The sequence below is a fragment of the Dermacentor variabilis genome, chromosome 8 (genome assembly GCF_050947875.1).
Source record: "Dermacentor variabilis isolate Ectoservices chromosome 8, ASM5094787v1, whole genome shotgun sequence".
Lineage (NCBI taxonomy): Eukaryota > Metazoa > Arthropoda > Arachnida > Ixodida > Ixodidae > Dermacentor > Dermacentor variabilis.
In genome coordinates this window covers 142,080,343-142,368,700 of record NC_134575.1, presented here as the reverse complement: position 1 = coordinate 142,368,700, position 288,358 = coordinate 142,080,343, and the positions used below count along the sequence as shown (strand labels likewise).

The 288,358-nt window shown below is 47.5% G+C and overlaps 3 protein-coding genes and 3 non-coding genes across 9 annotated transcripts; 2 read left to right on the top strand and 4 right to left on the bottom strand.

Annotated features, from left to right (window-relative positions):
• Window positions 1-57,602: 57,602 nt before the first annotated feature.
• On the bottom strand, window positions 57,603-82,564 carry LOC142590632 (uncharacterized). Of its 3 annotated transcripts, none has more exons than XM_075702983.1 (3): window positions 82,386-82,564; window positions 64,770-64,865; window positions 57,603-59,361 (listed from the first exon to the last, which is right to left on the bottom strand). In XM_075702983.1, exon 3 carries the CDS (start codon window positions 59,065-59,067, stop codon window positions 58,189-58,191), a length of 879 nt encoding a protein of 292 aa, XP_075559098.1. In that variant the 5' UTR covers window positions 59,068-59,361; window positions 64,770-64,865; window positions 82,386-82,564; the 3' UTR covers window positions 57,603-58,188. The 3 variants fall into 3 exon arrangements, with proteins under 3 accessions (XP_075559098.1, XP_075559099.1, XP_075559097.1); XM_075702984.1 differs by lacking the exon at window positions 64,770-64,865 and adding an exon at window positions 61,132-61,250; XM_075702982.1 differs by lacking the exon at window positions 64,770-64,865.
• A 1,231-nt stretch (window positions 82,565-83,795) lies between these two features.
• On the top strand, window positions 83,796-231,498 carry LOC142590631 (integrator complex subunit 7-like). Of its 2 annotated transcripts, XM_075702980.1 has the most exons (20): window positions 83,796-84,116; window positions 84,359-84,635; window positions 106,200-106,383; window positions 111,156-111,359; window positions 123,523-123,645; window positions 134,165-134,279; window positions 136,134-136,241; window positions 156,205-156,311; window positions 163,185-163,281; window positions 177,422-177,567; window positions 180,181-180,357; window positions 181,877-182,017; window positions 185,539-185,733; window positions 190,065-190,168; window positions 190,558-190,626; window positions 194,147-194,297; window positions 201,047-201,145; window positions 210,648-210,845; window positions 223,716-223,889; window positions 230,719-231,498. In XM_075702980.1, exons 1-20 carry the CDS (start codon window positions 84,020-84,022, stop codon window positions 230,860-230,862), a joined length of 2,910 nt encoding a protein of 969 aa, XP_075559095.1. In that variant the 5' UTR covers window positions 83,796-84,019; the 3' UTR covers window positions 230,863-231,498. The 2 variants fall into 2 exon arrangements, with proteins under 2 accessions (XP_075559095.1, XP_075559096.1); XM_075702981.1 differs by lacking the exons at window positions 163,185-163,281; window positions 177,422-177,567 and having other exon boundaries at window positions 83,797-84,116.
• TRNAS-CGA (transfer RNA serine (anticodon CGA)) lies at window positions 207,779-207,851 on the bottom strand. The gene has a single exon. It is a non-coding gene; the product is annotated as a tRNA-Ser (tRNA).
• Window positions 208,246-208,318, bottom strand: TRNAL-CAA (transfer RNA leucine (anticodon CAA)). Its single transcript has one exon. It is a non-coding gene; the product is annotated as a tRNA-Leu (tRNA).
• Window positions 208,833-208,905, top strand: TRNAS-CGA (transfer RNA serine (anticodon CGA)). Its single transcript has one exon. It is a non-coding gene; the product is annotated as a tRNA-Ser (tRNA).
• A 26,296-nt stretch (window positions 231,499-257,794) lies between the features above and the next one.
• LOC142590630 (uncharacterized) lies at window positions 257,795-285,668 on the bottom strand. The gene is made up of 7 exons (XM_075702979.1): window positions 285,469-285,668; window positions 276,637-276,685; window positions 273,816-273,901; window positions 269,015-269,081; window positions 264,565-264,655; window positions 258,193-258,245; window positions 257,795-258,129 (listed from the first exon to the last, which is right to left on the bottom strand). Exons 1-7 carry the CDS (start codon window positions 285,663-285,665, stop codon window positions 257,845-257,847), a joined length of 828 nt encoding a protein of 275 aa, XP_075559094.1. The 5' UTR covers window positions 285,666-285,668; the 3' UTR covers window positions 257,795-257,844.
• Between the last annotated feature and the right edge of the window lie 2,690 nt (window positions 285,669-288,358).

The following is a 288,358-nucleotide window of genomic DNA, read 5'->3' as shown; positions in this document are numbered from 1 at the left end:
TGACAGCTGTGTGTTACCAGTACTCACATATGGGGCAGAAACCTGGAGGCTTACGAAAAGGGTTCTGCTGAAATTGAGGACGACGCAACGAGCTATGGAAAGAAGAATGATGGGTGTGACGTTAAGGGATAAGAAAAGAGCAGATTGGGTGAGGCAACAAACGCGGGTAAACGACATCTTAGTTGAAATCAAGAAAAAGAAATGGGCATGGGCCGGACATGTAATGAGGAGGGAAGATAACCGATGTTCACTAAGGGTTACGGACTGGATTCCAAGGGAAGGGATGCGTAGCAGGGGGCGGCAGAAAGTTAGGTGGGCGGATGACGTTAAGACGTTTGCAGGGACAACATGGCCACAATTAGTACATGACCGGGGTAGTTGGAGAAGTATGGGAGAGGCCTTTGCCCTGCAGTGGGCGTAACTAGGCTGATGATGATGATTACATAGTGAAATATTTATTTATTTTGGGAATATTCGGCATCTGATTTTCGAGTTATTAATTTCTGCTAACGCTGTCGGCGCCTTAAGGGCAGAAAAACATAGCCTTTGATATTAATGTCAATGCATGGCGGCTCTGACGCATTATAGCTTTCGTAATCGCTTTCAATGCACGCAGCCACCAAAAGCGTAGCCTTCGAGATTTGTTTTGTTACCTACAATGATATAATTGTATGCAAAATTGGACACTGTAGACTACTTCCTGTTTTCAGAAACCAGCCAAAAACAGACGCATACAGGAAACATACGAGAATCCAGGAAAGAAGCTGGAAGAGGACTGTCTTGTGTATGTTTCCAGTGTCCGTCTTTCCTTTTTGCTGTTTTTTTTTAATACAATGCTAGCCCAACAACGTGCTTTACTTCCTGTTTCAATTACGGAGGTCAGGACCAAAACTCTATGATCAGGAACTTTTCATAATAAGGGATAACTTGAGTGATTGGCTCTAGGTCGAATAAGTGGCTTCAAATGGGTGCTTATATATTCTGCTAGTCATTCACAAGTATTTTTTAAAGCAAACTACAAATTGTTTGTATGACCCACCGATAGAAAAACAAACGTATTTTAATACTACGATGTTAAAGTGGGCAGAATTTATATCAAGTTGGAAAGATGTTTATTTTGCTTTGAAAAAAGAATGGACTGTGTCCGATAGAGAACAAAAAAAAACAAAAAATTTCCGGCAATATTTTTATGTTAGTTTATATATAACTCACTAGTGTATATATCCTGGACATGCCTATTTATGGACAGCCAGCAGACGTTCAAAACGGGATGTCCATGGGCGTCTTGCGCTGGAGTTTGAGGTACTGGCGGCGAGGAGTTACGGAGTCGCCATCTATCGGAAGTGCCTCGCTGGCGTAGTATGAGGGATCACGCGGCGCGCTCCTCATAGGTTTTGCTGCCAGCGCTCACTGAAAACACCACGCGCGAGCTCTCCCGGACATTTCTGTAAGTACTTTCGAAACGAGAGAAGTTTCTTACTGTCTAAATAATAATCTTGGGCAAACTGAAAGCACACAATCGTTTACAGACGCTATCTCCTTACCGAATACGTACAGTGAACGCCACTGCGCGCGGTCGCCGCGATGGAGTCCCCCGAACCGGCTTCTTGCGTGAAAGGTAGGTAAACGCTGAGAGCAAACTATCTGAAATATGTTCTTATAGTGTTTGTATAACTAAATGGAGCGTTATAGAACGAAGCCTCAATGCAGCGATCGCGCAGATTCGCAGCGACCGACTGCGCGTCTGCATGCTTGTCCGCGCACTGTTTCGCTTTCTCCGCGCGCGCGTTTTCGCACCGTGCCATGAGCTTTAGGCTGCAGAATATGAGCATTTGACAGTACACAAGCAACCATTGTTGTGTGGGCGCTATCAGAGCTGTTGAAAAATAATTTCATTGTAGAGACTTCGACGCCTACGGGGACTGTGATGTCCCGTCGCGACGATTCAATCTTTTTTTTTCTTCTAAATTCTTTGAACTTTCAATATTATTTCTCGAGTTGCGTCGCACTGTATGTTTATCGGTGTTCTCAGCGCGCAATTTCCCGCTGCTCCTTTTTTGTAATCCAGTGCATTAATTCATAACACAAACATGACCATATGCCATGCTTTTTTTAAATGTGCTTCTTACCGCTGCCTTTCCACTCCACTGAACTTGCGAATATCTATAGCATCGACAAGTTTATAGACCAAACCGTCATGACATTAGTCGGGCAGCGGACTCGGGCGAGCGTCTCAGTGCGCGTTTTCAGAACATCGCAGACCGGGCGACGTCGAAGAAATCTTCCTCGCGTCTGTGCTTCCTGCATACCCGAGTTGTAGCCGATGGCTGTTTGTTGGTTTTATGTTTCGCGAGCCAAGCTTCACGCAGCTTCTTGTCCTGCGGCTACGTGTGAATAAGGCTGACACCGGCCTCCGTTACGTGCGTCCGGCCCTGCGGAACCGAGCACTAGCCTACCATGTTGCGCGCCTTCAAAGGCAGCCACTACCTATTGTACTGCTTTGAAGCGTTGTAAAGGAGAGACTCGAAGCGGGAAAATTTCGCCACTAAATGAGGACCGCAGCGTACGAGGGAATTTAAACTCGTTTCCAGCTCGCTTCGGCGCGCCCGAAGCAGCCGACGCGGCCGCTATGTCCACGTGATCCCTCCTAGCACGTCACGCCGACGGTGGCGCCAGATTTTCCAGTGGTGGAGCTCGAGGCCAATAGTAGCGGCGCCTGGTGGCGGTGCGGGAAACGACATCTGGGTCGTGCCAGCTTGGGTCGTATTGAGCCCTGGCTGTGGCGAAGCATGTTTCTAGGCCGAGTTTTGCGTCGTTTCGCACTTTTTTATGCCCTGTTGAGAGTGCGAAAAGGCTCGTCACTTATCACAGACCACGCCGTCCAAGCTGCGAGCTCGCCACAGCCTATAGTTTAACGAAAACGGACTCTCCGTGTGCCGTGGGACGTAATGCTGGGAGCAGAAGGAATCGGTGATGCCGATCCGGAGAGACCTAGCCCAGCCTCGAAAAGGCGTCACCGTCATTACTTCTGCGTCGCGGGCTGCCATGAACAAGAAGGCCTGAATCCCAACATCAGATTGTACCGTTTTCCTTCAAGGCCTCACGAAGTGGAGCGTCGGGTGCGCTGCATAGCTGCAGTTCGTCGCGCTGAGTAAGCGAAACTTCGTGCCATGCTGACTGCTTCGCCTCTCTTGAAGCTTGCTTGATTATCTGCGTTCGAAATTTCGGTCTTTTGCACCTACAGTACCGACAGCAGACCGACATAGCAGCAGGCATGGCTGGTAATTCACGATTCGAAACCCGGCCACAGCTACAATTAACAATTCGACCGATGCGAAGTGGTGAAGTGTGTGCAAATGAGCTCAAATGGTCGGGCTCATTCGATGACAATTCACTACTACTCTACGAGCAGCACAGGTTAAGAGAGTTAAATGCGCCCATCCTTGATCTCAACCCAGCACGTTGAGGCAGCGCAGCAAGGCAATATTGATTGCAGCACATCGATGTTCGAGCGCTGTCATTAAAAGCTACATATCAAGCGAGCAGCGCACGAGCTCGCGCTGCAGCGTGATTCGCACGTACGTGCGAGCTCACATGCATTGCATCAGTTTAGCGGCATGCAGTCAACAAAGATTGCAGGAGGCCCGCCGTTTGGCGGCATGTCGAAAGACCGCTGCCGTCGCGGCGCGTACGATCGTGCGCTCGAGCAGTTCCGTACACATGATGTCTGCTTATCGCTGCTGTGGATTCATTTTTAGCACGCATTTCCTCGCGTTTGCGCGCCTGAATCTAGCAGCTAGCGTGCAAACCTTACCTGTAGTTCCACTTCGTACGCGACTCGCTTCACTTGCGATTGACACCGTGCTAAAACTTCGCCGCCTAATTCTTGAACGGCGTACACGTATTCGGCACTGCATAATTTCTTGCCTTTACGCAGCGTGTCACCCCTGAAAAAATCTTCGGCGCCCGATATACGCAGCAGGCCGTGCTACAACACAACCGAAAGTGGCGGGTCCATATTAGAGAGTTTTAGAATAGGGGCCCCAATCAGGCCCCGCACCAGGCCCCGCACACTCTCAAGTTCAACAAATGGCAACAGAGGGCGAAAAATCAATCGAGGCGATTTTTTTTGGCGGACGGTGCGGACGGCGGTACGGACGCTCCTGTGGTCGAGGCTTCAGCGACTTCATTCGTAGCTAAGTACCTTTTTATCTTTATTAGCTAGTGTTTTGAAGTATTTTCTGTTGCATGGAGTAGGGGCGCAAATTTTGAATTCTTGGTAAGAGTAGCAAACGCACCGGCTTTGTCTAGGTCTGGCGGCTCCCCCGTTAGGCCTAGCTGGTAGGAGGGACCTATTGATAGGCTTCGTTAATTATTTCAGCTAGCTCCTCAGATTCTTGCATGGGGTAGGGAGTGACAATTCTTTATTTTAGTTTGGGATAGCGGTCGAGGTCGGCTTTGCTTGAGTGATTTGGCGAAGTTCCTCGTTGGGCCTAGGGACGTAGGCCTAGCGATGAAATCGAAGAACGCGAAGGCCGCGGGGGACGGGGAGCAAGTGCAGTGCGACGAGTGCCTGCGATGGTGCTTCCTCGACGAAACTAAGTTCCAGAATTTAGCAGACGCGGAGGGGTCTAGCTTCACGTGCAGGTCGTGCGAGGGCGTCAGGGAAGCCGTCCAAAAACTGGAAGGGAATTGGGCGGCTAAGTTCGACGAGCTTAAGGCAGAACTGAGGGAGGAACAGGAGAAGCGGGTAGCACTGCAGGCGAAAGTTGACAATTTTGTCAAGGTGGAGGCGGCCCAGGCCGCGCAGTTGGTGAGGACTGTGGCCGAGCTTGGGGAGGCGAAAGAAAGGAGCGCCGAACTGCAAAGGCGGCTCGACGCTCTTGAGACTCGGGCAGCGGATAATGTCGGGTCAGGACACCAAAGCGAGGGCGAAGTGGGAGGCAGGGAGCCAAAGCAAGCGGTCGCCAGCTCACCGCCGGTGAATCGGCGTAGCTATAGCGAAGCAGCGCAACACGCCCCGAGTGAGGCGACGCTGCAGCCACAGGGGCGCCAGCGGGCGCAAAGGGAGGGGCAGCAGGCACAGGCTGCAGTCGAACGGTTGCACGTAGAAGGGTCCTGGTGATAGGGGACTCCAATGTGGGGAGGGCCGAACAGGGCGTGATGGCGAGAGTGAAGGCGGACGGGCGAGTACAGGTGGAGGTGCAAGCGGGCAAGGGTATGGCGGAAGCAATGACCAAGGCGCGGGAAGTAATTGGGGTCAGCACGGAGAGCGACAGCTTGGTCATTATGCATTCTGGGCTCAATGACGTGCTTAAGGGGAGAAGCCAGGACCTTGAGAGGCACATTGAGACTGGGCTGAGTAAGCTTAGAGAGGCCTCCGGGAGGGTGCATGTGACCATATGCACTATCCCAGAGGTCCAGGGCCAGGCTTACCAGGTAGAAAGGAGGGTGGTTGAGGCCAATCGGGTCATTAGGAGTCTGAGCGGACGACTCGGGTACAGCGTGATGGAGGTCAACAGGGACGTGTACGGAACCGGCTTCCGACCTTTTGTGCAGGATGGTATTCACTACAGTGGTGCCACTGGCAAAAGGATAGGGGGCAGGATGGGTCGCCAGGCAACAGCTTCTTTAGGGGGACCCAGAGCCCTGAAAGAAGCAGTGTAGGCGTGGACGATTCGAGGCAGGAGCCACAAACACGCGAACATCGGTACTGTAGGAGAGGTGACAGGAATAAGCGCAAGAGCCAAATTAAGTCAGACATAGGGTTCATTAACATGCAAGGTGGCAGAAATAGGCTAAAATGGGAGGAAATCGAAGAACAACTAAGGCAGGAGAACTTAATGGTTTATGGGTTTGTAGAGACACATCTTAGGGACATGGAACAACCGCCCTGTAACCCTGATTATGCATGGGAATACTGCAACAGAGTGCAGGGTAGCAGAAAGGGTGGGGGAATTGGAGCATTCATTCATAAAAATACAAATTGGCAAAGGGTCAAACAGGAATGCAAGGAGCATTTATGGCTAGAAGGAAAAGTAGCAGGGGCGAAAACACTTCTGGGCTTTGTATACCTTTGGACAGGATCAAATGCTAAAGAGGAAAACAAAAAAATGTTGGACTGTATAGCAGCGGACATCAATGAGCTAGGAAAAGGATGTGAAGTAATTGTATTAGGAGACATGAATGCGCATGTTGAAGATATGGATGGGTACACAGACTCCACAGGTAACATGCTGCTGGATATGTGTGAGAGGCTTAACTTAGTTGTCTGTAACTCTACTGAAAAGTGTGACGGGATCATAACATGGGAGGTAGGGGGTCGACACTCGACAATAGATTATGCGTTGATGTCACATAGGACGTACGATAGATTAGGAGCCATGATTATAGATGAACAGGGCTCCAGAAGTATAGGTAGCGACCACAAACGTATCAAGTTGAGTTTTAAGAGGGAAACTAAAGCACGAACGACGCGCGAGGAAACGCCAGATGTGATTTTTTACTCAGAACACGAAGTGGAAATAGCGGCCAAACAAATTGAAGAGGAAATATCAGAGAGTACTGAAATTGATTGCACTTACCCAAAGTTAATGAGAATATTTGAGCGTGAGCTAGGTAAGGCGCGAGTCAGGAAAACAAGGCAAGGGATACGAAAACTCAACAGCTGGTGGGATGAAGAGGTTAAGAAGGCCATAAAGAAACGTCAGGAAGCCTCCAGGGAACACAGGTATTCCAAAAGTAAGGAAGAACCTGAAGCAGAAGTAGAGAGGAAATGGGTAAACTACATAAAATGCAAAAGGGAAGCATCTTATTTGATCAACGAGAAAATCAAGACAAAAGGGTCCCAATGGCTGTCAAAAATAAGCAATAAAAAAGATAAACAGGCAGCTAGAAAATTCTGGCAACATCTGAACTCCTTGGGTAATAGGACAAGCCTAGAGCAGAGGTATATAGTAACAGCTCAATGTACTCGGTTAGAAGGAGAGGCGGCAATGGAGCATATAGGAACCATGATGAGGGAAAAATTTACAAAACAGACAAATGGTACATGCAGTACGTCGGAGAGGGATAGCCCGGTCAACCCACTGCTTTCGCTTGGACAAAAAGAGTGGGAAAGGGCGGAGAAGAGGGTACCAAGTAGCACATCGGCAGGCCCCCATGGTATTCCAATTATGTTAATAAAGAAATTGGGCCCGAAATCTAAGAAAGCATTGAGGGAGGTGGTGAGCAAAATGCTAGTGGATGGTAAAGTACCTGACGAATGGAGGCTAAGTAGGATGAGAATGATATATAAGGGAAAGGGGGACAAAGCTGACATAAATAACTACCGGCCTATAACAGTGACGTCAGTGGTTTACAGGGTGGTTATGCAGATTATAAAGGACAGACTGCAGGCATGGGTAGAGAACGAGGGGGTACTTGGAGAGCTACAATATGGGTTCCGGAAGCATAGGAGGCTAGAAGACAATCTGTTCTCGCTAACACAGTGCATTGAAATAGCTGAAAAGGAACACAGACCCCTATGGCTGGCTTTTTTGGACATCAAGGGAGCCTATGACAGTGTACTTCAAGAGGGCTTGTGGGGCATTCTGGAAACTTTAGGAGTGCAAGATGGAGTAACCAATTTCTTAAAAGATATCTATGAAGGTAACCGGGTGATTATACAATGGGAAAAGCAGGTTTCGGAGCCTGTGATGATTCGGCGGGGGCTTAGGCAGGGGTGCCCATTGTCACCTCTGATGTTTATGCTGTACCTACAAGGTCTAGAGGCCAAAATACAGCAAAGCGGACTCGGCTTCAACCTATCATTTCTCAAGCAAGGAAAATTGATTGAACAGTCATTACCAGGACTGATGTACGCGGATGATATTGTATTAATGGCTGACAATGCAGAAGATCTGCAGGAATTAATGGACATATGTGGTACAGAAGGAGACAGGTTAGGCTTGAAGTTTAGCAAAGAAAAATCAGCAGTCATGATTTTTAATGGTAACAGTTGCGGCGAGCATAAGATACAGGAGGCCACGCTGGAGATAGTCGATAAATACAAGTACCTTGGGGTGTGGATAAATAATGGCATTGAGTATCTGACAGAGTATGAAAAATATCTAACGACTAAAGGTAACAGAAGTGCAGCGATTATGAAGAGTAGGGCACTGTGGAACTACAATAGGTACGAGGTAGTACGAGGGATATGGAAGGGGGTAATGGTACCAGGCCTGACTTTTGCCAATGCAGTTCTATGTATTAGAACAGAGCTAGGTCCGGCAACAGTTGGAAATTAGGCAACGTGGTATGGGTAGGCTCGCTCTGGGAGCACATGGCAAGACACCAAATCTTGGAGTGCAGGGGGATCTGGGATGGTCTTCTTTCGAGGGCAGAGAGGCTAGTAGCAAGATAGCATTTGAGGAGCGATTGAGAAAAATGGGGGAAATTCGGTGGGCTAGGAAGGTTTTCAGTTACTTATACACGAGGAATGTTGACACGAGGTGGAGGAAGCGAACTAGAAAATTGACAAGCAAATACTTGGGCAGTAGCGGGGGAACAAGTAAGGAATCATCTGCCAAGAAAAAGGTTAAGGAGGCAGAGAGGGGTATGTGGAGTACAGAGATGCAAACCAAATCGGCATTGGAGACATACAGGACGTTTAAGCAAGAAATAGCCAAAGAAAATATAAAGGGAAGCTCATTGTTGTTCGAAGCCAGGACAGGTGTACTGAGGACTAAAACGTACCGAGCCAGATACCAGGAGATAGATTTGGTGTGCGAGGCATGTAGAGAGGAGGAGGAAACGGCGGAACACCTGATACTTGCTTGTAAACAACTTCACCCTGCAGTTGAATCTAACGGGGAACTATTCAAAGCCTTGGGTTTTAAAGACAGTGAAAGTAGAATAGACTTTGAACAGGTAGAAATAACTAAACGGAGGCTATCTGATTGGTGGACAATATCAACGCAAAAGTAAAGGAGTAAATACATAGGTATGCATGCATATAGAACCATTAAAGGCTAGGTGGCGCGCGCCGCCGCCGCCCGATTCAAAGGGTTGAGCCACAATCATCCATCCATCCATCCATCCGTGTTTCAGCGTAAGCGCGCAAGTGGAGCTACTGTAATTTGGTCAAATACTTTAATTTGTGCTTTTTCTGCTAGGGGCGCTGAACATGCTGAATTTTTTACTTTACACAAACCATTCACATAAACAATCGAGGTGTCTAAGGATGTTTTGTTACCTCAGGCAAATAGGCAGTTGATTTTTTTTAATTTGATTGTTAAAGCTGCTTTTTAATCATAGCGTCAAGGTTTTTGTACTTGATTAACCGCCGGCAGCCTATTGGTATCGATGTGTTTCCTGGCCGTTGGCGTTCGAATACTACGGCGGTAAAACATTTTCGAAAGCATGCTGGTTTCGTCTGCGAGTCACTACATAGACTTGCTGTAAAGAGGTCTACTCTTGGCAAAACATAGTGCCTCATTTTGTTTAGGCGTTGATTATCATAATGAATGCGGCGGAGGTTGAGGGAGTACGCTTGAAGGTACGTTTTTATGCCGTTGATCTCCATAACACCGTAAGTACGCAAACCGATGTCACAGAACACCCGATGCATCATTGTGTGTTCTCCGTCATCGCTTGTTTGCTGTGCGCCTACTAATTATTCATTTCTTCAAGTGTTGTATACTCCTTTTGTCCTTGTTCTCTTGTGCTTCACTTACAGTATGTCGTTCCGTCAGCTGTAATGCGCATTTGCAAAACCAATACGTTTGATAAGACGCAGTGGTTATCATAATTTCACTACACATGTATTAAGCTGGCACATATGGTTCAGATACAGATGCCTGTATGTGGACTTGCACGACGTTGATGCGGAGATTAGGATAATTATGACACCCGTAAGGAAGAGGCAGCTGACGGCCCTAAGCTGTTGCGTTCTTTCCGCCAAACTACCTGGCCTGGTAGTGCTGTAAAGATGCTGTATAAAAGTGACACGCGGTGACAGGGAAATTATTATACTTAGCAGCCGACCGTACGTTTTGTAGCTTAGGTCTTCTTTCTTGTGCGTTTGTGCTACCCTTATTAATGAGCCATTTCTTGACTATGTTCTTGACTATGTAACCGCGTTTGTGTGGATGCGTAGACGTGTGCTTTTTGTTGTACTTGTAAAATGCAAATAAAATATTTTCAGGCTTACTCAATCTTTGGTGTCGTGTGCGTTTATTCCAGTCGAGGCCATCGTGCCACCTGGAAACCGCATTCTGTCAGTAGCCCTACACGAAATGCAACAGCTGTAGCGCGGCGGCACAACTCGGGGTAACGGCGGCGTAATAAACGAAAAACCGCTCGGGATGCCCTTAAAAGTCAGTTCAGAGTGTGCCTTAACTCGATATGACTCCGCGCTACATATATTCTGCTGTGCCACGATCGTGCTCCAGCCAGTTTGGTTGCTGTGTTGCCACACAGCAACCAAACTGGCGGGAGCACGATCGGAGGCGGAGGTTCTATATGCATGCATACCTATGTATTTACTCCTTTACTTTTGCGTTGATATTGTCCACCAATCAGATAGCCTCCGTTTAGTTATTTCTACCTGTTCAAAGTCTATTCTACTTTCACTGTCTTTAAAACCCAAGGCTTTGAATAGTTCCCCGTTAGATTCAACTGCAGGTTGAAGTTGTTTACAAGCAAGTATCAGGTGTTCCGCCGTTTCCTCCTCCTCTCTACACGCCTCGCACACCAAATCTATCTCCTGTTATCTGGCTCGGTACGTTTTAGTCCTCAGTACACCTGTCCTGGCTTCGAACAACAATGAGCTTCCCTTAGAGTTATCGTAAATATTTTCTTTGGCTATTTCTTGCTTAAACGTCCTGTATGTCTCCAATGCCGATTTGGTTTGCATCTCTGTACTCCACATACCCCTCTCTGCCTCCTTAACCTTTTTCTTGACAGATGATTCCTTACTTGTTCCCCCGCTACTGCCCAAGTATTTGCTTGTCAATTTTCTAGTTCGCTTCCTCCACCTCGTGTCAACATTCCTCGTGTATAAGTAACTGAAAACCTTCCTAGCCCACCGAATTTCCCCCATTTTTCTCAATCGCTCCTCAAATGCTATCTTGCTACTAGCCTCTCTGCCCTCGAAAGAAGACCATCCCAGATCCCCCTGCACTCCAAGATTTGGTGTCTTGCCATGTGCTCCCAGAGCGAGCCTACCCACACCACGTTGCCTAATTTCCAACTGTTGCCGGGTCTCTGTTCTAATACATAGAACTGCATTGGCAAAAGTCAGGCCTGGTACCATTACCCCCTTCCATATCCCTCGTACTACCTCGTACCTATTGTAGTTCCACAGTGCCCTACTCTTCATAATCGCTGCACTTCTGTTACCTTTAGTCGTTAGATATTTTTCGTACTCTGTCAGATACTCAATGCCATTATTTATCCACACCCCAAGGTACTTGTATTTATCGACTATCTCCAGCGTGGCCTCCTGTATCTTATGCTCGCCGCAACTGTTACCATCAAAAATCATGACTGCTGATTTTTCTTTGCTAAACTTCAAGCCTAACCTGTCTCCTTCTGTACCACATATGTCCATTAATTCCTGCAGATCTTCTGCATTGTCAGCCATTAATACAATATCATCCGCGTACATCAGTCCTGGTAATGACTGTTCAATCAATTTTCCTTGCTTGAGAAATGATAGGTTGTAGCCGAGTCCGCTTTGCTGTATTTTGGCCTCTAGACCTTGTAGGTACAGCATAAACATCAGAGGTGACAATGGGCACCCCTGCCTAAGCCCCCGCCGAATCATCACAGGCTCCGAAACCTGCTTTTCCCATTGTATAATCACCCGGTTACCTTTATAGATATCTTTTAAGAAATTGGTTACTCCATCTTGCACTCCTAAAGTTTCCAGAATGCCCCACAAGCCTTCTTGAAGTACACTGTCATAGGCTCCCTTGATGTCCAAAAAAGCCAGCCATAGGGGTCTGTGTTCCTTTTCAGCTATTTCAATGCACTGTGTTAGCGAGAACAGATTGTCTTCTAGCCTCCTATGCTTCCAGAACCCATTTTGTAGCTCTCCAAGTACCCCCTCGTTCTCTACCCATGCCTGCAGTCTGTCCTTTATAATCTGCATAACTACCCTGTAAACCACTGACGTCACTGTTATAGGCCGGTAGTTATTTATGTCAGCTTTGTACCCCTTTCCCTTATATATCATTCTCATCCTACTTAGCCTCCATTCGTCAGGTACTTTACCATCCACTAGCATTTTGCTCACCACCTCCCTCAATGCTTTCTTAGATTTCGGGCCCAATTTTTTTATTAACATAATTGGAATGCCATCGGGGCCTGCCGATGTGCTACTTGGTACCCTCTTCTCCGCCCTTTCCCACTCTTTTTGTCCAAGCGAAAGCAGTGGGTTGACCGGGCTATCCCTCTCCGACGTACTGCATGTACCATTTGTCTGTTTTGTAAATTTTTCCCTCATCATGGTTCCTATATGCTCCATTGCCGCCTCTCCTTCTAACCGAGTACTTTGAGCTGTTACTATATACCTCTGCTCTAGGCTTGTCCTATTACCCAAGGAGTTCAGATGTTGCCAGAATTTTCTAGCTGCCTGTTTATCTTTTTTATTGCTTATTTTTGACAGACATTGGGACACTTTTGTCTTGATTTTCTCGTTGATCAAATAAGATGCTTCCCTTTTGCATTTTATGTAGTTTACCCATTTCCTCTCTACTTCTACTTCAGGTTCTCCCTTACTTTTGGAATACCTGTGTTCCCTGGAGGCTTCCTGACGTTTCTTTATGGCCTTCTTAACCTCTTCATCCCACCAGCTCTTGAGTTTTCGTATCCCTTGCCTTGTTTTCCTGACTCGCGCCTTATCTAGCTCACGCTCAAATAGTCTCATTAACTTTGGGTAAGTCCAATCAGTTTCAGTACTCTCTGATATTTCCTCTTCAATTTGTTTGGCCGCTATTTCCACTTCGTCTTCTGAGTAAAAAATCACATCTGGCGTTTCCTCGCGCGTCGTTCGTGCTTTAGTTTCCCTCTTAAAACTCAACTTAATACGTTTGTGGTCGCTACCTATACTTCTGGAGCCCTGTTCATCTATAATCATGGCTCCTAATCTATCGTACGTCCTATGTGACATCAACGCATAATCTATTGTCGAGTGTCGACCCCCTACCTCCCATGTTATGATCCTGTCACACTTTTCAATAGAGTTACAGACAACTAAGTTAAGCCTCTCACACATATCCAGCAGCATGTTACCTGTGGAGTCTGTGTACCAATCCATATCTTCAACATGCGCATTCATGTCTCCTAATACAACGATGGATGGATGGATGGATGATTGTGGCTCAACCCTTTGAATCGGGCGGCGGCGGCGCGCGCCACCTAGCCTTTAATGGTTCTATATGCATGCATACCTATGTATTTACTCCTTTACTTTTGCGTTGATATTGTCCACCAATCAGATAGCCTCCGTTTAGTTATTTCTACCTGTTCAAAGTCTATTCTACTTTCACTGTCTTTAAAACCCAAGGCTTTGAATAGTTCCCCGTTAGATTCAACTGCAGGGTGAAGTTGTTTACAAGCAAGTATCACGTGTTCCGCCGTTTCCTCCTCCTCTCTACATGCCTCGCACACCAAATCTATCTCCAGGTATCTGGCTCGGTACGTTTTAGTCCTCAGTACACCTGTCCTGGCTTCGAACAACAATGAGCTTCCCTTAGAGTTATCGTAAGTATTTTCTTTGGCTATTTCTTGCTTAAACGTCCTGTATGTCTCCAATGCCGATTTGGTTTGCATCTCTGTACTCCACATACCCCTCTCTGCCTCCTTAACCTTTTTCTTGACAGATGATTCCTTACTTGTTCCCCCGCTACTGCCCAAGTATTTGCTTGTCAATTTTCTAGTTCGCTTCCTCCACCTCGTGTCAACATTCCTCGTGTATAAGTAACTGGAAACCTTCCTAGCCCACCGAATTTCCCCCACTTTTCTCAATCGCTCCTCAAATGCTATCTTGCTACTAGCCTCTCTGCCCTCGAAAGAAGACCATCCCAGATCCCCCTGCACTCCAAGATTTGGTGTCTTGCCATGTGCTCCCAGAGCGAGCCTACCCACACCACGTTGCCTAATTTCCAACTGTTGCCGGGTCTCTGTTCTAATACATAGAACTGCATTGGCAAAAGTCAGGCCTGGTACCATTACCCCCTTCCATATCCCTCGTACTACCTCGTACCTATTGTAGTTCCACAGTGCCCTACTCTTCATAATCGCTGCACTTCTGTTACCTTTAGTCGTTAGATATTTTTCGTACTCTGTCAGATACTCAATGCCATTATTTATCCACACCCCAAGGTACTTGTATTCATCGACTATCTCCAGCGTGGCCTCCTGTATCTTATGCTCGCCGCAACTGTTACCATTAAAAATCATGACTGCTGATTTTTCTTTGCTAAACCTCAAGCCCAACCTGTCTCCTTCTGTACCACATATGTCCATTAATTCCTGCAGATCTTCTGCATTGTCAGCCATTAATACAATATCATCCGCGTACATCAGTCCTGGTAATGACTGTTCAATCAATTTTCCTTGCTTGAGAAATGATAGGTTGAAGCCGAGTCCGCTTTGCTGTATTTTGGCCTCTAGACCTTGTAGGTACAGCATAAACATCAGAGGTGACAATGGGCACCCCTGCCTAAGCCCCCGCCGAATCATCACAGGCTCCGAAACCTGCTTTTCCCATTGTATAATCACCCGGTTACCTTTATAGATATCTTTTAAGAAATTGGTTACTCCATCTTGCACTCCTAAAGTTTCCAGAATGCCCCACAAGCCTTCTTGAAGTACACTGTCATAGGCTCCCTTGATGTCCAAAAAAGCCAGCCATAGGGGTCTGTGTTCCTTTTCAGCTATTTCAATGCACTGTGTTAGCGAGAACAGATTGTCTTCTAGCTTCCTATGCTTCCAGAACCCATTTTGTAGCTCTCCAAGTACCCCCTCGTTCTCTACCCATGCCTGCAGTCTGTCCTTTATAATCTGCATAACTACCCTGTAAACCACTGACGTCACTGTTATAGGCCGGTGGTTATTTATGTCAGCTTTGTCCCCCTTTCCCTTATATATCATTCTCATCCTACTTAGCCTCCATTCGTCAGGTACTTTACCATCCACTAGCATTTTGCTCACCACCTCCCTCAATGCTTTCTTAGATTTCGGGCCCAATTTCTTTATTAACATAATTGGAATACCATCGGGCCCTGCCGATGTGCTACTTGGTACCCTCTTCTCCGCCCTTTCCCACTCTTTTTGTCCAAGCGAAAGCAGTGGGTTGACCGGGCTATCCCTCTCCGACGTACTGCATGTACCATTTGTCTGTTCTGTAAATTTTTCCCTCATCATGGTTCCCATATGCTCCATTGCCGCCTCTCCTTCTAACCGAGTACCTTGAGCTGTTACTATATGCCTCTGCTCTAGGCTTGTCCTATTACCCAAGGAGTTCAGATGTTGCCAGAATTTGCTAGCTGCCTGTTTATCTTTTTTATTGCTTATTTTTGACAGCCATTGGGATCCTTTTGTCTTGATTTTCTCGTTGATCAAATAAGATGCTTCCCTTTTGCATTTTATGTAGTTTACCCATTTCCTCGCTACTTCTGCTTCAGGTTCTCCCTTACTTTTGGAATACCTGTGTTCCCTGGAGGCTTCCTGACGTTTCTTTATGGCCTTCTTAACCTCTTCATCCCACCAGCTCTTGAGTTTTCGTATCCCTTGCCTTGTTTTCCTGACTCGCGCCTTACCTAGCTCACGATCAAATAGTCTCATTAACTTTGGGTAAGTCCAATCAGTTTCAGTACTCTCTGATATTTCCTCTTCAATATCCACTACAACCTTAGTGATTGGCAGCGCCACCACGCGGTGGCTGCGGGAAGGCATTGCCTCGGCGGCCACGCGAGCGCGCGCCCTCGGCACACTAGCAAGTATATTCTAGGCACTATAGTTTTAGAATAGGGCTTTTTTGCGTTTGCAGATAGCGTCTTGCGCTGACAGCGCCACTACGGCGTCTAAGAAAAACGATTAAAAATAAATAAATAAAATATACCATCTTAAGATATGAATAGTAATTTTGACTTGCGTGTATTCGCGTTTAATTACAATTTAGAGGTTATTCTTCAAGCAGCAAACAATTAGTTGTGCTTAGTTTGGTGCAACAAAACCAACTTTACGTGCCTTCACCAGCCAAGCTTAGCCGTGTTAGGCCTACGAGCCATAAAATCCACACTTGAATTCGGAATCAGCGGCGTCTAATGAATCAATCTTCATAACACACGCTAGTTGAGAAAAAGCGATAACTGCAGTCACTTCTCCTAGCTTTCGAACTTCACGCATTACCGTGAATCGAACTCAGTTTGGTGCTAGGTTAGAGCCGTCGCTTCGATGGGTGCCGCCATGTTTGTTGACGCAAAGCTTTTGGGAACGCTATTTGAGCTTCCGCTAAATCGGCGAAACATCGGCGAAATAACGTTCCCAACGAAAGACCCAAACGCAGTTTGCGTCTCACGCATGCGCAGTGGCTTCGACGCTATTTCTTTGGGGCCCCAAAACGTTTGGGGCCCCTATTCTAAAACTCTCTATTGTAAACGTGTTTTCCGAAGCAGACGACCGAGCTTGGTACGACCCATTTTAGGACAGAGGGCGCTTTTTAGCACCTTTCTCGCAGCGCCCCCTGGGCAATGCAAGAGCCCCATGGGATGTCCTTCAGACATCCAAACAGGATATGGACTTCTCCTGTACGTCCCATGGACGTCCGTGTTCGATATCCGGATGGACGGACGTTGGGACTTTGGTGGACGTCCCACGGATATCCGTGGTTACTTGGGCTGTGACTGGTGCTGACACGTTCGTATAAGCGGAGCCAGTCGTCAACATCAGGACTGTCGACTCCGTTGAAAACACCAGGATCACGAGGGGGGGAGACGGCGACGTAGGTCGGGGCTGCAGGCGGATACGGTTGCGTAGATGAAGTGCCGCCAGCAGGAGCCGAAGTTGCACTGTCGCCGTTGCGACCGCTGCGAAGCTCCATGAAGTGTACGGGGAACGTCCACCTCCACCAAATTAATGTTACGTGTAGCTGGAGCCAATACTATATACAATTTATTTACAGGGAAGGGAAGCTAACGGAAGGCCAAAATGGCGACGCTATATCAAGCGGGCCCACGTCGTCTTCTTCTTCCTCAGTGCAGCCTCACTGTGGCGGCTGTTCCGTAGCAATATATACAGATAACATAATGTCGTAGATAATATTAGGATTTACTGCTGTGTGCTGTAGTGAAAGGCATGTGATCTGCACGATAAACTTATTCACAAGACCTGCGCCCGATATGTGCATTAGGTTGATCGAGTCTGTTTAATTCAAAGAAAGGCAAGCATCGCTTGTTTTTAATGTTTTTGGATGTCTATCTCAGTACAAAGCCCGCAAAATATTCATCCCAGTGCTTTATAACCTGCTGTACTGCAGGCCTTGTCATGGAACTTTTTCCCAACTGCAAAGTTAGCTTTTCTGCGTTGTACGGCGGCAGCATATAACAGTGGTGCGAAAGATAGGTACGCAGTGGAGCTATATGCGCTATTCTCTTTTTGAACACGCGATGCATTCACGGACAACTTTTAATATGTAAAATGAGTGTAATAGTTATGCCGCCAAACGTTACGGTGGTTTCCCCTTTCGAGCGCAGAATCGAACTTTACAACGTACACAATGAAACTTTTGTGTACTTTACGAACTCTATAAACAATCCACGGCACCATCCTCTTTGGAACGAGGCGGTGGGTGCGCCATCAAGCTCTTGCTATTATACTGCTATATATGTCCTGCCATGAACTTCCATAACCAAGTTTTCTGACCCCCTATTGCGAACTTTGCTTTTGTACGTCTCCGTTTTTGTCGTTTCCCTACTTTTCTTCCACCAATCTTCCAATCTCCTCTTATCTCTATTGCGGACATGCATGTTTATTTTCCCCTGCTCTCGCTGAACTCAAGTGCTTCAAGGAGGCCAGTGGTGCCTAAATCGACCGCTGGGCAAATGTCTTCGCATTCTAATGAAACATGCTCCATCGTTTCCCTAGCTTTACCGCAGCAAGCACATGCTTCTTCTTCTTTCTTATGTCTCGCTAGTTCTAAGGCATCCTGATCTCGCTTTGAAAGGGGTCATTCCACGCCAAATCAATTACCAGCATTTTTGCGACCATCACAAATATAGTGGGAAAAATTTCCACATATGTTTGTTGGAATTCAAAACTCATCCTCCACGTTTATTTTTCCTTGCCAATGATTTTGTAGAATTTCGACGACAATTTGTTTTTCCTGCCAAGCTGAGCTAGGGACATGTACATGGCGGTGGCCGCTCACTGTTGCCAGTCACATCCCGACCTTTGCGGTACTCTGAATTTTTTTCCAGTGACTCTATCGATTGATTGAAACTTTTATTAGAAGGGATGGCCCGTGGCCTAAGATAGGGGTAGGGGTTAGGTGAAAGGAAGGATGCCTGCCTCCTTCGCAAAGGAGAGCAAAGCGTTGATTCTTCTGGTGGCATCTGCTTGAGGTGCGACCCAGTCTTCGTACGATGCCACCTTTAGAGGTCGGGTGTGCTTGTCCCTAAGGGTGGCTGTGGCTGTACAGGACCTGATCATATGTTTAAGATCGACGTTGATCGCAGGGCAGCTGGGGCATTCCACTTCTGTTCTCCACTTGCTCAGGACATCCGTTGTAATAGATGCCTTAGCTCTTGCTTTGTGGATGAGGACCTGGGCTGTTCTAGGAAGGCGAGTGGGAATGGGAGGAAGGATGCTAGGAATGGACTCCCGTAGTAGAGCCTTCCTCTCGTGTTTCAACCGGGCAATCTGTTGATCTGGTACAACGACGGATGACGGGGAGCTATAGGTATGGTCCAGCAGGGACGGGCTCACTTCACGGCTGCGATGGCGGTCTTCTCTAATTTTCTCGCCTGCAGCTTCATGGGCCGCCCTGTTCCCCGCTTCCCTCATGTTGTGACCAGGTGTCCAGTGTACGATAATGCGTGCATGTCTATTGTCCCGCAGGTGGCGGCAGGCTTGTTTTATGCGGTGCGCTATGGTAGTCGTGTAGGATCGGGAGTTCAGTTGCTTGACGGCCTCTTGACTGTCGGTGTAGATGTGAACCGTGTCTTCGGTGCGCGCCTCACAGAGTTGAATGGCTTCTTCGATGGCCAGTAGTTCAAGATCGGTGGCTGTCCAGGAAGTATAGCCGCTGTGGCTCACGGCGTGTGCTTGCCCGTTTTCTCTGTAAAAAGCGGTAGCAGCATACATTTTCCCTGAAAGTTCATCGTATTGTAACGCAGCATCAGTATATATTTTTGTTCCTTCATGCTTTTGTTCCGCGTCTAGTACACATTGTTGTCGGTGTGCCCTGCCTTCACCTTCGGTGTTCTTAGGTAGTGGTCTGGGTTCCGTAACCCTTATTTCATCCCAGGGTGGAAGGAGGTGATCCAGCTCTGGCAGGTGCAGGTTGGTGCCATGCAGTGCAGATAGCAGTCGCTGACCATTCCACGTGTTCTTCAGCCTCGTTTCATGGTTATCCTTGTGGGTTTTAACCAATGCTTCCACCGTCGGGAGGCTGGAATATCTGTGCAGGTCTTCTATTTTTGTGTGTATTGGTAGGCCGGTGATTGCCCTCATAGCCATGTTGTGTAGATTGTCAAGTTGCTTGTAGTTTGCGGCCGTCAGGTCGTAATGTGGCGCTCCGTACCTTATCTTGGCGATGAGAACAGCTACCGTAAGCCGCCGTGCAACCTCTGTTCCTGCCCCTCCGCTGTGGTGGGTTAGCCTCCTGATAAGGTGCACCATCGGTTTCCATTGCTGCTTCAAATGTTGCAGTCATGTGCTTGCCGTGCCGTCCTTGTTGATTGGGATGCCCAATATTCTGAGGTATCCCTCTTCCGGTTGGCGAATTTGGTGGCCATCGAAGTAAAGGGTTACGTCGGAACTTCCATGTTTGTCATGTATCGTGATGTAGTGCGTCTTCTCCGGCGAGGGCCTCATGCCTGTTGGTTTCAGCTCCTGATCAATTATGTCCAGTGCATTTTGTAGCGTTAATACTTGTTCAGCTGAACTGAGCCTATAGGTCGTCCACAGGGTTATATCATAAGCGTACATTGTAAACCAAAGGTTTTCAACTGCGTTTAACTTCCACGCGATCTTGGCCATGACGACATTAAAGAGTGTAGGGGAGATGACTGACCCCTGTGGGACTCCTACAGAGTTGGTGAAGTGCCTGGCTAGATGACCGGGAGATAGCTGAAATTCGTATGTCCTGTCTTTTAAGAATTCTTTCACGAAGTTTACAATTCTGGTGCCTGCTCGAGTGCTTTCGACTGCTTTTATAATAGCCGGGTGGCCAATGGTATCAAAAACTTTCTTCAAGTCAACTGCCACTAGAATGTCTGGTCGTCCTCTGCAAAATTTCCTCTCGCGGTTGATGGTGGTATGCAGAAGATAGAGGCTATCCTGTGTGCCCAACTGCGGCCGGAATCCGATCTGGAAGGGGTGGAAGTACCCACACTCTTCGAGGTGGGAGAAGCATGTAGTAACCATCTTTCCCATTAACTTACAAATGGTCGGAGTAAGTGAGACTGGTCGCATATTGTCGAGTTGCGTCGGTTGCTTGCCAGGTTTCGGTATAGGTATGACAACGGAATGCTTCCAGTGCTTAGGAAGGGAGCCATCTTGCCAATGCTTGTTTATCAACTCTAGGAGCTTGTGCTTAGTATTTGTGTCTGCGTTGCGGAGCATGCTCCAGGAGATCCCGTCTTTTCCTGGGGCACTGTTCCGCTTCACTTGCGAAAGGGCTAGCTCCAACTCAAACAGGCTGAATGGAGCATTGGTGCCGTCGGAGTTTTCAGACGGCAGAGGGGTGTAGATATCGTATGGTGGCAAATGAACGGGCTGCGGGAAAAAGGTGTATGCTGCCTCATGCTCTAGTTCATCGACGGTCTGGCCGGTGCGGATCAGGATGTTCTCTATGTTATTCCTAGTCTTCTTTTGACCATTCATAGCTCGGAAGGTACGTGCGCCACAAGCGCCCTGTACCAGAACGGTGTGACAGAGTGCTACAGAAGTCTAGCCATCTCTCCCGGGTGAGCTGCTTAGCGTATCGTCTCGCCTCTGCTGTTCTCTTGCGCAAAGTCAGCAATTTTTTATAATCCTTTCTTGATAATAGGTATTCTTGTTCTGCCTGCTTCCTGCTCTCCCAGAGATTGAGGAGGTGGTTATCTGGTGTGGGAACATCTGTTGTCACCAGTGTGGAAGTGGTGGCTTGTTCTTTGGCCCTGCGCAGGAGGTCCTCAATAGGAAGTTCCTCTAGATGTTCATCGAGTGCCTCTCTGAACTTTTGCCAATTGACTGTTTGAGTAGTGCGTCTTCGTTTTCTGAGAGCCGAGTTCAGCTCAATCCAAATTGGGTAATGATCACTACCCATTGTCTCATGGCCGCACCGCCAATCCTTAATGATGTTTCCAGAGTGCCAGGTCAGGTCTGGAATCGTGTCACGTTGCCCAGGTTGCATACCGCATCGCGTGGGATAGTCGATATCATTGGCCAACAAAAGCCCTGCCTTTTCCGTGGCTGCATTAAGTCTTGTTCCTTTTGAGCTTGAGTTTCGGTAGCCCCATGTTTCATGCGGCGCATTGAAGTCCCCACCTACCAGAATGGCATCCCTTGGGTAGGCGTGTTTCAGCTGCCATAACCAATCATAATTTGTATCCTGTGATTTTGCCGATGGTCTGTAGTATGCGCTAGCGATGACTATATGCTTGTTGTTGTAGCGTATTCTCGCTGCCACAATTTCTTGATGTGGTGTGCAGAAGGTGGCGGTGTCCAGCTGCGCATGCGGTGTGTCTTTATGTACAAAAATGGCGGCTTGTGCTTGTATTTTCTCCTGTCCACAATGAGCATGCGTGATGCTGGGAGAAAACATAGCTTTGTAGTGATGTAGACCCGGAGATGTTCCCTTGGTCTCCTGCAGCAGAATGCTTGGATAACCTATACGCTCGAATAGAAGATTCAATTCTGTTGCACAGGGTTGAAGACCTCGACAATTCCACCGTAGGATGTCCGGTGTATCTTCGGGGGAAACAGGCGCCATATTTATGCTGTTAGTAGGGGGCCGACCTTTGCTTTCCGGCGGAGATGTGCTTGGTTGGGGGTGGCTGCTTGTTTTCTAGGGCGTCCAGTCGCTGTAATATGTAATCTTGCTCAAGGCGGAGCCTCTGCTGTTCTATGTGAACTTGGCTGAGCTGGTTGCTAATCGTGTCTAGTGCACACAGTTTCGTCATGATTGTGGCCAGTTGGGTAGTTACGTTGGTCTGTTCGGCTTGCTTCTTCTCTTGGGCGTCAAGTCTTTTCCCGATATCCGCCAATGCTGCCGTAATCCTTTCGTTCGCAAGCATATCGGGTTTTTCGTGTGCCGACTGCGATGTGGGCGGCGGGCATACCTTTTGTGGGGATGGGTTTGGAGGAGCAGAGGTCTTATCCGGCATTGGAGGAGTAGAAGGGCTGGTCAGGGGGTTTTCGGCCCAGAATCTAGCTGATGCCTTCTGAAACTTCGCTGCGCTTTCGATTTTTTTCTTTTCTTCTAGTAGCTCGTTGAAAGCACGTTGTGTCGTAATCATCAAGGACCGTGCCTTCTCTAGATCGGCTTGCGCTTTGGCTATAGCTTGGTCAAGCTTAGATAGTGACTGGCGAGGTTGCTTCGGTTGACTTGAAGGGCTGCGGTGCCTACTCGGTGTTTTGTGTGGATGGTGCTTGGATTGACCGCTTGCTTCCTGTTGTGGTGCTGGTGACTTCGATTCCTGTCTGTGCATTGCTGGGGTGACTGACCTTTTGTTATTACGTCTAGTGGCCTCATATCGTCGCGTTGGGCTTCTTGACCGTACTGATCGAGGGGAAGGCGCCTGGGATGATCTGTACGGACACGTGGGGCTCGTTGCCATATGGCCTTCTTCTTGGCATCTGACACAAAAAGGCACTCCGCACTGGGTGTATTGGTCATGGTCGACTCCACACTGGGAACACACCGGTTTGTTTGGACAAAATGTTTGCATGTGGCCACTTTTGTGACAAGAAAGGCATAATACTGGCCTGTTCTTGAATGGGTGGGTCTTGAGCGGGCAGTTATAATAATAGACCCTTTGCGGAATGCTAGGTGCCTCTAACGTGACGAGGGCTGTGCTGGTTTTGCCTAACATCCTCGCTGCAAGAACTGTGCCATGCGGGGAGAAAATGTTTTCCATGAGATCCCGGTTGGTGCTACCAGGCTCAACCTGGTGTATTACAAACCGCACGGTGTTCTTTGGAGGTGCCATGTAGCTAGTGACATTGACAGTACCCCACTTCGGGTCGGATAGCGTCTTGACTTGCCTCGAAATGTTCAGAGCATGCTGCTGTTCTTTCACAATAGCCGTGATCGTGTTGCTTCAGCTGTCAGGTTTGTAGACCGCTAGCTTAGCTAAATGTGCGTCAACCGGAAGTTTTTTCAGTGCAGTGGCTAGCGTGGCGCGGGGAAATGACGAAATGTTGCGCCTCTCCGTGGGCCTAATGACTACTACATGGTATAGTAATTCTTTAAGGTACTTGAAGTTTTCTGCCTTCCGCTCCTTAATAGCCTGCCGCTTGCCTGGTACAGTTTGCCATTGGGTCGCATTGACTGCCTGCGTCTCGGCTGCGTCTGGGGTCTCGCTGCCATTTGCTACTTGCGTCTCGGGTGCCTCCGTGGTGTTGTGATCGCACCGCTGGTGCGATCTGTTGGGAACTCGGCGCTGACGCCCGTTGTTGCACCTGGGTCGCAAGCCCCAAGGGTAGCGTTGGCCTGGCGGCCTGGGGTACAACTGGAAGCATCCGAAGGTCCCGGCAAAGCATGAGTCGACTGGTAACAACAAAACAACTTGTTTATTCTAACATCGCAAAGAGTTGGCGGTCAGGTTGACCGAAGTAGAGAGACGGGAGAGCACGTTACTCAACAGAAGAAATCGGAGCCCTCTTTTGGCGTCCGGGGGCAGCTGCTTTTATACTCTCGCAGTTGAGGGCAAGAAGGAACCCCTCAATAGACGAGCACGTGACTGTGCCGCTCGGGAACAATGGGATAAGGTGACGCATACTGTCGTGTCGCCGCCGGTCGGGCACAATGGGGAGGAGAAGGTGGCTCACACCGTCGTGTCGCCGCCGGTCGGGCACAATGGGGAGGAGAAGGTGGCTCATACTGTCGTGTCGCCGCCGGTCGGGCACAATGGGTAGGAGAAGGTGGCTCACACTGTCGTGTCGCCGCCGGTCGGGCACAATGGGGAGGAGAAGGTGGCTCACACTGTCGTGTCGGCGCCTGTCAGACCCCCTCGCTTCACAGTTGTTGGGAGCTCCTCTCCCCGGCTGCCGCGCTTCGACAAGCGTGGGCACCAATATGCACATACACTCACACACGCACATGAAGACACGTGGCATCGGAACATGCCTGGACGCGCTTGGCGGGGAGGCGTAGCGGCGACGCCGAACGGGCCAAAATGTCTGCCGCTTTGTTGCAGCCGCGCCGGCTAAACCGCGCGTCGTAGGCGAAACGTAACAGACCGCCCCGCCGGGGGAAGGAGATCCCGATGGACAGGGGACTGCATCCGCTGTCCGGAGGGATGTCGCTCGATGATGCTCATAACCGAAGTCGGGCGTCCCTCGACGTTTCTTGAGCGCAGCCCACAGAGAAGGCCTCGTTCTCTCGTTCCGGTTCGCACAGGACACTGCAAAGTGACTTCGGGAGAGTTCACATTTTTGTTCTCGTTCCCGGCAAGCGTTAGAACTACGCTGAAACTCAACCGCTCAGTCAGCAAGCACGGCACAACCCTCACTAAGCCCCGCCAGGCTCTTTCCCCTTCTATACCACTGCCTAGTTCCTTACAGTAGTCTAGCAGCACTTAGAACGCGTCCACAAATTGGAAAATTACACTAGAAAGCATGTCATCACTTTGAAACACTAAACAAAAGCAATATGTTAAAAATCCTGCCTCAGGAAGAAAAACATCAGTAACAAACAATTTTGAGGCTGATTCCTACGTTAGGGGCTTCGACTTAAGCCATCGGCGTTACCGTTGAGACTCCCCTTTTTGTAACGCACCTCAAAGGAATATTGTTGCAAAGCGAGGCTCCAGCGCAGGAGGCGGCCATTTTTGGGAGAGATGGTCTGCAGCCATTGGAGAGGGCAGTGATCCGTCTCAATGATAAACCTCGAGCCGGCTAGATAGCATGACAATTTCTGAACGGCCCACACGAGACATGCACACTCTTTCTCGGTGGCGCTATACGCCTGCTCACGACTGGTCAGCTTACGACTAGCATACAGGACGGGGTGTTCTACTTCTCCATTTTCCCGTTGGCACAGTACAACGCCCATGCCTCGCTCACTAGCATCGCACTGAACAACGAACCCTTTTGTATAGTCTGGCGATCGTAGCACAGGCTGGCTTGTTAGGGCACTCTTTAGGGCGCTAAAAGCTCTTTCCTTTGTCTCGTCCCAGACGACTGTTTGAGGCTCTGTTTTTCTTAGAGCATCCGTCAGGGGAGCCGCGACATCAGAGTACCTGGGAATGTACCTCTGATAGTAGCCGGCGACACCTAAGAACGACCGAATATCGGTCTCCGTGCGCGGTTGCGGGAAGTCTCGCACAGCGGCCACCTTTATTTCAGAGGGGCGGCGACGACCCTGACCAATCACGTGACCGAGGTAGACAACCTCGGCCTGTGCTAACTGGCACTTAGGAGCCTTGACTGTCAAGCCCGCTTCGCGCAGGCGGGTTAGCACTGCCCGCAAGTGTGCCATATGCTCAGACCAGGATGCGGAGAATATCGCTACGTCGTCTAGATACGGTAAAGCGAATTCTTGCTGTCCCCGCAACACTTTATCCATGAGGCTTGAAAAACAGTATGGCGCGTTCTTCAAGCCAAAACTCAACACTTTAGGACGGAATGTTCCCATTGGTGAAATGACCGCCGCATACCTACTAGCCTCTTCGGTAAGTGGAACCTGCCAATAACCCCTGACAAGATCTAGGGTGGAAATAAACTGAGCGCTACTAACTTTCTCAAGGCGTTCCTCGATGTTAGGGATCGGATAAATTTGATCCTTAGTGAGGGAATTAAGCCTGTGGTAGTCGACGCAAGGACGAGGTTCCTTGCCCGGTACCTCAACTAAAATCAAAGGGGAGGTATAATCACTCTCACCTGCCTCAATAACACCGAGCTGTAGCATTTTCTTTACCTCAGCCTCCATAATATCGTTCTGGCGGGGTGACACCCGATACGCCTTGGATCGTACTGGCTCTGGGGAGGTAAGTTCTATATCATGAGTAAGTACAGAAGTCCTACCAGGCCTCTCAGAGAACAGACCTTGAAACTCTTGTAAGAGCTGGTGTAGTTCGGTTTTCTGCTCAGGCGACAGCGGTGCTTTACTGATAAGGTCACTAATGACTTGACCGGTGTCTTCCCTGTTCGTCACTGAGCCTAGTCCCGGAAGCTCGACCGGAAGCTCTTCAGGAACGTTTACCATCATGCACACCACTGCTTCCCGTTGTTTATAGGGTTTGAGCAGATTACAGTGGTAAACTTGCTGTGCTTTCCGCTTTCCTGGCAGACTCACCACGTAGTTAACGTCCGACAGTTTCTGAACAATTCGTGCTGGGCCCTCCCACTGCATGTCTAGTTTGTTGTTTAGCGATGTGCGCAATATCATGACCTCATCGCCCACCTCAAAACGACGGGCCCTGGCGGTCCGATCATAATAAACCTTGGCCCTCTGCTGGGCCTTTGCCATTGCTTCACCTGACAACTCCTGTGCCCTTCTTAAGCGTTCGAGGAGCTTAAGCACGTACTCCACCACGACTGGGTCGTCGCCCCTGCCTTCCCACGATTCTCGAAGCATGCGAAGCGGAGACCGAAGCGAGCGACCGTACACCAGCTCAGCTGGCGAAAACCCCGTAGCCGCATGCGGCGCGGTCCTTAATGCAAACATCACCCCAGGCAGACACAGCTCCCAGTCAGTTTGATGTTCAAAACACAATGCTCTCAACACGCGCTTCATGACGGAGTGGAGCTTCTCAACGGAATTCGACTGTGGGTGGTACACTGAGCTGTGTAACAGCTTTACCCCACACCTTTCGAGAAAAGTTGTCGTCAAAGCGCTAGTAAACACTGTGCCCTGATCTGATTGGATTTCCGCAGGGAAACCAACTCGCGCAAATATGGACAGTAGTGCATTGACTATCTCAACTGAGCTGAGTTCTTTAAGCGGCACTGCTTCAGGGAACTTTGTCGCTGGGCAGATCACAGTCAAAATGTGTCTGTACCCCGTGGCTGTTACCGGCAGAGGTCCCACTGTATCAATAACGAGCCGCCTAAAAGGCTCCGTAATGATAGGTACCAACTTCAACGGCGCCCTCGATTTGTCCCCTGGTTTGCCCACCCGCTGACAGGTGTCACATGTCCTCACGATATGGTCTGCGTCCCGAAAACACCCTGGCCAATAGTACTCTTGCAAGAGACGGTCCTTAGTTTTCTTAACTCCTAGGTGTCCGGACCACGAACCCCCATGCGACAAGCGCAACAGATCCTGACGATAGCATTGAGGAACGATCAGCTGATCGAACTCCACTCCCCTGCGGTCTAGATACTTCCGGTACAGGACTCCACCTCTTTCCACAAAACGCGCATTTTTCCTGGCGATACCTTCCTTGACATTGCAGCGCACGTTTTCTAGGCTGCCATCCTTCTTTTGCTCGGCTATCAAAGCCGACCGGCTGACTTTTAGCAACCTATTAAGTCCGTCTGACGAAGGCGCGATGAGCAAATCTGCAGATAGCTCTTCTAACTTTCCCGCATCGGGAATTTCCTCTCCAGTATCTGGCGCCTTCAACGCTACAGGCTCAATTTTATTCAGTTCGGGCGTGCTCTGAATATCGGCTTGCTGCGCCTCTGACCCTGTTTCGTCGTTTGATAACGTCGGCCCCGCAACTACCGCCTTCGCAGCGAGCTCCCGAACCTTCGATCTGGTTAAGGCCTGAACACTAGCCTCACCAAACAAAAGCCCCTTCTCGCGCAGGAGGTGATCGGACCTGTTCGAAAATAGGTACGGGTACTGGGGGGGCAGCATAGATGACACTGCGGCCTCCGTCTCAAGCGCTCCGAAAGGTCCTTCAATAAGCACTTTTGCTACCGGCAGACACACGCTATGAGCTTCCACGGCTTGCTTGATCCATGCGCACTCGCCCGTGAACATATGGGGTTCTACGTAAGACGGGTGAACTACATCCATTGTAGCTGCGGAATCGCGAAGCACTCGGCACTCTTTCCCGTTCACGAGGAGGTCTCGCATGTAAGGCTCGAGAAGCTTCATGTTCTCGTCAGTGCTGCATATTGACAAAAACACAACTTTTGGGTTTGTTTCCGGACACTGCGCCGAAAAGTGACCCGGCTTCTGGCACGTATAACAAATGCGCGCTTGCCTCGTCTCGAACCGCTTTCTGCGTTCGGCTTCGGCTGCCGCCGTCTCCTTAGGTTCGGTCGCACTGCTTTCACTCGCATCCGCACTACGTGTGTTCCCCTTTGCTCTCATGGGTGTGAACTTCGGCCTCTCAAACTTCGAGCCAAATTCACCCTTTTGACCGTCCTTAGCTCCGCGAGCCCGACGCGTCACAAACTCCTCGGCTAGCTCAGCGGCTTTAGCCACCGTACAAACGTCTGGCCTATCCAAGACCCAGTACCGCACGTTCTCAGGTAACCGACTATAAAACTGTTCTAGCCCGAAACACTGCAGAACTTTATCGTGGTCACCAAACGCTTTCTCTTCTTTGAGCCACTCCTGCATGTTTGACATAAGCCTGTACGCAAACTCTGTATATGACTCACTTTTGCCTTTCTCATTTTCCCGAAACTTCCGACGGAACGCCTCCGCTGACAGCCTGTACTTTTTTAGCAGACTCGATTTCACTTTGTCGAAATCCTCTGCCTCCTCTCTATCCAAGCGAGCGACTACGTCGGCCGCCTCGCCGGGTAACAAAGTGAGCAAGCGCTGTGGCCACGTTTCCCGAGAGAACCCCTGCTTCTCGCACGTTCGCTCAAAGTTAACCAGGAACAAACCAATGTCCTCTCCAAGCTTAAACGGCCGCATCAGGTCAGTCATTTTGAACAATACGCGTTCTCCTGCACCGTGTGCCTGACTTCAATTACGAGCGCGTTCGATCTCTATCTCGAGACGCTTCATTTCCAAAGCGTGTTGACGGTCGCGCTCTTGTTGCTCTCGCTCTTTCTGTTCTTTACGTTCACGCTCTTCTTTTTCTTTCTGTTCTTTAATTTCGCGCTCCTGTCTTTTTGCCGTCTCCCTCTCCTCAATGGTCTCAAGGCATTCCGACAGCTCGTCATCCTCAGCTTCTAACTCAAGAATAGCCTTTAGCAGTTCAGGTTTTCTGAGTTTGTCTGAGACATCCAGACCCAACTCTCTTGCAAGCTCCAGCAATTTCGGTTTGCGCAACGACTTCAAATCCATGGCTGCTCTGAATGCTGCTTTCTCTACTGCTTACTATTGTCTTGCCGCAAACTAACCCGGCAGCAACGACAACCACAATTACCAGCTCTGTTTCTGACACTAACAAAAGCCTGGCAAAGCTCAGAAGAAGAAAGTCCCGCACTCACCAAACCTCGCAGCCAAGAGTTCAGCGCAGTCGTTCCGCTGCAGGCAACCAGTCATCACACAGGGCTCGTTGCACTGCTCCCGGATCGTCGTTGAGCTGCTCAGCATACAGTCAACTGCATATCTTCGCTGCTGGCCTCCGTTGTCGCGATCTCACCGCTGGCAGACAGTTGTTGTGGTCGGACCGCTGGTGCGATCTGTTGGGAACTCGGCGCTGACGCCCGTTGTTGCACCTGGGTCGCAAGCCCCAAGGGTAGCGTTGGCCTGGCGGCCTGGGGTACAACTGGAAGCATCCGAAGGTCCCGGCAAAGCATGAGTCGACTGGTAACAACAAAACAACTTGTTTATTCTAACATCGCAAAGAGTTGGCGGTCAGGTTGACCGAAGTAGAGAGACGGGAGAGCACGTTACTCAACAGAAGAAATCGGAGCCCTCTTTTGGCGTCCGGGGGCAGCTGCTTTTATACTCTCGCAGTTGAGGGCAAGAAGGAACCCCTCAATAGACGAGCACGTGACTGTGCCGCTCGGGAACAATGGGATAAGGTGACGCATACTGTCGTGTCGCCGCCGGTCGGGCACAATGGGGAGGAGAAGGTGGCTCACACCGTCGTGTCGCCGCCGGTCGGGCACAATGGGGAGGAGAAGGTGGCTCATACTGTCGTGTCGCCGCCGGTCGGGCACAATGGGGAGGAGAAGGTGGCTCACACTGTCGTGTCGCCGCCGGTCGGGCACAATGGGGAGGAGAAGGTGGCTCACACTGTCGTGTCGGCGCCTGTCAGACCCCCTCGCTTCACAGTTGTTGGGAGCTCCTCTCCCCGGCTGCCGCGCTTCGACAAGCGTGGGCACCAATATGCACATACACTCACACACGCACATGAAGACACGTGGCATCGGAACATGCCTGGACGCGCTTGGCGGGGAGGCGTAGCGGCGACGCCGAACGGGCCAAAATGTCTGCCGCTTTGTTGCAGCCGCGCCGGCTAAACCGCGCGTCGTAGGCGAAACGTAACAGTGGTGTCTCTGGCCAACGCTGCTCTGGCGCTGGCTGCCTGCGTCTCGGCTGCGTCCGCGCCTGGGGCGAGTTTCGCTTGCTTAGCTTGCGGCTGGTCAACACAAGAGACGCTGGGGTCATCTTCTCTTTGAGCGGCCTTGCTTTTCAGAACGTCAATTTCCATGCGTTCTAAGGATGCGTCGACTTTCGATGGTGGCCCCTTGACGACGGTGTCACATCGAGCGGCCAAGGCCAAGATTAGGCCTAGCGTTAGACCTAACGCTAGGCCCAACTCTGATGATCACGTTTATAGTGAAGGCGGCGTTGAAATCACAATGTGAAAAGGGCGTAGAACTTACAACTTGCTGTCGAAGTACGCATGAGGTGACGGTGACCGCGTTTGGGTTGGTCAGGTCGAAAGTAGGTGCCGTGGGAAGTCGCACTGTCAACAAGTCCGAAGAACGCGGAACCTTCCATACACTTCCTTCAGTGACTCTATCCTCCCTCGGTGTGAGTAACCAGCGAAATGAACAAGAGATGGCAGCGCCGGCGCTTGCGTCGCTCTAGTGGATATCTCTGGCAGGCGCAACGCTATCGGTGATATTCGGCCGTTTCTCAACCAGCCGAGTCAGGCCGAGTCACTTGTGTTTCACGAGATAGCGATAACGTGGCCTAGAACGTGCGCGCATCACCACTGGTAGGTCGCGTATGTTGTTTCAAGCAAGAAAACAAGCGCGTTGGAGCCAACATGCGATGACTCATTCCATTTTCCGTGGACACGCATCCTAGCTATTCAAGCAGACGATGGCTGTACGCAGCAGACGACGGAAGCGAGAAGCGTTTTCGATGGAATAATCATACGCTTCGAGATAGCTGCTTTATTTTTACTGCGGAGGAAAACTGTTTTGCTTTACCGATAACGCTATATTCAGTGCCTTCATTTCAATTTCTTAGGCGAAACGTCAAGTTGACGTCACATTACGTAAGCAAAACGGGGGCACCAGCGCCATTTTGTTTGCGTCGCGCCTACGTCATGCATCGAAGAAAATAGAGACTTTTAGCGTGTCCGCTATTCCGGCAAACTGGGGCGGTTTGGGCGGATTACCGGATGGTCGGGGGCGTAAACGCGAGCGGCCGGTGCGGTGAAGCCGCCTGGTGGTGTAGAGCTCAACCAGACAAATACAGAGCTAAAATTGCAGTAATCTACTTTATTCTGTTTCGCTGCTGGTGCAAATTTCGGCAGTGGCGTAATTGTGTTCAAAATTACGCCGCTGTCGAAATCTTACACCCCAGCTAAGAAGAATATAGTAATTAGCTCTGTGTTTAGGTGATTGAGCTTTGCGCCACCAGCTGGCGCCACCAACTTGGCCGCTCACGTTTACGCCCCCGCTAAACCGGCTAACCGCCCGCGCTTGCCGGAATACCGGACGCGCTAAATGTCTCTAATGGTGGAATATCCAGAATAGCACCCCCAGACGGCATCAATTAACATTTTTTCTAGGACACATTGTATGATCCACTCCCTCAAATTGCGTTTATGGCAACCCAAAGATGCGATGTGACTGCAAAAATTGCGAATTTTACAAATATTTGAATACTTCAATTAGTTCTGGCAGTGGCAAAAGCGTGTAAAATAGCAAACTTTGAGTTTTTTTTCTCGGAACGTAGAAAAACCTGGAAGTCACATATAAAATATATATTGGTAGCCCAGTCAACATAGTACAGCTGAAAAATATTTTAAGTATCGAAGGGTTAGGAGTTCGCATGAAAAAAAAAATTGTAAAGTTCCATTTTTTTTTTGCAAAAAGCTTTATATTCAAGGTAAAAAAAGGTGCCTTGGTGGTCGGTCTAAAAATATATGCATTATATCATTAGATAGCCCTACGTGTCTACTATGCATGTGGGAACTTATAAAAAGATAATATTTTTTAAACGCAGGAAATGTTCTTTTTTATTTTCAGTACGTGGATCACGTAAACAGCCTACATATGGACGTCAGACTCTGGAGTTTTGCTAAGGTCCCTCTATAATTTTCAAGGTAGCGACATTAAGGTCCCTCTATAATTTTCAAGGTAGCGACATCTGCCGCGCGCGCCACCTAGGAAGTTCCTGTAGCAGACGGCGCCCACGCTAAACCGCGGCATTCGTGAGGTGAAAAAATATCTGCATACGCGCGGAAATAAAACCTACTGGTGCCCGACTGTGGAGAAAAACGAAAGAAGGACCCGAACTGCTAAATTTAGTCCTTTAATTTCGAATGAGCGCTCCAAGAAAATGGCTCAGGAGAGCGTAATGAGGGCTTCATCGCCTCGATTCCGCATGTTTACATTTCGTTCGTTTGCGCTCAATCACCGCGCGAGCCTTGGTGATTGCTTGCGCTTAATCCCGTATGCTCTGTGAAATCTTTTGCATGTAAGTGTGCTGCGTACACATAGCGGTTGCATTGAACGAAGAAGTCGTGTAAAAATGAAGGCTGACAGTCGCTTGGACCGAAAAACTTTCGACATAACGTCGCTCAAATGTGCGATTCTCAAAGCGCGCGACCCTCACGGCAACTAAACAACATCCTGTATGTGTGTGGAAACGAGTGCGCCAACTGTCTTCTTGCCGCTGAGTGTGTCTGTCGTGTAGCGATTACACGACGACTGCTGTGTCTTGTGGTTCAATGCTACGAGCCAGTGCAACTGTCGTGACATGATGAAGAGGCGGTATGGATCGTGTCAGCGTGTCTCCTCGATCGTGTTCGGGCTACCAGCGCGATCTGATCTCGCGGCACACCAACATCAAGCGTAGTGTGTGCGCGTGTGTGAATGCGGTTGACTGTTCTCGTGAACCGTGCGACGTCGGCGCGTAAACTCGAATCATGACGCGCACTGTTGTGTATCCCTTTTCGCCTCCGTGCACCGCTAAAGCCCCGTAAGAATTGGAGGGCCCTTATACGAAACGCACGCGGATTGGCCCAGCTATTACTGCACTGTGTTTTGCTGGCAATCCGCGTATCGCTTGTGGCGTTTTTCTTATGTTCATTTGCAGTTGTGTGTTTTTCATCAGTAAAATGGCATTGCCGATTGCTGAAACATCTTCGAGTGTAAGGGAAACTTGGAAGGAACGAGCTCGCAGCTGTATGTAATGTACCTTGATATACTGTATTACGCTTTATTATTTGACGGCCAGTAGCAGTGGCTATGCAGTATTCGTTTTTAAAAACAGAGTAATGCAGGCACTTAGCGATATATTTATTCACATATGCAATGCACAAAATACGATTAGGATATTCGAAATTACTTTTTGGACATGTTGTAAAGCGCAGTTAACAACGCGCGCACAAACACAGAATAAAAGTAGAGTAGAAAGTAGAATTCGCTGCTGAATTTTATTTTTTATCGCACGTAACGCAATGCGGATATTTGTCAGCGAGTTAATACGTTTTTTTTTCACTATTTACTTGCATGCTAGGTCATACTGCACTTGCTAAGTCAACGGGCTCGTAATGCACTAAAATCAGTAATCTCCACAAACTTCGGCCGTCAACATTCATGCGCGCGATGAAATAATACTGCAGCTCTGCACACACAGATGTATACTTTCGCTCGCACCTTCGTATCGCTCTACGTTACTTGCCTCGCATAGTCGTGCTGTTACCGACGGTTCAAAGTCCGTTCGTGCAATTCTGTGTAACCATCGCGCGCGGCAACCAGGTTCTGGTTGCCGCGCGCGATGCAAAATAACTTCTTGCCATCCTTCGTCCGGTTTCGGCACCCAACCGCACAGCAACAAGGCATTTCGGCCCTCCCGGAACGAAATTATCGCAGCGATGTGCATAGCACAACAGGCGAAACGCGCGTACTTCGCCCGGCGCGCAGGAACTTTCATGGAGGCAAAGGGGCGGAGCAAGGTCACATGTCACCAATCAGCCTATCACAGGCGTTGTCGGCTGGATCAAAGCCTGTCGGTACTTTTAAATGATTGAGGGATTTTTTGCAAGACGCGTAGCACCACCTGCCGGTGCGAAGAGGCAGTAATTGAGTAGTGCGAAGCCCGACTCCCTTGCTAAGTTGCCTATGCAGCTAGCGACGGCGAAACAATTTAACTAGATTTTGGTCCATTGCGAGTGTTTTGCGCATTTAACACCCAGACAGAGAGCTATGAATTTCCACGCTAGTCGGACGCGCCGCCGAACTGCCATAAAGCGCTTGCTGGCTCACTTTTCAGACTGATCGCGAAAACGACGGCAACCGCGATAGCTCCGCGCGCTACGAAGAAACGCCGCAATCGACGCTACTGTTGTGTCGTAAATTGCCATGAACGTGAAGGACGGAATAACAACGCTCAGTGTTACCGATTTCAAACGCGATCGTATGAAGGGGAAAGGCGAGAGCGCTGGATACGGGCCGTTCAACCTGTTGAGTAATCGGATTACTTGCATTCCCCACAACACAGCGGCTCGCATAAGAAAGTGCGACAATTTTGTTCTTCTGCAATTGTGTTGCGTATAGCCCTAGCTGACGGAGGACTGTGGTAGCCAAGCGAAAACTCAAGATTTTGCAGCCGCCACTTCGTTGGTAACAGAAAAAACAACGTTGCGAACCATCCTGCTTATGTGCAGTGGCGTAGCTAGGTCGTCTGGCACCCGGGGCCCATAGGTCTTCTGTCACCCCCCCCCCCCCCGGGTGTAGCCAGCGGAAAAAGGGGTGTCTTCAGACGTATATGACACCGCCCCCCCCCCCCCCACTGGCCCCTTGCACCCGGGACCCACGGACCCCCGGCCGCCCCTGTTGCTACGCCACTGCTTATGTGCCATCGATATATATATCTCCACCTTTTAACAGACGTCCGCCTCCGCTTGACTCAACAAGTGGAACGGAGAGATTTGGCAGATCAGCTTAACCAAACATTTTGGTTCGTTTATGAATTCAAGATGCTGTTTTAGAGCATCGTTGTATCGCGAGCTCGTTTCTACTTTCGGTATTTTGTATGTCCTGCGCTGATACAAGCACGCTTCGCAATGTGCTGAGCCTGCTCGACTGCGTTTTTCAAATGTGAGCAATGAAGTTGCTGTAGGAGCACTGGACGAGTAATTGCGAAGTAACGCACGTGTGTAAAGAAAAAAAATGTCGCGTGTATTTACATTTATTTCTGCACGCTTGTTGCTCGAAGCGTTTGCGAAAAGTTCAAATTAAGGTACGAGCGATGCTGTAGCTCCTGCGAGAAAGATGCAGCGCGTAGGCAATGTAGGAAGCTTCTTTCGTTATGATCTCACGCTGTTTACTGCCTTGGAAAACGTTTTCTGTTTGCTGCCCTGGAAAATGTTATGAAAGGACACTCTCTGCAAATAATTGCGGAACAAAACATTACGATAAAATACATAAGAATATAGGAGATACTTGAGTCTTGTGTTCAGGACATATTCAATATGAACCAATTTGAAATGCTTAGATTTTGATGCTGATATGCATACAGACAAACCTGATGCTCTCTGTACTTGCGAGTTGCAGCACGCCAAAATAACACTCGATACTTTATTTTACATTGTACACGTACTTCGCTCTGCTGAGCTTCCTTTCCGAAGCGTGGATGGGCGGAAGAAGCTTTCCAGGTCCTTCATTTTTAGGAAACCGTGCCTCAACACAAACGAAAGAGAAGGGTCCATTGTGGCATATGCACCTTCGCTTGCGGACAGCTCTTCTTGCACTACTCAGTTCGCGCCAAGGCTCCGATGAGGGCGCTGGTGACGGCTTTTTCCGCAGCGCCGCCTGGGCAGAGTCTGAGGTCTTATAGGCCGTCCTGCAAAGACATATTGGACACAAGGTGAGCCCAAGAAACTATTCAGCAAGGATCTTGTGGCTTTTTTATTGTATGCGAACCAAGACCAGCGGTTTCCAACGCCGTATCCCTGACTCTTTCTTTCATGGCTACAAAAATTGAATGTCATCCGCGCTTGAATAATCTTCCCGTATCACTTTTATAGTCGAGCAGGTGCCGGTTGTCGAACAGCTTTAACACTTCTTGTCTTCGACGAAGACGTGAATGCGACTTTTAGTTGAAAAAGTGACGTCGGCTGAAAATAATGTAAAGACCTGGTTCCGTTAATGCGCATAGCATTCGTAAACCTGGACGACAGTTCTACATCCCGCTTAGATATTGCACTCTCCGGGACCCAAATTGGTTTTATATTGTAACGTAGATTGAAGACGGAGTCTTACAACATAGACGCTTCTGTTTAATGGCGGGCCAGGAGAAGTACGCGCAGCTCACGCATTTCGTCGTCTTTCATGGCACCGGCCTTTGCGCGAGCCGTCCCGCGGTGCGGGCGCCCCACATCATTGTGTCAATTGCCCCCCATGCGAAAAGCGACCGTCTCGGTCGCGTCAAAAAGTTCTTGCGGCGACAAGAAATGGAGCTCCTCAGGTGCATCTCGACGTTCACGTTGTTGTGTCGGCAGCGGCAGGCAAGCGGGGGCTCCGACCGGCGAACGCGCGGCTAGCGCCGGCGCAGTGAAGGAGACACGGAGCTAGCTGCTCCCGATGAAAACCGGAACGAAGACTCCGCCGACCCGCGGCCGTTTATTACTAATAAAGGCTTCACACGCCAGATGACACCTCCAGATTGGCCCAAGCTCGTCACATGACAGAAGGGGGTGCGCCATCTAGCTGAACAACTATAAAACATACATGTACGATAACAGAGATCTGACAGGGGGCGACACTATACTACATCATCCCCCCCCTGGAAACAAAGTAAGCATACAGTGAAACGCGCACACAAGACGCGCACTTAAGTCCAAAGGCAATTTCAGTTCGTTCCCCCCCCCCGTTCACACACGCGCACCAGTCGCACACAAAGCACGCACTTAAGTCCACAACAAATTCAATCCATCCCCGCCCAAGTTCACATACACGCGCACCAGTCTTGGGCACCAAAACACGGGCAGTCACTCAAACAAAGTCCAACAAGGAACACGGCACAAAACTCACTGCACCGCAACACCGCAACATTTTACCTGTGTGAACGAAAAATGTGAACTGCCTCCTAAATGTCATAGCGAGGCCCCTAGCCGTGGCATTTCGAAGACGGCAAAACGCTCTACATTCAAGAAACATAATCGTCAAGCCACGGAGGCCGTTTTTTGACACGATGAGGACGCGTGCGTACCTCAGAACTTTGGGGGTTGCGACGCGTTTCGGTCGACTTTAAAGACCCAGTCGTCCCACTACTATTTCCCTCCCCCTGGTTGGAAAACTGAATGTGGTTGTCGCTCAAAGCTGGAGAGGGTTGCCCAGGAAGCTCCTCTCGAAGTCCCAAGAAGTCCTGGGATGCTACCGATTCCCCCACGGAATCAGAAACGATTGCTGACTGTAGACTCGGAAGTAAGTAAGATGCACTACTTAAGTGATGCCTATGAAAGGACGATGTCCCGCCAGACGAGTCATCGGAATGACTATACAGGTTTGAATACGAGTACAAAAAATCTTTATCAGTTGTGGACAATGTACTATGTTTTGAATTATCTACTATTGTGGTTAACTTAGAAGCATTCCACGTCTTCCCATCACTGAGTACAAAAGAGGATGGTCCTACCTGGGCCTTAACTGTGCGAGGCATACTGTACTTAAAAAATCCTTTCTTGGCAAGTTTTACTTTGACGGTGTCTCCCACCTTGATACGAGTTGCCTGAGCACCTTTACGTTTGTCTACATACTGTTTAGTTTGCCGCTGTTTCTGCGAGACTCTCTCGCGAACTTGTGGAAGAAAACTGTCCTGAACCATTATGTGCTTATGCAACCTCAAGATGCTAATATCTATCTTTGAACGAGGCTGACTACCATGAAGTAGGAAAGCTGCAGATCATGGGGAGAGACCCGTTGTAGCATGTGGTGTAATCCTATAAGAACCCAAGAATTCTGAAATGCTTTTCGAAGCATCTCGACCTTCAAGCCTGGCTACCTGCAGGTGTTCCTTAATGACTCGGTTGAACCTTTCTATTTGACCATTTCCCTGAGGATAATAGTTGGAGGAGAAAAAATGAGCGATTCCTTTTTCCTTTAGGTAATCTTGGAATTGTTTTGAGACAAACTGCGGACCATTGTCTGTAACTAGAGTCTGGCAACCCTTCACGGCTGAAAGCCCAGTCAAGAAGCTTAATGACATCATCTGTGGAGATGGAATTAGTACCAAGTACTTCTGGCCAGTTTGAGTAGTAATCAACAAGGGTGACTAGATACCTAGGGTAGGACGTGTTTAATGGGCCAATGATGTCCATTCCCAATTTCTGCCAAGGCCCATTCGGCCATTCGACTGGTTGCAATGGAGCTACATGAAGCTTTGCAGGCTTGTCTGCCAGCTTACATACATGACAATGCTTTACATACTGTTCAACAGTGCTATCCATCTGGGGCCACCAATAGCGTTCACGGAGAACCTGCTTAGTACGTACTATGCCCTGATGATTTTCATGTGCCAGCTGTAGAAATGTAGGTATTAGGATACTGGGTATTACCACACGATCACCACGCATGAGTAATCCATCTACAAAGGACAATTCTTCATTTACATGAAAGTAAGCTATTAAAGCATTGTCTGTTTTTCTTAGAAGGCCAACCTTCTGCTAGGCATTCACTGACCTGAAGCGTCTCATCTGTACTCGTTGCAAGTTGCACTGTTTCCTTGTCAACGACTGATGTGACTAAGGATACTATTTCTTCCTCCTGAACTTCATTCTGCGAATCCTTTACTGGAAGTCTAGACAAGGCATCAGCGACTAGGTTTTCCGATCCTTTGCAATATTCAATCTGAAAGTTGTAATACAGGAGCCTGGCTGACCATCTTGAAATGCGAAGAGGTCGACGACCTGAGTCGCCAGCGGACAGTAATGCAACTACTGCTTGATGGTCAGTTCGAAGAGTGAACCGTCTACCCCAGAGGTAAACATGCCATTTTTCACATGCGAACAGACATGCTAGCGCTTCACGCTCTCCAACAGAATACTTTCGTTCAGCTACAGACAAAGTTCTAGATGCAAAAGCTACAGTTTCTAGCTTAGAACCATACGGTTGCTGTAACACAGCACCAACACCAACATCAGATGCATCAGTCGTGACTACCACAGGCAATTCAGGGTTGAAAATCTTAATGACAGGGGAACATGTAAGACGAGCTTTCAACTGATTGAAGCTACGTTGTGCATCATCAGACCAAGCAAAATTTTGCCCTTGCCCGAGCATCAGGCGAAGCGGTTCTACAAGTTCTGCATAATGATCAATGAACTTGGCATAGTAACCAGCTAATCCTAAGAAGGATTGCAATGACTTAATATCTGTAGGAGCAGGCGCATTCAGGATTGCTTTAACCTTGCTTTCCGTAGGCGAAATGCCTTCGGCTGAAATTTTATGGCCCAGAAAAGTCAGTTCTCTCACAGAGAAGACACATTTTTCATTCAGTTTCATACCACTGTTTGAAATGCAAAGCAAGACTTCTCTTAAATTAGCATCATGCTCAGGTTTTGTCCGACCCCATACCAAAACGTCATCAAGGTAACAGACATTCTTACAATTCTGCAAGATATGTGACATCATTTTCTGAAACACTGCTGGCGCGGATGCCAAGCCAAAACAGACACGCTTGAACCTGAATAAGCCTTCATGGGTTATGAATGTAGTGAGATCTCTACTACCTTCTTCCAGTAACAGCTGGTGGTAAGCAGATGCTAGATCCAGCCAGAGTCCTTCCATGTTTTTCTGGTCACGAAACTCCGCCGTCACGCTATGGGAGAGGTTCGTATGCTGCCCAAAGGTGCCGCGACGCGGCGCCACTGTGCCACAGAGGGCATCGTTCGCGTACCGAAATGCGTGCGCAGTGCGAGGCGAGCTGACTTTTCGGGTACGTTCTGTGCATGTGCTGTGCTATTTTTCGAGTGTTGGGCTGTTTGGTTGAAGTGGTGGGGTGGGGCAACGATGCCGAACACGTGTTGCGTGCCTGGGTGCCGTTCCGGCTACAAGGGCACGACCGAAAAGGCGCCAATACACTCCGACGTAACGCGCGCGCGCGCGCGCGCTCGTCATGGCGACGTTACGTTGGCGAAAACACGACCCTCTACAGTCCGGCGGCATCTGGCGCCGACGCGACCGGCGGCATTCGGCGCGCTCGGACGTCGTCCGGCGCCGAATGCAACCGACTGCATTTCGCGCCGACCGCGCCGAGCAAGTTAGCGCCTAGCGCCCTCTCTCGTCGAGATAGAGACTCACTACTCGGCAGGCTGAGCCAGAACGAGATGGCCTCTTCGCAAGAAAGCGTGCTCGACCTGTGCGGCTCCAGAATCGAAAGGTTTCTGGACGTCGTCCAGCAACACCCGTGTGTCTACGACACCAAAAGAATGGACTACTGGGATGCGGAGCGGGAGAAGAACGCGCGGGAGCAAATATGCATGTGCTCTGGCCTCTCAACAAGAGCGTCAATGCTACGCGCACGTGTGTGTATACGTCTCCGGATATGCTATTCATTCAGCGCCTGTTTGTTTGTCTTGTTTTCCCTGTTTCAGTCGAAGAGTGCCTGAAACTATGGAAGCGGCTGAGGGACCGCTATGCTCGTGCACTGAAAGCTGTTGAAGCGACGAAAAGGAGTGGCAGCGGCTACGTGTCTGTTATGTAGAGAGACCTGTTCCTCTTACGACGCAGACCACGCGACACACGGTGCGTCCGACGAGCCGGAATCGAGGTGTTTTGCCGTGCCGAAGCGCCGGACGGACGTCCGGCGCGCGACAAACCGGGCAGATTTTCATCGTCCGACGCGTCCGACAACCGCACCGTCGTTTGGCCGCAGCCAATGACAGTGTGGCTGGCATGTGACGTTCTCTGACGTTCCCTCCACGGAGGCGGCACTGGCTGGCCGGTTTCTCGCAGTTTTTTTTTTTCCTTGCCTGCTGCAGTTTGTTTCCGACACGAAATAGTTACCAGTTCAGTAAAATTATCTCGAACGTGTGCCTGTTATGCAAAGCAGCGCCTAATACACTAGCACCAAGCTACTGGCGAGATCGGGAGCCGTGACGCGAGGGCATTCCACGGGCAGACAGCACACACCTACCGTCTGAGCGAGGCTGCTCGCTTCGCTTGCACGTTTGCCCTTCGCAACGACTGCGTCGAATAAACCATTGTATTTAATTACGGGCGACCTAAATGTAAAGTGTTAATTGTTTTGGCAAAAATAAGCGCTCTTTGACGAGCTCGCGTTCGATCGCCAGCGCCGTCGGCCGCAGCGTCCGCCTAGCTAGGCCTACCGGCCCTATCACTGGTTGTTGGCGGAGCCGTCAGTAGACAACGCGCGGTCGTGAAGTGTTCCGTCATTCGCAGGGGCATAATTTTATTGACAGTATACGCGCAAAGCGAAGCAGTGTTGTGCAGAGTTGTTTGTATTGTGTTTCTCGATGTGGATATGAAGTGAAGCTGGGGGGCTGTATCTGGGCGGAGCTTACGCGCCGCTCAATCTTTCGGATGCACGCACCGTGTGCCCCGAATCGTAGTATGCCGCATGCCGGAGCATGTGGCGCCGCACGTCAGATCGGACGCCGAACTGTACCGTGTGTCTCCTGCGGATTTACGCCTGACGCGGCGTAGCCGACCTGGCGTGACGTAGCGCAACCACCGCGCGCGCGCGCGCCGGGTCACGTCGAAGTGTATTGGCGCCTAAAAGGTGTCGTTGTTCTGTTTACCTAATAATGGAAGCGGGCCATACCGCGGCAGGAAAGTGGCGGTTTTAATTTGGAATCGAAGTATACACGTGTGTGCGCGAAACACTTTGACGCCTCGGACATCGTCACTGCGTACAATTTCAACATCAACGGCGACGACGTGTCCCTGGAGCGTGAGAAGCCGACGCTGAACACATTTGCTTTATGCTTTGTTGCAACTTCAATTTGTGTTATACCAGGATAGAGTAGTTCACAGCAATAGCGCCCTTACCCCGACCATCTATGAAAGGTATAGCATTAGAATTCCTATAAATGCAAGTCTTAAAACAGAATAATATGCATTGTCTTATTTTCCATTGTCCTTTAGTCTTGGCTAATGATGGGCTACAATTCTTCAATTGCACGTACTTTTAAGTCTATAAGCTGCTATGAGTAAGAAGGTTATTAGCACACTGTTAGCTACATTTGCATTGTGATTTGCTGAGCAAGTTTTGTCTGCATGTTTAAGTAACAGCTGAAGAAGTAGAAAGGTGGTATCTCTAACAAGCCATTTAAAAAGATTGCTGTATTTGTGATGTGGCTACTTGTGTTCGTTTGAGAGTTCTTTAGCCGTGTGTTATGAAATGCTTATGCTTTACACTTTCTTGTTTCTAGAAACAATCGGCTATGCATTCTGTACTTATTGCCATTCGTTTGCTGGTGTTTGTTTCCTGCCTCCCAATGCATACCTCTCACGTTTGATCTTATTTCTTTATGCGTATTATATCAGTGTCATGCTTTTAACAAACTTCTTGCATTGTGAATGGTGGACCATTTGTGACCGGACGCCTCCGTGCTATCTGTATTTCGCTCCGCTTATTTTACATGATAAATAAATGATCGTGCTTGTATTTTGTTTTTGCACCAACACGTTTTATTTATTTTCTTAATCGAATTATAAAGTTTTTTTTTCTTCATTTTTCGACCATGATAAGAATATCAGGACCGGTGATTGCAACATGTTAACATTGTAAATAGTTGCGAATTAAGAACCAAAATACCTAGTCTCGTCGTTTCTGCGTCGAAACCACGAGCAGTGGGGCTTACTGACGCTTCTAAACGACTGCTTGCTAAGGCAATTGCCTAATTACAGCTAGTTTCAACTGTGCAGGTCCTAACACTTCAGGTTCGCCTTAATCCGTTGTTAAAAGCCGCACCGAAGGCATTTAGCAGGATGCGTTGTTGGGCAAGTTGGTTCATTGTAATAGGAAACATTGGTTGCGCTTTCTAGACAATCACATGTAAGAAGACAGGACAGGTCTGTCTGTCTGTCCTGTCTTCTTACATGTGATTGTCTAGGAAGACATTTAGTAGCGAAGTTCGTCTTGCATTAATTCTACCTAAATCTTATTCAGAAATGACATCGCTTTGCAAGAAATCTTAAGCGCATGGAGCAGCTCAGTTCCCTTTTCTTTGTCATTAAGTATTCTACGGTAGCAGCCCTTTGCAATAGCAATTTCATTCTTTTGATCTCGTTATAAGATACTGCCCACAGAGTCCTTCTATGCCACAGTTTAACAGAAACTGAACAGCTGTGCTCGGCGAACAATCTGGCGCTATGCGCAACGGAGAATTGGCGCTTACTCCTCTGGTGATAAGTGGGACCACTGGCGTTTTGTTGCGAATGCGCGGTGTTTAATTTAAGGCAAATATTAAAAAGCGGAGCCCACCGAAGCGTTGAGGCGAACGGCGATGACGAAGAAATCCGGACCGGGACCGCCCGGCCGTGTACAGCGGACGCACTTCGACGGGGGCGAAATGCAAAACACCCGTTTATTTAAATTTAGGTGCATTTTAAAGGATCCCAGGTGGTCAAAACTAATCCCGAGTCCCCCACTACGGCGTGCCTCATAATCGTATCGCGGTTCTGGCTCTTAAAATTCCAGATCTTTCTTCTTTTTGGTCTGAGACCGCCGCAAGCTCCATGTTATGAGCGGCTTTTTTTTTTTCGTCCCGTGCGCTCATATCATCGCAGAAGACACGCTCAGGCAGTAATTTAATTATATTCAATGTTAAAAATAGTTACGTGAAACTAAAGCGATGGTTGAGGAAGTTGAGAAAGCTAGAATACCGAGGCTGCCCTACACACAACCACAGCGGCAGCGGCGTTCGCATGCCCTCTCATGCACGGTTGCGCCTCTAGCGGCGGGCGCTGGCGCTATATGAAACTGAGGCGGCAGTTTCGTGACCAGAAAAAACATGGAAGGACTCTGATCCAGCTTAGAAAAATATGTGGCACCATGAAACATTTGCAATAACTCTTCTACGTGCGGCAAAGGATGCCCATCAATGACAATTGCCTCATTCGGTTCCCGGAGGTCAACACAGAGCCGGATGGCTCCATCCTTTTTGCGCACCACGACGAGTGGAGACATCCATTCAGAAGCCTCGACGCGCTCGATGACGTTGCAGTCCTCGAGACGTCGCAGTTCATTTGTCACCTGGTCACGGAGAGCCAGGGGTAGTCTGCGCAACTTTGATGATACTGGTTTCATACCTTGCCGCCGATGTATTCGGTGCACGAAGTTTTTGACGAGTCCCAACTCGTCACTGAAGAGGTGATCAAAACCCGGAGGCACACCTGTGGGGCTCTGTACTTGAGGAAGCGTAGCCAGGCAGCATGTCAGCGACGTGCCGTCGATCTGTATCCCCAAGCGCTGGATGGCGTCAAGACCCAGCAGTGATGTTCCTATAGACGTTACATGGAACGTGACTGAGCATGACCTTTGACGAAACTGGACAGTGGCTTGGAAAAGGCCTTGAATGTCGATGCGTTGCTTGGAGAAATTCCTCAAGTCCACTGCTGTTTTTGACAGTCTGTGCTGTCGACCAAAGTGCTTTCCAAAATCCTCGGCCGTCATCAATGAGACAGACGGTCCTGTGTCCACGAGCAGCCGCATGGCGACGTCGTTAACCACGACCGGGACTTGTAAATCCCTTTTAGCGTCCAAAGTGCTCACCGTCAAGACAGACGCGGACGGCTGCCCTGCGGAAGTTGAAGACAGCGCCTCTGCGGAAGAGACGTGCTGAACAGTACGGGTTTTTCGGCATACTGATGCAAAATGGCCCAACGTGTGGCAGGCGTTGCACCGCCGGTTCCTTGCGGGACAATTCCTGTACGTGGCAATATGCTTCGTGCTGCCACACCGATCGCATGAACTACGGTCGAAATTAGGCTCCTTCGCATCCTGTGCTTCATTGCGGGTCCCGGAGGAGCCTCGCGGAAAATGTCGATCATCTGGGCGGCCTCTTGGAAGACGTCGGCCATCTTGGCGGCTCCTCGGAAGAAGTCGGCCATCTTCATGGCCACCCGGACTACGTCGGCCATCTTGGCGGCTCCCCGAAAGAAGTCGGCCATCTTGGATCGTCGACGGAGCGCCAAGTTGAGCTGCCTCGATTCTCTGTATTTTCTCCGAGTCGAACGCGCGGTTCGCTCGATGCAGGGCTTCTAACGAGCGTCCAATTTCTTCTACCTTGTCCAGCGACAGGGTTTCGCCATGAGCCAGCAACTTTTCGCGAACGCTGACGTTCGCTACCCCATGTATGATTTGGTCTCGGACGCGCTCGTCATAGGTTGTGCCGAAGTTGCACTGTACCGCCTTCCCCTTCAATGCGGTCACGAATTCCAGGAATCCTCACTCGAACTGCTTTCGATTGGTGAATTCGTGCCTCTCCGCCAGAACATTTGTTGACGCGGCGAACAGCCGGTCAAGCCGCTGCAAGAGTTTCTGGAACTCTGACGCTGGCGGGACCGCATCACTTGACGTTGACGTTGCGCCGGTAGACTGTCTTGCAGCTTCGCTTAAAGCTGACGCTGCGCTGGTTAACTGCCTTGCTGCTTCCTGCTCCTCGTCTGCAAAATACTTCCGTTGTACCTCACGCCCGAGAGCGCTGACGAGCGCGGACGTTCGTCGCGTGTCCGTCCAGTCGCCACCGCCGGCCGCTTCGAGGTGGGCCTGAAAAATTTTTTTCCATCGATACCATGGAATTAACGGTGGCCCGGGCAATTCAAGAAAAACGGGAAGGTTCGCCGAAAAGGAAGCCATGCCCGGTAGCGTGCGGGGGACAGTGCAGAAGACAAGCCGGAGCTCGAGTAGAATGGAGCAGGGCGAGAAGGCCTATGCTCGGAAGCCTCGCGACGCCGAGTGCGTCGGCAGCGTTTGCAGGCCGTGCCGACACGTAAAGGACGCTTCACTTACGAAGCTCGTTGGTTTCCCGGGGCTTCGGTCGGAACCGCTGCGGGAATCCCATCCTCGTCGCCAAAAGATGTTGTGTCGGCAGCGGCAGGCAAGCGGGGGGGGGGGGGGGGGGGGGGGGGGCCCGACCGGCGTACGCGCGGCTAGCGCCGGCGCAGTGAAGGAGACACGGAGCTAACTGCTCCCGATGAAAACCGGAACGAAGACTCCGCCGACCATCGGCCGTTTATTACTAATAAAGGCTTCACAGGCCAGATGACACCTCCAGATTGGCCGAAGCTCGTCACATGACAGAAGGGGCGTGCGCCATCTAGCTAAACAACTATAAAACATACATGTACGATAACACAGAGATCTGACAGGGGGCGACACTATACTACACACGTACGCGCATAGTGGGGTTTCATGCGCACTATACATGAACAACTTCCGCGCGAGGACGACGACGGAGCGAACCGGGGTCAGAACTGCAAGGGACTACTTCGTAGGTCACGTCACTGAGGCGGCGTGTAACCTTGTAGGGGCCAAAATACTGGCGGAGCAACTTTTCCGAGAGTCCACGGCGACGGATCGGCGTCCAGACCCACGCGAAGGCACCGGTATTGTAATGGACGTCGCGTCGACCCTGGTTGTAGCGGAGGGTGTCGGTATGCTGTTGGTTCCGGATACGATGCCGAGCAAGCTGGCGTGCTTCTTCAGCTCTTTGTACGAATTCTTCCGCGTGTTCGCTGGGCGCGCTATTATCAACCAGAGGTAGCATGGCGTCAAGTGTTGATGTGACGTGGCGCCCGTATACAAGTTCAAACGGCGTAAACTGTGTAGTCTCCTTTACAGCAGTGTTATACGCGAATGTTACATAGGGTAAAATCTCATCCCACGTCATGTGCTCTACGTCGATTTACATGGAGAGCATATCAGCCAGCGTTCTGTTCAGACGTTCAGTTAGTCCATTGGTTTGAGGGTGATACGCAGTGCTCTTGCGGTGAGAGAAATGCGTCAGCTGGAGAACGTCCTCCATAAGTTCGGCTGTAAATGCTGCACCGCGGTCGGTGATGAGAACAGACGGTGCACCATGTCGTAGGACGATGTGGCGTACAAAGAACTTGGCCACTTCATACGAGTTTGCTTGCGGAATAGCTTCGGTTTCGGCGTACCGGGTTAAGTAGTTGGTAGCGACGACTATCCATTTGTTGCGCGAAGAGGTCACTGGGAATGGCACAAGTAGATCCATTCCTATTTGTTGGAACAGCGGTTGAGGAGGGTCCACAGGGTGGAGAAAGCCAGCTGGTTTAACTGGTGGTTTCTTTCGGCGCTGACAATCGCGGCACGTCTTCACGTACCGTTGCACAGAAGAAAAAAGCCGGGGCCAATAATACTTCTGGCGTATCCTTGCTAATGTCTTAGCGAATCCCAGGTGTCCCGCACATGGCTCATCATGGCAGGCTAGCAAAATGTCTTGGCGCAGCGCGGACGGCACGACAAGGAGGTACGTATTTGGACCGCTTCCACAGTTTTTCCTGTAAAGGACGTTGTTGTGCAAAGAGTACGATGATAAGCCGCGCACGAGCGACCGAGGTAAGACACCTTCAGCTCCTTGAAGGTGCTCGATCAGCGGCAGCAGCTCAGGGTAAGCGCACTGGTGCTCAGCCATTTTTATAGCATCGATAATGCCGACAAATGGCAAGTCATGGTCAGGGTCCCAGACGTCGTAGGGAGGGGTGCGCATGACAAACAGTCGGCTTTGCTGTGCTTCCTTCCAGATCAGTAGACAACTGTAATGTCGTACTCTTGCAAGCGCAGGCTCCAACGGGCTAGTCTGCCTGAAGGATCTTTGAGGTTGGCAAGCCAGCACAGGGCATGGTGATCGCTGACAGCCTTAAAGGGTCTACCGTACAAGTAGGGTCGGAATCTACCAATTGCCCACACAACCACTAAGCATTCTTCTTCAGTGGTTGAGTAGTTTTTCTCAGTCTTGGTGAGATTGCGGCTTGCATAAGCAATGGGGCGTTCCGCACCAGCTTGCCACTGCATAAGAACTGCGCCAAGACCGGTATTGCTGGCGTCAGTATGAATTTCAGTGTCAGCATCTTCGTCGAAATGAGCAAGTATTGGGGCCGCTTGCAAGCGCTTGCGCAATTCATTGAACGATTGCTGCTGCTCGTCCGACCAAATGAAAGGCACATCGTCGCGTGTGAGCCGTGTCAGAGGCTCAGCAATTCTTAAGAATCCCTCGACGAAGCGCCTATATTATGCGCACAAACCAAGGAAGCGTTGGACAGCCTTCTTGTCTGTGGGTGGCGAAAACTCAGCTACGGCAGCTAACTTGTCAGGGTCTGGTCGGACGCCTCTAGGACCAACGACATGGCCAAGAAATTGGCCAACATTGGTCGACATGGCCAACGACATGGCCAACAAATCCGAATCGGCCAGCGGAGCGCAAAAACGCTCCGCGGCGGATCACACGGGAAGTCTGCGTACACGTAGCACGCGTCGCACGAACCGGTTCCGAAAACCATGCCCGACTTCCATTCTGTACGTTTTCACGGCAACCAAACTCGCCGTCCCCCGTGTGTAATTTGACCGTGGCAGTCGCATAGTCCGTCATTTCCATGTCGCGCCCGCAAGGATTGTGCATGGACAACGTGCATAGAAGGCTTCGTACAGCACCTGCGTCACTTCGTAATCGCTGTCGTCCAAGCTCACATCGCTAAACGCGAGCGCTGCAGCAGCACCGAACGCAGCCATATTGCGAAGCAACACAATGTTTTGCGTACCAACCGGGTACCGATTTCGCTTGAAGACGGAAGTGACGCGAGCTATTTCCGCCCGAATCCGCGCCTCGGCGGCGGAGCAAGTGAGAGCGATCCGGCGCGGAGCGAGTTGATCCGAAACGACCAGTGGAACGCGCGAACCCGCTCCAGATCGACCAGTGAACTTCGGATTCGTTGCCGCGGAGCAAGAAATCCTGCTCCGAATCGACCAGTGAAAAACGCCATAACACTACAGGGGAGGCCCACGGGCTTGTGGACGGCTGGATCACGCCGTCTTGGAGCATCTCTTTCACCTGATGCTTGATCGCTTCCCTTTCCACTGGAGACACTCTGTAAGGATGCTGACGAACAGGACGTGCGGACTCGTCCGTTATAATGCGGTGCTTTGTGATGGACGTGCGCCGTACTTTGGACGATGTTGAAAAACAGTCCGCAAATTCATTCACGAGACTCGGTAGACGGTCTTTCTGATGGTCTGGCAGAGCAGCGTTAACGTGAATCCGTTCTTTTAGGCTGGGTAACTCAGATTGCCGAGACGATGCGATTTCCAATGTGGCAATGTCAGTAACATCAATGATTTCGCGAAGGAATGCGATTGTCGTGCCTCGCGGTATATGCCGAAATTCGTTGCTAAAGTTTGTTAGCAAGACGACTGAACATTTGTTGCGCACCCGAAGAAGCCCTCTGGCTATGCAAATGTGGTGCTCAAGAAGCAGAGGGATGTTTGCCTCCGCAATTCCTTCGGCGTCGTCCTCCATGTCGCATCGGACAAGGGTAAGCACGCTGCTCTTGGGTGGTAACGTGAATGTGATCGTCAGCTACGTGAAGCGCGATGGCATGGTCGTTGCCATTGCTGTTCGCTATGGCTTGCGTAGTAGCGAAGCTGACTCTAGACTCTTGCAAGTCGATGATGGCACCGTTCGCCTGAAGGAAATCCATGCCGAGTATAAGGTCCTTTGTACATTCAGGAAGAATGACGAAGTCGCCGATGTACGTGAAGCCCCGAATATTGACTCGTGCTGTGCACCGGCCCATTGGAGTTATGAGGTGCCCTCCTGCAGTACGAATCTGAGTCCCGGTCCACTGCGTCGAAACTTTGTTAAGGATACGCGCGAGATTCTGGCTCATAACAGACGTGTCCGCACCCGTGTCGATTAACGCCGTGAAAGGCTTTCACGTGCCCAGTCGTACAGCTAAAACGGTGTCAAAATCTGCCTTGAGAAAGGCCTTTGTAGGCTTGCCTTGGCAGCCAACCGTTTCAAGGTGCCACCCACCCCATCACAGGCACTTTTTTCTTGTGATGTAGCAAAAAAACGCCATGTAGCATCCAAAGTAAAATCTTCCTTGTGGTAGCACAGGTTTGCAAAATCCTTTCTGTTCTTATGCTGTGAAGCAGCCCCATCCGAAAAGTAGTGCACATGTCCTACCTGCGGCATGTCTACTTTAAGTTGATCCATCAGCACCTGCTGAAATGTCGAAACCACGGCAGTCATATGGCAGTCAGTCGGATATAGCAGGCAGTCAGTCGGATATCACTACGTATGATTGCACATGTGGTTTATCAGAAGAGTCCGTCGAGCGAGAGTAAACTACAATCGGGCGTGCTGTTGCTTGATAGTTGTCCCAGTATATTGACCGTGAGGCACTCTGAATGAGAAAGCTGTAGTTTTCAGAGAAATCCATTATAACTATGGCTTCTGCAGGCGTGAGAGCGGTCTTCAAATTGCGTAGGTGCCGAGCTTGGAGCTTACTGACAAAGTGATGCGATAGTAAGTCACTTATCATCTGAAGGAGACGGTCTACGAAGTCATTATGGGTGAACAAGATTGTTTCCAATCGGCACCGCACTAAACTAGCCCACTGACGGACAGAAATACTTGCTGCCAAATCCCGGTTCAGTGCAGGAGAGCTCAATATCAGCGATTTGAGCGACGAATCTCCTGGGCAAGTAAACAGTGGCGTGGCTTCAGGTAGGCGAACTTAGAAAAGCCGCACTTCAGCTCTGTGTTAGTTTTCTTCCATTCCTCATGCACTTCCTTAAAATTAATTATCATAGCAGCAATCTTTTTAGCTTGCCTCGGACGACGTCTTTCTTGCCTGGAAGACAGACGGATGTATGTTCATCCTCATAGAACATTATTATGCTTCTTATCGTTCTATCGTCCAGTGGTCAACTTAACTTTTATGTAGCAATGCGAACTTGATTTTCCGATGCACCAAATTACTCAGCAAATCTTTTTCGAGGCCATAAACGAGGCGCCGATGCCAGAATATAGATTTTTTCGACCATTTTCTTTCTCGTACGAATCAATCTCTCACGTATTCCAAGAAGCTTTTTACAGTCTTCCGCAAGTGCGGTGGTTGGTGCGATTTCATAGGCTACGCCTTGCACTTGAGCATCCTTATTATCATCATTGGGCAAGGTGCCACCTGCGACAGCTGCTTCTTCCTCACGGTGCTTCCGTTTTCTGCTCGAGGTTATTCCAGTCCCATCTCGTGGTGCAGCACGGTCTGTTGAGGTGGATGCATTCCCTTCAAATGTAGACTCACATATTGTTTCACAATCTGCCAAGCTCGTATTGGCTGCGTCTAACTGCGCCTGCATTTGGAAACACCTGACTTTACATTGCAGACAGAGTTTCAGCAGGAACCAGCCCCAAGAGAGGCATTGCTGTAGCGAGGCCCAGAGATATGATCCAAGTTCCCCGACTGTTTGACCCATGGTCGGAGAAAGGGTTGGAGCACATCTTTGACATGCGTAGTGTCGTGAACTTCTTAATATAGATGTAATGGCGTGCGCATACTGTTTCTAAACTGTCCTTATCGCTTTTCGCACGCAACACCAGAAGACAGTTCACGTTCCTCCAGGCTTTCAGTTCTAATCAGGAAGGTGTTTTTCACTTCTGTCGTCTTATGACAGTCTTTGGGTCCCAGTGAGCAGGGCAAAAGGTCTTCATCTGAAAATAGAAAAGGAATTCACCAATTTCAGGGTGAGATTTTATTTATAATGATTTGCGTGAAAGATGCCAGCGCTCTTTCTGCGTTTAATTTATACTTATGTGAAAATATTTCAATTTATGAATGTATGAAACATACCTTTGAGATGTGCAGGACTCTCTGGGGAAATTAAGCGGTCGTGAAGTTCCATGTGCAATTGGAGGATGGTTTACCTGGCACACAGCAAGCACAAGCCACATTGCACTGAAGCGTGCGTCTGTTTGCAATGAAATGCAGATAATCACACCGTTTCCCTTTCGCCTGCGTTGCAGACAATGCTAGCTTTGTCGTCTGGATCCCACGCCAGCAAGCCTGGGCTGCGGAGCACTGGAATCTGTACTCTACCTAGCTTGACTCACGTCGGAAAATGGCCGGTGCTGACACGAAAATAATAAAAAAAACATCTCTTGCGTTTAAAAAATAATACCTTTTTATAACTTCCCACATGCATAGTAGACGCGTAGGGCTATCTAATGGTGTAATGCATATATTTCTAGGCTGACCGCCAAGGCACCTTTTTTTACCTTGAATATGGAACTTTTTGAAAAAAAATTGAACTTTACAATATTTTTTCATGCGAACTGCTAAACCTTCGATACATTAAATATTCTTCAGCTGTACTATGTTGACTGGGCTACCAGTATATATTTTATATGTGACTTCCAGGTTTTTATACGTTCCGAAAAAAAAAACTCAAATTTTGCAATTTTACATGCTTTTGCTAGTGCCAGAACCAATTGAAGTATTCAAATATTTGTAAAATTGGCAATTTTTGCAGTCACATCGCATCTTTGGGTTGCCACAAAACCTAATTTGAAGGAGTGGATCATACAATGTGTCTTTGAGAAAAAATGTTGATTGATGCCATCTAGCTCAGCTTGGCAGGAAAAACAAATTGTCGTCAAAATTCTACAAAATTTTTGGCAAGAAAGAATAAACGTGGAGGATGAGTTTTGAACTCCAACAAACAGGTGGAAATTTTTGCAGCTATATCTGTGATGGTCGAAAAAACGCTGGTTGATTTGGCGTGTATGACCCAAAAGTAATGAGCTTGCTTCCCTTTGAGTTATCATAAATTGTTTCTTTCCTGATTTCGTTTTTTCCTCTTAAGTAGTTACTCATGGCAGGTTTCTTTTCCATTGCCGCCACTCATGAGATTATTTCAGCTTCTCTGACTTTCCGGTTGACATTCTTTGTTGCTGTGTTGCCCACCCTACAGGCCGCATACTTGGTAAGCTTCCTAGTTCTTTTCCTCCACTGTGAATCAATGTTTTTTCCTGCACAGATACCTGACCACTCTCCCAGCCCATTTACTTTCTTCCATAATCCTCAGTCGTTCTTCATACTCAATTTTACTGCGAGCTTCCCTCACTTCAAAACTAGTCTAGCCCATATCACCCTGCACAGCTTCATTTGTAATCTTCCTGTGACCGCCCAATGCGAGGTGACCCACTGACCTTTGGCTCCCATTGAGTCCTGATTGTACCCTTGATTTAAAGCAAACCGCATTTCCAAAAGTAAGTCCTGGAACCATTACACCTTTCCACATACCCCGGAGCACCTCGTACTTATTGTATCCCCACAGCACTCTGTGCTTCATTATGGCTGCATTTCTCTTCCCCTTTACCGTTATTGTTTTTTCTTGTGTTTCCATATATCTATTGCCTTCGTTTATTCATATACCAAGGTATTTACATTCTCTTACCCGAGGTATTTCCTGGCCCTGTATTGCCACTGTCTGTTCACTGTTTCCATTGAATACCATAACACCTGATTTTCTAACAAAAAGTTTAAAACCTAAATTCTTGCCTTCCTGTCCACAGATATTAGCCAGACATTGCAAATCACTTTGCTTGTTAGCTAGCAACACAATGTCGTTCGCATAAAAGAAATATGGAAGCTGCTGCTCTACTACTGTACCCGCCTGTCTGCATGAGAGATTAAACTCAATATTACTTCCCTCTAGCGCCCTCTCCACCCTCACTATGTACATCATAAACAGCAGTGGAGATAAAGGGCACCCTTGCTACAGTCCCTTGTTGATATCAATTTTGTCCTCGCTCCTCATCGCACATGTATTGTCCTCTCGTGGCAGCGCAAGGTACCAGGGTGTAGTTTTACTATATTTCCCTTTTTCTTTGTAAATAAAATTTTTTTGTAATATTTCAAGCAAGATTCGTAAAATCATAAGACTGCTCGAAATTAGCACATTTTACGAAAAATTCAGAAGAGTTGGCACGTATGTTCTGATCACGTGGTTTCTAAGCCTCATTTGACTCGCCGCTGGAACGGAAGATGGCTGATTTGCTCGCTGATCATCCGCATTGCACGACGTTGCCGGTGAAAAGAAAGCGCACTGCTATAGGTTTGGAAACAAAGTGCTTCTAACCAATAAGGCGATCGTCGCGAATGTGCTTGCATCGGATAGCAGCAGTGATGGTCACAATGGCAGCGCTGACGCAGTAGTGCAGGCTGCCCCAACGTTGTCCCCGCACTTAGTCCTGTAGATGATTCAGTCCCTCGTGGGCTTGTTTTCGCGAGGTCCTTCTGCTTCACTACGTGGAGCACCTGGATGCCTTGGAGAACGATGTTGGCAAGCTTCACATAAAGCATGCAACGCTGACGGACATAGGGTTTTCTCGTGCAAGCCAGTGAGAAGTACGTAGCGAGATGCCTGTGACGAGCTCGCCTCAGCATTTTTTCTGGATTTCTCAAGCTGACAGCAACCTTATCGCACTTATTAAAAGGCCCCTTTTGGGGCTATCAAAGCTTTGCCTCGGCGGTACTTGCATATCGCTTGGCACCCGTGACCCCTCTTTGCAGTTATAGCAGTGCCACTCTTTAACACCGACTGCCGCGGCTTGTTACATGCAATTGGGGTTCCCAGGAGGCAGTTAAACGAGTGAACACAATCAGCAGCAGGATGAAGGAAGGTGGTGGGGAGAGGCAGTGGCCTCCCCGCCATTATAGTTTTATCACATCAGCTCTGGCATCCGCTGATTTTGATATTTCATGCAATCCGGTTATAACAATGGAATTTTTGTGGCACTTAAATATTGTTATAAGTGGGTTTGACTATATATCTCCCAGATCAGTCTATATGTTTTGTAGAGTAAAACCACACTTCCAGTTCCGGATTTATGCACGTACAGTTCGAACGACGGTATCTGGGTTTAATTCGGGCCTTTTTGCTCTAATTATGCACTGTTCCGTAAGGAGCTTTATACTAACTCGGTGCATCTTTTTGCTTCCAAACTTCATTTTGAAGCCTTTTTCGTTGTCGCACTTGCACTAAAAAGCCTCAAATTGCTTTATTTTGACGAAAGTTGCCAGAATGTGGGGGCCAGATACTCAGATCCCAGGACTCCCAAACGATCCGAAGTCGCCAATGAAGACCTTGTACTTAACCAAGGAAACCTAAATTTGTTTAGTGCAAACAAGCAAATATACAATACACCACTACACTTCTAATAATCAACGTATTAGTGCAGAATAAATGAAATGAGTTATTCACAAAGACTTTATTATTTTGGACTGATTCACTGTTTCTCTTTAGTCTCCCTTTAGGACGGACTGATGGCCTAGTTGATAATTCATGATTTTTCAGTGCACTAAAAAGAAAGCACAGAAAAAATGAGGACACACACGAATCGCAACTTTTTTCAATGCTTCATTTTTTTTTGTGTCCATGTATGTTCAAGTACGTTGCTTATGACTAAGTTATATTTAAAGGCAATGAGAGGAATGTTAGCAACGATGCACAGAAATGTTTTGAAGTGTGTTGGGTAATTAACGGATAAATTACAATTGCTAAGCATTCATTTTTTGCCTGTGTAGAGGCATTATTAAATTTGCAAATCTTGCCCACTACCCCTAAAAAGTGAAGGTGGTAGTAATTCTATATTTGCAGAGAATGGGGGCCTTGTTATCAGTGGCATGTACTGAAATCTTCACAAGCATATTTTACAAACCATGCAAGAAGTTTGCCCAACATCATGAAAGAACTCAATGTGCCACAAAGTTGACATTCAGAGGGAATAATATCATGCATGATTTATGGGCGAAGTTTTGAGATTATCAGTTAAGCACAGCCTTTGCAAAAGCTTTGCATATATGTAGGAATCAAAATTGCAGGGTCTCTTAATATATCTCAAGAGGTGAATGGCAAAAGCCTACTCTTCCTTCTCTTATCATTTGCCCCTTCTTTCTTTTAGTTATTCGTAATCAATGGTGGTCATTACAAGCTGTCGTTAGACATGTTCTTCATATCATAGTCATCAGTAGTCATTTCAGTCATTACTAGTCATTACTGCTCACTAGTAAGCATTTTTAGTCATTTGTAATTAACTGGAGATTACAAGCTGTTAGACATATTGGTCATTTCGTAGTCATTACAAGTCATTAGTTGTCATTTTAGTCATTAGTAGACATTTATAGTCATTTCTAATCAATTGTGGTCATTACAAGCCGTCATTAGACATATTGGTCATTTTGGAGTCATTAGTAGTCATTACTAGTAATTAACCTCTACCAATCTCTATTATAACATCATTCACAAGCTGTCACTATCAATCATTTTTCATTCTTTAATCTGTCTTCATATGGCATGATGATGCTTCGGCGGATACTCCGGCGATCAGGTCTGCTGACACAAATTTCACCATGAGCCTAGAAAGGCTTTCGCCTTAAAATGCACAATAAAGGTACTTGCATAATTTCGATTGCTGAACAAAATTTATCATAACTGCATTAAATGGTAATGAACAACCTTACAAATGACATGACTTTAATTATCTTGACGCATTCAGCACAATAAAATGCTAATGAATTGAGAGATTACATGCTTTAGTGCAAGCGTAGAAATATCAACAATTAAGAGTACCCATGCACAAAACACTTTAGTGCACTGAAACAAACTTGCACAACTTATTCCCTGATGATCCTTAAATATCTGAATGCAGCTTTCCGCGCTTATATGCACAATAAAAAGCTTAAACATCACAATAACGAAAAGACCTCCAAAGATTTGCATATGCATAGAACCTACAGGCAATATATGTGCGTGTTACAGAAAAAGCTCGACAAAAATTGGGAGCTGGCTAGTTGGTAATTCTTGAGTAGAGTTGAAGTGTAAAATTGACGCAGGAGACAAGGAACCAGACAGACAAATGCCAAGTTTCAAGGATTTTATTAAAAAAATAGCATGTATATTTACACTAGGGTACCATGAAAAAGACTAAGAAAAACAAGAAAAGCAAGATATATAGAGAAGTTTCACTACTCTGCACTACTGTGAAGCAAGTGTACTTGCGAAAGTCCATTCATTTGTCAAAAGGTGCACCGACTAACACATGAACCTTGGGAACCTTGAATTTCTTATGCTTCAATTGTTTCTCGTATGCACTGGCTTGGGGACCTGTACATTATCGAACTTTTTTCAAAGTACAAAAAGCACTGAAACAGTCTCTCACATTATTAGATACGCAGGCGAACCATCAGTGCAGACTTTCGCAAGAAGCTTTGGAGGTATGGAGGGTACTGAAATGGCATCTCCCCTGTGTGGGTGCCCAGGTGTTGGTTCAGATGACTCTTTCGTGAGATGCTCTGAGGGCATGCAGGGGGCATGGAAATGGCTTCACGTCTGTGTGGATGTGCACGTCAGTTATCAGTGTGGACTTGACAAAAACTCCAACACGAAGGGCACTAAACAGTTTCTCACATTAGTGGATGCGCAGATGAACCTTTAGTGCAGACTTTTCATAAAAGCTTCGAGGGCATGGGGCACTGAAGTGGCATATCGCCTTTGTGGGTGCGCAGGTGTCGGTTCAACGTACTTTTTTGTGAGAAGCTCTGAGAGCATGCAAGGCATTGAAATGGCCTCTCGCCTGTGTGAATGCACACATGATGCTTCAGTGTGGCCTTGTCTGAGAAGCTCCAAGGGCACAAAGGGCACTGAAATGGCCTCTCGCCTGTGTGAGTGCGCAGGTGTCGGTTCAGATTAAAATTTCGTGAGAAGCTCTGAGGGCAGGCAGGGCAGTGAAATGGCTTCTCGCCTGTATGAATGCGCACATGATTCTTCAGCATGGCCTTGTTTGAGAAGCTCCAAGGGCACAAAGGACACTGAAATGGCCTCTCGCCTGTGTGGGCGCGCAGGTGTTGGTTCAGATGACTCCTTCGTAAGCAGCTATGAGGGCATGCAGGGCACTGAAATGGTCTCTCGCCTGTGTGGATGCGCACGTGGTTCCTCAGTGTGGACTTGTCTGAGAAGCTCCAAGGGCATGCAGGGCAATGAAATGGCCTCTCTCCTGTGTGGATGCGCACGTGATTCTTCAGTGTAGACTTCTCCAAAAAGCTCCGAGGGCATGAAGGGCACTGAAAGGGCCTCTCGCCTGTATGGATGCGCACGTGAGTCTTCAGTGTAGACTTGTCTGAGAAGCTCTGATGGCACGATGAGCACTGAAATGGCCTTTCACCTGTGTGGGTACGCAGGTGTCGGTTCAGATGACTTCTTTGTGAGAAGCTGTGAGGGCATGCAGGGCAATGAAATGGCTTCTCGCATGTGTGGATGCACAGATGATCTTCCAGTGTCGACTTGTTCAAGCAGCTCCGAGGGCACATAGGGCACTGCAATGGCATCTTGCCTGTGTGTGGGTGCGCTGGTGTTGGTTCAGATTACACTTTTGTGAGAAGCTCCACGGGCATTACGGGCAATGAAATGGTCTCTTGTCTGTGTGGCTTGCAGGTGTTTCTTCAACTTGAATGTTTGCAGGAAGCTCCAAGGGCATTCAAATGGACACTGGCCTGTATGGACTGTGGTGAATGCTTCAGATCACGTTTACCTATCTCATAGGCATAGGAGTGAAAGCAGTGTCGGTATCCTTGATACGACTGCACCATCCGCAGTTGCTTCACAGCTGGAATGCCTCAATGCTGCACCAAGAAAATAACACGTTACCTGAGCAATGCTCTCGACCTCAATATGCAAACGTAATTAGAACTGCCAAAGTAATGAAAGAACACAGATACTAATGCTAAAGATAAACTTTTTCTTCATTCAATAAGTCTTGACGGTGTCTTCAGATCAGAGAACAGCAAGACAACCGTTTTTATTTGCCCAATGTTTTTGTTTGCTTAATGATCAAGTTTGTGAAATCCACACATATGCTCACCTAAAAAAAATATTTTTAACTGTAACACATGATACTGTAAGGACTGGGAGTATAGTATTAGCACAAGCTGCCGTTACAACTAAGTGCGATGGCATGAACATTCAGTAATACAATTATGGGCCTGCTGACCAAACTAAGGAAAGAAGGATTTTATGTCAAACTAGGATTCACTATAATGTGTGCTGTGTATGATTGTTACATTTTTGAAATTTATTTATAAATACTGCTGACTCACTCAAGCCTAGGTAGGAGTGAACATACAGAAAATGCAAGCACTAAGGAACAAGAAACACGAACACTGGAAAACTAAATTTCTTAGCTAAACATTTCAACTCGTAAATATGTTAACATTCCTGCTTTCAACAATGCTCTTAGGCAATTCATTTGGTTCTTTGCCTAATAAAAAAATATATGTGTATTTATATCATTCATGGCATGTAGTTTCTGTATCATTCCTCTGCACATATGATGAGCATTCACACAAGAAACTGGACACAGCTAAAGCGATTTCATAATGCTGGACATTGTCGGGGTATATTAAATAAAGACTTTTAGTCTGTTTTGTGCATTTCGAGTGGTGAAGAGTACTCAGCATCTGCGACACACTATCAGTTATTCGGTGGTGATTCCAGATGAACCCAATTGCTATTCGCTGCACCCATTCTGATTTAGCAATTTTTTTTTGCATACGGGCACCACGAAGCTGATGCATACTCAAGGAGACCTCTGACAAGCACGGTGAACACTGTAAGCTTTACCAGTATGGCGGCTCCTGAAAATTTGTGACAAAGTTCCCGTGATGTTCTCAGAGCACTCACACAAATGTTTTCAATGTGCTTGTTCCACCTCATGCGTTCCATTAGCATTACCCTGAGGTACTAATAGGCAGAAGCATCATTAAGTACAGTGTTGCCAATGAAATAGGGAAACTGTAAAGATCTCTTGCTGCTTATCTTCATAACCGAGCACTTATTAATGTCTAAGCTTATTTCCCCCTGTTCACACCAGTGGCAAACCCTTCAAGATTATTGCTGAGGCTAGCTTGATCGGCTTTCTATCTAACTACTGTGCACATTATGCAATTGTCCGTGAAAAGCTTTATTTCAAATAGAAATCGACTCTGTTTGCTATGTCATTGACATATATTAGAAACAGAATCAGTCCCAAGACTGACTCCTGTGGTAGGCCTCATGTCACAGGAAGCATCTTGGAAATACAATTGCCGACCTCACCTGTGTGGGTGCGCTATTTCTGATTTCTTCCCTGTTATTAAATGTGAAGTCGTGATATGTGATAATGCACTGAGTGACAGTTGACAACTGTTCCCTAAGACCATGTTGGACCGCAGACAGCAAGTTGTTCTCATCTAGGTATTGCTTGACATGCTGACAGATCATGTGTGTTAACATTTTGCAGCAAGGTGAGGTCAACGAGATAGGGCTAATATATTGTTACGGGGATGTTGGGAGTGTAGGCAGACTGTATTTACAATATAGATACAAGCAGAGTCAATGTAGTTAAGATGGCTGACCAGTAAAAACATGTAGCAGTCAGCGTCTCGGGATATTCTTCATCCTTTCTGTTCTCTTATCCTTCCGTAACAGGACCCTGGGTGCTGAAGCGCCATCGCAGCGCATGTTAGGCGAAGAACTGCAAGCGAAGTATGGCTTCAGCCGCGAAACGTGCATGATGTCAACAGGCGTTGGACTTGAGGATGGATCAACCTGATCTCGTAATGACTTCATAAGGCCCTGTCTAGCGGGTGAGAAGCTTCTGGGAGAGGCCGACCTGATGACATGGTGACGAAAGGAGCACCCAAGAACTCAACATCGCGATGCACCAGTCATAATGCTCTTTTTGTATATGCTGCGAGGCTAATAAACAAGATCGGGCGACTTGACTTGCCATGTGAGCGCAATCAATGACTTCACGAGCGTACTCAGTTGCAACATGTGGCACAGAAGGGAGGATGGTGTCAAATGGCAATAACAATATTCCGTAACAATATTACACTATAAGGGAGGGTGTAGGGCTAAAATTGAGATTTTTTTTCAGAAATGCTTATTTTATAATTTTGTTCATTTTGGATTCCTAGACATGTGAAGAAGCCCATCGCCAAGTTTGGCGGCAATACGTGCCACAGAAAAAAAAGAATTTATTCTCTTTTTATGACAGTGGTGCGCATTCGCCGTCGAGAGCACCCATAATGCTGTATTCAAGACATGGTCACACAGCGGTCAAGAAATTGAATATGCAGTGAATGCCCACATTAGAAAGTTTGTTCGTCATGCATTTTAATCATGGGAGACCTTCCATCGACAGTACTGCAGACTGCAAAGTAAAAACTAAAAAAATCAAAGCCCCTTTCTTAAAGAAAGATGGTTGAATGTGAAGCTTTCCCCCAATGCAAAATGAATCAAACTTAAAGTCCAAAGCCAACGACAGGCAATGAACCCAAGAAATGCTGAGCGACCCGATGCTATGCATATGTGATTTGATTGCTTGTTTAGGATTGTATCTTTTAACATTGAAGTTGAATGAAGACACATTTCATTAAGTTGCATAGCCTTTACTTTAGATCATGTCGCCGGTGATTACACATGTGCATTCACACTTTCACGGATGACTCTACACTTTGTGGGGTTCTCACCCGTACTCTTGGGTCAAAGGAACGACAACACAGTAGTGCAAAGAATCACAAGGGCATTTATTGCACCTTTCATAGATCAATGCCTGCTAGCCGAGTTGCTATCCACAAAACATGCCGATGGGCACGCGGCGACGAATCTAGAAGTCCGACTCACCGCGACCGGATAACGAGCGAATATGTTAGCCCCATGCTCGATCCTAACGCCTGGTCGTTCGCGCGTACGGTCACGCGAACGGTGGCACATTCCAACGAGGCCTCGTGAGACAGCCTCACAGAAGCATGGATCGACGCACGCGCGGAGCGTCCGCGCCACTCGCCGGTCCCGAACCAAAGAGGAAGAGCTTCCTCCTTTTCGCGCCCAAGTAACCCCGGCTGTAGGCGGCGTTAGCAGTGCAACACTCGCGCCATCTTTCGTACTGCGCTTCAACCACACCGAATGCCGTGAGCCCCAGGCCACGCGGCGAAGCCGCACTGCAGGAGACGGGGGCTATGCGGGAAAACAAGATATCAGGGGACGCGTGAGAGTCTCGCATCCCCACAACTTGCACAGTATTGCCTTGTGATCGCTGTGGTAGACGGTCAGAGGCTCTGGCATCGTAACGTGACAAAGCCTGCTTGCAAACATGAGATCAATGCAGGAACGGTGTTGCGTCGTGGGTCTCTGTAGCGCCTTCAGTTTCAACAAGTAGCGATCAAGCATGAAACTCTATCATTTGCTGTGCTCTTTCGCCACATCAGTGTTAAAGTCACCACACACAAGGATCGGCACACTAGGTGGCTTTAAAGTCTTCATCGTTTCTGCCAGGATCGTTTCCACGTCATGAGACGTGCTCGGTCTGATGTACACGCTAACGATCACAAGACCAGTAGTCATCTCGACTGCACAAGCATTTCCCACATGGCTTCTGCATGCAGTTGCTGATACACGGGATCAGCTTTACGGGCATGATCGCACTCGTGCTTACATTTGCGTACAGCAGCCTCTTCTTCTGCCGTGTGCTGCACACGCGACCAGGTGACAGCCAGAAATGCATTGCATGACGTGCGTAATGCAGTGCAGATATATACAGTTCGTCTGAGTAGCGTGGTGTTCAACCATCTTTCTTTAAGAAAGAGACTGATTTTTTTTTCTTTTTCCAGATTCTAAGACGAGCCTGCGTTCATGCGCAGTTGCGGTCTCCGATAAGCAGGGAAGCTCAGTTAATCATGACAGGGGTGGTGTCATGCCTAGCATACACAACTTGCGCTTCCAGTCAACTTTGTGCAGATGCGCTACTCTTGCTGAGCTCGTCGCTTTGCGCCGTCATCAGGCACTAACCGGGCGGCCAGTCGACATTGGCGCAGTACTACGAATGTAGTGTTCTACACAGATGTGCAAGTTCGCTTTCCTGCAGTGCGCTTTCGGCGCTCACGAACGAACCAGTGTGACATAGAAAGCTTCACTTTAAAAAGAAAGGCATATTCTGGTTGCGCCCCCCCCCCCCCTTGTCTGTGAGCTGGACTACTCTAATGCTGAAAAAAAGTGAAGGTGACTTCAAGCAATTGCTGCATAGCAGATTCAGATTGAATAGGATAGAAAGGTCCAACATATGGAGCAGGGCACTTTTATTAATTATTTTTGGTCTTCAAATATAGCGTGTTGTGAAATTCTGGTGCTCATCTTTCGCACTTTTTGGCCAAACAAAACGTTTAGGAAAACTATCATTTCTGAACTGCTTTGCCAGAACCAGCTTTCAATGTAGTTTTCAGGTTAAAATTTTGTCAGGACCAAGATGAAGTACTCTTTATATTTATAAATGTTCACTAACAGAAGAAGTCATTACATATCAGACATATAACGACAAAAAGAAATTGAACTTAGCCTCAAAGTGATGATATTGATACAGAAATGTAATGAAAAACATGTGACTGGCCTTATCTCTTACCCCCCTAGATTGAATCTAGTAAAAACAACCTGCAAGACTTCATTATTTATAATATGACAGTTTCCCTGAGGTGGCATGCCTCATCGGTCCGTATGACAGCCATAAGTTAGTTTCTATTTGATCTGTATTAATGAAATTTAGAATGTACTTAAAATAAAGAAGATACAGCAACTTATAAATTTTTATAAATATCAGCACAATGGTTCAAAAGATTTATGCTCTCAAGTTAACGCCAATTTTTCTTTGAGGGAACTTTCTGCACCCCTAGGGATTTTCACTTAAAGGGACACTAAAGGCAAATATTAAGTCAAGCTAAATTGATAGATTAATGCTCGAGAATCTCTGCAGCATCAATATTATCGCAAACAGAGCCTTAACAATCGAGAAATTGAGGTAAATGCAGGACATGATTACAGACTCCCCTGGGATATTCAAGTACTTGCCCGATGATGAAAGCACTCTTCAGTTAAATTTCGTCACTTCTCCTGAACCACTCATTGCAAAAAACAACCTTGTATTGTATTATAAGACGAAATAAAATGATACTTGTCCAGTTCTATTTCATTATTAGAAAAAAGAACTGATTGAAATTACCCTTGACAACGACGCGGACGGTTGAAAGCTTTCGTTTTCGCTCGACTATGCGCCGCCCACGCTTTCATGTTTCAGTTGTTCCGTTAGCGTGTAGACCTGCGCAGGTTTTACTGGTTAGAGGAAGTCACACAAAGTGCGAGTAGCAGAGAATTCAACGTCCATACGATGTCGCGGGATGCCTTAACAGCCTACACCACTTGACCAAACAGCAGCTGCAGCGGCGAATCCACCGCTCTGTCTTGGCTTGGTACTGCCGCCTGTCGGGCAACGTTTTACTCACCGACAGCAGCAAAGCGTGGTGATGGCGTATCCAACGTCACCACTCCCCCAGTTGGGTGGCGGGAGATTTTAATTTCGAAAAAGGTATTCGGACCCTTCAGGAGCAATTTTATCGTAAACTAAGTCTGTTTTTTACAAGAAACAAGCATTGGGAAGTTTCTGGAAAGGTAATTAAACAGCCCACGTCGACTTAGTATTAACTCGTTTGCCAAAAGAAAATTGTACACCATGTTGGTAAGGGTTACCCATTGTGACTTTGTCCACGTTTCCATTCAGCCGTGCAACCTTCCAGACGGAAGTGACAATAGCAGTATAAGTGAAGACACAATTATCAAACCAGTGGTACCAGAGTCCGTTCATAAGGTGTTCCCGGGGCAATGCCAAAAAAAAAACACTCTGCAGCTAAGCATAAGCCCCCCAAGTAAAAGTTGCTGCATCACAAATATACACACATCAACACTCCCCTTTACACTAACCATACAGGAGCAATTTATTTTCTTTAATGCAGGATGCAACACAGTATGGTTCCTCAGGTGATGAAAGGAACACTTCCATGATGTAAATCCAGTGCTACAGAATTGGATGTAAGAACTAGCATACATGTTATCCATGAATGAAGTGTAGACTAAACAATGCCATAATGAAAGTGCCAGATATGTTATTAGCAAGGACCAGAATTCCTATTTATCTTTTCACATGGCTCCCCAGCATTTCTGGACTCTTTTCTATGAAACGGTGCAATCCTGACCCAATTATTAACATGTGTTATAAGAAAGACACTAAAGACAATTAGCACATCAAGCTAAAGTAAGAGATTAGGTGTTCCAATGTTTCTTTTATTGAGAGGAGGGCATTTGCAAACAAGAACCACTTTTTACTGCCAAACTGTTGTGTAGGAAAGAAATGGTCAGGGTAGAAGAAAAAGAATAGTTTCACCAATAACGCAAAGCAGTAATGTGATAACTGGCGAAATTTAATTCCCAGTAAGCCTTGGATTTCTTGGAGCAGTGGTTATCAAAGTGACCATTCACAGGTGCAAGTAAAATTCTCTTAAGAAGATGTAAAAGAAGGTTGAGTCAGTGCTGTTACGTTTCGCCTACGACGCGCGGTATAGCCGGCGCGGATGCAACGGACGCCGGGGCTTCGTTCAAAGCGGCGGACATTTTGGCCCGTTCGGCGCCGCCGATACGCCTCCCCGCCAAGCGCGTCCAGGCATGTTTCAATGCCACATGTCTTCGTGTGTGCGTGTGTGTGTGTGTGTGCATGTTGGTGCCCACGCTTGTCAAAGCGCGGCAGCCGGGGAGAGGAGCTCCCCCAACTGTGAAGCGAGGAGGTCTGACCGGCGCCGGCCCGGCGGATGCGTCACCTACTCGTCTCAACGTGCCCGAGCGGCGCCGTCACGTGCGCCTCTGACGAGGCGTTCCTTCTTGCCCTCGACTCCGAGAGTATAAAAGCAGCTGCTCCCGGACGCCAAGAGAGAGGCTCCGATTTCTTCAGTTGAGTTACGTGCTCTCCCGTCTCTCCACTTCGGTCGACCTGACCGCCCGCTCTTTTGCGATGCTAGAATAAACAAGTTGTTCTGTTACCAGTCGACTCATGCTTTGCCGGGACCTTCGGATGCTTCCAGTTGTGCCCCAGACCGCCACGCCAACGCTACCCTTGGGGCTTGCGACCCAGATGCAACATTTGGTGCCAGCGGTCAGATTGCAACAACTGTCTGCCAGCGGTGAGATCGCGACAACGGAGGCCAGCAGCGAAGATATGCAGTTGACTGTATGCTGAGCAGCACAACGACCATCCGGGAGCAGTGCAACGAGCCCTGTGTGATGACTGGTTGCCTGCAGCGGAACGACTGCGCTGAATTCTTGGCTGCGAGGTTTGGTGAGTGCGGGACTTTCTTCTTCTGAGTTTTGCCAGGCTTTTCTTAGTGTCAGAAACAGAGCTGGTAATTGTAGTTGTCGTTGCTGCCGGGTTAGTTTGCGGCAAGACAATAGTAGGCAGTAGAGAAAGCAGCATTCAGAGCAGCCATGGATTTGAAGTCGTTGCGCAAACCGAAATTGCTGGAGCTTGCAATAGAGTTGGGTCTGGATGTCTCAGACAAACTCAGAAAACCAGAACTGCTAAGGGCCATTCTTGAGTTAGAAGCTGAGGATGACGAGCTGTCGGAATGCCTTGAGACCATTGAGGAGAGGGAGACGACAAAAAGACAGGAGCGCGAATGTAAAGAGCAGAAAGAAAAAGAGGAGCGCGACCGTCAACACGCTTTGGAAATGAAGCGTCTCGAGGTAGAGATGGAACGCGCTCGTAATGGAAGTCAGGCACACGGTGCAGGAGAACGAGTATTGTTCAAAATGACTGACCTGATGCGGCCGTTTAAGCTTGGAGAAGACATTGGTTTGTTCCTGGTTAACTTTGAGCGAACGTGCGAGAAGCAGGGGTTCTCTCGGGAAACGTGGCCACAGCGCTTGCTCACTTTGTTACCCGGCGAGGCGGCCGACGTAGTCGCTCGCTTGAAGAGAGAGGAGGCAGAGGATTTCGACAAAGTGAAATCGAGTCTGCTAAAAAAGTACAGGCTGTCAGCGGAGGCGTTCCGTCGGAAGTTTCGGGAAAATGAGAAAGGCAAAAGTGAGTCATATACAGAATTTGCCTACAGGCTTATGTCAAACATGCAGGAGTGGCTCAAAGAGAAAGCGTTTGGTGACCACGAGAAAGTTCTGCAGTGTTTCGGGCTGGAACAGTTTTATAGTCGGTTACCTGAGAACGTGCGGTACTGGGTCTTGGATAGGCCAGACGTTAGTACGGCGGCTAGAGCCGCTGAGCTAGCCGAGGAGTTTGTGACGCGTCGGGCTCGCGGAGCTAAGGACGGTCAAAATGGTGAATTTGGCTCCAAGTTTGAGAGGCCGAAGTTCACGCCCATGAGATTAAAGGAGGACACACGTAGTGCGGATGCGAGTGAAAGCAGTCCGACCGAACGTAAGGAGACGGCGGCAGCCGAAGCCGAACGCAGAAAGCGGTTCGAGATGAGGCGAGCGCGCGTGTGTTATACGTGCCAGAAGCCGGGTCACTTTTCGGCGCAGTGTCCGGAAACAACACCAAAAGTTGTGTTTTTTTCAATAGGCAGCACTGACGAGAACATGAAGCTTCTCGAGCCTTACATGCGAGACCTCCTCGTGAACGGGAAAGAGTGCCGAGTGCTTCGCGATTCCGCAGCTACGATGGATGTAGTTCACCCCTCTTACGTAGAACCCGATATGTTCACGGGCGAGTGCGCATGGATCAAGCAAGCCGTGGAAGCTCATAGCGTGTGTCTGCCCGTAGCAAAAGTGCTTATTGAAGGACCTTTCGGAGCACTCGAGACGGAGGCCGCAGTGTCATCTATGCTGCCCCCCCCCCAGTACCCGTACCTATTTTCGAAAAGGTCCGATCACCTCCTGCGCGAGAAGGGGCTTTTGTTTGGTGAGGCTAGCGTTCAGGCCTTAACCAGATCGAAGGTTCGGGAGCTCGCTGCAAAGGCGGTAGTTGCGGGGCCGACGTTGTCGAACAATGAGAAAGGATCAGAGGCGCAGCAAGTTGATATTCAGAGCACGTCCGAACTGAATAAAATTGAGCCTGTAGCGTTGAAGGCACCAGATACTGGAGAGGAAATGCCCGACACGGGAAAGTTAGAAGAGCTATCTACAGATTTGCTCATCGCGCCTACGTCAGACGGACTTAATAGGTTGCTAAAAGTCAGCCGGTCGGCTTTGATAGCCGAGCAAAAAAAGGATGGCAGCCTAGAAAACATACGCTGCATTGTCAAGGAAGGTATCGCCAAGAAAAATGCTCATTTTGTGGAAAGAGGTGGGGTCCTGTACCGGAAGTATCTAGACCGCAGGGGAGTGGAGTTCGATCAGCTGATCGTGCCTCAGTGCTACCGTCAGGATCTGTTGCGCTTGTCCCATGGGGGTTCGTGGTCCGGACACCTAGGAGTTAAGAAAACTAAGGACCGTCTCTTGCAAGAGTACTACTGGCCAGGGTGTTTTCGGGACGCAGACCACTTTGTGAGGACATGTGACACCTGTCAGCGGGTGGGCAAACCAGGGGACAAATCGAGGGCGCCGTTGAAGTTGGTACCTATCATTACGGAGCCTTTTAGACGGCTCGTTATTGATACAGTGGGACCTCTGCCGGTAACAGCCACGGGGTACAGACACATTTTGACTGTGATCTGCCCAGCGACAAAGTTCCCTGAAGCAGTGCCGCTTAAAGAACTCAGCTCAGTTGAGATAGTCAATGCACTACTGTCCATATTTGCGCGAGTTGGTTTTCCTGCGGAAATCCCATCAGATCAGGCCACAGTGTTTACTAGCGCTTTGACGACAACTTTTCTCGAAAGGTGTGGGGTAAAGCTGTTACACAGCTCGGTGTACCACCCACAGTCGAATTCCGTTGAGAAGCCCCACTCCGTCATGAAGCGCGTGTTGAGAGCATTGTGTTTTGAACAACAAACGGACTGGTAGCTGTGTCTGCCTGGGGTGATGTTTGCATTAAGGACCGCGCCGCATGCAGCTACGGGGTTTTCGCCAGCTGAGCTGGTGTACGGTCGCTCGCTGCGGTCTCCGCTTCGCATGCTTCGAGAATCGTCGGAAGGCAGGGGCGACGACCCAGTCGTGGTGGAGTACGTGCTTAAGCTCCTCGAACGCTTAAGAAGGGCACAGGAGTTGTCAGGTGAAGCAATGGCAAAGGCCCAGTGGAGGGCCAAGGTTTATTATGATCGGACAGCCAGGGCCCGTCGTTTTGAGGTGGGCGATGAGGTCATGATATTGCGCACATCGCTAAAAAACAAACTCGGCGTGCAGTGGGAGGGCCCAGCACGGATTGTTCAAAAACTGTCGGACGTTAACTACGTGGTGAGTCTGCCAGGAAAGCGGAAAGCACAGCAAGTTTACCACTGTAATCTGCTCAAACCCTATAAACAACGGGAAGCAGTGGTGTGCATGATGGTAAACGTTCCCGAAGAGCTTCCGGTCGAGCTTCCGGGACTAGGCTCAGTGACGAACAGGAAAGACACCGATCAAGTCATTAGTGACTTAATCAGTAAAGCATCGCTGTCGCCTGAGCAGAAAACCGAACTACACCAGCTCTTACACGAGTTTCAAGGTCTGTTCTCTGAGAGGCCTGGTAGGACTTCTGTCCTTACTCATGACATAGAACTTACCTCCCCAGAGCCAGTACGATCCAAGGCGTACCAGGTGTCACCCCGCCAGAGCGATATTATGGAGGCTGAGGTAAAGAAAATGCTACAGCTCGGTGTTATTGAGGCGGGTGAGAGTGATTATACCTCCCCTTTGATTTTAGTTGAGGTACCGGGCAAGGAACCTCGTCCTTGCGTCGACTACCGCAGGCTTAATTCCATCACTAAGGATCAAATTTATCCGATCCCTAACATCGAGGAGCGCATTGAGAAAGTTAGTAGCGCTCAGTTTATTTCCACCCTAGATCTTGTCAGGGGTTATTGGCAGGTTCCACTTACAGAAGAGGCTAGTAGGTATGCGGCGTTCATTTCACCAATGGGAACGTTCCGTCCTAAAGTTTTGAGTTTTGGTTTGAAGAACGCGCCATACTACTTTTCAAGCCTCATGGATAAAGTGTTGCGGGGACAGCAAGAATTCGCTTTACCGTATCTAGACGACGTAGCGATATTCTCCGCATCCTGGCCTGAGCATATGGCCCACTTGCGGGCAGTGCTAACCCGCCTGCGCGATGCGGGCTTGACAGTCAAGGCTCCCAAGTGCCAGTTAGCACAGGCCGAGGTTGTCTACCTCGGTCACGTGATTGGACGGGGTCGTCGCCGCCCCTCTGAAATAAAGGTGGCCGCTGTGCGAGACTTCCCGCAACCGCGCACGAAGACCGATATTCGGTCGTTCTTAGGTGTCGCCGGCTACTATCAGCGGTACATCCCCCGGTACTCTGATATCGCGGCTCCCCTGACGGATGCTCTAAGAAAAACAGAGCCCCAAACAGTCGTCTGGGACGAGACAAAGGAAAGAGCTTTTAGCGCCCTAAAGAGCGCCCTAACAAGCCAGCCTGTGCTACGATCGCCAGACTACACAAAAGGGTTCGTTGTTCAGTGCGATGCTAGTGAGCGAGGCATGGGCGTTGTACTGTGCCAACGGGAAAATGGAGAAGTGGAACACCCCGTCCTGTATGCTAGTCGTAAGCTGACCAGTCGTGAGCAGGCGTACAGCGCCACCGAGAAAGAGTGTGCGTGTCTCGTATGGGCCGTTCAGAAATTGTCATGCTACCTAGCCGGCTCGAGGTTTATCATTGAGACGGATCACTGCCCTCTCCAATGGCTGCAGACCATCTCTCCCAAAAATGGCCGCCTCCTGTGCTGGAGCCTCGCTTTGCAACAATATTCCTTTGAGGTGCGTTACAAAAAGGGGAGTCTCAACGGTAACGCCGATGGCTTAAGTCGAAGCCCCTAACATAGGAATCAGCCTCAGAGTTGTTTGTTACTGATGTTTTTCTTCCTGAGGCAGGATTTTTAACATATTGCTTTTGTTTAGTGTTTCAAAGTGATGACGTGCTTTCTAGTACAATTTTCCAATTTGTGGACGCGTTCTGAGTGCTGCTAGACTACTGTAAGGAACTAGGCAGTGGTATAAAAGGGGAAAGAGCCTGGCAGGACTTGGTGAGGGTTGTTTCGTGCTTGCTGACTGAGCGGTTGAGTTTCGGCGTAGTTCTAATGCTTGCCGGGAACGAGAACAAAAATGTCAACTCTCCCGAAGTTACTTTGCAGTGTCCTGTGTGAACCTGAACGAGAGAACGAGGCCTTCTCTGTGCGCTGCGCTCCAGAAACGCCGAAGGACGCCCGACTTCGGTTATGAGCATCATCGAGCGACATCCCTCCGGACAGCGGATGCAGTCCCCTGACCATCGGGATCTCCTTCCCCCGGCGGGGCGGTCTGTTACGTTTCGCCTACGACGCGCGGTATAGCCGGCGCGGATGCAACGGACGCCGGGGCTTCGTTCAAAGCGGCGGACATTTTGGCCCGTTCGGCGCCGCCGATACGCCTTCCCGCCAAGCGCGTCCAGGCATGTTTCAATGCCACGTGTCTTCGTGTGCGCGTGTGTGTATGTTGGTGCCCACGCTTGTCAAAGCGCGGCAGCCGGGGAGAGGAGCTCCCCCAACTGTGAAGCGAGGAGGTCTGACCGGCGCCGGCCCGGCGGATGCGTCACCTACTCGTCTCAACGTGCCCGAGCGGCGCCGTCACGTGCGCCTCTGACGAGGCGTTCCTTCTTGCCCTCGACTCCGAGAGTATAAAAGCAGCTGCTCCCGGACGCCAAGAGAGAGGCTCCGATTTCTTCAGTTGAGTTAAGTGCTCTCCCGTCTCTCCACTTCGGTCGAACTGACCGCCCGCTCTTTTGCGATGCTAGAATAAACAAGTTGTTCTGTTACCAGTCAACTCATGCTTTGCCGGGACCTTCGGATGCTTCCAGTTGTGCCCCAGGCCGCCAGGCCAACGCTACCCTTGGGGCTTGCGACCCAGATGCAACATTTGGTGCCAGCGGTCAGATTGCAACAGTGCCTCCTTTATACTTTAGTTGGACGGCAGACGAGCACTACAACAATGAACCGCCGCCACCTATAGTCGGATACAACTTTAGAAAAAAGGGGGCGTTTACTCCTCCGAGGCGGATGCACACGAACATCCACCAATGGGCGCGCGCTCTGGACCGACGTCATGCGCCGGACGGCCGGTGACCCCGCCGTCGGAGATGATGGCCGCCCGCGCTTCGAACTGGGCCAAGTCGCGTCAGCTGTGCGCGTGAACGCCTCGTCACAGTGATTTCCCAAACTGTTTGTGATTGTCTATCATGCCAGAAATATTACTGCGAGCTTACGATGCGGCATTTGTGCCGCGTGCGTTTATTCCAAGCCGTGATCCGGCGAAGAAACATTGCAGCGAGCATCGCTGACGCTGCACTACGCTTTGCCTAAAAACAGGATCCCACGGCGACCGCTGCAAACACACATCCTACCTGTTTGTTCCATGTCTGTTTTATTTCGCTCCCGAGTGAAGTTACGACGAGAAAAGTTTGCCAAAGTCTGGTGCCTACTGTCAGCTGCGGGTGTGTTCGTGTACTGTGTCGCTGCGTTTCTCGACGGACGGGGTGAAGTGATGGAGCAAAACCATTCTCAGGAGAAATGGTAAAAGCGTGCGCGCGTGAAACAAACCTACGACCGTCTCAACAAAAAATATTTGCAAAAGAAGCCTCCAACGCAAAGATTTGTCGCCGTAAACTTAGCGTGAACGATCGTTTTCAGCATTGACATGGCCGAGCGTCTAACGGCGGTGCTCGTGCGTTGGGGGGCACCATCGATTAATTGCTTTCCATGAGTGCTCACCGCGCGCGCAAGCTGCAGAATGCGTGCTGTGGCACAGTCACACATAGGTTGTGTCGCCCGCGCTCGGTATGGTTTCCCACAACAGAGCTTCGCGCTGCTTTTCGATTCTTGTGATATGTTACAATTAAAAATTCCCAAGACAGTGTTAAGAGAACGGCTAGAAAAAGAAAAACATACGAGAAGGTAGGCACAGCAGCTTGTGAAGCCGGTCCTATAATACCTCTACCCAGGTCTGTTTGTAAATGTGTGTATGTTTTCTTGCGTTTGTCAATTTTTTTTTATTTCCCACATTTCTTTATATTTGAGTTTTTCTTAGTTTTAGCGTTTGTGTGCCTGATTCCATGCATGTTTGCGCATACTCTTATTTCTGTCCTTTTATCTTATGTATTAGCATTTGTTTTTGCTAGTTTTCTTTCAGCAAAGTCTTTACACATTTTCATTAACGAATCTCATTCAAAGCACTAACTCCTGTACACTGCAGGGCTGGCCTCTTCCATCTCATTAAAACCTTTCTCACTGGTCTACCTCGTCTTCTCAATCTGCCGACTCGCTGTGTTTTCTGTTCTTGTGTTGTTGCTTCCATGTGATTAACCAACTTGCTCAAAACAAATTTTGATCGCCTGTGAAAACAGAAAGGTTTAGAGATGCATTTTCTTAAAAGCATCAGGTGGGTTGCACAGCAACTTTGCCTCTTACCTCTGTTCATGTTTATGCATCAGTACATGTGGCAGCTCGCCAGAAGTGCACATGAAAGGCTGCATATTGCGAAGCAACATCTTTCTATGATGTTGCATTTTTCATGCATTCAGTCTTAGTAAACAGACGGTTTCGCTGCCCATCACATATGATGGTAAAAGTTTTCAACACGAATAACATTGTGCAGTGGGGATCATTTCCTGCCTGACGCTTTCATCGTTGCAAAGACATCTTTCAGTGAATGGAGCCCAGCGAAGCAGTGCACTGAGAGCTTTTGCAACTTTCACCATTTATTACTTCACAAATGTCATTGTCTGAACCTGGCTGTCCATCACTATGCCGATGGCTTGTGAATTAAGTAATTGCCTCAATAAAACAAATTCAACTTCACTCAGCATTTTTTTGTACAAACAATGCTAGCAGAGCTATTCAGGTTGAATAATTATGCTTACATTGGTGTTACTTGCCTGGTCAGATAAACAAATACAACAATGGCTGTGGCATGACTGTGATTTGATGTGCAGACTGCTAATGGTGCCTTTCAAGCGTGCCCTCGACTACTGCTATTAATAGCTACCCAAATTAGTTTTCTGGGCCTAACTAAGCTAATGATGTTTGATAATTGTTCTTATTTGCAAAACTTGCCTGGGCCAGGTAACCAAAATAAGCAATGCCACCACATGAATGTGTTTTTGCATGCAAGCTGCCAACAGTGGCCGTCAATTTCGCATTGATTGCTGCCGTTTCACCAACAATGGCGACAGCTTGAATGCGCTTTGACGTGCAGACTGCTAATGGTGCCTTTCAAGCGTGCCCTCGACTACTGCTATTAATAGTTACCCGAATGAGTATTTTGGGCCTAACTAAGCTAATGATGTTTGATGATTGTTCTTATTTGCAAAACTTGCCTGGGCCAGGTAACCAAAATGAATGCGACCACATGAATGTGCTTTTGCATGCAAACTGCTAAGAGTGGCGGTCAATTTCGCATTGACTGCTGCTGTTTCACCTACAATGGCTACGACATGGCTGTGCTTTGAAGTGCAGATACTAAAGGTGCTTTTCAAGCGTGCCCCGATGACTGTTATTTCATCACAGGGCCCGTCATGCGCGTAGATGGCTGCCCAATAGAGTATTTTGGGCATTCTGACATTGGCATTATTCAGCTCAACGGGCTGGAAAAAACAATGGGGGAGCACAACTGCACGCAAAGCGCAATATGCTTTGGCGTGCAGGCTGCTAAGAGTGGCTGTCACTATCACGTTGACTACTGCTTTTTCGTGTGAAGCTGGACAGTGGCTGCCCGAATGAGCATTTTGGGCCCCACATAGTTATACAGGGTTAATAACTGTATTTGCATTCAGATTTTCCAGCATTTCAGCACGTTTCCATGCCAAATCTTATATTGAGCACAATCTGTGCAGGACGATGCTTTTTCAGAATTGGGCTTCCATTAAAAGAAATATGTCACCAAATGAACTGCTTATTTATTTGAGAGGTCACGGGGGAATGCTTGACTGCTACGAACCCACCGGCAAAATTTTGGTAGCCCTAATTAGGGCTGTTCTTTTGTTAATAAGAAGCTATTATGCTTCATCGAGTGGCTCAATGCCGGATAGCTCGCAGTAGGAGTCGCTTTCTTCACTGTCATCTTCACCCACTTGGATGATGATGGGTTGGATATGGTCACTTCCAGACGTATGAAGCCTGAACTTTACCTCCAGGTCCATCACGTGGTGAATGTTCTTCCTCCAGTCTTCTGCCGTTACGTGCTTGATTTTTTCTCTCAAGACGTCTTCGACTGTGGACAGCTTGAAGTCTCCGTTGTCCGCAGCGATGCCATTTTTCACCTTTGCCCACACGAGCTCGATAGGATTAAATTCGCAGTGGTACGGTGGCAGCCTGAGTACAATGCATCCACCCCTTTCAGCTGCATTGTCTACGATGTAGCTCAGGAAGCGTGGCCAACTCAAGCAGCTGCTTTCTAACCATCCTTTCGCTGTAGGTGATGGTTTTGCTTTTGAGCCACTCCTGTATTTTTCCCTTCTTCCAAGCTGTCATCGGCAATTTCTCTTCTCTCCGGGAATGGTAAGGTGCATTGTCCAAAACAATGACGCTACCAGCAGGCAACTTCTGCAGAACGTCATTAAGCCATCCCTCGAAGCGATTGCAGTCCATTTCATTGTGGTAGTTGCCTATTTTTTGGCCACGGAATCTATCTAATCAGCCGTCGATGAAGCCATCCTCGCTGCCGATGTGCGTCACAATCAGGCGCTGGCCTTTTCCAGAAGGTTGTTTCAGACCCGTCGACAGGCCATTTGCTCGAGCGCATAGGCGTCCACGCTTCTGCACCACGATCTCTGTCCACACGATCGACCCTATGTGTCCCGCCGTCACCCATGTCTCGACCAGGAAAAAGATCTTTCAGCCTTCTGCCTGTAGCGCTCCACGTCAAGAAGGTAACGATTCCACCATTCAGCGATGTCATCCCAGTCGATAAGCAGCGAATTGCGGCTCCTCTTCTCATGCTTGAATCAGATCTCGACAAGCAGGAGACGCACAGTTCACTGCTTCAGTGATTGGAGATCCATTTTTGCGTGTGCCGAGGTATGTGTGGCCGGCAGGAGGTCTGGACTCCACTTCACGCAGAGTCAGAGACGAGGAGAGCTTTCGCGGCGAAGAATTCTTTAAACAATGTTTACATGTTGTGGTCGTTACCAGGAGAGAGACCAACAGAGCAGCTGCAAGCTGCTTAAATAACACCCCTCAGTCCCCAGATTCCCCAGACAGCCCCTAAGGACGAAACAAGGTCAAGAGAGAGGGTCCGGGCAGCCTCCGTGGTCCTAACGCCGCTCTCGGTGGCCGGTGCTTCCTCGAACCGCGCTGCGGCGTAGGGCCGATCTGGCGGTCAATCAGAATGGTGCGCCGGGGAAGTGTTATAGCCCGCATGGGACAAAGGGAACCAACTGCAAGGCACGGGGTCGAAACACAGCCCTCCTTTGGAAACCATCCTAAACACAGCGGAAGTCGTTCGTGGTGCGGGCGCCGCCGGACAAAGAAGTGGGGGGGGGGGAGTCATTGCTGCCGGCACGGGGAGGGGCCGAATGGCAGTCCGTGACCCGGTGGCCGCTTCAGTCGTGAACACCGCGCAGCCGCGAGGAAACCCGAGCCGTGCATGTAGTCATGCGCCCGAAGCAGGCACCATGCGGGGATGAATGCTGCCTCCACGGTAGACACACCATAGCACTGGCCTTCCATCAGGCAAATCCCAGGGCACAAACATAACACCATATACGCTTCGAGAACTCGTTAGTGATCTTCACGACCGTCGGTATCTCGTTGCGGCGAAAGAAATCGTGCACACGACCTCGGCGCGCACAACGTGTAATACTTCGTGCTGCGTCTTCTTTTCTCCGCATTTCGTGGGCGCTTTCGCGACGGCGTCAACAGTTTGCCACCCGAAATATGCGAAGCTTTGACCTCCCTCCTCACCTTGAACACTGTGCTTTCGCTGACACCGAGCATCTTGAGTTTGTAATGGTTGTGATAAATTCATTGTTTTATATAAGTACTTGTTCAATATCAACTGATTCATTTGAAGCTCGGAACAGGAGTAGTATATTTGCCGTGTACATGTAAACAAGCGCAAAAGCCATGCAGAGCTGCTCTTTGTGCTTTCGTCACTTGCAATGAAGCTAAAGAGCAGACGACGGGCAGCGTTGTGGAAGGTACGGGGTTATTTTTCTGTCGCGATCCGGCATGCGCTGTAGCGCATGAGAGCTCTACTAAACTAGTCATCAAAATACAAGAGTCTTTATTTATATCGAGAATCACGTGTTCAGAAGCACGATTTCTTTAGAGGGATTATTTTAGTCGCGGAGGCAATCGGACGTCGCACTTCGGTCATCTCGGCGGGGCGTCTCCTTTTTTCTAAAGTTGTATCCGACTATAAGCAAGGCACTCTTGCACAAGTGGCACAAGCGCGAAGCGAGCCCAGCCATGGCTCAACGCACATTTCTCCACGTTGGCCGCAACGCCCGTATTTCTTTAATGACTAATTTCGCAGCTCAGAGGTACACACATATATGTGGTTTGTTCCTTATCATACAATTTGCGATGTGAAAATGGTAACTATTGCTGTTAGCAATACTGTCAAGCAGTGTACGTGCTCGCTTTCGGTGTAAAGGAAAAGCCAGAAGACACGTTTCTGGGGTTGTCCACGCAGTAATGGTGCGTGTGGGAAATGACAGCAGCATTTATTATTCACTGTTGTCTCAAAGCTTGAGGCACTTTGTTTAAATGGGCTTTTTTCCCTATATTATCTATAGTATCTATAGACATCGTGCTTGTCAGTCACAAACAATGCGTAGTTCGAAAGAAGAGGTTGCAGGAACCATACAGGAATCAGTTCCATGAGTTTCAGCCAGTGCGGCTCATCATTGTACATGCATTTTAACGGTGTGGAGTCACAGAGGGCAGGAACTGCACCTTCTACAAGGCTAGTGAGGGGTTTCTCAAGAGCACGATTTTCCTTCAGTGCATCTTTGGCAAATGTCTGCAAGGTGTGAAGGACAAATAGGAGCTGGTACGAAGGATAAAGCAATCCACCTCGATCCACCACGTGCGGCTGGCTCGCCGTCTTCGGAACCGGCAGTCAACAAGATGGCAACAAAGGGCAGTACCTGCAGTTACTGCAGTGGTGCGCGCTCCCCCTCACAGTGCCAGTTCTCTCCCGCACAGTGCTTCATGTGCAGGAAAACTGAGCACCTTGCACAGGTATGCCAAGTGTGGAGGACGAACAGCAGACAGCAGCAGCAGTCTGGATCGAGCCCAGGTTCCACACAAGCCTGCAACCAGGATAGCCATCACAAGGGTACGTGGCAGGGACATGTGGCAGCAGGCTCGAGTTCCTCCGCGGCCAGGCTCCACATCGTGGCCAAAGACTCACCGATTTTCAACGTGTGGCACACAGGCCTTGTTCCGTAGTCTGTGCCACCGTATATGCTGACCATTGAAGTCTGTGGGCACCCCATTTTTATGGAGCTTGACAGCGTGTCAGTCATGGCCGGGAAACCTTTCCCGGCCTGTCTATTGAGGCTTTGAGCGTCATGCCGCACAGCTACACCGGACAGCTCTCTTAGGTCCAGGGTCAGGCCCAGGTAAGCGTTCGTTTTGGCAACAGGGAGGTAATCCTTCCCCTTTATTTAACCAAGGGGTCATCACCGACACTGCTGGGCCGAAACTGGATTCACGCACTGTATTCAGCCCCAGCCATTCTTCAGAGGGAGGTGGACAACCTTTTCAGGGGCATGAGGCAGGTGGCAGTGTATATGGACAACATCCTTGTTACCGGCACCGACAACAGGAAACACCTGTAGAACCTGCACAATGTCCTGGCACACTTGCAGGACACCGGTCTCAAGCTCAAGCTGGAAAAGTGTGTCTTCCTGGCCCCCAGTGTTGAGTGCCTGGGACATGTCCTTTCCCAGGCCAGCCTGGACGTGGCCCCCGCAAAGTTGATGCTGTACTTAAGGCGTCTGATACCCCAGTCACACGGGCACTTTCAAAGTCCTTTGAACCAAAGATCCTTTACTTCAAGCGAGAATGCGCAGTGTCATACAGGCACAGCAAAGGAGCCTACTGGAAGGGAGCTTTGAGTCAAAGGAGTGCGCGTTCGTCCTTTGAAACCTTAAGGGGATACTCTCAAGCCTAGAGGGCGTCCGACAGCAGAAAAAAAAAATCTCTAAAAACATGGAAGTTCAATTTTTACCTTTTCAGAACAAGCTTACAAGTACTGAACACTATTACTAAAGTACTAAACACTTTCAGGACACCCGCAATCTCCATCATGAACGCAGCAGCAGTACAGCAGCGCTGGCATGGCTTGTCGTCAGCAGCAACATCGACACATGGGTGCCATGTGCGATTTGGTTCTTCGGTTAGCGGCTGCTAGGCATCCCAGTCTCCTCGGCTTTTTTCTGTGCATCTTCTTCCCTCGTCACTTTCGTTTTGTAGTTCTTTATTTTACCACGCTTACGCGTACCTACTGCTGCCTAGCTACAAGGAATGAAACAAAGCAGCTGAAGAAAGGCCGACAACGAATAATCGATGCGAACATGCGGTGTACGAAGCGGTATACATGGTGGCCATCATTACAATAGATACATCTGTATTTGGTAAAGTAATGCCTTCACTGCGCGTGCATTTTGTTTTGATCTTACTATGTATTAGGAAAAATAAATATTGCTGAAAAAATATGACAAATTTATTATGAGACGCATTTGGGCCATATTTTCTTATTGCTTTCGAGGCGATGGCAGCACTAAGGACATGTTGTGGTTTCTCTTAAAAGCTTCAACGGAGACCATCTGGAGACCGTGCGGCACCGACACATATCCCTTGAACTAATGTGCCTTTGAAAGCTCAATGCTCCTTAACTTCCAAGGACTTTGGCATGCTCGTGTGACTGGGGTATAAGTCCCACAACAAGAAGGGGCTTCAGAGCTACCTCGGCTTTATCAGCTTCTACAGGCATTTCCTGCCGAACCTGCTGGCGGATCCACAGCTACTCCATCTTCTGTTTCGTGATGGTCAGCAGCAAGTCTGGAAGAAGGAGCAGTATGTGGCCTTCCAGCGCAACAAGGAGCTAATCACCAAGGCTCCAATGCTAGTACACTTCGATCCGGCCAAGCCTGTCATCCTTACCGTAGGTGCGTTGCCGTATGGCATGGTAGTTGTCCTGGTGCACCAGGACAAGGATGGACAAGAACACCCTGTGCCACTTGCTTTCCATCGGCTTCCCAGGCCATCCTTGTCCAGCTGGCGTTACAGCCAGGTGGACAAGGAAGGTCTGGCGCTCATGTACGGGGTCAAGCGCTACCAGTACCTGTGAGGCCGGAAATTCGAAGCTGTGACAGACCACAAGCCGCTGTTGGGGCTGCAGGGGCCTGACGAGGCGGTTCCCATGCAGACATCACCTCGAGTGGTATGCTGGACCTTGAGGCTGGCAGCCTACAGCTACCAGCTGGTCTACCCTCCGGGAAAGAACCTGGGACCTGCTGATGCCTTGAGCCACTTGCCCCTGCCAGAGGTGGCTGCTGAAGTGTTCATGCTGGAGCATGCGTACCCGGAGGTACCCTACAGATCTGCGATGTTGCAGGTGACCAGCCTAGAAGCTTACGTTTGGGCTACCTAATTAACAGACCTCACCCTAACCTTGAAGACAAAAGGACGTCGGCACCATCCAGTAAAAATCAGAAGCGGAGTATTAAACATGAAGACGGAGCAGAGGCACTCTGTCATTGTTATTACATGTAGATGAAGATAATTTAGAACCACCGCCACAACTGGTAAGGCTATGTGCTAGAACATAAATGAGCCACATATGCCACCTCTGTCCAGTACACAGATGTTGAGTGGGCATTGGACAACCATGGCAGCTGCTGGCACAATCTCGCCCTCCAGGATCAATATTCTCCATCAGTGGAGTGGCTGAGAGGTACAATACTGGACTGCCAATCTGTTGGTTGAAAGTTCAAATCCTATTAGCACGATAAGAACTTTTCTTTCTGTGTAATTTCCTTACAAAGGATTTTGGGATACTAGTGCTGGACACCAGCAGACATCAAAACGACCAGTGGAGTTCTATATCTCCTTGATAACATTTTGCACAGGGCAGCTACCATAGCATACTTCAGTCCAAATTAATTTTTATACATGTCATTAGAAAAATATACTCCACTTTTAGCTGGAGAGCTGCCAGCACCGTAGTTGAACGAAATAAGCAAATGGATTTTTAACACTTGGCTCAAAATTTAAATAGCCGATGAATGAGTGTCATAACAGGTGATCTAAATGACGATATAAAGTGGGTAAAAATCAGCACTTCGTTATCCAAATTCCGCTACACTGAAATTCAACCTTCTGCTAAGTACTATCGCTAGCCTATTCTTTTTACGCCGTTTTCCCATTCCCGCTTCTCCCTGACATGGGCCGGCGTGCCATCAACTTGCATAATAAAGTTTTTTCGGTCAGATTCCATTCGCGGTAAAAGCGTATGTTAAGCCTCCCATGTTTTCGCTTAATATCTGTCCCTATCTTCAACAGTCCTGGGTAGCATCTTTCGATTTCAATCACGGAGAGCGAACTCTCGTTATTGGGCGGGCGACGGCGTTTATCTCGCCGATCGAGATCGCTTGCAAAATACTGTAAGGCGAGGAGGTGTAACGTTGAGCACTACCGATACTCACTCTTGTCATTTGCCACAGGAGGTAGCGAGCATTGGCCGCATTAGTGCTGGAGACAGCAGAAACACCCGGCACACCAAATCGGGCGCCAAAACACACGTGTAGAATACAACATAAGTTTGTGGAATACAAAAGAACCATGAAAACAGCAATGCGTAGATGATGACGATGATGATGATGTAGACGCTGTTATGTTAATGATGATGATAGTAGTCACCCTCCCCTTTGGAACGGGTGGCGTAAGGGCATAGAGTTTCTCACTATGCGTAAGGGGATACATAGGGAAAGAGGAGAGAAGAAAGAGGGCAACTGGTCACTGGCTGAAGCCGAGCCTTGGTGACAGAAGTAACCGCATTGCCGCGCCCTACTTCAACGGTCAGCGGATGATACAGAAGATCTGTAGACAATGCAGGGATTGATGGACATATGTGGTACAGAAGGAGACAGATTAGGCTTGAAGTTTAGCAAAGAAAAATCAGCAGTCATGAATTTTAATGATAACATCTGCGGCGAGCATAGGATACAGGAGGCCACGCTTGAGATAGTCGATAAGTACAAGTATTTTGGGGTGGGGATAAATAATGAAATTGAGTATCTGACAGAGTACGAAAAATATGTAACCACTAAAGGTTAACGGAAATGCACCCTTTGACTTGCCCCTTCTGCCACACAACCATAATCGTTATCTGCCTTGATGCGTTTCCTTTCTTTAACGCTCCGAGCCCGGAACTTTCCAGTAACGAACGGCGCGCGCGTTATCAGAAGGGGCACTCCAAAGGGTGTACACTGTTCTATGCTGATAACGCGCGTGCCGTTCGTTACTGGAAAGTACCGGGCTCGCAGCGTTAAAGAAAGGAAACGTATCAAGGCGGATAACGATTATTGTTGTGTGGCAGAAGGGGCAAGCCAAAGGGTGTAACTTTGCCTAAGAGTGTGCAGTGATTATGAAGAGTAGGGCACTGTGGAAATAGGTACGAGGTAGAACGAGGGATATGGAAGGGGGTAATGGTTCCGGGCCTGACTTTTGCCAATGCAGTTCTATGTATGAGAGCAGAGGCCCGAGCACAGTTGGAAACTAGGTCAACGTGGTGTGGGTAGGCTCGCTCTGGGAGCGCATGGCAAGACACCAAATATTGGGATGCAGGGGGATCTGGATGGTCTTCTTTGGAGGGCAAGATAGCATTTGAGGAGCGATTGAGAAAAATGGGGGAAATGCGGTGGGCTAGGAAGGTTTTCAGTTACTTATACACGAGGAATGTTGAAACAAGGTGGAGGAAGCGAACTAGAAAATTGTCAAGCAAATACTTGGGCAGCAGTGGGGGGACAAGCTCGACCCGATTCAAAGGGTTGAGCCTCATTCATCCATCCACCCACAAATTCGAGCGAATGATCACACGCGCTACCTCGTGCGTAGTACCTAGGCAGCGTCAAAAGCACGACCAGTAAAAGTTCCAGTAGGTCGTGGTCAAAAGCACGACCTACTGTAGGTCGTGGTCAAAATCACCCAAATTTTTTTCTCTCTCGCGCCCGCTTTTACTCGCGCCTGCGCACAAACGACTGGCGATCACTCAAAGTTGCTTCAAATGAACGTCTCGTTGTCGTAAACAGCAATAATCACGTGACACCGACCTGCAATCATGGCGTCCGCCGGCCAGCGCTTGCTTGGTTTCGGTGACGCTACGTTCTCCGAAACAGACCAGGACGCAAACTCGGCGTTGACTGAACTCGACAAAGGTTTGCAAAGATCCACTACAAAATACTTATTCCATGCGCAACAACGCGCGTAATGTTCTTCATGCCCTTTAGCTCAAACGATTCACTCTCACAGTCGCCGGCCTCTCGAGGCCCGCAATGCTTTTAATGAACACTTTGACGTGTGAAGAGAAAGTGCTTTAGTCTATTAAATTCCCGTCATCTTAGGCTTTCGATTGCTCCTATGTGCAGACCTGTCATTGCTGGAATGACTTTCCGTGCAGGCCTCCGTTCGGGCCGCCTGGGCGAGCAATGCGAGACGATCGTTCGGTTCCCGCGCCTCTTCGAGAAGTACCCATTCCCGATCCTCATCAACTCGGCTTGCTTGAAGCTGGCTGAGGTGTTCCGTGTCGGGAGCAACTTCCTCCGCATGCTGGTGCTCAAGGTGGTGCAGCAGAGCGAGCGGCACCTCGACAAGGTGCTCAACATTGACGAATTCGTGCGTCGAATCTTCTCCGTCATGTACAGCAACGACCCCGTCGCCCGCGCGCTCACGCTCAGGTAGGGTGCGCCGCCTGACCGTAGCCGTCGGTGGCGGCTACGGTCACTTGGTTTCGAAAGTTGTAGTAGAACCTCCAAGCGTTGTTCTTGCGCCAGGAGCGCTGTCTGCAAATTGATTGCTTACAAAGCTTAAACGTGTCTGTCCTAACGAGCTTTGAAGAAATCCCCGCATCGCTTCCGTAGTATGCGCGTTTGTATTCTTGTATGTAGAAGCAGACGTGTGCACATATCATGAACACACTCAATCTGTTGTCGGACATTGTTGTGCCAACTTATAACATAGCCAGGATCAAGTGTTGTTGTCTGCATAGCCATATGCAAGCAGTTTTAACTCCTTCGTTCCAGCTTATTTGGCTTTTTTTTTCTATCTGCTGTTAAATATTTATGTGTGAATTATTCCACTAACAGCATCATGCACTGTCTGAAATGACGACTGAAATTTAACAATTTCTGAGATTTTACACTTTTTGGCAGATTGGAGAGTCTGGAAAATAAAACTTCGACTGGGAGCATCATTGAAGCTAGTGTCACATAGTAGTGACAGTGAATGATAAAGTGGTAAAACTGTGAATGAAAAAACTAACTTTTTATTGGGCGAACTTGTGCCCACAAAAGCAAGTTACACTCAAAGCAGAGCGATAGCGGCGAACATGGTCGGCGATTGTCGAAATCTGATCAGAGGGTCAAGCGCGTCGGCTTTTATATGTGAGCCATCAAACGTTCCTGAGTAATCGCTGGTGCCCACATGTCTTCTACGAAGTTCTACACCATTCATGTCGCGCATACATACAATCAGATTACACAAGGTTCGGTGACAACAGGCAGTGGATAGAACCATTCCAAGTCCAGAGGAAGTCCAAAGCTCAGCTATGCAAAGTCCCAAAGTTCATTAGCGCTGTTAGAAAGGCTAAAGTTTTGCAACCTTGACTATTTGAGGTCGTGAGCGGCGGCGCTGTGATAGCGAAATGCCGTCTGGCACGACCTCATAGTCAAGTGCGCCAATGCAATCAGATGATCTTGCAGGGTCCGAAATGGCAGCGTAAAAGCATCTTGCCTTTAAGTCCTTGTGTGCGTATCCGGGTCCAAACTCAAACACGGCCGCTGGGCTGGTATTCCATGTAGCATTGTCGAAGATAGCAGGGCTAACTGTTGGTTCTCTGCTGGTTCTTGATGTGCAGGTGGGCGACCTGTTGGGCTTCTTTGGCTCACTGGAGATAGGCATCGACGTCGATGTTTTCTTCGTTGGTGACGTGTGGCAACATGGTGTCGAGAGTCGTCATAGGATTCCTGCCGTAAACCAGCTTGAAAGCCGCGATCTGTGTTGTTTCTTGCACTGCCGTGTTGCGAAGGTTACGTACGGCAGGACTGCATCCCATGTCTTGTGTTCGATGTTGACGTACATTGCTAGCATGTCGGCGAGGTCTTGTTCAGGCGCTCTGTAAGACCACTCGTCAGGGGGTGGTAGGCATTTGCCCTCCTGTAGCTTGTTTGGCTGTATTGCACAATGGCTTGAGTAAGCTCTGCTGTAAAAGCCGTTCCTCTGTCGATGATGACTTCTGGGGCACCATGTCACAGGAGGAAGTTCTCAACGAAAAATTTCACCACTTCGGCTGGGCTACCTTTCGGCAAAGTTTTAGTTTCAGCGAAGTGGGGGAGGTAGTCCATCGTCACGACAATCCACTTTTCGGATGTTGACATTGGAAGGGGTCCCATCAAATCCATCCCGAGCTGTTGAATTAGTCGGCAAGGAGGCTTGATAGGCTGTAGTAATCCCGCTGGCCTTGTTTATTGGCATGTCTTGACGTAACGGGCGATGTTGGCAATCACACGCGGCCGGTAATACCTTTCCTGTATCCTTGATAGCGTCTGGGAGAATCTGAGGTGCCCAGCGGTCGGATCGTCATGTACTTCTGGATGGAGTGTTGAGGGAACAAGAAGATCATTGGAGCTGACTGGTGAGAACTGTCTTCTTTACGAGTAGGTTATTTTGAAGCAAAAACGAAGACAATCCTTGCTTAAATGCCCTAGGGACAACGTCGCTGTTCCCTTCCGAATACTCCCCCGCAGGGGTGTCTGCGTCAGCAGGCGTTTGGTGTGTTGCGACACCACGTACCCGAGCACACGAGGGTTGGACCCTCCCGCGTGTAACCGTGCGCGGCTTAGCCGTGTCCGGGGAAAAGGGGATCCTGGGGGTTGAGCCGATGCCGGGTGTTCGGACCTTTAAGGCCCCCCGGCGGAGGCAACACACCTCTTTGGCCTCTGCTTTACGTAGACGGCACCCCTGGACTGACCCACCCGGGGGAAATCGGCAGTCGCCTTTTCCTGTCCTCCTCTCCAATCTTCGTCTTTCTCTCTCGCCTTTTTCATCTTTCCTGTCTTCTCTTCACTTCTCCTCACTTCCTAGTTTCCCGGCGGCAAGGGTTAACCTTGTGTGGCTAACCTACCTTGGTTATGTCGTATTAGGTTATAGTTGAGGTGTACAGCTGGCGTGGGCAGGACTTGCTTGCTAGTTCCTGTCCCGTCCCCTCATTGGGCTCCATGGTGGGCGGCAGGCATCATGACCGAACATTAAACGCACTTTATGGCTCCACCTCTCTCAGAAAATGATCGCACTCCAAAAAGAGTGCGGACCGAGGACATAACTTCCCAATGCTTCCAAAAAAGAAACGAACATTTCCCCAGGTATCATGTGATACATAGTGAAGATCCAGATCAACCAGCTCGAAAAATGTCCCCATTCATAGTATCAAAATCTCTGACTTACGCCCTGGGCCTTGGCTACAAGGTGACGAAGCTAGCCAGTGGTGACCTACTCCACCAAATCCGAGACAAAGCACAATACTCGAAACTCCCAACCTTAGTGTCCTTTGGAGACGTCCGGGTAACCGTAACTACTCACCGCTCACTAAGCACAGTCAAAGGAGTAATATCTGAGCACGATTTCCTGAACCTTTCTGAAGAAGAGATGTTGGATGGTCTGAAAGACCAGAATGTTACCGAAGTCCATCGTATCAAAATCCGAAATGACGACAAGGAAATACCTACAAAACACATAGTCCTGACCTTTGCCTCCAGTCAACTCCCCGAATCCATAGAAGTAGGCTATCTTAGAATAACTGTAAGACCATACATTCCAAATCCGAGACGATGTTTCAAATGTCAAAGATTCGGCCATGGCTCTCAGAGCTGTCGTGGCCGCCAAACATGTGCCAAATGTTCATCAAATGCTCATGAATCTGTGGACTGTACCGCTGCACCGCTGTGCGCGAACTGTGAAGGGGATCACCCCGCGTACTCGAGATCATGTCCGACCTGGAAGAAAGAGAAAGAAATCATAACGATCAAGACCAAGGAAAACATAACTTATCAAGAGGCACGAAAACGACTCTCCTCAACATTTCAATTCAGAGCAAAAACAAATTTCGCGGATGTGGTGCGCAGGGGCGGCACACCACACCAGGCCTCGGCCACCGCCCAGGCAAAGCCTGAGGCAGGGCCACTCCCGCCCCCGGCAGATGCAGCGAAGGCTGCTCTGCCACCTATGAACAAAGGCGCGCCGGCCTCTCAGTCGGCCGCCCGCAAGGCTTCCCCCAGTCGAGAGAAGCCCACCAACCGTATACCCGCGGTTTCACCGCGGAAGTCCAGAGCCTCTAGTGAGGCAATGGACATAACACAAAACTCGCCTCTGCTGCAGCAGAAGCACAGCTCCCTGGAGCGAAAAAGAAAAGAAAAAACCCCAGTATTGGCACCCAAAAAACCAGTATCCTAATTTTTTAACTACACTCATCAAACATGGCATTCCTTATACAGTGGAACTGCCGAGGACTAATAAATAACTACAGTGACATAAAAGAACTGTTAAACACACTGTCCCCAGTGGCTTTATGCTTACAGGAGACCAACTTAGGTCCCAAACAAAAAAACATTTTAAACAAGTACTACAATGTCTTTCGGTCTGACCGAAAACACGCAAGTAGACTGTCTGGAGATGTTGCTATTGTAATTAAGACTGGTATTGCAACCCAAGAAATCAAACTTAAAACCAAATACGAAGCTGTTGCAGTCACTGTCATCCATTTTAAGACGACCACAATATGCAATATATATCTTGAGCCACACCTAACAGTAACACTTAATGATTTAGACACCCTTTTAGAACAGCTACCAGAGCCGTACCTGCTAGTTGGTGATTTTAACGCCCACTCCGGTTTCTGGGGAAGTGCACACACTGATGCGAGAGGCCATATTTTAGAAGATTTTATTTTAAGTAATAATATTTGCCTCCTAAACACCGGCAAAAGTACATACTGCTCTCCGAGCATGGGAAAAAAGAGTTCCATAGATTTGTCTTTTAGTTCACCCTCTGTTTTTAGCAATTTTAAATGGGATGTCATCGACAACCCATACGGCAGCGATCACCTACCTGTATTAATCAGCTTAACCTCTCCACCACAAGTCATCCCAACAAAACCACGACGGTGGAAGTTACATTTAGCCGACTGGGCACTTTTTAAAGAAAGGGCCAGCTTAGATAAAATAGTTTCAGATGATTCAAGCATAGACGAACTGAATGAAGCTATCACCAACTGTATTTTAACCGCTGCACGCCTTGCAATTCCTCAGTTGTCAGGAGTAGTAAAAAAGAATCACAAAATTTGGTACACTCAAGAATGCCGAGACGCAAAAAGGAGACAAAACAAAGCCTGGGGAATTTTTCATAGGTACCCAACGCAGGAAAATTTCATCACGTTCAAAAAGTTCAGAGCAAAAGCCCGGTATATTCGCCGTAATGCAGAAAAAACTTCATGGCAAGGTTACGTGTCCTCAATAAATAGCACAATTACATCAAAACAAATGTGGGAGATGGTAAAAAAGATAAATGGCAGCTACTCTCCATTCACGGTTCCATTTCTCTCTGACCCTGGTATACAGACAAATATAGAAGAACAGGCAGATATTCTGGGTGAATATTTTTCTGCGGTCTCCAGTTCATCTCACTATTCAGAATCATTCCTGAAATACAAAAATACAGCTGAAAGACAAAGACTGCCGACAAGTGGCGGTACAAATGAACCCTATAATAACTTACAGTTCAGGAAATTAATAGAGTACTGTCCGCTGGTAAGCAAACCGCACCTGGCCCAGACGAAATACATTATCATATGTTAGCTCATCTCTCTGAACCGGCTGTGGAGGCACTTTTAAATTTCTTTAACAAAGTTTGGGTATCGGGGAAACTTCCCGAAGCCTGGAAGATGGCCATTATTGTTCCATTATTAAAACCCGGAAAACCATCCACCCTTCCTAGCAGCTATAGGCCCATAGCTCTGACTAGCTGTCTAGCAAAGTCCTTTGAAAGTCTATTGAATATCAGACTAACATTTGTGTTAGAAGACCGGGAGCTCCTGGATGTCCATCAATGCGGCTTTAAAAAGGCTTGCTCCACCGCCGACCACCTTGTCCGTCTTGAAAATACTGTTCGTGAAGTTTTTGTACACAGGCAACACTGTCTATCTGTCTTCTTCGATTTGGAGAGGGCATATGATACAACGTGGAGGTTTGGGATCATTCAGGACCTGGCTGAACTGGGCATCCGCGGCAGGATGTTGAACTGCCTGAAGGACTTCTTGTCTAACCATACATTTCATGTCCGCCTTGGCTCAACCCTTTCAAGGAATTTTATCCAGGCAAATGGAGTACCTCAGGGATTTATTTTGAGCACAACACTCTTCATTGTAAAAATGAATTCTATCAGGAAAATAATTCCAAAATCTGTTATGTATTCTCTCTATGTAGATGATCTCCAGATAGCTTGCACATCCTCGAACATATCAACATGCGAACGACAAATACAGCTAACAATAAACAAACTAGCAACATGGGCAGACAGAAATGGTTTCCGTTTTTCCCCACAGAAATCGGTGGCCATTCTTTTCTCACTCAGACAAGGCGTACAAATAGATCCCACCCTACACCTGAACGAAATAAATGTACCCGTAAAAAATGAGCATAAATTTCTAGGTGTAACATTTGACAGGAAGCTCACCTTCCTGCCTCACATAAATGCTTTGAAAAAGAAAGCTTCTCAGTCCCTGAACATACTCAAAGTGCTGTCGAGAAAACACTGGGGAGCCGATAGGACTTGTCTCTCACAAATTTACCGCTCTGTAGTACGCTCTACTCTGGATTATGGATGTATAGTGTATGAGTCAGCAAGACCATCATACCTGAAACGGCTAGATCCAGTACATAATTTAGGTTTGCGTCTCTCCACTGGTGCATACAGGACATCACCCATAAACAGCCTGCACGTAGAAACCAATGAGCCATCACTTACAGATAGAAGAGCCATGCTCACATGCTCGTACATTCTAAAAATCCGTTCGCTTCCCAAACGCCTATGTTACCCCATAGTCACAAAGTGCCCATCAAGAACACTGTTTAACAACAAACCGCAAGCTATTAGGCCACTCCTCCTGCATTTCGAAGAGATGTGCCAAAACCTTGGCATGCTAGACATATTGCCAAACATTGCCCAAAGGCGAGGTCCACTGCCGCCATGGCACAAATTTCCTGAAATCTGTGATTTCACTCTGACACACTTCCGTAAAAAACAAATTCCGCAACAACATATAATGCAAGAATTCCTCACACTTGAAGAAAAGTACAGTAATTTTGCAGCTTTTTACACAGACGGTTCAAAAACAGATGCTTATGTAGGAAGTGCAGCTGTACAGGGGAATTGGAATAAAATAGTAAGACTTCCACAGTGTGCTTCCATCTTCACTGCGGAAAGTTATGCCGTCTGTGTAGCCGTAGAAAAAATAGTAAATGAGAGACTCACCAACAGTGTTATTTACACAGACTCACTGAGTGTGCTCACGGCCTTTCATTCTGGAAATGCAATGGCTCCTCTGCTTGGAGACCTCATACACAGCATTACAGCAGCCACAGCTCAAGGCAAAAACATCAGGCTCTGCAGGGTACCAAGTCATGTCGGCATAAAAGGCAATGAAAGAGCGGATTTGTGCGCTGCTCAAGCTTACGGCAAGCAAATTAAGAATATAAATATGCCCTATAGAGATTACATGAACTTACTACATAGTAATGCAAGGAAAAAATGGCAGTCCACTTGGAACAACGAGCTAAATAACAAGCTACAATTAATAAAACCAGTTCTAGGTGAATGGAAGTCATGCGTGCACCAGAAGCGTTTCAAGGAAGTCATTATCTCCCGTCTCCGTATAGATCACACACACATTACACACAACTTTCTGCTGAAGAAAGAAGACAAACCAATTTCACTTGCGGAGATGAACTTACAGTCAATCACATTTTAATTTCATGTTGTAAACTGGAAAAGCTACGGAAAAAGTGCTTTTCCCCGTATTATAACCAATGCATCCCTTTTCACCCAGCGCTGCTCTTGAGTGATAATGCAATTGTAGACATGTCTAGCGTTTTTACATTTTTAACAGAAGCTAGTTTTCTTAAAAATATGTAAATCATCACGCAGTACTTCACCTCATACACCACAGCCATTTCTCATTCCTGAGAAAAAGGCTGAGGACTTTATTTGATTGGTTAGGAGCCTCGAGATCCTTGCTCTGGCAAGGATGGCCGCTGAGGTTACCTGACCCCCTTTAAAAGTTTTTGTCAGTACCTATTGTTACAATCTTTTTCTTACTCCATCATGAGGTCTCTCTAACTATTTAAGCACTCAACACCACCGCCAATATTTACATTTTTATAGAATTGCACGGAAAATTCTCCTATACCTCGAGCTTGGCGCATGATGGCCTTAGTTGCCTATGTGCCATAAAACACAACACAACACACCCCTTCCGAATACCCGACGAGGCTTTTTACCTCTGAATCTGCTCATTGCTGTTCAGTGAAGTCTTCCTTGCTTATTATTCCAAGGAAGGTGTCGTCATCCTCGTTGTCTTGCAGCGGAGGGTCAATGGGGGCGTGTTAAAGGCAGTCAGCATCAGTTTTCAGCAGGACTTGTGTCGGCAGCGGCAGGCAAGCGGGGGCCTGGCGTCCGACGAGCGCGCGGCGAGCGCCCGACGCAGAGAGGGAGACGCGGAGCCAACTGCTCCTGATGAAACCGAACAAAGGACTGAGCTGGCTAGCGGCTGTTTATTCCACGAAGACTACACACGCCAGAAGGCACCTCCTGATTGGTCCAAGCTCGTCACATGACCGAAGGGGGGTGCGCCATCTAGCTAGACTACTACGAAACATAAATGTATGATAATACGAAGATCGCGCAGGGGGAGACACTATACCACATCATCCCCCCCTGGAAACAAAGTAAGCATACAGTGAAACGCGCACACAAGGCGCGCACTTAAGTCCAAGGACAAATTCAGTTCGTTCCCCCCCACATTCACACACACGCGCACCAGTCGCACACAAGGCACGCACTTAAGTCCACGAACAAATTCAGTCCGTCCCCGCCCAAGTTCACACACACGCGCACCAGACTTGGGGCACCAAAACACAGGCAGTCACTCAAAACGAAATTCGACAAAGGAACACGGGCACATGACTCATTGCACCGCAACAAGAAACACATTTTATACCTGTGTTAACGAAACATGTGAACTGTCTCCTTAATGTCGCAGCGAGGCCCCTAGCTGTGGCATTTCGAAGACGGCAATATGCTCTACATTCAAGAAACATAACCATCAAGCCACGGAGGCCGTTTTCTGTCACAATGAGGACATGTACGTACCTCAGAAGAACTTTGGGGGTTGCGACGCGTATCGGTCGACTTCGAAGACCCAGCCGTCCCACTATTATTTCCCTCCCCCTGGTTGGACAATTGAATGTGGTTGTCGCTCAAAGCTGGAGAGGGTTGCCCAGGAAGCTCCTCTCGACGTCCCAACAAGTCCTGGGAGGCTACCGATTCCCCCACGGAATCAGAAACGATTGCTGACTGTGTAGACTCGGAAGTGATACAGTCAGACGAACTACCTAACTGAAGCTTATGACTATGAAATGACGATGTCACGACAGACGAGTCATCGGAATGACTATTCAGGTTTGAATATGAGTACAAAAAATCTTTATCAGTTGTGGACAATGTACTATGTTTTGAATTATCTACTACTGTGGTTAACTTAGATTCATTCCACGTCTTCCCATCACTGAGTACAAAAGTGGATGGTCCTACCTGGGCCTTCACTGTACGAGGTTTACTGTACTTGAAAAATCCTTTCCTGTTAAATCTTACTTTGACGGTGTCTCCCACCTTGATGCGAGTTGCCTGAGCACCTCTACGTTTGTCAACACACTGCTTAGTTTGCCACTGTTTCTGCAAGACCCTTTCTTGAACTTGAGGCACAAGACTGTCCCGTTCCCATAGGTCTACACAGAGCCGCATGGTTCCATCCTTCTTGCGCACCACCACGAGTGGAGACACCCACTCAGAAGCCTCGACGCGCTCGATGACATCACAGTCCTCGAGACGTCGCAGTTCATTTGTGACCCGGTCACAGAAAGCCAGGGGGTGGTCTGCGCAACTTTGAAGATACTGGTTTCATACCTTGCCGACGATGTATTCGGTGCACGAAGTTTTTGACGAGACCCATCTCGCCACTGAAGAGGTGATCAAAACCCAGAGGCACACCTGTGGGGCTCTGTACTGAAGGAAGCGATGCTAGACGACATGTCAGCGACGTACCGTCGATCTGTATACCCAAGTGTTGGATGGCGTCTAGACCCAGCAGTGATGTTCCTGTAGTCGTTACGTGAACCGTGACTGAGCACGACCTTTGGAAAAACTGGACAGTGGCTTGGAAAAGGCCTTGAATGTCGATGCGTTGCTTGGAGAAATTCCTCAAGTCCACTGTTGTTTTTGACAACTTGTGCTGTCGACCAAAATTATTTCTAAAGTCTTCGGCAGTCATCAATGAGACAGACGCTCCTGTGTCCACGAGCAGCCGCATGGCGACGCCGCTAACTACGACCGGGTCTTGTAAATCCTTTTTAGTTTCCAAAGTGCTTACCGTCAAGACAGACGCGGACAGCTGCCCTGCGGAAGTTGACGAAGACAGTGTTTCTGCAGAAGAGACATGCTGAACAGTACGGGTTTTTCGGCAAACTGAAGCAAAATGGCCCAACGTGTGGCAGGCGTTGCACCGCCGGTTCCTTGCTGGACAATTCCTGTACGTTGCAATATGTTTCGTGCTGCCACACCGATCGCATGAACTACGGTCGAAATTAGGGTCTTTCTTCGCATCCTGTGCTTCATTGCGGGTTTCGGAGGAGCCTCGTGGAAAATGTCGATCATCTGGGCGGCCTCCCGGAAGACGTCGGCCATTTTGGCGGCTCCTCGGAAGAAGTCGGCCATCTTGGCGGCTCCCCAGAAGAAGTCGGCCATCTTGGCTCGTCGACGGAACGCCAAGTTGAGCTGCCTCGATCCTTTGTATTTTTTCGGAGTCGAACGTGCGGTTCGCTCGATGCAGGGCTTCTAAAGAGCGTCCGATTTCTTCTGCCTTGTCCAGGGACAGGTTTTCGCCATGAGCTAATAACTTTTCGTGAATGCTGGCGTTCGCTACCCCATGTATTATTTGGTCTCGGACGCGTTCATTATAGGTTGTGCCGAAGTTGCACTGTACCGCCTTCTCCTTCAGTGCGGTCATGAATTCCAGGAACCCTTCGCCCTCGAACTGCCTTCGACTGGTGAATTCGTGCCTCTCCGCCAGAACATTTGTTGACGCGGCGAACAGCCGGTCAAGCTGCTGCAAGAGTTTCTGGAACTCTAATGCTGGTGGGACCGTATCGCTTGACGGTGAAGCTGCGCCGGACAACTGCCTTGCCGCTTCGCTTGACGCTGACGCTGCGCCAGTTAACTGCCTTGCTGCTTCCTGCTCCTTGTCTGCAAAGTACTTGCGTTGTCCCTCACGCCCGAGAGCGCTGACGAGCGCTGACGAGCGCGGACGCTCGTCGCGCGTCCGTCCAGTCGCCACCGCCGGCCGCTTCGAGGTGGGCCTGAAAATTTTTTTTCCATCTAAACCATGGAGTTGACGGTGGCCCGGGCAATTCAAGAAAAACGGGAAGGTTTGCCATAAAGGAAGCCATGCCAGGTAGCGTGCGGGAGACAGTGCAGAAGACAAGCTGGAGCTCGCAGCAGGAATAGGGCAAGGAAGAACAAAGGGGTCGAGAAGGCCTAGGCTCGGAAGCCTCGCGCCACCAAGTGCATCAGCGGCGTTTGCATGCCGTGCAGACACAGGAAGGGACGCTTCACTTACAAAGCTCGTTGGTTTCCCGGGGCTTCGGTTGGAACCGCAGCGGGAATCCCATCTTCGTCGCCATAAGATGTTGTATCGGCAGCGGCAGGCAAGCGGGGGCCCGGCGTCCGACGAGCGCCCGACGCAGAGAGGGAGACGCGGAGCCAACTGCTCCTGATGAAACCGGACAAAGGACTGAGCCGGCTAGCGGCCGTTTATTCCACGAAGACTACACACGCCAGAAGGCACCTCGTGATTGGTCCAAGCTCGTCACATGACCGAAGGGGGGTGCGCCATCTAGCTAGACTACTACGAAACATAAATGTATGATAACACGGAGATCACGCAGGGGGAGACACTATACCACAGAGGATGTACAAGTCAGCATCAGTTTTCAGCAGGACTTGTAGATTACATTGATGTAATATTCTTGCAGTCTGAGGCTCCACCACGCCAGCCGTCCTGAATGGTCCTTTAAGTTCCCTAGTCAACTCAACGCGTGATGGTCGCTGATGACTTTGAATGGCCTGCCGTATAGGTAAGGGCGAAATTTTGCTGTTGCTCGAACGATGGCAAGGCATTGCTTTCTGGTCGTAGAATAATTGCCTTCCGCCTTTGACAGCGATCCGCTAGTATAGGCTATCACCCGTTCAAGTCTGTCTTCCCTCTGGGCTAGGACGGCACCGAGGCCTAGGATACTGGCGCCAGTGTGGATTTCTATATTGACATCCTCATCGAGTGCGCAAGTACTGGTGGCGACTGCATGCGTTGTTTGAGTTCTTGAAATATGTCCGCCGGCAGCGTTTTCCACTTGAACTTGGCATCAGATTTAGTTAGGTGTGTCAGTGGCTCAGCAACGCGTGAAAAGTCCTTGACAAAGTGCCTGTAGTAGGCACACATTCAAAGGAATCTGCGCATTGCCTTCTTGTCGATGGGCTGCTGGAACTTTACAATGGCAGCTGTATTCTGCAGGGCGGGCGGACTCCAGACTTGCTGATGACGTGGCCCTGGAACAGCAGCTCATCATAAGCGAACGGCACTTTTCTGGCGTCAGAGTGATTCCTGATGACTTGATGACCTCTAGTACAGTCGAACCCAGCTATATCGAACTCGCAAAAAAACGCCTATCAGTTCGATATAGAGCATAATCCGATATAATCCTGCTAAATAATTCGATGTCATAAAAGCACATACCATTTATAAAATCACTTTATTGATTAAACTAGCTTAGTTTTGCATGAAAGAGTCCTGCATTTTCTTCTGCTTGGGCAATTTCGCTGCCTGTGACACACGCACTTCTCCACATTGTCTAAGGAGTCGGAGCAGCTGAGGCCACAACCTTCCGCATTCGCGCAGAAGCACCGGACTAGTGCGAGCGCACCAATCACTTTGGAGGATGTTGGCAAAGGACCGTCATTGCTTTCCTCATTGTGCCCACTTTCTCTTGTGCTCGGTACAATGTCGGCAATGTAGTCTTCATTTTCGGGCTCTCCCGTGGTCGCAACACCATCATTTGCACTCACAAACTCATCCACCGTTGATTGATCAACAGCTTCCGGAAATTCTGACAGCTCACTCTAAACTTCGGCAACACCAGAATTCATCAGAATTCACAGTCATCACCGAGCACGCGGAAGCCGGCATGGCTGAAGCAATTTCAAATGAACCACTCGTACATGGCCGTGCGTATGCATCGGGCGCTACGGGCACTGGGTCGTGAGTTTGGCCGCTTTAGCCCTAATCTCCCCCTTATTCTTCAAGGTCGTGCTGAGAGTGCCCCCTCAGAATCTTGCACGCTGCGGGGACATCCCACTTCTCACCGCATTCGACCTGATTTGTGATTTCAGACCTCACAACAAAAGGCAAATTCTGCCACTTCATCATGGCAACACCGCGGGAGAAGGCCCACAAGGCGCACACACAATGAACCAGAAAAGCAGCGAGACAACTCGCACTTTCGCCATCTTGCACGACGAGGGCACAAGAGCCTCTGATTGGCTATGTGAGCAAGTGCTGTGGGTGGGCCAGGATCATATTTTGCTGGGAGGTGTCGACAGCTCGCTCAATGCAGCGCGGTCACGGTAGGGAGAGCGGTTGGATAGAGCCGCATCACCGAGTTTCCCCGGCACCGTGAGGGAAAGCCAACTTCTGGGGGCATTTTTCCGCCGCTTGACGTTCGCTATATTGGGAGTCACTGCTATTTTTGTTCGATGTAAGCGTAATTTTTGCTATATATACTCATTGTAACTGTACCTTGTCCAGAAATTGTTTGATGTATAGAATAATTCAATGTAAACAGGTTCGATGTAGTTGGTTTCGACTGTACTGTTGCAAGCCATCTAAGGTGATCGTCGAAATTCCTGGCAAAAACGACGACATCCTCCAAGTAGCGAAGACAGGTCTGCCACTTTAACCCTGCTAACACCGTGTCCATCACGCATTGGAATGTTGCAGGCGTTGAGCATGGACGGAATGGCATGACCTTGAACTCGTAGAGGCTGTCTGGCGTGATGAAAATTTTTTCTCAATGCCTCTCGTTGTCTTGCCAGTAGCCAGTCTTGAGATCCATCGGCGAGAAGTAGTTAACGTTGCAGAGCCAATCCATTGCGTAGTCTATCTGTGGGAGGGGGGGGGGTATATGTACTTCCTCGTGATCTTGTTCAGTCGACGATAATCGACGCAGAAATGCAGGGTTCCGTCCTTTTTTTTTTCACTAAAACCATAGGAGATGCCCACGAGCTTTTCGACGACTGGATGATGTCACATAGCATTTCGTCGACTTGTTGCCTTATAGCTTCACGTCCTCGTGTTGAAATTCAATAAGGGCTCTGGCGGAGTGGTCGAGCGCACTCTTAAGTTATCATGGGATGCTTTGCAACTGGTGTTCGTTGAATCCTCGATATTGCCGAAAAGCACTCTTTGTATCATCGGAGAAGACTGCTTACTCAGGGGAGACTTGGATTTATGTCGAAGGGCATTGGTTTGGGAACTATGGCCGTCGTGCTAGATGCGGCAGAATCCGAGAAGACAAACACATTGCTGGTTTCTACAATTTCCTCAATGTAAGCGATCGTTGTTGACGTGCTTGAACACCTGGCTAAAGTTGATCAGCATTACTTTCCCTTTTCCTCAGTGCAGTTGAGTGATCTCTGTTGCGATGCAAATATCATAATCGAGCAGTAGATGTTGGTCACCCTTGATGATGTCTTCTACGTCTGGGGGTGTTTCGTTGCCAACAAGAATAACAATGCCAGAGCAATTCAGGATGCTCACTTTATCTTTGAGCACAGTCAAGGTGTGGTGACTAGGAAAGCTCTTTGGCAGCATCGCTTGATCTTCCGACAGTATTATCAACTTCGACTTCAAGTCAATGATTGTGCCTCGTTGGTTCAGGAAGTCCATGCCGAGAATGACGTCTCGAGAACACTGTTGGAGGATAATGAAGGTGGCAGGGTAAGTACGATCATGAACGATAATTCTTGCGATGCACATTCCAGTCACCATTATTAGGTGTCCTCCAGTAGTCTGAATTTGAGGGCCTTCCCATGCACTTCAACTGGGCAGTGATGGGTCCACTCATGACGGAGTAGTCGGCTCCTGTGTCCACTAAGGCGGTGAGTGCATGGCTGTGTAGCAGCACGTCGAAGTCGGTGGTTCTTGCGTTGCAGTTAAGTCTTGGCGTCAGATCACGGCTGCATCGTGTTCACCCAAAGCTGGAACGTCGTGTTGTCAGTTCATCTTTTGTGCTTCATCGGGATGGCATCGTCTCATTGATATGTGTTTTTCGACGTCTTTGGCGGCGGCGGAGGATCTTCATCAGTTTGACGAACAGCAACTGCACCTCCATCGGTTGGTGCTTTTAGTTTTCCGGAGATGGGCTTGCAGACTGGCCCTGTTGTGAGCCAGTGTTCGGTTGGCATTGCGGGGAGAGGCAGTGGCATGGTGACGGTGAATGGGATGGTCGTCGAGGGCTCCATTGAGTGGCGGCAAGGTAATCGGTGATTTCATGTGGGCGTTCACCTTGTTGTAGGCGTGGTTGATGGCGAACCCTTGCGCTCCCATCTCGCGGAAGGTACATCGGCAGTAGATGTGGCCGGCTTCTCCGCAGTGATAGCAAAGTGGACGATGGTCGGGGGCTCGCCAAACGTCAGTCTTCCTTGGAAAGCTGCGCGGGGCAATGGGTTGGTATGCTGGTGGCGGCGGTGGTGGACGATGGAACTGTAGCGTTACCGGGCCCTGTTGTGGGCACGAAGGGGAAGCGTGACGGTGGGCTAAAAAGGCGTACATCATCGCTTGCGGCTGAGGCTGCAGTGATTGAGGGACTAAGAGTGATTGGTGGGGCTCCTCACGTCCGACGTCGGCAATCGAAGCCACTTGAGGCTGTGATGAAGGGAACACCTTCTGATGTTTCTCCTGCACAACCGCTCGGATCGTCTCACGCAGGTCGTCGGTGGCCAGTGATTGAACTCCGGTGCAGTTTGTTAAGTTCGTGCGGCGGTTGAATTGTCAGTTCCCCATTTCCAGTTTTTTCTCGATGTTGGTTGCCTCGTGAAGAAACTCTTCGACGGTCTTTGGTGGGCTCCGTATCATTCCGCCGAAAAGTTCTTCCTTCACGCCACACATGAGTAGGCGGACTTTCTTCTCCCCAGACATTTCCAGGTTGGCATGGTGGAACAGACGGCTCATCTCTTCTGTAAAGATAGGTAGCAGTACTCAGGCTTCCAATAGAACTTCGGCTCTTTCTTTCCGGACGATGCTCACGAGAGAGAGAGAGAGGGAGAGCAGATGATAAAGGAAAGGCAGGGAGGTTAACCAGGACTGAGCCCAGTTGGCTACCCTACACAGGGGAAAGGGAAAAGGGGACGGAAAGATTAAAAGAAGAAGAGAAAGTCTACTGGGTATATCGTGCGGTCACTCAGTCCGGATCACAGACGCTGACTCAATCCAGTGGCTTTCAAATATCGCAGCAGAGCTTTTGTGGCCTTTTGTAGCTGCGATATACGAGGCCATGGTCCCAAGATCTTCTTCAAGATGAACGGTGTTCTATCTAGCTGATTGAGAGCTGTGCAGAGGTCATGTCTTTCGTTTTTAAAAGATGGGCAGTAGCACAGTAGATGTTCTATAGTTTCCTCGACACCGCAGACATTACAATTGGCGCTATCAGTCATTCCAATCAAAAACGTATATGCATTGGTGAATGCGACGCCCAAGCGTAAGCGGCACAGCATTGTTTCCTCATTTCGCAGAAGCCCTGGTAACATCCGCAGTTGCATAGAGGGGTCCAGGGAATGCAATCGTTCTTGGGTGAATTCAGGTGTGTGCCACTTCTCTAATGTCATACGGTGTGCTACCTTGCTTAGGTGTTCGGCTGCGTCGGTTCGCGATAGAGGTACGGAAACAAGGGTTGCTCCTTCGTGTGCTTTCTTAGCAGCTTCGTCAGCGAGGTCGTTGCCGGAGACACTGCAATGGCCAGGCAGCCACTGAAACATGACGTCGTGTCCTTTCGCTATCATACGATGGTGCATTTCTCGTATCTCCGACACTAGTTGTTCACACGACCCGCGACGAAGAGATGACAGAAGACATTGTAAGGCCGCTTTCGAATCGCAGAATATTGCCCACCGATTAGCGGGTTGGTTGTTAGTGTAATCAACGGCACCTCGGAGGGCAACAAGCTCCGATCCGGTCGATGTTGTTAAGTGATAAATCTTGTATCAAATGCTAATTGATCGTGATGGTATAACCACTGCGCCGGTGGAGCTGGTCTGAGTGGAAGAGCCATCCGTATATATGTGTACTCGGTTAAAGTAGAAAGTGTTAAAACAATCTAGAGCTGCTTGCTTCAGGGCTGAGGTAGGCAGGCCGGTCTTCTTTCTTATCCCTGGAACCGTAAGACGCACTTGAGGTTGTTTTAGACACCACTAAGCTAAGGTTGGACGTGTTGAGGGTGTGAAGCCTGATGGTAGACAGGCACGATGGATGCTGACCTCGTTGGAGAAGGACGCCTGTGGTCGTCGTTCTGGCAGGCAGGCAAGAGAGCTTGATTGCATGCGTGAAACATGACAAACATGGGTCCTAAGCGTGTCGGTGCTAATGTAAGTTGTGATCGGATGGTCTCGAGCCATTATAATGGTTCCTGCTGTTGAGGCGCTCCGCGGAAGTCCTAGGCAAACACGTAGTGCCTGTGCTTGCACGCTCTGAAGTTCTCGAAGATTTGACTTGCATGTTTTAGCAAGCACGGGAGAACTATAACGTAGCAATCCTATAAAAAGTGCTCGATATAACTGTAGCATGGAGCCCACTGACGGTCCCCATGTTTTCCCGGCGATAAACTTGAAGACATGAACAATAGATGTGAGCTTCTTCTTCAAGTGGGCAACATGAGGGCTCCAAGAGAGGTCCCGGTCCACAATGACACCCAAAAACCGATGATTTCTCTTGTAGGAGATAGGCTGGCCATTAATGCATACTGGATATAATCCAAGGAGATCCCCTTGGATTTTCCAAGGAGAAGTACACATGGCGCAGCTTATCCTTAGAGGTCCAATTGTTGAAGACCGAGATCCCTTCGCAGGTCTCGAGCCAGGTTTCTGGATCCTCCGATGAAGCTCCATGAAACGTAGGTGGCTCCCTTGGTAGCTGAAGCACGACGGGGAACACTGGTGCTGCCATTGTGGTCGTTGACTTGGTAACAATCTTCCTGGTCATCTCAGGAAAATGTCTGTGCTCCGAGGGCACTCCTTTCAGCTTGTGGCTAGCTCACTGGCCCTTGGTGACGTTGGTGCTGTTTTCGTGGTTCGGGTTTGGATCACGGCTTAGTGGGGGCATTCGGTACATGAATGCATTAGCACCTCCACCAGATGTCACATAGTAGCGATGGCAAATAATACAGCGGTAAAACTGTGAATGATGAAACTAACTTCTTATTGGGCGAACTTGTGCCCACAGAAGCAAGTTACACTTAAAGCACAGCAATAGTGGCGAACACGGTCGACGATCAGCGAAATCTGATCAAAGGGTCGAGCGTGTTGGCTTTCATACATGAGCCATCAAACATTCCAGAGGAATCGCTGCTGCCTGCGTGTCTTCCGGAAAGTTCTACAGCATTTGCATCACGCATACATGCATTCAGATTACGCAAGGTTCATTGACAACAGACAGTGGACAGAACCATCGATAACATCAGAGAAACTTCCGATACATGCAGGCGTGTCCTGCGCTGAGAGATAACATTTGTTAGACGATGAAACGCAGTCACCCGATAAACAAGCAAACATGTCACTAGCCTTCCTCAATTGTGACATTCAATTGTTACACTAGCCCAGTACTTCCTCAATAAAACAACGCTTAATTGTCGCTTTGGTTGGCTTGGCAACATTACTTTTATATGACAGCGGCAGTGAAGACACAGAAGCTTCTTTTGGACTGTCTAATTTTCCGATACGACATCTACGCTGTTTTATTGACGTCTCTTATTGATGTCTCTTGATAATTGCGTTGTGCTAATAGCAGGCGCAACTTTATTTTTCACACTCTAGGTGGCTTTTATCTATCAGTGTTTCAGCAGCATATGTACAAATTATTATGAACAATCCTTTCCTTCCTTGGAGGTTATCACTTGCACAAGAGCACGCAGTTGATTTCAGACTGACTTGCAACGGACGCTACACTTATCTATTACATTTTGAACACTGCCTTTGCAAGCACCCTTATTCATTACTGTAGAGTATTGTGCAACACTTCGTATATTTGTACAGTTCTGCACAAGAACTGAACAAAGCACGTGGAGGCTTCAGGGGCAGTTGAAATCGCACCGGACCACCTTGCTTGCGCAAAGAAGCTGATCGAATGCAATAATCAGTTAAGAGGAGGTGTCTGCTTGCTTCCCTGACCTGACAACCAATTGCTTCGTGAGCTTGAACAATACCGTAAAAAAAAGAACCAGGTTCCTGCAATAATGAGGAAACACAAATACCGTATTTACTCGAATCTAACACACACCTTTTTCCCAATAAAGCGGGTCCAAAAATTGCATGCGCGTTAGAATCGACTACGACCCTAAGTTGCTGTTCCTTTTGTTGCTCATCGTATTCACGCTGCTCTTCAGGCATCCTGACTGTGTGTTGTTAGCTTTAGGCAGAAACCGCTGCGTCTTACGTTGCCTGAGCACAACGCCGTTGTGTATACTGACGTTGCTGTTCCTTTTGTTGCTCATCGTTTTCACGCTGCTCTTCAGGCATCCTGTGTGTAGCTTGCTTTGCGCAGGAACCGCTGCGTCTTACGTAGCCTGAGCATGACGCTGTTATGCATATTGACGCGTTGCTGTTCCCATCCTCACTCGTTGATGCTCTTCGGGAGCCCTAACCGTGCGTGGCCTTTCCATAGTGCTATCACAACACAAATGAAATCAGTTGCTAGGTGGGTGTTTTTTTTACATATGAAAGTGGTAGATACATCACTCCCTGCTTTGTATGCTACAGTTGGCGCTTCCTGACAACTCCAGCTTGCGCAATCGTAATCTTTAACAGGAAATGCTTGCGGCGACCGCTATTCATGAAGGTGAGCTTTCTGGTTCTTTCTTTATTTCCCCCGCATAGCAGGCGCCGCTGCTGCCGCAGATGCAAGTGCAATCTGGTGGCGCTGCAAGAAACCCAGCGGCTTGCACCTCCTGCTGTGATTGTTGAGTTTTTGCCCACGGACATGACAAATGCATTGGGAGGTCGAGGTACTTTTCAGACTCCAAAAAATTTGGACTTAATGGACATCATAAATGTGCCATTAGGGTTCTCATAGAGCTAGGGCATTTTTGTGAAAATGCGCCATTAGGGTTCTCATAGAGGTAATGCATTTTCGTGAACAATTTTTTGGATGAATTTATGCCCCAAAGTTTGCTTTTCCAAGCTAAACCGCTCATTCCGAGCTATGCTACCCAATCTTGGAAGCCGCCATGTTGGATTTTCTACTGGCTTGGCTTCCAGGGGGCCTGCTCTCAGCCTCCAAGATTAGGAGTCGCACACAATAAATAGCGCATGCCATCCTCCCTTCCTGGAGGTTGTGACGGCTCCTCCTTAGCTGACAAAACGCAGCAGGGGACGGCACTTTCTCTTTTTTTCTTTCTGCTTTCAGTCAGTACTATAGTCATAATCACTTAATGCGGGGATCAGTTATTCTTTGTTTTTTAATTTTCGGTTGCTATTTTGCATGTGGTGCGTCCATAGAGCATGCGTGTCTCGGAGACGTTGCAACTTTCTATGTGTTTGTGTGGCTTTGCATTTGTGTGATTGGCGCCACCTCCTGTGCCTTCGCGAGAGCTAAGTGGTGCGAAGTAACATGGTGAACAAAGTAACATCTCCATGGCTGTCTCCGCCAACGGAGATCGCCAACGCAGTGATGCTCTTGTCGACGATATACGGAGACGACGTCGCTCTTGCACAAATCCAAGCAAATCTGATCGCCTCCAACCATAGTATGAGGGAGGGTATTATTAGAGATTTTTTAAAGCCACTACAATCCTAAGAAATTTCTTTCTTTTTTGGGGGGGATAGAGTTTTTTGGATTGTTAATTTTTTCGAACTATTTTTCGGTCCCTGCGAGACCAGAAAAGATCGGTCGGCGAATGTATACAGCTTTGCTGTAAAACCGTTTCCCCCAACTGCTGGGCTGGGCATTAAGCCACTGCTCATGGCATTCAAAGTTTCAGTGCTGGTTGCCATGGCATTTTGCTTTGTTTGCTTTGTGTTGTTCAATTCGCAGCCATGACAGTCACATTTCAGTGGTGTGAAAATACAAAATGTTCAAGTACTTAGGTTCATGTGAACATTAAAGAACCCCTTATGGTGAAATTAATGCAAAGCTTCCCGCTGCAGTGTCCCTTGTAATGCACTGTGCAGTTACTGCACATAATGTCCTCTAACTTAAGTTTAACTTTTCTTTTGTCATGTTTGCCATCCCGTCCTTGTTAAAAATTTTACTTTTCTTGCTTAGTTGTTTGGATAGCTCGGATTATGGAGGTTATGGGCAGTATCTCGCATGAGAACTCGCAGCCCTGTGCTGGTCGCAGGGGACATTGCAGTGATGCCGGAAAAGTGCAACTGCGCACCTTTTACTGCGACAACAGTTGGAAGCTCAAAACTGGGATTGCTACTGTCTGGCCGTTTAACCATCCATTGCATTACAGCAACGATGACAGGCCATAATAAGTAATGCTACTGAACAAGAATGATGACGCACGTGTTACAGAGAAGAACCTGTTCATGAGAAGACGGATAAAGAGCGTTGATGCCCAGTGGCAGAAGGTTCGACAGCTTGCCTTTAAACTTTGCAGGACGCTGGGCAGTATAGCTGCCATAGTGGCCGAGCGCAAGGACCTGCACCACAGCATTCGCAGCAGCCTCGAGTCTCATGACGCCGTGGAGCAGGAGGCGGCCATCTTTGCGGCAGCACGCTTTGCTGCCCAGTCCAAGGCGTTTGCGGCCAACATGTGTACCCGCATCGGACAGATGATTCAGGTAACTGGAGCACGCTTCTCGGTGCGCTGACCTTGGCTGCATGTGTACGGAGCTGTCCGGGCCATGGCTCCAACTTCACAGACTGATTGAAATTCACACAACCTTGTGAAATTGTTTGTGTTTTGACAAATGCACATATGATAGTCACACTGGCAGACATTACATTTAGCGGTGTCACAAGGAGGATTGTTGAGTATCACTGGATGTCTTTTTCTCCTGGCTTGCAACGTGGACATGGATAGGTGCCATCGTGCACCCTGCAAGGGCATTTGGTAGGCTGTTATAATATAATATACTCCTATTGCACTTATGGTCGTGAATTGTGCCAGTTGGAAAATCAAAATGCCACTTAACAGTTACACCATGGCTGTTATTGGTCTTGACCCTTGCTCCTCTTTGAGCACCTCATAAACCATGGAGGGGGCAGTAAGCTGCCACATTTTCCACTCCAGATTGTGTGCGCTGGGACCTGCTCAACCGGGCTTTTTAGGGGCGTGGGTTAACGAGAGAGGGAGAAAAACACTTTTATTGTCAAGGTTGAGTGGAGTTGACTTCCCCAAAGGTGTGGGCTAGCGTGGCGTCTGCTTTGCCGGGATGCTGTCAGCCCATTCCGCCAACCGTATCTGGTCTTCCGGGTTGAAAGTTTTCGTCTTTCGTCTTTCGTTTTCGTCATCTCCCGTTCTTCGTGTGAAGGAGCTCGCCTAAAGAGTTCTGTCGGGGGAGGGTTCTTTTGGCGTTCGCACAAGATGTGATCTTGGTCCGCCAGGGGGCAGTTACAATGTTTGCAGTTTGGTGGATATTCACCCCCGGTCATTGCAGGTAGTTTTTTTGGACTAAGTACAGACCTAGTCTGTACTCTCCTGAGGTTAGTGGCCTGTATTCTTGTCAGTGTCTCGTGTGGGGATGGATATATTCGCCTCGATTCGCGGTAATAAACGGTCATTTCGTTAAAGGTGTGGATACCTTCATGTCGGTCAATCCCGTCGAGCAAGCTCGCAACAATGGCCTCGGCTGTATGCTGAAAAAATCAGAACTGCTTATAGTCCGGAACAAATATCCCACAAATCTGGCTGCCAATACACCCGCACACATTCAGGTGCAGGTAGCTGGACAACCAGTCCCACCCGTTCCTAAAATCAGTGTGCTATGGGTTAACAAACATTTTTTCCAGGCCAATGTGGCATCTGGCGCTTGCTTTGCTATTTTGCTTTCTGATACTGCAGGGCGAATCCCTTTCAACATGGCTTGGCTTACAAACAAGCTGTTGGATACAAAAGCTGTGGGTATGGTAGAGAACAGCATGTTTATTCCCAACACATGACCAACTAAAATAAAGAAACAGATGCAGGCAGCTTGCTTTTAGACTATACAGTTAAACCTCGATATAACGAAGTAGGTGAAATAGGCAATTTGCTTCATTATATCGAAATTTCGTTGTATTCAAATTTAACCTTTTATGCAAATAAGTAAACATGCCGACAGATTTTTCTACAAGGAAAGGGGCCGCAGAATTTTCAGAATTATTTGGCAATCGAAGAAAGCAAATGTGAATGAGAAGACAATTCATTTTAATCAAATTGGCAGTTGGTGACGAATGATATGGTTCCATGCCACAACAATATCTTCACATCGACAGTACAAATTAAGCAAAGCCAGCCACACTTTCGCGTGCACTCCGCCCTCGTGGCTGATAGTGTCGCCCGCACTGGGACGATGCTGTCGTTAAACGCATTGGCAGCGAGGAGAGAATGCTTCGTCTACCTCTTGCTCCAGTGACTCACCGTAACTCGAGGTTACGCAACCTCTAATATTAAATGCGCTAGAAGACAGCTTACATGATGCCACGTCGTCTTGGCATGCCCACTCTTTGCACACGCTGCAGATTACCTCTAAAGCATGGTGTGCAACTGTGTATGCGGTCAGCCGCGCATGGGGAGGTTCCGCCAATTACCTCCCCTCGAGAACTCCCCTGAGCTGACTCCGCGCCACGTGGCTGCCGGTTATTCGCAGTTCTCTGAAGTGCGCCCCGTCCGGTTGGATTGGAACACGTGCAGCGGGCTGAAATAGCTGGTGCATTGTCACCCTGTATGGCCATTCCTTACACCATGTGCAGCTATAAAACACTCGAAAGCATGCACGTCGAGCATTTCTAGTAGAGTAGCAGGTGGCATGACAAATGTACACACAGCCAGTGCAGCATGAAGTGACCTTGCAGAAAACCAAAGCAAGTATCTAATCTCACGAACAGAAACACATTCAAGAGTAGAAATATTTTGTATCCGCTGTGAGATGCCATGCATACAGATTATGAACACGTACTCAAAGTTAGCTGAAGGCAGTTCGTTTGGTTGGAGCGTGCAGTAAAGCTTAGTTGGGGCCAGCTCGGTTTTCTCTGTTCGAGTGCAGTCAGGCCCACTTATAAAGATTCAATTTAAAGTGAACTTCCGCTACGACAGACAGATTATCAACACAAGCAATCGAGAGCTGTGCACTCGTAATGGCCCATTGCCTTGCTCTACTAAGTTAGAGTGAATGGAATGAACAGTGGTGTGGCCGCGTCTCGATGAGGCGGGGAAAGGCAGATGGCTGTACGGCGCATAGCCACACAATGCAGCCAATGAGTGCATTGCTACTGGAATGCATAATGTAACCGTGCAAATGACAACGGACTCGGAAGGAAACACACTGGACAGGCGCGGAACTCCAGTTGAAGTTCTGCGCCTGTTTGGTGTGTTTCCTTCTTCGTCCGTTGTCGTTTGTGCGGTTACATTATGCGTTCAAATATCGACCACCAGTTAGCTCGCCTTTCTCTGTTACATGAGTGCATTGCCTCACCTTTATGTTTAGATTTATTTACTTTTTTCCTTTATGGCTTGCGAATGTGCTTCCATCATAGTTACATTGCACAGGCAATTATAATGAACTGTTCATCTCACAAATGCATTTTTCGCAATGATGGTGTTCGTTGCACAGTTGCTGACCGATTATTTCAACTAAACGGCGACCACCAGAATATTTGAATAATCCGAAGTCTGAAATACTGGATTTGCCCTAATATAAGTGACTATTCTACAAGGGGCCATAAAAGGTGCGCCGTATTTTGTATTGTCACTTTCGCGGTTACCATCAATTTCATGTGATTGCCCAAGACACATTACTGTCTACAAGCGATGCCATTCTTGGCACAGTTCAAAGCGTGCCATCTTTCACGTGACTAGCACAAGTTCCATCGACGTCTATGAGCAAGGGCATTCTGGGCACAGTGCCAAGCATGCTACCTTAGCACAGCATAAAAACGCTGCCACCCGTCAACGCACCCAGTGCTAGTCACATGGAGAATGAGAGAAGAACGTCCAAGAATACGGCTTAAGGTTGTCAGTGTGTTGCTGCAGACACATACACGTGCCTTTAGCCAGACAATCCGTGGCTGCAATTTTCTAGCAATACCTTTTATGCTATTCCCTTCCTCGTTGGTCAGGCCGATGCATTGCATGCCTTATCAGTAAGATCAGCCAACCATAAACGGTGGATGATAAGATTGAGTGGCACCAAATTGAGCAGAAGGCATCTCTACAAAACTGCGGCCTGCATCTTGACCATTAATATGCTGACGCTAGAGATAGACCAAAGTACAGTCAATGCAAGCACCGAACCTTCTTTGACGACTACTTGATCGACCAAAGCTTTGCCAGGGTTTTGCTAGTTTAGGTTACAAGGAGGCGCTGGTGACATGGCCAGCAACGTATCAAAATGAAAATATAGCAATTTCTGCTTAACTCTGTGGTGTAATCAGCACACGGTCTTGAAGTGGGATCCCAATTATCGCACGATGTGCTGTAAGGTGTCCAACGTTTTGGTTGTCCTTATACATTAAATCTATGGGGCTAGTGTCGATGCAGTGGAGTTGTCTGAATAATCAGGCATGTCTGAATTACCATTGTCTGAATTATCGGTCGGCAACTGTATCTGGCTCGACTGCACATGTGAAACAGAGTTGCTTTCATTAGACAAGCATCGGACTGATTTGACTAATATGTATTGCATGAGTAAAAGTTAAATTCTAGCGTCTGTTTATGCGGAGCTTTTATTTATGCCCTCATACTTTTTTACAGCAACTGCCGAAAATAAGTTTAGAAGCAATTGATACACAAATTCGATATGTGAGCTTACAGCTTGTGTGAAATTGTTAGTTTTTGCGAGGGTTTCACAAACTTCCTGCTCACAAATGTGTGGTTTACTTGAAATCAGTGTATAATACATCAATTTTGTCTACTTTAGATGTCGTAATAGGCACATTTTGCAGAGCTATGACATCTTTATTTATTACTGAGTTTTAAAGAGTTGAAAACTTGGTGCTTGTGCTCTTTTCTTTTTTTTTTTAGCATTGCGGTTTTCCAAAAATATATATGTGGCATAAGGTGAAAGCCGCCTCCTCCAGTTACTAGGTTATAACTTTTCCTTTTAAACACAACAATCCTCGCCAAAATCGGTGCAGTGGTTGCCAAGCAAAATGATTTCTCCATTCCCATTAGTTAGAGAGATGCTTCTGGACTAAAGCATGCCCTTAAATTAATCCCCCAAAAGGCAAAATTAAGGTGGAGGAAGGGATACAGACAGGAACAATGAAATATAGCTGGAAAAGGCCTTAGTCCTGCAGTGAACGTAAAGTGGGCTGATGGTGATACATTTGTGCCGCTCCAGCACGTGTGTGTGTGCATGCACTGGTAGTGCTGCCAAGAGATGTGTACACCTGCCCCTCGAATGCTGCCCAGGGCCTTGCGACACCGGTGGACACCAAGCTTCGCCTGCTGGGCGTGCTCGAAGGTCTTCACCAGGACGCCCCCACTGCTGCTCTGGTGCGGGATGAGTGTTTGCACCGACTACTGCCCCGCTACCCATCCCAGAGCCTGGTGCAAGCCACACTGCGGGTGCTCACCCGGCTGGCTGCCGCTACCGTCACCCACATTCCCAGCCAGGTACGGCCTTTCACTTTTTAATGTGATGCTTTCCTTGCCTACTTTCCCGGGCTTTGGTGCATTGTCATCTGTCTGTCCGAGTAAAGTAGGCCAACCCTGGAGACTATGGCTCAGGTGGTCACTTCGTGGGCCGATCTTCGCACCAGGGCGCAATTTATGTTTTGGCGAGGGTTTTAATTTAATTAATTTTTTAATGCTTGCCGATCCTGTAGCCTGTGATACAAGGCACGAGTGGGTGAACGCTAGTAATCTGCTATTGCATTACAGTCCCTCAACATGTCTGCTGAGCTTCCTTGCTCTCTGTCTCGGTTTGGCATTGCTGTCTTGCCAAGAAGACACTGCAGGGGCAAATTCACACAGCTGAGGTGTGGACAAGAAGACCACAAAGAACAGATGTTACATAAGCGTTGAAGAGTTTGCAAAGGAAGTATTTATGTAGTGGAGTTAGTTTATCCGTCATAAATGGGGTTTGCACAGCTCAGTGCAACACTGAAGCATATTTATCAACTGCGGCACCAGCACGTAGCGCTTCCGCGACTTGAGCCATTTCATGCTTTAACCCTTTGAAGGTTTTCGCCGTACATGTACGGCGGTGGTTTTCTGTCCCGCTAGGTCTTTGCCGTACGAGTACGGTTCCGACCCTCCGTTTGAAATTTCGCGCCATAATAACGATGCGGGCTCACCGAGAGGTGCTGCCACCTCTTAGCACTTACAAGAAGCGTTTGAAATTTGCGCTACCTTCTTGGGGAGATAAACAGAACTGATTGCTAGCTTCAGCGCGTCGCTCAGACTGCGGCAACGCCCCTTTGGCGGTTTCGGTTTTGCCGTGTGATTGCAGCGGAGGCACGCGAAACGTCATTTTGTTTGTCGGCACTCTCTTGCAGGGCGGTGGAAGTTGATTTCTATCTTGATTGGCGCTGCTCTTAGCTTGTTTATCAGCGACGTTCGCGATCATGAGGTATTCTCGCTCTCAGTGACAACGCGCTTTCGCGGTTACGCTTCCGCCGCGTGATCGTAACGGAGGCGTGCGAAACGTGGTTTTTCTCTTTGTCGGCACGCTCTCGCAGGGGCGGCGGAAGTTGATTTCTATCTTGATTGGCACTGCTCTTAGCTTGTTTATCACCACCGCTCACGAGGTATTCGCGCTCTCCGCGGCAACGCGCTTACGCGAGAGGGTGCATCAGACCTCTGCCCAAGGCAGCCGCACGCAGAGATGTCATGTGTGCGCCAACACAACTCCTCGCTCCAAGAGAACGGACACGCATTTTAGGTGTGTAGACTGCGATAAGGCGCTGTGCGTAGACCCGTGTTTCAAGGAGTACCACGCTCGGAAGTACTATTGACCATTTTGCAGTTCTGAGTGATGCCGACACCAAAATACTGTTCCTAATTATTTTTTAGTATTTATTCCCGACTTTATACATTTTGTACATTCAAGATCCGCAATAAAGTAATTTGAGCACCTGGGAAAGTTTTTTTCAAAATAATTCGACCCTCAAAGGGTTAAAGACATACCGTATTTACACGATTGTAAGTCGACTCGAATGTAAGTTGACCCCCCCCATATTGCTTGACCGGAAAAAAAAAAAAAAAAAAAAAACCGAGGGCGCATTCGCTAACGAAAATTTATTAGTAGCTGACATAGTCATTGGACTACTCGTCTTCACTAGTGCTGCCATCGTCATCGTTGCTGCGGTCCCACAGCGCGTCGTGGTCCAGCGAAATTTCAAATTTGGCAAACGACCGCACCGGGCATCTTGCAGAACAGCAGCCCACGCCAAATGCACCCAACCACACGCAGCCGTCAGGGAGGCTCTTTTGACAGGTCCGGTTGGCGTAATTTCGCAGTCTTCTGCCGCCAGCCACTCGTTGTACTCACGGCGGAGCAGAACCTTAAAATTAAGGCGGAAGTCCGGGCTTATTTCATGATCACGGCGCACTTCACTGGCAGGGACCGATCACGCATTTCAGCGATGTACGCCGCAAGCTTAGCCTACAGCTCCGGAAAGCGTCCATACTTCAGCACGTGGGAAATTTCTCACTTGCCGTCACACAGGTGAAAATTTCGCTTCGCTGCAGTCGCCACTCTCGCACCACCCGTTTAGAAACATCGAAATTGCGGCCCGCTGCGCAGTGGTTTGTTTCTTCGGCGTAAAGGGTGGCAGCCCTCTTGAACGCTGCTTTGAACGAGTGCCGAAAGATTAGTGGGCCTGCAGCACTCATGACGACTGGGGAAGCGTAGAAGTAGCACGTAGCCGAAGTGGAGCGCGTCAAGAAGTTAGTCAAACCAATACCAATGCCTTTAAACAGAGAAAGAGAAACCCGCGAGCGGTGTCTGCTCTTCCATGAACTACCGATACTCCCCGCAAGCGCCGCCGTTCTGAGGGTGCCGCCGCAAATGGGAACAGCGGCGCTTTTATCAACTATAGACACCCCCCCCATGAGTGTTGCATGCACTGTAAGACTCTCAAAAATGTTGACCCTTCCGAAAAGCGAACAAACACGCGGGATAGCGAAAAGATACGGGTAGGGCCATAGAGCAAACATAAAATTGTAACTACGTTGTAGCTCTCGTTGGTATGGCTTTTTTTGGCGGGGCCATGTTTTGGTTTCGATTGTAAGTCGACCCCCCAACTTCAGACTTTCAAATTTTAAAAAAGGGGTCGACTTACAATCGTGTAAATACGGTAGTCGTCACAGCTCTTTCACTCCGTGGAGAGAATTGGAGAAGAAAACGTGGTGTGCATCCCTTTAATGAAGACCACTCAGGGACACTTGACGCTTTGTGCCTGCATTGCCCGCGCTCCGTGCCCTCTCGCAGTGGTGCTCTTCATTGAGGGCTTCAATAAGCCAAAACACCTCCCACCATCAAACGTTATCAACTTGATCTTCCTAGTGCAATTTTGTGCGTTATCTCTGCTACCACGTGAACTATTAAAGTGGCACTTTGGCCAATTGAGCTCTTTCATGTGTTACTGCTATGGCTAAAGATATACTACATACCCCATAAAACCTTAGCACCATCACCGGAGTTGTGTTGGTTCTTAGAGACTCGCTCTCCGAGTGTTTTTATTCGGTGCTTGTGCTGTTCAATGTGGCAATAAAGAAAAAAACAGTTGTGTTGGTGTGCTTATGACAGCACCGTGGCACCAACAACTCAGTAGGTGGAGGGTCCTTATACCCACACCGATGGTTATCTGTGGCCCAGGTTCGTTGATCGCTCGGAAAGCAAGGTTCAGTGCATGAACGCTCCCCATTGTTTGGAACATTGCCGCTGAGGTGGCAGTGTTCTGCCAGTGGGTCCGGTTTCAGCAGATAGCCACCTTTTTATCAGTTGACTTATTTTTGAGAATTCTGGTAGCACATGACATCATTTATGGCAGGAAACAAGTACATTTAGGAAGCACTTCATGCAGTATGAGTTCGGTTCCCTGTGCACTTTATGTGACACCCTGCTTTCTTTTGGCCCTGTCTGCGATGGTCAGCGCCTTAAGTTGACATTGAGCGAGAACTAATAGACACATCGCCGTAGGGAGATGTGATCATGTGTCCATTTGTATGGTCGTCTACACTTGTTTGTGGTCACTAAATTGCTGTAGCATTGACATGTGGGCTTATTGGTGTATGTTCATACTCAACAAAATAGCACAGGGATATGGAGAAACGCAGGATATACACGCAATGATTGCGCATCTACAGTGGAACCTTGTTTATACATTTCTGAAGAAAAATGTGAGAAATAACATACTAACCAGGAAAGCCACTAAAATATTTAAAAAAGTCCATGGTTACTAAAAGATTCGGCAGGTGCAACTGTAGTTGACATTCACATAATGATATCCACGTTGGCGTGTATTTCCCTATCTAGCGTGGTCGTCGCTGTGCATGTCTGTCGGCGGGGCTGAGTCAAATCGTAGCCTACTCACACTGTTTTAAAGGCAATCTGCCGTGTGTGCAAAGAGTAGGCATGTCGAGATGGCGTCGCGTTATGTGCGCCGTCTTCCCGTGTGTTTAGTACTGGAGGTTGCACGGTAGTTTCGGAAGCTTTAATTTGTCAGTACAAAAGGATTTGTGAGATTACATCTAGGCTTCCTGAAGGCTTCGTGAGCTGGCCATCGGACGGTATTTTATGGCAACTTCTAAAAGCCCAGGTCCTGGCCTGCAGTTGATCCACAGTTTCTGATATGGTCACTACAGCCTTCCACTGCTCTCAGTTGTAGAGCTTCAATTCAGCCGTTTGTTCGGGCTTGGGGCACTCATGTAAGATGTGTGCTAAATGTGCTTTGACGGCCTCGCTTAACGTACATTTGGGGGTCTGTATCCCCGGGGAGACTATGGCTAAATTGTAGGGGTTGGGGAATGTGTGTGTTTGGAGTTGCCTGCACGAGACTGCTGGATTTTGGTTAAGGTTTTATCAAGGGTTAAGTGTTTGAGTCTTTCGTTTTTAATGTAGAGCCGAATCTTGATCATTCCAACTTGAAGGGAGCCGAAAATTTGTTAGAATAAAAGAAAGCTAATTGAGTGGATGACTTACCTGCATTAGAGCACGCGCAGAGGTAACACATTAGTGGGAAGAGTCCGATGATTTTTCACAGTCCCTAGGGGCTACTGAGATGTCCGAAAAATCGGGCGGTCTGGAAAAACGAATGCGTGCCTTTTACTGCCCTTAAGGACTCAAATCACCACAGGCACGTCCAAAATAGCTCTAAAGGCCTGCCAGTACATTTATTAGGCGTATCTGTGCTCGTACTGTGGTAGGAGACGGCGGGTGCACACATTTTAAGTTTTAATTAAAGGAAACATACCGTATTTACATGATTGTAAGTCGACCTATATGTTTTAATTTGAAAATCTGAAGTGGGGGGAGCCAACGTACAATCGAAACGAAAACATGGCACCGCCACAAAAGCGAGACCAACGAGACATCAGGGGAGCTACAACATAGTTACAATTTTATGTTTGCTCTATGGCCCTATCCATAACTTTCCGCTATCCTGCCTGTTTGGTCACTTTTCAGAAGGGTTTTTCAACATTTCTCAGAGTTTTAGAGCGCACACGGCACTCATGGGGGGGAGTCGATAGTTCATGGAAGTGCCGCTGTTCCATTTACGACAGCACCTTCAGTATGGCGGCGCTTGTGGGGAGTGTCAATAGTTCATGGAAGAGCAGACACCGCTCACGTTTCTCTTTCCCTGTAGCTCTTTAGTTTCATGCATTCGATTTGACTGCCGGCCACATGCTTCTTCCGTGCTTCCTCAGTCGTCATGAGTGCTCTGAGTCCACTAAACATTCGGTGCTCGTTCACAGCAGCATTCAAAAGAGCTGCCGTTCTATATGCTGAAGAAACAAATAACTGTGCAGCGGGCTGCAAGTTTGATGTTTCTTAATTGGTGGCTTGAGAGGCGACTGCAGCGAAGCAAAATTTTCACCTGTGACGGCAAGCGAAGAGGTTTCCATGGGCCGAAGTTGGGATGCTTTGCGGAGCTGGAGGCCAAGCTTGCGCTGTACGTCGCTGAAATGCATGATCGGTCTCTGCCAGTGATGTGTGACATGGTCATGAGACAAGCCTGGATCTTCACCTTTTAAGGACCTACTCCGCCATGAGTACAAGTGGCTGGCGGATGAAGACCGCGAACTTGCGCCAACCGGACATTTCAAAAGAGCCTCCTTCACTGATGTGTGTGGTTGGGTGCTTTTGGCTTGGGTGGCTGTTCCACAACATGTTGTGGTGCTGTCATGTGTCAAATGCAGAATTCGCTGTACGACGACGTGCGGGACCGTAGCAGCAACAACGATGGCAGCACTAGTGAGGACTATGGCACAAGTGAAGACGAGTAGTCCAGTGACCATGTCAGCTACTAATAAATTTTCATTATGGAGCGTGCCAGCAGGTACGCCCTTCTCCTTTTTTTTTCCTGCGCACACGATATGGGGGGGTTGACTTGCATTCGAGTCGACTTACAATCGTGTAATTACGGTACCATGTGCCATGACAATTGCCCCTTCTAACTTTTGGTATGTTTCGCCACTTAACACTTCTGTATCGGGGTGAAGCTGACTATCAGCAACAAAGGAGGATTACAAAGGCGAAGTCAGCGCCATTGCGTACAGCGGCTAATTGTTTCAATGAAAAACACAGCACCAAACAGGAAGAAGCTTGGTAGCGCACATCGAAGTAGCTAGGCCTAGCGTGGCCGCGGTGTGGCTACGGCTGCCAGTGGATCTGTGTGCGAGACTGTGCGAGGCAGCTAGATAATCAAAATGGCGTTTGTGGCGACTTCGTTTGATGTCGTTTCAGACCGGCAGGCATTGCAAAACGTCTGGAAAATCGGACGGCAAAAGTCTTTTGCATTCTAAATTACAGATGTTCTTATACATTGACTCTATGGGGTACTGTGGTGGTGCTACGAAGGTGTCTGAATTATTGGGGGTCCGGAAAATCAGTTGTCTGCACAGGACACCCTTCACATATACAAGTAATCGATGATGCGCACCTGCACACGCCTGCGCACAAATTCGCACCCTTTCTTTTTTTTTCTCACACATGGTGGTGAGGGCTCTTTCCTCTATGGCGAGATGAGAGGAATGCTGGTCGGAGGAGCCGCCACGGGATTTGGCACGATGCTCAGAGCATTCTTGGAGTGCAGTATGTTCGACTCAACCATCACAAATGCTTGCGCATCCAAATTACCAAGCGTTTTCAAAGACCCATTCGAATGCACATAACTTTAACCGGACCATTGTGTCAATTCGAATAAACCGAAAGATCGAATTAAGCATGTTGGAAGGAACAAGATTCGACTGTATCGTGTAATTTCGTGGCAGATTATCATGTACTCTTTTGCTCTTCTCAGGATCGGTTGGCCTCACTGCCCAGTTAACAAGTCCTCAGGTGAGATTGAGCAGCTTCGTTCTTTGGATTGGATGAGGGCGCAGGGATCCAGATGATTTTTACATTGCGGGGGGTGGTGTGTGTTTTCTTTAGGATTTGTAATGCCAGTTTATGGATTCTGCCTTTGGCAAAATTGTGCATGGCCGTCTTGCATTTGCAGAAAATGATTTTTGTGGTATTTGTGATTGCTATTGCTATTGCGACTTCTTCCACTTCTTTGGCATGCCTTCCAAAGATGGTGACCGTGGCGATGGGTTTGAGGTCGTTTCCTATCGCCCCTGAAGAGAAAGCGCCGCATTCTCCGGGTTCGGCTACATCAACATAGACTGCCTCCTCGTGGTTTACATAGCGTTTTTGGAGTGCTTTGGCCGGGGCATGTCTTTGCTTGCTGTGATACTCCAGGTGTATATGCTTGCGATTGGGTGACTGAAGATGCCTCTGGCTGTGGGCACGATGTCTTAGTGTTCTGCTATGGAATGTTTAGTTTTCATAAAATGTGTCTGTCCGCAGGTGTCTTGGTAAATATTCCGTATTGGGCTCTCCTGTGCGCTTCAACTAGTTCGTTGAGTGTGTTGTGGATGCCCATTTTCAGGAGTTTCTCGGTGGATGTGTATCTCGGCAAGTGGAGTGCTGCCTTGCAGGTTTGTCTTATGAGGCAGTTTACCTTTTGCTTCTCTGCTTTATACACGTTGAGATATGGGAGGGAGTATATGAAACGGCTCAGCACAAAAGCCTGGACGTCTGAGATGCGCTTCCTTCATCCCAAAGTGTATGTTGGCAATGCGTTTGTCTAGTGCCGTCCTCACCTCTGCTGTCATTATTTCCTTGTCCATTCCTGGCCCTTTGTATTCACGAAGCATTTCCTTGGAGGTATCTAGATACAGTAAAACCTCGTTAAACCGTACCCACTTTTAAACAGTAGCTTCAATTTAAAAGTAGTAAAGTCAAATCCCCAACTCAGCGGCCATTGAGCATAATGTGTTTTGTATGCGCATAAACCGTACCAGCTTATTGCGTACATATCGGTTAGCACGTAGTGTTTCCACTTTTCGTCGTGCAAAAGCGGCGGTGCATCGTCTCCATTAGGCGGCCCGGCAAAACAACAAGCCTCAGAGATTGGAACAATGGCCTCCAAGTGCCCTGTGCGTTTGCGCGTGAAGCCACATCAACATCAACATCATTTGTGGTGTCGCATAACGACAGTGGCAGAAGCTGCGTGTTACATCAGCCTCATGAATGCAATCGTCGCGATGAGAACAGCACCCCGCAATGAAGAAAGGCGCCCCGCAACTTCTGCAGTGCTGCCGCACGCATGCATGGAGAACACGTGTAACGCCAACGCAGGATCTGCCATGCGAGTGTTTGCCGAGGAGAGGGGGGCTGACTGAAAAAGCTGCCTCACAGCTTCCGTAAGTTTGAGGCTGCTGTCGTCGCTGCTAGGCCGCCGTGGCGTCAAACGAAAATAACACTTTTGTTGCGCGAAGTGAATAAATAACATGTTTTTTTCCCTCTGATTGCACTCTCTCTGAGTTTTGTTTTTGACAGGTAAGTAGTCAATCTCATGCTATTTCGGTTAAACAGTACTACCGTTTAGTACGTACTCTTTTCGAGCTCCGGCCAACTATGGTTTAACGAGGTTTCACTGTATCTGTTCCCGAGTTCAAGGAGTTGGTCGTCTTGAAGGGGGTGCACATGTATGATGCGGCCAATGTTCTTGTTTTGTGCTGTCTTTCAGGGTCTAGGGTCCAGGAGTCTATGAATTTTCTGGGTCTTGGAGGTACCTGAGTAGGTTCCACATGTCTTTTAGGCCCAGTTTACCATTCATCTGGTTGCACATTAGACCCCATTGTTGTTTGAACGGTGTTTTGTGCGTGGTATCTTAATTCTTTAACTGGGAGAGTAAGTTGGAGCTTCAGTCTTCTGTTATTTTTTGGTTGAGCCATCTTTTTTGGAGAGTGTCTTGTGCTTGCCACATGTGTAGTAGTCTGTTGTCAATTGCGAGTGTTTCTGCTGTGACTGGTATAGTTTTGGCTGAGGTTTTAACACCCTTCTGTAGCTGTTCAACCCATTTGTCAAGTTCCTCTATAGTGGTGAGTTTGTTTTGTGCCCCGATGAGGCTAGATTTGTCCAAATTTGGTGATCGTGATCTCTTTCCTCCCATTCTTTTTTAGCGACGAGGCTGGGTTAGTGGTTTCCCTTATATAATGATTGTTGCCTAGGCTGCAGGCGGTATTCCTTCATTTCCCATGTCCCACGTTCTTACTGAGCATGAGGGTGGGGCTATATTTTGTGTGCATGCTGTTTCCAATTCGCTGGGTTCTAGAGGATCTTTCAGTAACTTTAGACTTTTGTTTTGGAGATAATTCCACATTGCCGTGTAGCCCCAGGCCCTGTCCCTGGCATTAAATTCACCTACTATTACATATGATTTGTTTCCATAGAGCCTGAATGTTTTGTTAACTATCTCTATTACCGGGAGGGGGGGGGGATTTGATCGGGGGGTGCTATAAATGTTGAGAATATAGAAGCTCTGTTTCTTTCTCTTTTGTGGAATTGTTTCCAGAAAGAGGCAGTCCGTGTCCTTCATGTCTACATCATGTTCGATGGCAGTCAGGTTTCTGTGGATCAAGACAGCCGCACGCAGGTTTTGCGTTCCCGTTTTTTTTTTCATATGTTTTATAATTTCCAAGTTAGTTAGCATTTCTTGCAGTACTGTGATGCCCGCAATTTCCAACTTGTCGAAGTTTTGGATATGGAGTATAAGGTTCTCCCGCTTTGGGCAGAAGCTCCTGCAGTTCTACTGTCATATTTTGATTTCCGTAAGATTATTCACCATAGTGGTTTGCTCTTTTAATCTGAGTGTTTACGAGACAGAGTTTGGATAATGTGATTGCTGCGAGTTGCCCGGCATGATCTTTGAGTTGAGTTTGTATTGTGACTACATTAGCCTCTGTTTCACTTGGTCCAGACTCTAGGGCGTCCATGAGCCCGTTCAGCTGCGTAGCTAATGTGCCAATGTGTACCTTCATGTCCGCCCTGATTTTGTCTTCGGTTGCTGGGAGCTTGGTGTCTCCTTGTTGGGGGAGTTTCTGCCCTGTAGGTTTGCAATCGTCTCCTTAAGCTCTTCGATTGCTTCATTTCGCCTTTTAATTATAGCCCTGAGCTGTGCGTTGCCATCTATCTCTCGGGAGGTCTGCGGTTTCCAGCTCACTTGTTTTGGTCGTTAGTAGCATACTGCACGCTTTTAGGATGCGATAATCCAAGTGGGCTGTCGTTCCCTGCTGCAGGCGGCGCGATGTGGGTGTCACATTTCGCTTCGGCAGCACCTGGTGTCGCCAACCAGCTCGATTTCTGTCTTGTTCCCCATCGCCCTCTCAAAACACCACGCAATAGGAAAATAACAGTTTCCGATTTCACAATCTTGGGAAATGCTCTGAGTCATGTGGAGGTTTCAGATAAGCTTCAGATAGGCACATTTTATGCAGTAGAATTTTGTCAAAAGGAAATATGTTAGGGAATTACTGCTTAAACCAACAACAGCCATCCGGTTGGTAGGCTTTGCATTAAGACAATGCAAAAAGCAAGTTTGTTGAACAGAACTACATTTCTTACCACTCCCTGTAAAAGAAACTAAAAATACAGTTGAACCTCGCAATAACAAAATGCGGGGGGGAGGGGGGGCATGAAACAATTCGCTTTCACGAGAATTTTGTCGTTGCGAAATGTGACAGCACAAATAGGTAATGCGTTGCAGAGTAAAATGTCACTGTCTAAAATCAGTTAGCCTACTTCGGCAATCTTTGCTCAAGAATATAGAGCTGCATTGTTGACAGCACAAAGTGCACTGCATGCGTCAATCAGCAGAGACAGCACTGCCGTGGAGCAGTATTCTTGGTCAATTGCTTTCAGAGATACAATCACTTTTGTGACATTTTGTGTAACTCCGCACTGGACGTAGAGCAACAGCGCTCCACGCATGCAACAGCATTTCTGTAGCGCACGCTGTTGCCTGTAGGCACCGACTCATCTGGTGCCGAGCACGAAAGTCATGTATCTTGTATACCCGATGGTAATTTATCGAGATTATGGCCTCTAGATTCTGAGCTACGTCCTGTGCCGAATCCGAATGCGATGCCCATCTGGTGGCACCAAAACCAGCATTCTTAAAGCAAGGGATGTATATTCCTAGACGATTACTCAGTCACAGCCCGGTACATGGTACTCCTTCGTGCAACCGCCAACTCAAGTGCCATAAACAATTCCACGTCCCTAGGATGTGGATTTCCTTCTTTTTGCTGCATTTTTCTCACTGAGGTGAGCATTATGCACTGCACTGCTCACAAAGCCATCGTCACATGTCGGCAGCAACATGCGCGTCACTTCAAACAGGCAATTAATAAAGAAGACGGTGGTCATGACGTGTTTCCAGCACACGCAGTTGCTTCCGGTGCTTGGTTGTTTTTGTAAACCAAAATGGCGGTGCCCACGCAAGTGTAATGTGGTGGCATTTTACGAAATTTTTGTACAAAGCTATCGCATTTAAGCACATTTTGGAGCCCGCTAGCCTTGCACGAGTAGGTAATATGTGGAGTTACGTTTTGGCAAATTTCATTGATGCGGGATAGTAGTGCAGTGACATTTTGTTGTTGAGAAGTACGAAATGCATTGACTCCAATGGGCATTCGCCGGGGTTACGAAAATATTTCGTTGTCGTGAGAATTTCATTGTCACAGTATTTCATTGTCGCGGGTTTCGACTGTATTCACTCAGTTGCTGTATTTAATCTCTTCTGTCTTCCTCTTCTTCCCTTCCTTGACAGCCTTGGCACCCTGCTTCACCTTCATCTGATTTCGCTCCTGACCGTAGAATCTTGTATATTTATGTGAAAGTAAATTGGCTGAATATATAAATGTCTGTCTTCTCGTCAGTCTGCCTTCAGTGCTGCTTGTCATTGGCTTGTCATGAGAGTCTTGAGAGATTCTTGTCATGAGCATCGCACATGTAATGCAAAGATGCGAGATCGTTCCCCACCTGCAGCAAGTTGTTTTTTCATACACTTTCATTGCCATTAATTTATCATTTCTTTAAATAAATTAGTAAGTACAAGTAATTTCCCCTGTGTGTTCCTTGGTGTCTCTGTTAGTTGACTTCTCATGATATGATTAATAAAAGTCTGGCCCGTCGGTTAACCCCCTTTCTTCTCGTTCTTGTCACAAGGGGTGTCAGTAGTGCGAAACTAACCTTGCTGTCTCTGTTTTCTCTTCCAATCAGATTGGGACGCTGGTGGAGTACCTGAGGGATGATCCCCGGGAGGGCGTCAAGGCCCAGGCCCTGGATGACCTCTGCCTGCTGGCCACTGAGCAGCCTCACCTATGGGATACGGACAGCGTGCATGTGAGTGGTTGAAGGGGCAGGCTCCTCCGCACACTTGTGCCGCTTGCAGGCGTTGCTATTGATAGCAAGAGAGGCACTTGTCCTTGTGTCTCTACAATTAACTCTCATACTGTGATGTGTTCTTTCTTTGCGACACTTTTTCTCAATCTGACTTGGGACCATTAAAGAGTGCAATTGGCCTTTTGCGATGCATTGCGCCGCCACCGCGACAGCTGCCCCACGCGAGACTCGCGGCTAAACAAGCAGCGTGTGAGACAACATCGAAATAACGTGTATGTGCCGTCACATTTTGTCATCGTCAACTAGCCACCAAGCCCGCTGGTGATTGCTTTGTACCTGGAGGTTTCTTCAGTGTGACAAACGGCTGGAAGAAGAGCTTCGGCAATGCTTTACAAGCTCCTCCTTGGCCTGAAAGCACTGCACCTGTGGCGTAAAGTGAATAAGTAATAAAACAGTATGAGTACGCACAAAAATTCATGACTCGAGTAGGGCATGAAGTGTAGTTCTTGGGGCGAATATCACGTTTCACCACTGCATGTCTTGCTTTGTGGTGTACCATAGTGCTAGCCGTACATACCTACACAGGCAGTGGGGAGGCCAACAGAATGCCAAGTTGCATACATTGTTTATCCATTTAGAATGTGTGTACATCTACAAAAATGCCAAAAAAATGGACAGAATGACCAAAGTTGGTGATACCCCGTTTATGGGGTGCCTGTCGTCCTCTTAGAACACGCCGCGGTACAAACATAGCGGTCGACCGCGTCCTTTTTTTTAAATGATCGGTGTGCGCAAAAAGTGTCGGTATTTTCTCGTAGTAGTGATGGCAAAGAACACAGTAGCATTACTGTGAATGAGTAAACTAACTTTTATTGGCCGAACCTGTGCCCACAAAAACAGGCTACACTTAAAGCACAACGATAGCGGCGAACACAGTCGGCGATTGGCGAAATCTGACCAGCGGGTCAAGCGTGTCAGCTTTTATATATGAGCCATTGAACGTTCAAGAGTAATCGCTGGTGCCCGCATGTCTTCCAGAAAATTCTACACCATTCGCATCGCGCATACCTGCAATCAGTTTGCACAAGGTTTGGCGACAACAGACAGAATGATCGGTAACATTAGAGAAACTTCCTATACATGCAGGCGTGTCTCATGCTGAGCGATAAAATTTGTTTGACGGTGAAAAGCAGTGACCCGAAAAAGATAAACCAGTACACGTGCCAGTATGAAGTCCAAATGTCTGGGCGACAGCGAAGGCGCCCTTAAAATGTGTCAGTTACACAGTAAGACGCGCCACTCGACTCCAAAAGATGCCGCATAAGAAAATGAGCCTTAGTACATACCGTACTGCATCCCGATTCGCTAAAGGAACATGAAAGCCTTCTGCAAGTAAATATTACTTGGTGCTGTCAACAATTTCGAAATGACAACTAGCAATGGTTGCTAACTTGTACTATCAGCTACTTCCACAGTGCGCGCTGTTTCCCATGTTAGCCCGGCAGTACAGGCGAGCTTGGCTCCGACAGATAACTACGCCGACATCACGAGCATTCGCAGAGCGTTTATAAAGCTGCAAGTGCGCACGGTGCAAGGTTGCGAAATGACAGCGTTCTAGTGACGGACCCACTGGGACGATATAAAAAAAAAAAAAGACACTTCGCGCTTCGCTCAACCAGGTCATGCGAGCTCAGAGATCATTTGTTTTGCTAGCTCAAACATACATTTGTGCCTTCGTCGAGATTATTCGTACGAGTCAGTAATGGCAAAAACGGAGAGGTAAACTGCATGTGCCAATACATACCTGTCACAAAGTGCAGCACTAATCAAGGCTTCACTGCGCTTTCGATCGCGTTTTACCGACGGAAATCGGAAAAGCCGCATTGCACTGCTGGGATGGTCATGGGAGGTTCAGCCGTAAATGACATGCGACATTGGCATCGCGCCAATTTCAATAGCAATAATGTTCGAAAGGCATTTCGTGCGCGCGGCAGCGATAATGGCAAGGCTGACAAGTAAGTGAAAGAACCTTATTGGATTTCTGGCGAGGACACGAACTCGTCGCGCACCCGGCTAGTCCCACGTTGGGACTGGCAGGTTTAGCCCACTGGGCCGGTCACTGGCACGCAGGACAGCCCGAATTTGCTTGTCTAGAGCGGGGCCACGCAGAAGCGAGTCCCCCTTGCTGAACTTGGTGTATCTCGACCGGCACTCCCCATAGCACGTGCGCCAGAGTGGAGGTCTGCCCGCTGGATGGGCAGGCGTCATTGCAATATACGTCGGGGTAAACCATGTAGAACTGCAAGACACGGATATGTGCCGGTCTGTAAGAGTCTAAGAGAAATGGCTGGGGCCCTATTCCACGGACAAGTGCAGTGCCTGCCACGACCGCACTCCACTCACTTGGAGGAGAGAGTCAAGTCCGGCCGTGTGTCTGCCAAATTGCTTTGGTCCTCAGCCGCTAGCACGCAGCGCATGCGCAGTTCGGCCTTGCAAAAGGCGGATTGCCTTCCAAAACATGTCGCTTCTATTACTGACCCTGACACATTCATGGCCAGACTTAGACAATTCTTAGGCAATAATGACTGAACTAGCCACAGCTGAAGAAGCATGTGTGCCGTTTTACATTTGACAACAAGAGTTGCCCTGACGATGAATTTGCCCTGACAAAGGCAAGTCCATTTGTAAAAAAATTTACTCCAAGGACATCCCTTATGTGAGCACAGTTGATCACTTCATGTGCATCTTGTAAGGTTGAGGGATACCACTTCTGCTCCAACACTTAAATGCATTTTTCTTTGTCAGAGCAATTTCATTGTCATGTTGCTGCTCTTACAAAGACAAAAAATTGGTTTCAGTGGCATTATTCATTGGACCACTGTTGGTCACTACAAGCCTTCTGCTAGCCAGAACCTCCAGCCGGGATTGAATTGACTGAAAAATGTAATTAACGGGATTCGAATTAGTGGAAGTGTACTGTAGTAGCGATACTCATGTTTATTACTGTTGTTGCAACAAGAGGCAGGGATAATTGCCCACAACAAATATACCAAACTGGGCGCTGACGCAAACGCACGCCCGGAACAACTGTACAGTTACCGACGGACTTTTTGGATTCCAAAAATTTTGACATTATAGGTATTCCAGACTTCATAAATGCACCGTTAGGGTTCCTAATGAGCTACTGTACTTACTCTATTGTAACCCGCCCTCGATTGTAATGCGCACCCATTTTCTGTGACAAAAAATTTAAAAAATGAAAACCTCGATTGTAACGCACACCTGTTTTCCATGACCAAAAAAATAAAAAAAATAAGAAATAAATATGAAGAGTGCAATACCGCGCACCTTGTGCTTTCATATAAAACTACTATTTTCTCTAATTTGGAAAAAAACAGATTTATACCCAATACATTAAAGTTGCGATGAATAAAAACACAAATGGCAGCGGCGTACCTTGCCGCCAAGATTTTCACTCCGCCGGCACGAGTCGCGTGGGGCAATAGGTATCGCTCGTCGTCGCTATCAGACAACTCCTTATCACTATCAACAGGCCAAAGCATTTCATCCTCGATGCCGTCCATGGCATTCGAAATCCTGCACTCTTTAAAGGCCTTGTAGCAGCTGGGATCATGCACCATGCATCTTTCACTTATCTAGCAAAGTCCTGCAGCGAGGCACGCTTCATTTTATTGGCGGGCGTGAATTCGTGTCAACCACTGACAAGCCATTCGCTGTAGAGCGCCCGAATTCTATCTTTCACTGGCTTGTTGAAACAAGCATCGAGCGGCTGGAGCTGCGATGTCAGGCCGCCGGGCCTCACGACAAGGTCGGTGTTGCATGCAGCCAGTTTATCCTTGATGCGCTGGTCAAGGTGGCACCTGAATGCCTCGAGCACAAGCATCCCACGCAGACCCAAACTGCCGCCGGGTTTCTTCTGCCAAACGTTATCAATCCAGTCAGTGACCATCCAACGTGGTCATCCAACCTTTCTAATTTACACACACAATCACGCCACTTGGAAACACGATTCCTTTCGGCAGCGTCTTCTGTCTGAAGATAAGATACGGGGGCAGCTTGTGCCCACCCGCAGTGCAACAAAGCATTGCGGTGACTCTAGTTTTTTTCGTGGCAACATGCACTTGCTTCGCCTCCTTTTCAACGGTTGTGGTGGCAGGCATGTCAGAGTAGAGTGGCGTCTGATCGGCATTTCCAATCTGTCCAAAGTGGTAGCTGTTTCTATGGCGCAACTTCAAAACGAACTGATGAAAACTGTGCAATTTCTCTTCATATTCTTTGGGCAATTTTTGGCATATCCCTATCTGCCTTCGAAGAGAAAGGCCTTTTCTTTTCATAAAATTTGATAGCCAGCACCTGCTCGCTTCGAAGTCACTCCACCTTAACCGTTTCTGTAGGGCTAACTGCGTCGCCCGTACTTTGAGCCAATTAGTCGTCACAGGCCACTGTGCCGCTCGCTGCTCTTGCACGTATTCCACGAGCAGTTCTTCTATTTTGGTGAAGCGGCCCTGCTTTGGTCCACTGAAACCCTTCCTTGTTGCTTTGCTGGCGAAAATATTCTCCTTCTGTTTGTGCCAGTCCCGCACGCAAGTTTCGGGAACTTCGAACGCCTGTGATGCGGCCCGATTTCCATCCGTCTCCCCGCACGTAACTTTCCTTTTAAATGCGGCATCATAGTGGACTGGCATGTCTTCGCACACAGCGCTTCCATGCTGATTGAATAAACGCAGAGAACGGGAAGGCAAGCGGTAGACAAGGTTACTCCTGCGCCTGATTACACGTACAACATGCAGGAAGCTATGGCAGCTAGGCTAGAAGCGCATACGAGGTGGCCATTTTTCGAATGTCGATGGCGATATGGTAACGCGGATTCAGGGTTGTACTCGATTCTAACGCGCATGCAATTTTTGGACCCGTTTTATCAGAAAAAGGTACACGTTAGATTCGTGTAAATACGGTCATTCATTTTTGCGACTCATGTTTTGGGTGAATTTAGGCTCCAAAGGTTGATTTTTGGGACTAAATCATTAATTCCGAGCAACGCTACCAGATGTTGGCGGCCTCCAATTTAGATTTTCTGCTAGCTTGGCTTCCAGCGGTTCGCTATGTAGCCTCCAAGATAGCGAGGGGCACGCTATAAATAGAGCGTGCACAATCCTCCATTCTCGGAGGCCATGCCCACTCTCCCTTAGTTGACAAAAGGCTCCAGGGGATGGAACTTTTTCTTTCTTTTTTCAGTCGACACTATCGTCATAATCACTTAATGCGAGATCCGTTCTTTTTTACTTTTTCTAACTTTTTCGTTTAATATTTTGAAGTTTCGGTTGGTATTTTGCACGTGGTGTGTCCATAGAACAGGTATGTCTCTGAGACATCGCATCTTTGTGTGTAATTGTTCGGCTTCGCATATGTGTGTTCGGCACCACCTCCTGTGCCTTCGTGAGAGCCAAGTGATGCGAAGCAATGGGGCTCGTTTCTTCTATCTCCATGGCGATCTCCACTAACAGAGATTGCCAACATGATGACACTCTTGTCGACTGTGCACACAGACGACGTCACCCTTGAGCAAATTCAAGCAAGTCTGATCGCCTCCAAGTGCAGTATGAGGCAGTGCATTGGAGATTTTTTTAAGCCATTCTGAGAGTAATAAATTTTATTTTTTGCGGTGAAAGAGTTTTTCGGACTGTTCAATTTTTTGGACTATCTTTCGGTCCCCACGAGGTCTGGAAAATCGGTCGGTGGCTCTGTATGGTGTAGAATGTGTTGATACGAATACGTGATTCGCTGCGCCAACACTGCACTCGCTTGTTATGACCTCCAAAATCAGGTGGCATGCGCCGTAAGATTTTAGAAGTCGTGACCAGCTAAATTTGAAAGTTATCGAAAGCAATCTGCTTTGGGGGCACAGTCTAGTCACAGCCTAGTCTTGTGTGTGCTGTGTTCTCGCTAATCAATTTGCATTGAAGCAGTAGACATCACAAAGGTCACTTCGTTCGTTGGTGCTGCCGCAATTCCTAAAGCCAGCACTTTGACAGCGAGTGTCGGTGCTTGTCGAGTGTGAAATATTCATGTTTGCCTGTGCATGCTGACACCACGCTGGTTTACGCAGTTAGTAAGTGAATCTTTACTAGGGGCATTCTACTCGGACGGCTGCTACGTATAGCACAGCCACGTGAGCCCTGTCTTGAATACGATCTGTGATGCGGACGGTCCAGGCGCACCGAGGGCCGTTAGCTTCGTATGCGCTGTAGCACCTATATGCTTGCACGTCACCTGTGTTCACGAAGTGAAGTGCCACTCTCTCTTTTTGTTTCCTCCTCTTGTTTTTGTCTCTGTCCACGGGCAATGTGCGCCGCATGCTTCCAGTAGGGTGCATTGATTAGCACACTCCCGGGTGTGGCACATCGAAGCACCCTAGCTTGAAAGATTGGTAGTGGTGGCAGTCACTCCGAATGTTTGTCCTAAAGGCCAACTGCAACGAAAGTTCACTTGGGCTAAATTGACTAAGTGCCTACCGTATACTCTCAAAGTATTATTGGCAAAGCTGCAGGGTTGGTAATTGCCTAATTTTGTTATTAGCAGCTAATAAATAGTGCCTCTGCAGACAATGCGTGCACCTGTCGGCAAAGCGGTAGCGATGCAGACATGGTGAATATTGAAGAATCATGCGCTACTGCTGATTCCTCAGTTGCGGTATGTTGTGCCTAGACAGCCAGGTGCATTGCTCGTTCATCATTTGCGACATTTGCAAGTTGATGGGCGTCTCTTGGCATGCGTTCAGCCGGTTGCATTCGTGATTTGAGCCGTTGCAAGAATGCCGATGTGTTACATGGCCGTCGAGTACTCGAATATGTACACTTGAACGCAAGTGATGGTTGTGCAGTACACAACGCTGAGTAGAGGAAAGCTGAACACATCTATCCTGATGCAGATTTTAGAGCAAAAGCGTGCACTGTGGTGCAGCAGGCAAGTGTGACGCGAACCAGCCAACACGCACAAAGCATGTAAACTGCAGTTGATGAAGCTGCACAAGCTACATTTCAACAGAACAGTCACTTACTGATCAGGATTTGCTTGGCAAATGCTTTCTCTGGATGACTATATGCCGTGATGATGCATGGAAACCAAAGGTAACGTTCAAAGGCAAATTGTATTCAAGGGCGATATACTTGAACAATAATTCCTGGTAGTGCATCATTTTCAAAATATTTCATGTCTCCACATGAGACGCGCAGCGCCACCAAGATGGTGGCGCTGCGTCAACGAATAGCCGGGAGATCCGCGGTGCGAGGGGGCCTTCCAAAGCCAGATCTTTTCGCAATTTTTCATAACAGCACTCTAGGAAAGTGCCGTTTTCTCGATTTCTACTGCATATTTTGTTATAATAGTTTGCCACATAGTAAACAAATGTCCGTGGATTGCGAAAAAAACAATCGAAAACTGAAAATTTTGACAATTTGACCACCTCAATTGCCACATCCCCTTAACCCTTTCGCTGTCACGGACGTACCGGTACGTCTTCGCGCTTACCCCCCCGCAGTGTCACTGACGTACCGGTACATTCTCTATCATACGTTCAAAATTTCGCGCCTGAGTGCAAAGCTGGCACTCCAGGACTGGCCAAGCCATCTGTTGACTCTTTCTACAAGTTCGTATTTTCGCCTTGACCTGTGTTAGTACATGTATTGAAGAGTACGGTGCGACTGCCGCTCGCCTCTCTCTCTTTGCTGAGTGGCGCGGTGGCTCCGCGTTTCTCTGTATCATGCGTCGCGCGTGTGTGGTTATGGATTCAAGGGTTGTTCTGCCATCTCTGCTGGTTTGAAGGTTTTTATTTTTCTTCTGTTGGTGTGTCTGCTAGGGCGCGTCAAGTTCAGAGGCACGCGCCATTGCCTCTCCGAAAAGAGTGACTCGATTGCTGCTTTCGCTCTCTTGCCGCACCCTCGCTTCCGACTTGCAGCAGTAAACGTAAAGCCCTTCGAACTTTGTTTTAGCCTTTTTCCATCTCCCTCTGTCTTCTTGATCACGCAACGTCCCATTTCTCTCCGTTGTGCGGGCGACTGAAAGCGCATCCTCCCTGCGCGCGGTTACTTTCGGATGGCTGAGCGCGCGGACCTTCGTCTGCTCATTGGAGCGGTGGCTCAATTCCAATTCAGAATACGAGCCGAGCTCGGATTCGGAATCGGACAGTCTCATGCGAGGAAGAGGTGAGTTCCGCATCGTCAGATTCGGATGTTGAACAGATGTTATAGTCAGGCTGATGATGATGATGTTTACTAACAACAGCTGCAGAACACTGAGATGTGCATATTGCATTGACTATGTTGTTTGTATACCAATCATAAACAAAAATAAATTGCTATGTTCATTCCATGTTATGCTCGTTCCCTGAAACCAAGCCGACACGGGGCCGTCACAGCCAGAAAGGTCCAACAGCGAAAGGGTTAACTGAAGAGTACATCTGAGATGGATCGTCTTAAGTGGATTCTTTTTTGCCTTCAGCTTATGGAAAACCAAACAAATGTTCCCATGTTGTTCGTTATGTGCAAGAATTCGGCTTAACCAAGTTCGTCTTTGCAATGACAGGTTCTTATGAAAATGTTGAGCATGCAAGGGCAACCTTGGTGTGAATAACAGACAGGGCCGTTTGTACACAAAATGCAATCTTTTCACATTGAACTCTCACAAAAGGGAATAACCTATAGTATTTACAACACAGGAGAACTTGGATGAGAATATCGTTACAGCATGTAGGAACAAATCAGCAGGATGCATTCAAAGTTATAGAGTAGCTCAAAGTACTGTAAAGATGCAGCTGTCAACGATGCGGAAAGTAATAAAGTCACGGTGATTGTTCATACACGGATTCATCCGGGAAGTTGCGTTGGCCCAGGCAAACGGTGGTTGCTGAGGACGCGGTGGAGGACGAACCAGGGAGCCCCTTGTCGACGCTGTCTGCCACGCAAAGCTGTGTTGTCGTGACCAGCACGGTCGACAAATGTGTGGCAGCTACGTTCTCCGTGAGACATTGTTAGAGCTGGGTGCAGATCAGCGTTTAGCAACGGTTGGCAGAGCCCAGCTTGTTGGACATGCCCGGGCCCTCTCACCTGAACAGCCAGTCAGCTCCATCAACCAAGCACAGCTTGACCGTAAACTGTCATCCATGAATGTCCCCGAAACAGTCTGGTTTCTTGGAACAGTAGGGATCACTTCTGGCTCTGCCTAGAGATGCACTGCTACCGCTTCACAAACCGGCACCGCCTTCTTGTCGTATGCCTTCTGAGCTCCGCTGCCCACGCTCTCTTCTGTCCCGTGCCTTGTGCTTTCCTCTTCCTTTACTTCTCCCTTTTCAGCTTGCCGCTACCTGTCTTTTCTTTCCCGGGCTGTTGCTGGTTTCTTCGTGGGTTTGTGTTCCAGTCATTGAGCGCATTTCACAAGTATGACATTGCATGCACATCACAGTCTTAGCGAGAGTTCACTCTATTGTTAGAACCAGTATCACTATAAGTGGGTTCAACTGTATGCAATGGATTGGTAGCCTGCAGCATTTTCAAAGTCTGTTATGTAGAAAGGGGTTCTTTGGAGGCCACTGGCCTTGCAACTTAACTGCAGCAACACCTACTGTATTTATTTGATCCTATCACACAATTTTTTTCACCAATAATTCCCTAAAATAGGAAATGCCTATTAAAATCAAGTACAAAGCTGAGGCTGAAATGAGGGTTCTTGAGCATCCTATAGCAAGGGCTGTGCTTTGCCCTAGTGCAGGCACCAAAAGCTCCTGAGATTGCGATCACCGGACACCATGTGTAGCTGTGCCTGGATCGTACCTTTGGTGAGGTCACATGTTGCTGGGAATACCAGACACTTATAAAAACAAAGAACAAGACAATTTTCAGAACCGTGAGTGTTAGCAATGCTAATTCCATAGTCGCATCATGCTGTGAGTCTAGAACACTTCTCTATTTTTGGAGCCTGCTGCCTAATGCATGTAACCTGTCTTGGGTGGCACAAAAATGGTCTTCAAATAAGCTGTGGCCCTGTTTCGCACCATTATGATTGTGAATTAATATGAGAGAAGACCCACATGCTGATGTTCACGAGAAAAACATTCGATTCGTTGCCGAGAATGGCACGTGTAATCATATTTTGCATTTTCCCCTGGATTTCGTACTTCAGATGCACATAATATAACATTTTTACTCACTTTTGAAAAGTCGCACCAGAAAGGTAAAATTTTCTTGACCAAGTACAAACCAGTAGTTGTTTTTCTCTCTTACCGCGAAAATCTGTTGAGGAAACAAGTGAAGGGTATTGTGATTTACATCTTTGAAGTGTGCAAATCACTGTTTGCGCTACAATTGAAGGCACTGAAATTTTCATTTCTGGCTATGAAGAACTGGGTGCGTGTTACAATCAGCATTGTGTACACTAAGTATATACACTATATACGACGACACAGAGGTTCAGCTTGAGCTGACCTTGTGCGTTGTTTGCTGTGCAGGCGGTGGTGCAGTATGCACTGAGCACCCCGTACCTCAACCTCAAGTGCGGCGCTCTCTCTGTGCTGGTGCTGCTGGCCCAGTCAGTTGCTGTCGACAAGTTTGACCTGATGCCAGGTGGGTGCTCCATTGTCACCTACTGGTTTTCACTCCTCTGAAATGTGTGGAGACATCGTGGATAAGTGTGTCTCAAGGTACAATCCATCAACCTCCAGTTCCTGCTTGAGATTTTATTCGCTTTTACAGGCACATATAGCAGTTGACACCTCATCACGTTTAGCATTTTGCTCAGCATGAAAATGATGCACAAGTGAGTTGGCGAACACAGAAGTAAACTTACAAAACTGACACTTACCGAACTGAAACTTACAAACTTGTAACAATCACTGACCATTTTTTTAGGCTTAGAGGTTTGCAAAAATGTCCATATCGCTACACGCGTGTGATATTTGATTGTTTGAATAAGGTGCGTGGGCGCCATCACTCAAGAAAGGAGGAGGAAGAACGAACTGGGCTTGTGCTGTGAATCTAACAGGTCAGCGCTGCAACCGCTGTTGTAAATATAACCTGTAAATAGTTGCTCGTCTTACTGATTCGTCCTTCGCGTAACAATCTGGTGGACGGTGTAGTTCCCCGTCCTCGCCACGGAGCTCCGCAGCGGCCTCACTTGGGCTAGTTGGTGTGGAGGCAAAAGATGGCACCATGAATCTCGAGGCACATTGGTCTGGAAGTGAGCTGGTGCCATTTATTCCAGCTTTGTGTGGGAGAGCTTGCTGAATGCCACCGCAACTAACGTGACCCTGTATGTTCTTTTGGCTGTTGTCAGCACACGTAACAGGAGGTAACCGTATTTATTTGAATCTAGGCCAATAGTATTTTTGATACTTGAGTCACAGAACTCCTTTGTCAGGGTAAGCTTAAGGATTTCATTAGGGGTCGTTGGAACTGGAAAAATTGCATGCTGCTGATGCCAGCGCCAGAAGACAGTACCTGTAGCCATTCATATCCACTGCCACAGCAGCAATGTACTACAGGGATCTGGTGGCTAGAGGAGTAGGTGTGCCGAGCGAGCTTAGGTCACTACTTCTCCGCATCATGGCGCAAAGAAGGCGCTGCAGTCACTAGAATGGTTTGGTGCAGACTCCGCTTATTCACCATAGGAGATCTGTTTCCTCTAACCATTCTGCTCACCTTTTCGTTGCAGAAGCTTCAACATATATGGGCAACTTGCAAGCGCCAAACAATAACAGAGACCTATATATCCTCATTGCACAATCTGACGGCTACAGATGACAGTTTTTCACTCTGCATGCCTAATTTGTTTCTCACTTTCTGCCGCAATTACCAGACGACATGCGCCGCCGAGAACCATTGTACTCAGCGTAGCATTACTTTTGCATCGTAATGCAAAGTGGCGAACTACACTCCAGACGGGCTGGTTGGCACGCCTACTCTTTTAGCAGCGATAACAAGGGTGCTATTCTGAACATCGAAGAATTCTAATTCTTTTCAGCTCTGTTTGGTAAAGGGGGCTGCTGTAGCCTCTCTGATTGGCTCAAAATGTCATCATTAAACAATTTGACAGTGTGGCAGAATTAGCCAGTATCTAGAAGGGCACCATGATTCACTTTAACAGTATGCTGTTCTGACAAGAATGAATGCAGGCACAGTCATCTGACAAATTTTCTTTCATTGAGACCGAGCATGCACTGTGCCAGTACAGTGCTGCACATTTAGCGGGGGCAAGTGCATGACTAGCATTGGACATTGGTACTAATAAATGTCATTTGCTCTTTATGAATGTTATCGTTTACTATTACATATCTTGGTTGACTTGTAAGGTTCTTTATTGTTCTTGTTTTTAATTTTCTGACCTGAATTTTGGGAGGGGTGGCTGAGAATCGAGGCCAGCATAGGTTCGAGTAAATCTGTTTTTTTTTTGTAAGAACTTATGTTGCTGGCACTTTGCAGAGGGCCCCGTGCTGCAGCTCTGCCGTGAGGGCATCTTCCATCACCAGGTGCGGCTGGCATCAGCCTCTATTCGGCTCCTCACGCACCTGGCCATCCACGCAGCTCGCGGTGAGTGCCTGCACATGAGACTATCCCTTTTGAACAACACCACAACGCCTAGATCCATTAGTCCCATAGGAACATATTGTGGTGCCATATAAAAACAAGGGTTGTGTGAATACTTGAATACTACCGCATCAAATCAAAGAGTAGTCAATGTTCGAACACTTAGATTCGGGAATCGAATATCTACTATTCGAAATTTTGAATATTCGATATATTTAATGTGGAGACCCGCGCAGTGCCATGGGTCATGTGCACCGCGGAGCCCCGCATACTCGATGCCGCCTGAGCGAGTGTTTCACTTCGTTTTCGGCTCAAAAGGCGTGCCGAGCGTGCCAAAGGCAGGCTGCGCCGGCTGATGCAGCAGTGGTGTTTGTCACTGTGGGTACTCCCCGATGTCGGCCCGATGCAGGGATCGCACACGGCAGCGTCCAAATGCAGAATGGTGTCACATTGGCCGTGGCCGCCTCTATTGCTAGGAGGTTCGCCTGGGTTGACAGGAACGATTGAAATCATAATACAGTGCATACAGAGAGAATGGCAACATAACAGTATTTCATAAAGTGTCAAAGCATGTGTGGAGAGTGGGCCGATTAGCCGCCGATAGGCACACGGATAGTGTTGAATACGCAGTGACGAACATCACGCTGCTTCGAAGCCATCACTCCAACCAGCACGTGTGATCTCGGGACTGATCACTGATGAGCCGCCCATGCGAACATATTAGTGACAAGCATTCTGCAATGACTTGTGGCCCATTACCATGGTAGCCACACCGCCTAGGCCATTAGGCTTAACCAGCACTGCTTCGTCGGGCGTCGGTGAGTAAGATTACCAGTGACATAGCTAGGTCGTCAGGCACCCGGGGCCCACAGATCTTCTGTCACCCCCCCCCCCCCCCCGCTTGTAGTCAAGGAAGGCGAGGATATCGACAATTTCCGGGTGTCTTCAGACGTATATGACACCCCCCCCACTGGCCCCTTACAGAGATTGCCAGCAGCTGCATGACATTCTAAAAGCTGACAAACCGCTTCACAAATGAGAGCGAATTCATGGGATACCAATGAAAGTTTTAAATGGTCGCGATCTTGTGACATGCTGTATGGCAGCCTCTCATTTTCGACACCGTTCATTGGTGGACATTGGCGAACTTGCCGTGACCCTCCAGATTTCTGAATTTTTGACAGATGGCAAATAGCACCAATCCTGACAATGAAATTGCACGGACAGTGCTTGCTCTGTACTGTCAGTGGCGGCTATGCATGGAACAGTGATAGAGTCACGTGATGCATGCTCCTTTCGTCTGTCACGCAGGTTGGCCTTACGATAATCCACCTGCCATCAAGTTAAGGTAGCACTTCTGTATTTTGGAGAAAAACTGAAAAGCAGCACTTCCTATGCAATAAATTAATGATTGCAGCAAGACACAGGTCCACTATTAAACTGAGAACCTCATTGGTATTCAGTATAGCTGAATGTCACTAATTTGTTAGTTCCAGAGGAAGAAGAAAGCACCCTAGAAATTCTGTCAATGCAAAAAATATTTTCCAGGCCTTCATATGCTAGAATTGAGCTGTAATCAATGCTGGTATACTAATTGGGTGTTTTCTTTAGTAAGAGTAGGTCCATACCATACGTCTACATTTCTGTATAGGTAAATTACTGATAGTTCACTACATTCTTCTTATGTAATAATGGGAGACTTCCGAGCATGTGCAGTATCGTGTTTTCTTGCCCCAAAATTTATAAGCTTTAGATTTCGTGAAAATTTTGGATATTTCATTCAATATGGAGCTTTTTTTCCCTCAATTCAATTCAATATTCAATTCAAAATCTATTCAGTATTCGCACACCCCTAATAAAAACCCATACATTCTCGTATATAGTTGGACCTCTATACTATATAATGCCCATGGATTTAACGAAGTATGGGTATGAAGAAGTAATTTACAGTGTGGTTGTTCATGCTTTAATGGTATCATTCTATGGGCTCACTGTCACCACTGTGCTGTCGACTTCCGCTAATTCAATCCTGACGGGACCGACAAAATCGGTTCGGTTATCTGGTGGGTTGAATTATGTTTCAGTCATAAAAGATGCCAAACACACGGCTGATTCATTTGGTAGTACAGTAGAACCTCGTTTTTATGTTATGAAAGAAAAGACATACTAACCGGGAAAACATACTACTATATCCAATATAACTAAAAATATTTGACGTACTCGACTGCACTTGACATCTGCGGAACGTGAAGCGTTGTGCAAATCACTGCAGTGCAAGATGTTGGCACGCATCGAACTGGTGGGGCTCTGGCAGCTCGAGACGCCTTTGGTTGTTTTTCTATTGCATAGTGTTTTAGGATGGGAAGCAAAAACCAATCGAGCTGGTGGATGACGCCAATTGCCTCCGGAGCGAAATGTGCCACTCACGTCGCGCTACCTGTAACAGGGAAAGAGGCGCGTTGGGTTATCCCCTACTGAAAGCGTTCAGTACGCTACCAACGTCACTACGGCTTGTGCACTATGGAACACATTGGTGAAGGTGCTTATTGCAATAGGGTTGGTGGTGATAGCTGTGAGTGCAGTGTGCCACCACCCGGAAGGAGACTTGCTGGTGCCGGAATAAGAAACAGTGTGCGCGCCAGTGTTTTCACTTGAGATGGGCGAGCAAGTATTGCAGTGAAGCTTCCACTGTAGGTGGCTACTGTTTTCGATCGCTACCAGCTAAATGTTGATGCCGAAAGATAATGTTTTCCAGTAATGTATGAACCTGTAAAATATAATTGTAACCCTATTGGATCATTCTGTTGTGTGCTTTCTCGCAAACGTTGGCGCCGGGAAATCGTATGTAATGGGAATCATATGTATCAGCCAGGTTCCGCTCTATTTAGTCTGATCCTAAAACGTTCCCTAATAGAACACACACCCACATTTTCTGAGTTCAAAGTAAAAATAAACTTGCGTAAAAGTTATGTTAGAGCTTCTAAAGAAAGTAGAAATCAAACGCACATTCGATCTTTAGCAAGAAAAAAAAACATAGCATGCCTCTGATTCTGAATATAAGAAAAATGGCAAGACAGTTGACTTTACCTTCACAGAATGCTAATTTATTTACATAGCATTCCATGCACCATCATTACCCTCATCCAGCACTTTATCGCTGTCTACAAAGACCCATAACATGCCATCCTCCGTACTGGCCATAACATGCCTGATATTGTATAGTATTTATTAAACAACTCCACTATAGTCTTAAATGAGATGGTGGCCCATGCATAGGCTAACCTAGTTGCTAGTTAGTCCTGTGACGCATGCGATTCCTGAGAACATGTAGAACTCACAGCGTGACTTGTTTCTGCTTGCTTAACATGTAGAATAACTTATCATTTGAATTTGCTTTTGCAATCGGGCTAGATCTGGCTTATCATCATGCTGCACAAGAACTCGTTTTGTTGCCATCCATGGTCACCATCTTGTGATGGCAATGGTGATGATGCTAGCTACGGCGCCTCTGATGGTAGGCTGTTGCGAACGTGTTTTTGGTTTTGTATTGTACTGCACTGGCCCAAGTAATTCTCTGACAAATTTTATTGGAAAAAGAAAAGGCGCACATTAGAATTACTGTTAAAACATCAATATAACGAAGTCAGTAAAATCGTAGCTTTATTTCATTTGATAGAAATCTTGTTATGTTATTGAAATTCAACTTTTCATGCGAATAAGGACAGCTGCCGATGGTTTTTTTGTTAAATGCATGAGGCCATAAGAATTTCTTTGTTATCGGGCAATTGGAAAAAGTGAACTTCAATGACCAAAAAAATTTTAAAAACTCATTTCGTTGATTTTGATAGTTGAGAACCAAAGATGTGGCTCCGTGCCGTGTTGGCGACATCTTCAGATTGGCAGGACGATGCAACCTGTGAAGCTTTCAAGCCCACCCTGTCCACTTGGCCTCAACAGCTGGTTCTCTGCACCCGCAGCGGGACGACACTATCGGCGTTCTGCTATCCACACAGTTCGACCAATGCCACACCAAAATCTGGGGGATTCCACAACTGCCCTTTTTGTCCCCTTCAAATCCGCTTTGAAACCTTGAAGTCTGGTAGTGCATGCCGTGAGATTTAGCAGCTTATGGCCAGCTAAATTGGCCGTTACTGGCAAATACACTGCTCGACTTCGACAGCCACTCTCTGTCACGCGGTGCACTACTTGAGTGGTGCTTTTGCAAGCAATGACATGCAGTTCAAACATTTTTCCATTTGCAGCTGCGAAAGTTTCTATTTATTGGTTCGGCATTCCTTCACGGTGGCAGCAAAATCTTGTTATATTGTTACGGAAGGTTGAAAGAAGAGAGGAAGAAGATCCAGGACGCTGGCTGCTGCGTATTGTTGGTGGTCAGCCATCTTAACTGCTCTGACTCATTTTGTATATATATTGTAAATACCATCTTCTATACTTCCAACATCCCCGTAACATATTGGTGAGAGGTGCGGGGTACCACGGCTGGAAATGGAGCTCTGTAGTGAACGTCGCATCACCGCCCGAACCATGAATGACGGTGAGCACTCGGGATCAATGTCGTTGCCACCTCCTACGTCACTGTCGCATGCTACGTCGCTGTCACGTTCAGTTGTCGTGCAACCAAAGGATCCTGGAACTTTCTGTGGGACCTATGGCGCCGACATTGAAGAGTAGATGGCCATGTACAAACACGTAAATGGAATCAACAGATGGGACCCTACGCTTATGCTAGGTAACCTGTTGTTCAACCTAAGAGGCACGGCAAAGGTGTGGTACAAAAACCACGATGAGGAGCGAACCAGATGGGACCAATGCAAAGAGAAATAGACAGAGTTGTTTGGCAGACCAGCTGGGCATAAAATTGCCGCAAAGCAGCAACTTGCTTCCCGTGCCCAATCCCCCACGGAATCCTATGTCTTGTACATCCAGGACGTGCTGGCACTTTGTCGTAAGGCTGATCACGACATGACAGAAGCTGAGAAGGTCGGGAACGTGCTTACGGGCATTGCTGATAATACATTTAATCTGCTCATGTGCAAAAGCTGCTCTACAGTTGATGAAATCATTAAAGAGTGCCGACAATTCGAGCAGGCCAAAAGCCGATGCGTTTTGCAACCATTCGCCAGACTTCCCAATACTGCCGCAATGTTGACGTGTGAAGGTCAACCCGCACAGCAGCATGCGTCGCCATCAGAGGACATGGTGCGAATCGTTAGACGTGAACATTTGTGATGGCGCCCGCAGCTTTCTGTTCGCATAACCCTTATGCTACTAGCACATTTTCAGTTCCCCTCATGAAAGCCATCGTTTGCCAGGAACTTGAAAACATTGGTTTACATTCTGTCTCTGCTGTCACCAATCCCAGAGCTAATGACCACCCTTCTACTATATTCGCTCCACCCCGACGCTTCTCTCCGCGTTATAGCAACCCGACTGAGTGGAGAACTGCGGACGACCAGCCGAAATGTTTCACCTGTCGCCGCATTGGTCATGTTGCCCGTTACTGTCGCAACTCTTGGCCCTCAACACCTCACACGCCGACCAACCTGAGCCGTTTTGGTGGAAATGCCCGCAACGTTTCGCCTACTGTCGAGTCTAACAGCGCCGACAACTGTGCTAGGAACATGTGGTACAGCCGCTCGCCATTGCTGCGTGGACACCAGCATCGTTCACCGCAAACAGGTCGCCCATCTTCCCGTTTGCCGCAGCCACGTTGCCTTTTGTCCCCAGTGGTTTTGGCCTCACCCTTTTGGAAAACTAGGAAATGCAGCCCTCGGAGGTGGTGCTGCATTGCCTACTACTGCAGCAAATCCTCTGTCTGCGACCACAAAGAGAAGTGTAATTGACGTCAAAATAGACGGCGTACCTGTCCAAGCACTCATCGACACTGGAGCCCACGTATCTGTGATGAGTGCTGGCCTACGTAGACTTTTCAAAAAGGTCCTCTCCCCAGCAGCTGCCCGAGTGCTTCGTGTGGCCGACAGCGGCGTGCTAGTTGTCATTGGAATCTGTACTGCATTTTTAGGTATAGCCGGCCGCCCTACTTCTGTTCTCTTTGCTGTGATCAACAACTGCCCTCACAACATTATCCTTGGATTGGACTTTTTGTCCGTTCATTCTGTTCTCATTGACTGCGCAACTGGTATTCTTCACTTAAAATTGCCTCAACTCACCGATGCCCGCTTCACAATGTGTGTCTGTCACCCGAGGCAGTTGCTTACGTCAATTTGACCACCCAGCCTCAGGTTCCTGACAGTGAATATGTGCATTGCCCCATCGTCGACGTGCTTTTGAACCGGAACGTTGCTGTTCCACATATGCTGGTCACGGTTACTAATAACTATGTCGTTCTACCGCTTATGAACTTCAGGATGTGCCCTCAAGTGCTTCCGGCCGGCATGTTCTTGGCCAGCATTTCTGGTAGTTCTGAATTTGACATTGACAGTCTGAATGCTGAGAGTGGTTTATTAGCGCCAATTGCAGCTCACGACTCTCGTTCTTAACGGATGACTTCGCGAAAATGATGGCATCTGACCTCACCTCGGCACAGGCCACGGACATATGTCTCCTGCTTGAATCGTACAGTGGCATCATTGATTTCGGCGACAGGCCTTTAGGCCAAACATCTGTTGTTCATCACCGTATAAACACTGGAGATACGAATCCTATTCGTCGGCGTTCCTATCATGTATTGCATGCTGAATGTTGAGTCATCCAATCAGAAGTGGACAAAATGCTTCGCAAAGGGGTCATCGAGCCATCAGCCAGTCCTTGTGCTTCGCCTGTCGTCCTTGTGAAAAAAAAAAAATGGTACCTGGTGTTTTTGCGTCGATGATCGCCACTTAAACAAGATCACGCGAAAAGACGTCTACCCACTACTATGCATCGATGACGCCTTGGACTGCTTGCATGAAGCTAAATACTTCTCATCCAACGATCTTCGATCTGCCTACTGGCAGATTTCAGTTGATGAAATGGACCGCGAGAAGACGGCCTTCATCATGCCGGAAGGCTTAAATCAGTTCAAAGTCGTGCCCTTTGGCCTATGCAATGCTCCTGCGACATTTGAACGTGTGATGGACTCTCTTCTGTGAGGCTACAAATGGACCACCTGTCTCTGTTACCTTGACGATGTTAATGTTTTTGCTCCCATGTTCGGCAGCCACCTTACCCGACTCGCTGCCATTCTTGCGGTCTTCCGAAAAGCTGGCCTCCAACTGAACTTCACGAAGTGTCAATTCGAGCGCCGTCAAATTACCGTGTTGGGGCATGTTGTTGACGTATGCGGTGTCCAACCAGATCCGGAAAAAGTTCGCGCCATACACAATTTCCATGTGCCACGTTCAGCTTCTTATGTGCGCTGCTTCGTCCGCCTGTGTTCTTACTTTCACCGTTTCGTCAAAAACTTCGCAGACGTTGCTCGGCCCTTGACAGATGTTCTAAAGAAGAATTTGCCATTCTCATGGGGCCCGGAGCAGGCACACGCATTCGCTGCTCTCATCGGATTTCGGACCACCTCTCCCATATTTGCCCACTTTGATCCATCTGCACCGACCGAAGTCCACACTGACGCAAGCGGCCATGGCATCGATACTGTTCTCGCCCAAGAACAGAATGGTACCAAGTGCGCGATAGCTTACACCAACCGCCTGCTGTCACCTGCCGAGAGGAATTACTTCTTCACCGAGCGGGAGTGCTTAGCTTTAGTTTTGGCAGTAGCCAAGTTCCGGCCTATTTGTACGGCCACATGTTTTCGGTCATTGCAGACCACCAGGCACTCTGCTGGCTGTCTTCCCTCTGGGACCCAACAGGATGGCTCGGTCACTGGGCTTTGCGGCTCCACGAATTTTCGTTTGTTGTCAACTATAAGTCTGGACAAGGGCGCTGACTGCCTCTTTGGTCACCCCGTGGGTCCCCCTGATCCTGCTATTCGTAATCCGGTGATCTGCGTGAATGCTTTTTGTAACATGACCAACATGCGCGCTGAACAACAATGCGACGAATCCTTACAGTACATCATTGCCAGAGTGCAATCTGGCAGCACTGATGCCATGTGCCGCATGTTCATTCTGCATGATGGCATAATCTACGTCCACAATATCAAGCCTGATGGCACTGAGTTGCTCCTTGTCCTTCCTCGTCATCTGCGATCCGTCGTTCTCGAACAACTTCACGGTGCACCGACGGCGGGACACCTTGGAGTTTCGCATACATACGACCGCGTATGACACCGGTTCTTCTGGCCAGGTTTACACCCCTCTGTGCGTCGTTATGCTGCAACTTGCGAATTGTGTCAGCGCCGGAAGAAACCACTCCTGCCACATGTCGGATGACTCCATCCAATTGAAGTTCTCTCTGAACCGTTCTTTTGCGTAGGCCTTGACCTACTTAACCCTTTTCTGACGACGACTAAAGGGAATAAGTGTATCACCGTCACTACTGATTACGCGACATGCTACGCGATAAGAAAGGCGTTGCTGACTAGTTGCACAACAGAAGCCACCGACTTTCTCCTCCATGACATCATTCTCCACCATGGTGCACCTCGACAGTTACTTACAGACCGCGGCCGCTCGTTCTTGTCTCGAGTTGTTGACGACCTCCACCGCTCTTGTCCCACTTAGCACAAGTTGTCCACCGCCTACCACCCACAAACAAGCGGTCTTACAGAACGGCTCAACCGAACACTCACAGAGATGCTGTCGATGTACGTTTCCAACGATCACCGCGACTAAGACGCCACACTGGCCTATGTGACGTTCGCGTATAACTCGTCCCGGCTGACACTGCAGGATATTTACCCTTTTGTCTTTTGGATGGTCACGACCCCACATTGCCGTTTGACACCATCCTCCCTTCTGTGCCACATGTTGCAACTGAGTACGCTCGTGATGTCATTGATTGCGCTCACATGGCACGTCAAGTTGCCCGATCTCGTTTATTAGCCTCGCAGCGTATACAAAAAGAGCGTTATGACCGGTGCCATCACGATGTTATGTTCTCGCCAGATGCTTGGGTGGTCCTTTGGTCACCATGTCGTCGTGTTGGCCTCTCTCAGAAGCTTCTCTCTCACTATACAGGGCCTTATTAAGTCCTACGTCAAGTTAACGACGTAAATTACGATATTTCGCCACTACAGTTTGATGCATCCTCAAGTCCAATGCCTGTTGACGTCATCCACGCTCGTGGCTGAAGCCAAATTTCGCTCGCAATTCTTCGCCTACCATGTGATGAAGTGAGGGACGCTGGCTGCTGCGTATTGTTGGTGGTCAGACATCTTAACTACTCTGACTCATTTTGTATGTATATTGGAAATGCAATCTTCTATACTCCCAACATCCCCGTAACAATATTGTAAATGTGTATTAATCAGGGATGGAAGTGCTGTGCCAACCTGTGGCAATACGTGAACTTCGAATGAAGTTGCCAAATTTAGCAGGATGTGCATTCAGTGGCAACCAGACAGCACTTGGACATGAATTGGCTAGCGATTAGACCTGCCATCCAAGCCTAAGCAATCTGCTTCAACTTTGGCACCTTTGGAGTGTGGGTGTACTCGTTGGCATAATTGTAACTAGGCCACGAGAAAAATAAAAACCGGTTTATGTTGTACAATGCATTATGAATGTTTTATAAAGGTGTTATGCATTTGCATTTAAGCGAACCAGCTAAAGATGAGTTGAACTGGCATTCATTTCATGGGGCAGTTGGGAAGGAAAGCTGCACTGAATAAATAAGGTGGCCCACTCTGCCCACCGTGTAGCTCATCAGTTTCCTTCTGCATTTTAAGACTCAATTTTGCACCCTATTGGTACATCTGCATCGATTAATAGGCGTACGCTGTGCGGGTGATGTTATAGATCTATTTTACACATGCACAGCATCCTTGGTTACCGGGATGATAGTACGGCACGCAGACAGACGATCTGCTTGCTTTAGTGAAACTTCTTGGTCACAAATAATTAATGGTAACCACAACGGTCACTCAGATTTGAACATACGCTACACTATTTTCCGCCAAGCCACACCACACAAAATCAGGCTCTTGCCACTGTAGAGTGCAAGCCAAGGATGTAAAGTTTCATATTTAGTCGACCTTGGCAGCCAAATTGTGATCGTAAGTAAACATTTGGTGAAACCGCAGACCTCTGGAATCGCGTTGCGGCAACGGTGTTAATGCGGCGACTTGTACATATGAAGTCCGACAATTTTAATAAACAATCGTTCGGTGCACGATATAAGTATTGGTTGCCATTTTATATTGGCTTTACGGTACCCGTTGCAGAACCACAAATAAGCCCGAATAATCAAGCTTTTTAAAATATTGGCTGACAAGGCAGCCCAGAAAGCCAGTGAACATTTTTATCTCTTTACTGTTTTCAAAAATAAGTTTGAGCTTTTTCTCGGCTAGCGACGTGAAATATTGGCAAACATATTTCACTTCGCGTTTATTCTGCGGTATTCTGCTATCTTAGCTGATGGTTGCCAAGAATTAAGAATTACCTGAGAGTACTAGGGGAACAGCATTTACTCTATCTTGATGTGTGTTGTTCATGGTGGCCACTGTGAATATTTCTCGTTCACTGTGCACGAATACAATTAGCTAAATTTATAAATTTACCTAATCGATGAGATGTCAATGAAAATGTTGTGGATGGCGCTGACAAATGACTGTTAACAGCATTTAAAACAACCTAATTCATGAAGTCTTTTTTGACTAGAAATAAAGCCCGTGAAATAAATCAATAAAAAGAAAGGTTTGGCAGCATCTTACGCTCCTGTAACACGTGAAGGTGAAAGCCTACTGCACACTTAGTAACGCATTGTCTCACACAGTCGCGTGGCTGCTTTCACAGTTTGGCTTCTCTGACTAGTCTTTGACGCTTAGGTGTGGCTTCGCACGCTCGTAAGCCAACGTTTCTCTTCGACTTTACGTTGCATCCTCTCAGCAGGGAGTTGAAACGTATGCTATTCTGTGTGTTGTAAGGGTGATTTCAATGAATGTATGCACTGTTCACTTCACTTTGTTGAGTGCTCGTAGCCTCAGCGTTATGGGGGAATGAGCTGTTGCATTTTTTGCTTTCTTGCTTTTTGTACCATTGGGCCGGACAACGCATTTTTCGTTTCAAGGCCATTGGGCTATGACTTTTCAAGGCCAAACTGCTGTGACCCTGACAATGTTTGTGTGCACCAGAGATTGCGTCAATCTTTACACAAACCTCGTCAAATAGGAGCACTGGGAATGAGCAGCTGTGCTTTTTTCTCGCTACGTCAGCAGTTTTCGGCGCGCATCTTTGATCCCTACCGAATGTGAAGTAGTGAGATCTTGTAACAGTTCATTTTCTTAACCGTGACCAGGTTCGCACATTCATAATATTGTCACAGCCTATTAGTAGGAGACGGGAAAGCCGATGTCGAGGACGTGTAAAAGCACTTTATCAGCGCAGTCAACGCGACGTCGTTGTCGTCTCTGTTTTTCTACTCGCGCGCTACTTCAGCATCGTTTTCATCGCCTGGCACATGCCCGCGGCGACCATAGAGGATGTGGCATTTGCCCCTCCTTTGAAAAGGCGGCATCGTTGATGCACCAACGTCCGAAGGCTGTGCACAGACAGTGCAAAGTTGAGGTCACGAGGAAAAGTATGGCTTCATACGAAGCACGTGCACAACCTCGGGCAGATGCCGCCGGCGCTTGGAGCAGTTATGGTTGTGGGGGACCACTTCATAATTCACACCGCTGATGTGGCACAGAACTGTATACGGGCCAAAGTATCTTCACAGGAGCTTCTCAGACAGCCCCCGCCGACGAATCGGAGTCCAGACCCACAGCTGGTCAGCGACGTTGTATGTGACGGGTTTTTGCTGAAGATTTTAGTGTTGGGCATCGTATTCCTGTTGTTCTTGGATTCGGAAACGTGCAAGCTGCCTGGCTTCCTCTGCGCGTTACGTAAACTCCTCAGCACCAGTCTTGTCGTCACCGCACTCGTGTGGCAGCATTGCATCCAACATGGTTGTCACTTCCCGGCCGTAAACGAGGTTGAAAGGCGTGACGCGTGTTGTCTCTTGGCGCGCCGTATTATACGCAAATGTAATGTATGGTAAAATCTCGTCCCAGTTCTTGTGGTCGACTTCGATGTACATACTCATCATGTCTGCCAGAGTCTTATTCAAACGTTCTGTCAGCCCATTGGTTTGGGGATGATAAGCCGTGGCCTTTCGGTGAGTGGTACCACTTAATCGCAAAACGGTGTCCAGAAGTGCAGCCGTGAACACAGATCCTCTGTCTGTTATGACCACTGCGGGAGCACCATGCCTTAGGACGACGGCTTTGATGAAAAATCGCGCTGCTTCGGCTGCTGTTCCACGTTGGATAGCACCTGTTTCAGCGTATCCAGTAAGGTAATCTGTGACGACGATTATCCATCTATTTGCGGCAGTAGTCAGTGGAAATGGACCTAAAAGGTCCATGCCAATTTGTTCGAACGGCGCTTGTGGTATCTGAACAGGATGCAGCAGTCCAGCTGGCTTTCTGGGTAGGACTTTGCGGTGCTGGCAATCCAGGCATGTCTGTATGTAACGTTTCACAATCGACGCAAGTCTTGGCCAATAGTACTTTAGCCTAATTCTTGCCAATGTGCGGGTGTAACCCAAGTGACCAGCAGTCGACTCGTTGTGACAGGCATGCAGGACTTCGTCGCGAAGAGATGCGGGAATGACGAGTAAGTAGCTGCTGCCACTAGGTGAAAAGTTCTTTTTATAGAGAACGTCGTGGCGCAAGCAAAATGAAGACAGCCTTCTTGCAAATAACCTCAGCACGCTGCTTATTTTTCCCTCCAAGTAATCGAAAAGAGGAACCAGTTCTGCGTCCTTATGTTGGTGGCGGGAAACGGCGACAGTATCTACCACGCTTAGAAAAGCCGCATCATCATCGTCGTGCACTGCAGTCTCAACAGGAGACCGAGAAAGGCAGTCGGCATCGGTGTGTCGTTTCCCTTATTTGTAGGCAACCGTGAAGTCGAACTCTTGGAGCCGAAGACTCCAGCGCACAAGCCGACCAGCTGGATCTTTTAAATTAGCCAGCCAGCAAAGCGCATGATGATCACTGACAACGGTGAAACACCGACCATACAAATATGGCCGAAATTTCAGGACGGCTCACACCAGTGCGAGGCATTCTTTTTCTGTAGTGGAATAGTTAGCCTCCGTCCTTGATAGCGTCCTACTGGCGTAAGCAATCACTCTTTCAGTGCCGTCCTGCCGCTGTACAAGCACTGCGCCAAGGCCGACATTACTAGCGTCGGTATGAAGGATCGTAGGCGTGTCGTCATCAAAGTGTGCGAGCACGGGTGGCGTCTGCAGCCGTTGCCGTAGGTCGTGAAATGCCCGTTGCTGGTCTTCGCCCCACACGAAGGGAACATCTTCTCTGGTGAGATGTGTTAATGGCCATGAAAATACCGCAATAAAGCGTCGGTAGGAGGCGCAAAGGCCCAGAAAATGTCGCACGGCCTTTTTATCTGATGGCATTGGGAAATTAGCAACAGCAGAGATAGTATCAGGGTCAGGTCGGACACTTTCACGACTAACAACGTGACCGAGAAATTGAAGTTCTTCAAAGCCAAAATGGCACTTTTCAGGTTTTAAAGTTAGACCAGCTGAGCGTATTGCTTCAAAGACCGTCTTTAGTCTCCGTAAATGTTCCTAGAATGTGACGGAGAAAACAATCACGTCGTCTAGGTACACCAGACAGATTTGCCATTTGAGGCCTGAGAGTACCCTGTCCATTAGTCGTTGAAATGTTGCTGGCGCAGAACACAAACTGAAGGGGAGCACCTGAAATTCATAAAGCTCGCTGGGCATCACGAAAGCGGTCTTCTCACGGTCTCTCTCATCAACTTCTATTTGCCAGTAGTCGCTTTTCAAGTCCATCGACGAAAAGTAATGTGCGTTTCGTAGCCTGTCCAGTGAATCGTCGATACGCGGCAGCAAATAAACGTCTTTCTTTGTGATGTGGTTGAGTTTTCGATAGTCGACGCAGAAGCGCAGGCTATCGTCCTTCTATTTCACCAATACAACAGGCGATGCCCAAGGACTCTTAGATGGCCAAATAATCCCATACTCAAGCACTGTCTTACGAGAAAGCGTTTGATTCTGTCGAAAGCTCAGCAGTCATGGAGGCATTGTAGAATCAGGGTGTAGACGAGCCGTATGTAAAAATACTGAAAGATATCTATAGCGGCTCCACAGCCACCGTAGTCCTCCATAAAGAAAGCAGCAAAATCCCAATAAAGAAAGGCGTCAGGCAGAGAGATACGATCTCTCCAATGCTATTCACAGCCTGTTTACAGGAGTTATTCAGAGACCTGGATTGGGAAGAATTGGGGATAAAAGTTAATGGAGAATGCCTTAGTAACTTGCGATTCGCTGATGATATTGCCTTGCTTAGTAACTCAGGTGACCAACTGCAATGCATGCTCACTGACCTGGAGAGGCAAAGCCGAAGGGTAGGTCTAAAAATTAATCTGCAGAAAACTAAAGTAATGTTTAACAGTCTCGGAAGAGAACAGCAGTTTACAATAGGTAGTGAGGCACTGGAAGTGGTAAGGGAATACATCTACTTAGGACAGGTAGTGACTGCGGATCCGGACCATGAGATGGAAATAATCAGAAGGATAAGAATGGGCTGGGGTGCGTTTAGCAGGCATTCTCAGATCATGAACAGGAGGTTGCCATTATCCCTCAAGAGAAAAGTGTATAATAGCTGTGTCTTACCAGTACTCGCCTACGGAGCAGAAACCTGGAGGCTTACGAAAAGGGTTCTACTCAAATTGAGGACGAGGGAAGAAGCTATGGAAAAAAGAATGATAGGTGTAACGTTAAGGGATAAGAAAAGAGCAGATTGGGTGAGGGAACAAACGCGAGTTAATGACATCTTAGTTGAAATCAAGAAAAAGAAATGGGCACGGGCAGGACATGTAATGAGAAGGGAAGATAACCGATGGTCATTAAGGGTTACGGACTGGATTCCAAGGGAAGGGAAGCGTAGCAGGGGGCGGCAGAAAGTTAGGTGGGCGGATGAGATTAAGAAGTTTGCAGGGACGGCATGGCCACAATTAGTACATGACCGGGGTTGTTGGAGAAGTATGGGAGAGGCCTTTGCCCTGCAGTGGGTGTAACCAGGCTGATGATGATGATGATGATGATGAAGCACTGTCTTCACTTGGGTTTGTATTGCCTCGCGCTTTTTCGGTGCTACACGATAAGGATTCTGCCAAATTGGTCTGGCGTCGGCTGACGCCAGACCGTGCTTAGTGAGCGGCGTATACAGTGCTTAGTGAGCGGCGTCTGGCTGACTCGTGATGTTGATGAGAAGCAGCTCTTAAACTCATCGATGTGCTCAAGAAGGCTGTTGCGTTCGACGGGTGACAAGGTGGGACTGATGTCAACCACAGGGGCAGGCATAGCCACGGTGGACGTCGCGTGCTCCACAGAGAGGCAGTCTTGTACTGAGGTAAATTCGTCGAAGTAAGCAACAGCCGTGCCTTTAACAATGTGTCGACGTTCCTTGGTAAAATTCGTCAGCAGGAGTTCGGAACGTCCGTCGTGTACATTAATTACGGCCCTGGCGACGGAAACGCCTTGACTCAATACCAGTGCGTCGATGTGTTCAGCAACGCCAGTCCCGATGTTCAAGTTGTCGCAAATAACAGGTACGAGGGAACAGCTTCGTGGCGGAAGCGTGAAATCGTCATCGGCGATACGTAAACGGGGTCGCTGGTGTTCCGCGGGGTCGACGTCATCTGAGCTCGTAGCAAATGTGACGACGAGGTCACGGACATTAATCACTGCACCGTACTCTCTCAAGAAATCCATCCCCAATATAAGTTCCTTGCAGCACTCAAAGGGAATGACGAGGGTGGCGACAAAGGTTGCACCAGCGATTACTATTCTGGCTGTGCATTTTCCAATAGGCGTCATCAACTGGCCGCCAGCAGTTCTGATGTTGGGCCCAGTCCATGGTGTCTTCACTTTTCTCAGCCTGTCGGCCAGTTTTTGACTTATGGAAAAATGGGAACCAGTATCGAAGAGAGCGGCCACTTGGTGGCCGTCAATGCAAACGACAAGATCGGCGCTGACGGCGTCGGTTACAGGAGGTGTGGCTGGAGTCGTCGGAGCTTTAAAATCGTCGGTCGTCGCTGATGGGGGCTGTTGCAAAGTTAGACGGTTTGCAACTTCACCCCTGGAGGTCGCTGCCTCTAGTTTCCCCGGCCCGGGCTTGGAGACCTGCCCCTAGAGGCGTCAGGAAAATCGCGACGGGTCGGTGGGGCGTAACGAGCTGGAGAAGGGGAACGCGATCGAGGCGTCGCTGAGCCTTCCGGCCGAAAGTTTGTAGTATTTTCGTCGCAGGTACGTGCAGCATCAAACACAGGGTAATTGCAGTTGGGAAACCTTGGATACCCTGCTGCGCGGTGGTGGCAGGTGCGGTAAACATGTCCTGCTTTGCCGCAATGAAAGCATAGCGCCCGGCGGTCAGCAGTGTGCCACAAATCAGTCTTTCGAAGCAGGTAGACGGCAGGGGGTTCGCCGTAAGATCGAGGCACAGCAATCGGCTGGCGGCGATATGGCATAGCTGGCGGCAGCTGTGACTGTTGAAAATAGGGCGTCGGGGGTGGCGGTGATGGCTGCGTCAGAGTAGTTGACGACGTCAGCAGCATCGAAGTGGCGGGAGGTGGACGACAGACAGCTCCCGCATAGGTTAATCGTCGCAGCACCGCCTGCCGGTCCGGCGACGAAATGGCCTGTCGAACTTCCTCTTGAACGATATCAGCGACAGAAGCCACCGCTGGTGCCATAGGAGAAATCCCGAGCTGCCGGACCTCCTCTCGCACAATCTCTCGGATGACTTCACGCAGAGACGTGCCGCAGCTCTCAGGTAGAACTGAAGCATTCACTGGCGAGTTCGTGCGATCATATTGGCGGTACCATTGCTGTAGTGCCCGTTCTGTAGCGGTAGCCTCCTTGGCGAATTCGGCCACTGTCGTCGGTGGATTCCTCACGAGTCCGGCAAACAGTTGCTCCTTCACTCCGCGCAAGAGATAGCGTAACTTCTTTTCTTTGGCCATCTCAGAGTCTGCTCTGCGGAAAAGGCGGGTCATATCTTCTGCAAACATGGCAACGCTCTCATTTGGTTTTTGAATACGGGATTTGAGCAGGCGCTGCGCATTGTCTCTTCTGTCGCTACTAGTGAATATGTCTAGCAGCTGGGTGCAGAAGGCATCCCATGTGCTCAAACTTCTCTCCCTGTTCACAAATCACGTCCGCGCACTGTCTTGAAGTGCAAAATAGACATTAGCCAGCTTTTGCTGGGAGCCCCAGTCATTGTAACTGGCGACGCGCTCAAATTGCTCCAGCCAATCTTGGGCATTTTCAAAAGCGTCACCATGGAAACTTTCTGGGATTTTAGGATTCTGTAGCGTCACCTGCGATGGAATTGCAGTAGCCATGGCTGAAGTAGGTAGACGCACTCCTGCAGGGTCCTGCAAAGGGTTGAACTCGGGCATCAGGCCTAGCAGGCGGTGACTGTACCAGTGAACAGGAGTTTTGACGAACTCGGGTGATTCCGTGTTTGATGTATGGATCCGCGAAGAGGTGCCGAGCATGAGGCAATCCTACCCAGCACCTCCACCAGTGTCACAGCCTAGTAGGAGACGGGAAAGCCGGTGTCAAGGACATGTAAAAGCACTTTTATGAGCGCAGTCAACGCGACGTCTTTGTCGTCTGTTTTTCTACTCGCTCGCTACTTCAGCGTCGTTTTCATCGCCTGGCACATACCCGCGGCAACCATAAAGGATGTGGCAATATACACAATGCACTAATGACGATGTTTATATCTGAGATTACTTATATTACTGGTACGGGGACACATTGTCACATGGACTTTTAAAAAAAATATCGCAAGCTTTTTCATCTTTTTTTTTTGTCAGAATAAAGGACCACACAAGACCTAGGTTGCTATATACGCTGTTATTGGTCATTTTTCAGCATATTCCACAACCTTTGCTTTAGAACCACATTGAATAAGTAAGGAAATAAATGTTAGTTCTTTAAAATTACATATTAGATGCACTCGACCAGCATTAAAACAAGCCTGTCGGCATAGAGTGGGTGCTGTTCATGTGAAGCCCTAGGTTATGTCTCCGTGGCCACATTTAGTTGGCACATCTTGTATGTAATGTAATCATGGTTTCTGAGATGCCTGTGCGGGCTTCCATTGTAGCTCAATGCTACAGCCAGCTGGATGGCAATTTTTCCCTGTCATAAATTTTCCTTCCACAGAACGGATCTGCCATAACCTAATAGTGTTCTGTAAAGCCAAATAAGGAACACGTTTTCTTCATATGCCTATATTTATTTCCTATTGACGTTTACCAAGCAGCTCCAAAATGCATATTTACTGCTCCAAAACGTACAATTCATGTTCCGAAGCTGCTGCAAAGTTCCAAATTTGCTGCTCCCAGAGCAGCTCCAAAACTTCCTTGGCTGCTTCCATCCCAGATAAACATACTTTCTCATATTGAAGTTCAATATACATGGTGGTCTATTGACAAGAAGTTATAAAGATATAAAGACTTTGTTAAATTGGGAAGTTTGTTATGTTGAAGTTTGTTGCAATGCATTGTGACCCACCATGTTTGCTTTAAAATCTTCCTGGGGCAGGCCGAAGAAAGGCATTTTTAAAAGGAGATGACATGTTTGACACCTTCACTGTACCTCAAGTGCCACCAAGATGCTATTGGAGTCACTACTGTAATTACCGTTAGGGTCGGCCGCATGCATGATGACCAGCCAAGTTCCAGTAATCTGGCAAAGGTGAATTTAAGGATCAAAATACCAGAAGTTTGGTCCCATCGGCAGGTGCCGGACGGCATCTTCGGTCAGGAGAGCATTACCCAATAAATCAATTTAACTGAGTCGAATTAACTAAGTCTACTGTAGTTTGGTAGTATTTTTGGTTCACCTAATTTACTGCCACATGCTCACACCCGTGCTTGTGCACTTCATAATCCACCTACACGCTTGTTTCATTTAAAGTTATGGTTATTGGAAGAAGCAATTTCTGTCCAATTTCTTATCACTTTAGGGGTTGCTATGAAATGCTAGCTCGCATTGCTCTCGCGTAGGCGTGTGAATGCTTTGTTTACAGGTGAGCGCCCGCAAACCGGTAATGCAGTCGCCCTGCATCTCTGTTTGCAAGACATGCAAGAACTGATTGAATGTTCCTATCTAACGATTGATTACTCCAAGTTTTTTGCTCGCTTTGTTTTTCTAATTGGTGCGCACCACTGAGTGTGCTTGTGGCTGCTCACATGGCATGGCTCGCATTTTGCTTGCTATGGCCGCGTGTCCTGGGGCTGTATGCTCTAATGATCCACTTCATTTTCAATTTTATGAGCCTTAGTCATTCGTTCGGCCTTCACCACCGTCCTTGTGGGATCGCCCCCTTAGTGCAGCATATGCTGAAAGTGCGAAATGAAATGGAACGAATAAGGGCACTAGTTGTGCCAACCTTGTTTAAAACATAAGAATAAGTTGAGTGAATTTTGTGAAAAAACATTTGTAAAAAGTTAACTGGACTGGTTTATTTATGTATTCAGCAATAAATCGTCAATGAAACTGCTCACATAAAAAAAAAAGATCTCGCTTCATTGCATCTAAAAAAATTATTTGTATGTTTTTCCCCAAAATAAGTCACTTTGAGGAATCTAAACCTGCGATAAAAATGTGACCCTGGGTTTAGTAGATCATATTGTGACCCTCAAAGGGTTAACACAGAATGCCATTTTTTTCATGTCAGCAGTTCCAGGCAGCTAGCCGAGGACCCATTTTACTGCATTTCATTCACCGTGCTCGTATATAGATGATTGTGACCACCGGTGTGTGATTTGTGCAGAGGACCTGCTGGATCTCATGCCAGAGGTGTCGAGCGCCATTGAGACCCTCCTGATGATCCTTTGCACCCAGGAGTCTGACAGTGATGACGCCAGCCAGGCTCTCAAGGTGGGTGCTGGGAGCAGTGTTTAACGATCATCTTTGGGTACCCACCAGCTCTGTCCTTGTCATTTTGAGGCACTTGAAGTGTTTAAAGCGTAATTCAATGCCTGTCTGAAAGGTATCTGATGGGCCTTGTAGTTTAGGGTTAACTACTGTGTGCGAGTTGGCCACACTGTGTGACGGGGAAGGAAGGAGGAAGGTCTGTGATGTGTTTTGCCTGCAGGTGACATGGCCTTTGCTTGCATCTCCCGTTGTGCAGCAGCAGTTTGGTTAGGCACGGCTGTCTTGTCTCGGTGCTATTCCAAGTGGGCAAAAATTATGGAGTAGATTGCATAAAGTTCTGCGTGAAGCTTGGTGGTAGCCAAGCAGAAGCAATTCAGAGCCCAAACTCCATTTGGAGATGACTGTGTAGCCACGAATCGGATAAAAACGGGGTGAAATGGGAAATTAAGTGGAGATGCAGCAGTGAAATGGCTCAATTTATTAATTTTTCGTTTATCTGGCAAAATATCTAGAAAAAATATGCAGCAGAGTTTGAGAAAATTTGACTTTCTTACTGTGTTGTTTATTGCACGACCAGTAGAACCAACGCTGCTTTCCATTAATGCAGCATCGCCATCTTGGTATCGCCGTGAACACGAGATACCGATCGGAGATTCAGATAGCTGCAGCCCTGTATGTTTCTATGCAGAAATAAAAGCAACAAAATTGAGTGCAGAAGGGGAAAACTGGTGTCGCATTCATTCCTGCAAACATGAGTGCTCCTGTACTCGTGTGTTTACAAGTTTGCAACTATCATCGCTTCTGGATGGGGAAATACCTGAGCCATAGCACTCACTTCAGACTAAAAATGGTTGAATTTACAGAAGAAGATCAAAAAACAAAGGCTGGTGGAAAGTTCGCACTTGATGAAAAATGTGTACGGCGGTGTTCTCGAGAAGATCTGAAAAAACAAATCTATGAAGGTGCGCTTTCAGATCATGTTCCCGGAGATAGAAGACGCTCTTCTCGAGTACGCGACGTAGACGCGGAACAATGCCTATGCAGTTTCTACAAAGATACTGTGCATGAAAGCACCCGACATAGCAGGAAGCAAGGAGATTCCGGCTACTGTGTAAAGACAGATTGAGAGAGCCAGTCTCTCCGCCGTCACCCAGCGATGTGTTCAAAGTCTGCTCTAGGAGTACATAGAAAAGCTGATCTCATTTCAGGAATTCTTCATCAAGAAGCGCAGAGAGCATGAGTACCCACTCAGATTGGTAATGCTGATGAAACCCTGGTATGGCTTGACACACACAAGAATGTGATGGTAGAGGCGAAGTGGAGGATGGGCCTCCATGTTTTCACAATGGGGGCCGAAAGGCAGCTATGCATGGATATGCTTTGCGACGCAGCGCTTGTGCATAAACTGCTGCTTTATGTTGTCCTTAAGAGAAAAAAAAATTCGCCATAAGCCATCTGATGATGGCTGTCGGTAGTAAGGCATTTAGCATTGGATCAATAAAGGGACACAGTGTGTTGTCATAGTTGAAATGAGTTAGGTACTAGGCACGTACCGTAGCGGGATTCCCCTTTCGCACATCTCTAAAAATGCTCAATAACATTTAGCATCGCCACTGCGAAGCCTGCGTGTTGCTTCCAAAATGCACTGCGCGCCGGTGGGTGCGTATGCAGAGAAACGCTTCATGTGTCAACCGGGCCACTGTCTGGTGTTTATTTCCGGACATGCTGCACGATGGGCGATGGGTAGAGTGAAAACTAAATACACTATACTGATGGGCGACTTTAATGCCAAGGTAGGCAAGAAGCAGGCCGGAGACAAGGCAGTGGGGGAATATGGCATAGGCACCAGGAATAGCAGGGGAGAGTTATTAGTAGAGTTTGCGGAACAGAATAATATGAGGATAATGAATACCTTCTTCCGCAAGCGGGATAGCTGAAAGTGGACATGGAGGAGCCCGAACGGCGAGACTAGGAATGAAATAGACTTCATACTCTGCGCTAACCCTGGCATCATACAAGACGTGGACGTGCTCGGCAAGGTGCGCTGCAGTGACCACAGGATGGTAAGAACTCGAATTAGCCGAGACCTGAGGAGGGAACGGAAGAAACTGGTACATCAGAAGCCGATCAATGAGTTAGCGGTAAGCGGGAAAATAGAGGAATTCCAGATCAAGCTACAGAACAGGTATTCGGCTTTAACTCAGGAAGAGGACCTTAGTGTTGAAGCAATGAACGACAATCTTGTGGGCATCATTAAGGAGTGTGCAATAGAAGTCGGTGGTAACTCCGTTAGGCAGGATACCAGTAAACTATCGCAGGAGATGAAAGATCTGATCAAGAAACGCCAGTGTATGAAAGCCTCTAACCCTACAGCTAGAATAGAAATGGTAGAACTTTCGATGTTAATCAACAAGCGTAAGACAGCTGACATGGATAGAATTGAACATGCTCTCAGGAACGGAGGAAGCCTAAAAACAGTGAAGAAGAAACTAGGAATTGGCAAGAATCAGATGTGTGCGTTAAGAGACAAAGCAGGCAATATCATTACTAATATGGATGAGATAGTTCAAGTGGCTGAGGAGTTCTATAGAGATTTATACAGTACCAGTGGCACCCACGACGATAATAGAAAAGAAAATAGTCTAGAGGAATACGAAATCCCAAAGGTAACGCCGGAAGAAGTAAAGAAAGCCTTGGGAGATATGCAAAGGGGGAAGGCAGCTGGGGTGGATCAGGTAACAGCAGATTTGTTGAAGGATGGTGGGCAGATTGTTCTAGAAAAACTGGCCACCCTGTATACGCAATGCCTCATGACCTCGAGCGTACCGGAATCTTGGAAGAACGCCAACATAATCCTAATCCATAAGAAAGGGGACGCCAAAGACTTGAAAAATTATAGACCGATCAGATTACTGTCCATTGCCTACAAACTATTTACTAAGGTAATCGCAAATAGAATCAGGAACACCTTAGACTTCTGTCAAGCAAAGGACCAGGCAGGATTCCGTAAAGGCTACTCAACAATAGATCATATTCACACTATCAATCAGGTGATAGGGAAATGTGCGGAATATAACCAACCCTTATATATAGCTTTCATTGATTACGCGAAAGCGTTTGATTCTGTCGAAACCTCAGCAGTCATGGAGGCATTACGGAATCGGGGTAGACGAGCCGTATGTAAAAATACTGAAAGATATATATAGCGGCTCCACAGCCACTGTAGTCCTCCATAAAGAAAGCAACAAAATCCCAATAAAGAAAGGCGTCAGGCAGGGAGATACGATCTCTCCAATGCTATTCACAGCGTGTTTACAGGAGGTATTCAGAGACCTGGATTGGGAAGAATTGGGGATAAAAGTTAATGGAGAATGCCTTAGTAACTTGCGATTCGCTGATGATATTGCCTTGCTTAGTAACTAAGGGGACTGATTGCAATGCATGCTCACTGACCTGGAGAGACAAAGCGGAAGAGTGGGTCTAAAAATTAATCTGCAGAAAACAAAAGTAATGTTTAACAGTCTCGGAAGAGAACAGAATTTACAATAGGCAGCGAGGCACTGGAAGTCGTAAGGGAATACATCTACTTAAGGCAGGTAGTGACGGCAGATCCGGATCATGAGACGGAAATAATCAGAAGAATAAGAATGGGCTGGGGTGCGTTTGGCAGGCATTCTCAGATCATGAACAGGAGGTTGCCATTATCCCTCAAGAGAAAAGTGTATAATAGCTGTGTCTTACCAGTACTCACCTACGGGGCAGAAACCTGGAGGCTTATGAAAAGGGTTCTACTCAAATTGAGGACGACGCAACGAGCTATGGAAAGAAGAATGATAGGTGTAACGTTAAGGGATAAGAAAAGAGCAGATTGGGTGAGGGAACAAACGCGAGTTAATGACATCTTAGTTGAAATCAAGAAAAAGAAATGGGCATGGGCAGGACATGTAATGAGGAGGGAAGATAACCGATGTTCATTAAGGGTTATGGACTGGATCCTAAGGGAAGGGAAGCGTAGCAGGGGGCGGCAGAAAGTTAGGTGGGCGGATGTGATTAAGAAGTTTGCAGGGACGGCATGGCTACAATTAGTACATGACCGGGGTTGTTGGAGAAGTATGGGAGAGGCCTTTGCCCTGCAGTGGGTGTAACCAGGCTGCTGCTGCTGATGATGATGATGACGCTGCACCATCTAGTGGCACTGCCAAAAAGTTTGTGTGTGGCCTCTGAGGCGAGAAGCGTGACGCGGTGGTGCGTGCAAATGCTGAGAATTGTTCCCTCTCTTGCGCACATTGAATGGCACATGCCGAACGACCCGAGTTGGTGAGAGGTTCATTGATGATCATCGCATAACTAGTACATTCGTGGCGAACCTCGCTAAGGTGTTGGCATGAAATGCGTTCATTGAAAGTGACATATTCCCGGTGAATTTATGGCGCAGCCTGCTAATGTGCCTGGTTGCTGTCCTTGGGGAACTCTTGGGGCTTTGGTTTGATACTGCTGAGCAGTGGAGAAACATAAAGAAGCCTGAACCACCCCTCGGGCTTGGTGAAAAATCATACGTTGTGAACATCTCCGCCAAGTTTTGCTGTTGTACACAACACGTAGAGCACGCAAGCGGAGTACGAAGTCGCCTTCCTCTAAATGCTCTCTTTTAAACAGAAGCCTGCCAGCGTTCTGGACGCTTTATCTGGTACTAAAGCTGATTCCCATACATGCCCTATTGGCCAAAGCTGCTGTCAATTAATAAGGGTGTTTGGATCAGTGTGCTTCTTCCTAGTGTTGCTGTGTACATTTATTGACAATGTTCAGTAAACAGGCTGAAGTAAGAGAAAATGTGCTTTTGAATATCGATAATTATGTACTTCCGGAAGAAGCCGACTATCGTGTGCTCACATGCACTCGGCCATGGCTGCCTGTGTAGAAATTATATTTTGGCCACCTTGCATCGGTGTCGTAGCCGGTGGGTCTCGCTAATTTCGACTAGTTTTGAGCGCCCAACCAGCCTCAAACAACGCGAAATTTAATATTAGACCACATGCACGCTTGCCAGTGCAAGCTCACTTTCAAAGTTGTGCCAGTTGGTTGTGGATACTATCCATCGGTGAAGCTGGTGAAGGACAAAGCCACTCCGCACCATGTAACGTGGTCAGACTTTAGCATCTCCATGTGAGCATGTACTCAAGCCCTGTTGTGCACAAGGTAAATGTTGTGTGTACGCACTACAGTTGCATGCAGCTGCGATCTACTGCGTAGATCGCAGCTGCCATGTGAGCTGCTGCTGAGCTGCCATGTGTCCATTGTTTAAGCGCCCTGTGGCTTGCTGAGGAGAGCTGCATTTGGCTTACATTTGGTGCCTCATATGGGCCAAAATAGGAAGTAAGGGCATCAATGTTAGCATCCAAAAGCAAATTTGAACTGCGCGCGTTGTGGACATGCACTGCTCCGTCGTAGCCTTCGCAGTGCAAGGCATTGAAGAAGGCATTTGATTGCCAATAACTCTGCTTCTGCTGAACCCATTGAAGTACTTTTTGTGGCGAAGTATTTCATAATCACGTTTTTTAACTGCAAGTGCATTTCTCCTCTTCGGTGAAAAGTGGTCCAGGGCCCCTTTAAGAGATCTCTTCTTCATTGTAGAGTGGCACATTCCCAGTGACCCAAGTTGGCATCAAAGAGGTTCCTTTTAGTACAGCACAGAACGAGTGGCACATATGCAGCGCTGCAAGTCGGCGTCCGAGAGTTCCTTCGAACAGTGGTACCTACCGAGTTTTGCATCTAGAGTGACCCATGCTGGCATGAAAGAGGTTCGTTGAAGAGCAGCACGCACGTTCACACTGCCACATACTCAGCTATCCCAGTTGGTGCACAGGCTGGCTTCGAACCGTGTGCCCTGAGCACAGTAGCTCGATGCACTACCCATTCGAGCACTGACCACCCAGTGACCCAGGTGTCCATAAGAACGGTTAGATAGAAACATACATAGACACATTAGTACATACATAGCCCCTGACAAGTCTGTGAGCTACTCTCAGAATGTGAACACATAAAAATGCACAAGAGGAACTCGGCTGCTGCATGATGCTTTAGGTGCATGCACCAGTGCGCTGTGCATTTCGGAGGCCTCGCACAGGCTTTGTGGCGGTGGCGCTTGATGGCGCAGATGGGAAGCCTAAGAGAGGAGTGCCGCCGCAGTGCACGCCTCATACTTAAGGTGTTTTGATGGTGGCAAGACATTATGTCGCTATATTACTTCACTGCTAACTGCATTACCGTTGGCAGCCATCGCAATATGGGTTCTGACGAATTTTTGTCTGTGGTGATGAATGAGCAAACTGACGAAATGAAAACAAGCGTTTTATGTGTAACTGTTTTGCAGAGTCTTTCATTGCGATGACAATTATACAGGCACTTTAACCACATGCATGGTGTTGACACCATGTTCCTAGTGTATACAGTTGAACCTCCACATAACAAACTTCAATATAACAAAATTTTCTATGGGGTGAAGTATCTAACTTTCAGAACACCTTGTACTTGGATCTCAATATAATGAAGTGCGTTTATACACTACTTCAGTGTAATTAAATTTCACTCCTGCCATGAAGGAATATCACGCAATAAATGTAAACTGCCGCAGACACAGCTCGTCAAATGGTTGAATTACATACTGCTGCTTTTGAATGCATTGAATGCATCTGTTGAATCATGCGCCGCGAACCCATTTCTTTTTCTTTTTTTCAAATAAAGATGTTAATCGATGTTTCCAATTATGCAGAAATTTGATTACAGTACACAAACGAAGGTTACTCTTTACAGAGATCATTGTAGTCTGGTAGATACGGTGTTGAACTGCGTCACCCTAACGGTGCCTTCCTTGTACAGGGTTGCCTCCGGTGCATCGTGCTACTGTGTGATGCAGACCCAGACCTCTGCAGCCAGTTTGTGGATGTGCTGGGTTCCTTCCTCTCTTTCTGGTCAGGTGAGTCTTGGTTCACATCACGGACTTTGTTGTCAATTTATATTACGTTCTTGGAACACAACTTTCCACCTGCACGTAGTCACTCTGGTGTTTCCAGAACTCAAGTATTGAAAGCTGGTCAAGTTGTTATCGTTGCCTTCTTTAAACCTGCGTTGTTAAATGCGGTGTCATGTGTCACCGATTTCGGGGCCGTGCGGATGCCACGAGAGATGGAGTTGGGAGAGTCAGAGCAGCACAGCAAACAGATTTTAATTACCCCAAACTCAAAATAAAACTCGTGTAAACTGCAACACCATGCAGAGATACCGGCACCTGTGCCACCTACTTAACAGTGACTAAACATGTCCTTATTGCCAGCCACGTCAGTCCTTCAAGCTTTATACGTGAAATTCAAGCAACCCTAGCCTATGGCTGCGCACTAACAGAAAGGAGCATTCTTACAGACTTTTGTCGTCGCTCGTATCCTTCGTGTCCTATGCATGTCGGATCTTCATAATAGTCGGTGTTCTCGCTGAAGCCGTAAGAGTGGCGGCCTTGGTGTTGGCCACTGAACTCATCCGTCTCCGAAGCTGGTGTCCCGAACTCCATCGGTGATGTGGCGCCCCGACCTCACCGGTTAGGCTTAACTCCGGGTTCCGCCGCTACTTCATGTGCCAACAAGACGCCCCGGGGACTATCGTACGTGCTGGTCTGCCTCTGAAGGGGGATGCTTCCTGGAGTGCCCGGCACTGCCGTAAGAGGCTGCAACAGGTCCAAGGAGCCTCGCTCGAACATCGCTGAGGTCGACGGCCACACCCTGGACCGCCAGCGTCACGGACTTGACCGAACCTCCATGGCTCGCGTCGCCAGTGCGATGCTGACGCTACAACCTTCTTGGCCCAGAGCCACGTCGATACTGCCAGCTCGGCGCCGCTTCTCTCGTGATCACAGCTCGGGTCACGCACCTTGAGGGCTCGTGCCGTTTGGACCGATCCGTGCATATCTTCGTCTTCCTTTCTTTTTGTGCTGCATGCCTCTTACATATGACATGCGGGACAAGCGTAAGAACAAGGATGAGCAAAGACTCACAACTGATTTATTGAAACAAAGCATTGCAGGATATATTACTGCCCGGCAGCTCCACATATGTAGACCACCTTGTCAATTTTCAGCTGGAGAATATGAAGTAACGAACACTGCGATGGCTCATCATTTGCGCAACAGCTGATTAAAAGGCGTGCAAATCCTCTGGTGGTTAGTGATAGCGATGGCTGGCTAACACACTTGTCTCCGAGTCTTCTGATGGAAAATTCCTCGATGATCTCAAAATTTTTTCTCTTGGAAAAAATTTCTTTCTTCAAACACCAGTCAGCAACGACATCCTTGGCAGGGCTCAGCTAAATGCAAGTGGGACACAGTTCCTAGCAACTGCTCGTGCCCCCCCAGCATCTCACTTACGCATAGTATATTTTGGACAATGTGCGTTTTCCTACAATTCAGTGGCAAGTGGTGGATAGACCACATGGACTTTGCATGGGACACGCTGGTGCGCGTATCTGGTTTCACACCTATCACTTCCTTCGTCAGTCACAGCATTTCAACCTTTTGTGTACTATTTCAACCTATTGTGTACTAACGACGCCTGTCGGCACTATCACATTCCTTCCCCCACAAATTAAGTTCCCTTGCGAAAGTCCTCCGACTCGTAACGAACAGGTTGGTGCAGTTATCGTGAACTTCTACGTGGTACGGCAGGGGGCTCGGGTGACGTGGGCTGGACGGGTGCCTGGCATACGGGCCGTGCTGATGTGGGGGTCGTGGGCTGAACGGTTGCCTCATCCTCAGGATTTATTTAAAGATGCTCTCGTTGGACCCATTGGCTGACGGTCTCCCTCCATGGGCTGGTCCCGCTCGTGCACACCTGTCGTGCTCCCGGGCACACCCGCCGGGACTGTCTGGGGGCCCGCGTACGGCAGGTGCTCTGGAATGGCTGGCTGGGATGGCTGGCATGGGGTAGACGTATCTGCGTGCTGGGAATAACTGGCCAGATGCAGATGAACAACGTCAACGAAATGCACTTTGCTCATCGTGTCCACCAAGTATGTGACAGGGCTAATGACCTTCACTATTCAGCCTTCAGTCCACGCTGTTTTCTCCCCTCTGACCGTTTTAACGTAGACGCGGTCCCCTTCCATGAAGAAGCACCATGGAGAGCGACCTCGGTCGCGTTGAGCCTTGGACTTTTGTTGCCCCTTTAGCATGTCTTCTTGAAATGATGGCTTTAGCAGCGACAGCTTTGTACGCGGCGCCCTTTTTAGAAACAGTTCGGCTGGTGAGCGGCCCGTTACTGCGCATGGAGTTGTCCGGTAGGCAAGCAAAAAATGGCCTAGGTGTTCTCGTAGCGTCCTGTGGCTGCCGGAAGCGCTATCATGGAGTAGTTGCTTACGCAAGGTTTTCTTTACTGTTTGCAAACACCTCTCAGCTGCTCCATTAGACTGCGGGTGATAAGGTGGGCTGTACATGTGACGCACTCCCCATGACTTGACTCAAGAAAATCATTGAACTCTCGTGCTGTAAACTGGGGGCTATCTGACACTAGCTGTTCCGGCAACCCGTATGCAGCAAAGAGGGTACGAAGCCGTTCAGTGGTGTTCAAGGCCGCTGTCGACTTCATGTGAAAGACATCAATCCACTTCGAATAAGAGTCAACACACAGCAAGAATGAAGCGCCTTCGCACTGGAAAAAAATCAATGTGTACTCTTTGCCAGCAGCGAGCGGGAAATGGCCAGGGTTCCAAAGGGGCACGGGGAGCGCTACTCTGCGTTGCTTGGCAGATTTTGCAACTTTTCACGACGGTTTCGATGGCTGCGTCAAGCCCAGGCCACCACACTAGGCCGTGAGCTAACATCTTCATTCGGACTATTCCAGGGTGCTCAGCATGCAGTAATTCCAACACATATTCTTGCAGTTTGGGCGGAACGACCCTGCTACCCCATGTCACGCATCCTTGCTCTAACGATAGTTCCATTCGTCTGGTGTGGTATGGTCGTAGCTCGGCTTCTACTTGCAGTGGCCATCCACTACGCGTAAGTTCAGCAACCTTGCACAGCACTTTGTCCTGTCTGGTAGCCTTGGCGACATCTCTGGCTGACAGCGGCGTCGTTTCAAAAACTGCCACAGTCGGCCTCTTCATCCTTTGCTTGACCTGGAAATGGCAATCTCGATAACGCATCGGGCACTTCCATTTGGGACCCTTTCCGATACCTAAGCTCGTAACGATATCCCGCCAAGATAAGCGCCCATCGTTGCATGTGCGCAGCAGCCAAAGTTGGTATCTGTTTGCAGGCACCTAGAATGCCGAGTAATGGCTCGTGGTCCATGAAAAGCATAAAACGACGGCCGTACAGATATCGATGAAACTTTTTCAACCCATATATTATGGCCAACGCTTCTCTTTCAATTTGCGAGTACGCGCGTTCCGCTGGCGATAATGTTCGAGAGGCAAACGCAATGGGCCTTTCGTCCCCGTTTGGTTGCACATGCGAAATCACTGCGCCCAGTCCGTACTGGGATGCATCGCAACTGAGTACAAGCGGTTGCTTTGGGTTATAGTAGCAGAGTACTGGGCTCGACGTGAGCAGCTTCTTTTTTTGTGGAAAGCAGCAGCGCATTCTTTGGACCAGTGCCACCGCAGGCCTTTCTTTAAAAGAGCGTACAGCGATGCTGCCATGGTCGCCAAGTTCGACAGGAACTTGGAATAAAAGGTCACCATGCCCAAGAATGATTTCAATTCCGTTGCGTTTGAGGGTTCTGGCGCAGCCGTAAGTGCTTTAACTTTTGATCCCAAAGGCGGCATTCCGGCTGCAGATATCCGGTGGCCCAGGTACTGAACTTCCCTTTGAAAAAAACGGCCGTGGCTTAGCTTGGTTAAGCCTGGTGATTGCGAAGCAATAGTGTACACAGAGAAGTGTACACTATCCCTGTTCAGACAATTATCCCTGTTCAGAGGAGTGAGATGTATCATTATCGACGAGGTCAGCATGTTATCTTCGGACCTGCTTCGACAAGTGGACCGGCAGCTTCGTGAAATAAGGCCAGACAGGATGTTGGAACCCTTTGGGGGCTTCGATATCATTCTATGTGGAGACATGAGGCAGCTGCCGCCCATTAGAGCATCCGAGCTGTACAAGCGGCCAAAGTCGTGTGGAGCCGTGTATAACACAGATGTTCTACCGTGGCATCACCTGGAATACTTCCCCCTAACTCAAGTTGTCCGCCAAAGCGACGCAGTCTTCTCAACTCTCTTAACCAAGATTGGCGATGGCACGTTGTCGCCGAGCTGCATACTGGGCACGCCGCTTAGAAAGTCGTTCTTCTCGTTCTTCTTCCGTCTCCGTAGCTCGCTGATGCTTCCTCTTTGCATTCTGCCGAGCTGCCTTGTTCGTAGGCACCATCGTAACATCTGGCTGTATGACTGCCTTGGCGAGAGGAGCGGAGCTGTTTTATACAGCTGGTGTGATGTCACACCGACCGTAGCGCCCCTGGTGAGAGGAGCGGGAGTTAGGCCGCCGTTGGTGGCTACCGCCTCACCTCGTGACGGCGTGAGATGGGGCCCTGTTTTTACACAGCTGGTGTGACGTCACTCTAGGTCACGTGGTGTGACGTCACGCAGCGAGGTCACGCTAAAGGTCAATGGTGCCTACTACCGCCTCGCCACGGAACGGGCTGAAGTGCGACCTAAAGTAGTATTGCTTCGCAATAAAACTTGCATTTTTCCTCTTGAAGAGTTACATTGTGGGCCTGAAACCGCTGGTGTACTTGTTCTAGCCGCTCGCGACAGTCCGACGTGGTGGTACCCCCAACGATTACATCATCAATGTAGCATCCTAAGTGAGGAATACCACTGAGAATTCTGTCCATAAGCGACTGGAATACTGCCAGAGTGCTTGCAATGCCAAAGGGCAGACGCTGGTACTGGAAGAGCCCTTTATGCGTGTTTATCGTCAAGAGTGACTTGGAGTCTTCACATAGCTCTACTTGCTGGTATGCAGAGGCTAGATCCAAAACGCAAAAAACACTCAAGCCCTCTAAAGCTGCGAACAAGTCTTCTGGTAGCGGAAGCGGGTAATGCTCTGTTTTCAGCACGGCGTTCACAGTGATGTTATAGTCGCCACACAACCGGACGTCTGCCCCTCCGTCCTTTGGCACAGCGACGAAGGGTGTTGCCCAATCGCTCCATGTTACCCGCTTCACGACGCCGGCTTCCTCCCAAGTATCCAGCTTATTTCTTACTGGTTCAACAAGAGCAAAAGGTACCTTACGTGCTCTGCAGAATACGGGTTTGCTGTCCGGTTTTATTAGTATTTGCGCTTTGAACCAGGAAATTGGTTCTAACTGCTTCGAAAAAACAGGCACAAATTTCTGTTTCAGCTCAGTGACAATGTCTACTGACCTTATAGCAGCGACTTCGTTCCAATTTACCTTTAGTCGACTCAGCCAGTTTCTTCCCAATAGGCATGACCACTGCTTTCCTGCATCATCGACTGTTATCAGGGGAAGGACGCAAGTCTGCTTGTTGTGTTTTACTTGCACGTCGACCGAACCAAGAACTGGGACAAGCTCGCCCGTGTACGTTCTTAACGGATCAGCCACCGCCTCCAGGGGCAGGTGCGCCCAGTTCTGCTGATAGATTGCCTTTGGCATCACCGTCACTGAGGCGCCCATGTCTATTTGCATGGTCACGTTGTGGCCCTCTACATCCACGGTAACATAATATGCGGAATTGTTGCTGGTGATACTACAGATCTGCAAATCATTATCCAATTCTTCCGTGGAGTCATCCACCCAATTTAATTCTTTGCGTGGTCCGGTTCCCCGCCTGCACATTGTCCTAAGATGACCTTGCGTGCCACAGTTGTGGCACTTGTACCTGCGGTATTGACATGTTCTTTCCGAGTGGTTTTTTCCACATCGGAAACATTCTATTGGTTCTGTCGCGACTCCTCGCCTGCAGTTCTCTATTTGCCTGCTTTCTGCTGTCAGGTCCGTCTGACGAGCTGCTTCCTCAGACTTAATTTGTTGCGACTGCTTCGATGCCATTTCGCGGTTCAGAGCAATTTTGCATGCCCCTTCAAAGGTCAAAACCCCAGCGTCAGCCGCAAACAGCTCCCGCTGGGTGTCCGCGCATCGCAGTCCCTCTACAAGCCTGTCCCTCAAGGCTTGGTCAAGAAAGTCACCGAATGCGCAACTTCCGGCTAAATTCTTCAGCTGGAGTATGAAGTCTGTCACGCTTTCTTGTTCAAACTGTACGCGGTGGTTGAAACTGCATCGTTCCGCTACGATGGCTTTCCGGGGGCTGTAATAGTTCTTCAGAACCGCTTTAGCTTCATCGTACGTTTTACTGGACGGCGCATCGGGTACGAGCAGGTTTTTCAGTATTTCGTATGATTTCGGTCCTACGACCGTCAAGAATACGGCTAATTTCTTGCTGTCGGCTACCTCATTTGCATCCACATACAACTCGAACCGTTCCACGTACGAGTCAAAACTTTCGGCCTTCTCGTCAAAGCAATCGATTCTTTCCACCTTTGACATGTTGCCGTTTCCTTGAGGTTCCGCCGCCCTGGCCTGGTTGCCTGCCGCGCTTGTTGTCAGCATCCGCCACGGTCCCGGGAAGCCACTTGCGTCGGTCCCACCCTCGTTGCCATGTGTTGTGTACTATGTGCAGACGGGGACGCGCCCAGGCGCGCAGCGTGACGAGCAAGAAGACCAGCGGGCTCCGGAACAGAGAATGCTTTATTCGGAACAGCGCGTGCTTCTTACACACGCTGGCGGTCGCTTATCCGCTTCTGATAGCAAACACTGAACGACGCCTGTCGGCGCTATCACACTTTTTTGCTCCACATCACAAATCTTTGAAAGCTTCCAGACCAGAAAATACTAAGGGTGTGCGGATACTGGAATATCACAAAATATAATTGAATAGAGAACGTTTGAACAATTCAATTCACAAAACGAGCATCTACTACTCGATTTTTTTTAATATTCATTATATTCACTGCAGAGACTTGCCTAGTGTCGCATGTTGCCTGGGCCATGCAGCCCCTTAGGCTTGGTGCCGTGCAAGCAAAAGGTTTTCAACACAAACTTTTTTGGGGCACAAAGAGAAGTGCCAAGTTCGCCAAGGATGGTCTGCTGCAGCTGATATGGCTGACGTGGTCCCGAGCTGCATCTGTATGAGCGCCTCTGCATTGTGCACTCCCTTACGTCAGCTCGGGGCATCGCATACGAAGCACCTGAATGCCGAAATTCTCAGAATGGTCGAATTGGCCAGGGCTGCCTCTGTCAGTACAAGATTTGTCCGTGTCGACAGGACCAATCGAAAATATAATGCAACGCAGACACAGGCAATGGCAACAGAAGCATCGGGTATCTAGAAAAGTGTGAAAGCATCTGCAAAGATCGTGCTTATTAGACATCAGAGGACACGTAGATCCGGTTTGATATGCAGTGATGAAATTGGTGCCACTTCCACAGCAGTCAGTTTAACTTGTGCGTTCAGTCTCAGGATTGATCACTGAAGAACTGCCCATGGAAACATAGTGGTAAGCATTCTGCGATAGATTGTGGGCAGCTATCACATCAGTTAGCGGTAAATTTTCGTCGCAGCCACATTGCCTAGACCATTAGGCCTAATTGGCATTGCTTCGTCGAGCATCAGTGACTAAAGTTACTTTTTGGTGCCGAGTTGGCGCAGATTTATTCACACCACCTGCGCGACACTTGGAAAGCCAACAAACTGTCTTGCAAACGAAAGTGAGTGGACGAGATGGCAACAAAGCTGTTCACTGATGGGCACCATCTTTGCAACACGCTGTATGGAGGCCTCTCATTCTTGATGCCCTTTGTAGACACACATCAGTCTATTTTTGTAGCTTGCAGCAACCCCTTACAACACTAGCTTTAGGTTTACACAGCGGGCACAAAAGTGTTGTGTGACTGGTGCACTTATCACCCAGCTGCACTCACCAATGCAGATGGACAGCGAGTGGACGAGGAAGGGGGTGAGGAGTGTCACAAACACTTGCCATGATCCTCTCAATTTAAGAATCTTTGGCTGGATGAAAATACTAATGCCAAACCTGCAAATGAAGAAATGGCTAGTTTTTACTGTTGATGCCTACCATGGCCGACTCGCACAGCACCAATGATGGCTTTGCAAAGTGTGGTGATCAAGTTACGTGATGCATGGCCTCCACTTTCTTCTTTCGCGCAGATTGGCCCTACAATATTTCATAACAAAGATGGAAAAGTTCTTTTGTATCGTGGAAGTGGAAAGCAATACTTTCTATGCAGTGAATAAAAGATTGCCGGGAAACAGATGTCGACTATTAAATTCGGAACATCATTGTAACCGAACATCATTAGTTTATTAGTTTTGAAGGGAAAAAAACAGTTAATTCTTTCCAACAGAAATTATATTGATAAAAGAGTATTTTCAAGACCTTCATCTGATATGTAACCAGTGCTGGCATACTTATTTGGAATTCCCTTTAACAAGACCGTACATACAGTTAAACCTCGATATAATGAAGTCGGTAAAATTGGCAATTCACTTTGTTATATCGAAATTTCATTGTATTGAAATTTGACCTTTTAATGCAAATAAGTACAGTTGTCGACTGATTTTATTTTGCAAGGAAAGACGCCGCAGAATTTGTCAAATTATCGGGTAATCGGAAAAAGCAAATTTGAATGAGAAAACAATTCATTTTGATGAATTTGGAAGTTGGCGACGAATGATACGGTTTCATGCCACATTGACGATATTTTCACATAGGCAGTACGAATTAAGCAAAGCCAGTCACTGTGGCTTTTGCTCGCACTGCACCTCCGTCGCTGATAGTGTCGCCTGCAGCAGGGAGCTAGTGCTTTATCTGCCTCTCACTCAATTGGTCACCAGAACTTGAGATTATGCTAGCTTCAACATTACACGTGCGGGAAGACAGCTTACAGGATGCCGTGCCGTCTTGATCGGCACGGCTGCATGCGTGCTGAGCTGTGCTTACAACCATGCGCAACCTTGACCGAGACGCGCTACCAGAAATGGATATGTGCGCCAACTTAGCTCCCACTTCCCCGCACCCTCACGCACATTTTATCAATTACTGCGAGCTTGCTCACCCCCTCCTCTTTTCCTTTGCTCACGTGGAAAGCCTGCACTCGCGAAGCCATCATCTTCCTGTCTCACCCTCGCACACTTTCACTCGCACCTAAAGCACACAGTGCACAGGGCGTGATGGGATCTTATTGCACTTGGACTTTATATGAGTCGCTCTCGTCACAGGGCGCTTGATTTGAGAGGTGCGTTTGCAAGCAGCCACTTGTAATTGAATCATTTGACCATCGACATTCATGGAAGTTTCAATTTATTGTCTCGGCATTCCTTTGTGGCTACAGTGAAATTTTGTTATATTGAAGTTGCATACAAACACACTTCGCTATATATAGAGAATTTCGTTATATTAAAGTTCGTTGTATCGAGGTTTAACTGTATATCTTGGTTTTCTATGTACCTAAGTTGCGCATAATTTGCTATATTGCCACGTAAGAGTGACAGTGAAGGAGGCAGCAAAACTGTGATTGATGAAACTAGCATTTTATTTAGCGAACCTGTGCCCTCAAAAACAGGCTACACTCAAAGAACAACGATAGTGGCAAACACAGTCGGCGATCGGCAAAATCCCTCATCTGCCAGTCAAGTGCATCTGCTTTTATACATCAATCATCGAATGTTCCAGAGTAGTCATTGGTGCTCACGTGTCTTCCAGAAAGTTCTATACCATTCGCGTAATGCATACGTGAAATGAGATTACACAAGGTTCGGTGACAACAGACAGCGGATAGAACCATCGATACCATTAGAGAAATTTCCGATACATGCAGGTGCATCCTGCGCTGTGCAATAACCTTGGTTAGGCTGTGAAAAGCGGTCACCCGAAAAAGATAAGTACACGTGTCAATGCCCTCCTCTCAAAAAGCATCATCCAGATGCTACAAACATAACAGGAGAACGAAAAACAAAAAGGACACTTATTAAACAAAAGTAACAAAACGACAAAGAAGTAAAGTGCAATGTAACACAGTCCAAAGAAAGTCTAAAGTTCAGCTGTGCAAAATCCCGAAGTTCGTTAGTGCTGGTAGAACGGCTTAATGGGGGAGGCTACCCTCGGATACCAACTTATTTGTTTTTTGAGATATCTTAATGAAATTTTCAGGATAGACTCGTAGCAAAAGTATTAGTAGAACTACAAAATTTCATGCAGTCACGTTTACTGGTTCTCAAGTTACACCAATATGTCAGAATGGCGCAAATGGTTTTCTCATTCCAGGTCTGGAGAATATTCAAAAGGTGCTGCAACTGTCAAATTCACTATGATGATTCCCACATGGATACCTCAGGGCAAGACAGAGCCCTTTTTTAAAATTTCCTTGCTCAAAAATTTTAGCAGACCACCGAATTTAGTGTTGGTGATTAAGATTTTATAAATCAAATTTTGACTATATATCGCAAATCACAGACACAATATATATAAAAAAATGGGCTTGTCTTACCCTCAGAAATTTATTCGGATACACAATAAAAAAACTTCTGGAAATCTGATGAGCGTTTACAGAGATATGGCTGGAACAAGCAGCCTGACCAGCCAAAAAAAGTCATTTTGAGAAAATGAGCTTTGAAAGTTTTGAGCACACATATTGGTCTAAAGTGACCCTGCAGCATAAGTGGAGGTCTCCTTAGGCACCCTCTTTTTTTTCCGCCTTTCCACCTTCTCTTGCAATCGCTTTTTGGCCTTTTTCAAGCGCAGAGGATCTTTCTCGGCTGCCCGTTGAATGGCCAGGTGTCAACCCCACTGACGAACATAGCTCTTGAGTGGCCCTGTGGCAGCCAGCATTATATCTTAAAGGTGCCTCATGCAGTGCTGTCTCCACAGCATGGAGTGGCATGATTCTGATGCATTCTGCGTCTTTGCTCCCAGGCAGCATTGCAGAAGAGAAGCCTGTGAGAGGCGCTCATAAACAGGTAGCAGTGCTTCTGCAACATAGCCTGGAAGATTGTACCGATGCTTCGGAGGTGGCACACAATCACTCTTGCTGGTGTTAAGACGACACCACGAGTCTGCACCCTCAGGGCACAAGTCGTGGTGAGAATCCTCGTCCGTCAGTGTCACGTGGTGGTACGATGCCATCACTGCATGCTGCATTGCAGCCACATCGTTGGAATTGTTCTGTAGGGCCCAGCCATAATAGCCGGTCAACTTGTCGATGGGGGCCTTTATCAGCCTGCCCTTCCCTCGCAAAGCTTTGTCACTTTTCTTCCCAAGGTCGCGCAGTGCTGTTCCCGTGCTCTTCTGGACGTGGTTCAGGCATTTCTCTTTCGAAATGGGGACTAGTCCATAAACATGTTCTTGCACAAGGGCAGAGAAGGTGGCACAATCTCCTTCAGACACGAGCGTTGTGTAACGGAGGTTGTGCTTTGGCACCGAACGTGAGAGAAGGATGACAGCTGCCTCAACCTCCATCCTCCCAGGCTTAGAGTCAGTGTTTTTTGGGCACACATGATTCTCCTGCCAGCTTGCGTAGCCTGGGTCTTCAGGCTTTGGTCCCACTTGGCAACTAAGGCACTGGTTCGATAAAACTATGGCATCCAAGATGGGGCCCGTATGATATTCAATTATTGCACCAACTGCAATATGGGACGTGCGGCCACGCTTGTGCCATGTTCCATCAAAGTCTACTGTGATATCTCTGCTGAAATATGGATCCATTTCCTTGTAGGTGGTTTTCACAGCAGAAGCAGATTCTGCATAGAACTTGTCTATGCACTATGTCTGCGGTTCCCTGAATTTCTTCAAGTGCTTCTAAAAAGTCTTATGATGCAGGCCACGATGGGACACACTCATCGCTGCCCAAAAGTCATTGAGGGCTACTTGTCCCTTCCTTATCTGTTTTGTTGCCACAATGGCTCTTATATTCACGTCACGGGCCATTGAGTCATCCTGACGAGCAGAACTCCACGAGCTTGCAACTACTCCACAATGTCAACATAGCAGCTCAAGCTTTGTTGCAAGTTCAAGTTGGGTACCTCCTTGAACCTTCATCCCAGTCACGAAGCACTGCTGGCACGGGGTCCCGGATAGCAGGTCGCCTAGGGCATTAATTTGCACAAGAAGAAATTTTTTGCCTTCACTTGTAGAGGTGGCAGCTTCAGGATCGCACTCCATTGCTTGAAATTTTCGCTCTGTCGCTGACATAGTGCCAAGTCCTCGTTGCACAGCAGCGCGTTTTTTATCCGCCACCTCTTTCACCTCGCATGTAAGGAAACGTGTTTTCAAGTGCACGGTGCTTCAAGCGCACAGTGGCCGCTGTCGATTAGCACGAGACACCAGGCACACTCATCAAGACAAATTCTTGCACTGGTGGAGCAGCAGTCACGTTGCTAGAAGCGTCGACGCAACCATGCTCTTGCGTAGATGAAGCAGAAGCTGCCCCACAGGAATTCATTATATTACAATTTGCTGATATTCAATATTCGCACACCCTTTCTATGTAGTCCACCCTTACTAGCAAAAATTAATGAGACCTGAGAAGAAGTCATCAAAATCTATGACATCACGGTGAGATGGTGCGGGAACTTGCATTCTGTCTTATCAAACCTCTTCTCGTGGTAAGAGTGCCTTTTGCTGGTATTCTAGAAGCTCAATTTACTGATAAAGATAAAATAATTTTTTTCTCTTTAATGTCCCTGTGAAGCCTACCTCTTCTTTGCCTACCTCTTTGGAGTTTGGTATGTCATTTGTTTCACCTTATGGGCTGTGCAGGAGGACCTTTCACCTGTACATCCAGCTAGCTGATAATGAAGATAGAAAGTTTACGCCTAAGAATGAAGCCTGTGCACCTGTGCAGTTATTCATTCGCAACCATATCTGCTGTATGCCAGTTCTACAGATTTAGTGAAACAAAACTAGCTTTGGTTCGGATACCATGGTTGTAGTGAAGCTGCCTTTGTGGCTGCTGAAGGTTTAGTAGCTATTGTCACCCAGTGTGGTGGCTCAGTCACTAAAGCATTTTGTGCTTCCAAGCCCAAGGTCATGAGTTCGATTCCCAGCCACATCCTGGTGGTGGGGGGGGATTGCAAAAGTGATGGTGTACTTGTGGTATCTTCGACTGCTCCTCTCCATCCTCCGAATCAGAGTCAGCCAGATACATTGTTCCTCGAACTCGGAGGCAGAGGACAAGCATGCAAGCCGAATGTGTGACTTGCTCTTGGAGGAGCAAATAATGGCAGAGTTGAAACACCATGCGATTACCGAAAACGTACAATTTCACCTTGCCAAAGCTCCTGGCACTGGCAGAAGAAACAGTGGATGTGCCAGTGGTACATGCGCTCGTTGAGATTACAGTGAACTGTCGCCAACCAAGGTGATGCTGTGATTTGATGACATGGCAGGAAACACTCTCAATCTCGACGACTGCTCCGACAACAGGGCTCAGAGCGCATGAGAGCGCTCGGGACTGGAGGAGAACGATCGGTAAGAACCAGCCGAGCACAAGATGCGCGCTCTCTTTCAACCTGTTGAAGACAGCACTGCTCGCAAGAGTGCCTTAGAGCAGTCCGAAATGAGCAGCTGAAGTTGTCATTAGATTTAGGTGCGTTTAAAGGAGAACGCCAGGGGTTCGAAATTATTATGTATCCCTTCACCACAGTGTCCCTTACAATCCACTGTACTGTTTTATGTTAAACCTCAAAATTAATTTTTTTTATTTTAGACGTTGTAGTTAGTGGTGCCACTGTAGCTAAGAATGATTGCAGGATGCATCTGTTGTCAAAATACACAGCACAAGCTGCGAGAAAATACCACTCGGTGACGCTTATCGTGTTGTGCCGTTTCATCTTGCTGCCTCGTCAAAGCTTCATTTACGCCGATTCCCGCAGTGCACGGGCAGTTTGCAGGAATTTTTTATTGCGTCCAAGGAGTTCGAGCAAGCAATGCGCGGATTTCTGGCGTGTCCCACTTTGCTGACTTGTGCCACCATCTGCTATAGACCACAGGCCTGTGGTATTTATGCTACTCTGATTGCATCCCCAATTGTTTGCAGGGGCAGCCATGTTGTCTGTGTGCGAAGGCCTGTGCGCCCTGGGAAGCCGTCGGTGTGGGGTGCTGAGCCGCATCGAGCCTCGCATCCGACAGCTTCTCAGCACAGCTAACAGGGGCGCCATGCCACCGATCCCTCCCAAGGCTCTGGTAAGCCTCCGCATCTTTAATGTCTCACAGATCTTTAGGTTTTGCTGTGGTTAGAAATGCATGGTAGAGAAGGGCTGCTGTCACAGTGGCAGTTGGTTTGCATTCTGTTGGCTGCCCAGGTTTGGTTGCACGGTTGGACATCATACAGGGTCCATTATGAAAGTAATGCGCATTATTTTATTATGACGCGACTATCCATGGCAGCGCGGTAAAACTAGTCGGGAAATGGGGTGAGGGTTCTGCCGTGCCAATGCAACCGATTGCCAGTTTACTCCGAGCAGTGGGAGTGGATAACACGGCGCGATGGAGCGTTCACTTGAACGGCGATACGCCAAGAAGTTTTGCGTGAAACTTGGAAAGAATGCAGCCGAAACATTCCAGGTGCTTCAGGAGGCCTTCAAGGACGACTGCATTTCAAGGTCACAGTCTGGGAGGTGGCACAAGGCGTTCAAGCAGGGCCAGGAGGAGGTGACGAACCCCGTTCTGGATGCCCAACGACGGCCAGAACCGTAGAAAACGTGGATCATGTGCGCATTGCGTCCCACCCGTTGATCGAACATCCAGCAAATTGCTGACACCCTACACATGTCCACATTTGCGGTACATGGGATAGTGGCCGAGGATCTGCAAATGCTCAAGGTCTGCACGAAGCTTGTGCCGAAAGTGTTGACGGAAGATCAGAAAGGACTTAGAGTTTTGCGCTGTCAAGAATTGTTGGATTTGATTCAAAATGAGCCAGAGTTTCTTAACTCTGTCATAACCGGAGACGAATCCTGGTTGTTGGACTACGACCGAGAATTGAAAAGGCAGAGCAGCGAGTAGCACACAATATCATCCCCCGCCCCAAGAAAGCGCGAATGAGCAAGTCTCACATCAAAACGATGCTCATTGTCTTCTTTAATGCCCGAGGATTGTTCATGTTGAGTTTGCCCCCCAGGCAAACACTGTCAACTCAGCTTTTTACCTGGAGGTGCTCAAGAGATTGAAACGCCGGGTCGCGCACTTGAGGCCTGACATCAAAGACATGGTGAAGCTCCACCATGACAATGCCTCCAGCCGCATGTCCTTCATTGTTACCAACTTCCTGGCCCGGAGCAACACCCCGGTGGTGCCCCATCCCCCTTATAGCCCCGACTTGGCTCCGTGCAACTTTTTTGTTTCCTCGACTGTCGCGAGCGCTGAAAGGAAAGCATTGGGAGACCGTGGAAAACGCCCAAAAGCATGTTACAGCATTCCTGAGGGACATTCCCGTCGAGGACTTTCAGGGTACCTTCCAGGCCTGGCAGACACGTCTTTGCAAGTGTATTGATGCAGGGGGAGAGTATTTTGAAGAATTTTAACCATTCGTACAGGTCCAGTCAATAAATCTATTTTTCCCAGGAAATGTGCATTACTTTCATAATGGACCCTGGAGACCTATTGGAGGGTGGCACTTGACCTACAAGGTGCACCATATTAAAGATGGCGAGGCTGAAGGGCAGGCTAGTTATAGTTAGCATTTTATGGTGTGTTTACTCTGTAAGGCTTGCAGTTTTTTTTCTTTAATTTTTTTGAAGAGTGCAGGCCTAACACGAGGCAGGCTTATGGCTATTCACTGAGGCCTCAAATTGCCCTCAGGCTGCTGTGCACCATAAGGCGCCGACTAGTAGTGGACTATGAACACTTTATTCAATTGCCCTCGTCACTTCCGCTGCCCCTGTCATATGACGAACTCTCTCAAGCGGCACCCTCTCAAAGCTGGTCACCCTCTGTGGCGTCCACTAGTGTTTAAGATTCCCAATCACTTTGAAGCTCTTGATGATGGTCTCGAATGGAACCACCCGTTCAATATCCACATGCACACTTTTTGCAGCAGCGTTCTTTTCAAGCGCCCAAGAGCATGATACAGCTAAATGATTTGCAGTGCACCTGATACTGCCAAAGTGTGCTGACTGTTGGAGAGGTTGAACTGCATCTACGCTGCTTCTGGGTGTTCCGTGATGCCGCATCATCTGGTGATCGATGGTAATGGTCACGACAATGATGATGATGTGTTGGCAGTACTGGAAATGGCGCCACCTAGCAACAGATTACAGAAATTAACCAGCACGTGGGTACACGCATGATGCTAAGTGAAACTTTTCAAGCTTTCGCGCTCCAGTGTCAGGGTGCAGGCTTTACACGAGTAGATACAGGAATTACTAAGCTTTGAAACACAGGAACAATACAGTTACTTAGTTGAGTATCATTCGGTGACTTGGACTTGACGGTTATTTTCTGGCCTTCTTTATCACGTGTGGTTGTAGACTGTAGTTCGAAAGTCGTACGGCAGTCTACAAATCTCGGTGTCAAGGCTTAAGAGAGATATTAAAGGCAGCAGAATTTCAGAGTTGGTACGTTCAATCAGTCAGAGTGATGTAAGTTCGTCAACCTCTGAAGAAATTGCGTTTCCTAAGTCTGGATAGTATGCATGCGCTTCATTAGTGCTTTGTTATGCATCTCATGCTGTTCTTGCATAGCAAAATTTACTTGAATGCTGGCAACCATGCGGAAAGAATTGATTGCCCACTGTTAATTTGGAAAAAGGTGAGAGTTTAGCATGGGCTTTGTTTCATGAAAGCTTTTCTCGTGCAGGTGTTACTGTGGACACTCGTGCTGCAGGCAGGTGTGGAAAGAGGCTCTGTTCCCATCTCCTTGGACGAAGGTTTGACAGGCATGGATGCCTGGAGCGTGTACAAAATTGCACGGCAAGCCACCCGCTATGGACACTTCGCGGCCGCTGCACCACTCTTTGCCAGTCTTGCCAATAAGGTCAGTCACCAGCTTTCTTGAGGCAGTATATACTGCCCTAGCTGTGTCAATGCGGATGCGGTGATGAAACTCTTTTGCCTATAGTAAGAATACCCGAGGAGCTTCTCCAACAAGGGTGTGCTATATGTCTGTGCTGTGTCTCTCTGCAGTTGAAATAAGAGACCTTTACAGGTGCATCCAGATCGAGGTAACCTGTACGTCAAAGAAAGCCAAGCTGTATGAGGGAGTTCTCACATTTTTTGAAAGTTCTGTGTGTCTGGTTTGCACGGTCTATATGGCCGCCATTTTTAAAAGATCAAGCCAGACTACCTAACTGCATCTGAGACTTATACAATGATTCAATGGATATCGTGGTGCAGTTGCAAGATTGATGTTTGAATAACCGAGCAGGTGTAATAATTAGTGGGCGACTGTAAACAAATTCCTCTTTCCCTTATCTTGGCTATGAACCCTGCAGTGCGACTTGCATTCAGAAACCGAAACTGTCGATTTATACGTGTTTTAATATTTTTGTATTTTTTAGGGGTATAACCCACACCAAAAAATTAATAAATTTGAATGGTAAAATGGTGTGCCTAGGTTATATGTGAATTTCGCCTTGAGGTGTGGATTAACGGCAGCGCGAATTTCACTTTGAGGTACAGTTTCACGACAGCGTGTCTGCACTGCTGTGAAGCGACACATTCAGGACAGAGTTCTCTACCATCAAAAGTTTCGTTGAAGCTGAAGCATGTTGAAGCTTCCTTTTATGGTCACCGATTTTTTTTCTCTTTTCGGGGTTATTTTGCGTTTTGGCTGTGCTAGCAGTTACCAAAAAGCGCACGTGGCGCTGGCGAACGAGGGGCAGTATTCTAAGTTGCCTAGGAATGAAGTCGTCAGGGTTCTCTTCTAAGTAATGGTCATGACGAACGGTACGCCATCACTTCAGTTTGATTGTATGCTAGCACAGCCTTTGCCTGGCTCATTTGTCATTACTTTTGCAGTGAAACCCATGCTCCTGAGCTCCTCGCTTGACGGCAAATGCACGGAATGACAACTGGTACACGGTCAAATGCCAATAACTTAATGGGCATGTAATGCTGTTCAATTAAAGGGCCCCTGAGACATCCACTGTACAAAGTTACTGATTTCAATGGTAACAGTAGAACATTCAAGCCAGTGATGAAAAGCAAGGAGAAGAGCAGATGAAATGCGTTGTTAAAAACCCCAACAGTAGCCCGATTGACACATCATGTGACTGCTTATGAGGTCAAGGTAACCAGTGAAAGAGAACAGTACCCACGCTAGAGAGAGTGTGAATTTCTTTGCAGGCTCCCTGCAGTCAGTGTGCAGTGCAATTCATTGCTATGTGTGCTGGCAGTCATTAGTTCGAAAGAATGGAATCTGTTCCGGGCCTCACTGATGTGGAGCTTGGGCATTGTTGTGCCGCAATTGCACGTTTTCACATACCGAAATGGAAAGAAGCCGGAAGGGTGCAACGTGTGTAGTAACATTTTCGTGCGTGCGCTCCCCCCGACAGGTGAGCTCGGAGCAGCTGCACTTCTGGCTGGTGAGCCTGGCCGAGCTGTGCCGAGCCGAGGAGAACCTGCTGGTGCGCACGGGCCAGGCGCAGCTGACGGACGCCCTCACCCACTACGTGCGGGCTATCTCGGCTCTCAAGGTACTGCAAGTCTGGCCCTGCTCTTTGCCTGCCCACCGTCCACCCATCTGTTTGTTCTTGTGGTAGTGCGCAGAAACTTCAGAATACGAACTGAGTTTTGTCGTACAGTGAACCTGGTGCCTTTGGTGCATTCTTACCGCTTCTGTCCGCTATGTGAATATCCGAATTTCGTCTTGAGGTGGTGGTTTCAGGGCAGCACAAATTTCGGCAGCACAGCCTGCACTGCAGTGAAACCACCTTTGTGCCTCGTTCACACTGAGACAGCGTCGGCCACCGAGAAATCTACGTAGACGACGTGGCACGATTGAAAAAAGCCCTTATCACGCCGATCGTTCCGAGACTGATTTTCCTCGTCAGAAAAAAACATTGCGTGTGGCAAGTCAGTGAGAGTGCAGGATTGCAAAAGAGCGGAGAGAATGGGAGCCGAAGCTGCTGTCGGTTGTAAACATCCAGTTAGCTATATTGAGAATGAGAGATTCAGTCTGGATGCGGCCATTTTGTCGTCGATTATTGTGTGGCGCCTCGCACTATAACACGTTTCTCGATGTGAACACACCATTAGGGCAAAGTTTTCCGCCATCAGTGTCGCCGAAGGGAAGGGGAACCAAGCCGCTGGACGAAGATACGATGTAGACAACTCGTGCATCCACCTATGGAGACTGTTTTTAAAAAAAATTCATTTGATCGACGTATGCAGTTCTTTCTGTGGCTTATGCACGCAGACTTTTTTTCCTTTTTGCGTTGTTGTAATTGGGTTGCGAGGTATAAACGAAAAAGTACACATTCGTTCATTTCAGGTAGCTTGAAATCTTCTAATACTAAAGATCGAGCTAAAGTGAATATCAAATACAGTAGCCGACGGGTCCTTCCGGCTCCAAAAATTGAATTTGATAGATATTCTGAACTTCGTAAAGGCACCGTCAGGGTTCCCATAGAGGTAATGCATTTTTCGGACGAATTTTGGCACTAAAGTTAAATTTCCTGGACTAAATTGCTCATTCTAAGCCACGCTACCCGATCTTAGAGGCCGCCATGTTGGATTATCCACTGGCTTGGCCAGCCTTGGCTCCTAGTTGCCTGCGCCATAGCCTTCAAGATTGGGAGGCACACACCATTCTTCTGTTTTGGAAGCCATGCCTGCTCTTCCTTAGCCAACAATACTTTCTAGGGGACAGCACTTTCTTATTTTAGCCTGCACTATCGTCATAGTCACTTATTGTGGGATCAGTTTTTCGTTTTCTTTATTTTTCTTTTTTTAATTTTTGGTTGCTATTTTGCACTTGGTGTTTCCATAGCAGGTGCGTCTCAGAGACGTCGCATCTTTGTGTGTGTTCATTTGTGTGATCGGCATTGCCTCCTGTGCCTTTGCGAGAGCAAAGTGGGGCGAAGTTTACGAAGTAACGTGGCTCGTTTCCTCGATCGATCTCCATGGCGACCTCCACTAATGGAGATCACATGGAGATCACCAATGTAGTGACACTCTCGTTGACTGTTACGGAGCCGTTGCTCTTGCACAAATCCAAGCAAATCTTATCGCTTCCAAGCATTCTATGAGGTAGAGCATTATTAGATTTCTTTTATGCCACTCTAAGCCTAATAATCTTTTTTTTTTCTTTTTTTTTTGTGAACAAATTGTTCGGTCTGTTCGATTTTTTAGACTATTTTTTGGTCCCCACGAGGTCCAAAAAATAGGTCAATCACTGTAGCATGATATTTGATTGAATATTCAAAAATAATGAATATACGGACAAGCCTAGACTTAAAAAGGTATATTACAAATAGAAGCAGGAATGGAAGGATCACTAAAAGCCCTGAAAGCTTGGGATGGCAGCAAACCATGAAACGAATGGATCAGATTCTCTTTGCGAGAAGTTATCCAGATCTCCTTATGATTTGCTTACTAGAGAAGCAGTCATTGCATGGCAGTAGCTGCAGACCAATTCTTTCCAGCATTTAAGCTCATGTAATGTCATTCATCCCAAACTGTGCACCTTCAAATGACCACGCATGAGTATGCACCCATGAGTGCACCCGAGCATGCCCAAATACTGCCACCATCCCCCCATTGTAAATCCCACCCCGAACAGTGGGAGGCTGGGCTGTCCAGCTTGGGACCCATGTGACCAGCATCAGCTGGTGTGGCGGGCCCAGTGGGTAGCCAAGTCCATAGGGATCCTGGACTAAAGAGCCCCCTCCCTACCAGCACAGATAGGAAGCAAGATGAAGCTGCCGACTCGCATTTATTTTTCTTGAATGTTTTTTCCCCCTTCTTTGTTCCTTCTTGCTAAGATATCTGCATCATTGGCATTTGGATTGCAGCCATTGTGTGGATGTCACTTGGATATAAATTTGGGCATGCTGGTTTTGAATATTCAGGCAAAAAGTACAAATATGACGATGACAACACACAGATAGACTGACACACACACAAAGCGCTTTGCATATGCCTGTGTGTTGTCGTTTTCATGCCTTTTGCCTGGAATATGCCACTACATTGTCGCAGACGAAAGATTCTTTCTCGTCTTTGCCCGACTCTTTGCGCAAGTGTTGTGAGAGATATCTGGGGACGTTTGCTGGGGAGTTTTGCTTCTGAAAGCCTGCCTTTGCCTGGCTACTACAATGGACGATGCGCTTTGCTCTGTTTAACTGCCGCTTGAACTTCCATCAAAACAGAATCACAGCAGACAATACAGTCTAATGGCGAAACATCAGTTTTTTGTTGTCAGTATTGGGCGTGTGTCACTGAGGCACAAGTATCATAAGGTTTGCTACTTCACGGTGGACTTCTTACTGTTTTGCCAGCTACACTACTGCCGGGCTCAGCGACATCTGTGTGTTTCAAAACAGAATTACAGCGCCTAAAAGGTTTAAGCAAAGGTGAAATTTTAATAATGCAGCAATATTTCAAAGGAAGAGCACAGAAGGCCTATCAGACGCGCGAGTCGTACCGATGACCTCGCAGCAATAAGCGCAATGGTTTGTTTCATGGTGCCACAAAATATAAACGGAGAACGAATCTATTTAGGGAGTACGTACTTATTCACGGTCACATAGTCGACATGGCAGCTCGCCTAGGGACCAACGGAGTAAAGTGCGTCCTCCTCCGTAGTACCTTGGCAAAGACAAATTTCGGGTAGCAAAAGTTCCCAGATTTCGCTCTCTCAGCTCGCTCAGGTGCAAAGTGGTAGGGCAAATGTGGGAAAGACGCTCTCGTGTCGTAGTTGTGTACAGAAATGTCTACAAGTCCGATTGCAACGTACCCGCCACGGCGACCCAGTGGCTATGTCATTGCGCTGCCGAGCTGAGTTGCGGGTTCGATCCCAGCTGCGGCAGCTGCATTTTGACGGGGGTCAAAATGCAAGAACGACAGTGTACTTGGATTTAGGCGTACGTCAAAATTAATCTGGAGTCTTCTAGCACGGCAGGTTTCATAATGAGACCGTGCTTCTGGCACACGAAGTCCAGAGTGTAAGTAAAATGAACTTCATGAGTGCCGTGTTTGTGCCCGGTCTGTCGTGCAGGCGGCCACTACACCGGCGCATGCGCTGCAGTTCCAGGCGGAGTACGTGCGGCTGCGCTGCGAGGGGGTGCGAGCGCATGCCCAGCTGCTGCAGGCTTGCGGCTGCCTCCGCACGGCACCCCCACCAGCCATTGCCGCTTCCGTCGCGTCAGCCACCCGGGACGAGCTGCAGAAGTGCGGACGTGTAGTGGCACAGGTGACAGCTACTGTTATGCCACGCTCAACTTCAGTTCCTGCCCGACTGTGATTTCCTCAAAGCAGAATCAAAAGCTTGGCATTTTGTACATTGTGCATCACATTGCTTCGTGCACTTAAGCTTGCATGCGAGCCAGTCAGTCGGTACTTCGACTGTTGTCGTGCTGCGATTACAGGTAGACAAAAGTGTGGTCGGTGCATGCACTTAATCTCCATGACCTGTCACTTAAGAGGTAACCTACACTTCCATCGTAGTTTATTTGTAAGAGTCGGGTGTCTTGCACATCCCCCACTTCATCACTGCCGTTGTCATCGCACACATCGAGGGTGTGAAGTTGGCACTCTCTGAAGCCACTTGGCGATCACAGCAAGGAAAATTTGTTACAGTAGTCAAAGAAATAGCCCAAGACTGTGTCACAATTTAACATGTAAACAAACTGCTGGACTTGCCGAACACACACAAGAAATTGATAATTAAGCCATTACAATGCAGTGGCTTCGCTTGCTCTGCGGTTTGAGCGTGGTGAACAACTACTGGATCGACTAAGATTTGCAACCTTTAGTTTTGAGGAGGCATTGGTGATGTAGCAAAAACATTGCTCTTTGTGCTCAACTTGGTGCAGTGGTCGGAGTTTGTATAATTGAACAGTCGAATGTAAGGTATCAGAAATTTTAGCCATCCTTATGCAGTAGAACCTCATTCATACATTTTGTAAAAAGCCGCGAGAAAAAAACGTACTAACCGGGAAAACATACAATCCGAAATAACTAAAAAAATTTGAGACTCAACTGTTGTTAATGTCTACGTAATGTGAAGTATCACGCGGATCATGGTGGCATGATGTGCCTACACGCATTGAAATGGTGGTGCTCCAGCTGCCCGAGACACATTTTGTTGTCTCTATTGCATGGTGCCTTCAGAGGGCGACGGCAAACCGAAATGAAATCGAGCTGGGTGGCAATGCCAGATGCTGCCGAAGCAAAACGGGATGCCCACATCGTGCCGCCTGCACCAGAGAATGGCAGCGCGTCTCGGTTGTCTCCTATTAAAAGCGTTCACTACGCTTCCTACGGCACCACGGGATGTGAAACAGATGGATGAAGATGCTTATTGCAATAGCGTTGGCGGTGATAGCTGTAAATGCCACGTGCGACAACCCCAGAGAAGATTTGCTGGCACTGAAATGGAAATTGAGTGCACGCCAGAGTTTTCACGCGAGATGGGCATGAGCGTATTGCAGTGAAGCTGCCGAGGCGGACAACTATAGACTGCTCTCGATCGCGCACATCTCACGCATTTTCTTGTTTACATGGCATCTACCAGCTGGAAAATGTATCATACGATCACAGTTTGGCAATATACTGAACGTTGGTGCCGAAAAATTATGTTTTCCGGGAATGTATGAACCGGTAAAAAATGAACGTAACTCTATTGGGTCACTTCTTGTGTTCTCAATTGCGAATATTGGTGCTGCGAAAATGCATGTAACGGGAACGTATCAGCGAGGTTCTACTGTATATATTTACTGTGGGGCAAGTGGCACTGCTGCAAAGCTGTACGATTTATCGGTTGGCATCCCGACGCGGGACTTGCTTTTTTTTTTTCTTTTTTTGACGTAGCTTTTTCTGCTCCCTTTTTCTAGTTGGTTCTTTGGGCTAAAGGAATTTTGCACTCATAGTTATTAGTTGTCATATTTATACGCACTTGCATTTTGGCCATTGCCTTTTAACTTTCACCGTGTCTGGTATCTAAGTGTCCTCGTTTCAACAATTAATTGGGAATGTATGTTCAACTTGTCATTTCCTTTCTCATCCCATATATCCTGCTTAATTACACCACACTTCCAATTTCCATATCCTGACACTGAATGCACAAACATACTGAAACCTCGTTATAACGAAGTAGAAGGTAGAGCCGATATTGCTTCGGTATATCTGTTACTTTGTTATATACATTATTGTCATTTACTGTCATATATACCCAATGGGGTGCACAATGGTAAACATGGAAACGAGAAGATTGCCTTGTGGCCTGCGGAACCACACACAGCCACACATGCGATTAAATTTTCATACAACACAAATTTTGTCGTGTGCAACAGGCGACTTCATGTGACACCCTTTGGATGGCGGCCTTCTGTTCCCTTGCGATGCTCTTTTGTGTCCGCTTTCCGCTTGGCTCGTTGCAACCAAGCAGCATAGGGCACACGACACAGCACTCCGCTGTGTGTTCAAGGAACCAAGCGAACTTGGCCACGCCGGCTTGTGGCCTCCGAGATTGCACCAATGCCAGTGCAAACTCGGAGGTCACGTCCAGCTGCCGGCCCACACAACGCGCCACAGCGAGAGGGAGAAGTGAAAGCACGGCCTGGGCGTGACCCTGGAGATTGCGCCAGGGAGATCGCGGAGGCCACGCCCAGCTGTACCTGCCCGTGCTGCGTGCAGTAGAAGTGAATGCTCTAATGTTTCAAACTGCCGCGTGTGCACGAGAGATAGGTCAGTGAAGAGGTGCGATAGCGAGGTCCTGCTTGTGTGTAAGTGCGCAGCTACATGCAGAGGTGAGAAATATTAATGTTGTTCGATGATGTGCTCAAAGAGGGGACGCTGAAGTTTTGAACTGCCATGACGAACGAGTGCCAAATCCCGCGGAAAACGATGTATTCGGCGTGCAACAGTCGGCTATATTTCTTTTTTTTCCTTTTCGAGATGAATCTAGCTTCTCATATCCATTGGCCAGACAATTCCACTTCATTAAAACAAGGATATGACTAGATGGATCTCTATAGAGCTTTCAAGGGAAATTTCATTTACTTTGTTATATGCATTATTTCATTATATCGCCTTTCATAGCGAGGTTCAAGTGTATTCTCATTAGATGCAAGTGGTGCAGATTTACGCTATACGTTTCTATACGAGAAGGTTCAGAACTTTGACCTTAGCTGAGGCAAGCACCAAAGTTGTGATTTTGCCATGTTGGCACTTTGCCACGAATGTAGCGCAACTAGCACATGGAATCAGAGAAGGAACACAGTGCACATGCAGTTCTAACTTCCAACTACATTTTATTTTTACGCGATAGCATAATTTATAATACCGTATTTACACGATTGTAAGTCGACTCGAATGTAAGTCGACCCCCCCATATCGCTTGACCGGAAAAAAAAAAAAAACCCGAGGGCGCATTCGATAACGAAAATTTATTAGTAGCTGACATGGTCACTGGACTACTCGTCTTCACTAGTGCTGCCATCGTCATCGTTGCTGCGGTCCCACAGCGCGTCATGGTCCAGCGAAATTTCAAATTTGGCAAACAACCGCACCAGGACATCTTGCAGAACAGCAGCCCACGCCAAATGCACCCAACCACACGCAGCCGTCAGGGAGGCTCATTTGACAGGTCCGGTTGGCGTAATTTCGCATTCTTCTGCCGCCAGCCACTCGTACTCACGGCGGAGCAGAACCTTAAAATTAAGGCGAAGGTCCGGGCTTGTTTCATGATCACGTCACACTTCACTGGCAGGGGCCGATCACGCATTTCAGCAACGCTGCCGCAAACTTAGCCTACAGCTCCGGAAAGCGTCCAAACTTCGGCACGTCGGAAATTTCTCACTTGCCGCCACAGGGTGAAAATTTCGCTTCGCTGCAGTCGCCACTCTCGCACCACCCGTTTAGAAACATCGAAATTTGCGGCCCGCTGCGCAGTGATTTGTTTCTTCGGCGTAAAGGATGGCAGCCCTCTTGAACACTGCTGTGAACGAGTGCCGAAAGATTAGTGAGCCTGTAGCACTCATGACGACTGGGGAAGCATAGAAGTAGCACGTAGCCGGCAGTCAAGTGGAGCACGTCAAAAAGTTGGTCAAACCAATGCCTTTAAACAGAGAAAGAAACCCGCGAACGGTGTCTACTCTTCCATGAACTACCGATACTCCCCGCAAGCGCCGCCGTTCTAAGGGTGCCGTCGCAAATGGGAATAGCGGCGCTTCCATCAACTATCGACACCCCCCATGAGTGTTGCATGCACTGTAAGACTCTCAAAAATGTTGAAAAACCCTTCCGAAAAGCGAACAAAAACGCGGGATAGCGAAAAGATACGGGTAGGACCATAGAGCAAACATAAAATTGTAACTACGTTGTAGCTCTCGTTGGTATCGCTTTTTTTTGGCGGGGCCATGTTTTGGTTTCGATTGTAAGTCGACCCCCCAACTTCAGACTTTCAAATTTTAAAAAAGGGGTCGACTTACAGTCGTGTAAATACGGTACTTGTACATTTTAAACATTCTGATCCTTGACATTGACCATGTTAGCCATCCCGTTTGTTCTTTCTATCCGTAGCTGCGCAAGTGTTCCCGTGACTTCAAGTCCCTTGCCGACCAGTACGGGGTGTTGTACCAGACATTGTTCGATGCAGACCCGGGCACACTACGCAACGTCCAACTGTATCCTTGCCTGACTGACAGCTGAGCAAATTCGTTGTAGCTGTGTGAAGCATTCTCAGAGGGACCATTGTGTGTACAATCTTTGTTCAAAGCAGCTTGCTTATGTCCTCTTGAGTTAACGGAAGTGCTACCTGTCAGCGTTATTGCCTAGGCCTATCGCAGCACCAGAGGCTTCTCTCGGTGATCTCTAATTACACTATTTTTGCACCAGGTGAATCCATTCTAAATCTGCAAGTTTTCTATTCTCATCATACCACCTAGTTCTTCGCCATCTTTGACTGTGCTTCCCTTCCTTTGGCACCCATTCTCTTGCACTAAGAGACCACCGTTTATCTGCCCTGTGATGGCATGTTGTAGGTTTGGCTCCTTGACCCCTGACCCCAAACCAGGTTGCAGCAGAATAGCCTGCTGGTCATGCAGGCCATCGACCGCATCTCCCAATACAACCAGGGCATCAAGTGAGTGAAGAAAGAACAGAAAAAAAAGAGAAATCTGTTTTTTAATTTGCTAAGAAAACTGTAAAACCTCTTTAATACGTTGCCGTTACATCAGTTTTCCCGGCGCCAACATTCACAATCAAGAACACAAGAAATGACCCAGTAGAGTTACGCTTATTTTTACCGGTTCAAACATTCCTGGAAAATATAATTTTTTGGCACCAAAGTTCAGTATGTTGCCAAACTACAATTGTATAATACGTTTTCCAACCACTAGATCCCGTATAAACAAGAAAATGCATGAGGCGCACAATCGAGAAAGTATGTGACTACCCGCCGCTTCACGCCAATACTCGCCCACCCATCTTGCAGGAAAACGCCGGCGCACACCCACTTTCTCATTTCAGTACCAGCAAATCTTTATCGGGGTCGCCGTACACGGCATTCACAGCTCTCACTGCTAATCCTATTGCAATAAGCGCCTGTCTGTTTCACAGTGTGTAGTGCCATCGGAAGCGTAGCACACTCTTGAAGGAGTCAACAACGCGGCCGCGGTGCCGCGGCAGGCGAAGCATGCGTCACGGCCAATCAGAGGGCTGCCCTCAAGGAGGCGCCCGTTTCACCCAATCATCGGCTGTCTCGCGACGATTTCCCGCTTGAGAACGGGTGCCGATCACTCCGCTGCACGAGAGTCTACAGCGTGCCGAGGGGCGCCAGAATGGAGAGCGGGAAATCAGCTTTCAAACGAGACCAAGATGGCGCCGATCGGTTCGCGTCGCGCGGAACTACGGCAGCTTGAAAATGAGGCAAACATTCGCGCTTGGCGTTCAATTTCGGCTCACCGACGTTTCTAAATTGCCGTTTTTTTTATACTTCGAGTAGGAATTGAGCCATAATATTTTGTAGAGACATAGTTGGGACATTAAAGACTTCAATAACGCAATTTTTGAAAATTGCCATTTTTGACCATTTTTCGCGATTTCAAGACCCGCGTCCCCCCTTAATAGGCGATAACCGAAACGTGCTGCCATTCCCTGCTGCAGACTGCGATTGTATACATTTTCAGCCACTAAATCCCATACGAACAAGAAAAGGTGCGAGCCGCTTGCGATTGAGAAAACTACCTTTGTAGCTGCCCGTCACACGTGAAAACAACGGCGCGCAGTTTTTTATTTCGGTACCAGCAAATTTCCGCCTGGGCCTTCGCTCGCCGCATACACAGCTATCGCCGCCAAACCTGTTGTGATAAGCATCTTCACCTATCTGTTTTACAGCACGGGGTCCGTAGTGTCATTGGTAGCATACTGCACGCTTTTAGTAGGCGACAATCAAAACGCACCACTGTTCCCTGCTGCAAGCGGTGCATTTGGGCATCGCGTTTTACATTGGCGGCATCTGGTGTTACCCTTTTAAAATACCACGCAATAGGAAAGCAACAAAATGTGTGCCGGGCCGCTGGAGCACCACCTGCTCGGTGGACTTCTGTGTCTCGTGCTGCAATGACCCACACAACACTTAGCATTACGTAGATATCAATAAAAGTTTATATCTATAAACAAGTCAACTGATGGAACCTCAAATTCGGCCCCATCTGCTCCTTTTTGTTTGTGATATCTGTACTGACTAATTGCGCATTTAGAAACTTGCATATTTTATTTCTAGTATACCCTTCACTTCTCTTAATTTAACTCCAGTCAATTTAATTTTTTGGTACTTCGTTCACAACTGAAGGGCCGGCGGCTATGCCTTTCTATGGGTCAAAACTTTCATTGTAAATCCTGAAATTAGACTTTGCTGGATAATTTGAACTCGGATAGTCAGCATGCGTGCGCCTGACTTTATTGGTGAGTCCACCACCGGAAACTGGTGTCTTGGTGGCACTTAGGGTACAATGAATGGGTCGCACACACATCTCCCATCAAAAACTGCTATTTCTGGCCTGTCCTAGGGAAACTTCAATGCAAATACGATAGCGCACAATGAATTATTACAGTGCTTACCTGATTCCTAATATGTGTTGTTTTTTTATTTTTGTTTTTTAAGAAAATTCATGCAAGAATTGCTTGAGTGATGCAATCCGATACAGAAACAAAACTGCATTCATGGCATACACAACAGTCTGCCATCAGAGCCACCTTAGCCAGTGTCATTGCCATTGTCATCACAAGATGGAAACCATGCATGGCAACAGAACATGGAGGAAAGAAACAAAATAGGAGAGGCCTTGACGTCACATTTTTGAAGCCGGAAATGCAGCCATGTTGGTGTGCCATCTCCCGTTGCGCCTCCAATCAACTCCCCGAAGCAGTAAGGTGGGAAATTTGAACTTGCATTGCTACGAGCCGCCGGTAGTGTGTGCTGCTGACGCATGTCAGAACAAAGCTTATGAAACTTCTGTAACTGTTTTAGTGAAGCAGATGTGCTCCTGTGCTTTTCTGTGGCATGTTGAAGACGACTACGAAGACCCATGCCATGACTACTTGAGTGTGTCTGTTGCTGACTGACAACTTACACTCACAGACCCAAAACACAACTTTCAAGCTTATACACCATGCTCCCAAGTCAGGTTGTCTCGCAAACAGAATCTGCTGTGAGAAAGACACAAGCCAAAAAAAATCTGCCTCACTTTTCAGAGGCTTAGAGCAGCAGCGAGAGCTTCAGGAGCATGGTTGCTATGGCAACGACGTCTAGGGTACCACTCTCAGTGCTGCTTTGCGAAAAACAGCACAGGACTTCTGCCACAATATGTCTGTACTGGCCGGGGCCTCTCCTATGCTTTCCTTCCTCCGTGCGACAGAACAAGTTCTCGCATATGATAATGCACTGCTTTCAATTTGCTTACAAAAGCACATTCAAATGCTAAAGCATTTTACATGTTAAGCTAGCGACAAGTTGGGCCATGTGTTCTTGGCATTCTGGAGAAGGGCATACATCACAGGACAAATTAACACAATGGTTTGTCTGGATGTGGGCAATCATCCCGTTTCATATTGTTGCAGAGTCATTTGATAAATGTAGAATATCAAACACTCTATGGACTGGTACAGAGGGCGACATGTTGTTGTTCTTTATAGAGTGATGATGATGGGCATTAAGTAATGCATTTTAATTCCAGGAAGGTAAAGTTTGCTGGTTCCGTCTTTTTTTCAGAATTGGAAATATATGTTTTTGTCGTTAAAAAAATTGGGTGCACGTTCAATTATGCCTTGTTTAGAAACCCTAATGCCATTTTTAGGTTAGTTTTCTATTTTGAATCCATAAATAGTGAGTGTGCATTTGAGTCTGGAAGGTGTTAGAATCAGGCTAAATATACTGCCATATGTTTTGGTTTCTTTATGCCTCTTTTTTTTTCGTTATTCCTGCCAAATATATTGTCTCATTGGTATCGTCATGGTTGAATTAACGGAAGTCGTCAGTATTTACCTTTGTGTGGTTCGTAGAATATTCATATTTAATAAATGTTTTATTATTCCCTAGTAGCTCTGCAACTTAACGCTTTGATGCACGCATTTTAAGTTCTATTTTGTGGTCTTCCCTTCAGCTCGAACGAGGAGGGTGGCAGCCTGATGTGGATGGAGCAGCAGCCAAGCTCCGGCTCGTCCTCGCTCAGTGAACACCGGCTCCTGGAAGCGGCGCACCGGGGGCTGCTCTGGCTGCGTGATCTGCGCCATCAGAACACTCTCACTCCACAGGTTAGGCTTTTCTGTAAACTATAAAAGAAAGTTTACACCCTCCGGGGTGTACCTTGTTTCGAAACAATAATTGTCTTCTGTCTGGCTTACGTTTGCTTGCTTGAAAACTGTGCAGTGTCTAATTTCCTGTCAGGAATGTTATATCACGGTGATAATGCGCATGTTATTCATGAGCTGGAAGTACAGTGCTCAGGGGGTTGAAGAAAAGAAACACTCTAGATGATCATTATTAAAGGGGCCCTAAATTGGTCTGGCAAATTTTGTAGACGCATAGGGTACAACTACAGTAAAACATTAATGCCGCAGTTTAAGTGAAGCATCTCATATTAAGAGAGCTACAGATGATTACAAGTTACCCTACTACCCAGCCAGACTTTTTCTGCTCAACTCGTTTGCCGAATGATCAGGGCTCAGCTTCGCCTTCATTGGCGGTGCGGCATGATACGACGTCATCTCATCTACTTCCGGTTTTCTCGGAGCCAGCGCGCGAAGCCTCTCCAACCTCTCCACTGCCTGGCCATCAGTCTCTATAGAGTGCTATTCAAGCAGCGTATGTTTCGAGAATTCTATCACAGTGCTGAGTGTGTCTGGTATTCTGATAACCACATGCGAGCTGGGCGTTTTGGCACATGGGTGGAGGCGTAAGCTGTAGCCCTTCGATACTACTGCCGCTGTGATGAAGGGGCTTGGCGTAAACGTGAGCGACCTGCACGGTGCAGCCAATTGGTGGCGCAGAGCTTAACCAGCCAAACACAGAGCTACTATTGCTGTAACCAAGTGTAAAACATTTTAAACATTAAAAAAAAGTGTGTTCATGATTATGCACCTGCCCAAAATTTATACCATCAGCAAAGTAGAATGCACTTGGTTACTGCTATATTAGTTCTGTGTTTGTCTGGTTGAGCTCTGTGGTGGCTGCACTGTGCAGGTTGTTCATATTTGCACGTCCGCTCATCTGGTAAAACGCCCAGGCCCAGTCTGCTTAAGACCAGCACTGACTGCGCGGCTTGCGTCACCTTAGAAAATGTTGCAACACAAGCAGACGACGCTTGCTGTGTGCCATAAGTGCTTCAGTGTAGTGATACATTTTCATTGTGTATTCTCTTTCTGTTACCTTTTTTTTATAGAAACAAATTAACCAACATTCCAACTATTGCAAACAACATTTCTTCACCATAAAGCTGGAAAAACTGTCGATGACGTGACCTGGGTAACTAATGACATTGCTTGGCCAACTGATGTCAATTGTAGTAACTAGTCAATTGGGAGAAGGCGGATGAAAAACGGGAGCGGTGCCACTGCAATCAGTAGCGACGCACATATTTTAACGCCTTATAATAAATTACATGCTTTACACAGAGCGCCTACGTGCGTCACTTAAGACTGCTATTAAAATAATGTTCACCATTTTTTCATTAATATTAAGGGGGGACACAGGTCTTAAAAACTGAAAATCGCAAAAAAAATCGAATTTTGCGAAGTACTTGTTTGGGCATCCATAATGCCTAATTACACTGTATCAAAACGATTTGCCCAAAAAAGGCACCCTAAGTGTCAGAAAAAAATTGTTTTGTCAGCATAGATAGCGAGAAAGGACCCCAAAATTGCGCAGAAACACCGGAGTTTATGGGGCTATTTCTCGTCTTTCCCACCGCTGAGCGCCACCATCTTGGTGTCTTTCGAAAGCTCAAAGTTACGCCTTTCAGTTCCCCGCATCCTTGCCGACGATGGCCGCATAGAAAGATCGCAAACATAAAACCAGAATGTCTACCAAACAGGAAAACCGGGAATTCTCAGGGATTTGGAATAGTCTGGAAATACTCGGGGAAAACTCGGGGAGTGTGTGCTTACATCAGGGAAAATTAGCTGTAAATTTATTGAAAGGGAAGGAAAGTCACGCTAATGCTGGCTCGAGTAACAGAGAGGAATCCTAACGAATCCTCTTTGACGCCGTGTCATTGGCTGGAAGAGTTGCCAGTGTACAGTCAATGACACATTTTCCCGACGCCCGATTTTTGGGACATGCCCGACAATTCGGATGGCTTCGTGGCACCACCGTACCCCTAGAGTCAATCTATAAGAATGTGTGAAATTTTGGATGCAGGAACCTTTCGCCGTCTGATTTCCCGGACTTTCTGCCCTGACTGTAGGTCCGAAACTGCATTAGTCAAAGCCACCACCGCCGCCATTTTGGTTATCTTGCCGCTTCGAACCAGCACTCTGGCACGCAGATCCGCTGGCTGCCATAGCCACCACCGCGGCAACACTAGGCCAAACTGCTTCGACTTTCGCTATTAAGCTTCTTGTCATTCGGTGCCGTGTTTTTTTCATTGAAAGAATTTGCTGCTGTCAGTGATGGCACCAACTCCGCCTTTGTATCGCGATTGACTTCGAAGCTCGGAAAACAGGGCGCGCTGCAAAATGCCGTTTTTGAAAGTTAGCTTCGCCTAAGTACAACAGTGTTACGTGGCAAAGCATACGCGAACGTATTGCGGTGAAGCATTACAAGCATGGGAAGAAGCAGTTGTCAAGGAAAACGGTATGTATTCCTTCATTAGACATGCGTGCACCCGCCGTCTCCTGTCGCAGTACAAGCACCGATATGCCTAATAAGTGCACTGGCAGGCATCCAGAACTTTTTCAGATATGCCTGCGACGGGTTTAGCCTTTAAGGGCAGTAAAAGACGCGCATTCATTTTTTTTCGACTGCCTGATTTTTTTGACATTTTTCCGGCTTCTAAATAGTGCTAAAAATTGGACGATGACTGTACAGCTGACCAAGAGGATGCTTCAAATGGTCCATGGGGTGAACGCTTAGCAGAAGGAACGTGAGGACAGATAGGACCGACGCATTGAGGAATGAATGGGGAAGGAAGCGTGGCGCCGCTTCTTTGAGGGAACTTGAGCTCAAGAAACAAAGTGTTGGCTGAAGCCGAGATGCAAGTGTCCCTCATCCAAGCCAAAATAAACTCTTTAAAGCAGTGAAACGTAACACGGACGTATTGTGCACGGGCTGAGAGTGTGTCGGGACAGTTGAGGTTGACACACCAGCTTTTGAGAGAGAATCTCAGTTGTGACAAAGTTCGGGCCTCATACCACTGAGCTTGCTATCAGTTGATAGAAATAGCTCATATTTTAAAATATTTGCTTCTGTACGCTCTTTATGCATCTCTTTTTATTCGTACTTGAATATGTTCAACTTGATTTGCAATGTGCTTTTCCATTTCTTTCGAATATATTTTATTTGCTTTGTATTTTACTTACCTCTCCCTTCTGTTTCTTTTTGAATAAAATGGACACTACTGCTTAGTATTCAAAGTGTATTAAGTTGTTTATTTATTTTTAAACATGCTTGAGAGTGACAGGATCAGGCGACATGGTGTCAGCCCGTCTTGGCACAGAACAAAGTTCTCAGGGAATTTTGCAAAGTCACTCACGAAAAACCTCGAGAACTCAGGGAATTTGGCTACGTAAACTTGGTAGACACCCTGGAAACAATCAGGGGGTGGTCTGACGAAGCTCGCGATGCATGCGGCCTTCCTGATGGCTCAGTGCGCCAGCACACTGAGAGGCGCCTTGTGATTGGCTGTTTCTATGGCACTAGGTCTAGCAGACGAGCTCGTCTTCTAGCCTGCCAGTGGGTCTGCTTTGAAAACTGTTCATAAGCCGTTTCTTTGTTGATCGTGTTGTGAACCTAAGTGGCAAATTGTCCCTCTAAAAAAAATTAAAAGTTTGAAAACGAGCACGCGTCCACGAGAAGTGAACCACAAGCCCTCTCTGCTTCCTACAGCAAAAAAGAGGCGGTTGTCCCAACATTCAGATTTGCCGATAAGATCGCGCTGGAGATAACTCACTGTGTCGGGCAATCTCATACCGCATCGGCAATAATGCAGCGGCGAGTCTAACCATTGCCCTTTGCCCTCGCGTGTAGTTTTACTTTGGAGACCACAGACGATGTGCTGATGTCTATTCCCACGCCTGTTGCACGTACGCAGGTTCGTGTTGGTGCATTCCAGATTCTGTTACGAGCTTATGAGCCTATGCATGCACCTAATGTCAACATCAGCCGAATAAATTTGTGTTGTTTATTATACATTCATTATTATTTCCCGGTTTTGAAGTTTGGAATTTATATTTTTCCAGTATTTTTAGTTTTTATGTTTTTCTCAAGTATATAGCTTTTTTGAAGTGTCCTAATTTTGAGATTGGCACACTGTGTCCCTTTTCTCATTCAATTCTCGTCATTCTTGTTTTTTTTTTCCTGAATGCTGGTGAGTTGGAGAGTGCACAAAAACTATGATTTGGTATCTAAGGACACCGAAATATATTGAAATCCTATAGAAATCACCAACAAGAATTCACATTTGTAAAGCTGCAGCATTAAATTTTCATAACTTTTGGCTCAAGCACAGATACAAACATGCAAATGCTAACTTGCAATCTTTGAACATCCGGGAACATACCTGCATACTTTTATCTACCTTGTTGCAGTAAATTTTTTGCAAATCATCCCAAATATTTAACATGAGAAGAATTGTAACAACTTTTTTTATTGACATTGGAAAAATCTTAATCTTATATTTGTAAGCAGCACACAAAATTAGATGTGTCCTGAAGGTTTTGTGTGTCAAAAGCGAATATCAAAAATGGTTGTTCTGGATGCCATGTCCCCTCTTATTTAATGCTGTTTGTTTTTTTGTACTTTTCTCAAAACACTAATTCTGGGCTCCACGTAATATTCAGGCCTCGATATCTCAACACCAAGAACAGATGGAACTAAATTTTTTTTTTTTTCGGTATGGAGCCTAATGGTGTACTCTGTGAAGTATAGCAAGCAAATTTTTTTTTGTTTTCACTTTGGAAATTAATTATCATGCTACATTTTCTGTGACATGGTTGCCACATTTTGTGGGTTTGTATTCAATGGGCTGTAAGATACCTATTAATGATCAGATAAAAAAGTGCTTGCTATCCTTCATTCCTTACTTTTTTGTAAGGCATCTAAACATGCCTTACAAATAAATTTTTATTGTGCCATTTATTTTCCGTTGTGGCCCTAAACAATGGAAGTAAGATCTTAATTATTGTAAGAACTAATTGACCTAGAACAAAACTTATAGCGCATTTGAAATCGGCACAAAAACCTTAATAAGATTGTAAGGGGGGACACAGCTATTGAAATAAGGTTATCATCTTCATCAATATTAATGAAACTTTGCACTCTTATTTAGATTTTTTTGACGATTTCAAACATCTAATTAGTTTGATGTAGGACCCTTCATCACTGTGAACAATTAGGCTTTTATAGCGTTCCATATCGTCAACGCATCACCAGTGCTAATGCTGTGGCGCCATCTCCTAACTAGAAATCAAACCAGTTTTGCGGCTTGGTGCCGTGTTTGCAGTCCTAGCAGTGTGAAAACAAACAGCCGATCTCAATAATTATACGACAAAACATACCTAATGATTTGACCTCAGCTTGAGATGTAACTTAGCAATGACAGATTTTGCCACTCGTTTCTGCTGACAGGGCGGAGTCAGTAAAAAGCACGAATACGGGTGAAAGTGGGTGTTCAGCACTATACAGATACCATGTTGCCACGTTTAGGGTGTCTATTACGGTTACTGGGGGTAACTGCCACAGTAATTCTCGGTATAAGACATGCACGTGCAAAGGTCATAACGTGAAAATGCTACATGTATCGCTGCACTGTATCGTGTAGTGAGCAAAAATAAAGCTCTCTAATGTAGCCAATAATCAGCCAGTTACACCTGGAACTATATACTGCTGCAGATATTGCCTGTGCACGAAGTGTACCTTCGGCAGTGGTGCAACCAGCTTGTGAGATGGAATATAGTAATTATTGTAAGAAATTCTACGGTTGCTGCTGCTGCTGCAAGCCAGCACACACGACATCACAACAGTGATGTGCGTGCTGGCGTGCAACTGCCATGCGTTCACAATCTTCCAGAAATAGAGCCATCTGTTCAAAAGCATATGCAATAAATACTGCGTCTAAGAGCAATCCCGTCTTTTGAGTCGAATTTCGATGCCTTCCTTATTTCTTCATATCTTTATTTAGTATCCCTTCAGGGACACCAAATTGTGCAAACTTGTAGTTCATTCCCATCTTCCAGGCCAACCACCCCATCTTGGTTTTGTGCATAGAACAGCTAACCATTGCGGACGGAGCAGACAGCTGCCACTCCATTGCTCTCTCATGTACTCTGTGCATAGATCAGTGCACTAGCTCCACACTGATTTCACAGACGTGGGGTAGAGTGCGAGTGAGTGACGAAGGGTGTGATTGGATGTGGCGGTGTACAGGCACGAGTGCCGGTCAACGCACGCATATCAGCAAAAGTCAGCGACGATGAATTTGAGGGGATGTACTACGAATGCAAGTGACTGTTGATAGGTGTGAATGGATGCGAGTACAAACTTTAATGTGAGCGCTGGTGAGCGTGAGTGGATGTGAGTGTGAACATGGGCGGGCGTGTCAGTGAGGTTATTCACCCTCACTGACACGCCTTACGAATGTGAATGAATGTTGGCAAGCACGTCTGGGTGCAAGTAGCAGCGTGAGTGAGCATTGAATGCGAGTGAGTGCAGTGCTCTAAAGAATATTGGTGAGTGAGTATCCACTTATTCTGTTGACCTGTGCCTCCGGCACGCACAGCTTAGTTTTCCCTAGCAAGCGCAGTGGCATAAGGAACAGCTTGCTCCCATTTTTGTGTCGCACGAGCAGCAGGTGCAGCTGGTGGAACGGCTGAGCCAGGAGCTGGTGCTGGTGGCGCCGTGTTTGCCACGCTTCTTCTTCCAAGCCCTGCAGGCCACCACGATCAAGGTACAGGGCGACAGCCACATCCTTCCATTCACAAGTTTTTTGTCACTCAAGCAATGCTAACGTGGCCACAGGCAGTGCAAAACAGGCCAGAAGACAAGTGACAGACAGCACAAGCACATGCCTGCCAACTCTCCCGAATTTTTTGGAAGGATCATAAATTTGGCTCTGAATGTCACATTAAACTGCATGAAAGAAAAAATTCTTTTCGCAGGAATGTTTTGAAGCTCTTGAAAGATAGAGTACCACAGGATTATAAAAAAGAAAATGCCCCCCAAAAAAAGAAATTGAGAGGGTACCTTTACAATATAGGCCAGAATATACTTGCATCAAACAAGTTTATTTGAAAAAGTTCCTTGAGCAGGCGAAGTTGGCAACAGCAGAGTCGCTGGAAAAGTCACTGTGATCTAAAAGCAATGTGTATCTTGTCAGTATCTCCTGTTGTAATTTTGCTGCTGCTGATGTGGCTGCATATTGACACGTGCACTTGTCTTCATCGGGCGACACGTTTCACTGCCTACCAAATGTTATCGCCCAGCACAGGACGCGCTTGTATATCTGGTAAGTTTCTGGAATGTTATCGATGGTTCCATCCACTGTCTGTGACCGAACCTTGTGTAATCTGATTGCATCTGTGCACGATGCGAATAATGTAGAACTTTGTGGAAGATGCGCGGGTCCTAGCGATTAGTCTGGAACATTCGGCGATTGATGTATAAAAGCCGACGCGCTTGACCCGTTGATCAGATTTTCAACGATCGCCAAGTGTATTCGCCGCTGTTGTTGTTGTTTGAATGTAGCCTCCTTTTGAGGGCACAAGTTCGCCCAATAAAATGCTAGTTTCTATAATCACAGTTTGGCTGCCTTCTTCAGCGTCACTACTACGTGACAATATAGATGAGTGTCCCCTACCCCCTTTTCTTTCTTCCATGTCATGCTCGTTAGATTTTATGAATTTTGATGTTTACAGGCTAGCATTTATGTGAGCATGAACTCTCAACTGGCTTGGATGTGCAAAACGCCAAGTGCAATCGAAAAAACAAAGCTGAACCTAAAAAATCTCAGAGCAGCAACATCAAACGAGATGCAATTTTAATTTATTAAGCCAAACAAAACTTGCTTTGCTTACACTATGGTTGGGCTGGTCGGCACAGACAATATGCAGAAATCCTAACTCTTTTTTCAAGTTTTGTCTGTGCCGACCAGCCCAACCATAGTGTAAGCAAAGCAAGTTTTGTTTGACTTAATAAATTAAAATTAAATTCTGGGGTGTTAAGTGCGAAAACCACAATCTGATTACGAGGCATGTCGTAGTGGGAGACTCCAGAATAATTTTGATCACCTGGTGTTTTTTTATAGTGCACCTAAATCTCAAGTTCATGGGCATACATGCACCATTGAAATACGGCCACCACAGCCAGGATCAAACCCCTGACCTTGAGCTTGGCAGCACAAAGTTATAGCCGCATTTGATTTAATGCCCACTAGGCGATTTAATGCCCGCTAGGCTAGGCACACACATAAGTTTATGTGTGTGCAAGGCTTCTTTCTGCTGTGAAATGCCAGTGGAGGAGTAATCGACCCACCTCAGTACTCGTGATCAGAGACCAGTGGTGCCTGGACACTGCAGATTTCGTGGTGCAGAGCGTCAGAAAGAAAGAATGTGCAACCACGAAAAGGAACACACTGTGAGGGAGTTCATTGGCAAGGCCAGAATGCTGCTATACAAAAAAGCTCTCTGGCCTACCTTGTACCACGTTCTTTGTGGTACCAGGAACCAGCATGGTTCAAGCTGGTTCATGCTGGAACCAGCATGAACCAGCTTGTGGAACCAGCATGGCTCGCAGTTTAAAGTGATTGCAAGCTGTGTATCTGAGCCGTTGACATATGACCAAGCTTTCCAAAACACTGGAAAGCAGGGAGGCTGCTCGTCTGTTGCTATGTGAGAGGGCACCTAGCGGCACAGCTGAACGTTTATTTTGGTTGCACACCAAATCAACTGTGTGCATTTAATCAGGAGGATGCACAGCATGGGCTATAACAAAAGTTAAAATGTACTTTGTGTATCACACTTTAACCTCCTTTATGCGTGTTGTCAGTAGTTATTTCTAGGCACCTGTATATTCACCGCTATAGGGATGCGCAAATACTCGAAATTTTGAGTAAGAACCAAATAATTATTAGTTATTCTAAACTGTTGAATAATTCGTTTCTTTTATTACAGTCGAACTTTGCTATAACAAAGTCGCATCGGCCATAAAAAATAATGTCTAATACTGTATTTACTCGCATAATGATTGCACTTCCTTGTAAAAAAAAAATTGCCGCAAATTCAGGGGTGCTATCATTATGCGGGTTAAATTACCCGCGAAAAGAAAACTTTTTTTTTCATCCCACGTTTGCTGTGGGATGACCACAGCTCAACAAATAGGTGGCTGCTGTTGTCACAGTGCGGGACACCAAAACAAAAATGGCGGCCGGCGGAGCATGCCGAACGCAATTTTTTTTTCTTCTCATAAGTACATTAAGTGCATTGAAACAGTTTCTTCCGTATTGGTAATGAATAATATCGTTACTATTGGCAAGTTTGCAGTAATAACTTAGCCATGACCACTTTGAGGGGACAGAAATAGAGATAGGAGCGCTTAGTTGCCGGTGACATAGAAACCCATGGCTGGCACGCTGGGGTAGCAGTGGCATTTGTCTTCACTACTATCCTAATACGGCACGCTTTGACTATGGGTGGGCGAATATCTTAGCTGTGTTACAAGCGTCGGCGTATGAATAGGGTACACTTCTAACGTGTCAGTGTAAACATGGCTACTATCGTTGCCGCTCGCGATTTGTTGCGTGCCCACGAGTGCAGACGAGAGGAACCAAAAGCGGACGTTTTTGTTGTTGTTGACCTCAATCATTATAAAGCCTACAAATAATAAAGACAAGGCAAGTTTGGTTGTAGCTTTCTTTTTTTTTTCATGGAAGTGCAGAAAGTGATGAAAGGAATGAAATGGGGCATCTGTTTAAGAATGTTTGGTGCGTGCAGACTGCTTGGTATGTCTTGAAAAGTCGTTTGGGTAGCATTCAACAGCATTCGACAGATGGTAAGCCCAATCATCATTAGCTAGACTTGGAACGCAGCATATCGCTGTGGCAAGTTTGGGGTGCGATCATACACGGGAAAGGAAAAAAATCGAATTTTGATAACAATATTCAGGGGTGCGATCATTATGCGAGTGCAATCATTATGCAAGTAAATACGGTATATCTGAGACAGTAGACTTCATTAATTCAACTCCGGTTATTTCGTTTCTTTGGTTAATTCGATCCCGACCAAAGGTCCTATGCCTACTAGACGTCTAAAAGGTTCTTCAGTGACTGTATTAGACATTTTTGCTACTAGAATAGCATATATTTGAGGCATGCGCAAGCAAAAATTTCCTTTACTGTAATTATACCATGTCTGGTCCCATATTTGTTCCTTTGTTACAGCAGGAGAGTACTCCATTGAATGAAAGCATCTTATGTTTATTCAATTTATATTTACAATCAAATCTTTCACTTATTGAATCTGCACAATCATAACATGCCCTTAGTTTTCACAAGTTTGAAGTGCGAAAATAAAGGTGCTCTTGAATGTACTATGCAGACACACACGCATGCGCGTGCACACGCACGCACGCGCACACACACACACACACACACACACACATACACACACAGCCAAACCCACTTCTAACAATACTGGTTTTAACAGTATATCAGTCATAACTATGAGAAGCTGCTGCACTGTCAACTTTTGTATGTCTTGCGTGGTAAAATAACCCGCTTACTACAATGCCCCGATGCTGCATTATTGGTTATAGCGATGAAGTCTGGCTGCTGGGTGTCCGAGCCGAAATGTAGTGAAATGTGAAATTCCTGAAAAGAAAAAAAGAAAAAGAAAAATTCGAGCAGCTGCGCGCTCATTTTCCAGCCATCTCTGCGTCCCTCTATCCCGTCGCCCTTCCACCCCTCCAAACACGAATGGGCTGCGTTCATAGCTCTAAGCCGCATCACCCACCAAAACATGAATGAACCGCGCCAGCTGTGCTGCTGGCATCTTGCTCGTTGGATTCAGCGCAGTTCTGGAAACAGCTTAATTGGTCACGTTCGTCTTTGTTGGTTGTTGGTTGCATCAAAATCATTCCTGACCACGTGGTTTCTCAGCCTCTTTTGACTCACCACTGAAACGGACGATAGCTGATCCGCGCACTGGAAAGTGCTTCTAGGCGATGAAGCGATTGTTGCAAACGTGCTTGCATTGGATGGCAACGGCGATGACGCCAGAAATGACGCGGTAGGGCAGGCTGCCTCAAAGTTGTGCTCACGGGAGGCCCGGCAGACGATTCAGTGCCTCTGGGGCTTCGTTTTTTCGAGGAACTTTCCGCTGTACTACGTGGAGCACCTGGATATCTTGCGAAATGATGTCGGCAAGCTTCGCATAAAGCATGCAAGGCTGACGGACATGTAATGGTTCCAGAGCTTACTTTCGGAAGTGTGGTTGTTTGCTTGAAATCAGGGGTACATTCAGGACTTGATGGCAACCGAAGGTCAGTGGGATGCCTCGCATTGGGCGCTCACAGGAAGGCTACAAATAAAGCTGAGAGTTCTTTCGTGCAAGCCAGTGAGAGGTGTGTAGCGAGATGCTTGTGGCGAGACGCTTGTGGCAATCTCGCCTCAGCGTTTTTCTGGATTTCTCAAGCTGACAGGCTTCTGTGGCAACCTCCCCGCTTTTTAAAAAGCCTCTTTTGGGGCCACCAACGTGATGCCTAAGCGGTGCTCGCATATCACTTGCCGCCCGTGACCCCTCTATGCAGTTGTTATAGCAGTGCCAGTCTTTAACGCCGGCAGCCACGGCTTGTTACATGCGATCAGAGCGCCCAGGAAGCAGTTAGACGAGTGAGCACAATTGGCAGCCAGATGGAGAAAGGTGGTGGGGAGGCGCACTGGCCTCCCTGCCATTATAGTTTTCTGGCATCAGCTCTGCCATTTTGATTTTTTCATGCAACCCGGTTATAACAATTATCGGTTATAACAGTGGAACTTTCATGGCACCTGAATATTGTTATAAGTGGATTCGACTGTCTGTATATCATCTGTCTGTCTGGCATCAGCGTCAGTGGGTTCATGGCGGGTGGCATAGGGAACAGAAGATCCAAAGGTGCGGGAATAAGTGGCGACGTATGTCCGAGGAGGCGGTGGCCATCGGTTGCGGCAGTGACGAGCGACGTGGCCGATGTGACAGCAGTGGAAGCAGATTGGTCTGTCATCAGGGGTACGCCATTCGGACGGTTTGCGGCGAGATGTGGTAGAAAAGGACTGTCGGGGACGAGGAGGGCTGGTAGAGAACTGGGGAACGCTGGGTTGAGATGTCGAACACACGGAATTCAGACCCATGTTCTCAAATTCCTGTCTGACTACGGCCTGAATCATGGCAATCGTGGTTGCTGGTGGATCGGGAGGCGTCGTGGAGAAAGCTGGCGAACAGGCGGCCTCAAGCGCGTGGCGAACAATACGGGTGACGTCGTTACAGGTGGTGGCCTGACGCGGTCGACCCTCACATTTCGACGTAGCAGCGGTGTTGGGTAGCCGTGTGATGTGGTGTGTGATACGGCGGCTCTTGGCTTGTTCAAGGCAATGGCATTCTTTAATGATGGCATCGATTGTCGAGACGTTGCCGAAAACAAGCAAATCGAAAGCGTCGTTGGCGATGCCTTTTAGAACATATGACACTTTATCTGATTCAGACATAGCATCATCAGCTTTGCGGCATAGAGCCAAGACGTTGAAGGTGTTTGAAACGTACGGCTCTGTTGATGTCTGAACACGAGACGCAAGAGCCTTTCTCTCTCTCTCTCTCTCTCTCTCTCTCTCTCTCTCTCTCTCTCTCTCTATATATATATATATATATATATATATATATATATATATATATATATATATATATATATATATATATATATAAACGAGAAGAAAGGGGGTTAACCGAGGGCCCGATTATTATTAGTCATATCATGAGAAGCCAACAAACACTGACACCAAGGACAACATAGGGGAAATTACTTGTGCTTAATAAATGTAATGAAGAAACGATAAATTAATGGAAATTAAAGTGGATGAAAAAACAACTTGCCGCAGGTGGGAACCGAACCCACAACCTTCGCATTTCGCTTGCGATGCTCTACCAATTGAGCTACCGCGGCGCTGTTTCCCCATCCACTTTCTTGGGTATTTATGTGTACTAGTAGAACCCTGGGAGTGTTAGCCAGCGCCATCACTCACAGACCATGGCGGCTGACCTGGAACGTCCTTGTTGCCGCAGGCGTCACGAGAACGTGATCTTTTTGGGTGAAGGCAACTGGTCAAGAAACCCACATATGCTACCTGAAGGCATCAATGTTGCCGGATTCGAGACCCTCGTTATGTAATAAACGAGAAGAAAGGGGGTTAACCGAGGGGCCCGATTATTATTAGTCATATCATGAGAAGCCAACAAACACTGACACCAAGGACAACATAGGGGAAGTTACTTGTGCTTAATAAATGCAATGAAGAAACGATAAATTAATGGAAATTATAGTGGATGAAAAAACAACTTGCCGCAGGTGGGAACCGAACCCACAACCTTCGCATTTCGCGTGCGATGCTCTACCAATTGAGCTACCGCGGCGCTGTTTCCCCATCCACTTTCTTGGGTATTTATGTGTACTAGTAGAACCCTGGGAGTGTTAGCCAGCGCCATCACTCACAGACCATGGCGGCGGACGTGGAACGTCCTTGTTGCCGCAGGCGTCACGAGAATGTGATCTTTTTGGGTGAAGGCAACTGGTCAATAAACCCACATATGCTACCTGAAGGCATCAATGTTGCCGGATTCGAGACCCTCGTTATGTAATAAACGAGAAGAAAGGGGGTTAACCAAGGGGCCCGATTATTATTAGTCATATCATGAGAAGCCAACAAACACTGACACCAAGGACAACATAGGGGAAATTACTTGTGCTTAATAAATGTAATGAAGAAACGATAAATTAATGGAAATTAAAGTGGATGAAAAAACAACTTGCCGCAGGTGGGAACCGAACCCACAACCTTCGCATTTTGCTTGCGATGCTCTACCAATTGAGCTACCGCGGCGCTGTTTCCCCATCCACTTTCTTGGGTATATATGTGTACTAGTAGAACCCTGGGAGTGTTAGCCAGCGCCATCACTCACAGTCCATGGTGGCGGACGTGGAACGTGCTTGTTGCCGCAGGCGTCACGAGAACGTGATCTTTTTGGGTGAAGGCAACTGGTCAATAAACCCACATATGCTACCTGAAGGCATCAATGTTGCCGGATTCGAGACCCTCGTTATGTAATAAACGAGAAGAAAGGGGGTTAACCGAGGGGCTCGATTATTATTAGTCATATCATGAGAAGCCAACAAACACTGACACCAAGGGCAACATAGGGGAAATTACTTGTGCTTAATAAATGTAATGAAGAAACGATAAATTAATGGAAATTAAAGTGGATGAAAAGACAACTTGCCGCAGGTGGGAACTGAACCCACAACCTTCGCATTTCGCGTGCGATGCTCTACCAGGGTTCACTCCCAGGGTTCTACTAGTACACATAAATACCCAAGAAAGTGGATGGGGAAACAGCGCCGCGGTAGCTCAATTGGTAGAGCATCGCACGCGAAATGCGAAGGTTGTGGGTTCGGTTCCCACCTGCGGCAAGTTGTTTCTTTCATCCACTTTAATTTCCATTAATTTATCGTTTCTTCATTACATTTATTAAGCACAAGTAATTTCCCCTATGTTGTCCTTGGTGTCAGTGTTTGTTGGCTTCTCATGATATGACTATATATATATATACATATTAGCATGCTCCCCACGTTTGTGATCACAAAGAAAGTAGACATGCAAAATTCCTTCCTGGAAGCATTTTTTTAGGCAAGCTGTCATAATGAAAGCAGCATGTCATCATCGTCATTTGTGCTTCATTGGTCACAGATGCCAAGCACTCAGGTGTGGTATCTGCTATAGTGATTACATTTAGAGATACTACTACTACTATCACATTCACGAGATCTTACGTGCCCCTGCATTGAACTTGTCGAAGTATGCGGCCGAGAGCATTGCTGGCACTGTGCAAAGATAGCAAGCTTGGCACATCGCCAGAAAGGTTGTCAGCCATATACACTGATGCCTCCTCTGCTCAGTCGCACGAAATTTCTGAAAGTGAGCACAAGATGAACCTACAGCTGCACCCTCAACAACTTTCACAAAAATGTGCTCTGTCGTCATCCTGACACTGCATCTGGCAGCTCTGATGGCAGGCTGTTGCTAAAGCCACAACAGTAGTTTGGTATTCGATTGTGTTGCACCGACAAATTTTGGACCCATTCCTTTGGAAAAAGTATGCGTTAGGTTTGTGTGAATACGGTACTTCTTTATATCCAATTCATTATACCAGTGTTTTTATATAGAGGTTCGACTGGTTAGGTATTTTATTCAATATTCAAAGGCAATTCTTCTGGAATATACAACTTAATTTCTAAAATTTGTTTATGTAATTTTTGCATTGCATAAAGCATTGTATTCTGTAACAGCAATCATCGTTTTGGATAGTACACACATAAGGCAGTGGCATTATTAGGCAGTTGTGCTTTATGTATTTCATTTCTGTTGCACCTGGGGATCACATAGTAAGCTTGTAAGCCATGACCTGACAGGATGGCTGCTCTTTCTTCACAGCAGGCACAGCAAAATGTAGGGCTTGCGTATGTGAAAGTCTGGTGACATTCTTAGCTGGTGTTGGAATTACCCAGCAAGTCACATTCTGTGGTGCATGGTTGCGTGACAGGGCAGATAGTGCACCAAGAAAGCAGGGCCACTGAGTCCACTGATCTCCGTCTCTCTTTTGCTGTGCATCTTCCAAGCATCTTTCTTTCCTGTTAAATCCATTCCACTAGCAACTCTTGCCCCTTACTCAGAACAAACTGTCTTAGCCATTCTTTTGCCTTGGGACATTTCAGGTGCCTTTAATGTAGTGAGACAATTACGATGCTTATGGCCAAACATCTTTCTCCCCTAATTTTCTGCTCCCACATCTTTCCTTCTCTCCACTTTTTTTGTCTGCATTAATATGCAGTAAATGAATCAGTCCATTAGCTGTCTAGTTAGATGTGGCTGAGGTGCCATTATCTTTGTGGTTTCATGCTTTATGGCAAAGCCTGTAGCAGCGCTTGCATGCCTCCATTGACTTGCTGTAGAGCATAAATTGAACAAGGGACAGGGGATAACCAACAAAGATCTTTGTTAAGTTTGTACGCTATACTAAGTCAATGGAGCGCCAACTAGCCTATACCTGTGCATTGCGTACTCCACTATGTGCCAGCATGGTTTTACATGAACATCTCTGCACTGCCGTGTTACGTGATTGTCCCTCGACCCACTGTGCCGTGCTTGTGTGCAGCTGGCTGTGTCGCCCCAGCAGAAAGGAACGGGTGAGCCCTTGTTCTTGGCACAGCAGGCACAGCTGGCACTGCGTGTCGAGGGCGTCGTGCAGCACCGGTCACCACCGGGGTCACCAGCCCGCACCGTCCACAAGGTGCTCGTCTCCCTCACCACCACACCACCCGGCAGGAGCCAGAACGCTGCACCAGACACCAAGGTGAACATCAGCTGCACGATATTGTTTTTCACAATAGCAAATATCTCTAGAAACGCTATGGATACCTTGGTTCTCCTCAAGAAAAGTAGAAAGGTACCTATCAAGAAAGTGGTCAGGCAAGGATGACACAGTTTCTTGAGTGCTATTCACTGCATGCTTAGAAGTAGCATTCAAGCTATCGGACAGGCAAAGATTAGAAGTGAGGATAAACGGCGAGTATCTCAGCAACCTCTGGTTTTCAGATGACATTGTCCTGTTCAGCAACACTGGGGACGAATTGCAACAAATGGCTGATGACCTTAGCCGAGAAAGTGTCAGAGTAGGTTTGAAGAGCAATATGCATACGACAAAGGTAATCTTCATCAGCCTGGCAAGGGAACCAGAATTCATGATTGCTAGTAAGCCTGTAGAGTCTCTGCAGGAATATGTTTATTTTGGGCGGTTACTCATAGGGGACCCAGACCAAAAAAAGGAAATTTACAGGAGAATAAAAATAGATTGGAGAGCGTATGGCAGACATTACCAAATCATGATCGTGAGCTTACCACTGTAGTTGAAAAGAAAAATGTACAGTCATTTTATTCTACCAGGGCCAACATATGGGGCAGTAACTTGGAGGTTGACAAAGAAGTTGAGACTGCAATCAGCAATAGAACAAAAAAATGTTAGGCATAATATTAAGAGGGAAAATGGAGATGGACAGGCCATGTATTGCTTAGGGCAAATGACTGGTGGGCCATTAGAGTTACAAAATGAGTGTCAAGGGGAGGGAAGCGCAGTCGAGGATGGCAGAAAATTAAAGGGACACTAAAGTGAAAAATGATTTCTTCTGCCTCATTAAATTACTGTTCTACAACACCAAAAACACGACTCTTACAACGATAAGACGTTTGGTAAGCCAGAAAAAGCGCAAAAACGAAATACGGGTGGCGACGCCTACGTAAGTTCCCGCACATGGGGGCTGTGATGTCTTAGATTTTGATGGCATCTTCTAGGGCCTGCAAATTATATGTATCGGTACAGATTGACTACACTGTGTTCTAAAGGAACCAAATATTAAACATGGCAAGTTTCAGGAACCTTTATTCAGCCAATGCGGCCCAAATGCCAAAACATGCTTTGGAATCCCTGACGTCACGCTGACGTACCGGCACTGGGGTTTCGGAGCGAAATTCAAATACTGATACTTGGACCTTCATTTTCTCATCTAATAATCAAACTATTTTTTTTTTAATGACTGCCTGCAGGGTTCTGAAACAATGCTATCATTAGTCTAAATTGATTTATTGTTTTGCTTTAGTGTCCCTTTAAGTGCGGTGATGAAGTTAGGAAATGTGCGGGCATGACTTGGAATCGGCTAGCGCAAGACAGGGGTGATTGGAGATCGGTGGAAGAGGCCTTCGTTCTGAAGAGGACGTAGACAGAAGAGCCTCATTCATATGCTTAGGGAAAAGATGGTAGAAAAAACCTGCTAGTCGGGAAAATGCATGTTCTGAAGTAGCTGAAAAGTTTGCAGACTATACTGTAGTTGCCACCTACGTAATGCAAAGCATTGTGCGAATGCAGGTGGGCACAACTGGCCCAAGACGAGCGTCATTCTTGCATCTTTGGCATGCTTACGTTTGCGTTCCTCAGTTTGAGCCTGGATATGCAGCTCATTTGAGCGGAGCATTTTGGCGGGAAGTTTTGATGTGTCCACTCGGCGTGAATTGTAGCAGCACAAAACGCCGACACATGAGCTGACGGTGCTCGAGCGACCCAAGACGCATCTTGTTGTTTTCCCTTGCATAGTGTTTCAAGACGACGACGGGAAACTGAAATGAAGTCGTGCTGCTGGGCGACGCTGGAATACGATGCCGCCAGAGTGAAAAACGAGGCTCTATTTTCATTGCCTGCAGCAAGGAACAGCCGCGGATTTGGGCAAAAAATGTGCAGCACGCTTCCAACGGCACTTTTCACAACAGGGTTGGCAGCGATAGCTGTGAATGCAACATGTGACGGCCCGCAAGGAGACTTGCTGGTACTGGAATAGGAAACTGAGTGTGCGCCGACGTTTTCACTCGACTCGGGTGGGCGAGTACTGCAGGGAAGCTGCTTTTGCAGTAGCACGCAGGCGGCTACTGCACTCAATTGCCCGTGCTACACGTATTTTCTTGTTTACATGGAATCTAGCGGCTGGGACACGTACATTCGAATCTCGATAATTCAAACTTGAAGGGGCCCGAAAATTTGTCCGAACTAAAAGTAGTCCAAATTAAAAGGAGGACTTGTTGTTGAAGTACTTGTGCACCACAGCACGACGCACAAACGGTGCAAGTTGTGAAATATTGCGGCGTGCAAGCACACAGCGAGCGAGGACCACAATACTGCCCACGCTGACTAACGCTCGCTTCCCGATAACGCCAGATAATGAAACTTAAGGCAGCAAGCTAAGCTGACGGCGAGCCAGCGCGGAGGTGGGCGCGCGCGGAGACCACTAAAGGTAAGGGAGTTACTTAGGAGTTGATAGGCAGTGTGTGGGGAGCGCAGTTGCAAGAAGGGCGGGAGGGAAGCAGATTTGCTTTCCTGCTAGCTTGATGGATGGCACTAATAACCTCTGCCACCTAAGTGCCCTTACTGCCATGGTGCAGTTGCCGAGGCAGGACTGGGCCTCCACCGTTGCTTCCCTCTGCATGCTCACATGCTTTTCTTTCATCTGCCGATAGGATGGCGCTGCATTTACGTTCTTTGTCCCACATTCTTAATGTGTCATGTCTTATGAAGATGACGAAGTTGTTGCCACTGATCATAATCATGTTGGTGTGCTCTCTTCTGTTGCAGTGTTGTCGTGTGCTAAAGATAAGGAGAATGAGGTACTGGGTGTCGCGTTCGCGTCCTTGTATTCAGGGTTCACCTTGTACAGAATTGGATGTGGCGCACTGTCTCCGAAAACCTTTCCATTGACATGTCTCGGTTTAGACTTGTCATTGTAAAAGAAAGTCCCTGTTTGGCCCAAAAGGCGAAGCATCGGTTGTGATAGCAAGCAAATTAGTGGACAGCTATACGAAGCAAGGATAGTATTTTTATTGGCCGTATAAACTTGTAAACATAGGCATACCAACTAAATTAGCAACCATGATGTCACGCATGCACAAGCGAACATGAACACATCTCACTTGACGACCGCAGAAACTCGATCGCTGTCAAAATACTGGCGTGAGCAAATGCGGGAGCAGCAGCGAGCGAAGTGACATTCATGCTGTCTATCGTTTCAATGAAAAGTGAGCGCCAAGAATACACAGAACACACAAAGCTACAAGCCACCGACGCACCGAGGCTCTGCCTGTAACGCAGATCGCTCTCAAGATATGGCTGCGCGACTGCACGCTGCCGCCACATGCGAAGTTGTAGCTGAAGTAGAACCCCCCTCGGTGCCTCACAATGTTGGGTGCCTCGCGCACGGCGAAAGATGGCGCGTTTCCTCCCCGCTCCGTCTCTTTCGCACGGGCGAGGTTGAGCCCCGATCGTGGGCTCCCCTCGCAAATTCTCACTCGCACATATAGCATAGGGTGCGCATAGGGTGACAATGTATCGCCCTTAGATTTTATAGGGTCTCTCCCAAGCTTTTCCTGCATGGTGGGGTCAGAGCAATGCTGGTTAGGGGCGCCGCCGCATGATTTGGGGTGCTGCTGAGAGCGTTGCCAGGGCACGGTACGTTCATATTAAGCGTGGCAAATGCTTGGACATTCAAATTGCCAGGCATTTGCTAATTTTCTAAGTTTTAATTAACGAGATTCAACTGTATTATACAATTGTAGTTTGGCGATGCACTGAACGTTGATGCTGAGAGAGCATGTTATCCGGGATCATAACAATTACAGTAAAACCTTGTTATAATGAAGCAATCGTGATTCCCCTTAAAATTCCAGTAGATGCCCATGCATTGAAAACCTCGCTTTAATGAAGCTAAAATTTTCTTGCAATGAGTATAACAAATCTTTTTTACAGCGCAGCACTTTGGTGCCCGTTCCTGTGTTTCATGACACCGTTGACCATCGCCGTAACCAGCTCCATAGCCGGGGCCAGCGCGCTGCTATAGCTGCGCGTGTTCCTGGCACCATCTCTCGCGCATGGTGCGAGTCTTGCTCTTTTCGCTCCTCCTCCAATGCCAACCCTGTGCGGCGGCAATCAGAGCGCCGGCTCGGTGGTGCTGATCTCGACGATGTGCTGCTGCCCAAGTTGAAACGCATAGCTGCCATTCGCCACTGCGTGTACCCCTTCCCCTCCCCCCTCCTCCGTGGCGGTCACCGCATGAGAACGCGCAGTGTTCTCCGGTTGCCGAAGCACTGGCTCGGTATCAGCAAATCGCGGTGCGCACTTCCCAAGCCGAAACGCTGAGCCACCTTCAGTTACTTGCTAGCGGCGTCAGCGGCATCGGTCAGTCACTGCCATCTCTTCGCTGCGCAATGTTCCTATGCGCCTGTCTGCTGCCTCCCGTGACCTCCCGATAAGCGAGGCAGTTGCGCCAAGCTGTGTGAAACTGGTGGACTCACCTGCTCTTCCGCTGCTTGCGTGGGGCGGCGCTGACTGAACTTTTATTGTTGCTTGTCGTTGCCTGCGTGCACATAAAGGATATCAGTGTTTTAATCGGTTCGTTCGTGCGAGTTCCGCCGCCAGAAAGGAGATGGACGATGGCAACGGCAAATAGAAGCGCAAAATGATAACAATTCAGCAGAAGGTAGCTGTGCTGAAAGCCGTCGAGTCTGATGTGAAAAAGAAAAAAGTGGCCGAAGATTTCGGCATAGCGTTGAGCATGCTGTCGACGATTTTGAGCAGCAGAGAAGCTGTCAGTGGTGCTGTCACTGGTGCTGGCGTAAAAGGCGACAGAAAGAAGCTGCGAGCCCCCACTTTAGAAGCTGTAGAGAAGGCGGCCTTCAAGTGGTTTTGGACGCAAGAGTGAGCGGCACTCCTGTGAGTGGGGCACTGTTGCAGCGCAAAGCGATGGACTTTGCGTGCATCATGGTGCACGACAATTACGTGGCGAGTGTCGGCTGGCTGCAGCGCTTCGAGGAGCGGCACAACATCGTCAGCAGGGCTGTCAGCGAGGAAGCGCAGTCTGTCAACCACGAAGCTGCAGTGGTGTGGGTGGAGACAAACGTTGGATAGCTGCTAGAAAAATACAGTGCCAAGGATTTGTTCAGTGCAGATGAGACCACCCTGTTCTACCACATGCTGCCACAAAAAACCTTGGCCCTCAAAAGTGAATGCTGCCAGGGCGGTAAGCAGAGCAAGGTCCACGTGACCGTGTTGTTTTGTGCCAATATAGATGGGTCGGAAAAGGTGCTGGCCCTTGTGATTGGCAAAAGTGTGTCACCATGATTTTTTAAAGGCAAACAAAAGCTCCGTGACCATGTTTGTGCCAACATGGATAGATCAGAAAAGGTGCCTGCCTTGTGGTCGGCAAAAGTGCATCACCACAATGCTTTAAAGGCAAACAAAAGCTCCAAATGAGTTATGAGTTCAACCATAAGGCTTGGATGACGAGAGGAAGCTGCGGGAGTGGGATGAGCGGCTCAGCAAGCAGAACTGGACAATATGCCTCGTATGCCTCATACTGGACAACTGCGTGGCCCACCACACTGCCTCTGTGCTCAAGAACATTGAGCTAAGCTTCTTGCCGCCAAACTGCACTGCAGTTGTGCAACTCCTCAACCAAGGAGTTATAAACTTTAAGTCAGGCTACCGCAAGTGTGGGATCAACTGGATTCTGCTCAATATGAGCATGAAGCTCGAGTCCACGATCGACTTGTACATAGTGATCAAGATGCTACAGGCTGCTTGGATGGCTGTACCGGCAAGCATGATCACCAATTGCTTCCGGCATGCCTCATTTGGCGTCAGCAGCGGCGGTTACAGCGAAGCTCTCGGTGCTGCCGCCAATGAGGGTGCCGTGGGTGACCGAGGCCTAGTGTCGTGGGACCCTCTCAGTGACGCCGGCGTCGTGCCCGACTGCGACACCTTCTGCAAGTACGTCAGTGCCCATGCTGACACGGTGACAAACAAAAAGCTGACGGAGGTAGAAATTGTGCTCGCAGTGACAGGTGTGCCTAATGACGACAGTGACAAATGTGTCGACGACAGCCCAGAGCCTAATATTGGCGAACCCAACGTACCGATGCCAGCACAAGCGCTAGATGCAGCAGACCTGCTGCGCCGCTTCTTTGGCACTCACAATGACGGTGAGGACGAACTCGAAATAGCGGCTGCAGCTGAAAAAGCCAACATTTGCCTGAAGAAGACACGGCAAAAATATATCAAGGACTTCTTTCTTCGAAGTGAGCCACCAGCTGGTGTGCTGTTGATCGGTCAGTGATGAGCCATTTGGTGTGAATAAAGTAGCAGTTCCGTGCTGTTCTTCCTTTCTCGCTTGTTTTTTATTTTTCATGCGACGGCTATTATTCTTTCTCGCGTGGCAGGCTGCTGTGAGATTTCGTAGTCAGTACATCCTCTCTTGCTTGCTAATTGTGGATAGAAATGAATGGTGGCTATAAAGAACTAATGGTTATAGCAAAGTAATTGCGACCCCCCCCCCCCTTCAACTTAGTTATAACGAGGTTTTACTGTAGTAAAAAAGAAGCATAACTGTCTTGGGTCATTTTTGTGTTCGTGATTGCAAACGTTGGCTCCGAGAAATCATACCTAACGTTGTTGTATCGAAGAGGTTCTACTGCACTATGCACAGATGAATGAAGGTGTTTTTTTTTTCACATATTCCTAAAATGTTTTGGCAGCATAGATGGTTCTAATAATGGCTTTCTTGGTATGATGAGAGAGCAGTGGCGTCAGTGAGCGGCAGTTGCACGGATAGTCTGTAGTCAGCTGCAGTGCGGGTGCTGTTTGCGTGCTGAACACAAGATGGGGCTAGGTGTCAGGAGGACAGTGAGACACGCTAGAGCAATCCTGGCAGCAAGTTGGGAAGAAAGGGTTGTTGTAAGGGCAGCGCCCGTTGTTGATCACTGAACACTGAATCACACAACTTCACAGTGCAGGCGTGTTCCACATTTATGCAGATTTTGTTTCGAGTGGTGCACTTCACAAATGACAGAATATGCACTGACTCAAAAGCAGGCGAATCATCAGCGTTTGCAGCACCAAGGCTAGGTGCAGAGCACCATGGTATTGGGCTACTGTGGTGGCTTCTTAACAGTTTCCACCTTCACCAGCGGACTCTGCTGGAGTGCTGCCAGTTACAGTTGTCTATATCATCAAGGCGCTGTGCCAGGTACACAACATTTAACCGAGAAGGCAGCGCTGCTACGTGCTGCATCAACTAGCCATTTCTTGCAGTCATTAATTCAAATCTGTGCCAGCAAAACACTCTCATAAAGAAAAAACTGAGTTGAGAAGTGACCACTGCTACCAAAAAATGTAGCGTGATGGAATCAAGGTCACCCTTGCTATGCCTGCATTAAATCTGAATAATCATGGCAAAGCAATCGGGGGCTCCTGAATTTAGCCAAAGCCCTTCAAACTTTCAGCAGAAACTCTTCCAGCAACATATAGTACAGACAGTGGCAACAGCCATTACACCTATTTTATCATTGTGCCATTTCCACACCATACATTTGCATAATTTAACGGGCTGTGTTATGTGGTGCCTGCCATGCCCCATCGGGGTAAACATGGCAATGCCCGTTGAAGCAGTGCACTCGACACTGAAGGTACGTTAACCTTCATACCGTATCATCCGGCTAAAATTGTTGTGTTTTCAGCCCTGTCAGCTGCTCTTACAGCATACCTGCCAACTAGGCTTGTACAAATATCAATTTTTCGGTTTGAAGCAAAGTGGAAGTGAATAGTAATTGGTAAGAGTAGCATGCGAATATTCGATTTCAAATGAAATAGTGGACCAGGAGTGCAGATTTTTGGGCTAGTTGGTTTGTTGGATCAATTGAAGTCATGGTGCTGGATTGACATGGACAAGAAAGGCGACAGGATGTGCGCTATCAACTGAATTTTATTTCAGAAACGCGTGGTACTTATACTGGTTCGCACGAGTGAAAATCATCGCACGTGCAACCCAGCAATATCACATGGTTTAAGGGGGAATGCGGGTCTTAGAGTGGTCAAAAATGGCCAAAAAATAGTTTTTGGCAAAAGTGCATTCTTCAAATGTTTGCACTCGGAAGTACCTGTCATCAAAATGTCAACGCTGAATTTGATCGGCGAATGTGATAAAATCGCATTTCAAAACACCGTGGGAGTCGCGAAATGCCCAGCAACAGGGAATATTTGGTCAAACTTCCCACGCGCGCCAACGGCGAAGCAGCCGGCCAATCGCCGCCATCTTGGGCTTATTTTGAAGCCGATTTCTTTGTGCTTATTTTGCGGCCCCTCAACATGGTGTCACCTCAGGAGAACGACAGCTCTCTCCCCTTTTCTGAAAGCCGCTTCTGGAGCGCCGATTGGCTAGAGCACATGCCCGCAAGGCGAGCCCCCCCGTCTTGTGCTTCCCGTTGACTGGCGCAACCAAGGCCAACCGTCTTTTTTTTTTTTTTCGCTTCACTGGTTGTCGCGGTGGCAGTAGTTTGTGCGCCCAGGTGCTGTTCGCCTGCTTCCAACTATCACGCCATGGCCAGAGCGAGCAGAAACACTTGCCTCAAAAAGGACTCATCAAACTTGCGGCAAGAAACGAAAGCCTGCATAGCACGCGCAGCGAAAGAAAGTGAACGACATTGTGCTGCCAAGATCGCCTGGTGCGACCGAGGCAGTTCATTCTGACGACGGCACTCTGCCGCAACCACCTGTTGTAGCCGAAGCGGTGCCACCGGTGCTGCTCTCTCCTGGTCCTAGCTGCAGCACCTTCTTGGATAATCCCATCACCGGATCATCTGGCGCTTCCAGCAACATTCAAGACCGCGTCGACGTGGTATTCTGTATCGGGGAGAAGACAGCCGGGCGCATCAGAAATGCGGCGGACTTGAAGGAGTCCTTGGCATCGCAGTGCGCAAATTAACGTAAGTTCAAGCTACTGGACGTTCAGCTGGAGAGTGACGGCAAAGAAAACGGCACGGAATTCTCTATTATTGATATGGCTGTGATTAACTCATATTTTGGTCTTGTCGTCTTCCCGGATTGCGGCGCGAAAAGCATTACTTTTTTGAAAGCAAAAAAAGACTTGGGCTGTGTTCAAAGCTTGTGCTCCCGTGCAACGACTGCGACTTTCTTGAGGAACGTTTTTCGTCCCCAAGAGTATCCGATGATAGTGGCGCTAAGATGAGGCCTTTTGAAATAAATTTGCGTGCCATGAAAGCAATCAACAGTATTGGTAAAGGGGCAACAGCTCTATCGGGCTTTTTCGCAGATGTGAATGTTTCACATTGAGGCCTTCACCACAAGACCTACCAAAGCCACATGAAGACTATGCAAAAAACCTGCAGTGCGACTGCCGCGGAATGCGAAGCTGCTAGTGTTGCTCGCATCGAGGACTTGTCTGCGGAGTTGGGCAATGCACCCAGGAACGTCGACGTTATCTACGACGGCACCTGGTTGACCCACGGGCACAGTTCGCATGTATGTGTTGGCTGTATCATTGAAATGTATGCAGGCTTAGTAATAAACCATGTTGTGTTGTCTAACTTTTGCCTGGGGTGCACCTTGGGAGCTAAAGAAGACGACGAAGGACCTGCTGCCTGGCTCATCCAGCATTCACTTGTGTGCCAAAAAAATGTTGATTATAAGGCTGGCCAGATGGAAGTAGAATCAGCCCTCCAATTATTCCAGCGGTCACTCGAGATGCATAAGCTTCTGTAGACTACAATGCTTTCAGATGGTGACAGCAAAACCTACCATGCCCTCACTGAAAATGCAGTCTACGGCTACATCAAGGTTCCCAAAAAAGACTGCATAAGCCATGTGCATAAACGAATGTTTGCCAGCTTACGCACCCTCATCGACAAAAAAAAAAAAAATGCTCAAGGTGGGTCACTTGGTGGTAAGGGTAGGCTGACTTCAGAAAAAGTCAAGAAGATCGCCTCCTACTATAATTATGCCTTGCACAAGCACGATGTGCCAGGCACGCAAAAGGCTGTGCTGGCTACACTAAAGCGCATGTTGTCCACTGACCAAACACCCAGACATGACCTCTGCCCTGAAGGCCCCGAGTTGTGCTGTAGTAAATTCAACAGGGCCATGGCCAACAATGAGGAGGCACCACCACACAAGCATAGCCTGCCTGACTTTGTCTGCGAGGCATTGGAGCCTGTGTTTACGCAGCTTAGCGACAAAGCCCTTTTGTAGAGGTGCAGTGATGGGATCACTCAAAACCCAAGCGAAAGCTTGCACTCTCTGATTTCGCAGCAAGTCTCAAAGACACAGCATGCCTCATTACGCAGTGTTGAAAGGGCAGTGGCTGAAGCTATCAGCCGCTACAGCCCAGGAAGTCGCTTCGTGCTCCGCAGTCTCAAAAAGGACAACAGCAGGCTTGAGAAGTGCAAGAAAAAGCACATGAACAGCAGTTCGACAAAGGCAAGGCTCGCAAAACGACACAAGCCAGCAAGGGACTCGGTGTACAGTCCTGGCCTGCTGTAGGGCAGTCGCAGTACAGAGCAGTTGAAATTTTTCTGCAAAAATTGTGCTTTAGACTCGGGATATTGTGCATAGGTTTACTGTCAGTGGAAGAGCCACTTTACTATACTCTTCAAGTGTTTATTTTGCTTGCTATGTACTGGAACAGACACACAACATTGTAAAGTTTCTTGTGCTAGTTCAGTAGCGAGTGTGCTATTATTTTGTAAGTGTGCAGTCACGCATTTAGTATCGCCATTCTTACAAAACATAGAGCTTCAAAACAGTGCCATTTGTATTACTGTAGATTCACTTCAGCAAAAGCTATATTTGTTTGAAACTTCAAATGCATTTATTTCAGTTTGATGTTTTTGCACACTGTACTCAGCCTTACAGGTGTTTTTTCTGGGTTGTTTTTGGCCAAAAATGACAAGTGTGGTATCATTTTATTCATATTGAAATGGTCTGGGGGTGATGCTATTTTTATTACTCTTGCACCGGCATGAAAATTACATTCAGGTATAGTACTCGCTGCTAATTAGAAAAAGATTTTCAAAATAAATGCAAGATTGTTTTCCTGTCTGTAAAATGCTTCCAAATGAATAAAAATAGCACCACCCCCTACAGTAGGTTTAGCAATGGTGTCATGCATTTAGTTTTTGGTTTAGCAAGACGAAATCATCAAAAAGCCCTGTAACGAGTTTGAAATTAATTTGACTTCAGACCTCAATATTTTTTTAACTGCTACAGCTATCAAAAATCTAATTACAGATTTGAAATCAGCACGAAAAATTACCCCAGACAGTGGAGTTTATTAAAAATTCACACAAAAATAAGAAAAAAAATTTTAGGACTCATGTCATGCCTGCTTCCTGCTTGCAGCGCAAGATTGTTAATGTATATTAGGTAAAGAAGCGGTCCCAAGAATGAACCTTGAGGGATGCCTGAAGTGACTGGGAGAGGTTTGGAGGAGTAGTTATTAACAAGGACAAACTTAGAGCAATTAGGAATTCATTTATCCATTGTACTAAGTGAGGATATAAGTTCAATTGGGATAATTTTATTAGTAAGCAGTTATGAGGCACTGTATCAAAACTTTTATAGTAGTCTGAAAAGATAACATCGGTTTGAACGTTTTTATCAAGGTTAACATAACATGCAGATCATGAAGGAAGATAGGTAGTTGCGTTTCACATGAAAGCCTCTTATGAAAACGGTATTGAGAAGGATGAAAGAAGTTTACTGAGTCCAAAAAGTTCATTATATGCGACTATATGACATGTTTTATGATTTTGTAAGAGATACTGGTTAATGAAATGGGGTGGTCGTGTAAAGGGGGAGTCTTTGTTACCTGCTTTGAATACTGGAACGACCTTTCCCACTTTCCAATCATCCGGTAAGGCACCTGTAGTCAATGATTGTGACAACAACAGAGTGAAACATGCCACAGATATATGCTTAGTATTCATTAGGATCTTTGAGTTAATTTTGTCTACACTAGAAGAAGTACATAATTTGTTTTTTCAATGATTGACTGTATACCATTTACTGAAAACACAGTGGGTGGCGTATGCAATGTTATTTTAGTAGGTAGCGGAAAGTCGAGGGGTAATTTCTTTTGTAAACCCGGAAAAAAAATGCTGTATTTTTCTGAAACGCTGCAAAAGAGCAGCTTGACCAGGTCCTTGCCCCTTTTCTTGGCAACAGGCACAGATTCATACATACATTCAGAGTACATATAATATGCACATACACACACTCATACCAGAAAACTTCCTGTTATTTTGTCAATGAGAGAGAGAAAAAAAAAGAAAAAAAAGAGGTGCGCACATATTCACCAATAGAAAAAAAGACAAGTACATTTATAGCATTTTCTTGAAACATTGTTACAACATTCATTTTTCAGAAACTTGCCATTGTAACTCATACAACCGCTTATAAGGGTATAATTTAGTACAGCAACATGCTTTCATACAAAGGATACTCAAGAAATGTAAGCAAAATACCGTTATATAAGTCAGTTTAATCAAATTGCTCAACCGTTTGTGTCCACCGGTTCCGCGCACATGCACCGTATTCTGAATGCCTTTAATATAATAGTGTCTAGTATAGAATAATAATAATAGTATATAACAGTATACTAGCATCATAGTAATAGTAGTATACTAGTGCCTAATATAAAGTGTGCAATATATAACAGGGTCCACTGTATAACTGCTATCGCAATAAAATAAAGACAGTGAAAAAGAACAGAAACCTGGTTTGCTGTGCACATGGCCACCAGTCATTGTGTGCGTGCTCGCTGATGGTGTTCTCTCTGCACAGAGCTCAGCAGGAGGTGGCGGCGACATTGTGCAGCTGAGCGAGGTGGTGCAGCCACACAACGACTACTTCCAGGCCCAGTTCCTGGTTGCGCTCACAGGACAAGGCCTGCACACGGTCACCATTGATACAGCCGTGCTCGACGCCCAGCACACCCTGTGGAAGACCGGCCCGCAGGCGAGTTTCCCCACCTTCCTCTTGAATTTAGTTATTCGTTTGTTTGTTAAACATACTCTCAGGGCCCGAAGGCACTACAGAATGGCTTGGGATAATATGCATGTAATGTTCAGTAAAAAACACCGAAGAATATCACAAGTCATCTTGCAAGGCAATCTTGACTTTTTCGGTTTCAAGAGATAGTGGTGGGAAGGTTATTCCAATCTGGCACAAAAGAGTTGTGACTCAAGTTAGTGCGACAAGTTTGCAGTCAGACCACTTTGTAATGCTGGTCACCTCGGGTGGATTCAGCTTCTCACTGTTGTGGCACTGCTTGGATTTAATGCTCAAGTAGAGGCACCTGGAGCATAGTCAAGGCGAGCAAGCGTACACTGCTTCAGTAGCCTGTAGAGCAGCCACAGCAGTGGCTTGGCGGCCATGGCGTTACACTGCTGAGCACGAGGTCGCAGGTTTGGCTCCCGGCCGCACTCCAATAGGGGTGGAATACCAGGCTAAGGCATCCTAGAAACTGCCCGCCTATGTGTCGCCAGTAGTGGTGCCGCTGCAGTCGCTGACCATTGGAGGTGTGTAGCAGTGAAGTGCATTGCATACAGTCAGTCAGGAGCATCAGGAGGAGAGTTGCCTTGGCCGGAAAATTCTGTTTTAACTTTTTCGTGATATTGCAGCTGCACACAAAATATGGAAACCCTTCAGTAGGGGTTTCTTCCGAGTGTTCGTTCTAGGCGGAAGTTTCACAACATCTGAAGTCTGGCGCAAAAGCTTTTCAAGATAAGGGGTGAAAAAACAGATGGGGTTGACACCATGGTGGAAAAAAAAGTTGACGACTTATATTTTGACACATCAGAGTTCGAGTTAACAGGGGTTTATGTGTCTGGCAATGGCCAGTTTTCATGAGCGGAAAAAACAACAAAAGCTTAGGCTCGTACTAGTGTATAGGCACTGGCCAATACTGAATTAAGTGATTAACAATCAAATTATCGTATTTATTCTAACATTTATTTATTTTATTTATTTATTTACACATACTGCAGCCCGATTGAGCTATCGCAGGAGTGGGTTTGTACATTGCATTAAACAAAACATTCTTCTGCACAAATCAACTTCAACACCGTAGGAATCATGCTAACTTCAAAACAAAAGATACAATGAGTAATAATAAACACAGCATGAATCAAGTTAACTTATACAAAAATTCCTCTAAAGGCAATGACCTAATTTCACCTGTTAGTAAGTTCCACTTTTCTATTATACGAGGAAACAAGCTAAACTTTAATAGGTTTGTACGTGGTTGAAATGGTGCAAGGTTAAGTTTGTGGCTATTCCTAGTAGGTTTCAATTTATCAGGAGACAGAAGTTCTTTTGATGAGTAGTGTGGGGTGTTAATGAGATTATGCAACAATCTAAGGCATTCACAATCGCACTGCTTAGACAGAGTTTGTAGACCTAGTGCAACAAGGTGAAATGAGGGTGAGAAGTCCCAGTCGTAACGGGGGTATATGAAACGGGTTGCTTTGTTTTGAATTGATTCGAGTGTGTTAATGTCAGATACTTTATAAAAGTTCCAGATGGGGCAACCATACTCAAGAATGGGTTAGATGAGTGACTTATACGATAGCAATTTTGTTTCATGCGGAGCTTCTCGCAATGTACGAGTTAGATAGCCTATTTTTATTAGTGCTTTATTGCATGTGTATTCAACATGCCTAGACCAAGACATGTTAGGTGTGAAGATGAGGCCAAGGTACTTGTATTCAGACACCAATTCAAAGGAAGAGCCATTAAATGAGTAGTTAAACAAAGAAACAAAAGTGCGCTTACTAAAAAATAAAGTGACCGTTTTTACAAACTTTAGATTCATTTGCCATATGTCACACCACCTGAAAAATTTTGTAAAATAATCGTTAAGTGAAAGGTGGTCAACATTCATGTTAATTACATTATACATCATACAGTCATCAGCATAAAGGCTTATTTTGGTGGACATATGATTCGGCAAATCATTGATATACTACAATAAGAACAAAAGTGGTCCCAGCACTGAACCCTTGAGAACTGTGGACATCACATTTACTACAGACGAGTTTGAGGAATTAAATAAAACATACTGGGAACGGTTATGTAAAACGCTAGCAATCGAGTCAACTAAGGAAGAGTTATTAAGCGTAGCACAAAGCTTATGGAGAAGTTTCGAGTGTAACAGTGTCGAATGCCTTGGAAAAATCTGAAAATGGCATGTGTTTGATTTCCAGTGTCGAGAGCGTGTGAAATTTCATGCGAGAATTCTACGAGCTGAGTTATTGTACTAAACCCACAATGAAAACCATGCTGGGAATCACTCAAAGTGTTATCATTTTCAAGAAATTCGATAATATGCTTAAAGATTATATGTTCAAGAAGTTTACATGATTGAGACGTTAATGAAATCGGACAATAGTTTAATGCCGACTGTTTGTCTCTGGATTTATACAAGGGAAGAATTTTTGCCAGTTTCCAAACCAAAGAGACTGTCGAAGTAGATAAAGACTTATGAAAAATTACAGCCAAATATCGACTACTCCAAGCACAATATCTAACAAGAAAAGCATTGTTAATGCCATCAGGGCCACCAGATTTTTTAATTTCTAAGCGCAAGATTAACTTCAAAACACCTTCGAGGGTCATGGTAATATCGCCAATTGAATAATGCGAGGCATGACTGAAGGTAGGTAAGTCAGAGTTGTCCGTTGTGAATACCGATTGAAAATATTCATTGAATGCAGTAGCGATAATGGATCATTAAAAGGGACATTATTTATAACAACTGTATTTTTGGAGGCTGAGCTGGGTAAGATTGAAGCCCAAAATTTTCTAGGGTTACTTTTCATTAGACCTTGTAATGTAACCCTGAAGTAGAAGTCCTTCGATTAATTAATTTTGAGACAAAGTTCCGCCTTCGCTACGTTAAATTCGGCTATTTTAAGGGGATCACCGTTTTGTTTTAAATGCCTTAACCTAGCAACGCGACGCGACAGGTAAAATATGTCGCGTGAGATCCAGGGAAGATTAGGATTTTTCTTTCTTGCTTTCATAGGGACGAAACGTTGGATGCAGCTTGCCACAATCTTCTCAAAATAAACCACCAAGAAGTTAACATCATTGGATTCGCTGAGACGTTCGAAATCATCAAAAGAATCACATAAAAGATCAATACCGTATTTACTCGATTCTAAGCAACCCCTTTTTTTCATGATCGCGATGCCCAAAGTGAGGGAGGGTGCTTAGATTCGAAAAATCTAGAATGACCCCCCCCCCTCTTTTCGCTGCGACATCACGACGACACGGGTGTGAGAAATAACATTTTATTTTGCAAACATTCAAAAGAAAAATCGGTGCACACAGTGAACCCACCGCTTGTGTCGGATGCTCAGTTACGATCACTGCGACTCGAGTTCGTCGCACCGCTTGAACCGCCGCTCTCGGTATCCCACAGCAGGTCGTCTTCCGTTCCGTCAAAGTGGTTTGTGATCGAGCAGTTCTTAAATTATTTGACCACAACGTCCACTTAGATTCACATGCAAACTTTTTTCCCAATTCTTTTGCGAAAATAGAGGGGGGGGGTTGCTTAGAATCGCGAAAATACGGTAGATGCATCGTCGGCTTGTGAAAAAAATCAGGCAAAGTAGAATAAACAAAAGGAGTGTTACGAACCAGAACGGAAATGGATACGAGAATGGCCTTGTGATCTGAAATATAATATGTAACTTCACATTCGAAACCATTACCTAAGAGGTGGGGACTAACAAAAACTAAGTCTAGAACTGCAGCACCTCTTGTGTTCGATTCAACAATTTGCTTTAAACCAAAATATAATGAAAAATCTAAAGTGTTTTGCTTATTTCGACATCATAGCCGGTGAGCTATAAAGATGGCCATAAAATACCAGCGGCGTTAAAATCACCCAGGCAGATTAATCTTGCAGAAGACAAGATACGCTCGTGCACGAATGTAGCTAAAGAGAGCAGCTCAGTTATGTTCGGTGACGGCGGGCAGTATATAACACCAAATACTATAGAAATACTTCCGAAAAAGACCTTACACCAAACTGATTTGGTATCAGGTGGGCTAGGAACCATTGAAAATTTAAGGTCAGACCGCAAAAATAATGCAATGCCACCTCTTCTTCCATGACGTCGATCAGGTGTTATTTCGCACTCGTATATGTTATTATGCAGCTATGTTTCTGTTACACCAGCAATATATGGCGAATGGGAGGATATCACTGAAAGGAAATATGGAAACTATGGAAACTTAAGCTTCTGGTATTAACATTTAAGATACATAGAGGTTCTTGTGGTTGGTTACTCAGGCGTCAGGGGGTAATAGTGGAGACGTTGGAAAGAGCTTTTGATGGGCGAGAAAGAAGCTAAGTGAGGGTGTTAGTATGATCGTCCCAATTGTACCTAACTTCATCGATAAATGCGTGGTCAAAGCTTAAGTGAACGATGGAGTCATTATCCCGAAAGGGCTTAGACGCTTCCCATATCTTTTTTCTGATTGATCGTATGCGCAATAAAGAATCGTCGGAAATACGGAAGTCGGACCCTCTAAGTTTGTGACAGTTTTTAAGGATGTTTATCTTTTCGCAATAGTCAAGCAGTTTCATGATAATGGGGCGTGGACGATCGGCATGCCTTCGACAAATCCTGTGGCACCTTTCAATACTCGGGCAAATCGAATTGAAGTTTTTTCTTTTAACCATGCTGAAATTTTAGACAGCAGAAGATGATGGGTTTGATCAGGTGTTGCAGTGAAGCCATGCAGTTGCAAGTTGTTACGCCAGGATCGATTTTCTAAATCGTCATTACGCAAGGCAAGTTGGTTGATTTCCATTTGTAGCTGCTGAACTTTGCTATTCATGTTACCATTGCTTGTGGTCGAAGGAAGTACATCTCGGAGAGATTCCAATGCGGAGACCTGCGTCTTTAAGGCGTCAAACCTTGAATTAACAAGCTGATAGAAGTCACTGATGTCTGCGATTTCTTGTGATATATGTTTCTGACCCTTAATTAATTCGGCAAACATTTGAGACACTGAAGACAAATCAACATCCTTGCCATCCGTAGTACCCGCTTCATCGGCAGTGGACGAGCTTCACAAACAGTATCAGCCACCAGGCAATCTTTACCCTTGCTGGGCTTAGGAGGCCCTGGATTCAGTTCCGCATCACCGCTCAAGAGGAGACTGCTTACGTAGTAAATAAGATCAGAGCACAGGGACACAAAAATATAAGCACATATGCATTTGTGTGGGCGAGAAAACAGCAGCAGAAAGTGATTATCCGAACGAATGCACTTGGCATTTTTGAGGCAACCTACCTGCGTAAAAAGCAGAAAGTGTTTCAGCATCCCGCTAGCGCTGCTGTAAACTCGCCAACTGAAGAAGGCAGCTGTCGACGTTTTTATGTGTCCTGCTGATGAAGTCACCATGCCAGACTTGCCGGCGATTGAAGGAGCCAGGATGACATCGCAGAGGGTGATGGCACGCAGACTATCAGCTGTCGAGGCGATGAACAGGCCAAGGCTATCTTCAGCAAAGTAGATAGGGCCGTCCATGTCCCCATTAGCCGAGTTAGCCACGTACTGAAACATAGTCGAAGAAGGGTTGCCGGTGCCATTGGTATCGAGGCGAAGAAACCTGGTCGGGCCGGGGACGGGATCGGCAAAGCAGGCCAAAGACTGCGTAAAAAGCAGAAAGTGGTTCAGCATCCAGCTAGCGCTGCTGTGAACTCGCCCACATATAGGTCGACCTTATTTTTTTCTGGAAATGTTACCAGTAATTAGCTATCGTCCTATATTCGTGACCAAGGAATCTTGACCTATATTCGTGATCAAAGTTAGCAAAATTACCGAGCTAAAGGAGTTCCAGTGTGGAACTAGGCTGCTGCCACAAGGGCCAGGGCCGCAAACCAAAATGCCCTGCTATGCATGTCGATACCATACGTCGAAGCCACAGTCGTGTAAAACATAAATACTGTATTCACTTGATTCTAACGCGGCCTCAATTCTAACACGCCACTGTTTTCCATGACAAGAAAAAGAAAAAAAAGAAGTCCTTTCCAGTAGCAGCGAGTGAAATGACCTCCGTGCGCCTCTTGCTTCAACAAAGCATGTGGCAGACTCTGTCCTCATCGCACAACACTTTCAAGATCGGGCCGGGGCGATCGTATCACCGAAGTGAATCGTCACAGAATACATCCTGCTTCGGTCTACTGAAACCCTTTCGTGTTGCTTTACTTGTGAAAATCCTCTTTTTCTGTTCGTGCCAATCCCGCATGCAAGTTTTGGATACTCCGAACGCCCACGATGCGGCCTGATTTCTGTCCGTCTCCGTGCACATGATGACTTTCCTTTTAAATGCAGCATCATGATAAATTTGGCATTTTGTGTTGATAAAGGAAACGCTGAAAATGGGAAGGCAGACGGTAGACTAATGCCTAAGCATGCATACTACAGCACATGGAGGAAGTTACGGCAGTTTGGCTCGAAGCGCATACGAGGCGACGATTTTGAAATGCTGATGCCGATATGGTAATGTAGATTTAGGGTCTTACTCGACTCTAACGATTCTGATGGGTCAACTTATAACGTATGTACGAATAATTTTTTTTTTTAATTTCTCGGAGAGCACAATATATAGGGGTCAACCTATATTTGTGCTCGACCTAGTTTCAAGTAAGTATGGTAATTGCAGTTCAATTAGCCAAGCTCTGCTGTATTTCTGTTTAGTGTCTTTTGTAGTACGAGGCCTTAGCAACTAGTTACTGTGTGATCCCGCCTTCTCCTCTGTCCAGGTGTCCCTGACAGTCAAGTGCCATGATGAAGCCAAGACATCTGCATCGATGGCTGGACCATCTGGCATGGCATCTGCACTGAAACCCTCCCTGGGGGCAGCACCTCCCCCTCAGGCCTTTCCCACGCCAGCACGCGTGCCCTGAATCAGTGCGCGTGTGCACGAACAGTACAATACTAGTGGCAGCTGTTCTGTCTGAAGAATCATCACTTCCCTCTGTCTGAAGGCTAGTGTTTCATGGCTGCACAGCGACTTCTCCTGTGGCTGAAACTGGCTGCGGATGGCTCAGGCCTCTCACACGAGGAAATGCTGTTTAGGACATTGTACACTGGACTGAAAATACTTCGCAACATGTGTCGCCTTCAGTTTCACTTCTCTCAGGCATGGTAGAAGCACCTACTAGCCTGAATATTCATTGTATCCATTTATTTAGGCTAAGGATCTCAAGTATTCAACTTTCACTATGTCATTTGTAGGCAAACACCTCTGTACACTTGAAGCTCCTCTTTTCTCCAAACTTTTTGGTCTGGTTCCTGGGAAATAACAGTGTTTGCATGGGGCTCTTCTGATATCGAGGGATTTCTACTGGGAGTTTCTACACGGCATTTGTACAAACAACTCGCCATGCTTAGTGAAGGCCCGGTCGGGCCTGCCCATAGCCTTCTAGGCATACCTCATAGCCAGGCTGTGACTTTGACGCATAAAAATTCATTGAACAATCCGGCAGGACGAAATAGCAGATATGTGACGTTTTCCTAATAAATATGGTACTTAATTTTTAGCAAGTCAGCATTTCTCGACAATGGGTTGTTGCAATTCCATACTATGGGCAACACCATGCAATGGTTAGTGCTAGTTACTAAAGTTGGCTTATCTGCCACAAGGTCTGAGTCTTTATTCCAGACATGCATACAGAAAGGTCTGCCAGAAAGATCTGCAACCACTGACTTAGCAGGATTATACATATACCCTATTTATGCAATTCTAAGGCACCCCCTTTTTTTCAAGATCACGATGCCCAAAGTGAAGGTGGGGGGGGGGGGTTCTTAGATTCTAAATATCTAAAATGACCCCCCCCCCTCTTTTCGCTGCAATATCTCACCAAGACTGGCGCAAGGAATGAGATTTTTATTTGGCAAACATTCAAAAGAAAAAATGCTTAGGCGCAGACAGTGAACTCGCTGCTTGTGCAGTTAGCCCTCATCGAACTCATTCTGACTTTCGTTAGGGCTGTCAAACAACTGACAGCAAACAAAGCAGCACGTGCCTGTGATGCCCGCAAAACCTGCCGAGCGCCGCCGATACGAGGCTCACATGACAACATGCTGCTAGAGTTATTGGGGTCGCTTTCGGCCGGTTTTTGGCATTTTGTGCCGCCATCTGTCATGTAGTGTTGGAACGCATCAACACAAGAAGCCGAAGATCGTGCCGCAGACGCCGCACCACCTTGGGACTCCAGCGGCTCCGGCTTGACAGAGTGAGCAGGCGTGCTTGGCGGCCTCAGCTACGTGCTCTTCCTCACACAGAAGAGGGTGTTCACATTCACATGCAAAATTTTTCAAGTTTTAAATTTTTTTTTGCAAAAATGGGGGAGGGGGTGCTTAGAATTGCGAAAATATGGTAATTCTTCAACCGTATGAGATCAGGAACACTGCTTTTCGAACTTTGTAGGTTGAATGTGTCGGTTTCCTAAAGACAGAAAAGTAAAGGTTCAGTCGCTGTCTTTTCATGAGGACATCTACGAAAGGGAGAGAACCAGAATTTTCGCATTACACTGTAAACTGTATAGCTGGCTCTGTTGAGTTCAAGTGCACGTAGTGCACAAACGTTTGTGACTTTGGGGTGGAAGTGCTGAGCACCTGCTTTTCGATCTCCATGGCAAAGCGTTGACTGGGACGGAGATTGTGGTACCCATAGCAGTTCCACTAATTTATTTGTACTACTGGTTGTAAAATTAGAAGTAAATGCTTGAAAAGCAGGATTAAGATAAATGACATCTTGAACATACTCCAGTTCACGCACTTTGCAATTCTTTCATTCCATTCTATGTTTAAAAACACAGTTACTACATCTACCATAAACCCATAAAGTTTTGTACATTTACCTAGAGGGGTAAAGTGGTGCCACAGTGCTGTTACATGTAGCCGAGTGCTCGGAATTGGGGAACTTTGAATTGGCACATTGTTTAAAGAGCCAGGGCACCTTCAAGGTGCGTTCATCTGCCAAGCAGTGCCCTGTCTGCCACAGTAATCTTAGTCCCTGCATGAACAGCATGTGAAGTGCAGCTTCTGTCTTCATTTGTTATTACCCAATGCCCGAGCAGTAATGCTTAGAGTACCGGAGGGTTGCTGAAATTGGAAGAAGGATGAGGTGATCTGTGCTTACTGATCACTGGATTTCAATCTTATTTACATTTGCGATTGCTTACTGTTTAAAGAGTTTCTTCAAAGAAAGCTTTATCTTGTAGTCATGGCCACTTTCAACATTCAAACATTTCTCATGGTATCTCATTAAGGAACTTTAATAGCTGTGGCACCATGGCTGTTCGCAAGAGGGAGCAGATGTGCGCCCCACCCCCCTTGGAATTCCTGGGCAATGGGACCACAAACAGCATAGTGCATGCAGAGATTGTTGTGTACAGTCAACCACAAAAGTTTACAGGATGCAGGATCTGCCAAGCAGCTGAATTCTCACGAAGCGTGGTCACACAGTCTCGAATTAAATGTTCCAGCATGTAGTAGCCTTCGCCACCTACACAGTGATTCATTAAATACGAAGTGTCATGCCTTAACTGTGCAGGAATTCACATTTGAAGGAGAAACCGCATCCCACAAACTTTTGCTGTTGACTGTACATTCATGCACCATAAGTAAACCAGCGCTTGCGCCATGCCGTCTGCAGGCAAGAGCTTGCACAACACCTGTACTTCTTAAGGGCGGACGTGGCTTTGAAAATCAACTTCCTTATTTCTTCATATAGATTTTGATGAAAATTGGCACAAGTGTTTAGAACGTCTCCCTGATGCTTCCATAAAAGTTTCAGAGCATTATCTAGGGAATATTTTATTGAGCATAATTTTGCTCCCTCGAACTTTCTGGAGAGCCTGGGGAACTTAAAAACATGATAGAAGGCTTATGTTACCTTCGCATTAAGCACACTTTCGGGGTAGACGAATAGCCATATCGTAAACTTACAAAGGGTCAAGATAAGAAAGTGAGAATGTCACGACCTGCACTGTAGCCCAAGGAATGTGACAAAATATGTGAAACGGTAACAAAACAATCAGCTCCAGGAACAGAGCAGAAGGCAAAAAAAAAAACAGTTTTGAGAAAACAGCTCTCAAAGTTTCACCATCTCTTCAGTTCTCTAAAAAGCGCCAAATTTGTAGTCTTTTGGAATGTTTTGTGATATAGGGCTTTTTGTACATGTGGCTTCTGATCTGGTGGGCCTTTGTCCCCCCCCCCCCTTCCCTTTTTTTGTGTGGCATTCTTTGCTGCTGCTCTACTAAGAGCGTGGTGGAGTTTCAAACCGAGTGGGGTGCAGACCTCTGTGTGGGCATGAATATAGTTCCAGTGTTGTAGCTGCAGGCTGCCTGATAGCAGTCTGCAGTACAATCAGTGAGGAATTCTTTGTTATGATAGAATTCACCATGTTGCGGAATGAAGGCTCAGAGTGTCAGCAGCCTTCCAAGTCATCTTCACCTTACAATGACTATGGAACTTAGGATCAGAGAGCCAGTGATAGATATGCAGCTGCTAAGTGCTTTCCCGAATTGTACTTTTGTATGATGCCTCGATCACTTCTGCATCCAGGTGTCTGTGCCAGCCCAAGGGGCCTAGTGAACAGAGCTCATGATGAGGTTCTCTTAATGAAGGGGCGGTATGATAGATATTGTTACGAGATATCGTGACAATATGATAATAGAGTAAACGCCCAATATGCTTGGTTGCGGGTTCGAGGTGCCGACGCGCGAAATGCCTAGACGCGGGCTCGAATCGACACTCGGTGTGCTTATTCGCGCAGTCCGAGGTACCGACGCGCGAAATGCGTAGACGAAGGCTCTAGTTGTCGACACTCGATGCGCTCATTCGGGCAGTCCGAGGTGCCGATGCGCGAAATTCCTAGTCTAGAGCTCAAGGAGTCCGAGCAGGATGTCTACCAACCGGGAATTCTCAGGGATTTTGAGTAGTCTGGAAAAAGTCAGGGAAAACTCAGGGTATTTGGGCCTCTATCAGGGAAAATTAGCGCCAATTTTATTGAAATGGTCGAAAGTCGCGGTAATGCTGGCTCGAGCAACAGACAGGAGACGTAATGAATCGTCTTTGACGCGCTGTCGTCGGCTGGAGGAGTTGCCAGTATGCAGTCAACGACCGACTTTCCGGATTCCCGATCATTCGGACGGCACCGCCACGTAACCCATAGAGGCAACGTATCAGAACGTGTGAAATTTCGGACGCAAGAACTCTTCGCCATCCGATTTTACGGACGTTTTGCCGTGACCGCGGGTCAGAAACGGCTATAATCAAAGGTACCACCGCTGCCGTTTTGATTACTTCGCCACCTCGAACCGGCACTCTCGCACGTAGATCCGCTGGCAGCCGTTGCCACCACTGCGGCACCGCTGGGCCTAGCTGCTTCGACGTTCGCTATGAAGCTTCTTGCCGTTGGATGCCGAATTTTATATTGAAAGAATTAGCTGCTGTCTGCAATGGCACGGACTCCGAATTTGTGATCCTCGTGATTGGCTTAGGAACTTAGAAAACACGGTGCGTTGCATAATGCCGGTTCCCGAAAGTCAGCTTCGCCTCTATACAAAAATGTTACATGGTGAAGCATACGCAGAATTATTGCAACGAAGCATAACAAGCGTGGGAAGGGGCTATTGACACGGAACACAGTATGCATTCCTTAATTATACACGCGTGCACCCTGTATTTTCTGTCACACTACGAGCGCCGATATGCCTTATATGTGTACCGACAGGCCTTCAGAGCGTTTTCGAACGTGCCTGTCGCGGTTTGAGTCCCTAAGGGCAGTAAATGACACGCATTTATTTTTTTCCAACTGGCCGATTTTTCGAACGTTTTCCCGACCCCTAGGGAGTCCTAAAAATCGGTCGTGCACTATGCAAATGGCCAAGATGTTTCAAATGGTCCTTGGGGTGACCGAGTGGCAGAAGGAGGACAAGAACAGAAATGATGTATGCATTGAGGAATAAACGGGAAAGGAAGCTTGCTGCCGCCGTTTTGAAGACGTTTGAGCTCAAAAAAAAAAATTTTGGCTGATGCCGAGATGCAGGTGTCCCTCATCCAAACCAAAATAAACTCTTTAAAGTAGTGAAACACAACACTCAGGCGTCGTGCGCGGGCTGAGAGTATGTCAGGGCAGTTGAGGTTGACTTACGAGCGGTTGAGAGAGAATCTCAATTGTGAGTTCGGGCCTCATACCACTGAGCTTGCCATCAGTTGATAGAAATAGCTCATATTCGAATATATTTGCTTCTATGTGCATCTCCTTTTTATTCGTATTTGTGAATGTCCGACTTCATTTGCAATTTTTTTCGAAGACACTTTATTTGCTGTGCATATTACTAACCCCTGCCTTCTATTCTCTTCTTGAATAACATAAACACTACTCCTTAGTATTCAAATTGTATTAAGTCGCTTTTTTATTTTTTTCATGTGCTTACTAGAGTGACAGCATCAGGCGATACGGTTTCAGCCCGTCTTGACATAAAACATAGTTCTGCATCACTCAGGGAAGTGTGCAACGGCACTCAGGGAAAACCTGGAAAACTCAGGGAATCTGAAAATATCAACTTGGTAGACACCCCGAGTCGACACTCGATGTGCTTATTCGCGCAGTCCGAGGTGCCGACGCACGAAATGCCTGTTCTCGAGCTCGAGGAGTCTACACTCGATGTGCTTATTCGCGCAGTCCGAGGTGCCGACGCACGAAATGCCTGGTCTCGAGCTCGAGGAGTCGACACTCGATGTGCTTATTCGCGCAGTCCGAGGTGCCGACGCACGAAATGCCTGTTCTGGAGCTCGAGGAGTAGACACTCGAAGTGCTTATTCGCGCAGTCCGAGGTGCCGACGCACGAAATGCCTGGTCTCGAGCTCGAGGAGTCGACACTCGATGTGCTTATTCGCGCAGTCCGAGGTGCCGACGCACGAAATGCCTGGTCTCGAGCTCGAGGAGTCGACACTCGATGTGCTTATTCGCGCAGTCCGAGGTGCCGACGCACGAAATGCCTGTTCTGGAGCTCGAGGAGTCGACACTCGATGTGCTTATTCGCGCAGTCCGAGGTGCCGATGCGCGAAATGCCTGGTCTCGAGCTCGAGGAGTCGACACTCGATGTGCTTATTCGCGCAGTCCGAGGTGCCGACGCACGAAATGCCTGGTCTCGAGCTCGAGGAGTCGACACTCGATGTGCTTATTCGCGCAGTCCGAGGTGCCGATGCGCGAAATGCCTGGTCTCGAGCTCGAGGAGTCGACACTCGATGTGCTTATTCGCGCAGTCCGAGGTGCCGACGCACGAAATGCCTGTTCTGGAGCTCGAGGAGTCGACACTCGATGTGCTTATTCGCGCAGTCCGAGGTGCCGATGCGCGAAATGCCTGGTCTCGAGCTCGAGGAGTCGACACTCAATGTTCTTATTCGTGCAGTTCGAGCTGCTGACGCGCGAAATGCCTGGTCTCGAGCTCGAGGAGTCGACACTCGATGTGCTTATTCGCGCAGTCCGAGGTGCCGACGCACGAAATGTCTGTTCTGGAGCTCGAGGAGTCGACACTCGATGTGCTTATTCGCGCAGTCCGAGGTGCCGATGCGCGAAATGCCTGGTCTCGAGCTCGAGGAGTCGACACTCGATGTGCTTATTCGCGCAGTCCGAGGTGCCGACGCACGAAATGCCTGTTCTGGAGCTCGAGGAGTCGACACTCGATGTGCTTATTCGCGCAGTCCGAGGTGCCGACGCACGAAATGCCTGTTCTGGAGCTCGAGGAGTCGACACTCGATGTGCTTATTCGCGCAGTCCGAGGTGCCGATGCGCGAAATGCCTGGTCTCGAGCTCGAGGAGTCGACACTCAATGTTCTTATTCGTGCAGTTCGAGCTGCTGACGCGCGAAATGCCTGGTCTCGAGCTCGAGGAGTCGACACTCGATGTGCTTATTCGCGCAGTCCGAGGTGCCGACGCACGAAATGTCTGTTCTGGAGCTCGAGGAGTCGACACTCGATGTGCTTATTCGCGCAGTCCGAGGTGCCGATGCGCGAAATGCCTGGTCTCGAGCTCGAGGAGTCGACACTCGATGTGCTTATTCGCGCAGTCCGAGGTGCCGACGCACGAAATGCCTGTTCTGGAGCTCGAGGAGTCGACACTCGATGTGCTTATTCGCGCAGTCCGAGGTGCCGATGCGCGAAATGCCTGGTCTCGAGCTCGAGGAGTCGACACTCGATGTGCTTATTCGCGCAGTCCGAGGTGCCGACGCACGAAATGCCTGGTCTCGAGCTCGAGGAGTCGACACTCGATGTGCTTATTCGCGCAGTCCGAGGTGCCGACGCCCGAAATGCCTGGTCTCGAGCTCGAGGAGTCGACACTCGATGTGCTTATTCGCGCAGTCCGAGGTGCCGATGCGCGAAATGCCTGGTCTCGAGCTCGAGGAGTCGACACTCGATGTGCTTATTCGCGCAGTCCGAGGTGCCGACGCACGAAATGCCTGTTCTGGAGCTCGAGGAGTCGACACTCGATGTGCTTATTCGCGCAGTCCGAGGTGCCGATGCGCGAAATGCCTGGTCTCGAGCTCGAGGAGTCGACACTCAATGTTCTTATTCGTGCAGTTCGAGCTGCTGACGCGCGAAATGCCTGGTCTCGAGCTCGAGGAGTCGACACTCGATGTGCTTATTCGCGCAGTCCGAGGTGCCGACGCACGAAATGTCTGTTCTGGAGCTCGAGGAGTCGACACTCGATGTGCTTATTCGCGCAGTCCGAGGTGCCGATGCGCGAAATGCCTGGTCTCGAGCTCGAGGAGTCGACACTCGATGTGCTTATTCGCGCAGTCCGAGGTGCCGACGCACGAAATGCCTGTTCTGGAGCTCGAGGAGTCGACACTCGACGTGCTTATTCGCGCAGTCCGAGGTGCCGACGCACGAAATGCCTGGTCTCGAGCTCGAGGAGTCGACACTCGATGTGCTTATTCGCGCAGTCCGAGGTGCCGACGCACGAAATGCCTGGTCTCGAGCTCGAGGAGTCGACACTCGATGTGCTTATTCGCGCAGTCCGAGGTGCCGACGCACGAAATGCCTGGTCTCGAGCTCGAGGAGTCGACACTCGATGTGCTTATTCGCGCAGTCCGAGGTGCCGACGCACGAAATGCCTGTTCTGGAGCTCGAGGAGTCGACACTCGATGTGCTCATTCGCGCAGTCCGAGGTGCCGATGCGCGAAATGCCTGGTCTCGAGCTCGAGGAGTCGACACTCGATGTGCTTATTCGCGCAGTCCGAGGTGCCGACGCACGAAATGCCTGGTCTCGAGCTCGAGGAGTCGACACTCGATGTGCTTATTCGCGCAGTCCGAGGTGCCGACGCACGAAATGCCTGGTCTCGAGCTCGAGGAGTCGACACTCGATGTGCTTATTCGCGCAGTCCGAGGTGCCGACGCACGAAATGCCTGTTCTGGAGCTCGAGGAGTCCACACTCGTTGTGCTTATTCGCGCAGTCCGAGGTGCCGACGCACGAAATGCCTGGTCTCGAGCTCGAGGAGTCGACACTCGATGTGCTTATTCGCGCAGTCCGAGGTGCCGACGCACGAAATGCCTGGTCTCGAGCTCGAGGAGTCGACACTCGATGTGCTTATTCGCGCAGTCCGAGGTGCCGACGCACGAAATGCCTGGTCTCGAGCTCGAGGAGTCGACACTCGATGTGCTTATTCGCGCAGTCCGAGGTGCCGACGCACGAAATGCCTGTTCTGGAGCTCGAGGAGTCGACACTCGATGTGCTTATTCGCGCAGTCCGAGGTGCCGACGCACGAAATGCCTGGTCTCGAGCTCGAGGAGTCGACACTCGATGTGCTTATTCGCGCAGTCCGAGGTGCCGACGCACGAAATGCCTGTTCTGGAGCTCGAGGAGTCGACACTCGATGTGCTTATTCGCGCAGTCCGAGGTGCCGACGCACGAAATGCCTGGTCTTGAGCTCGAGGAGTCGACACTCGATGTGCTTATTCGCGCAGTCCGAGGTGCCGACGCACGAAATGTGTTCTGGAGCTCGAGGAGTCGACACTCGATGTGCTTATTCGCGCAGTCCGAGGTGCCGATGCGCGAAATGCCTGGTCTCGAGCTCGAGGAGTCGACACTCGATGTGCTTATTCGCGCAGTCCGAGGTGCCGACGCACGAAATGCCTGTTCTGGAGCTCGAGGAGTCGACACTCGATGTGCTTATTCGCGCAGTCCGAGGTGCCGACGCACGAAATGCCTGGTCTCGAGCTCGAGGAGTCGACACTCGATGTGCTTATTCGCGCAGTCCGAGGTGCCGACGCACGAAATGCCTGTTCTGGAGCTCGAGGAGTCGACACTCGATGTGCTTATTCGCGCAGTCCGAGGTGCCGATGCGCGAAATGCCTGGTCTCGAGCTCGAGGAGTAGACACTCGAAGTGCTTATTCGCGCAGTCCGAGGTGCCGACGCACGAAATGCCTGGTCTCGAGCTCGAGGAGTCGACACTCGATGTGCTTATTCGCGCAGTCCGAGGTGCCGACGCACGAAATGCCTGGTCTCGAGCTCGAGGAGTCGACACTCGATGTGCTTATTCGCGCAGTCCGAGGTGCCGACGCACGAAATGCCTGGTCTCGAGCTCGAGGAGTCGACACTCGATGTGCTTATTCGCGCAGTCCGAGGTGCCGACGCACGAAATGCCTGTTCTGGAGCTCGAGGAGTCGACACTCGATGTGCTTATTCGCGCAGTCCGAGGTGCCGATGCGCGAAATGCCTGGTCTCGAGCTCGAGGAGTCGACACTCGATGTGCTTATTCGCGCAGTCCGAGGTGCCGACGCACGAAATGCCTGGTCTCGAGCTCGAGGAGTCGACACTCGATGTGCTTATTCGCGCAGTCCGAGGTGCCGACGCACGAAATGCCTGGTCTCGAGCTCGAGGAGTCGACACTCGATGTGCTTATTCGCGCAGTCCGAGGTGCCGACGCACGAAATGCCTGTTCTGGAGCTCGAGGAGTCCACACTCGTTGTGCTTATTCGCGCAGTCCGAGGTGCCGACGCACGAAATGCCTGGTCTCGAGCTCGAGGAGTCGACACTCGATGTGCTTATTCGCGCAGTCCGAGGTGCCGACGCACGAAATGCCTGGTCTCGAGCTCGAGGAGTCGACACTCGATGTGCTTATTCGCGCAGTCCGAGGTGCCGACGCACGAAATGCCTGGTCTCGAGCTCGAGGAGTCGACACTCGATGTGCTTATTCGCGCAGTCCGAGGTGCCGACGCACGAAATGCCTGTTCTGGAGCTCGAGGAGTCGACACTCGATGTGCTTATTCGCGCAGTCCGAGGTGCCGATGCGCGAAATGCCTGGTCTCGAGCTCGAGGAGTCGACACTCGATGTGCTTATTCGCGCAGTCCGAGGTGCCGACGCACGAAATGCCTGGTCTCGAGCTCGAGGAGTCGACACTCGATGTGCTTATTCGCGCAGTCCGAGGTGCCGACGCACGAAATGCCTGGTCTCGAGCTCGAGGAGTCGACACTCGATGTGCTTATTCGCGCAGTCCGAGGTGCCGACGCACGAAATGCCTGTTCTGGAGCTCGAGGAGTCCACACTCGTGCTTATTCGCGCAGTCCGAGGTGCCGACGCACGAAATGCCTGGTCTCGAGCTCGAGGAGTCGACACTCGATGTGCTTATTCGCGCAGTCCGAGGTGCCGACGCACGAAATGCCTGGTCTCGAGCTCGAGGAGTCGACACTCGATGTGCTTATTCGCGCAGTCCGAGGTGCCGACGCACGAAATGCCTGGTCTCGAGCTCGAGGAGTCGACACTCGATGTGCTTATTCGCGCAGTCCGAGGTGCCGACGCACGAAATGCCTGTTCTGGAGCTCGAGGAGTCGACACTCGATGAGCTTATTCGCGCAGTCCGAGGTGCCGACGCACGAAATGCCTGGTCTCGAGCTCGAGGAGTCGACACTCGATGTGCTTATTCGCGCAGTCCGAGGTGCCGACGCACGAAATGCCTGTTCTGGAGCTCGAGGAGTCGACACTCGATGTGCTTATTCGCGCAGTCCGAGGTGCCGACGCACGAAATGCCTGGTCTCGAGCTCGAGGAGTCGACACTCGATGTGCTTATTCGCGCAGTCCGAGGTGCCGACGCACGAAATGCCTGTTCTGGAGCTCGAGGAGTCGACACGATGTGCTTATTCGCGCAGTCCGAGGTGCCGACGCACGAAATGCCTGGTCTCGAGCTCGAGGAGTCGACACTCGATGTGCTTATTCGCGCAGTCCGAGGTGCCGACGCACGAAATGCCTGTTCTGGAGCTCGAGGAGTCGACACTCGATGTGCTTATTCGCGCAGTCCGAGGTGCTGACGCACGAAATGCCTGGTCTCGAGCTCGAGGAGTCGACACTCGATGTGCTTATTCGCGCAGTCCGAGGTGCCGACGCACGAAATGCCTGTTCTGGAGCTCGAGGAGTCGACACTCGATGTGCTTATTCGCGCAGTCCGAGGTGCCGATGCGCGAAATGCCTGGTCTCGAGCTCGAGGAGTCGACACTCAATGTTCTTATTCGTGCAGTTCGAGCTGCTGACGCGCGAAATGCCTGGTCTCGAGCTCGAGGAGTCGACACTCGATGTGCTTATTCGCGCAGTCCGAGGTGCCGACGCACGAAATGTCTGTTCTGGAGCTCGAGGAGTCGACACTCGATGTGCTTATTCGCGCAGTCCGAGGTGCCGACGCACGAAATGCCTGGTCTCGAGCTCGAGGAGTCGACACTCGATGTGCTTATTCGCGCAGTCCGAGGTGCCGACGCACGAAATGCCTGGTCTCGAGCTCGAGGAGTCGACACTCGATGTGCTTATTCGCGCAGTCCGAGGTGCCGACGCACGAAATGTCTGTTCTGGAGCTCGAGGAGTCGACACTCGATGTGCTTATTCGCGCAGTCCGAGGTGCCGACGCACGAAATGCCTGGTCTCGAGCTCGAGGAGTCGACACTCGATGTGCTTATTCGCGCAGTCCGAGGTGCCGACGCACGAAATGCCTGGTCTCGAGCTCGAGGAGTCGACACTCGATGTGCTTATTCGCGCAGTCCGAGGTGCCGACGCATGAAATGTCTGTTCTGGAGCTCGAGGAGTCGACACTCGATGTGCTTATTCGCGCAGTCCGAGGTGCCGACGCACGAAATGTCTGTTCTGGAGCTCGAGGAGTCGACACTCGATGTGCTTATTCGCGCAGTCCGAGGTGCTGACGCACGAAATGCCTGGTCTCGAGCTCGAGGAGTCGACACTCGATGTGCTTATTCGCGCAGTCCGAGGTGCCGACGCACGAAATGTCTGTTCTGGAGCTCGAGGAGTCGACACTCGATGTGCTTATTCGCGCAGTCCGAGGTGCCGACGCACGAAATGTCTGTTCTGGAGCTCGAGGAGTCGACACTCGATGTGCTTATTCGCGCAGTCCGAGGTGCCGATGCGCGAAATGCCTGGTCTCGAGCTCGAGGAGTCGACACTCGATGTGCTTATTCGCGCAGTCCGAGGTGCCGACGCACGAAATGCCTGGTCTCGAGCTCGAGGAGTCGACACTCGATGTGCTTATTCGCGCAGTCCGAGGTGCCGACGCATGAAATGTCTGTTCTGGAGCTCGAGGAGTCGACACTCGATGTGCTTATTCGCGCAGTCCGAGGTGCCGACGCACGAAATGTCTGTTCTGGAGCTCGAGGAGTCGACACTCGATGTGCTTATTCGCGCAGTCCGAGGTGCCGATGCGCGAAATGCCTGGTCTCGAGCTCGAGGAGTCGACACTCGATGTGCTTATTCGCGCAGTCCGAGGTGCCGATGCGCGAAATGCCTGGTCTCGAGCTCGAGGAGTCGACACTCGATGTGCTTATTCGCGCAGTCCGAGGTGCTGACGCACGAAATGCCTGGTCTCGAGCTCGAGGAGTCGACACTCGATGTGCTTATTCGCGCAGTCCGAGGTGCCGACGCACGAAATGCCTGTTCTGGAGCTCGAGGAGTCGACACTCGATGTGCTTATTCGCGCAGTCCGAGGTGCCGACGCACGAAATGCCTGTTCTGGAGCTCGAGGAGTCGACACTCGATGTGCTTATTCGCGCAGTCCGAGGTGCCGATGCGCGAAATGCCTGGTCTCGAGCTCGAGGAGTCGACACTCAATGTTCTTATTCGTGCAGTTCGAGCTGCTGACGCGCGAAATGCCTAGACGCGTGCTCGAGGAGTCAACGCTCGATGCACTTATTCGCGCAGTTGGAGGCACTGATGCACATGTAATATGATGATTTATTATAAGGCACTAGGCACAGTCTAGTTGCACTGGCAGTAGACGAACGCTGATCGCGCGCATAGCCGACACAAGAGCGCTTTCTTCGTCTTCCTCTTCGCTACATTGGCCCCCGGGAGAGAAGAGGAGCCATCCTGGCGACTTACGGCGTAGGTAGGATGAGGGCCGGGGTCATAGTACGGCTTAAGTCGGTTGACATGGACCGTGTCACGCCCGCGATGCCTATGGTCGGGTAAAGGCGTCACAGGTTCTTCAACGTAGGTGACAGCGGAGGTACGGTCTATGACGCGGTAGGGGCCATCATAGCGTGTAAGGAGCTTGGTCGAAAGGCCAGGGCTGTGAGGCGGGACCCACAAACAAACAAGGGAACCAGTCGGGAAAACTGGTGTAAGCGCGCCACTGTCATGCCGCAGCTTTTGACGACCTTGAGCAGCGGTCGTAAGGGTTCGCGCGAGCTGCCTACAATCCTCGACGTATTTGGCGGCTTCAGACACAGGCGTGCATTCGGATGCGTCGGGTCGGTATGGGAGCAGTGTGCCCATAGTACACGAGGGCTCTCGTCCATACAGCAGAAAAAAGGGCGAAAAGCCGGTGGTAGCTTGTGTGGCCGTATTATAGGCATACGTTACGAACGGCAAAACAGTGTCCCAGTTACTGTGATCCGAGGCGACGTACATAGTCAACATGGCACCAAGTGTGCGGTTGAACCTCTCTGTCAAGCCGTTTGTTTGCGGGTGGTAGGCTGTAGACTTGCGGTGAACGATGATGCATGCAGCGAGAAGGGCTTGAATTACTTCGGACAAGAAGACGCGTCCCCTGTCGCTGAGCAGTTCGCGTGGTGCGCCATGACGAAGAACGAAGTTCCGCAAGATGAAGAACGCAACTTCGCGCGCAGAGGCTGCCGGGAGTGCGTCAGTCTCGGCGTAGCGCGTCAAGTGGTCGACGCCTACAAGTATCCATCGGTTACCCAAGGAGCTGCAGGGAAGTGGCCCATATAGGTCTATGCCGACGCGACCGAAGGGCCGAGCCGGGCAGGGCAGCGGCTGTAGCTCACCAGGAGGGCGCTGTGGAATTTACGCCGTTGGCACGCCGTGCAAGCGCGTACGTACTGGCGCACGAAGTGATACATGCCGTGCCAGTAGAAACGCTGCCTTAGCCGAGTATACGTTTTCAGAACACCGGTGTGACCATTATGAGGAGCAGCATGAAAATAAGCGCATATGTCAGAACGCATGTGTCGTGGTATCACCAGGAGCCATTTGCGACTATCAGGCAAATAATTTCTGCGGTAAAAGACGTTGTCGCGGACAGTAAAGTGAGCGGCTTGGCGACGAAGTGTTCGAGAAGAGGGTGTGGCGGATGGGTCGTGGAGGAAATTCAGCATAGTTGAAAGCAGGGGATCCTTACGCTGCTCGTGCGGCATCTCAGCGACGTGGAAGGCTGACATGGATGCGAAGAGCGGAGACACTGAAGCCACATCACAAGGTAGCAGTGATCGGGAAAGCGCATCGGCGTCAGAGTGCTTTCTGCCCGATCGGTAGACAACGCGGATATATTCTTGTAAGCGGAGTGCCCATCGGCCTCGGCGACCTGACGGATCCTTCAACGAGGACAGCCAGCAAAGTGAATGGTGGTCAGTGACAATGTCAAAAGGGCGACCATATACGTATGGACGAAATTTGACGAGCGCCCAAATAATGGCCAAGCACTCCTTTTCTGTTACTGAATAGTTGGCTTCTGCCTCCTTTAAAGTGCGGCTCGCATACGCGACGACGTACTCGTCATAGCCGTCTTTCCGTTGTGCGAGGACTGCACCAAGTCCGATGCCGCTGGCGTCCGTATGTACCTCTGTAGGCGCTGTGGGATCGTAGTGTCGAAGAATCGGTGGTGAAGTAAGTAGGCGACGTAGTTGCTGGAAGGCTTCGTCACAGGAAGTTGACCACGCGGAGATGCCGTTGGTAGCGGTAAGCAAATTGGTCAGTGGTGCGATGATAGTCGCAAAATTGCGCACAAAACGCCGAAAGTAAGAGCAGAGCCCTATAAAGCTGCGGAGCGCCTTAATAGTGGGCATCGGAAACTCTGCGACCGCGCGAAGCTTGGCTGGTCAGGAAGCACACCGTCCTTCGATACAATGTGACCCAATATTGTTAACTTGCGAGCAGCAAAACGGCACTTTTTGATGTTAAGTTGGAGGCCAGCAGAGGTGAGGCAGGTCAGCATCTCACGCAAGCGAACGAGGTGCGTCGGGAAATCTGGCGAAAACACCACAATATCATCAAGGTAGCACAGACATGTTTTCCACTTGTAGTTGCGAAGGATGGTGTCCATCATACGCTCGAAAGTAGCGGGCGCGTTGCAGAGCCCGAATGGCATTACGGTAAATTCGTGCAAGCCATCGGGCGTGATGAAAGCTGTCTTCTCACAGTCATCATCTGCTATCGGCACTTGCCAATAGCCGGGACGAAGATCCAAAGATGAGAAGTACTCCGCGCCTTGCAAGGAGTCGAGGGCGTCATCTATCCGAGGCAGCGGATAGACATCTTTACGAGTGATCTTATTGAGTCGACGGTAATCCACACAGAAGCGTATTGACCCGTCCTTCTTGCGTACTAATACTACAGGAGACGCCCAAGGACTGTGGGAAGGGCGAATGACGCCACGGTGCAGCACGTCGTCGACCTGCTCGTTAACGATCTGTCGCTCGGCTGCCGACACGCGGTATGGTCGCTGGCGTAAAGGAGGATGGGAACCAGTGTGTACGCTGTGAGTGACGGTTGCCGTACGCCCCAGAGATAGTTGTTCACAGTCAAACGACGAGCGAAAATTCTGAAGGTGGAGACTCGGCAAGTTCCTTGCGAATGGCCCGCCTAATGGGAGCAGCCAGAGATGTGTCAGGCCGGGGAGGTCCATCGTTGAGAGGCAGCATAGACAGTTGGCGCGCCACCTCCTCACGAATGACATCCTCAATCTCAACAGAGAGCGATGCTGCTGGCGTGGTGTTTGAGCGAAGCGTGAGGCCCGAGAGAGAGTCGCCAGGTGCGAGAGCGCTGCGCGCAAGGACCCTTTGTCGACGCAGCTCATCGAAGCTCTGGCAAAGAGTGACGACAGCTGCGACAGAAGGAGGGTTCCGCGCCAGGAGCATTTGAAATGCGTCGTCCTCGATGCCCTTGAGGAAGTGCTTCACGTTGTCCGCTTCAGTCATGGTGGAATCGACGCGGGCGCAAATATCAACGACATCCTCTATGTAACTATAGTATAAGTCTCGCCGGGCTGTTGAGCGCGCTGGCGTAGGCGCTGTTCAGCACGGAGTTTTCGCAAGGCTGGGCGACCGAAGACTTCCGCGAATGCAGTTTTGAAAGCGGACCAGGTTTGCAGTTCCCGTTCATGATTGTGGAACCAGAGGTTCGCAATTACGTCAGCAAGAGATGACGCTACGTAGCTTCGTCGGGTCATCCCACTTGTTGTGTTCACTGACGCGCTCGTAGCTAGAGAGCTATTCTTCTACGTCAGTCTCACCTGATCCGCTAAAAACAGGAGGGTCCCGCTACCGTTGCACGGCGCCGCACATGACAGGAGCGGCAGATGCGCCAAGCAGATTGTTGGGAGCGTCGTTCATAGTAGCGGCTGGAGCAGATGTTAAAGTTCGGCTGCGAAGTTCCAGGGTGAGGTCGGGGAGTGCAGCACCTTCTACCAAATGTAATATGATGATTTATTATAAGGCACTAGGCACAGTCTAGTTGCACTGGCAGTAGACGAACGCTGATCGCGCGCACAGCCGACACAAGAGCGCCTTCTTCGTCTTCCTCTTCACCAAACAGAATATGCTTAGGCGAGGGTCCAAGACGTCCACGCGCGTTGTGCTTGATCGCCGAGTCGGAGTCAACACGTGTTGGGAGTATAAACCTAGAGCTAATAAGCCCCTGTTATCGTATAAGTCAGCCCACTCGAAACTCGTCAAGAGGAGCATTGCCAACTTATGCTTTGGAAATGCTCTAAAGAAGTCTTGCCACCACAAGATCTATACGAGCCTTATGGATCAATCGGGAAGGTTATCAGCAGCAGGGTTTCCGGAATCAGTGCAAGTTTCGGTCGTCGAGGGGCTGCTAAAGAGGTGCAGGTCGGATAGCACAATTCAGGACACGGCAAATCAAGGGACGGAACGTAGAAGGAAGGTAGCGGTAGTGCCCTACCTGCATAGAACGGCACATAAACTTAAGAAAATGGCTAGCCGGGTGGACACAAAAGTGGTCTTTTCCGCACCAGATCGAAAAGCTGGCAAAAATATGTCGATTGACGGACCCGTACCGTAAGCCTGCTGCCGGATGCTCTACGAATCATCGGAAAGCGCCAGTGGGATGCGTAGAGACTGTACTTGTATATGAGCTTCCGCTGTCCTGTGGGAAAAAATACATCGGACAGACAGGGAGATGTCTTACTGACCGATTACGGGAACATTGCCAAACTGTGAAAAATAATACGGTCATCTGTCAACCCACTGTCAAGAATGCGGCTGTGCGCCGGTGTATGAATCCTGCCGGGTTCTTGCGAAGCACAAAGATAAAGACGTGCGAGAGATCATTGAAGCTCAGGCTATCTGGCGGAATAGAGACACGTGTGTTAGTGCCCCTTCAATCGACCTTTTAGACAAGGAAACGGCTTTTTTGGATGGGTAAGATTTGGATAAGGTGGCGCCACTGTGCATGGGTTATATAGATGTATTTCCTGAAAATCACGTTGTTGAAGTTAGCGCATTGTGTTGTCGTCTCCCTTCCGTCCTTGCTTGCTGGCGCTAAATATGCTTTCAGTCGCATGTCCGAGGATTCCGCGCGCGAATCTTGGTCGCGAAGTCCGCGTTGCCGCTGCTCGGAATGCCTAGCCGCGGCGCTGAGACGTCAATAGACGTAGGGATCGGCCACGCTACTGCGATGTCCGCGTAGCGCCCGTTTTGCCACGTCGAGATTACGGCATATTACGGCGAGTGGAGACTTCCAGGCTCGCGAGGTGCAAAGAGCCGAGCAGACGACGCGAGTGCGAGTGCAGGACCAATGGCGAACCGCGTTGGCGAGCGCGGCCCGCAGACTCCGGCACTACCTTCAATCATTTGCTTTTTGTGTGCTTGTTTCTGTATGGGGGAAATAGCTGAAGCGGCAAATTTGAAGACGCTCGGCTGCGCCGTTCCAGCGATATTGTGGCTTGAAAACGCTGTTCTTCTTGATTCCCGGGAATTTCTTCCCCACCCTGGCTCATCAAACAAATTTTTAGAGCACTTCTACGTGGTTTATAGTGATTATATATTTCGGAATCATATAGAAAAAGAGTTATATAAACTGAAAATGCGATTTATAAAAAAAAATCGATTTTTTTGCGATGCGAAAGCCGCGTCCCCCCGTAGCGAGTGCACAAAAACCATGAGCTCGTGCTGAATTGGCTTTTCACGAAGACAAATCAAACGAGTGTGTTGCAGGCACTGCACATCGCTCTCTCAAATTAAATGTAAAAGTGTTACGCTCCTTGAACCTGCGCAGAAAGTGCAGCCAAATCGGAGCGAGAAAAAAATATGGTGCAAGACCCTCACTCCCCCCTCCCCCGATGCCATTTCTGCAGGATCTTACGGATGTTAAAGTTAATAAAGTTTCTTGCAGCTATATATATATCTCAACTGATTTATTGCTTAGCACTACCGTGATATTTGCTCACTGGAAACATCTTACTGACCAACCCCGTTTATCTCATTGCCATTGTTTGTGCTGTATGTTGGCTCCCACCCGCCCCTTGAGCCTGTTCTTTGTTGCTGCACTTCTTTTTTTTTTTTTTCATCTTCCTTGTTGCACATATATTCGTTATTTCAGAGAGTGCGCCTTTCTGTTCGTTGAGTTTTTAGGCTGCAACATATATAATTGAAAGTGCTGAGCCTTTTATGATGAACTCGCGTATTCGGCATGGTATGGCCGATGGCTATAATGAACTCGCATTTTTGGCAAGAACATTTCTTCATTTATCTGATTAGTAAAATGGCTAGAGTTATATTCATTGCATGCTGATATCACTAAGAAACATGCTAGATTTACTCCATAATACCCAATTCCTTATTCTGTGTTATTTATGGTACTACCTTTGTCCGTTATGTTCGCAGAGAGAGCACAAAAACAACAATGTAATAAATCACTTGTGCAGCGCCCCTTAGACATAGTCTCCTTTGCAGTCTTGGAAGCATTTAGAAAGCTTCTTTTGGCAAGGATCGGCTCCTTTGTTGTGGCGTCGTGAATGGCCTCAACGCGCTACATCCAGTGTTTTTAGGGTTGTCCGCATGTGGAAACAGAAAAATCACATAGGAAGAGGTCGGAGGAGTATGCGGAATGCACAAGTAATTAAGCTGTGCTTGGTGAGAAATTTTGTGAAGCTCAGGGCAGTGTGCAGCGCATTGCGTTATTTTGCAGAAGACTCCACTGTCCACATACCCATAGGCCAGGACGACGACATCACAAAGAATCGTGCATGCATTTGAACATACATAAAAAACTCGATTCACCATCTGCCCTTGTGCGGTGTACGCCTCTGGCATTAAAAAAAAAAAAACATTTTTTTTCTGGACTTCTCCCGCCACTGACATTCTTCCAGAGATGAACCTCTATTGCAGGAGCCACTCCTGCAATAATGTCTCGTTTCCGTGTCACGGAGAAACTCGTGTTTGTGCGGCGCAGCCTTGCCAAGCTTGGCATAAAATTTTACGTTCATGTGCTGTTCATCGTGGACATCCATCTTTTTGGTCACTCGCAGTAATATTTGCAGACTACAGCGCAGTCCTGATTGTTATAACCGATCATCGCTGTGTCTGGATCTGACGAGAAAAAAAAATGTCGCCCAACGTACCTTCGTATCTCCAGGACCAAATTTGCCACTTACGATAAAGAATTGACATTGTAGAAAGAAGGCTGCGAAAAGAATGAATTATTTACGCCTCTAAACACCTCATCAAGCGTTAGATACGCTAAAATAGTCAGAAATCTGCACTTGCTTTCGTGGAAGCTTCAGGTGCACAACCACGGTGTGCATCGCGTTCAGCGAGCGCGCAAACACTGGTGGCGATAATTTAGCACGCATGAAATCAACGAGCGACTTGGTTGACAATGCACTTTGGATGAACGTCGGGGTCAGCGTCAAAGACGAGCCGCTGTCAATCTCGTCGCTTCCGTCGCACAACGCCGCCGTCTGTCGCGACGATTGCCCCATTGGACATTCTTCGCAGAACAAGGCAGCGCTATCTGTACTCCGAAACTCCTCCATCGAAGCACCGCCTATATGTTATCGCAAGTAGCTATGTGCTCCCAGAATCCACCAATGTCAGTGGCTGCTACCGTGTTGGTTTCAGACATATGGGAGTTTCGCCCTAGCGCACAAAGCTCGCCGTTTCAGTTCATCGGCATGGTCACTGGTTCTAGCCTTCATGACTGTGGCGCTCAGTTTTCAGAATCGTCGATACCAACTACTGCGCGAGCTCGTACTTTTGAGTCTTGCAAAATTTGCAGCTTCGTCTCAAGTGACTCAGCTTTGCGCTTTGTCGGGGCACCTACTATATATATATATACTGCTTCCGCAGAGCACTTCCGCGCTCGCTGAGGAAGAAAGCGCAGGTGCAATTTGCTTTTGACGCGACAGCGTTAAGGAGCTCGTGTCGCAGGGGAGCCGGTGTCGTCGGCATCGTTGGCCGTGAGCAAAAAATCCCGGCAGGCAATTCGTGAATAAAAAAAGAACTTGCAAGATGGGAATCGAATCAGGGTCTCTGGAGTGTGAGACAGAGACGCTACCACTCAGCCACAAGTTTTTTTTTCTTTATTACACTCAGCCACAAGTTCGATGGTTCAAAGCAGGACAATAGTGCCTCTAGTGAATGCGGTGTTGCCTTAGAAACGTGCCGTACAAAGTTATACTGCGGTATACATTGGTAATTATGAGCATGTAAATTACAGAAGTCGCACTTACACGCGTCGTAAAGTACGTTTCCGCTACATTTCTTCTGCGTTCTGCGCACACGCAGATCCATCTTGCGGCGAGCACAGAAGACCCCCTCCTCGCAATGTACGGCGCTGCCCTGACACGTGGCGCGCCACTCGCCCGCTTCTCCCTTCCGTCTCATTTGAGAGCCAAACTCTAACTTCCCAACTCCCGCCGGGTTCGGCACCTAGCAGACGACGTGCTCAGTTGCACGACGATTGACAGGAGCGTGTCGTCATTTTGACGTCACCAAAAACGTGATGGCCGCGCCCCACGCGTCTCGCGATGCCGGCGCGGAGTAGGCCAATTGCGCGCGCCGGTAACCAAACGAACGCGCCGAACAACCATCTCCGATCGCACCCCAGCTGGCCCCATCTTGTGGCACACTGCGCCAACTTGCGATACTCTCCGTGGCTTTCGGAATCGGCGCACTGGAGGGGCGCACTGAGCGCTTAATGGCGGCAGATACGAACTCGCGTAGGCGAACTTTTCGCCCTGTCTCGGTTATGGGGAACTTGGCAAACTTCACGATTATTCTGCATGGAAAGCGCTGCCCAAAAGGCAAAATTTCGATCGCTATATAGGTAAAGTCGTTATAGGCAAAATAACATATCTTTATATATGGGCGTTTTCCTCATAGCCCTAATGCACAAGTTGATACTCTGAAGTCGACTTATCGTTATAACAGATATATCGTTATACTGGTTATACTGTATGTTGTATCGTTATACGTGGACTGCACCGCACTGGATCTATCCTGCACATAATGCCATCAAGCAGCTGTCGCAGCAAAAGACAAAACTAAGACAAGTTAGCCCCCAGATGATGGCACTACACATGTGTGCCAACATCACCAACTTATGTTTTGAGGAATCGCCTGTACAGAAGTCAGTCTCAGATGTCTTTGGACAATGGATGCACTACAGTCAATGACCGATTTTTCGAAAATTCTTGATAATTCGGACACCTTAGCAGCACCGCCACATACCACATAAGGCTATAGAATGTATAAGGACATCTAAAATTTCGGACACTGAAACCCTTCGTCATCTGACTTTTATGGCTTTTTGCCGTGACCGCAAATCCGAAATGGCATGAAGTGACACCACAACCATTTTGATTATCTCATATTTGCTTGATATTTTTGCAGTCCCTAGGAAGTCCGAATAATTGGATGCATGTTGTCTATATTAAGGCCAACTATCATAACACATTCTTTTTCTACATAAAAAGTGAAAAACTATGCCTTTGGGGCAGACCTCTTCTATGGATTAAATGAGGTCCTGGTACAGTATACATGGGGGATGTCTTTGGGCGCGTTAATAGAAAGTCAACCTCTGACAGATGTACTGTCCCCAAAGTGGGTCACTCATATCGGGATATGGTGTGGACATGCCACGAATGAAGTACTACTGCCAAGCCTCAGTCTCATTAACTGCCACTAGGCAGAATGCTGCCATATGCAGTATACCACAATATGGCCAAGCAATAACAGCAAGTGACTAAAAGAAGCCTCGGCCTGGAGTCAACGTTTCGACAATTAAGGAGAGGGCTTTGTCTTGGCAAGACTTTCTTAAAAGTGTGACAACTTTTGATGCTGTGTGGTGTGCCATTTCATACGTAGCAGGCATTCGTGACCAAAAAGTTAAGGCCACATAAGAAAGAGACATAGGTATGCATCATCTGATGCCACTAAAATATGACAATTTTTACTTAGAAGACGTCTTGGATGTCGACACAGCATGAGTGGCAGGACACGTATCTACGACTAGCTGCCACAGCGTATTGCTTGCACTACAGACCAAAACATTTCTCATACTGGTAGTACAAATGTGCATAAATAACTTGATTTGACATAATCTTATGTACACAAGTTGTACAATTGTAATATACCAGTGCTTTTTTTTAACATGAACAGAATTTTTATAAATTGTGACATATAGCTAAAATATACTTATTGACCTAAATTACTTGGAGCCTGACATTACTTACACTGAAAATCAAACTAGTGAACAAAATTTCGCTAATAAACTCTTTGACCAGTTACTTTAACACACATACTACAGCACACAAATTGAAGCCAATAATTTTACAAGGCAAATCCACTTGAACAGTGCATTTTTACCCCAAGTTTGACTGCACTTATCTCAAAACTGAGTTTCAAAACTTGTTTCCAATTTTTTTAACAAAACTCCTTTTTATGCATTAGAGCTCAAATTTCTGGAACACCAATGCATTTTGCTGTAAACAAGAGTGGACTCTCCTTAAATGGCAAGGAACAGGGAAAAGTTGGTTCCATTCATCATGAGTTCCATTTACTGAGTGACAGAGCTGAGTAAGATTCCATGAATACAAAACCATACCATGAGGATGGTGTTCCATTTAAGAGGCAGTTCAAGCGATGTCTGTTTATTGAGATTTCACTGTAGTGTCTTCAGACTTTGTTGAAAGTAGATATCACTTTCGAAGTCACCTGCTACAGTTCGTATAGTATTAAAATATGTGTGATAAAGTAGTTGGAAAATTAATGAGCAAACATTTGTTAAGTAGTCAAATATTTATTTCCATTTCTCATGCATATAATGTATGCCTCAGAGTAATCCAGTCCAAGAAGCAGAATCGTGCCACATGCCACAAATAATTTTTTAAAATTATTTTTCAACGAAAAGAAAGAACACCCCATATGAAGTAGTAGCTTCATAAAAAAATTTGGAGATCAAATACAGCTTCAGTGACAAACACATGAAGTGAGACTTAAGTGATTGCACCACTTGTGAACCTTGTGCAGTGTTGCCTGCCGTGTATGAAACAAAATATGGTGGTCGCACTAAGAAGTGGAGCTCGGGAATGTGCAAAGTTGGTGCAGTGGCTAGGATGTGGACTGCAAGGCTGTGAGAAGCAGGATGTGTGTAGGGTATGGCATGATTTATTCATTGCATAAGTGACGATGTCATGGCCGCTGCAGTGGGCGCACGGCTGCATGCTTTCGCCGTGTAGACACCGTGTCTCAGTGGCATGCACAACACCAGCGTACTGGACTGGCGCCGTGCAGGGACACTACAGAGGTGGCTTCTCATGGAGTGGGCATTCAATCTGTGAGAAGTGATGCAGCATGCGAAAACTGCTTTAGTCGGAAGACAATGGCCACTGCCAAATAAGAAGCTTCGATTACTTCGACAATTGTCTTCGGTGATCTCTGCATGTCCTCAGTAAAATTTGTTGCTAGGCGAGTTGGTTGAATACTGAGGAATACATACTAGCACTACAACGAAGGAAAGATTTAGGAAGGAGGGAGATAAACTTTAACTGTTTTGTTCTGAGAGCAGCGTAAGAAAAATACAAATGTGCATGCAGTTGGTCACATTCCCAAAGGATAAACAGAATAATAATCTAATTCTAAAAGGATAAACAAAAGTGCTATTGCTAATGCAGTTCACGCTTCTCGTCTTCATATGAAATGCCTCCAACAACTCCCACGCCAACGTGTCACTACTCATGCCAGGTATGGATCTCAAGAAGCCATGGCTCACATTTGCAGCCACTACAATGTGCACGTAGGTGCACGTTGCCTTTTGTTAATTAATGATAGCTCATTTGCATTATGTTTTGAACGAGCGTACAAAGAAAAAAAAAATCTGAGGACATTTAAGCTTTGCCTTTAAGAGTGGAACACGATAGCATTCGACAGTCCCCGGCTGCTTGTCACGCCTCCTGGCAACCACAGCTTTCTTGCAGATGTGCAGAGGCAAGTGCCATCTTCATGGTGTTGTTGCAAGGAACCGAGCAGGCAGCGCCACTCTATGAATAATAGAAATGTTGGAAAAGGCGTTTATGTTTGAGTTGCTACGCAACAGAATTGTTTTATGGCACTATATATTCAAATTACAATCCGAAGCCATTATGTCTCTAGGTTGTGTTTAGGCCGTACTTTACGATTTTTCTGACACATTTTACTCTGGGGAACTCTATTAGTTCAGTAACACCTCTGCACCACGTGGAGGATCTGCATGGTTTAGGTTCGAAATTATTTTTTGAGAAACTATGTACGATGCCGTATTTTTTGCGACACGGGGCCCTTAACGAAAATTGAATCCAGCATGGAACTGTGCGGCCGTTGCTCGCACTGTCGGTACCTCAATGCCCGGATATGTGCTGCATCCTCAAGGCCAATTCTTATCGCTCCATTCGAATACCTATGGAGGACCACAACACTTCATGCAGTCTAAAGGGAAAGACTGATGCAAAGGGAAACTCTGTCTGAATGATTGTGGTTTCGCAGGACCGCATGCAGTTGTTGCCCAGACGATCGAGCTCCTGAGCCAACACACAATGGAGGTATGTAATGCACAACAGTTACCAGCCATGAAGCAAGCACATCTCATTTCTGGCAGCCTATGAATTCGCTGTCTCGATTTAGACAAAGCAAATTTATTATTTGACCTATTTCAATATGCTTGGATCCCTTCAAATTGATGTGTGGTGCTGTAGTGTGGCCTTAGCTCTTTCTACAAGCATTACACTCTAATAAATGCATCTGGGACATGTCCTTCCTCTTTTTCATTGCATTTATTGTTGTCGAGCCCCAGGTTGTAATTGTATTGTAATGTACACCAACCTTTTGTTGCTGGACGGGCTCCACAAGGCTTTTTTAAATTATGAGTATTCAATTTATATTTGACGGTCCTGTTTATTGAATGTTGGTATTTGGTCAATCAATTAGAAAAGTTGACTAACAATGGAAGACCTTATTACTCAGCTCCGATCCGGCGATTCAACTGAAGACCGTCAGACTGGCCGAAACCGCCGCTAGGGTCCAAGGACTCCTGGCCGTCGCCTAGGTGGGAAGGCTTAAAGCCTTCCCTACATCTGTTGGACAAATTTGGACAAGTGTTGGACAAGTTTTACAATCCAAAAAAAAAAAATATTCAAATGCCCCTATAAACTTATACTGGGGCCATGGGTCAGTAACACCACTCCTTCCACTTCCTGGCAAAACCTGCACGTGCGTCATGCAGACAAGTCAACAGCACTTTGCAGCATGTTGCCTCCATAGTGCAAGGTAAAGCCTACTGTGCTTTTTCGTGAACTATTATAAAATTTTATTTCTCTAAACAGGAACAACATTGCAGCTTGAACCGAAACCGGATCTGAACCACCTTTTCAGTTAAGTAGTACCATGGTTTTAACTAACTTGTGTGCAGAACCAGGCAGTAGATGTTTCAGCGCACATGGGCTGTACGGTCAGCATGCTATCTAAAGGTAAACAAATACTAAAAACTAAAGAGAACCATGAGAAGGCATTGCATGTGTAATGATTATGCCCTTCCTATGTTGCCGAAAAGAGGCTAAAATGTCACTATTACACTCGTCAAAGGTAAAGTCACTAGCATGGTCAATGTTACTTTTTAGAACAATATCTAATAATATCTAAAAACCTTAAATGTCTTGTTAAAAGTAAATGTTGGGTGCAGGTTCACTGCTCCCTTCTTTGCCCATTGTGTATCATGTCCATTTTCTGAGACACCTCTGTCTTTTCTTGAAAAAAACAAACAAACAAACAAACAAACAAGAGATTTTTTTTTTCTTCAAAGGCAATGAAATGGCAGTTTTAATTGCAAGCACAAGACACATGACAACGGGCACATGTGCAAACTAGTCATGCGGCGGTGCTGGTGGTGCCGTGGCTGGCGAGACGTCAGGCACTCCAGTGGCACCAGCCGACGAGTTGAGGCTGGTGTCGGGCGTAGTGATGTTGATCTGGTCGGGGTTCCACTGGACCTGCACCATCTCGGCACCAGTGGACTCCTCGGTCACGGTGGTCTCGCCCGTCAGCAAGTTGGTGCTGGTGACCGTGAGTGTGTGCTGGATCACCGGGCACGTCATGGTGACCACCTCCACCTTGTATGCATGGTGGGGTTCCGTTTGCACCGACTTCACCTGCGCGTCAAGAGGGTCCCACTTGGCATGCTTGTGGTGCCATGCTTGGCTCAGGAGACTCACCTCACTGCTATCGGCAACGTCGTCGCCCATCATCGCCAGCCCAGAAGGGAGAGCTGTATGTTGACATTCGCCAGGGAAGGAAGGAAACAAACGTGTCAGAAAGAGGGGGACCACTATTAGGTGCACAGTACAGCATGCTCTTGAGCAAAGGACAATGGAAGTGTGTGTGTGGGGGGGGGGGGGGGGCAAGAGAATTGTGGTGAGCCACCACTGGGTATAAGCTATGCCTGCAACATATTTTCAAAGGACCGTGAAAGATCGTTTTCTGCCAGCGTCTGTCGGCAAGATGACCACTTTCTCTACTGTAGCTGTCAATGTTAATCCATCTTCCTTGTCACTGTGCGTGCAAAAGATAGCTGCACAGGAGGTCTTGCCAAGGTATTTGTGAGCTTGCTAGCGAAGCGCTGCAAGCCCGATTTCATACAACACTAGTTTCCAAATGTCAGTAGGTACTTGTAAAAACGCACTAAAAGAGCCTTTTATACTGGTGACCAGCAGTGAGCTTTGCAAGAAATGAGCAAATTTATTAGGAGCTTCTGGCCCTGAGCCAGTCAAAATGCTGTTGGGCAATTGCCAAGAACATAAAAGCAGAGGTAGTAGTATGCGACAATCCATTTCATTCTCTTTTAGCCTTATCACATGTCTTGTTGAATGGCTCATCTTGTGGCGATAATGGTAGCATAACTCCATCCGAATAAATGATGATAGGCAGCAAGAATGGAAAATAAAATGGATCATTACAAAATATAATGCATACATTGCATTGCTTTCTGATGGTGACCGTTTTTCACCAGATTGCCACTTTTATCAATTTGTGGCTCAGCGAAATACGTGCCAACAGTATCCAAAAATTCTTGAATGCTGTTGCAGATTCCATAAGGAAAGTGTCTTGTCTAATAAAATTGCACGTGCAATGTGAACACTGTTGCAGCACATACTTGAATGTAAGCAAGCACAAGCATTATTCTGGAACGCTTGTTTTTCTAGGTATAAGTTCGCCCACTAAAGAGTTAGAGTTGCGACCAGAGTTTTGGCACCGTGTTTCTTCATCACTACAATATGACAACCAGTGTGTCGAACCAGAACGGGTGAAAAAAAAACAAAACAATATTTTTCACCAGAACGGAACTTAACCAAACCATTATTTATTATTTTTTTTCAGAGTGAAACTGCAATATTTTTTATTGGTTTTCGGTTCAAGGGGAAATTCGGCAATCTGAAACAACCGACTTCAGGCAACCTCAGAATTAGCGCGTATATCAAGGGAATTCTGCCCGTATCTCGGGCAGGAATAGTGCAAGCGATAGGCAGCCGAGCGCTCCACTAATCTTAAGCCTGCTGCTTGGTGCACTAGCAGATTGGCATCGTAGCAAAACTCGGGGCTTGCGCCCTGAAGAGCGTGTCGTTTTGTTTTCAACGGGTGCAACGCTTTATTACCGAAGCTTTATCGTTCGTTTAAGTTTGTTTTGTCGGAACAGCAGTCTCACATTTTGGCGAGTGCACTCAAGGACGTGCTGCTTCTGAGATCACGCTCGGTGCCTCTGGACTCGAGGCAGTTAGCATGACCTCAGAATTCATAATTCACTTATTGAGAAAAATAAATACCATGTTTTATTGACACTTAGATTCAAAAATTTTTTGTGTGAACCAAAACTGTTATGAACTGTTACGGACCATTTTCTTCTTCGTTCCAGAGCAGAACCAGAACGGAACTTTTTTTTTCAGTGGAATGAAACTAACACCAGAACGAAAAACATTTTGTTCCGACACCCTGATGACAATGTGGTACAAGGATGCGAAAGAGTCCTTGACTGTGCAGCAGTCCGTCACAGCTGTGGTTTGATCGTGCAGCACATGTACAAGCACTCTTCTCTCTTATGTACTGCAAACCATGTAGTCTGCTGCCTGCACTTCATTAAGGTGTAATAGCACCATATTTGCACAAAGATAACCCAACTTTTCTTTGGAAAATATTTGCCTCAAAATGCACATGTTATAGTATTTGGGTTGGTGACATGAACATAACTCTTTTCTTTTCTCTTTCTGTGGCTGCTCCACTTCACCTCGTGCAATAACGAAGAGTTGGGAGTGTCCAGTGTGCATTTTGCTCAGTCTCTGTGCTCCTGATTTAGAATGCTGTTAGTAACTTAGCCAATGTGGTTGGGGCACTTTATTCAAAACCTTGAGCAAAACGGTCGCCACAGTCATGCACACACATCATGCGTGGAGTCTTCGAATGTTGATAACCATGCAATTTGTGAAAGGCTTTGCTGTGTTCGATTGTGTTGTGAGAATTTCCAAAGTGCAGCTGCTGATAAAATAACCTTGGTGGTGTAACGAAGGACGACAATGCTCTTGCGGACAGTGAAAAGATGTCAGCACTGATCCTCTCACTTTATTTTTCAACGGCAGTTTGCAGTAACAATGAATAAAGCCCTGTGAGCATTGGCTTTTAGGCATCGTTTCCGGTTTCTCTGCGGCATCACTTCACGTTAACTCTGTAATTATTTTTTTTTTCTTTTTCAGGGAGACCAAAAGTTCCCCCCCAAACAGTATTCTTGTGGTTGCATATTTTTGTGCAAATACGGTACGTATGTTACCCTCAAGTGCATGTTGTATGCACAGAGCGCAGAAGTGTATAATCATGGTTATACTGCGCTCAGTTTTACAAACACGATACTAAGGAAGGACAGGACGTGGACGGACGAAGCGCAAACTACCAACTGTTTGATACTGTTAAAGAACGCGCTTATATACAAGGAGATATGGTGCGGGGGGGGGGTTGGGGGCTACATATAAAAAGATATGACAAGGTGACGACATGTGATTATAGTTTGGGTCAGGCATACATCCTTCACATGCACCCGTTCGCCCTGGCGAACTCGACCTCAGCTTTGATAAGCGCGATGGACGGAGTGCTTACGCACGTCTCTTTTTCTTTAGCTATCGCAAGCGCCTCCCATATTTCTCGCTCCGTTTTTGTTTTTGATGTTCCGATGACTGTGGTGCTTTCTATTAGCGGGGAGCATTTGCACTGTTTGCAATGTGTGGCCAAGTTGCTAGGTGCTGTCAGAAGCTGGCACGTGTATTTGTGCTCCCGTAACCTATCGTTTAGACAACGTCCAGTTTGCCCAATGTATACTTTCCCGCAGTCTAGTGGGATTTGGTAAACAACTGAAGTAGCGCATTCCACGTACTTTTTTGCGTGCTTAGTCTGACAGACCGTACCACTAGGGTTGGCCTCTTTGGCTCCTGCGTTCACCTTCTTGCACATGCCTTTTAGTTTTTGCGGGGCGGAGAACAGAACTTGAACGTCATGGCGTTGGGCTGTCTTTTTTATCCGATGTGACAAGCCATGGATGTAAGGCAACACCACGCGTTTTTTCAATTTTTTCTGTGTTTTCTGCCTTTTCCTGTTGGCTCTGATTTCGGGCAACAAGTTTTCACAGATTTGCAAATGAAGCAGGCAGAACATGTGAAAGCATGGGCTTGACAAGGTTGGCAAAGCGCGTGAAAGAGAGCAAAGAACTCACTCTGAAGCCATTTTTCACGGTAGAAACCCACAAAGAGGGAATTCCTTTTAGGACGATTATTGAAGATCGCGGAACATGGCAAAGATGCATCGCGGACTACCTTCAGGCCTGCTTGAACTCTTTACCTTTCGATGACCCGTTCTTGATCCGCAACTCTGACGAAGTTATTGCAACACTAAAGAGTAGCCCGCCAACATCTTGTTTTTCAATCGACGTGAAGGACCTGTTCTACAGTGTCCCGAGGCAAGCGGTGGTACTAGCAGTAGAAGAAGCCATCGACACGTTGGGCTACACCAAATTTCAGGACGTGTGCAAGTGCAGTATTTCTAGTTTTGTGAACTTGTTAAAACTGTATCTACATGGTGCGTTTATCGAATATGGTGACAGCGTGTATGAGCAGAAGGATGGAATCGCTATTGGTTCTTGTATAGCTCCCGTGCTTTCCGACTTATTTTTGAGTGTGGGAGACAGGAAACTTGCCGCCTTGTTTGGAGACACGAACATAACTACCTGTTTCAGATATGTTGACGATTATTTGGTGTGCATGAAAGAAAACCAAACCGATCCATGTAGCGTAGAAACTGTCATCAGCATGTTCAAAAAAGCACATGAAGGTTTAGAGTTCACGTACGAGACTCCTACCGAAGGTCGATTGCAGTACCTTGATATAAACATTAGGATCAGAGGTTCCCACATGTGCTGGTGCTACAAAACTAGAGGAGAAAAAGAAATCCTGAGGTACGACTCTTGCCATTCTAAAATCATTAAAAGAGGCATCGCCAAGGCTTGCATCAGTCAAGCAATTGAAAAATCATGCCACCATGCTGTGAGGGAGAGCATCGATCTGCAAGTAAGCCGCTTGAGAAACAGTGGGTACCCGAACAGCATGGTGGTGCAAATCTGTGAAAACTTGTTGCCCGAAATCAGAGCCAACAGGAAAAGGCAGAAAACACAGAAAAAATTGAAAAAACGCGTGGTGTTGCCTTACATCCATGGCTTGTCACATCGGATAAAAAAGACAGCCCAACGCCATGACGTTCAAGTTCTGTTCTCCGCCCCGCAAAAACTAAAAGGCATGTGCAAGAAGGTGAACGCAGGAGCCAAAGAGGCCAACCCTAGTGGTACGGTCTGTCAGACTAAGCACGCAAAAAAGTACGTGGAATGCGCTACTTCAGTTGTTTACCAAATCCCACTAGACTGCGGGAAAGTATACATTGGGCAAACTGGACGTTGTCTAAACGATAGGTTACGGGAGCACAAATACACGTGCCAGCTTCTGACAGCACCTAGCAACTTGGCCACACATTGCAAACAGTGCAAATGCTCCCCGCTAATAGAAAGCACCACAGTCATCGGAACATCAAAAACAAAAACGGAGCGAGAAATATGGGAGGCGCTTGCGATAGCTAAAGAAAAAGAGACGTGCGTAAGCACTCCGTCCATCGCGCTTATCAAAGCTGAGGTCGAGTTCGCCAGGGCGAACGGGTGCATGTGAAGGATGTATGCCTGACCCAAACTATAATCACATGTCGTCACCTTGTCATATCCTTTTATATGTAGCCCCCAACCCCCCCCCCCGCACCATATCTCCTTGTATATAAGCGCGTTCTTTAACAGTATCAAACAGTTGGTAGTTTGCGCTTCGTCCGTCCACGTCCTGTCCTTCCTTAGTATCGTGTTTGTAAAACTGAGCGCAGTATAACCATGAACGTTCACCAACTAGCCCCCTTCATTGCTTTATTAAAAGTGTATAATCAAGACTGCGTCTGGTATCGGTGGTCATCCAAATGCCAGAAAACACTAAACAGGGTGCTAGGCAATCTGGACTGCGATGAGCACTCAAGCATACATCAATAAATCTCGTGGTGGCCAGGGGGGTAATCCTGTACGAGTCCACCTGGTGGACTGTCCATTTTGGATGCTGATGAGGTGTGGACTGGCTGGGCTGGGGTACCAGCGAGCAGGAGGCACATGCCCCCCCCCAGCCAGTCTCTTCCTCACTGGTACTGTTCCAACCGATGAGCGGCGGCTGAAATGGACACTCCACTAGGCGGACACATCCAGAATAACTACCCAGCTCATCGTGAACAATGAATACTGATCTCAAGCATCAAGCTTTCTTTTTTTTTTTTGACATTGGTCAGTGACCTGTTCTACTAATGAGTGTGCAAGAGCTAGTGGCATTAGTAGATTGCGGTGGTGACGTGGTCAGTGGTAGAATGCAGGCATGGCCTGTGACTTCGCAGCCCAGCTGTTTAGGCACACTGCCAGCTATCTGACATATCTACTGCAGTCTTGAACCGCTGCATCAAATAAGTTACCAGCAATGTTGCACACTGGCAGATTTAGGCCTATTTGGTGTGAAATATCACTATACGTTAGGGGTGGGCGAATATTCAAAGTTGAAAATATGGATCGAATACTACACACTAACTACTCGTATTCGAAAAGAAACTATTCAGTACTTTTAAGTATTAAAAAAAGAAGTTTTTTCCAAGCCTGAAAGAAAGCCTGCAAAACACGAAGAAGTGCCATGCGGCTAGATGTGCGTCAGTTTTCATGGGCTTTTGCGGACTTCTTTCAGGAAAAAAACATTATGTGGCACGTACTCAGCAACAGAAATCTGCATTGGAAATATTTTTTTTTAGGATTTTGCACAATTTTCTTATTAATACTTTTGCTCTCAATATGCTATTTAATTAAGTTGATTAACGATTGCTCACAAATTATGTAATTAGGCAAAATACAAATCTGGCTTGCTCCAAGCGACGGCAAAACCTTATATTTTCAAATTTTGACACAGGAGAAATGGAAAGAGATCGTGCACAAAGCTCCTCACAGAAGTCGGCCACCAGCGTCTTATCCTCCTCTTCAAGCTTCCTGGGCTGTGACGCGGTCTCGGCACACACAGAGCGGCCCACCAGCTCCTTCTGCAATGACGGTTTTCATTGCTTTTAACTGCACCAAAAAAAGTATCCAAGGAGGAAGGTAGCCCATTTGCATACGGCAGCCAGTGCAGTAAGCCATTGTGCGGTCAGCTGTACTGACCTCATTTCAATGGAGGCGACATGCGAGAACGCTCGTGCGCTTATATTTGGGTGCGCACTGAAGAATCCAAGGTGGTCAAAATTCTTTAGCACCTTCGCTCTGGCACACCTCGCAGCTCCAGTGCTTCAGAGGTCAAATCCTACCAATCAATAAATCAATTAGTTCCTTGTCAAGTATTCTTAACTGGCCGCATCTGCATTCAAGTTTCCTTTTTCACACACTGCAAGTCTCTTCAAAGTGCATATGAGGATTACACTCAATACTTTACAGCACAGTCGGCAACGACCGCTGCTGTGGGAGGGCGGCAGACGAGTGCTGCTGCCAGGTACCCACTGGCAAAATGGGTACAAGCGCGCTAGTGCCTGGCAACTACGAGCATTGCAGACGCTTGGAAGGGCACCCACCTATCGGGAAGTTGGCAGCATGGGGCCCACCTGACTCCTTCTTGAAGTTGCTGGGCATTTTGTCTGTCTTAATTGGTTCTTGCACAGCAAGCATAGCAGTCTGAACAAACCTCTCCCAAGCAACACACTCCTCGAAAGTTGGATGCCTGGCTGGGGGAGAGGGGGGTTGGGCTGCTTTTACCCATCTCATAAGCCGACGGGTGTCCAGTGGTGGAGATCGAACCACACACCTCCCGCGGCCAAGCCACGTGTCCTACTCACTGGGCCACGACTGCGGTCTATGTGAAATCTGTCGGAAGTGACGCTTTAGTGAAGCAGTATATGAAATTCCACACAAATGACAATGCGTACAATTGTCTTTGAAACTGACTATGGTTAGTGGGCCATTTTTTATTCCGTCACCTGTTATAAGCGCAGTTTTGAACTAGCCAGTGGTTGGCCCACGTCACTGGGGCACACGTAGCGTACGGTTTAGCTGCTTGACTGTGCGCCTCCGATGCTCACTATTTTGCTGATATTACTACTGTGTGTGTCAGGGTCAGTGGCAACGTGCTACGTCACCTACATCTATGCGTTAAATTGAAAACGGAATTATGACGAATTTGATCTAAAAGGTGGAAACAGACAAAATTTTGACAATGCAACAATGTTTCAAAAAAAAAAAAAGAAAACACCCATGTGAGAATACCAAATAGTAGATCTCGAATTGAAGCAAGAAAAGAATTAAATATCGAATTGAATAATATACCAGAAAACTTATCACAAAATTGAATGCTTACATTTATGCTAGAAAAAAGATGATCATGGGATGGCCATGCTCAAAGCCATTTTGTAGCAATCTTAAAGCAGGTGAAATTTCATTGTGGAGGAGTTTGGAGCAGGCAAATTCTGGTTTTGTGGCAATATGGATCATGAAAATTTTATTTACACCATTAAGATAGTTAAGCAGAGTAAAAGCCACAAAAGCTTGCATTCTGCAGCATTAACCCTTTCAGGGTCACTGACGTACCGGTATGTTTTAATATTTCTGCTCTACCATGTCACTGACATCTGATAGGGATGTAACAACCATACTCAGAGAGCATTTGCCATTATCTGTGTAATATTTTCCATTCTGTATAACCAAGAATAAAGCCAATGTGTTTGTTTTATAATATCCTAGAAGAAAAATCGAGGCTGGAGTTGTGTCACCTCTGAAAAAAAATCCAACACCTAGAAGGTTAAATATGTAAAGAAGAAGGGCATTTTTCATGCAGTTTTTCGATTACCTTTCCAGTGCTGGTGAAGTGAGTCGAGGTGTCTTTCAACAGAATGTGCAGAAAGGCTAGGGTTAGTGAACACCACGGTGATTTATTCAGAGATATTTCTAGGCAATGTAACAGCATGGCTAAGAAGCACTTACAATTTGATTGTCGTACGCAACTGTTTCTCCACCTCTCAAACCTTTGCAAGTGCCACCTCAGGGCTCGAGTTACGCTTTGCAAAACTGTGTGGCCTTTCTTAACTTCTACCATGTCTTCATGCTGCTGGATGGAAAAGCAACAACAAAGCATGTGACCTGCATTGTTTTTTGTTTTAGTAGAGCAATGAGTTCAAACATGAGAAATGTTTTGCAAAACAATAACTAGTCTGTCTTAAATTGCTTAGGCAGACACCATGCCAGCAGCAATTCAGTCTTCTATACTACAGGTGCTTGCAATATGCAAAAATCAGCCGCCAAGATTGGTGCATGCGAAATGGGGAATGCAAACTGCCCGTGTGCATATACCGTAGCTACAAAGAATGTGCTGCGAAATTTTCCACATGAAACAACCTAGGCCACTGCTGCACGCGTGTGCAAGCAATTGGGTCCACAGCTCAGTTTAAACGCTATGCAGGTAAAAAGAGAGAGAAAGAAACATAACCACGTTTTATCTGGAAAAAAGATGTAACAACACAATAAACATCTCATGAAAAAGAAACGTGTTTAAAAAATGTACAGCAACATAGGTTATCCAGCCAGTGGGACACGCACAATAAGCAAACATCAAAACAATCAGTGTCAACTTCAAGCACCCATACATAAAGGCATCGCTAAAATTTGTGCTACGAAAGAACAATGCAAAAAGAACTTAGGTACGCTCATCTTCACTGTCCAAGCACAGAATGATGCATAGGCATTGACTAGTGAAAAACAAAACTACAGCGAGCATGAATACATGCACGATGCCCCATGCAGGCAACAAACGATGCAGCTGCAGAGACTGCACCAACAAGACTGCAGAACAGCTACAACCCTACGGTCACGTGACTGACTTCGCTTTTCACTTAGGGTACCTCAATTTGCACCTCCTACCCCGCTCTGTGCAGGGTGGCAACATTCTTTGAAGGGATCAATGCCAACACAACAGCTTCAAAACCAGCTTTTTTGGCACGCTTCACCATTTTCAATCTCGCTTCAGATGGCCGCCGTACACGTGCGTGGTCAGCAGCCGTCATCCTGGCCTTGCTGTGAGTACTCAGAATTGACTGGTCGTTGCATCCCTCAGTGCTCTAATCATTCGCAAAATGGCTGGCAAAATGGTTGCCATTTCCTAAAGATAAAAAACGATGCCTATGGATGGTGAATATCAAACAGCAGGCAATGGGCTGCCACGAACACATTGAACCTGGCACTCCTTAGTTTCTACAAATGATAAAACTAGCTAATACACTCAATAGTTCCTTATGGCAAGAGCTTTGACCTCACGGCAGTTATTGCTGGGAGCAGCTTTCTTCCTTTTACGCAGCCATGTTATGCTCTGATTCTGCATCAATTATTTAGAAACATATCAAGCGACTGATGCACGCCTCACATTACCATTAATACCGTTGATATGAGCCGCTTGTGGACACCTCTTGTAGACTTGCGGAAAAATATATAGATTTTAAGTAAGATGCAATTCTTCATAGAATTTTACGCTGACGAGAAAGGGCTTACTGCATATTTTTGAATTCCTTGTGAGCAGCCACATTTAGCTGCGCTTGGTGCAAAAAAAACAACAAAAGGACATAGTAAAATATTGTAAGATTAAGTCCGCATTCAAACAATGCACGTAAGTGCTTGTTAAAAACTGTTGCTTTCACAAATACCGCAATTATAAATGTGCTGAAATTTGGCAGTTTTCTCAAACAACTAGATGCTCACTCAGAAATATAGTTTCAAAATGTAAACCACAAATGTACTTATTTTTGCCTGCAAAGCAGTTGTGGCCAAACCTTGTGGCGCTTTATCTCCTAATGGCCCTAGAAATATTTGTTCCCGCTGTGTTGCCATAAGTGCTGCATCCCACAATACACTAGTTGGTGTACCTTCGAATACCCCCCCCCCTCCACCCCTACACCCCCATAAAGATACAGATACCTTTTTTAATTACACGCACAGCGGTGCACGCTACACTGAGCTAGCACGGTCAATGCTACTAGAGCAGTCGCTTTCCCAACGAGTTCGCTGCTGCTAGAGCCGTTGCATATAAGCCAGGGGCAGTGGAGGCAAACTTCCTAATAAAGATATACTGATTTGTGATTAAGCTTTGAGGCAGGTTCCCAATGAATGGCGAAAATGTTATTTGACTGATAATGTGTTCGAGCCTATAGACGGCCTCAAAAAATTAACCTATTTGCTTAATCTGAGACCAAAAGCACAGTAGGTACAGTGATGGCAATATAATAATAATAAAGAAGCAAAACAATTGTTGCTGCTGCGCCCTTTAAACTGTCTTATAAATTCACTCCTGAGTGGATTACACTGTAGTAGCATTCCCATATTGCTGCGCCACAAAACTTCCAAGAGAGAACACAATCAGAGGGCCGCCTTACGTGGTATCGCTCTCCATCTCCAAGGCCCTCAAGGATGGCGTCATCCACACGGCACACATTGGTACCCCTGATGGAGAGAGATAATGGGTGAGATGTAATCACTCAGTCGTCAAAGCAAACCAACGCGATTTTTACTTAAGAGAAAAAAAGAAAAAAAGAAAGTGTTTCAAAAGCTGACCATTCAACAGAGAAGTTTATGCAGAAACCACAGAAGATGATTATCCAAGTAAGCAAATAGCTTTCTTATCCCACTGAGCTACCTGTGAATGTCCACGGATCATCAAAGTCCCATCGAAGAACCACCAAAACTCCAAAAGACTGTCAGATGTTAAAGCCAAAACATGCTCAACTTCGGAGTCTTGCATCCGCTGGAGATGACGGTCTCATGCGGCACCACATTTCACAGCACACCCACAGCATTCTGGCTCAGCAAATTGCTATCGCCGCTCTTTTCTCTGCCTCAATGAAGATTCATTTAGTGGCATTTCATAATGTTGATTAAATAAACTTTAAAATGTTTACGTATTAAAGAGCCGCCAAAGTGAACGGCCCAGCTTCTAGAATGCCAAGTGGCAGCGCGACTGGCGGTGAATCTCCCATGCCCACCGTGGCGAATGCCCTCCTCTTCCCCTATCGCTGTCCTTTCCCACTTGGCATTTTTCGCCAACAATAGCGTCTGCGGCCGCTCCTCATGAGTGACATGTGTGATGTGGGCACAGGTGGAGAGGCAGCACTCCCTTCCTACCTGACCTCCTCCTCCCCCCTCACTTTCATACAAGATACTTAGCACCCATACGGGAAATTGCCCTTGTTCGCTTTAAATAAGTATTAGGAAGATGAACATTCCCAACTGGCAGATGAAAGTAAACTGTGGACAAAACACTAATTCCTCTTTTCCTGTCACATTGCACAGACCTGCACATTGTTCCTTTAGCATACTGTAAGCTCACAATGTAAAGGAGATTAAATTAGAGTATGGTGGAACCACATTAATTTGAACCCCAAGGGGACCGGAACTTTATTAGAATATAACTAAGTTCAAACTAAGGAGAGCACCCTTTAAATGTAGAGCCCGATCAATTGTCGGTACAGTGCACATGCAAAACTGTGACACTATAGGCTCGCATAGAAAAAGTCTCATCTTTCCTCCATCACTGTGTGTTGTGGGTGCGAGGAAAGACGTGCGAGGTTGACCCGAGAAGGATGATGGCTTGACAAGCACCATACTCCCGTATGCCCAATGCTGGAGATGACATCACTGAGCTCATGCTAGGAGAGAAGTGTGAGCGAGTGTGCCGTAACGTGATCAAACATGCGTGGCGGGTTACTTCCTGCTCCTTCTAAGCCCGGTGTTTGCTCCGGTTCGATCTGAGCTTGCCACGTGTATTTCCTCGTCATTCTTGCGGCACGCGATATTATGGTAGCTAGCGCTGCATTGAACCTTCGTCTTTGGATCGGGTTTGTCCGAAAAGCAGTGCAAGAGAGTGAGAGGTTGTAAAAACCATTAAAATAAGACCTTGCCTTGTCTGTAGGCTCCCAACGGGTGAGCCTTACATTCCTGTTAAGATAACTTACAATCTGTCTGGAACAATCATTTAAAGAATTTCACAATATATGAGTACTTATTATTATTTTCAATGCTGCCAGTCTCTTTCCGAGACCATAGCAGGTGGGCATACAGATTATACATGCCGATATAATAATACATCAGCACCACACAGCAAAACAGATACAGGAATCGAGCACAGTGACAGTCATCCCAAAGGTATAAGGGCAAAAGGTATACACAATAACTTTCCTTAATGATAATTAGGAATGAATGCCGAGCTGAAATTCTGTGAGCAACACACTTGTAACGCTTTTCTCCTCGCTCTCGCATTTGGTGGCCATGTAGTGGCGGTTTCGAGTGCTGGCAAGAAAGCTATCTACATCTCATTTTAATGCAATCCAATATACATCAGTCATCTGGAAAGTGTGTACACATGATTTTCTTGCATATTTCCCTTAAGGCACGTTCGACAACTGGTCTAGTTAGCATGCATCGCTGAAGAGAGCACACTAATTGGCGCTCATAAAAGTGAATACGAGAAAAAAAAAGAGCACAATGTCCACAGCTGAAAGATTAATTAAAAAGTAGAGACAGACAAATAAATTAGAATAAACCTCTGGTTTACGCTAGTTGGTACATTATGAAAGTATAGGCAATGCAGGCACAAAGACACGACAAACAGATGCAAACAAGATGAGTGGAGGACTGAGTGCTGCCTATAAAAAAACTCTTCTGCCTACAAAAATCAATGTTTCCATATGGTCTATACGGCGTCCGTGCAATGCTGCATTCCCACAACGAAGAGAACACTTGGTGTGACAGAATGAATGGTTTAATTTATTAGAAAAAACTTTGTCCTTTATGATACGAGGGCTTGTGTTATTAATTACAATGGCAATGTTTTTGTGTCTCGTGCAAAAAGTGAAAAAACGAAGTCAGACTTTGAGCCATCTTCGTGGCATGGCCACATGGTCAACACTTTGGTCATGTTCGTGTCCTCAAAGGCACGAGGGAACGGCTAGTACTCTATCCACCTGGCTTCTGGCCCCTACGAACCACTGTTTGCACATGTCAGTCAGCCGAGCTTGCCGGCATTCACTGTCTGGTGGAAATTTGCGGAAGGCAAAGACGAGATTATTTTTACAGTGAAGCTGTTATTGCGACTAGAACTGCTAAGGAATTATCTGCTATGCCAATTTACATGATTAGGAAAATACTAAATCACTCACAGTCTATATTTTGAGGAAATGTGGGGGTGGTTGAGTGCAATAAGCGGGCAAATTTTGAAATGTTTGTTTCAATTAGCCATTTAAAGAAAATTGTTAAGCTCTCGTTAGTGGCCCAGAAATGTTCTATCGAACGCTTAAAATTTTCTCCCTCTTCTGTGGGCAGATCATAAGTGGCAGAGACTTTATATTTTGAAGAAACGGGGCAATTTTATGGGCCACACGTGCCGGAAGTTTGGAGTGCCCAAGGTAATTATGTGCTTTAAAAATAGTTACTGAATACTCGTCTTCTCCCAATCTTTATGCTTTATACACGGGTGTGCAGTTGCTGTTCCTCGGTCTCCTGGATGAATATGCAAGGCTTATATTTCGTTGAAGTAGGAAGCATGTTGTGCATGACAAACAATAAATGTTTCTACTTTGTAGCTTAGTTACAGCCTCTGTAGAAAGTTACTTATCCAAGCATCCCAGAGTGTAATACAGCTGCAATTCGCTAAATTTACCAAAGTACAGTTAAACCTCAATATAACAAACTTCAATATAACAAAATTCTCTATACAACGAAGTATTTAACTTTCCATAACCTCTTGTCCATAGAACACCATGTAATTAGAACCTCAATATAACGAAGTATGTTTATGTGCGATTCCCCCCCCCCCCCAATGTAACAAAACTTCGCTTCTACGGCAAAGGTATGCTGAGACAATAAATGGAAACTTCTGCGAATGCACATCATCAAATGATTGAATCACAAGCGGCTGTTTGGAAACGCGCCTCCCAAATCGTGCGACAAGAGTGATCACCAAAGTGAAGCCACATTATGTTCCGTATGAAGTCCAAGTGCGATAACCTCATATCGCACCCCATGCACTGTGTGCTTTAAGTGTGAGTGAAAGTGTGAGAGGGTGAGAAAGCAAGATGGTGGCTTCGCGAGTGCCTCCTTTCCGTGCGAGCAAAGGCAAAGAGGGGGAGGTGAGCAAACTCGCGGTAACGAGGTCAAGCGCGTGCGAGGGGCATGCACAGCTGCGCACCCTGCTTTAGGGGTAATCTGCCGCGTATGCAAAGAGTGGGCATGCCGAGATGGCTCGACACCATGTAATCTGTCTTCCCGCGCGTTTAGCATTGAACATTGCATAATCGAGTTTCGGTGACTCGGAGCGAGAGACAGACGAAGCATTCGCTCACCGCTGCCTATGCTTTTCACGATAGCGTCGTCCCAGTGCAGGTTACGCTATCAGCCGCGGGGGTTGAGTGCACGCGAAAGCGTGGCTGGCTTCGCTTAATCCGTACCGTCTAGTGAAGATATTGTCAACGTGGCATGAAATCATACCATTAGTCGCAGACTCCCAAATTTATCAAAACTAATTGTTTTTCCAAATTTGATTTTTTCAATTGCTCGATAATTCGGAAAATTCTGCGGCCCCTTTCCGTGTAAGAAAAATCGATTGGCAACTTTACTTATTTGCATAAAAGGGCGAATTTTGATATAACAAAGCAAACTGCCGATTTTAACTACTTTGTTATAACGAGGTTTAACTGTACTAAAACAACTGCACAAGACACCGACTTTAATTTTGGCGAACTTAGATGGACGTTAAGTGCATGTGTGCGGCAAACTTTTGTTTTGCTTGTTTAAATAAAAGCATTATAAAGAATCACTGAACCCTCATTTTTTTTCCTCTTTCATGTGTCACGTTTGCAGTTCATTTCTCTAGCATCCTTGATAGCCTAGACAAGTCAACTTGTTTAGTTTATTTAACATCTTGGACACTGTGAGTCCTGGTAGTATTTTTTCTAGGGCTTGGAGGTGCTTCATTTAACTAAGAAAGAAAAATAAGATAAAGAAATATGCCAGCACTTCTTTAAGAAAGTGCTGGAAGTATCTAACAATGCTGAGTTTCATACTATCCCAACTTTTTGCACAAGCGATTGCAACAAAACCGAACGTTCTTTCTGGCTACCTCCTTGGTGATGGTTGTGCGCAGTACGTGAAAGTAGTACACATGAGCAAGAACAATTCACCCACCTGGTGGCAAATGAGGTATGCTGACGGTGGCGGGTTTCCACGATGCCCTGACGCACACGCCACTGCTGCTGCTGTTGGTTGGACAGCTGCACAGTTACATCACACAGGGAAGTGTATAAGCATGCTTCTGTGTGTTATGGTGATGGTGTGTGTTGTATCGGGGCGCTGTATGTTTGTCTATGTGTCAAAGCCAGTGATACCACAAAATATAATTGGTGACTGTTAAAAGACTGCACCGTGCTGCCATTTGATATGTGCAACTGCACATTCCAAGCCTCTATAAAATAACATAGTTGTAAAACTGTCTTGTTTGAGATTCACTGTTTCACACATAAACAGCCAGTTAAAACTGCAGAGCAGTGTTACGAATGTACAGTGGGTACAGACTATCATTCATGGCATCACGCATGAGCTAAGCTACTATACAATGGAATCATGCATGAACTACAGCTACTGTACAATGGCACCATGCATGAGCAACAGCTACTACACAATGGCACCATGAATGGGCTACAGCTACTATTCACTAGCATCATGCATGGGCTACATCTACATGTAGCTACAAACAAGGACACAGATGAAAAACATGCACCACAGTACAAGTGCTGATCCTGTCATGTGCATTTTTCTTTGATGCCTTGCTTCAGTCACAGTTCAGCTTACCGTAGTTACTCGCATAATGGACAGACATGTAATGAATGCGCCCCCACTTTCGCAATCAAAAAAGTGTTTTCTTTTTTTTTTTTTGCATAATGATCACGCTCTGAAATTGCTGCTGTGAATTAGGAAATGCACAGTACGATTCAGCGCTCAGCGTGCCATCTGACGTGCTGGAACAGAAGTCGGATCTGAGGAATTTCGCCATGCCATAGCACCATATTAAATGCTCGTGGCATGCGACGAAAGTAGGACACACACCGAACAATTCGGTGCCCAATACGGTGTCTGACATGCCGGAACAGCAGCCAGATTCAAGGCGTTTTGCCGTGCCATGGCACCAGATCAGACACTGAATTGTACGGGGTGTCTCCTACTTTTTAGGGGCAAAAAAAAATTGCTAGAAATTTTACCCCACATAATGAACACACTCCTAAACTTCGCGCAAATTTTATGGAAAAGGAAAGTGTGTTTATGATGTGAGTAAATATGATATATTGCAACAGTGGAGGGCATCGGCATGCAGTAAAACAGAAAATAGATAGAGTCCCACAATAAACTGAAACATATCACGATGCTAAACCCAAGGTTGCTCTTGCGGAACCCTGCTGTAAGGACAAACCAAATTGTACAGAACCCACAAAACATGTTTGCAATGACTTCATTCATTACAATGGAGGGAAAATTCATGCCACCCATGTTGTCGTGACGGCTGAAGACTGCACCACAGACTGTCTTCTGGCAGATGTATGAAACTCCGTCACAATGCAAAATTCAGTCAAGCACTCATTCAAGAAGCTCCATACAGGAAGTGGCCATTTTTGCCAAATGACCTTTAGCATACAAGCTCATGTGTCACACTTACATTTGGATGCAAATTATGCATTTGCACACTGCAGGATGTGCGAAACACCACAGATGAAAATGCTGTCCAAAATATAATTGTTACTATATTATTTCTAACTAGAAGCAATATTTCCATGCAAAACTGGGCACTTGATTGGTTTCACTAGATTTGTCAAGCTGAACTGACAAATCTCTGTTCTCTATGCACCAATCATTAGCAGCATTTATATAGGTGAATTTGTTGGTGCTGTCATCTGCTGGAGAAGCAAACAACCGAGTACTAAGTGTAACTCTTGTTGTTTTTTCAGCACATTTCAGTGCATTCCGTACTAGTGTTTCGGTTTGCACTTTAGCATGAATGCCCCGTTACTCCCAAAACAACTCTGTTACAACAAATGGGATCTTTCACTGCAGAAGCGGTTTTTATCAATGTTTTCTGCAGATTTTCAAGTGCTACAAAAATCACATCAATGCCTGGCATACTGGCACCTGCCACACTTCAGGTAGAATGGGCAGCTACTTCTAACTCGTTTGCACCCATCATGGGAAGAATACAGTGCTGCAGATTTTCACTACATTTTATCTATCCTTGGTAGCAATATGTCCGAGTGTTATCTCGACAATCTTTTCGAGATTGGTTCTCAGTATCAAGAGACAAAGTCCTAGTCTATGGTTATACAGACATGGATGTTGTGGTGCCACTGCCAACGAAATGGTGGTGCCATCTGTTGCCGCTACAGCAAAGCACAGCACGCAGTGACAGAGATGGGAGATGGCACCACCATTCCGTTGCAGAGAAATTGTTGCAGACGTGTCACTGCAGACAACGCACACTTGCCATTGACTTGGATTAGAGTTGCTTCAGGCAGGATATGCCAGCATATGTGCTCCTCTTGCATCAATGTTCAGATGCATCGCATCAGTTTTACGTCAGAACTGTTTTTTCTCGGTTTCTCACAGACTTCTGTTTCACAAAAACTGCATCATGCGACATGGCTCAATACACAACAGCACGCATATAGAGAGTCCGCATATAGGTGCAACTATAGGCTTCTGGCACTACTCTAACAGATGCACCAGGTGCTCCAGATGCTCTATTTTCCACGGAAATTACGCAATGAAAAAAAAAAAAAAAAAAAAAACTGACAAGCCGAAGGTATCTCGCGCCAGTATTTCTTTACTCCATAAATTTTTGAGAAATCTCTGCAATATACTGTGAAAGTTCCCTCTATCTCCATCGACGTTTCAACAGGAAATGCTTCTCCGAAGGAAAAATTCCCCTGCACACAACATCACTGGACAGTCATATGGCACCCACCTCAGCTTGCGCAGTGTTGTACGTGCTGGTGGACGAGTCCATCGTGGTGCTGCACAAGAGAGCCACAATGGTCACGGACCGTGGTGCGTTATATCAATTATGGACACATTACCGGAATTAGTTTCACAGGCAAAACAATGAGCATAACAAGTCAAAGGAAGCGCAGACACAAGTTTAAATCCACAATAGCTGCATCGAAAAAATTGTGTGAAAAACTATTTTCGCTATTATTCTGTTATATGACAAGTACAGTTACCATCGCTATTAAACGGACATCCTTTAGGCGACTTTTCCCGTCTCCTGTGTAGTGTGCATGCAGAGGCTTACTGTGTGCATAACTTGGATGTGCTAGCTTAAAGGGATCCTGAGTCACTCCTTGGGCTTGGTAAAAGAAACACATTTCGTGGAAAAAAATATGCCGCTGTGAGCATCTCAGCTAAATTTCACAGTTGCGCAAGGCATGTAGAGTTCACAAGTGGAGAGCGAAGTTAGCTTTTTCTCAAGCACACAGTTCTGTAACCCGTTTCGAAGCTGCTAATACTTGCATATGTCATCACATGCAAGATTCTCACAGACAGCGGCTATTGGCCGGTTACCGACATTAATCCAGAAACGTGCTTGAATCAGTGTGCTTCTTCTCACTGTTACTGTCTATATCATTGACGCTGAAAATTAAACAAGCTCAAGCAAGCCAAAATCTGCATTTCAAATTTTTAGTAACTATTACGCACTTGGGGAAGATACCGGCTATCCTTGGCCGCACCCATTCAAGTAGGAGTGAAACTTTGGCCACACTGCTCGTCGGTGTGGTAGCCGTAAGCCCTCGCTAATTTAATTAGTTTTGAACGCTCAACTAGTCTCGAACCACGCTAAGCTTAAGACTAGCAGTTAGCATCTACAATAGACATGTACCAGCGCATACTCATTCCTGGCTACTCCTGGCTAGATGCCTTGGCCAGCACTGCTTCATTATTCTTGATCACTTTGAATTTTCTTAGCTTCCTGGTTGCTGATGGCATACACTGGTTTACTTTGAACTGAATCAGGGGGCAATCGCCATAACTAACCTTAAAATAATTTTACACAAACTGTTCTCGCAATCATGATCTCTGTGCTAAATGACTCATGATGCAGCGAAACGATAATACCCGGGAGTGCTAGATTTCGGACGCCAAGGAACAAGCAGACACGATGAGCGGATGATACGCAATTCAGGGCCTCTCGGTAAGCGCTGAAAACCTTTCCCTTTTTTATTTTTACACACAAGTGTTAAGTGCTGTTCAAATTTGGCGAAAATATATTGTGTGCCTAGGCGCGTTCACGATTGCAAGCATGCTTGAGATTCGGAAAACAAGAGGATTAGGGCCACAGAGAATTGACACTATAGCGTGCAACCTATGATGATCAGCAAAACCCGCAAAGGGCGGACAAATCAGCAGATGTCTTATGCATGTAGGGCTCTCTAGGCCGTACTTTTCAGAGATAAGGCAGCCTAGCTGCTTGCGGGATTATCTTACTGAGCTATGTCGAATGCTTGGTTGCAGTAGTTCTGCGTGATTCCTGCGTAATGCGTATCTCCATAATACCTGCGAGATGCAGATGACAGCACTGCTTTTTCTTGTTGTTTAGACTCTTGGCAGCAGCTATTTATTCCTGTGTCAAGAAATAAAACGCTCGGTTGTTAGTGTGCCTACGTGGTTTTCCTGTGTCATCTTCCTTCGTCCGTTGTTTTATTTGGCGCCTTCGTTGTAATCAAATATGGCCGAGAAATGCGACATCAGCCCCATGTCTCTGCTTCGTGGAAACTCACACTTACTGTAGTGACCGACACATCGCACAGATGGCATTTGCGCTTGGGGCTCCACAGAAAGGCAATACACAGTAGCACTAGAGTGCTCCGCCCGGGATTATATTGACTGGCGCCTTTCAGACCAGAAGTATCTTGACCTGGTGTCAGAACTGCGATAGTACTACCGGAATAGCCAGCATCATTATCCCCTCCCAAATGGCTCACTCAATTACCCAATGGCCCTCAGCCCCCAGCAGCTGCGGAGCATCTGACCAAGGCGGCGGTCAGACCTGTAACGCAGCAAAGCGTGCTAAGAATCTCCGGGTCCGGACAGGCCGCCAATGGAAACTGACCCTTGCAACGTTTAACACCCGAACCCTCTCGAGTGAGGCTAGCTTAGCAGGACTCTTGGAGGAATTATCAGACATTGTTTGGTATATTATTGGCCTTAGTGAGATTAGAAGAACTTTGAGGCTTATACATTACTAAATAACGGCCATGTCCTCTGCTATAGAGGTCTACCTGATAAGAAGCAATACGGGGTAGGATTCCTAATTCATAAAGACATAGCGGGCAACATTGACAAATTCTACAGCATTAATGAGAGGCTAGCAGTAGTTGTAATCAAACTTAATAAGAGGAATAGATTAAAGATAGTACAAGCCTATGCTCCAATATCCAGTCACGACGATGTGAAATGTGAAACAAATCACGAGCAGCTACTATCGTTGCTGCTCGTGATTTGTTGCATGCCCACGAGTGCAGATGAGAAGAATCGAAAGGCTCCTTTTTTGTTGTTGTTGTTGTTGAGTACAACCATTATAAAGGCTACAAATAATAAAGCCAAGGCAAGTTTGGTTGTAGCTTCTTTTTTTCATGGAAGTGCGAAAAGTGATGAAAAGAATAAAATGGGGCATCTGCTTAAGAATGTCTGGTGCAAGTAGACCGCTTGGTATATCTTGAAGAGTCGTTTGCGTAGCATTCGACAGATGTTAAGCGCAATCATCATTAGTTAGACTTGGCACACGACATATTGCCGCGGCAAGTTCAGGATGCGATAATTACATGGGAAAGGAAAAAATCGAATTTTGACAACAAAATTCAGGGGTGCGATCATTATGCAAGTAAATACAGTAAGTTAGTACAGGTGGGGTATTTTCGTAGGATTCCTCAGGCCTTATTTTGACGCTTTTTTGCTTCTGTGCACTCAGGAGTCGAACAGGGATAGATTTTTTTGCGCATAAGGCTAGATGATTGTGGTATTGCCTTTTCTGCCGCTGAAATTAAAACTGCAGTAAACTTTTCATTAACTTCATTTATGCTTAGTTGATTTGAAAAGACTTTCTTGAGTTTTGCATGTTTCAGGAAAAGTGGCCAGTCACCAAGATGTATTTTCCAGCGATGCAGTTTAAAAAATCCATAACGGGTGGCGATGACGCTGGTTTGATGATGGTGCCATATGGGGCATTCAGGACTTCCCATTTGAAATCAGTAAAAATGCATGGCGAGCAAAAGGCTAAATCCAGGCAACTGAAATTTCGTGAAGTAGATAGATGAGAAGTAGGTTGGCGCACGTGAGTTTAAAATACAAATGCCATTTGATAAAACAAAATCTTCAATAAGCTGCCCCCGTTGGTCAGTTTTATCGCTGCCCCAAAGAGTGCAATAAGCGTTAAAATCTCCAACTGAAACAAAAGGCTCCGGCAACTCGTCAATTAAATTTTCCAAGTCATGAGTAGTGAAATGGCTATGGGGAGGAACGTACAATGAACAGATGGTGACAGTCTTCAATGATAAAACGGTGACAGCTACTGCCTCGTACGGAGTATTTAATAAAATGTTTCGCGTGGGGTGCCACCTTGGAAAACAATAGCGACACCTCCTGATAGACAGCTGGAGCGCTCGTGGTCCTTTCTTACGACAGTAAAACCTTTAAGAAAATGTGTATTTTTGGGGCCTAGGATCATTTTCTGAAGGCAGAATGCTACTGGTGATAACTTATTTACAAGGTCTTTGATGTCCCCTAGAGGACTCGATTTTCCAATGAATGATGAAAGTCATTTTAATGGAATTGGAAAAATTTTACTTATGTGTGTGAGCTTACAAGCTGTAGGTGACATATTAAAAAGTTAATTACTCTCATTAAGGTCACCTGTTTCTTTTTTGGCGCAGTTACAAGAAGTTTTTCCTTCTTGGCATGCTACAAGGAGCGCAGATCATTTGCCGTCGATGATGCCGGGGTTTTCAGATTGACCTCCATCGCCTTCTCCGAGGCGCTGGATGATCAAGAGCGAGGCACCGAGACGTGCATCTCGGGCCAAGGGGTTCAACTTTGGGCCCTGCGGAACTGCGGTCTGCCAGCCCGTCTTCAATGATGATGGAGCAGCACTGGCTGCAGCCATAGGGGGGACGGTTGGAGTTTCTACAGGAGTACCGGATGTGGACCCTGTTGACTCCTGAAACTGGAGTGGCTCTGCCCCCTGCCGCGTCACACTGGCATAGCTTGCTTGAGGTAAGTGCCCTAACCTTTTCCTCGCTTCATAGAATGAAATATTTTCCTTTACTGTGATTGCGATTTCTTTTTCTCTTTTCCAGCAAGGGCAGCTCTGCGAGTAAGCAGGAAGATCGCCCTTGCAATTGACACACAGTGCGGGAGCATTGCAGTTATCAGAAGGATGGTCATTGGCACTACATTTCGTCCATGTTTCTTAGCCTCTGCATGATTGTGATGTGTGCCTGAACCTCTGGAACTTGAAACACCGCCTCGGTTTCGGTATGTACAGTCTGACGTTGATTTTCAAATATCCTGCGTCGAGTGAACTAGGGACAGTGCTACTACCAAATGTCAATATCACATGTTTCGTCGGGATCTGTTGGTCATTTCGTCGTAGTGTGATTCTCTGTACCTTAATAACATTTTGCTCCTGAAATCCTTTGAAGAACTCTTAATCACTGAGGTTCAGGAAGTCTTCTTCTGATATAACACCCCTTGCTTGTGTTGAGTGAGCGGTGTGGAGAGATTGTCACTTTAATGTCATCGATACTGCTGAGTTCAGCTAGCTTTTCTAGTTGATCTTTCTTGGTCATTTCAAGGAGGAGGTCTCCGCTAGCCATCTTTGAGCCTTTGTAACCAGGTACAATTGTGTTTGCTAGGCATTTAGAAACTACGAATGGTGAGCTTTCTTACAGTTCTGTTGTCTTCACTGTGAAGAACATGGTGTTTCGGAAATGTGTCTTCGCTTGGTTTTAAAAAGAACTGGAAAGTTGCTTCGGTGCAACCTCTTTTCATTCCACAATGTGGAGGTACCGTATTTACCCTAACCTAACCTAACCTACAGAAGGAACAACAAAAGCAGCATGCGGAAAGCACAGAAGCTTGTGTGAGGATCGTGCCAATTAGCCACCAGAAGGCACGCTGATCACATCGAATGCACAAGTTCAGTGTTCATGCATGCAGATTGGTGCAGTTCGGAGCTTTCTACCAACATGCGAGCACACAGAGGTACTTGGCACACGTGCTCGCGGTAATTGCCATCCAGTCAACCCAAACGCCACTCCTATGGCCGTCAATTTAAGAGGCACGCGTGATCTTGCGACTACCACTGATCAGCCACCCATAGGAACATATCAGCAATGAGCTTTCCGTGATGGTTTGCAGCCCGTTCTTACATCGGCCGGCGGTGAATTTTGGTCATGGCCACACCACTGGCTACATTCTAGTCCGTTGGGCCTAATTGGAGACATGTCGTCGGGTTCTGGCAAGTAAAGTTATGGTTTCACATCGGATCAATGCAGATCGATTCACAGTGGCTACATGAATCTCGGAAAGCTGACAAACCGGCCCACCAACAAAAGCGAGTGCACGGGATGACTGCTGTTCACGGCCGCCATCTTTGCAAAATTCTGTACAGTGGCCGCTTGTTCCCAAGGCTGTTTGTAGAAGCACAACAGTTTCCTTTTGTAGCTTCGAGCGACTCGTCAGAATTAGCTTTGGATGACGGGCTTGAAAATATCATGCGTCAGCATGCTGACCCCTCGCTGCAGACACATTTACACATACAGCAGATGGATGTGGATGGAAAAAAAAAAAAAAAAGAGGGTGGGGGGCATTGCGCAATCTTGCCGTACTGGGCCTCCTGATTTGCGAATTCTTTACCGTCGGCGCCGACCGCAGTCGACTCATGCGGCACTGATGACCACGTGGAGCGGTGCCAAGTGATGCGATGCGTATTGTCTGTCGCGCAGATTCGCCTTCAAGAGCTGACAATAACACACAGAAACCACCTCCTATATAGATAGAAAAGCCCTCCTGTTTTCTGTAAGAAAGCTGGAAAGCAAGACTTTCCAAGTAATAGAAGATTGCCCGTAAGCATAGTATGGTCCACTGTTAAAGTGAAAACCCCATTGGTATTTTGGAAAACTTCGCTATTTCTTCAGCTTCAGAGGGAAAAAAGCACTCGACTCAATTTCACAGACATTCTATCGATAAAAAATATTTTCCAGAAGTTCACATACGAACTGAGTTGTTATCAGTGCTTGCATAATAATTTGGTGTTTCCTTTAATAATTAAGCATAGAGCACACTATACATCTGGATTAATAGGTACCCGAGTCAGCTAAGCAAGCTTCTTGTTAAACAATGTGATTAGCCTCTCGAGCACATGCAGCATGGTGTCTTTTTGCACAAAATTTGAAAGCATAAAGGTTTGTGTTAAATTTTCTGATATTCGATTCTATATTTGGCATTTTTTCTCCTCGATTCGATTCCCTATTCGATTTGAAATCCACTACACTCTAACCTCATTAAACCATGCCCGCTTAAACAGTAGTTTCATTTTAAAAGTGGTAAAGTCAAGTCCCCGACTCAGCGGCCATTGAACATAATGTGTTTCGTATCCGCATAAACCGTACCAGCTTAGTGCGTATGTATCGGTTCACACGTAGTGTTTCCACTTTTCGGCGTGCAAACACGGTGGTGCGTCGTCTCCATCTGGTCACCCCTGGCAGAACAACAAGCCTCTGAGATCAGAACAATGGCATCCAAGCACCCTGTGCGTTAGCGCGTGAAGCCCCATCAACAACATCATTTCGGCGCTGTGCCAGGGAGCGTTGTGGCATCGTGCAAGCAAGGTTTCGCGTTATTGCCGAAGCTCGGATAAAGAAGACGCTGGGTGCTCAGCATAGAAGAAAAATTAAACATTGTTCGTGCTATCGAACGTGACGCGAAGAAGTAGGCGCTGGCATGTGACAGGGATCTACCGATGACTACGGTGTGTGGCGTTTGGAATGCGAAGCAGTTCCTCGGCAGCGCTGCTGCGACCGCGAAGAGATGTCGGCTACGAGGTTTTACTTTTCGCCATCGTTGCCTCTGTTGTTGCCGAAGTGTCGCCCAGAGACAGTGACAAGGACGACACGGAAAGCGACAGCACGGGCGATTCAGGCCTGACAGTGGCAGAAGCTTCGCGTTACATCAGCTACATGAATGCAGTCGTCACGACGAGAACAGCACCCCGAAATGAAAAGGGCACCCCGCGACATTTGCAATGCTAACGCGCTCGTGCACGGAGAATATGCAAGGCCAACGAGGAATCTGCCATCCGTTTGCCGGAATCTGCTTGACTTCTGTTTGAATCTGTTTGGAATCTGTTTGCCGAGAAGAGGGGGCTGGCTGAAAAGCTGGCTCGCAGCTTCAGTAAGTTTTAGGCCGCGGTCGTTGCTATTAGGCCGCCGCGGCATCAAATGAAAATAACACTTTTGTCGTGCGAAGTGAATAAATACTGCGTGTTTCTTTCCCCCTTTCATCGCACTCTCTCCGAGTTCTGTTTTTGACAGGTAAGTGGGCAATCTCATGCTATTTCAGTTAAGCAGTACTACCGTTTAGTATGTACTTTTTCCGAGCTCCTGCCAACTATGGTTTAACGAGGTTTCACTGTATTCGGTATTCGCACTGTACTAATATTTTCTCCTCTCTCGGGCCTTGCTCACTTGGAAATTTCATTAGAGGCTGCGAAATGCACCCCTACGAGGGTGTGGCTGCAGCGCATGGAGCATGCATGTTCGCAAATGGGACGGGTAGCTCTTTGACTTTGTGCAGCGCCACAGTGGCGATTCTACGTTGAAATATTTGTGTCGTAGCATTAGGTCACCACTCTTGCATGTTTCTGCCATCTGTCCTATGTTCATACAAGATGTTTTCTTTTTTTCCTTTCTTTTTCACTCGTCTCCTGCTATCTCCACTACGGCACACCCCCTTTCCAGTGATGACGGTGCTCCTTTCGTTGGTGTGCTTTCTCCAGGATGTCTCTGCCCTCTGTCATATCCCTTTCATCTGTTACTCTCTCTGCTTTGTCTGGCCATTCCAATAAACAAAAGAGATTCTTCCTTTAGCAATTGGCTGTGTGATCGCTTTAAAAAGGCTGCTCGTGCGGCACCTTGAACTGTTGATCGGGGTGCTGCCGCTTCCGACTCTGATTACAAGCAACGCTCCGACTCAGACGATGACAGCTAGTCGCATGTGTGTGAAACAGGCGACTTCAATTGCATCAGATTATAGCCCCAACACTAAGAAAAAGTACTCAAAATGATGGTGCTATTGATAATGCAGCGCATTTTATTCCTCTTGTCAGATGGGAAGATGTGGATTATACCAAGAGAGCAATTGCCATTATCCAAATAAACTTTTATGCATAGCCAAAATAAACCATTGTGTTCATTTTATAATAGCCAAGAAAAAAAAGCTAATGCTGGGGGAGCATCACTTCCAAAACAACCCGCCACTGAAAGGGTCAAAGCCTTGTATCCTTATAGCATGGTGCAACAAATTCTATGTGTGCATGCATCAATTGAATGAACAGTAATTTTCTTGCTGGCAAACTTCCTCCATCTTCTAAAGTTCCACATCATTTAAACTGAATATTGATGCCTGGCCTCAAAATTTTCTATCCTGGAGTTGCTCGAAGTGCACAAGCAGTTTTGCACCCATCAATGTGGGACAGCACCAGGCGGATATATCAGCAAGACAGGCAGTGCCACACGATGCTCACCGGTGCTGCTGGGTGCTTGCAGAGGAGATTATCCGGCTGGTGCCTCCCTGCACAAATGGCGACACCCCGTACGAGTGGCTGGCCGGCTTGCAGGGGCGCACCGTTCGCCGCACGCCGATCACGCTCTGCTGCAGGGGCTGCTGTTGTGCCGTCACAGCAGCTGGCTGCTGGACGACCTTTGCCGAGGATGCCTGCATACGGCACCTGCTCCGTCGTCTTTCGTTCGGGCCATTCATGCACTCTGTTCATGCATGAGCCTCAAGGAAGTGAGAAAAAAAAAAAAAAAGATTGGGGGAAGCCATGCTCAATTTTTTTTCCTTTGATGGTTGCACAAACAACACAGAAGTTCAAAGAAATCATGCAAATGCTATGTAATTTTATGCACTTCTCTGTAGCCAGCTTCTTCATATTTTCTTTCGTTGAATTCTTAATTTCTTGCCTCTTGTTATGCCTCTCTATCCAGGCAGCTACCCAGTGGCATGCACCCATTCTAGAGGATAGGCTAAGAATGCTCACATACCCAGTGGCCAAAGTTGTACAACACGGCAAGACAGGCAAGCAGGCAGCACCCACACAGTGGGGGACATACATAAGCAAGAAAAGCTTCATTTTAATAGCCCCGGATGAAGCATGCTCGGGAACCAGCTGTCGCCCATCTGATCCACGAGTTAACGAGACACTTGGACGAACACATTCAGGGAACCTTAAAACATTTGATGACAGAATGGGTGCCGAGAGTGGTAATGCAGCCACGGGTGGCAGAATATTGAGTTATGATATCACCATGTATTTTTGTTGTACAATTAAACCTCGATATAACGAAGTCAGTAAATTTGGCAATTTGCTTCATTCTATCAAAATTTCATTGTATTGAAAGTGAACTTTTTATGCAACTATGTACTGTCACCAACGGATGTTTTTTCATACGGAAGAGGCTGGAAGATTTTCTCAATTATTGGGCAAAAAGAAAAGAAGGGCGAATTTGAATGAGAAAAATATTCACTTTGTTAAATTTCAGAGTCAGCAATGAAAGATACTGTTTCAGGCAGTCTCGACGATATCTTCACGTCGGTGGAACAAACTAAGCAGAGCCATCTATGCTTTCGCATCCACTCTGCCCCTGCAGCTGATATCGCCCACAGTGGGACGATGTTGTCACGATAAATGCAACCAGTGGCGAGCACATGCTTTGTCTGCCTCTAGCTTTAAGGAACCCCCGAAACTTGAGAGTATGCAACCTCCAGTACTAAATGCTGGGGAAGACAGCACACATCATGCTGTGCAATCCCAGCATGCCCACTCTTTGCACATGCAGAAGGTCACCTCTAAAACAGGATGTGCGGTATGCGTACGGGCAGCCATGGCCGTGCTAAAGAAGGGGACGCGCATCAACCTCCACCCCCCCCCCCCGCACACACTACCGTGAGCTCACTCCCCTCCTCACCTTTCCCCTTGCTCGCACGGGAAGACTGCACTCATCAAGCCACCATCATTATTGGCTCACCCTTGCACACTTTCACTCGCAACCAAAGCACACACCGTGTGTGGTGCGATAGGATCTTATCGCACTTTGACTTTATATGGAACATGACGCTGGCCCGCTTTGGCAGTCACTCTTGGTCACATGACTCGCGATTTTAGAGGTGCATTTGCAAGCAGCAGCTCATAATTCAACCGTTTGATCATCTGAATCTGCGTAAGTTTCCATTTGTTGTCTTGGTATCCCTTTTGCAGTGGCAGTGAAATTTCGTGATATTGATATTGCGCACAAACACAATTCGTTATACTGAGGTTCTAAATACATGGTGTCTATGGACAAGAAGTTATGAAAAGTGAAATACTTGATTATATCGATAATTTTGCTATATTGAGGCTTAACTGTATTTTGTAACAATGTGCCAAGTTGGTGCTCAGTAGCATACGTGCCTACTGTATCCAAAATTTCACAGCTATCATCAGTTCTACAGTGAAAGAGATGTGCCTATGCAAATCGAACGTGCATCAAAAATAGTGTGGGACACTCCCGAAGGTACGCAAGCACCAGAGACCTTGCATGCTAAAGTGAGGATTGTAGAAGTAGCAAAATGATTTGACCTACGAGATTAGATTTGATGGCTGACTGTGCAAGCCAACGTCGTTGTGGTTTGAGTGTTGCTTGCCTTCTGGGGCAGAAAGTTCACCAAATAAAGAATGAGATTCTTAACTGAAACTTTTGGCAGTGCTTTTGGCTTCTGACCATTATTACAATGGAAGAATACAATAAACCTCATTAAATTAGATTTCGCAGGACCAGAAAAAATGTCTGGATTAAAATGTTGAATTATTGAATGTATCGAGAAAACAATAAAAGAAATACTTGCTATGCTTTGACCTAAGAAATCTGCAGCCATTGTTTCCATTTTTCACGAAACCACCACGGAAGCTGCAACTCAAGTCACCTCCCAATTGATAAGCACTCGCAATGAAGAGTGCCCCTCGACTTCCTCTGGGACTTAGAGAGTCTGCCTGGCGGACTCCGTCCAGACGTGCTTGGGACGGAGAAGTTCACCAGAGGAGCCCTGGACTGAAGGCTCCCTTAACCTAGTGGCACCTTTGAACACCAACAACAAACTCTCTAGAAACTTTCCCCAGTTTGCAGTATGTATGTCTGTCCATGCCTAACCTCTTCCTCACCAACTTGGGTCACTAGGTATACTCTATGGCCAGACTGGTAGAAAATCAGGCTGCTGTGCTGAGGGAACCAGGTTCGAGACCAACTGCTGGACCGGCCTGAATCACGTAACGCTTGGCGTGTGGTGTTGTTCTTCAATGAACCCCGTTCCCGCCAACTTGGGTCACGGGTACGTGCCACCTGGTATGTGCCGCTACTCGATAAGCCTTTTTTGATGCC

Coding starts and splice junctions, on each gene's coding strand:
- LOC142590632 (XM_075702983.1), bottom strand. CDS start 59,067: ATGCCATTGCAGTGCCCTATGTGCCCTCGGAGCTGCTTGAACAAGTCG.
- LOC142590631 (XM_075702980.1), top strand. CDS start 84,020: ATGGCGTCCGCCGGCCAGCGCTTGCTTGGTTTCGGTGACGCTACGTTC. Junction 134,280..136,133: donor CAAGTTTGACCTGATGCCAG/GTGGGTGCTCCA, acceptor GGCACTTTGCAG/AGGGCCCCGTGCTGCAGCTC. Junction 190,627..194,146: donor CAATACAACCAGGGCATCAA/GTGAGTGAAGAA, acceptor TCTTCCCTTCAG/CTCGAACGAGGAGGGTGGCA.
- LOC142590630 (XM_075702979.1), bottom strand. CDS start 285,665: ATGCAGGCATCCTCGGCAAAGGTCGTCCAGCAGCCAGCTGCTGTGACG. Junction 273,902..276,636: donor ACAACACTGCGCAAGCTGAG/GTGGGTGCCATA, acceptor GTAACTGTGCAG/CTGTCCAACCAACAGCAGCA. Junction 264,656..269,014: donor GAGATGGAGAGCGATACCAC/GTAAGGCGGCCC, acceptor CCGTCATTGCAG/AAGGAGCTGGTGGGCCGCTC.